The following is a 256888-nucleotide window of genomic DNA, read 5'->3' on the forward strand; positions in this document are numbered from 1 at the left end:
CAGTCCTTTCCACCTGTGGGCTCTCCTCCTGCCAGCCAGGGCGACGTTGCACGGTCCCCTTTCCGACTAAAATCCTTACCACCTTTGAAAAGGGCTTATGAGTCGCATCTGCCTCATTCCCGGTCATTCTCAGCTGAGCCCACCCACACGTCACACCCCCACCAGCTCGTCACACTCACAGACACACAGATACACACACACACACACACACACACTTACACACACATACACACATCCTCCTCTAGGGACTCCCAGAATTCACTGGCTCCTGATCCCTCTTCTGGTACTCCACACTTCGGTCCCCTGCCGCGGAGAGGTCAGCCTGCTTTTGGCTGATCCTGCTCCTTGGAACGAATTGCTTCTGGCCTGCTGGATAGAACTGCTCTGGCCAGAACTCCCTGCTGTAGCCTCCCATTCGCCCACAGGAGGTGCCCTGCCAGGACCTCAGCTGCACCGCCTTATCCCCACACAGGTTAGGGTGAGGGAAGCAATCCACAAGGCACACACGTTCGTCTCACAATTAATATTTGGCGCGATAAACAGGTTCATCCTTCCCTGATCTAAAGCTACAAAGGTACTCTGGGAGCCAGCAAAAGACAAGGAATAAAAACAACAAAAAAGGGAACAGGCTGCATCAGACAGCTTCTGCCCTTTGGGGGACACTGTAACCATAACTTGTAGTGATGCCAGTCAACACAGCCACATGGTGTTGGTACAGCCTTTCCCCAGCTTTCCATGCCAACTCAGGTCTCGCCCCTTTCTGGCCCCATCAGCCCTCCTAACTTACTGGTATTTAGGGGAGAAACTGTATGATATGTCCAGACTGACCAGTCAATAAATGGCCAGGTGTGACTGGAGAAACTAAAGAACTAACCAAGTCTGTGTTCTGGGTCACTGGGAGAGCCCCAAGCTCAAAGCTCTTTTTGTTAGCTGCTCTCTCGGGCAGGACAGCAAGCCATCATGGACCGTGTAGCCAAGGAAAGAAGGTGGTGGAGCATGACCTTGCCAGTCAGCCAAGGCTGCCACAAGCTGGGGCTTTCTTCACTGATGTGTGTTAATAATGTTCCCGTTGCTATGATTGCTCGTTTAGTTAAACGTAATGAATCCCTTCATGTTTAATTGAAAAGTGGCAACATTTGCTATTTTTGCTTTTCACACATGTAGAGGAGACAATAAAAGAATCTGTATTGATGGGGAGGGGGTGTTAATAGGTCAGATAATGGCTGGACCAAACCCTTTGCGTCTGGTCACAGTGCCAAGGGGATAGTCCCAGAAATGGAGCCACAGCCGCCATTGGAATGCCGGATACTGGCAAATACACCCATGTTTACCCTCACTGAACTTTCACAGAAAACCTTGAGAGTAAGTGCTCCCCAGGCATCTGAACAGCAATATTCCTGCCGACATTAAGTGGTAGCAAGCTGGTTTGCAACATTTTTCAGAGAAGCTTGGGAGGGGGGCTGTTCTTGGGGAAGGCGCAGGTCAGCTCTCTGCGACTGAACACCTGACTCCATCTCTCGCTAACCTCGGCCAATCTTCAGCTTCTCAGAGCCACAGTTTACTCATCTGTAGAACAAGCATGGCAAGACTCGGGGAGTCAGAGTAGCCCGTTGCAATTGAAGGCATAAAGCCTTTTAGACAAATCTGGATCTGAATACTGTCACTGAGTAACGTTGAGTTACTTAATTTTCCCTGCAGCCATAAAATGATAGTAACAACCCAGTTTGAGGGAGATCTGTTGTGACAACTGGGTAACAGCTTATATAGAGTGTTTATTACAGTACCAGGCACAGAAGGCATATCTAATAAAAGAAAATGGTCTGTTAACGCTTACTGGCTTCTTGCTTACATTTTGCCTACAATATTGCTTACGACTGTACTGAGTGCTTTGCATGACTGATCTTGTCATATCCGCTTTGTCTATCCCTCAAACGACTTTTATGAAGATAAAACAAACTAATATATATATTTATCTGCTAATATGAGTACAGGAAAAGTCCTGAAAAGATATACACAAAAGTGTAGCAGTTATCTCTTACTGCTATGATTAGGGATGATTTTTTGTTTTCCTTTTGTTTACCTGCCTTTTCAAACTTTTCTACAAGCTTCCCTTATGAATGTTTTGGTTTTGTCTTCTTTTTTATGCCAAAATTCTTTAAAAAATGATACTGTTCAGATGTAACAACCTCCTACAGGAGCCATTTCTTTTGGAGGTAAGAGCTAACAAAAGCTTTGCTTTCTCTGAGGAGCTGGTCCTTTCGAGTTAGCTTATCCCCCTCTTCACTTTGCCAAGGGAGCTCAGAGCCAAATGTTTCGTTCAGTCATTCAATTAGGCCCTTACTCTTTGCATATTTCTCTTCGGTTCCTCTGCCTGCCCTGACTTTCTGTTCTAATTTATATTGGTCCTATCTTGATTATCTACCCTTATTTATATTTTACTACTTTTCTCAGTGTTTGGCACATGCCACCACAAATCCTTTCTAGCATGAGGCCAGGTGTACATACACATACATGTAAATAGCTGATGACTTTTAAGGCTTGCTGGAGCCCATGCCCTGCATTTCATATCTCGTGCATTTCACGGGACTCTTGGTTACAACATGAATCATAGAATTATAGTAATCTTGGGGACTGGAGGGGCAGTCTGAGCATGGGCAGGGCTGCCTCTGCCAGAGGCTGGCACCCGGCTGCCTGGACCTCAGCTTCTCCCAAACCTCCACCTCAGCCACAGTGCCCTCAGTGGGGTGGGGGGGGGGGGCCACCATGATGGCGGTGATGGCGGAGCAGGTGAAATATGTCTCAGTGGAAGGCAGTGGGGTGGGAAAAATTATAGCAATCTTTAAATTCTATTTATGGGTTAAAAAATCCAAAAAAAAAATATCTCCCTGTCATAACATAATTTTAGACCTCCTAGAATTGGGTCACTTTTGCTAAATGCTCAATTCTCAAAATTATATACGTATATTGACATATATTCCATTTAGATTTTTATATATAAATCTTTGTTAATTTTAAAATTAAAATTAGATTTTAAAAACTGCAAACTCATCCATGCCTTTCCCTACCCATGCCAACGGAATTTTGATGTACCCAGAAACTGCTCCTAAGGAAAAGTTAGAGGCACTAACAAAACCACTCTCTCAAAGCCCTGGGATAGAATTTCAAGAGGTCCTTAACCAGAACCTAATGTTGAAGCCAGCCAATCAGCCTGCAGTGACTTTATATCATCATTCTCAAAAGAGGGGCCTCCCTCAGGCTGGAGAGGTAGGTCATCCACAATGTCCTGCTACTGCAAAAGATGCGCAGGCAGTCCATCGACCAACACTTAAGATGCCCACCAACTTCAAGGGAACAGAACAAACAAATTATACAATTAACTTCTGTTTTGCCAAGAGAGGACATTTGGAAAATATAAACTGCTACCATTTACTATCCTCATCATTTTGTTGATGAAAGGGTTGTTGAAAAAGTAAGAACAATGTAAACTTAGAATAACATCAGTTTGCTAAATATAATAAATTTAAAGACAAGTTCATTACAAAAGGGCATTATCAGCCAAATACATAATGTAAAAGCTGAAATAATGGAGGAGAGAAGTAACGCAACAATAATAGTTGGAGACTTCGATACACCACTTTGAATAACAGATTGAATAACTATATGGAATATAAACAGAGGAACAGATGGCTTGAACAATACTATTAGCTAATAGATCTAACAGATTTATAGAACACTCCACACAGCAACAGCAGAATACATGTTTTCTCAAGTGCACATAGAACATTCTCCAGGATAAACCATAAGACAAGTCTCAATACATTTAAAAGGACTGAAATCATACAAAGTATGTTCTCTGACTATAATGGAATGAAATTAGAAATTAACAACAGAAGAAAATTGGGGAATCACAAATATATGGAAATTAAACAACACACTCCTGAGAAAAATCAGTGGGTCAAAGAAGAAATCGCAAGCGAAATTGGAAAATACTTTGATATAAATGAAAATGAAAATATAACATGCCAAGATCTATGAGATGCAGCTAACGTACTGCTGCAAGAGAAATTTATAGCTACAACTACATGTATTCAAAAAGAAGACAGAGCTCAAATCAATAACCTAACTCTCCACCTTAAAATACTAGAAAAAATAATAGCAAACTAAGCCCAAAGCAACAGAAGGAGGTAAATCATAATTAAAGTAGAAATAAAGAAGAGAAAAGCAATAGAGCAAGTCAACAAGACCAAAAGTTATTTCTTTGAAAAGACCAACAAAATTGACAAGTCTTCAGCTATACGGATCAAGGAAAAAAGAACAAGGCTAAATTGCTAACATCAGGTGTGCAAGGGAAGACATTACTGTTGACTTTACAGAAATGCCAAGAATTAGAAGGGAATACTGTGTATTTCAACAAATTAGATAACCTCAATGAACAAATTCCTAGAAAGACAAAAACTGCAGAAACTGACCCAAGAAGAAATAGAGTAGAAACAACCCAAATGTCCATCATTGAGGAATAGACAAACAAAGGTTCATCAGAAAAGGGCACTTACTAGCTCGCTCCCTCTCCTTCTCCCCCTTCTCCTCCCTTCCCCCTCCCCTCCCTCTCTCTCAATTGCATTTTGTGTGATTCCATTTATATCAAATGTTCAGAATTGACAAAATTCATAGGAGAGGAAATATATTAGTGGTGGTCAGAGGCTGGGGGAGAGATGGAAGCAGGGAATGACTACTAATGGGTTTAGGGTTTCTTTTTGGGGTGATGAAATGTTCTGAAATTAGATTGTGGTGATGTTTGTGCTATTCTGTGAATATACCTAAGAGTTGCTGAATTGTACACTTGAAAAGGGTGAATTTTATAGTCTTTGAATTACATTTCAATTTTTAAAAAGGGCATTAAAACAATGAGTGAAATTTGAATATGAATTACATACTAGATGATAATACTGTATCAATGTTAATTTTCCTGAATTTGATTGTTATAATGTAGCTATATAAGAGAATATTTTTAGGACAAACACACTGAAACATCTAGAAGTAAACAGTCGTAATGTCTATGGCCAATTATCAAATGCCTCAGCAAAAATAATAAAAATGAAATCAGTCAATGAGGCAATTAATAGTTTGTAAAATATTAGTTGATAACTCGAGGTGAGAGTTCATTGTTCCACCCTTGCAAGTTGTGGCACTATTCTTACAAGTTTAAGCTTTTCAAAGTAAAAAAGTATCTTTTTAATGAAAAAGATATAGGAAATTCAGAAAGGCTTAAGCAATGTTCTGATCTTATGTAAAAGTCACATAGTAATACAATGTCAGGGCAGCATTCCATCTGTATTTGTCAACACTTTTTCATTTGTAAGTGACAGAAACCCATTTACAACTGGTTTATCAGAAAAGGGCATTTATTAGTTCACAGAATTACAAAGTCCAGGAATGGGACCAGTGAGGCATGGTTGGATCCACACGTTCAAATGCTATCCTCAGGAAATAGTCTTGCTCTCTTAATCTCTGTTCTCTGCTTTCTTCCATATTCTTCTCATTGCCAAGCAGTTTTTGCCACTCCTGGTGGAGAAGATGGTTGTCACCAAGTCCAGGCTACCATCCTATTCTATCCTCTCACTAACTCTAGTAAAAAAAATAAATAAAAGCATACTTGTCTAACAGCTCCAAAAAATGTTTCATTGACTCTGACTGGCCTGACTTACAGACCATCTATGAACCAATCATTGAAGCTAAGATGATACAAAGTTTCTTGCTTTTCTTAATGGGCAAAATAAATTAAAGCAAAACAGAAACATAGTCTGTAAAAGTAGTCTCCCTTCCTTTCCTGGTGCCCAGTGCATCAGTCTTCCCCAGAGACAACATTGCTACCAGTTTTCTGGAAGCTTCCAGAGAAGTCCTTTTACTATACAGGCATATACGTGTGAGTGTGCATGCACTCACACACACTCACATGCACACACAGATGGCAGCAGAATGGACACACTATTCCACACCTTACTTTTTTCATATAACAATAGATCCTGGAAGTTTTCCATGTCATTACATACAGATCTACTTCGTGTTTTTAATGGATGTGTAGTGTCACACAACATGAATATGCCATAAAAATCTTTTTCATTTTATTCAATAAACTCTCATTTAAAAAAAAAACCTGGAAGTTCAACATCTTATAAGTAGAGTTTGGATTATTTTTCTCTAATATCATGAAATTGCAGTTTTTCTGCCCTCTAATAATCTTGTAAGCTATTTCTGCAAGTTATCCTTATATGATTTGAGACTGTCCAATCCAGAAAAATCTCTGGGTCCTGCCCATGTACAGGTTTCGCTACCTATTCACTGGCAGGAACGATTTCTAACTGTGTTCAGTGTTCATAGATTTGGCTAAAGATGCAAAGTTGGTCAGTTTCCCAGTGCTGTTTTCCAATCATTTTTTTCCTATTCTCGTTTCATAAAGGAGGCTGTTACTTTATGCTTGAATTAGAAGTGACACACATTTGAAATAGTGCCATAGTTGTAATATTAAGAAAATCTCACTACATGCATAAAACAGAAGCAATGCCATCCTTACCCAACCCCCAGTTTGAAAAAATCTGCCCAGGATTTTATAATTTCAAAGTTAGCAGGTGAAGGGGAGGGTATAGCTCAGTGGTAGAGTGCATGCCTAGCATGCATGAGGTCCTGCGTTCAATCCCCAGTACTTCCATTAAAATTAATTAATTAAACCTAATTGCCCCCCCCTCACAAAAAGATTATTTTAAAATAAGCAGACCAGGGGAATTGTGTACTGTGTTTACACAGCTGTCAAATAGGGCGTTTTTCAGCTAGCAAAAAAAAAGATACCATTTTTATGTGCTTTGGAGAATTCACCAACACGAATCACCATGATTTACCATGCTGACAGCTTGGAAAAGTACACTCTGCTAAAGAATAGAGATCATACCGAGAAATTTTTAGAAGTCAGCATTGAAACAAATATAAATAACATTGGCTATTAACCTAGAAATGGGTGAGTTTTTAATAACATGAAGTTACAGATCTCTGTCCCCCTCATAGAGAACTGGCCTTGAAGTTCCTTCAAAGTTCTTATTTCTGCTCTGGGGCTTAATAGCCAGAGACATCTGGCCAGTGACTTAATCTCTCAAAGCCTCAGTTTCCTCACTGGAAAATGAGGATGATAATAGGATTTGGCTCACAGAGCATTTGTGGGGATTAAATGAATTAAATGAGATAATGCACATAAAGTGCTTTTCGAAGTGGCTGGTCCAGAATAAACAATCACGAAAGGCTCACGGTGACAGTGGTGGTTTGGTTGTGGCTTGCTTCAGAGCGTTAGTTGGTGGATTACTGCTCCTTCAGTAGTGCCTTATCTGGGAGCTAAAACTGCCAGTTTCAATAAATATCAGAGCAGTGGTTGCCTGCTGGGGGTGGGGCTGCTCAGGACTGACTGTATTGGGGATGAAGGGACCCTCTGAGGTGATGGAAATCTTAGATATCTTTATTGGAGGGGTGGGTTTACAAGAGGGTATACATTTGTCAAAATGTGTAAGATCTACACATATCACTGCGTGTAAACCTTTAATTCAGTTTTTAAAAATTAGCATCTTAAGCTAATAAGTGTCCTATTCCGGGAACAAGGTGCCACTTCTTAGTGTTCAGCAGGTAAGAGACAGAAATTATTTTTGAGGCCACGCAAACAGGGAGAACTGGGTTTTTTCCTACTCTAAGACGACAAAATCCCCCAGAAGGGAGACAGGTGGAAGCCAAATAAAGAAAATCAGAAGCGGTAGAGTAGCTTCAAGCCCCACACCAGCTTCCCCACATCTAAGTTACGGCAGAGGGAGAAGGCACTGAAATGCCAAGGAAATTAGGGGACTCGAGAATAAGCCTTGGGTACCACCTCCTGGCTGGCACTCTGAGAGCAGTGCCCCCGTGCGTGTCCCCTGTACCACTGGACAAGGGCATGCTAAAGAGGACAGCATGTTAAGGGCTGGCAAGCCTCTCGGGAGGCTCCCCAGTACAGTTCCTGCATGCCTCCGACTGGCCAAGGAAAAAACAACGACAACAACAGCAACGATACATGTGAAGGCTCCCTATATTCCAAGCACTTTTCTAAGCACTGTATATGTATTATCTCAGTTAATCCTCTTAGAAGTCCTACACAAGCAGTTACTAGTATTACCCACTTTTTATTGATCAAGATACTAAGGCCAGGATGGCTGAGAAAATTTGACCTAAGGATGCAAAGCTAATGAGTGCTGGAACTAAGCAGTATGTAGCAGAGCCCTGTATCCTCCAACTTTTTGTTTTTCAACATTATTTTTGCTATTCTGAATTATTTGTTTTTATTTTGCTGTTCTAGTTAATTTGAATCAGCTTGTCATTCTTAAAAAAAATGCTGCTGGGATTAGGATTGCGTTGGCTCTATAAATCGATTTGGAGAGAGCTGACATTGTAGCAGTACTGAATCCTGGAATTCATGAATATGGTATATTTAGGACTTGGTGTTTCTCTCCTCTGAGTGAGGGTGAAGAAACTGGCTCAGAATGTCCTACAGCGGAGCCTCAGCTTGGAAATTCACTAGCCAAAGATTTGCCTCTTTTGTGCCCTGGTTCTATTGTGACAATCTACCTTAAGGCAAAGGATGACTAAGCATCTAGTCATCTGAGTGGAAAAAGAGTTACATACTGGATAAAAACACATGGGTTGAAATATCAAAATATTTTCCCAGCACACCAAACAAAAGACTTTGTTATGTATGTTACAATATTAATGTAACAAATGGTAGAATTCAAGATGAAAAGCACTAAAGGGGACAAAGAGTGATACTTCATATCATTAAAAGAACAATTAACAAAGAAGTATTGGATTTTTATATATCTCACCTTAGAGCTTATAAAAATATAAAGCAAAATCTAATATACATATCAGACTTCACATTTAAGATGATGAATCTTCTCCGTCAATATCTAATGAAACAAGCAATAATGACACATGTCATCAGCATTAGCCAAACAAGACGGGTGGCCAAGAAAACAACCAGAATTGTCTGGAACAAATGGAGAAGTCCAGCTTAGTTCAGGTCCTACCTTCAGCCTCACCTCCCAGCAGCCTTCCTGGTGAATTAATAAGATCCTGACAATTCTCGCTAGTGCCACCTAAGCTGGAGTGACCCAATCTGAATGAGAATCCTTATCTTTTATCCCTTTCGTCTGAGAAGTAGCACAGATGGCTTCTAGAAATGAATGGGGGAGGTAAACAATGGCACTGACTCTCAAACAAAAGGGAAAATTTCAGAACTATCCACTGAACTAGGGAAATAACCTAAAGAGGAGGAAATTCAAAGCTGCAAAGTTGAAAAGATTGTTTTAAAACTCACTGACCAAAGGTCTCCCAGAACAGACTCGTAGTAAAAAAGTTAGGTTTATTTACCCTGCTACCGCAGGGCAGAAAGTTCTCCAGAGGAACAACAGGGGCCTCACCAAGACTAGAAGGGGCTTCCTGTGGGGTTTGGACTTGTGCTGGATTATTCCAGAAAAGTTAAAGGAGTGGAGACCAGTTATGGACTGAAGGTTGTCAAGAAATTAGGGCAATTTAGTGGCTGGGCATTTTAGTAATTTTTCTCTAGGAAGATGGATTAAAACAAGGCTAAAGCCGTCATTGGTAAAGGACCATCTGGCACTCAGGTTAGTCGGAAGTGGGGGATGTCTTACTGTTTCTATAGCAATAGCAACAAATATTTTTCACACATCAGATTGACACAGATAAAAAGCGGTAACACCCAGTGCTGAGGGAAATGTATAGAAATAGGTTTTCTCATTCACACTAGATTGAGTGTGAATTTATAAGTGTTTGAAAATTATTACTGTGGAGAATTTTAAACATACATAAAAGAAGACCATGATGTAAGGGACTCCCATTATACCAGCTTCAACAACTGTCAAATCATGGCCACTTGTCCATCCTTTCATCCACTTCTCTCCCTCCAGTACTTTTCTGAAGGAAATTATTTCATCCATAAATATTTCAGTTTGTATCTCTACCATTATCACACCTTAAAAAAACAGTAAAAATTTCTTAATTTAATGAAATATCTAGTCAGTGTTCAAATTTCCGATTGTCTTATAAATATCATTCTTATTTTCATAGCTTGTTTGAATTGAGCTCCAAATAAGGTCCACATGCAGCTTTTTAAAGTAATACGACCTTGTATATTAAAAATTAAATATATACATATCCTTTGATGTAGTCATGGTAGTCCTAACAATCTAAGGAGGAATCTGTGAGAATATTTATTGTGGCATTGTTTATAATGACAAAGAAACTTGAAAACAACTTGAATTTCCATTGATGGAGGAAGAGTAAATAAATGTGTACGTCTGTAGTGTGGATAACTATGTTGCTATTAAAAAATCAAGTTGGATCTGTAGCTCCTGCTCTGGTGGGCTGCCCCGATGAATTAAGTAAGAAAAGATATGTAACTGAAAGATATATATAGTTTGTGATCTCACTTTTATAAAAGCAAATGACAAATTCACAATCTTCTATGCATTTTTATGTATTCATTTTTATGTGTTTGTACATATGTCTGTATTCCCTTGAAGATGTTCATATGGTTATGGGGAAACGTGTGTGGGCTCACATACCTGGGCAAATGACATTGGTCATACAATGGTTGTCAAGAAAGAGTGCATAAGGCAAAAGGAAATAAGAATAAAATCAGATTAGAACATGGAGAAATATTTATGGTGTACATTACATGAAACGTGGAAATCAAACTCTAGCCATAGTATCATTGCAAATGCACATGTAAAACTGACTGTAGTGGAATCAAGGACAAAGGAAAACTTAATTTAAGTGGTAGAGTTTTATCTCAGATTTTTTTTCACCAGAAAGTAACATTGGAAAAAAGAAAATAGATTGTTTTATATACGTGTATATTACATATATCCTCAAAATAATCAAATAAATCCATATTTGATCAATAAATGACAACAAACCAATTTTTGTCTATTTGATTTTGTCTGTCAATAATGTGTATTATTCAGAAAGCATCTGTTCAGATAGTTAGGTCATTCAAAATGGTGTTAAAACGTCATCTCTTTACTTTTTAAATTTAATTTTCTTACTTTATTTTATTTTCTTTGGGCAGTCCACCCAAGCAATCCTGGAATGCCTAGTGGAATGCAATGTTACCCGATAATTCCTATAAAACTAAGGTTGGCACTGTGGTCACCAATGCAATCTGGACTGAACTGATGTCCTAATCCAATTATTAACTCAAATCAGAAATGTAAAAGTTCACTATGTATTTTCTACTACATTTACTGCTAATGAACAAGTTGTTAGGTACAAAGACAGGATTTAAGTAATTCATCCTCCCCCAAGCAGCTTCCTACATTCTTCTAAGTTAATGGACTGCTTTGTGCAGAGTTTCTTTTGAACTCTGCTTCCCCAGGAGCCCACCGATACCACGCGTAACTGACTCAATTCTCTCACTTCTTCCCTCCATTCAGTTGAAATTCACAAACTCCCCTAATGCCGAATGTTCCTTCAAACAGCATGTACGGACTCAGACAATTGTAAACAGAAATGTGAAGCCAGCATTAAAATTGCATGCCCATGCAATGATTCAGATTTTAGCCTTGGGAAGGTCCAAAGGGAGGGTGGCTCTCAACTTTCACTTTTTATTTTGTAACTTTTTGTAGCATGAATTTTCTAATCTCATAGATGTGTTTCTTTTAAATTAACAAACTGTTCCTTGTAGGCTGGCTATCAGGGGTGGAAGAATGTGATACACTATTTTGTTTGCTTCTTTGTGCTTTTCTATAAAGTAAGAGCCAATCACATACTAGCCAAGGAATGGATAATGTAAATCTATATTTACTGGCCCAGAAAACTGTAAGGCCTTTTTTTTTAATTTAAGAAAGACAATTGTAATACAATGCGCACAGTATGATCCCAATTATGTAAAATTGTGTGTTTGCACCTGCAGGTATTGACATTAATAAATGTCTGGGAAGATATTATAAAAGTGTGATGTTGTTACACATTCTGTTTTATAACCATTCTAAGTTGCCTTAATTTTCTCACAATGAGGATGTGTCATCTTTGAACATAGAGGATAACACAAAATTTTAATAAAAACTCTGACATCTACTTGATATCCCAGCAAACTAGAAGCTGGGATGGAAACAGGGTAAAAGATAAGAAAATGATTTAAATAAAGTTATACACACTGAGAGGTTGCCTACTAAAGCAGTTCAGCGGCAAAGCGAGGAGTGACCCAAAACTGGGAGATTATACCTGGAATCTAGCAAAGGGAACAGAGTGTTCCCCAGGGCAGGGGAGAAACCTGAGCCAGCTAGCTTTAGCATAAACAAAAGTGGGTCTGCAGGCACTGACCTGCAGACCTGTCACAACAAAAAAAAGGAAAGAAAGAAAGAAAGAAAGAAAGAAAGAAAGAAAGAAAGAAAAAAGAAAGAAAGAAAGAAAGAAAGAAAGAAAGAAAGAAAGAAAGAAAGGAAGGAAGGAAGGAAGGAAGGAAGGAAGGAAGGAAGGAAGAAAGAAAGAAGGAAAGAAAGAAAGAAAGAAAGAAAGAAAGAAAGAAAGAAAGAAAGAAAGAAAGAAAGAAAGAAAGAAAGAAAGAAAGAAAGAAAGAAAGAAATAAGATGTATATCCACCCAAAAAGTCCCTATTAATAAGCCAGGAAGTCTTGTTGCTTAGAACATTTTTACTACAAATCATGGTTTCAAACCTCCATACCAAAGCAGAAATGCTCTTTGAATAAAGCTAAAACTACATGTCATTTTGATAAGTACATACAAATACAGGTAAATATACAGAAAAGTTCTAGAGGAGTAAACAAGGAAGCACTGAAGAGGAGAAACTGGGATCAGGGTGGAGGAGGTGGTCAAAGAGGCCTTTAACCTTGTCTATAATGTTTCAATTTCTTTAATAAGAGGAAAATATTAACATATTTTCATAGTGGTTAAAATACACAAAATTTACAACACAGCCATCTTTAAGTGTGCAATTCAGTGGCACAGTACAGTCACAATATTAGACAACCATCACCACTCTCTTCTAGAACTTTTTCATCATTCCAAACAGAAATTCTGTACCCATTAAATAACTCTCCATTTTCCCTTCCCCTAATCCCTGATAACCTCTGTTTTCTGTCTCTATAAATTTGCCTATTCTACGTAACTCATATAAGAGAATCACAAAATACTTGTCCTTTTGTGACTGGCTTATTACATTTAGCATAATTTCCTCAACTTTCATCCATGGTGTAGAATATGTCACAATTCCCATCCTTTTTAAGGCTGAATAGAATTCCACGGTGTGGACATACCACATGTTGTTTATCAATTCATGAGCTGATGACCACTTTGAGTTATTCCTGCCTTCTGGCTGTTATGAGTAATGCTATGAAGATTGACGGACAGATGTCTGTCTGAGTCTCTGCTTTCAGTGCTTTCGGGAAAATACCTAGGAGTAGAATTGCTGGATCCTACGGTAATTCTCACTTTTTGAGGAACTGCCAAACTGTTCACAGCAGCTGCACTGTTTTATATTCCCACCAGCAACGCACAAGGGTTCCAATTTCTCCACATTCTCGCCAAAACTTGTTTTTCCCTTTTTTTTTTAACCTAATAGCCATCTGAATGAGTGTGAAATGGTCTCATATGGTGGTTCTGATCTGCATTTTCACATGTTATTTTCTTTATGTGCTATAAATTTTTAATTAGAAATTATTCTAGAAGAGGAAAGTAAGGGATCAGGATTTGTTTTCTTCATTCACAAACTAGGGATATCTTCTTCACTGCTAAGCTCCGTGAGGACAGAGGCCAGCCCCTCACAAGGTGTCTGGCACTCATTAAATAGGGTATACATTTGATGAATAAATGACTGCATTCACCTCCCAATCTGTGTACGAGTTGAGGGGAATAAGTCTATGAGGAAGTGTTACCTTGAAAAATACACATGTGAATATTAGTCAGCCATAAAAAAGAAAAAGAAAATCCTACCATTTGCGACCACGTGGATGGACCTTGAGGGCATTATGCTAAGTGAAATGATTCAGACAGAGAAAGAGAAATACTCTTATGATCTTCCTTATAGGAGGAATCTAAAAAACACTGAACTCACAGAAAATGAGAGTAGAAGGGAGGCTGCCTGGAGGGTGAGGGGGAAATGGGGAGATGTTGGTCAAAATGTATAAACCTTCAGTTATAAGATGAGGAAGTTCCAGGGATCTAACGGACAGACAGCATGATTATATACTTGAAAGTTGCTTTACTGTTCTCACCATAACAACAACAAAATGGTAATTGTGTGAGGTAAAGGATGTGTTAACTAACCTTATTGTGGTAAATATATATATATCTCCAAACTGTACACCTTAAACTTACAAAATGTTAATGCCAATTATATCTCAATAAATGTGGAAAAAATTAAATAAGACAAGTCACCCAGAGGAAAAAGAAAAAAAAAACACACATACAAATTGCTGAAAAAGACAACGTCATTTTGGAAGTCTTGGGTAAACAGCATATTTCAAGACAGATCCAAGATGACCAAGAAAACCTAAGGGACACTACCTACAGTTTTAAGAAAAGCAGCTTCAGATCCAGTCTTCATCCATCTGGACTGCCAGATATGGACAAGGAACTTTTCAAGCGTACTCATATTACACAACCAGGGGACCTGGTGTTTCCTGTGTTTCAGGCAGGATGGCTGATGAGAAAGGTATATACAGTCAGGACACCATTGTACCCCTAAAGTCATAGCCCTACTTGTATGCTTGAAAGTCAGTTACTAATGTTAATCACTTTATCATAAATTTTGCAACAGGGGTAGATATTTTAATTTTTTCCAATTAGTTCATATATCCATGAATAAACATTACTTATCGGAGATGGCAACCATCCATTGCTTCTCCCTAACTGAAGAAGATGGAAGCCATTCAACTTGTTCTCTTCCATTCCCTTCCCACAAGTTTAAAGTGCGGTAAACTATTCCTCTCCCCACTCCCCAAGCTGAGAACTTGTCCGAAAGTCACTGAACCATTGCCCCGGACAAGCCCCTAAAGCCCTTCAGGGTGAAAGAAGGGAGGAGAGAGCTAATTGGTCCTGAGAGGCACCAAGATGGGAGCTGCGTGGATTCCCTTCCTCCTTGAGTCATGCATGTGCATTCTATATGAGCCAGTCAACTGGAAAGCACGGAAGGCGGCTGAGACGGAAGGTGGCTGAGGTGTAAGGCCCTTGCTGGTGGGGACGTCTGGGAGGAAGGGTTGAGACTGACCTCTTCTACGCTGGAGAGCGCACGGGGGGAGACCCCAGACAGCAACGACAAGCCCAGTCCAAGTTAAGAGAGCTGGCATCTGGACTCCTGACACGTTGGGAGAACCATCACTGACGTAGCAATACCCAGAAGAAAAAGAACAGACAATTTTTCATGGACAGTCTTGCAGAGAACATTCTTTCCCTCTCCTCTGCATCCCTGTGTGAAGGAGCAGGAGCCAAGGAGAGAGAAAGGAGTGACATTCACACGCCCTCCACTACGAACTGCTGTGGCCACAAGCCCACCTGCACCAGCAGAATGGAAAGAGCGATGAATTAAATATGAGATTAAAGATATTAAATGGGCAGGCCCAAGTCATAATAGTTGGAATGAGACTGTGCTAGTTACTGAAAGTGGCTGCACAGTTATGGGACGAGAGTAGAATATTCTTCAGGGAATCTGCTAAATGAAGAGTAAATGGATTTAAGTGGATTGCTAGAGAGTGACGGTTGTAGAGGAAAAACTAAAATTGCTTCCTACTTATATCTCACAAGCTCAGATTTCTCAAACTGGCTATACACTTACCATAATCTATAATTATTTACTCATTTATCGTTTGTCTTCCCCATAAACTATAAGCACCATGGACCCGAGACCATGTCTGCGTTGCTCACTGCTGTATCCCTTGAGTATGGTATATGTGCTCGGCAATAATTTGATAAATGAAGATTCCTTATCTTTTAAAGATACAAACTGAAATGCCTGCAGAATAAACAATGTGATGCCTGACATTAACTTTAAAATAATTCAGGAATGTGGGGGTGAGAAAGTGGGTGGAAATATAAATAGAATAAGATTAGTCATTCTTGAAGCTGAATGGTGGGCACATAGGGTTCATTATAATCTCTCTTTTGGTGGGAGAGGGTATAGCTCGGTGGTAGAGGGCATGCTTAGCATGCAAGAGGTCCTGGGTTCAATCTCTAGTACCTCCATATAAATAAATAAAACCTAGTTACCTCCCCCCTCAAAAAAATCTCTTGTTTAACTTTTTTAAATCATAGTAGAATCATAATTAACTTTCTTAATTTTAATTTTTTCTCAACATAGTATGAAAACATCTAAATATACGTAAAAGGTAAAAGTGAACACCTATACAACTACCACATAGATTTGACGTTAACATTTTGTTGTGTTTACTTTATCCATATCTATCCATCTATACATTTATCCATCTTATTTTTGATGCATTTCAAAATAACTTGCAGACTTCATTACACTTCACCCCTTAACACTACAGCATACATACCATAGAGCTCAAAATTTTACCAATTCTTTTTTCATTTACAGTGAAATAATATATTTACTATATATAAATACATCATACATTTACTATATAAAAATATAACATTTATTTACGTATATAGTCTACAAAAACACATATATTTATATTAGTTTTTATTTTTAGAAGTTTATAGTCTATTATGTTTGTGTTCCCCCAAATTGGTATGTTGATGCTCTAACCCCCAATGAGGCCTTAGGGAGGATATTAAGGTTAGATTAGATTAGGGAATAAGGATGGGGGCCCTCATGATGAGATTTGAGGCCTTATGAGAAGATGAAGAGGTCTATCCGTCACCCTTGCCCTCTCCCTGCATGCACCCACTGGGGAAAGGCCATTTGAAGATATGCTGAGAAATTTGCAACCCGAGAAGAGAGACCTTACCAGAAACTGAATTGGTCAGCCCCTTGATCTTGAACTTCCCAGCCTCCAGGACTATAAGAAAATTAATTTTTGTAGTTTAAGCCACCAGTCTACAGTATTTTGTTGTGGCAGCCTGAGCACACTAAGACATAGTGTTATTAGGAAGCCACTGAAGGGGACTTGATTACATACTTTCTTAAAGATCACTTTGAACAGGGAGGAAGGAGTGAAAGAAGACAAGAACAGGTTCAGGAAGACTGGGTAGGAGGCTACAATAGTAGACTGGGCCAGGGGTGATCTTGGTTTGCCTAAAACCATAACAGCAGACGCCAAAAGAAGTGAGTGAGTGCAAGAAATATTTGGGTAGTAAAACAGTATTTGTTGATGAGGAAAGGGTAGAAACTGAGCATTAAGCTCAGACTTCTCACTTGAGCAACCGCTGGCTGGTGGTACCACCAGTCACTGCGGTGGGGAACACAGAAGAGAAGCAGGCTTTCTTTGCAGGGGTCGGGAGGGAGCAGGTGAGTTCAGTTTTAGACATATTCAGCATGAGACGCCCAAGAGATTCAATAAACATTTGGATATACACACCTGGAGCTTTGAGGCCAGGGCTGGGCTAGAGATAAAACTATGGGAGTCATCAGCCCAAAAATTATCATTAAGGCGTGGGAATGCTTGAGACTGTGCAGGGAGAAGTATACAAAGGCCACGAGGAACTTCGTGATTTAAGGAGTGAGTTAGAGGAGCAGAAGTCAGCTAAGGAGACTGAAAAGATGTGGCAACAGAGGTGCAGAGTCACAGAAGCCCAGAAAAGAAGCAGGGAGTTAAATAAACTGAACGTTTCACGGTATTTGGTGAAGACAGCTTAATGAATCCCTTCACAACAAGGATGATTTCAAACGTACCACCAGATCATCTGAACTCTGCTGGCCGTAGACCAGCGGTGTTCAATGTGTGTTCCCCACGATGGCAGCATCGACATCACCTGGGAACTTGTCAGAAATGCAAATTTGGGGGCCTCACCGCATGCCTACTGAGTCAGAAACTCTGGGGTGGGGCCCAGCACTCTGTGTTTTATCAAGCCTTCTGGGTGACTCTGATGCTCAGTAAAGTTTGAGAATCACTGCTCTAGGCAGTGCTTAGATAGCACCTGATAACCATTCCGTTAGGATCCAGTCCCCTTTGCAGTCAACACATTCTCCTTTGGATCTGTTAATACATTTTACCAAGCTGCTAGAGCCTGAGCAGCAAGATTCTGTCAATACCCCGCATTTACTGTAACACAGATCCTATCCTGATTTTTATGTTCCTGCCCTACAGCCAACTACCTACCACTTCTCTGTCTGCTGGGTACATCTTTTTTCATCTTTATACCTTTGCTCATTCATAACATCTAATTACTCGTCATGTCTGCTCCTTCATCACTTCTCTTTGTGCATTTTTTCAGTTTCTGATCCTGCTACTGATCTAACCCCTAAATCGCACAGTTTAAATTCCTGAGTGGCACGGATTGTTGGTAAAACCGCAAATTGGCACAATTCAGGAGAGTAATTTGGCATCATTTATCGAAACAACAGATACATCGCCTTTGACCCAGTAATCCCACTTCTAGGAATTTATCCTACAGAGGTATTTGCCCATGTGCACAAAGAAGTGGGCCTCTTGCCGCCCACTGGGCCACAGGCCAGCTCACCCACCCTCAGCAGGGGCCCCTCCACCCGCCAGGCCAGTCCGAGGCCAGCCCCCCCCCCCCCCCGGGAATCGGTTGAGGCCTGTTTACACCTCACTGCACACTTGAGTCAGTTAGAAGCAGCTGGGAAAGAAGACCTTGCAGCCTCAGCGTCCCGCACTCTCGCCCTCAACACCGCCCCCAAGCCGGCTGATTTGATTTTCTCACTCTCTCTCTTTTTCTCCTCGGGAAGGGAGGACGAGGGCCACCGCCAAGGACAGCGACCGCGGCCCTGACCCGGCGGCCCACCGCCAGCCGCCAGGGGGCGGGGCTAGGGGGAGGCGGAGCCGGGCCGGCAGGGGCGGGGCTCGGGCGTGAAGGGGCGGGGCCGGCGGGGTGATGGCCCCGGTTGTCGCTGCCGCCGCCGCTGCTGCCGCCTCAGCAGCAGAAACCGAAGTCGCCGCCGCCGCCGCCGCCGCCGCCGCCGCTGCCGCCTCCCGGGTCGCCGGCCGCCCGCGCGCTGGCTCGGCTGGGACCCGCAGCCATGGAGGACTTCATCGTGATCTCGGACGACAGCGGCTCCGAGAGCTCCGGGGGCGCCCGCTCGGGCCGGGCGCGGAGGCTCCGCCGGGCCCTGTCCCGCACCCCCGGTGCGCCTCCCCGCCGAACCGTGGTGAGTGAGCCCGCTGCCTGTGGCCGAGCCGCTCGGTGGCCGGGGCGTCGCCTCGGCTCGGGAGCGGACCACCCGGCGCGGCCGGGCCCGGCCCGCTGCTCTCGGCGGCCCAGCCGTCCGCCCCTGGGCGCCTCACAGCTGCAGCGGCTTCCCGCCTTGCCGCCTTCCCGGCCTGTCCAGCCCCGGCCAGGCCTCCCGGGCTCCGCGCTCAAGCCCGAGCGGGCTGCGGCTGGAGAGTGGCGGCCGAGCACATGGACGAGCAGGTCCTGGCGCGCCTGGTGCGGGGGGTGCCGGAGCCCCCGGGGGGCCGCGGTCCAGGCCGGGCCGGGCTGGGGGGCTGGGGGCCTGGCGGGGGACGCGGGGGCCCTGGGGGCGTCCCGGACCCCGAGGCAGGGACGTGGGAGCGTGTAATTGGCTTGTGGTGGGTGCAGATGAATGCAGGGAGGTAACAGGAGCCCGGGCAGGGCGGGAGGGAAGCTGGGGCCTGGGCCAGATAGTGGCCTCGCTCCAGGGCCTGGCAGCCGAGCGAGGGGCCCGATTTTGGAGCTGTGGAGGAGGGTGATTTATGTCGCTTAGCAAACATTTACCAAGCTCTAAACGGATAGCGAGGGAAGCCTCTTGCACGAAGTCTTTTTCCCTCAGGCTCCCTTAGTCTTTGTCCTTCTTCCTGAGGGAATGAATAAAACATCTATGGTCCTTGCCCTTCTAGAATCCTCCACAGATATTTATTGAACCCTAACTCTGGGCCAGATGTTCCAGGAGCTGGGGATAGGATAGAACACACAACATCTGTGGTTCCCGTCACACAAGGTGATGTAGTCAACAAGTGGCTATTGAGGACTCAGGGGCTGGGAGGTGGGCAGGGCACCCCCTCTATCAGAAGACTCTCCACGTCAGACTTGCAACAGTCTTCTCCAGCCTCCCAGAGTCACGCCCCAGAAATAAAGGAATTATCACGCCCCTGTTCTTTGTAAACACCTTTCTTCACATGCAGATATTGTCAAAACAGATCTAACTTCTGCTCCTCCAGGCCCCTTCCCTTCCCAGCTTTGTAGTCCCCAAGCCTCCACTGTGAGCCACCTTTGTGTCCCAGGTATAGTGCTAAATCTAGGAGGTCACTATGCATGGCCTGTAAAACTAATTAACTTATGGTGCTGAGTTGACATGGTTCAATCAAGAGTGATTCTCTGTCAATTTCAGTAAAGAATTTAGAGGAGATGGACAGACAAAGAGATTTTCAAGTAAAAGTGACCCCACCTGGGAAGTGACTGTACTGACTGCTGTGACAGTGTCAGGGCCATACAAGATCTGCATTAAATATTGGTTGGATGAAAGAATGGTTGAAGGAATGGGGGAGAGAGCAGTTCAGATGGTGTTTGATAGGTGAGAGCGGATACAGTAGGAGCAGGCTTGGGGTGGAGGGAATGCTGCATTCAGTTTGGACTTCAGAGGAGTTGAACTCTGGAGAAAAGTCAGGACTGGAGAGATTTGGTAATCATCTCAGTAGAAAGGAACCTTGAAGGCCTAATTGTGATTTAGATAATCAAGGAAAGAGTATAGAAAGAAAAGGTGAAAGAAAAAAAAAATGCTGCAGAATAACTCACAAACTGCCTTTCCTCTTAGTTCCTCCTCTTTTCTATTCCTCTTCCTCTCAATCCCCACTTAACTTTGTCCTTCCTACCTGCTTCCTTTCCTGCCAAGTGGTGTCTGTCTTCCCTCATCCTGGTCCAGCTTCCTTCTCCAAGTGCACCGATGTCATCCTTATCCCAGTCTGTTGTGTGTACTGTCACCCTTCTCACACACACACGCGCACACACACACACACACACACACACACACACACACACACAGGGGTGTTCTCAAATTGCCCCCCTCCCTTATGACTACCCAACCAAGCATTTTGACATGGAACCCTCTGGGTTAAAGAGAAATAAAGGGCAGGTTCCAGAGCAGTGCCCAGTGTAAATCTTGCTTCTCCCAATATTTACTCCAGCTTTCTAAAAACTCCAAGCTGGTTCTCCTTTTATCTTTCTAGCAAGTTAGATAAGGGTGGTAGGATAACCACATAAAAGGTCAAGTCTCATTAAGAGACTTGCAAGGTTATAAAGCCTAAGGTGTCTTTGTCCAACTTTTCCTCAAAGCCCCAAGGTCAGAGGAACCTCTGTGCAAATCAGGAACTACCCACCTTCTCCCCTACCCCTGAACCACCCCTTCTCTCTCTCTCTCTCACACACACACACACAGCTGTGGGAGGAGCTTTGGCAAATTCTGTCATCTCAGCTTTTGCACTTGAGAACATCAGTGCCTACATGGCAGGACCATTAGAAGGTTTTTAATGAAGCAATGCAAGGAAAATGTTCAGCATAAATGATAGCTTTGGCTACACTTTGTGCTGTTTCTCAGCCAGGCCTGACCTTCTCAAGCTTGGCAAGCAATGAAATAGAAGAAACAAGTTTTGTAAAAAAAAAAAAAATTTTTTTTTTCTGTTTTTACAAATATTTGACTGAGGGGAAACAACTTGCTTCAGTTCGGAAGATCAGAAAGCCATCTCCAGTGCTGAAGCCGACGTTTCTGAACTCTTGGGTCTTAACCTGGGCTTTTGTCTTCAGCGAGTTGATGAAATGTGTCTGTGTTTTTTATAATATTTATTGGGTTGTTTTTCCCCACTTATAAAAGCAGAACATGTTCAGATAATTTTGGTTGGCCTAATTACAAAAAAATTTAGAAATATATATGGAAGAAAATTTAAATTGCCCTTAATCTCACCATCCAAAGATAACCAGTGTTAACATTTTGAAGTCTGCCTGCCTGAACTTTTATCTGTAAATGCCAGTGTGCTCTCATAATGTATCCATGTGTCTCCGCAATACATATTTTTGCAAAAATGAAGTCTTGCTATACTTCATTGTTTTCAGCTTGCCTTTTTCTCTTAATATACTTTTTATCTCTTTCTGTGTCACTAAGTAACACATCTTCAGTATTTTAATGTATTTCATTGTACAGATTCATAATTATATTTCTCTTTTCCTATAAATGGATATCATTCTGCCATTTCTAAATTTTCTCTAATTATAAACAACTCAGGGAGAAATTTCCTGAGAAATAATTTTTATATCCTTATTCATTTGTTTGTTAGTGAGATTGCTGAGTCAAAATGGGTGCCCTCTTTGGAGGGCTTTTGCTGTATATTGTCAAATTTCCTACAGAAATCGTGCACCAATTACATTCCCACCATACCCCTTTCGCCGCTACCTGGTCACTCCTAGATACTGTCAATTTATTGAGGAAATATTTATTGAACACTTACTATATGCCAGGCCACTCTTGAAGGTGCTAAGACTACAGCTGTAAACAAAACCAAGTCCCTGTTCTCGTGGAGATTTCATTTTAGTCAGACAGAGACAAAGAGTAAACAACCACATAAATGTCATGTCAGATGATGTACAGGGTGTTAGGAAGAAAAGTAAGGCATTTGTGTTCTTTTAATCTTTGCTGATTTGATAGATTTTGTGAGCTGTCATGGTTTTAGTTGGGGGGCCTGTGATTCATTTCTTCCTTAAATATTTATTGAGCACATGCTTTGACCCTGGGTTGCAAAGGTCAACAAGATGACGATGGGCCTACGTTCTGATGGGGAAATATAAGAAACAAACTAACAAATAAGTGAACAGTGTAACAGAGAGTAACTTGGGTGGAGCTGGGAACATTAGGTCATGTTTTCAAAGAAGCCCTCTCTGAAAAGTTCATGTTTGATCTGAGAACAAAATAACAGAACAGATTTGTTATGAGGACATCTTGGGAAATAAAGTAACAGCAAGGGCACAGCAGGAGCGGAGGCTTGGAGGTGGGAATAGGCTCGACTGGGGGAATCGAAAGGTCAGTGGGGCTGGAACGTGAGTGCAGGACAGAGTTGGAAGAGATGAGAAGTTGATGGGCTGGGTTATACAGGGCCTTGAGGACCACAGTAAGGAATTTGGATTTTATTCTTACGTAGTAAGTAATCTTTGAAGGGTTTTGAGCAGGGAAATAACATGATCTGATTTACATTTTTAAAAGGTGACTACCATGAGATGAGAAGACTGTAAGATAAGTTGACTGTGTAAATTTATCATCCAGGTGGAGATCTTTCCCCAAATGAAAGGGGGTGTTAACTGGACAGGGTGTCAAGCAACAGGTGAAAACTGAAACTGTCCAAAACAAACCAGAAGTATAGTCACCTTACTGTAAGGGACAAAAGTAGAATCAGGGAGATCCATCTCGGAGGTGGCAGCAACAGTCCAGACCAGAGATAATTGTAGCTTGGACTAGAGTGGTGATGCAAGCTGGGGGAGCAGAAGGATATGAGAGGTATTTAGGAAGTAAAATCAACTGGTCCAGATCCTTGGACATGGTTAATGAGGGGAAGGGAGGAATCAAGAATGATGCCCTGGTTTGGGCCTGAGCTACTGGATGCAAGTCCATGTCAGTCACTGAAATGAGGACGCCTTGAGCAGGAACAGGGTTGAAGGAAAGATTCAAGAGTTCTTTTTTAAAGGTGTTAAATTTAAGCTGCCTGTGGGATAGCCAACAGGTATGATGTTTGTACTGAGTTTGGAGGCCAGAGGAGAAGTCCTGACTAGGGCCCCACATTTGGTGTCATAGCACACAGGTTGTAGTAAAGTCATAGGCCAAGATGAGATCATGCAGGCTGAGTGTCTACAAGTGGGAGAGCACACAGGACCTAGCCCTGGGACGTGCCACCACGCCTCGCCCAGGTGAGGGCGAGGGAAGGAGGAGCAGCTAGTGAGGCTGGCGGTCAGAGCATGTGCCCAGCATGCGGTAGAGCTGGACACCCTGCACATGTTTATTTGAGATAGAATATTGGAGACCTCTCTCTATACACAGTGTGTGTGTGAGTGTGTGTCATCTGCCTCTTCTTGTCCTATCAAGTTTAGGGGTTTTTTTTTCTGCTAATTTTTCAGTTTTATTTACATAGTAAAGACTTTATAGGTTGGATTGGGTCCCCCAAAATGATATGTTGAAGTCCTGGCCACCACTACAGAATGTGCCCTGATTTGAAAGTAGAGTCACCGCAGATGTAATCAGTGAAGATGAGGTCATACAGAGTAGGGTGGGCCCTTAATCCCGTATGACTAGTGTCCTCATAAGAAGATGTGAAGACGGAGAAAGAACACATGTGACAATGGGAGCGATGCAGCTGCAAATCGAGGACACCAAGCAGTGTTGCTGGCGACACCAGAAGCTCAGGGAAAAGCACAGAACTGACTCTCCCGTAGAGCCTTCGAGAGAGCATGGCCCTGAAGACACCTTGATTTTGGACTTCCAAGCCTCCAGAACTGTGAGAGGATAAATTCTTGTTGTTTTAAGCCAGCCAGTTTGTAGTAATTTGTACCAGGAAACTAACAAAGCCCCCTGTGTCATGCATGTCACATTTTTTCAACCTTTTGATTTCTTTGGTTTTCTTTACAGTTTTAAATTAGTATGTAGTCAATTCTGTAACTCTTCTCCTTCATGATTTCTGTCTTTGTTGTCACACTTAGAAAGGCTTTCCTTACTCCTAAAATCATAAAAATATTTTTTGCGTTTAATTCATTAATCCACCAGGATTTCGTTTCAAAAAAAGAATAAAATCGTATTTTTCTCTCCAGACGGTTAGCTAGTTGTCCCAACATCGTTTATTGAATTACCTATCCATTTTACCCAGTGGTTTGAAATATTACCTTTATCAACTGATAACCTTCGTGTCTATCTGTGGACTTTGTATTGTGGCCTCATAACATGCTGTTATGGTAATAAGCAAAGGAAACTCTCATTGCTTTTCCTTTTTAGAATTTTTCTGGCTAGCTTTGCATATTTATTCTTTCAGGCAACTTTAAAATTATTTGGTCAACTTCCAAATTTTTACTTTTAAATTGGGATTACACTAAATTTAGTAATCCATAGTTTGTGGTGTTTTATTTAATGAAGTTTTACATTTTTACATATGTCTTTGTGCATCTTCTTTCTTTCTTTTTCTTTTGTTTTATATTTAGAAAGATTTTTCCTGTCCTGAGATTATTTTCCTACTATTTCCTTACTATTGTTCTTTTACTGTCTCATTCTTAATTTTTAGTTCTTTAATTCATCTAAAATGTTTTATGCAGCATGAAGTATGCTTACCATTTTCCGTATACTGTATTGCCTTATTTCTAAGACAGCACTTAATCTAAGACTTGCTGTCAATGTAAGAACAGGTTTTTAGGGAAAAAGAAACTATCACATGAAATGTATACACTATTATATGCATCCTGATTGCAGATGTATGAGGGAAACATTCTGGATATTCGATTTTATAATATATGATGTAAATCAACTGTCTGGGAATCATTTGTTAAATAATTATTTTTCTCCACTTATTTGAAACACATTTTTTACACCAGATTATTTTATACACTTGTATCTGTTTCTGGGTTTTCTATTCTGTTGCAATGATTTGTCTATTCTCAATGCCAGAACTCTACTGTTTTACTTTTGTGGTTTGATATTTTTTCATATCTGGCAGAGCAATTACCTCTCCTTACTTTTTTTTTCCCAAGAAATTTCTTGGCTGGTGTGACCATTTAGTTCTCCAAGTGAATTTTAGAATCATCTTATCAAGGATTACATTAGCTCAGGGGATTACCTTGGGCCAGTTTATTCTGTGCTGTGGGAGGCTGTCCTGGGGCACTGGGATGTTTAGTAGTGTCTTTGGTCTCTACCCCCCAGATCGATGCCAACCCATCACAGCACTCCCCTCCGCTTGTGACAACCAGATAGTGCTAAATGTCTCCTGTGGGGGGCAGAATTGCCACTGGTCCAGACCACTACATTAGATTTATCATTTAAAGGAGAATTAATATCTTAGTAATATTGTCTTTCTAATTAGAAGCATAGTTTAACTTTTCATTTTATGGGGTTTTCCTTCTTGGCAATCAATAAAACTTTAAGCCTTCCTTTGTTTGGGTCCTGTGCCTCTCCTATCAAGGAGCTGGTATTTTGATTCTGAATGACTGCTGTATAGGGTTGACCATATTAATCATGGTGAGCATGAATGACATAGTGAGAAAAGCTGGCGTTCATGCCAGGCATCATGTGAAGTGCCTTGCATGGATTAGCTCGTGCCGTCTTCACTGCAGCCCCATGAGAGTGTAGGTACTATTATTGTCCCTATTTGATAGATGAGGAAACTGAGGTAGGTTCAACCAGGTGCTAACTGGTAGAGTTTTAACTATTTTTATGTGTTTGTACACAAACATACATAAATGTCTAATTTTCTCCCAGTAGAGTCATACTAATCTTTTAAACTACTTAATACATTTTAGGCATTTTAAAAATATTGGTACCTCTTTCAAACTATTGTCCACTTTGTTTACAGTGGTATTCCCAGTATATAATAAGGATCCAGGCCCACAGTATTCATTTAATAAGTACTTTATCAGCTGTATGTTATTCTAATATAAAAAAAAGCCATAATTTATTTAACCAGCCCCTTATCGATTTTAATTTTTTTTTGCTATTACAGACTATGATGTAATGAACTCTCTTGCATGGTCATAAGAGTGTGTTTGTAGGACAGGTTCCTTACAGTGGAATTTTGAAATTAAAGAGCAATATGTATTTATGATTTTAATATATGTCACTGCTGTAGACATAACGTCGTTTGTTGTGGGATCTTAGTATCTGAAATCCAGAGCTCTGTTTGCAAAAACTCCCACCTTTGGTGATAAAATGTATTTCTTCCTAAAGAAGCTTCAATTCCATATACATTCCTAGGCTCCCTCGCACCTAAGGCTTGGACATATGTACTTATTCCAGACTTCGAATTGGAAGCTGGTGATGAGAAAAGCAGGGTAAAGTGGACTCTATTTTGGCGAGGCCACAGCAGCAATGGCCTGACACGTAGCAGTAGGGCCCAGGGCACAGCTGGCCACGTGACAGTGATACTGGCATATTCAGTTATGCAGTATGGTTTCAAGCATCCATTATGGCTGCATAGACTCCAAGCTTGTTCTCAGGCTCTCCTCTAAATCCTGGGTGCTACCCATTATCCTTAATCAGTTCCTTTTGTACTTAAATTAATCAGAGTGGATGTTTTTTAGGATTTGGTTTTTTCACTTGCTCCTAAGATCCCTGGCTGATACATAACCACCAAATTATACTTCAAAAAGACTGTAACGTACATTCTTACATGAACAGTGTTTAAGAATACTTGTTTTCTTATACTTTGGCCAACCTGGATGTTATCAAACTTCTTAGATTTGTGCCACAGGTAATAGTCTAACTTTTCAATTGTCTAGAATTTTGCTCAAAGGGAAGGCTCCTCTCAAATAGTAGGTTAACTCATTTAATACTGTTGAATGATCTACCCGATTATGTGGAAAACTACCTGTGTCATAAGCTAAGTGTCCAGCTCTGGGGCCCATTTTCTACATATTTTAATTGCTGTAGCTCTGCAGTTTACCTTGACGTTTGGTAGGGCAAAGCCTCCTTATTTATCTTTCGTTCTCCTTTTATGTTATTCTTGAGTCTTTCCTCTTTCAAATGAACTTTTGAATCATCTTATTCATTCTTTTTAAAAATACCACTGGAATTTTGTTTGGGGTTTGTTAAATTTATATATAGATTAATTTGGGGATAACCAACACTTTTTAAACTTTAAATTTTGTTATAAAATTTATATGGATAGACCTATATCTATTAAAGAAATTGAATCAATGAGTAATTACCTTTCAAATCACAAAGCACCAGGCCCAGATGGGTTCACTGGTACATTCTTCTAAACATTTAAGGAAGAAATTACACCAATTCTCTACAGAAGATAGAAGCAAAAGAAATAAATACTTCCTAACTTATTCCATGAGGCCAGCATTACCCTAATGCCCTAAAAACAGACAAAGACATTGTAAGAAAAATACAGGCCAGTATGTCTCATTGAACATAGATGCAAAATTCCTCAACAAAATGTTAGCAAATTGAATCTAACAATGTATAAAAATATACACCATGACCAAGAGGAATTTACCCTAGGTATGCAAGTCTGGCTCAACATTCAAAAATCAATTAATGTAATCCAGCACATCAACAGGCTAACAAAGAAAAACCACATCATATCAATAGATACAGAAAAAGCATTTAACGAAATACAATATCCATTCATGGTATTTAAAAAAAAAATCCTCAGCAAACTCGGATTAGAGGGGGAGTTTCCTCAACTTGATAAAGAACATCTACAAAAACAAAACAAACAAAAAACCTATCATACTTAATGGTACAAAGCTTGAAATTTTCCCACTTAGATCAAGAACAAGGAAAGGATGTCCCCTCTTATCAATGCTTTTCAGTGTTGTGCTGGAAGTCCTAGCTAATATAATTAGACAAGAAAAAGAAAAGTATACAGATTGCAAAAGAAGAAATAAAACTGTCTTTGCTCACAGATGTCATAATCACATATGAAGAAAAAAATCTGAACGAACTGACAAAAAAAAATCTAATAGGGGATAATAGCAAAATTGTAGGATGCAAGGTCAGTTTACAAGGCAGTCACTTTCCTATATTCCAGCAATGAACAAGTAGAATTTGAAGTTAAAAACATATTACCATTTATTTTAGAACCTAAAAACAAGAAATAACTAAATATAAACCTAACAAAACATATATAAGATTGGTATGAGGAAAACTCCAAAACTGATGAAAGATATTTAAGAACTAAATAAATGGAGAGAGATTCCATGTTCATGGATAGGAAGACACAACATTGTCCAAAATGTCAGTTCTTAGGAACCTGATCTATAGATTCAATGCAATCCCAATCAAAATCCTAGCAAGTTATTTTGTGGAGATCAATAAACTGATTAAAGTTTATATGAAGAGGCAAAAGCCTGAGAATAGCCAACTTAATACTGAAGAAGAACAAAGTCAGGGGACTGCCACTATCATATGGACTTCAAGACTCACTACAAACTACAATAATCAAGACAGTGTGATATTGGTGAAAGGAAAGACAGACAGATAAGTGGAACAGAATAGAAAGCCCAGAAACAGAACCACATTACTGCAGTCAACAAAGACTATAGAACAGGCGCTAAAGTAGTACAATGGAGCAAAGATAGTCTTTTCAGTAAATGGTGCTGGATAAGATAGCTTCCCATTTCTTTCTATCATCTTCAATTTCCTTCATCAATATTTTATAGTAACGTGGTACTGAAAGTCTTAGCTGGTACAATAAGGCAAGAAAAGGAAATAACAGGCATACAGATTATAAAGGAAGAAATAAAAGTGTACCTTTTTCCAGAAAACATGACTATGTACATGGAAAATCCTAAAGAATCTACAGGAAAGAACAAGGGGCGGGGAAGATGGAGGAAGAGAGGAAAGAAGGAAGGAAGAGAAACCCTTTTAGAACAAGTAAGTGGGGTTATAAGTTAGCGAGGTCCCTGCATACAAGGTCAACACAAATCAATGATATTCTGTATACGAGCAGTAAACATTTGGAAACCTAAATTGAAAACACAGTATCATTTACAAACATCCCCAAAAATGAAATACTTTGATATAAATCTAACAATATATATATAGGATCAATATGTTGAAAACTACAAAATGCTTCTGAAAGAAAGAAAACTTAAATAAGAGACATACTGTGTTCATGGATGGGAAGACTCAACATACTAAAGATGTCAATCTCTTCCCAAACTGACGTATAGATTTAACTTAATTCCTACCAAAATCTGAACGTGGTCCTTTATGAATATAGACAAGCTGCTCCCAAAATTTGTGTGGAAAATAGGAAATAAATTAGCCAAACAATTTTGAAAAAGACTATATAGTTGGAGGAATCAAACTATCCGATTTTAAGATTTACTATTTAGCTACAGCAATTATGACAGTGTGCTATTGGTTGAAGGATTACCACATCAATAAATGGAATAGAATAGAGACCTGAGAGACCCACACAAGTATAGCTGATTTTTTTTTATAAAGATGCAAGAATAATTCATTGGAGGAAAGATAGTATTTTCAACAAACAATGCTGGAACAATTGGACATTCAAAGGCAAAAAAAGAACCTTGGCATAGACATCATACCTTATACCAAAATGGTAACCTTACCCAAGGAAAAAGCAGATAGTCTCCCTAGGGTAGAGGGCTTAAAAAGAGAAAGGGGGATCCTGGGTCAGTCTTTGGTTCTAGTTTCACCAAATAATGAAGCCATTACTTTTTCCTTGTAGAAAAGACTGACAGGTGAAGGGAAACCTGAAGTATCTCTTTTATTTTCGGTCTTGTTGAATGGAAGTTCCATACATGAGGTGTGGAAGATCAGCTTTCCCCCTCGGAATTATTTCATTTTCAATTCAGCTCGTATTTCTGGAGCACTTAACCATGTGTCGGATGCTGTGCCAGTCACTGTGGCACTGTACTCAGTCCTAGAGGGAAAGATAAGCAGTTAATTTGGGGATATAGTGAAGAGCCTGGACCAGGACCTTCTGCCTTCAGCAGCATGACTGTTCTTACAGGGCTCTCTGCTAAAACAAAACAAAACAAAACAACTAGATCTTGAATGAAACTAATTTTTCCTGCTTGGTGGGCTGGCAGGAATTAACAGAAACCTCCGCGGAGAAAAAGAAAACCAAAACCATGAGCTGATCCTGGAGTGGAGAAGAGCAAATCCGTTATCAGCGCCGTGATAAGGAGCCAAGCCTCCGACCAGCACCTTGCAGGTGCTGGCGAACGAGACTCCCAACTTCAGGCTTTTCGGCTACAAAATGTGAATAATACTCGCCTCACAAGGTTGCTGTGAGGCATTGAGTTCTGAAAACAGGATTAATGGGAAGGACAAGGGCCTTGTGGGTTTATTGCTGAGTTTCATTCTGCAGATGCAAACTATTGGAGTGTCTTAGTCATCTGTATTTCTCTTCCCTCTGGTGACATAATTATTAAAATTAGAAACATAATTTATTATCTGTGAAAACTTAGGGTAATATGTGATGGAAATACAAATTACTTAATTAGGAGTTAGGAAGAGGCTGAGAGGACTACGAGATGAGAGGATCAATCTACAATAGTTATTAGATCAAGATTATTCGTTTATCATTTGTTAAGTCCATGATACCGTATAGGTACCAAGGATACAGGATACAAAAATAAGTTGCTGTCTAAAGGGGGAGAGGATTAGCAAGTGCTCTGCCGTATGCACTGAAGTGATACGGTGTGTACAGAGTGCTGTGGAGTCATTGAAGAGGGGAGCAATGAACTCTCTCCGAGGTAGAGCAATGCAGTTGAATTGTACTTCCAATCTATGAAACTCCCTTAACCTGCTAAAATACTCCCTGAAGGCGCAGTGAAAAATCAGCTGACAGTAGGGAGAAATCTACTCCTGAAAGATAGCTGCATGGGGCAATCTGAGTTTGCTGCATTCCCTGATTTGCCACTTACATGGCAGAAAGCTGAAGTTTCATGGTTTTGAAATGTCAGGGGATAGAGGTCAAGAATGGCAGAGCAGCAAGTAATTGGGAAAGAATCCACAGAAGCAAGACAGTCACAGGAAGGGTAAACCCTAAAATTTGAGTAAAATCTCTGCCCAAATCCTTGACTGACAGCCAAATTAGGCAAGCACAGGAGAGAACCACTCTGCCCCCCACCACCAAGGGGTCAGGTTAAAAGAGCAGCAGCTGGAAACCATAGATACCAGCAAAGCTATTAACACCTACCTTGTGTGAAGGAGACAAAGCTTGCAGTTTGAGCTCAGGCAGATTAACGACTCGAACAACAACAATGAAAAGACAGTTTTTAGAAGGACACAATCAGATCATTACATGTATTACATATAATACTGTTTCCAACCAAAAATTACTAGACATGCAAAGAAACAGAAGTGTGACCCATACTCAGGGGAAAAAGCAGGGCAGTCAATAGAAACTGACTCTGGGTGAGCCTAAGTGTCGGATTTAACAAAAACTTCAAAGTAACTATTATAAATAGGTTCATCCAGTTGAAGAAAATATGGCGTCAGTGAGTGAATAGCTAAGAAAATCTCAACAGAGAAATGAAAACTATAAAAAACAGAAATCCAGTTTATAAAAAAAGGGAACTTTAGATACAGAGATAGATACAGCCAAGAAGGAAGATTGTAGATATATATGTAAATATATCAATAATTAAGTGTAAATGAACCAAAAACTAATCAAAAGGGCAGAGGTTGTCAGACTGGACAAAAAAGCAATGACCAGCTATGTGTTAGTTATATGAGGTACACTTAATTTTTTCTCATTTTAATTTTTTTTCCATGTTCTTTTTCATTACAGTTTACTACAAGCCATTGAGTATAGTTCTCTGTGTCATACAATAGGACCTTGTTGTTTTATCTGTTCTGTACGTAGTAGTTTCTATCAGCCAATCCCAGACTCCCAGTTTATCCCACCCTTGCCCCCACCTCCCGGGTAACTTTAAGTTTGTTTTCTATGTCTGCAAGTCTCTTTCTGTTTTGTAAGTTCATTTGTATCATTTTTTTAGATTCCACATATAAGTGCTATCATGTATTTGTCTTTCTCTGACTGACTGACTTCACTTACTATGATAGTCTCTGTGTCCATCTATGTTGCTGCAAATGACATTATTTCATTCCTTTTTATGGCTGAGTAGTGTTCCATTCTGTATATATACACCACATTTTCTTTATCCATTCATCTGTCGATGGACATTTAGGTTGCTTCTATGTCTTGGCTATTGTAAATAGTGCTGCTGTGAACATTGGGGTGCTTGCATCTTTCTGAATTGGAGTTTTTCTCCTGATATATGCCAAGGAGTAGGATTGCTGGATCATATTGTAACTCTATTTTTAGTTTTTTAAGGATCCTCCATACTATTCTTCATAGTGGCTGCACCAATTTACATTCCCACCCACAGGGCAGGAGGGTTCCTTTTCCTCCACACCGTCTCCAGCATTTATTATTTGTAAACTTTTGATAATTGCCCTTCTGACTGGTGTGAAGTGATACCTCATTGTAGTTTTGATTTGCATTTCTCAAATAATTAATGATGTTGAGCATGTTTTCATGTGCCTTTTGGTCACCTGTATGTCTTCTTTGGAGAAATGTCTATTTAGATCTTCTGCCCATTTTTTGTTTGGGTTGTTTGGTTTTTTGATATTGAGCTGTGTGAGCTACTTGTATATTTTGGAAATTAATCCCTTGTCAGTTGCATTATTTGCAAATATTTTCTCCCATTCTGTAGGTTGTCTTTTTGTTTTGTGTATAGTTTCCTTTGCTGTGCAAAAGCTTTTGAGTTTAATTAGGTCCCATTTGTTTATTCTCGTTTCTATTTCCATTACTCTAGGAGCAGAAAATATTGCTGCGATTTATGTCAGTGTTCTGTCTATGCTTTCCTCTAGGAGTTTTATAGTATCCAGTCATACATTTAGGTCTTTAATCCATTTTGTGTTTATTTTTGTATATGATGTTAGAGAATGTTATGATTTCATTCTTTTACATGTAGCTGCCCAGTTTTCCCAACACACTTATTGAAGAGACTGTCTTTTCTCCATTATATATTCTTGACTCCCTTGTTGTAGATTAATTGACCATAAGCACGTGGGTTTATTTCTGGACTTTCTGACCTGTTCTGTTGAGCTATGTGTCTGTTTTTGTGCCAGTACCATACTGTTTTGATTACTGTAGCTTTGTAGTATAGATGAGATGCACTTTAAATATAAAGACACCAATACATAGAGAATAAAAGAATAGAAATGTACCATGCAAGCAGTATGCATAAGAAATTTAAAGCAGATATATTAATACCAGAAAAAAAATCAGTACAAGGAGGATTGCTGGAGACTAAAAGGAATCCTTCCAGTGATAACTGGGCTAATACATTAAGGAGGTATAACAACTATAAGTGTATATACATCTAATAAAATGAATTTCAAAATACATGAAGCGAAAACTAACTGAATGAAAGGGAGAAACAGTCAAAGCCACAGTCGTGGTTGGACACTTTAATACACTTCTCTCAGTAATTGATAGCACAACTGGATCCCCTCAAAAGTGAAGAACTCAAAGATCCGAAAGCCACCATCAACAACCATGACCTAACTGGCATTTATATCCAGCAACTGCAGAATGCAATTTTTTTCCAAGTGTACAAGGAACATTCAGCAAGTAGGCCATATGATAGGACATAAAATAAGTCTCAGTATATTTCAGAAGGTTGAAATCTTACAAGGTTCGTTTTCTGACCATAATGAAAGTAAGCTTGAACTACATGATAATTAAATGACTGTTTACTAAGAATTATGGGATGAAGCTAAAGCAGTATTTACAGGGAAATTTTTAGCTTTAAAATACTAATGTTACAAAAGAAAGATTTCAGAAATTCAGTACCTAAGCTTTCACATTAAGAAACTAGAAAAAGGGTAAATTAAATCCATAGTAAGTAGAAGGAAGGAAATAATAATGATAACAATAGAAATATATGAAATCGAAGACAGATTAAAAACCTGGTCCTTCGGAAAGAGCAATAAAATTGATAAACTTCTAGCTAGACTGATCCGGAAAAAATGCAAAGGATACAGGTTACCAACATTAGCGATAAAAAGAGAGAATCAAGAATAAATCTATACAGGGTATAGAATTTGAAAGATAATAAGGGACTGTTACAAACAACTTTTGTTAGTAAATCTCATAATTTAGATGAGACAAATTCCACAAGTCACAAAACTAACACAAGAAGAAATAGAAGAAATTATTAATAGCCCTATGTCGGTTAAATTTTAAATTTGTAATTTAAAATTTTCCTACGAAGCAAATTTCAGGCCCAGATAGCTTCACTGGTGATTTCTTTAAACACTAAAGAAAGATACAGTACCAATCCCACTCAACCTAAACAGAGTGGGTGGGAATATTTCCCAAGTCATTTAATGAGGCCAGTTTTATTCCAATAGCAAAACCAGTAAAAGAAATTATAAGAATAGCAAAACCAGTAAAAGAAATTATAAGAATAGAAAATTATAAGAAATAATATTCTTCATGAATATGTATAATGTAAAAATTCTTAACAAAGTATTGATATATTAAACTGAACAATATAGAAAAAGAATAACACATCATAACCAAGTGGAGTTTTCCCCAGGATAAATTTACTATTAGAAAAGCAATGAATATAATTTTTGATGTTAATATGACAAAAAAAAAATCTCAACATATGCAGAAAAATCACTTGACAAAATTTAATGATTCTCAATGAAAACTCAGAAAAGGAAAAAAAAATCTGTTAGAAAAGTGAACATTTGTTTTGAATGAGAAAAGAAATCACATTAAATTACAAACTATTAAAAGCTGAAAAAAATCTGATATGGGACATCTGTGAAAACTCCACGACTGACATTATACTTAAGATGAAAGTCTCATGTGCCTGCTTTTAGCACTTCTGTTGAGAATTATACTGGATGCTTTAGCCATTGCAATAGTCAAAAAAAGAAATAAAAGAAATGGAGATTGAAAAGGGAGAAGTAAAACTTCTTTATTTGCAGACAAATGATTTTTTATATGGAAAATACTAAGGAATCTCCAAAAAAAGATTACTTGAACTAGTAAATGAATTTAACAAAGTCGATGATAGAAGGATAATATACATAAACCAATAGTATCTCTGTACACTAGCAATGAATAATTAGAAAATGTCAAAAATTATTTCCATTTTCAATATCATTATAAAAACATTAAATTCTTTAGGATAAAGAAAGAGGTTTGTACAGATGCAGTGGGGATAGAAGGGAGGAAACAAATAATTTAATCTGAGACGAGAAGTAATCTGAAAGAATTTCGCACATAGTCATATCTGGACTAAGTCCTGAAAGACAAACTTCCAAACAACCAAAGAAATAATAGTCGTTCCAGGCAAAAGAAAAAAACATAAGCAAACATAAACAAACATAAAAATACTTGAGAATGCATGACACATTTGGGGATCTGAAGTAGTTCTGTGTGATTTGATCACATAAGGAGGAGCTAAATTATGAAGGATTTTATGAGTCTTACTCAGGCACTTGTCCTTTATCCTGTAGCTCATATGGTGGGTTTTAAGTGGGAGAGACATGGTAACGTTGCATTTTAGGAGTTGGCGATGAAAAGCAAGTTGAATTCAGACCCTCCATGGCCGTGCAGCTCTTCATGTTGGGTTCAGCTAGCAGTAGAGAGGTAGTACACTGCATGGCCGCTTCTTAGGGATGAGGCATTAGGTTTCACCAAGAAATCCCTACTCCAGGATGAGGTGCATGCCAACTTCTCACTTGACCCACCCAGAATCCTCTGCCCTGCTTTGGTGCTGTTGACAGTGGTGCCCATCACACCTGTTAAAAGAGACAGCAGGGTAGCTCTCATAGCAGCAACAGCTTTGCTGACAACAGCAATTGGTACCTAACATGCCAGTGGCAATGGTACTCAACGGAGTGAGGAGACCCCTGGAAGGCAGAGTAATATTCATCCTGGCTCATGACCCAGAGTTGTCTGTAGTGCCTCTGGCTGGCATCACCAGGCTTTGTGAACTGCCTAATAATTTTGCCAAGGAGTGGGAGTGAAGGTAGAAGGTTTCTCAGTAATTAATGTAGTTCGGGCTCAGACTTAACACTGGTTGCTTTTATAACTCTTACTGTATTATCCTGTCTAGAGGCTGATTATGTATTGAATGAAGTTGTACGTTCCTAGGCCCTAACAGGGAAAGAAGGAAACAGGCCTGGGTTTGAATGTCTGTCTCACCACATAGATGTATCATCTGTAGGCAAATAATCTAACCCTCTGAACTCTAGTTTCCCCATCTGTATAATGGAGATGGCAGGGACTTCCTGATAGGGTCACTGTGAAAATTCAAGATGTGTGAAAACACTCAACATGTTCTCAGCACAGAGTAGGTTCTCTTATATTAGCTTCCCTTCTTTAGTTTCTGCTGTAGGTTATCCTGTGTGTTTGCTTTTCCAATCAAAGGTTGCTTTTTACCTTGTGACTTCAGGTTGAAACCTTCCCTACGACTCCTCTGTCCACCTTGGATCACAAAACATTTCCCCCTGTGCCCTCTGTTACGTGCTTGTGGCATTTGGATAATTTAAGAAGGTATAGAAATTGCCTGCTTTGACAGTAGCAAAATTTTGCCCAAAGGAAATAAACTAATGCTTATGATATACAAGATGTATGAATTGTCAGTGAAGTAAAAAGGGTGAAATATGTTATCTGAGCTAAAGCTAAGACCCCTGCTTGATCTCTTATCTTCTCACAATCCTTCAACAGGACTTCATTGACTTAACTAGAGAAACCAGACCAAGGGCAAAGGATCGCAGTGGACTCTGTGTGATTGACCTGACAAGATCTGAGGAAGAAAACAGACCCATTGCCACTCTTGACCTGACTCTAGAACCTGTTGCTCCTGCCCAGAAGGAGCCAGCCAGTCTTCAAACATGTGCCAGCCTCTCCAGCAAGGAGGTGGTGGAAGGGCAAGTGGATAGAAGCTCTCGGCAGACAGCACAGAGAATCATTAACAGTGATCCTGTGGATTTGGACCTTTTGGACGAAACTGCATTTGAAGGTCCTCAACCCCCTACATCCATCAGTGGGGACTCTGTTTATCCAGCAGAGCCAAACTGTAGCTCAACCATATTCAAAGGTGACCTTGGCTTCTTGGCAAGCCTACAACTATCTTCAAACGTTCAGTCCCTCTCCCCAACAAGCAATAATGGTAGCAGCAGCAATCGAAGGGCACCCTTGCCATGCCCGCAGCAAGATGTGCCTTGCCCACCACAAGCCTTGCCATGCCCACTGCGCACCTTGCCATGCCCACTGCGCGCCTCACCATGTCCACCACGCGCCTCCTCGTGCCCACCGCGAGCCCTGTCATGCCCATCACAAACCGTGCAGTGCCAACTACAGACTTTGCCTCACCTGCCTCAGGAAGTGCCATGTCCTCCTCAAGATGTGCCATGCCCTCCACAGAATACTCCAGGTCCACCTCAGGGCTCACCTTGGCATCCTCAACACTCACCAAGCCCACCTCAAGACTCACTCTGCCCACCTCAAGATGTAACAGGCCCACCTCAAAACATATCATATCCACAGGGTGTGACACACCTGCGAGACATGTCACTGTCCCTGGGAGACGTGCCACAGTCCCTGGGAGACATGCCACAGTCCTTGGGAGACATGCCACCATCCCTGGGAGACATGCCACCATCCCTGGGAGACGTGCCACCATCCCTGGGAGACGTGCCACCATTCCTAGGAGACGTGCCACAGTCCCTGGGAGACGTGCCACAGTCCCTGGGAGACATGCCACAGTCCCTGGGAGATATGCCACAGTCCCTGGGAGACTTACCACCGCCCCTGGGAGACATGCCACAGTCCCTGGGAGACATGCCACCAACCCTGGGAGACATGCCACCATCCCTGGGAGACATGCCACAGTCCCTGGGAGACTTGCCACCGACCCTGGGAGACATGCCACAGTCCCTGGGAAACATGCCACAGTCCCTGGGAGACATGCCACAGTCCCTGGGAGACTTGCCACCGACCCTGGGAAACATGCCACAGTCCCTGGGAGACATGCCACCAACCCTGGGAGACATGCCACAGCCCCTAGGAGACTTGCCACGGTCCCTGGGAAACATGCCACAGTCCCTGGGAGATGTGCCACAGTCACCAGGAGATGTGCCACAATCATCAGAAGACATGCCACAGTCACCAAGAGATGTGCCACTGTTACCAAGAGATATGCCACAGTCACCAGCAGATGTACGACAGTCACTAAGAGACATGCCACAGTCACCAGGAGATGTGCCACAGTCACCTGGAGATTTCCCACACTTATCAGGAGATGTGCTGCGTTCACCTGGCGACGTGCCACACTTGCCAGAAGATGTGCCGCACACACTTGGAGACTTGCCTCATTTGCCACGAATCAGGCCTGACTCTCCCCCAAACGACATACAGAACCGCGACACGCCTATGGACATCTCAGCTCCATCCTCTCCACGCTGCTCTCCCAGCCCACAGTCTCCACAGTCTGAAACTCCCTTAGAGAAAGTTCCATGGCTCTCGGTCCCAGAAACGCCAGCCAGAAAAGGGATGTCACTGTCCCACCCGGCCGGCGCCGCGTTGGCCCGGGTACCAGCACAAGCGCCGCGAGGCGGGCCGCACAGCAGGCCGTGCCTGCACAGGCTGAAGTTCTTCCTGCGGCCTCCGGTGCATCACCTCTTCTTCCAGACACTGATCCCAGATAAAGACTCGAGAGAGGTGAGCCGCCACGTCTTCCCCTAGGGATTAGGCGCCCTCGCCAGAGGCCTAGCATAAGGTTACTGTGCTGTAAGGAGTCCGTGCAGGAGAGGACGGGCCCAGCATGAGTTTGACATCTTTATCTTTCCCCCACTTACGGCACCGCTCAGTGCAGAGTCAGATCTGGGTTCAAGTTTCAGACCTGCACTGAAAAACTGGTGCTGGAGAAGTCACTTGGCCTTTCTGAACCTAAGGTTTCCTTCCTGTCTGTAAAGTGGAGGTGAGAATAGATCTGGCAGCATCTCATTAATGAGATTACATGTAGAGCGCCTGTTAGAGTGTCCGGCTCACCACAGGCTTCCGTCAGATGCTTCTCTTCTGTTCCTGTGCCTGTCCATCCCCGATACCCTCACTATAGCGCCTGCATCACAGAGATGATTATGCTCATGACACTTCAGTGCCTTCAAAATTATTACTCTCTAACTTTGGGGGAGGAAGCTCAATTTTAAGATTTTTATTTTAATTCAAATATAGTTGATTTTACAGTATTGTGTTAGTTTCAGGTGTACAGCAAAGTGATCCAGTTATGTATTTTTTCAGATTATTTTCCACTATAAGTTGGTACAAGACATTGAATATTGTTCCCTCTGGTGTACCGTCAATCCTTACTGCTAATCTGTTTTATGCATAGTAGTTTGTATGTGTTCATCCCATACTGCTAATTAACCCTCCCTCCTTCCTTCCCCTTTGGTAACCGTAAGTTTGTTTTCTGTGTCTATGAGTCTATTTCTGTTTTGTATACAGATTCATTTGTATTATTTTTTTAGTTTCCACATATAATTGATGTCATGTAATATTTGTCTTTGTCTGACTTACTTTACTTAGTATGGCTCTGTAAGTCCATCCATTTTGCTGCAAATGGCAATGTTTCATTCTTTTTTATGGTTGAGTGATATATATATATATATATATATATATATATATATATATATATATATATATGCCACGTCATCTTAAACCAGTCGTCTGCTGATGGGCATTTGGGTTGTTTCCATGTCTTGGGTACTGTAAATAGTGCTGCTGTGAACATTGGGGTGCAGGTGTCTTTTCGAATTAGAGTTTTCAACAGATACATGCCCAGGCGTGGGATTGCTGGATATGGTAGCTCTACTTTCAGTTTTTTAAGGAACCTCCATACTGTTTTCCACAGTGGCTGCACCAGTTTACATTCCCACCAACAGTGTAGAATTCCCCTTTCTCCACACCCTCTCCAACTCAATTTTAAAATTTTAGTGGCCATGCACCTTCTGATTGGTCTTCATTGATCTATAAGAACAAAACCAGACGCATAAGGAAAAAAAAAATCTGTGGCTCTGTCCCCCAGCGTGAAGCCTTTTTCATTATAGGTTGCCACATTCCCAGCATTAAGACTGGCTTGAAGTAGTTCAAAGAATTCAAAAGGTACATTCTCCTCTTGGAGCAGTCAGTGATCCAGCTTAGCACATGTCAGGCATTCACACTGATTTGGCCTTGGAGAGTGATTTGTTTTTCCTCTATTTTAATTGTTCTATCTTCTCCTATGCTTCATGTCTTCTCCTTCTGGATGGCTCTCCTCAGCCACAGGCTCATTCTCTTTCTTCCTGTGGGTTTGCCTCAGGTTGGTCGATACATCATTTCCATGATCAAGAGCATGTGGGGGCCTTCAGAAAGTTGGTGTTTCCCTAGTCAAAGCTGTAGTGAAGCCGTCCGTAGGCGCAGATTCACCACCTTCTGTGTGCCCATAACTCAGATCACAGGGTGGCAGTTAGGCCACACACACTGAATTCTTCTTCTTTATTTCTTACCTTCTTAAAGAACCTCCGCCATCTAGAATACATCTGTAATTCTTTTCCGTCTTCTCTGCTTTTTGGGGGGGCTTTTTATAAGTACTTCACTAGGTCATTTTCCCCTAGAACTTTTTTTTTTTTTAAAGCATGATGTATTTTATTTTCTCTTCTATTCAAATTTATTGGGGGTTTTGGTCAGTTTTACATTATTTTTAATGAGATATAGTTGATTTACAGTGTTATATTAGTAATGGGCAAAGGATTTGAATAGACATTTCTCCAAAGGTGCTTAGTATCATTAGTCATTAGAGAATTGCAAATCAAAGTCACAAGGGGATATCACTTTACATCCACTAAGACGGCTATAACAATATTTTTATTGACGTATAGTTGATTTACAATGTTATGTTATTTCAGGCGTACAGCAAAGTGATTCAGTTATCTTTTTCAGATTATATTCCATTATAGGTCATTACAAGATTTTTAATATAATTCCCTGTGCTACACAGTAAATCCCCCCCAAAACTTCGTAGCCAGTCTCCATGCTGCCACTTACCAGCTATTGGCCTTAACTCTTCTGAGTCTCTTTTTGTTTAGCACTAAAGTAAGTCATAATGCCCGTATCATAGTGTTGTTTGGCTTAAAGGTAAACATATGAAAGTACAAAGCCACCTTTCAGGGCTATCGAAGTACTCTGTAAATATTAGTTCCCCTTAAGGATAGGGGCATCAAAACAATTTATAAACTTCATTTATAGAGGTCTCCATTTGTAGGTAAGTAGTGATAATACACGTTCAAGGTCATAAAGTGCAATGCATGTAGAACAGCTACCAAAGCGAGATTTTTGTTCTCCTATCTTCTCTTGCTCCTAATTCTCATCACATGCCATTCACAGCATTGGTCTCTCATCAGTGAGAACAGGGTTACCGTCAGGTGATTTGAGACATAAGAAAGCTAACTGGACTTCTCTCCTCCAAATTTCCTGGGAAGGCACTTCCAACCAACACTGTTTTACTATTACATATAAACTGTCAAAACTTTGGTTGGTGTTTTAAAATGAATACTTATTCTCAGATTTTAAAAATAATGCTTGCTTAGTATAAGACATTTTTAATATAAAATATTAAAAAATAATTACCCGTGGTGCGATCAGTCAGCATTTATGATTGTTAATAACTGGGTATATTTCCTTCCCAGTTGCCTTTTTATATGTAGGCACTTAAAATTTTTTAACAATTGAGATTTTTAACAAAAGTATTTTTCTGTTAGTTTTTTTGTTGTTTATAAAGAGTGTGTATGAGTTTAGAGGGTAGCTCTGGAGCTAAACCACCAATGTATGAAACCAGCTTCTGCCATCTGTTGCATGACAAATGCTTACTCTCTAAGCTTCAGTTTCCTTATCTATGAAATAGGAATAGTAATAGCATGTATCTCTTAGAGTTATTGTGAGAATTAAGTGAGGACAAGTTAAATATTCAAAAATTATTGTTATTATCATTATTGTTGTTATAATATTCCCATATCAAACTTTTTAATGTTTTTCTTCTAATTATGAAGGTAACATGTGTCTATTGCAGAAAAACTGAAAAATACTAAAGAACATGTAGAGGAAAAATCATCCATCATTTCACCACCCAGATGATAGAAAACCACTTTTCACATATACTCTCTCAGTCTTTATAAACATAGTGTTTGGGGGTAGGAATGGGGGTAGGCGTTGAAGCAACCTAGTGTATACTATTGACTCAAAAAAATCAGAACAGAATTCTTCTAACAGTAAAACGTATTTAAAATCTCTCTATTCACCTCTCTGTTTCAGTATTTGATATTGTAGCATAACTACCCCTAACCATCTCATCGTTCTCACTCCAGAGTCAACTTCGGCTAGCTCTTGACTCTTTTGTACTTTCCTTCCTATGCTGTATTTTAACATGGACGAAATCATGTTATATGTAGAATTTTGAATTCTCATTTTTTAACTTAATATCAGCATTTTCCCATGTCATTAGAAGTTTTTTAGATAAGGCTTTCCAGTCTCTATTTTTAAAATTATGAATATTTAAGGTACATGGAAAACTTTGCTGTCTTCAACTTGTTTCAGAACCTCTTCATTTTATCTATAGAAACCCACCCTAATTTATTTCTTTTTATCTCTACAGAGCAAGGGTCAAAAATTAGAACCCATTCCTCATCGAAGACTAAGAATGGTAGCAAACACCATTGAAGAAAATTTTCCCCTGGGGACTGTGCAGTTTCTGATGGACTTTGTGTCACCCCAGCATTACCCACCCAGAGAAATTGTGGCTCACATCATCCAGAAAATCCTGCTCAGTGGCTCCGAGACTGTGGATGTCCTAAAGGAGGCCTACATGCTTCTCATGAAAATTCAACAGTATGAACCTTAGCTGTTAGCATATCTTCTAGGGAACTTGGACTCAGAGCACAGCTTTCTCCTGCCTAAGCTTTATTCAGCTAACCATTAGAGAGGGTGACTTAGTATATTAGTATCATTTGGATTGCAAGTGACAGGAAACTCAATCCAAACTGGCTTTAACAGCGGGTAAAAGAGAATTTAATGATTCATCAAACTAGAAACCTAGGAATAATATGTGACTTAATTCAGTTCAAAAATGGTTGTCAGGATCCACTTTTCAGCTCTGTTTTGCTTCTGTTTTTAGGATTCATATGGTAGCCTTTTCAGCCTCCAGCTTTTTTGACACTCTTAGTACAAGAGGGAGTCCATTTCCTTTATAATCACACAAGAGTTCTCAGATTGAGTCTTGTAGACTTTAATTGGCATAACATAAGACATGAGTGCATCTTTGGGCCAGTCATTGTGAACTGAGGGGTAGAATCTCATGATTAGCTCAACATGCTTCACAGGCTTCATCCCGGTCCTAGTAGGTAAAGCCAATGGGCTAAGAATAATAGAGAGTTGATTTCTTTAAGGCAAAATTGGGGTGCTAATGCCTCCCAAAACAGAAATGGATACTGAATAGCAAAAAAGAGTGAAGTTCAACTACCCTCAGATGAAATAGTATTATACCAAAGGGTGGGCAAGAGCACTGAGGGTGAGAGGAGGCTTCTTGCTTCTATCATCCTCCAGATCCCACCCCTTCTTCCACTAACCCCACCAGAATTCTAATTGATGTCACTTTACTTTCAGGCTACATCCAGCTAATGCCAAGACGGTAGAATGGGACTGGAAGCTCCTCACTTATGTCATGGAAGAAGAGGTAACATAACAACTACAAGTGTAAATCTTTTGCAGAGGAAGTTTTAACTAGAAACAAAAGTGACAGTAAATCTGATAGTAAAGTCTTCACCATTATTCCTTCCTTTAACTCCCCTGCCCACCAAAAAATTCCTATTGAAAAGGTATGTGCTGTCTTCCAACTCAAGATTGAATACACTCATTTATCCCTCTCCTTCATGAGACCCCATTTATAATAACAGTAAATAAACAGAGAAAGTTATAAGCCTATGGCAATGAAAATAAGCGGAAAGACAATAGGTTTGAATGACGATTGGAAGAGCTAAAGGAAATGTAAGAGTGATGATTGATGAAGGTAGGCAGAGAAAGCTACAAGCTAGACTACACGAGGAAGGGCTGTAACCAAAGAGGGAGGGAGTCCACCCTTTAGAGCAGAGAAGTTTTGGACTCAGAAACACAATATATAAGAAGATTGGAGTAGGGTATGAGCTGTAAGTTTGTTAAAATCTTGTAGGTGGAACTGACAGCCTCTCCATTTTTGAATACAGAAAAATTAGTTGCCAGGTTACATACCCTTCAGGCAAAAAAAACAGAGGATTCATTGTCTAAAGAAATTGAATGAACCACCTGTCTTAAATGAAGGCAGCTAGTGTAGAGCTGGTGCACCAGAAAAAAATGTCTTCTGCATTCTGACCTTTAGGGATTCCTCAAGTTAATTGCCAGCTTGCTCTCTGCTCACCCAAAAGCACTTGGATGGAGCAAATTACTGTCAGCTTAGAATTCTATACTCAGCCAAACTATTAGTCAACTGTGACGGCAGAATAAAGACATTTCCAGACATGTATGAACTTGAAGAAGTAACCACACACACCATTTCATAGATTACTTGAAGATGTACATCCAGAAAATAGGGGAATAATCAAAAGAGCGGGAGGCACAGGATCCAGAGAACACTGGATCTAATCCAGAAGAGTAAGAAAGAGAAGTCCTGAGATTACCACAAATAATAGACTTAGAGGGCAGTCATTCCAGATTAGAGCAAAATAACACAGGGCTTTCAGAAAGGATGATCTGGGAAACACCACCAAGATGGTAGACAAGGAAGCTCCAGGCCCTTGTTCCCCGATGGAGACACCAAGTTAACAACAATGTATGGACCAGAATACCTTTGTGAAAACTCTATAGAGACCAGCTGAGAAGTTGCAGTACCCAGGCCAGTGCATAACCAAGAAGGGGCTCTCCTGAAAGGACTAGGAAAGTCTGTGGTATTTTGTATGCCGATGCCCCCTCCCCCAACCCAGCACAGCACACTGAAACTGGGAGGAAGCCTCCCGTAGCCTGGCTTCTTCCTTGGGGTGGAAACAAAAAAGTAGATGTCAAGTCCAATGTTCTGGCTCGTTAGGGAAATGGTTTCTGTCTCACCTGACTCAGAGCACCGTTGGGAACAGTGGCATCATTTTCCAGCTGAGAAGAGAGGTGAGCACTGCAACATTTATAGCTGCAAAGAGTATACAGTTCCACAAACAGGTCTCTGGAGGAGCAAGAGACTGTGGGCTCTTGAGAAGAAATATGGGCAAGCCACTTGGGAAATTAAGGCAGATAAAAGCACACACACCACCTCAGAGAAAACACATCCCCAGAAAAAGTCTGAGAAGTCCCGGAACCTCTAGCCAGGCCAAGTGATGAAGGTCTTGCCGTGCATGAACTCAGTGGATAAAGACTGGGAAAGATGGTTGCTTTTTTCAAATGTTTGAGTCTCAAAAGAAGATTACAGGGCATACAAAGAAACAAGGAAATGTGGCCCAATCAAAGAAATGAAATAAAGCTCCAGAAACTAACTCTAAAGAAACATGAATCTCTCAACTTCCTGACGAAGAATTTTTTTAAACTATCTTAAAGATGCTCAAGGAGCTAAAAGAGAATACAGATAGACGACAAACTGAAGCAGGAAAATGATGCATGAACAAAATGAAAATATTAAACAAAAAAAGTATAGAAAACACACACATTCTGGAGCTGAAAATTACAGTAACTGAACTGAGAAAGTCACTAGAGGGGTTCAACAGCAGTCTTGATCAGGGAGGAGAAAAAAAATCACTGAACATGAAAAGGTCATTTGAAATCATTAAGACAAAGGAGCAAGAAGAAAACAGTAAAGAACATTGAAGAGTGCCTAAGGAATTGTGGAGCACTGCTAAACGGACCATAAACACGTTGTGGGAGTCCCAGAAAGGGAAGAAAGGGGGTAGAAAGCTTATTTGAAGAAATAACCCAAAAACTTCCCAAATATGAGGAAAGAAATGGACGTACAAATTCAGGAAGGTTATTTCCAATGAGGATAAACCAAAAAGATCCATAGCAATATATGTTACGGTCATGCTGTCAAAAGTTACAGACTTTTTCTTGAAAGCAGCAAGAAAAAAAGTGACTTATCATATATAAGTGAGTTTGCATAAGACTATCAGCGTATTCTCAGTGAAAGGTTTCAGGTCAGAAGGCAATGGGATGATGTCTTCAAAGTTCTGAAAGAAAAAAACTGTCAACCAAGAATATTGTATCTGGCAAAACTGTCTTTCAAAACTGAGGGAGAGCAACAGGAGAGAAATGACACATCACGTACAAGATCCTCAATAAGATTATCAGCAGATTTCTCATTGGAACCTGGAGGCCAGAACGTAGTAGGGCTGATATATTCAAAGTACCAAAGAATAAAACTCAGCCAAGATTCTTGTATCCTCCAAAACTGTCCTTCAAAAATGAGGGAGAAATAAAGACATTCCCAGATAAAAGCTGAGGGAGTTCGTTACCACTAGCCCTGCACAGCAAGAAATGCTAAAGAGAGTCCTGCGGGGTAAGATAAAACACTGAGCAGTAACTTGAAGCTAAATGAAGAGATAAAGATGTCAGTAAAGATAAATGCAATTATAAAAGCTATTACTGTAACAATGGTCTGTACCTCTACATTGATTTTCTGTATAATTTAAGTAACTAATATGTTTTTAGTTCCTAATCTCAAAGCTAGTATTATTGTAACTTTGTAAATCCACATTTTGTCTTCTGCATAATTTAAGAGACTAATGCATTTAAAAGAATTATTAGTTTATTTGGGGGCACACAATGTATGAAGATATAGTGTTGTTATATCAATAACCAAAAGGGGTGGGAATAGAGCTGTAAAGGAGCAGAGTTTTTTTATGTCATTGAGGTTAAGCTAGTATAAATTCAAAATAGAGTATTATAATTTTAGAATGTTTAATGTAATCCCCAGAGTAACCACAAAGACAACAGCTGGTAGAATGTATACAAAAGGAAATGAGAAAGGAATGTAAACATTTCACTACAAAAAATCAACTGAAGACAAAAGACAGTAGTGCAGGAAATGAGGGACCAAAAAACCTGTAAGGCAGTTAGAAAACAAACAGCATAAGGACCGAAGTAAGTCTTTCCTTATCAGTAAAGGGAAAACGACAAATCTTCATGCCTGCCAGCTGTGTGACAGACACACTGGCTTTGGTGAGGTTAGAGTTATCCTCACGCAAATCACAAGGACACTGGGATTCAGAAGGCGTTAAGTTAAATAAGGGATGGAGCTGAGTTTCAAACAAACAAAAGTAAATGAAGAAAACCCGTGCTCTCTACCTGCGTCAGTTGGGCTTCAACAGTGAGGATCACTTCACCTCTAACAGGAAACCTGGCTCAGACTTGCTTATACAATACGGATATGCACCAGCTCATATTACTAGAAGTTCAGCAGTGGAGCAGACATGATGTTTATTGATCTAGCACCTTGGCTAGATCATCTTTCTGTCCCTGTTCAGATATCCAGTTTCAGGTTTATCCTGAGACTGAGGTTCGGTGAGAGGAGGAGACCGATTTTTCAAGCTCTGGGATTGCCCTGTTTGCCCTGATTTGTAATGACCTAGACTGCCTGCTGTCTCGCAAAAGCCTCTCTTTTAGATACGGACACGCTTACTGACTCATGAGCTTCCCTTGACAGTATTTAGGAGAGCCCAGTGCTCACTGTCATCCAGGAGATTGAGATGAAATACTTACTTCTCATTTTGTCCCTCACCCAGGGACAAAATCTGCCCGGGCGAGTCCTTTTTCTGCGTTATGTAGTGCAGACCCTGGAAGATGACTTCCAGCAGATCCTGAGGAAGCAGCGACAGCACCTGCAGCAGTCCATCGCGAGCACTGTGCTCTCCTGTGACAAGCAACCCCACAATGTCAGGTAACCAGCCACCTGAGCCCTGGGATGCCAAGAGGGAGGGGCTGGAGGTGGGCAGCTACTTGAGTCTGGAGAATGTCAGGCGGGTGAGGTTTCCTAGTAACCACGCAGTATGCCAGGGACAGTTACTACGGCTACTGACAGTCCTGCAAGGAGGCGCCTCTGTGCCAACCATGTGTCAGGCACCATGGCTTGCATGGTTTTTCTCCCAAGACCATCAGACTTCCTTTAGTCTATTTCAGGATTGTTCACACAACCTCATGAGATCCAGAGGGGGAGCCTTAACTTGTGTAAAACTTTTCGCAGCTTTTATAAACCTAGATTTATTTCCATCCCCCTGAGTAACTCAAGATGAATCTCATTTCTCACTATTACTTTCTGAAAAGTCTGTTACGATAAAGGTCGCGTGGCTGACAGTGAGGTACAGTAAGTTAGCAAACACATGTTCTTTATTTGTAGAATCAGGGCCAAAGCTTCTGGAAGCTTCAGAGTGGGGAACTACCATATCCTTATACCAAGGAGGGAAACGTGATTTCTAGGGTTAGGATCTCAGGCTAGAATTTTCCTCCTGGAACTCCAACCTGTGCTTCTTTTGGAAACAGTTCTCACCAGCATTGTGTTTTTTCAGAGCATCATTGAAATTCTTTCACTCAAAGTTATGTTCCCATATGTTCATGCATATTTATTAAGAATAGTTTTCACTGGCCAATGTGGGATATAGACTATTGTAACTCCTTTAATAAAAAAGAAGGAAGTTTCCTTATGTTTTTAGTATCAGTCAGCTTTTTCTCCCTTCGTTTGCCTGCTTAGATCCATTTCCCTAGATGTAGCGTTTTATGTGAAGTTGATATGTTAATGCTTATAGGGGTAGCAAAATCAGTGGGTAGAGAATCCACAGAGAGCACAGGATAGCATTAGCATAGTTGGATTTAAAATAGAAAAATAACCATTTAAATAATGAGAGCAACTCTCCCGACCATTCTGCCTTGTGAGCATAGGCATTGGATTGGGAAATGGAAGACACAAACCCAACTCAATCCAGTAAGTCACTCACTTTAATTTCCGCCTCATGGTGTGAGCCTTTCACTTCATAGAGTGTGACTCTCAGGTTTAAAGAGAGGCATTTGTGGTCTCTAAATGCAAGCCACATCTCCCATTTTGTGCTTTATCAATGAGAAAAATCACTACCAGCTGTATTTAATTCAGCAAGAAATGGTTATTAGATAGAGGTTGTGGTTACATGGATATATGCATTTATTTATCAAAACTTCTCAAACAACATAAAAGTGTGCTTTGATTCCTAAGGGGTGGAACAGTTCTCAGAGCTTTCTGAGAGGCTGTTCCCAGGTTACAATCCACAGGTTGGCTCGAATAAAATTTTCCATTCCATTCTTAAAAAAAAAAAACTCATCAAACAAAAAACCATGTGCAATTTATTTTATATAAGCTACACCTCAAAGATAAGTTATTTTTTTTTAAGAGTAATGGTAAGTCAGTCTCCTTATGATCCCTTCTTAAGGGATTTTCTTTTCTTTCTTAACGGTGCATGCAAAGAGTAAACTAGTTCTACAAGATTTTAGAAATGCGCTACCCACCAGACCCCCCCATCCACATTTCCCTTTTCCACGGGGGTAACTACTTCCAACTCTTATCTAAGTGATTCTTTGAATTTTTACCTCTTTGTGGCTGAATAACCTGCTTGTGTTGCTAATTCTTGATTTTTCATTGTTAGCTACTATCTATTGAGTCTCCACATGAAAGATGAGGCAGTAGCTTTTCTTCCTCCCCACCTCCTCCCCCCACAACACACACTTCCCAGCCTCCATACCATTAATATTAATTATATCATAATTTTGTTTCGATTGGTATTCAGTGTTTTTATCACTATGACTGCGTGCACTGGTCAGAGTTGAGCCAAGTACTAAACTGTGATTACTCTTTCTCTCACACCTTTTTTGTTTTCCTCAGGGTTCGTCATTGCCTCTCTTTTAGTCTCCTCGTATTCTGTGTGCATATCCGAAGCAAACACCAAAGTCTCTGCCGTTTGGCCTGAATATCCCCCTGACGATGTTTATTCATTCTGGGTAGTCTTAACAGGTTCTTCTTGAAGATCTGGGGTGGGATGTTTTGACCTCCTTCAGTCTGGGTTGGTTGTCCTCTTTGCCAGTCTTTGTCATAAATGTGAAAATCCCCTTCACCTGTTTCCAGTGTTGGATCTCTGTTTCCTGTCTTCTCTTTTTTGGTTTATTCCCTCATTTTGATGGGTGAGTCTCCAGTAGCTTCTTAGAAAGGTATGGGGGTAGTAAAATTTTTGAGATCTTGTATGTCTGAAAATATCTTCATCTTCCCAACTCATTGATTAGGAAGTGAGTATAGATGTTGAGGTTAGGAGTAACTTTTCTACAGATCATTAAAGGAACTCTGCCGTTGTCTTCTAGCTTCCAGAATTCCTGTTAAGAAGCCATAAGCTACTTTGATTACTGATTCTTTGTATATGCCCTGATTTTTCCCTCTGGAAGTGTATAGAATCCTCCTTTTGCCCAGCATGCTTATTGAAGGTCTATGTTTATCTATTAGGCTGGGTATGCAGTGGGCCATTTCTTATCCTCCATTCCTGGAAAACAGAGTTTTCATTCCTGTTACCATGTTTTTAATTTCCAAGAGCTCTTCTACTTTTTCTTTAACTATTCCTTTTTAAAATTAACAAACAGTATTCTGTTCTTGTTTTCTTTCTTGGATCCATATCTTTTTATATCTTTGATGATACTAATGATGGCCTTTGTTTTTGTTAGTTCTCTGTATAATGTCTGCTTTCTCCAAGTTGCTTTTTTGAGGAGCAAGGAGGGTTTATTTGGGCTATTTTGGTCTTTATCGCTCATGTTAGAATATTCCCAAACATGTCCGGCAAACCTTGATAATCTATCCAAGTTTAGCGGTGACATGAAAAGCTGCTGGAAGCCCTGAGTACATGGGAGAACTTGTCATTTCTGAGTTTCCCTGTAGATGGAACTGGCTGCCCGTTTCTTAGAAAAGACTTTGTCATTGTCTCTAAGTCTTTCCTCTTGGACTGGATGGGTTTTCCAGAAAAGACTTCCAGTCTCCTACGTGAAGGATAAAGACCAAGATGCCAGGTTTTTGGAAGACAGGTGTGGGAAGCTGGCAAGGGTCTCTGCATTCAACATGCCTAGGTTCACGTCATGCCCCTCGTTCCGCTTTGCTGCCTCCGCTTCCCAGCTGTGCCTGGTACCCCAGTCCAGAGGCCCTGTTTTACCTCTTCACAGAGTTGACCTGTAGTCTTCAGGGTTGGGGAAGGAGAGCTAGAGGGTCTAAAAGGCCTTTAAACAGCTTACGAGCCACCGTATTTATTTTAACTCACCCCCTTCCACCCTCACTCCATGGAAACCTTGTGTGGCCATTTGTAGCACTTACTGAAGATTTTTTTTTTTTTTTTTTTTTTTGGTAAATAGGGTTAAATAGAATTGTTCTTCTCTACCGCTGGCTTAGGGTTCAACTTTCTCAATTCTGCCAAGTCAGTTAAAATTTATCCCTTTGCCAAAGTCATTGACTTAGATTAAACATCATCTAAACATGACATTTGCCTTATTTACTTAGTTAATTGGTTACTTTTGATTTTGTCATTAACATCTCTTAACCCATCCCTTAAATCAAAGGCTGGGACCTTGATATTACCTACATCTAACCACACATTCATCCCCCATCACCCACTTTTGTACCTTCTTATACCCAAAGTAACTGGCATCCTGAATGTTCATCATTTTCCTTTCCTTTTTATGTAGTTTTATTGAATCTGCATGTGTTTCTATAAAGCATATATTTTTATTTTAGTTCCTTTTACCTGTATGTGACTATCATGCTGTTTGTAATTGACTGGCACTTTTATATTTCAGTTAATATTACAGAGTACTAAGATTTGTCAATCTTATTACCTGTCACTGGAGCTTATTCATCTTCACTACTATGTAATATTCTATTTCGTGACTAGACTTCATTTTCCTTCCAGCTTCCAAATATTCTCTGTTATTATCTCCCTTCCTTTTCTTCCTTTCTTTGTGGATTTTTTAAATAATTATTTACAGTAGTATTAGTGGGATTTTAGGAGGGAACAAAATCAGATGTATATTCTAATCCACCATTTTCACATGGGTTACTTAAGTGATCATCAGAAGTAATTCTGACTATATAAGATGTTTTTACCTTACTAATTTTGAGAACCTACACCCTTTATAAAGTATGTCTCTACTGTACATACGCTAAACCTTGATTATTAGCATTAATAGCTGGCACTTAATAATAGAAAGCCAGCAAGGTCACCCAGTCCAACTTTCTACCTTGTCAAGAAATGTTCCTGGTCAGGAAGCCACATATGGTGCTCTTTGACCTTGGAGATACCTTTCAGTAATTATAACTTAAAGAAAAATGTTGATATTTTATTTAGCTTTTGTAGCCTTACTGCAGTTAAATGTGGGGTTTTCATTAGACTTTTTAAATACTGAAAATAGCCCCAGGGCCCTCTCTTTGCCCTCAGGGAAATGTAGGGGTCTATGAGCCTATGTTAAGGTTGCAGTTCTGAGCACCATACAGTAAGAAAGAGCTGAAACTTTTTCTTTCTTTATCTTTTTTCCATTGCAGGGATGTCATCAAGTGGTTGGTCAGAGCAGTAACTGAAGACAGATTAACTCAGCCCCCAGATGAGAATGAAACCTCTCCAGGAACAGGAATCTTGAAGGCCAGCAGTAGCCACCCTCCTCCCGAGCCCAACCTGACAAAGAACACCAATCAGCTGTAAGGGGCAGGCAGAAGTTTTCTCTCCTGGGGCTACTGGGGTGTACTGTTTTAGAGAACAGCCCCACTCCCTAAGAACAGTTTCCCCCAAATTAACGAGCTCTTGTAACTTAGGCTGATTCTTACTAAAGGCTGTCTTAGTTTGACTGAAGGCTGAATTCCTAATTCCAGAGGTAAAACAAAAGCGGGCGCTTTCCCCCTAGATGAATAGGATTTCCCTAAGGGAATACAGATTCACAAAGCTCAAGTGGAACAGAAGCTGGGGGACACTGCCCTCCCTTTCCTGAGGTCCCAGATACAGTGCAAGGTTCCAGCTCCTCACCGCTCCATCTGTCCACTGACAGAAGAGGAGTCGTGGGCAGTAGGTGGTCCAGCGGCCTCTAGTCCCCACGCACCTGTGTCTCTCTCCTCCAGTCCTGGGAGAAAGAGGGAGCAGCTCGGCATGCAGACTTCACCAGATCACAGTGGCTCAGCCCAGGGGAGACCGCACTAGAAAGAGATTCCTGACGTTTAATTGTATGGGGTCGAAAGTGGTCTTGGCATTCTTTGAGAAATGCCAGGATTTTAGGGGCTGGAGCTGCCCTTGCACAAGTAACCTGCTATTTTATGTCAATCATATTGTTAAAAGCCAGGCACACTTGATATTTCAAATACAGCATTTGTGCCTAAAGTCCCAATGCTGTGTTACAATCTAGGTGCACTGACCTGATTTTCATAAGAGTGCTGCGGGCTTTAACTAATTTAGGAGACAATCTTGTACCGAAAGGGAGAATGTTTTGGAACGATGACGCATCTGCTTGGGCAGATTGGGGTCAATCCTAAGAAGGGTTATCCCAAAACCCCAGGATACAGACCCAAGAGAGAGGCAGACACTGTTCCTTAAATGAAAGATAATCTAATAATAATGATAGTAATAAATTTATTGCAAGTAAATATTAGTAGAAATAAAAATAGGGCCCTCTAAAAGTCAGTTTATCATGGTCTCAGTAATAGTAGGCACTTCTGTTTACTGTTAGTGAGTGCCTGTCTGCCAGACACCTTACCCAGCACAGCTTTATGAAATAGGTATATTGTTTCCCCTTTTTAGAGATGAGAAGATTTGGACTCAGCAGTCTAGTAATTTGTCAGCAATTGAAGTTTGTCACTGCAGAGCCACGACCTGATGCCAAAGTCCTTCACCCACCTGTTGCATCAGTGGATGGAAACTTTCTGAAAACAGAGCCCTTTCTTCCCTCACAAGTAATAATGCATGTTAGAAAAGGCTGGCTTCAGGCCAGGCTTCCGCAGGATTGCCCAGATTCCTTCTGCCACATCAGCCTGGCTCTCCCCCACAGTGAGGTCTAATGAGAGAGAAGGGCACGTTCCACCAGTTGAAATTCTAAGACTGAACTTAGTAAAGGATTATTGTAAAGGAGTCAGTAACAGGGGAAACTACATGGTAAATATGTATTTTCTCCTATCAAAGAATTTCAAATAGTTGCTAGTCATTCTGGACCTGTTTCTTCATCTGTGAAATAGAGGAGTTATGGGTTAGACGATCCTTAAAGTTCTCTAGATCCTTAAGATTGTGTGTTTCTATTTTTGAATTTAAAAGCAGCTTGCTTTTGCAGCCCAACCCCAGGTTCTGAGAGGTTCAGATAGTATGATCTGGCAAAAGGGATTCAGGTAGGTGACATTGCTAATAAAAGCATGCTGACGGCTTGAGTAGTTTTCCTGACCTAGTGTGTGCTTTACAAGATCCTTTAGTACACTGGAGGGGACCACATCCCAGCCAGCAGGGTAGCTCTTTGACAGGCCCTCCCGCTCACTTGTGTTCTGTGTTCTGGACTCAGGATTGTGTGCCAGCTGCAGAGGATGCTGTCCATAGCCGTCGAGGTGGACAGGACCCCCACATGTAGCTCCAATAAAATTGCTGAAATGATGTTTGGGTTTGTGCTGGACATTCCTGAGAGGAGTCAGAGGTGAGTCTTAGTTTTGTTTTGTTCTTTGATCTGGGAACATAATTCCAAAAGAAAGTTCAAAACAGTAGTAAAGTTAGGAAAAAAAGAGGTAGAGGGAGAGTTCCTGTCTCTTTAACCTTTTGAAAGAAAGAGGTTCTCAACCAAGTGCGATTATTTGCAAGTGAGGCATAATTTCTTGGGAAGAGGCAGGGTACCTTAAATGGAGCCTCAATTTTCCCGCTTTTTTCATTTGCCTAACAGCTTTACTCATCCCTCGAGGTTCAGCTGCTAAGCACTATGATCTTCTCTGACCCTCCACCGTAGATCCTAGTGTAAATGTTCTCTAAAGTCTTGATAGATGAATGAGTAAGGCATGTCCAATTTTAGGGGAAGAAGAGGTGACCAAGAATAAATAGAATTGCACCTCAGAATGAGCCTAGATAGTAATAAGGAATTCAGTTTCTCTTAGCATGACTTAGTAAGGCATTCCATTAGGAAGAGATAAAGAAACAGAGTTCTTGGCTAGGACCAGTGATTCCGCCTCTGAACCAGTAATTTTAGAACCCAAAGGAGGAAAAATAAACTTGAATAAATATGAATTCATGAACAGTTGCTGGTACAGAAAATAACTATGAGAGAGCCATTGTACGGTGCCAACCTTCAGGGAAATTATCTTCATCAGCTCCATGTCTGCTTCCCCTGCCCATCCTCTAAGCTCCCAGTTGGCAGCCAAGACTATTCTTGTACAGTTCCAGTTCCTCAGTTAGAAGAAAATATCATACCAAATAGTATTGTGATAAAGATTGAATTAAAATACCCTGCTAAGATTAAGATAAACATTTATTGGGTCCCTACAATGTGCCAGTCATTGTCACACTGACTGTGTCATGTTTTCATAAAACTTTGTAACGTTATTCCTATTTAACAAGTGATTGAAAAATACTATAAGTAGTTAGGTAACTAGCCCACGGTTACACAGCTAATCAGATTCAGAATCCAAATTTCAACCTGGGACTTCTTAATGCCAAGGTCAGTTCAGTGAAGGCAACGTGTTGCCGCGGTCAGCCAGGAGGAGGCCTCTATAAACGCCAAGCTTGCTCTATCACTGTGATAGGAGTATTTCATGTGGGCCCAACTCCTGCACCATTCATTCATTCATGCCCAGATTCTGCTGAGAGATGGTAAATCTAATGAATGGGTAACTATAAATAAATTTAGACTTGACATAGACAAAAATAATTTAAATAAAACCTAGCCCTACTTCAAAACTGTCTCAGACAGGGCAAATTGGCAACCATGCCAGTGTACTAGAAGATACGTAATCCGGCCTTTTCCTTGGTTTATATTGATTTTTTAAAGTTTAGGTATAATTTACATGCCATTAAATGATGCACACTAATTTACGTAAGTATCATTCCGTGAGTTTTGACAAATGCGTACCTCATGTGACCTCCTCCTGCAACCTGGCTGAATTCACGTATTTTAGTAGGAATTTTTTGTGGTTTCCTTAGGACTTTCTACGTACACAATGTATTGTCTGCAAATAAAAACAGTGTAACCTCTTCCTTTCCAATCTGTGTGCCTTTTGCTTCTTTTTCTTGCCTTGTTGCATGGGCTGATACCTCCAATAGAATGTTGGAGAAGAGATAAGAGCAGACATCCTTGCCTTGTTCCTGATCTTAGGGGAAAAAATTCAGTCTTTAACCATTAGGTATGTTAGCTGTAGATGTTTCATAGCTGATTTGTCAGATTGAGGAGGCTTCATTCTACTTCTAATTTATTGAGTGTTTTTATGAAGACTAGGTATTGGAATTTGTGAAATATATTTTCTTCATCTTTTGAGATAGTCATCATTTTTCCCCTTTGTTCCATTGATGTGATGAATTACATTGATTAATTTCTAAAAGTAACCTAGCCTTGCATTCCTGGAATTAAAAAATCCTACTTCATTGTGATATGTTATCCTTTTTGTATTGACAGATTCAGTTTGCTAATAGTCCTTTTGCGTCTATATTTACTAGAGATATTGATCTGTAATTTTATTTTCTTATAGTGGCCTCCCTCACTCATATTTAAAGAAATGTAAATTAAAACTACAGTGAGATAGCCCTTTCTAACTTATCTATAGTAAAAATTGTAAAGTACTATAAGACACCATTAGTGAGGCTGTGAGAAAGCAGGTAGGTACTTATACATTGCTGATGGGAATGCAAAATGGTGCAAGCCTTATGGAGGGGAGTTTTACAGCTAAATGTACATTTACCTCTTGACCCAGAAATCTCATAGATAGGAATTCACCCTGAAGATACACTTCTAACAATATGGAAATATATATGCACGAGGATAGTCCCAACAGCATTGATTGCAATTACAAAATACTAGAAACAACTCAAATTCCCATAGGACAGTGGTTGGATATCTGCAGTGCATCTGCACAGTGGAGATTTCACAGTAGCTGTGAAAGAATAGAAATTAAAAATAGGAGCAAATTTTTTATGAACGGTTTCCCAAAATATATTGTTAAGTAAACAGAGCAAAATACGAAGGAGTATACATAAATATACATATCTTTTTCTAAGAAGGAGAATTTTAAAATATGCATGGTTATAATCATTTGCGAAAAAAGAAACCAAGTTAGGATAAACTGCAGGCTAATCAAAATGCTTACATACAGGGCTGGCCAGCGGTGGGCTGGGAAGGAGATCGGGTGCGGGGCTGGGGTGGTGATGGGCGTAACAGTGGTGCTGGTAGTGCCATACTTCCCTGAGTATACTTCCTTGTATACTTATAACTTTTAGACTTTTAGAGCCACATTAATGTTTCACATACTCAAAAAAGAAAAATAAATCAGCAAGAAAGTTGGAGAGGAACCTAACATGCAGTACAAACAGACGCAAATTAACCTGTTTTCAATGAATAACAACTAGGGTGGGAGAGAAGTAAATTCTTTTTTGACTTTTTTTTGTAACAAAGTATAGAGTCGCAGGAAGTTGCAAATACTAGTACAGAGGGGTCCTATATACCTTTCACCCTCTTTCCCCCAGTGATTGCATACCTACAGTATAATATCACTAACAGGAGATTGACATTGGTACAATCCACAGAACATATTTAGATTTTACTCATTTCACCCAGATTGCACTCATTTGTGTGTAGTTCTGTGTAACTTTATCACGTGTGTAGCTTCATATGACCACTAGCACAACCAAGATGTACAGAACTCTTCCATCACCACAAAGATCCCCTTTTATGGCCATTGACTGTTCGTCTTCCCCAACCCCTGGCAACCACTAGTCTGTCCAAGTGAGTTAAAACAGTATTTGGACTAAATGCCCTCAGGCTAAAGACAAAACAAAGGGTAAATAAATATTGAATTCTCGTTAGTAAATTTCTTTTTCACAAAAGTGTGAGTTAACAATTCAAAAACTATCTTATGTGTATTCTAGGATTAAACAAATAAATGTGTTGTGGATAATGAGAGCCAAGTTTCTCACTGTCAGAGAAGAGAGTTACACATATGAAAAGGGGAAAGGATAGAAGGAGCCCTGTGGTGCTGGATTGGAATTGGAGGTATCAATACGAACTTGTGGTTTCTAATAAATATAGATAGATAGAGGAATAAATGTAGATGTGTGAGTGTGTTTTATGTATATATATTGTGTGTGTGTGTGTGTGTGTGTGTGTGTGTGTGTGTGTGTGTTTATATGTCTGTTTCCTCCCTCTGCCCATTGAGAGAGCATATAAACAATAACACCCCAGTAGCAAGGAACACACCTAGGCCGCAGACCTTTGTTTCTAAATACTGGTTTACACTGAAAAGAACCGGAGTTCTTTAGGAAATAAATGGCTGGTTCCAGAGCTGAGACAAGGAAAAGTATAAAATGAGCCTAGAACATCTTGTTCCGGAAGGTGAGGAAATGTTCAAAGAAGGTTCAGAACATGTCCAAAGAAGCATAAAGGGTTTCCACTGAATAAATCTGGGATAATTTGAGTATCAAAATAAATATTGACAGTAAAAGACTATAAAACGTTGAGTAAAGTAAGAATCCTTGATTTTAATCCTGATAGCAAGAGAAGGGACTCTCTTCCTTACAGTAGAAAGCCAGCTAGTTAAGGTAAGAAGAAATGATCAATTAGGACAAAATGCCATTTGACAACCATCATAAGAAGAGTTAATTCAGGTATGAATGGATACTAAAATGATGAAAGTTTGTGGAGTACCAAGAGACTAATCTCAAAGTACATTCTCACGAGATACTAATTATGAGGTGAAAAATAATAATTTTGTGGTAGAGATAACTACCACAGTTAAGTGATCAAAATTAACGCCAGCATATGCCCCTTGATGTGACGCAGTGAGAAGAACGCGTTTTTACAGGCCTCTTGCCAAAATATGCATAACCTCAATCAAATCATGGGAAAATATCAGAGAAACCCCAAATGAGAAACATCCTATTAAAAAAAAAACCTGCACTTTTCAAAAGTGTCAGTGTTACGAAAGGCAAAGCAAGGCTGAGAAACTATTCGAGATTAAAGCAAAGAACATTTAAAAAGATAGACAACTGATGCAATACATAATCTGGGGTTTTCTTTTGCTATTAATAGCATTATTAGAACAATGAAAAATCTGATTAAAGTCTATGGTTAATGTAACAGTATTGCATTAAGATTAATTTCCTGCTTTTGATTATTCTACTTGGATATCTAAGAGGATGTCCTTGTTTTTAGGAATTATACACAGATATTTAGGGATAAGTGGGCATCATGTCTGCAACTTACTATCAAATAGTTCAAAGAAAAAAATTGACAGGCAGTTAAGAAGGATAAAGAAGGTATGGTAAATGTTTAACCTTTGGGGAACCTGGGTGAAAATTATTAAGGGTATTTGGGAATTATTTGTACTATTCTTGCAAATCTTCTGTGAGTCAACAGAAACTAAAAGAAAAAAAAGTATGTATATTGTAAACAGCATATAGTCTGATTTGCTTTTTTAGGCAGCTGACAATCCCTGCCTTTTAACTGGAATTATTTATTCCATTTACATTTAACTTAATTATCAGTTTTACGTCTATCATCTTACTGTTTTTTCTACTTTTCCCCTTTGTTCTTTGTTCATTTTTACCTCCTTTTCTGCCTTCTTTTGAATTAATTATTTCCTATTATTTCATTTTATCTCTACTAAGACTTTTTAACTTTTTTAATTAAAATTTTATTTTGACATAATTGTGGATTCTCGTGCAGTTGTAAAGAATAATACAAAGAGATCACATGTACTCTTTGCCCAATTTTGCCCAATGGTAACATATTGCAAAACTTCAGTACAAATATCACAATTAAGATATCAAGATTGATGCAAGCCAAGATAACAGGACATTTCCATCACCATAAGGAATATTCATTTTGCCCTTTTATAGCCAGACCCACTCCACTCCAACCCCTACCCTGGCAACTATTAATCTGTTCTCCATTTTTGTCATTTCAAGATGCTATGTAAGTGGAATCAACCTTTTGGGATTGGCTTTTTTCACTTAGCATGATTTTCTGGAGATCCATTCAGATTGTTGTATCTATCAGTAGTTGATTCCGTTTTATTGCTGAATAGTATACCATTGTGTGGGTGTACCACTGATTTTATTTTTAACCATTTACCCATTGAAGGATATCTGTGTTATTTCCAGTTTGGGCTTTTATGACCAAGGCTTCTATAAACATTTGTGTACAAATTTTTAAATAAACATAAGCCTTTATTTCTCTGGAATAAATGCCAAGGAGTGTAATTTTTGCGTTATATAGTTGTTATTTTTTTAGTTTTTTTAAGAAACTGCCAAACTGTTTCCTTGAGTGGCTGTACCATTTTACATTCCCCTACAGCATTATATGAGTGATCCAGTTTCTCCGCATCCTGGCCAACATTTGCTGTTGCCACTATTTTTTATTTTAGTCATTCTGATAGGAGTATGGTGATATCTCATTGTGATTTTCATTTTCATTTCTCTGATGGCTAATGAAGTTGAAAATCTTTTCATGTGCCATCTGTATAACATCTTTACTAAAATATCTCTTCTCATGCTCTAAATGGATTGTTTGCTTTTTTACTGTTAAGTTTTGAGAGTCTTTATATATTCTAGATACTAATCCTTTTTCAGATCAATAGTTTGCAAATATTTCCTCCCATCCTGTAGTTTGTATTTTAATCCTAAAGATCTTTCACAGAGCAAGTTTTAAATTTTATGAAGTCCAGCTTATCAATTTTTTTTTATGAAAAATGCTTTTGTGACAAAGATTCCTTGGAACTGCCTTTGTAGACCATCATGGCACCTGCAGATAGGGACAGTTTTATTTCTTCCTTTCCAATCTGTATGTCTTTTATTGCCTTACTCTACTGGCTGGAACTACCAGTACTATATTAAATACCAGTAATGAAAGCAGATATCTTTGCTTTGTTCATGTTCTAGTGGAAAGCATTCAGTCCGTTAATTAATTATTGATTAAAATATCAGTTCAGTATTAATTATGTTGCTAGCTATAAGGTTTTTTTTCTAGATATTCATTAATAAGTTGAAGAAGCTCCCTTTTATTCCTAGTTTTCTGTTATTAGCTATTAGCATGAGTGGGTATTGAATTTTATCAAATGCTTTTTTGGCAAATTTTTTTTTAATGGCTGTTCTTAGAATCACAATTTGTATCCTTACCCGACTAGGGTCTGCCTTGAATTAATATTATATCGCGATATGCAATGTAAAATCTTACAGCTGTATTTCCACTGACCCTGCTCCCATCCTTTGTGCTATTGTTGTCACACATTTTACTTCTACATATTTTATAAATTCCAGGATGGAATCATATTTTTGCTTTAAACATTTTGTTGTTTTTAAAAGAAATTTAGAGATGAGGGAGGAAAAAGGCTTTATATGACCCATCTGTGATACTGTGATTTACAGTAAGAAGTATATATTTGATCGTCATCCTGTTTCTAGCACAGAGCTCTTTTGGAGTTTTCTATGTGATGAGAGTGATAAAGGTATCTTTTGTTATGTTAATGAGGTGTCTTTTGGAAAGCCTCTAGGTAACTTAAGGATGGGTTGGTTGCCAGAGGAATCAACCATGTGATTAGAGGGTTGGAACTTTCAGCCCTAATTCTCCACTCCCACCCCTTCCTCCACTACACCCCTACCTCCTGGGAGGGGACAGGGGCTGGAGATTTGAGTCCAGGTACCAATAACCAATGATTTAATCAGTCGTACCGATCTAATGCATCTTCCTTGAAAACCCAAAAGGACCAGGTTCAGAGAGCTTCCAGGTTGGTGAACAGGTGGAGATGCCCGGAGAGTGATGTACCCAGAGAGCGTGGAAGCCCCTCACCCTTTCCCCATACCTTATACACCTCTTCCGTTTGACTGTTCTTTGAGTTATCTCCTTTTATACTAAACTGGTAATCTAGTAAGTAAAGGGCTTGAGTTCTGTGAGCCACTGGAGCAAATTAAAAGCAAACCCAAGGCAGGGTCCTGGAAATATTCAGTCCATAGCTAGGTGGTTCAGAAGCACAGGTTAACAACCTGGACTTTTGACTGGCATCTAAAGGAAGAGTGAGAGGGCAGTCTTCTAGGACTGAGCCCTTAACCTGTGGGATCTGACACTATGGTAAATAGCATCAGAACTGAGTTAATTGCTTAGTGGTATAAGGAAAAAAAACACATCAGACCCACATAGTTACCGTTTTTGGTTGGTGTTCTTCCTTGTTTCTTGACAAGCCAAGTTCTATTTGGGATCATTTCTCTTCCACCCAAATAAGTTAACTTTTAAAAAAAATTGTAGTGTATTTCTACTTGTAATGAATTTTTCCAGCTTTTGTCTGGAAATGTTTTTGTTTTACCTTCATATATGAATGGTGTTTTTACTTGATATAAATTCTAGATTGATAGGTATTTTTTCTGTATGTAAAAGATGTTCCCTTTTCTCCTGGCTTGCTGATAAGTCATTAGAATTTCTTACTGTTTTTTTTTTTTAATTGAAGTATAGTTGACTTACAATGTTGTGTTAGTTTCTGATATACAGCATAGTGATTCAGTTTTATACATATTCTTTTTCATTATAGGTTATTACAAGCTATTGAATATAGTTCCCTGTGCTACACAGTAGGACATTGTTGTTTATCTATTTCATATAGAGTACTTTGTATCTGCTAATCTCAAACTCCCAATTTATCCCTCCCCCCTCCATTTTCCTCTTTGGTAACCACAAGTGTGTTTTCTATGTCTGTGAGTCTGTTTCTGTTTTGTAAATAAGTTCATTTGTGGCATTTTTTTAGATTCCAGAAGTTCTTACTGTTGTTCCCCTGTGAGGCATGTGTCTTTTTTACCTGGCTGCTTTTTTTTTTTTTTTTCAGCAATTTGATTACCATACCTAGATGTGGTTTCCTTTATGTTTATCCTGCTTGGGGTTTATTGAGATTCTTGAATCTTTTGAGTTGGTATTTTTGATCAAATTTTGAAATATTTTGGCCATTATTTTTTATGTTTGTTTGCCCCAAACTCTCATCTTCTTCTGAGAATTCAAGTACATGTATGTTAGACTGCTTGACACTGTTCCACAGAGCACTGCGGCTCTGGTGCTTTCTACAGTTGTTGCTTTGTTTGTTTTATTTTGTTTTGACCTCTCTTTTTTTTTTTTTTTTTTTTCTCTATTTCACTATGGAGAGTCTTCACGCTCCCTGATCTTTTCTCTTGTGGTACGCAATTTGTTGTTAAGCTCATCGTGTTTTTTGAATTTTTTTTTCACTTCAGATATTGTATTTTTCAGATGCAGAGTTTCCATTTGCCTCGTTTTTATAGTGTCCATTTCTCTTTGCTAAGAGTCCCCAACTAGTCGCTCATCATATACATCGTGGTTAGTTTGGTTGGTTGGTTGGTTGATTGGTTAATCTTGAACATATTTATAATATCTTTTCTAAAGTCCTTGTCTGCTAATTTCAGCATCTGCCTCACCTCTCAGTCTGCTTCTGTGGGCATTTTACTCCTGGTTATGGATCACATGTTCCTGCTTTTTCCCTTGTCTAATAATTTTTTATTGTGTGCTGAGTGTTAGGAATACTGCATCACTGAGAGTCTGAAATTTGCTGTATTCCTTTAAAGAGTGTTGAATTTTATTCTAGCAGGCAGTTGGTTTGCTGGCAGGTTAGCTTATCTCCCCTTGAGGCTTGTTTCTAAGATCTGTCAGGGTGGTTCTAAAGCAGCCCTTCTTAACAGACTAGAGTCTTGTAGCTTAGCCCTTCTGGGGTCGCAGCTGAATGCCCAGGACGTTCAGTGAGCTCTCTTCTCTAGCTCCCCGAGCCCCCAGTGTCTCTCAGCACTGGGAGCTCTCCCGAATGCCCTCAGCTCACAGCCCCTCACCAGCTGGGGGAGAATCCCGGGGTTCTGGAGCTCCTCCCTGTCCATCCTCCTCTGTGCCAAGGGGGCCCCTTACACACATTTCTTGAGCTCTCTCTTCTCTGACAGTAATTCCAGCCACCTCAGCTTTCCTGAACTCCAGTAGCTGTTTGCTGTGCCCAACAAACCCACTGCTTTCTGTTTGAGACCCACATTTTCCTCTGCTTTAGTTGGAAAGTGCCCCCAGCAGGAAATCCAGGGTAAATGTGAGGTTCACCACCTTTGTTTCCCTTCTCTGAGGAATAGTTGTAATTTGTAGTAGCTCCTCCAATGCCTGAAAATAGTTATTTCATATATTTTGTCCAGGTTTATCATTGTTAATGACAAGGTCCTACTGTAGGGCACGGGGAACTATATTCAATACCTTGTAATGGCCTATAATGAAAAAGAATATGAAAAGGAATATGTGTATATATATACACACATATATATAAATGAATCACTATGCTGTACTTCAGAACTTAACACATTATAAATTGACTATACTGCAATTTTTTTAAATCATTAAAAATTTTTCAAATTAAAAAAACTGATTTTTTGAAAAAAATTAATAATTGTTGATGACAGGAGGGTAAATCCAATACCAGCGACTCTTGTTAAGGCTGAATCTGGATGTTGGCCTTCCTGCATGTTGGTATCTTGTTTTTAAAATTAGAATTTGAATTGCTATAGATAACTGTACCTCCATTTCCTACCAAAACATTAAAATTACTTTCTTGTCTTCTGTATATCTCTGGGTTTGCCATCTTGTACTCTAAAACCAGGACAAATGCAGGCCCTGGAATAAACATTGGAAGAGAAAATACAGTTTGAGATAAAAAGGTTATTGAATAGGAGAACTGTCTTATGAGAATAATAGGCCAAATGCAAAGTAGAAATTTTGGGACTATCTTACAACTGTAATAATTTGGAGTCCTTTGCATTAAAGAGCAAAATTTGTCAGAGAAGATATAGAATAGTATTTTTTAAACACATTAAAGCGATAAAGTGGATTTTCATAAATAGTGTAGACTGTTTTAAACTTTTGAATAGTAAGAAGCAAAGGTTTAAAAATGTTTCTTCTGCTTTTTGACTTTGCTTTTATATGTGTGCCTGGTGGAAGAGCAAAAAGAAAGGGAAGAAAGAAAATAAAAATGAATGGATACTTTGTTATTTATTGTTTTTATAAATGGCAGTGGCACAAATATCCCCTGTTTTTCCAGATATTGCAAAACTGCAAAGGGGTAGGATGTTGTAGAAGAAGGAACTCTTAGGTGTGGGGCTGGCTCTGCCGCTGATGGACCGGGCACGTCCTGCTCTTCCTCTTGCTGCCCCCTCCTCACTGCTCGCGAGCTGTCTGCCCCTCAGGACTGCTGAGACCAGCGGACCTGGCAAGGACCACCCAACAGGTCTTCAGGCGAAAACCTCCAGGCCGTCCAGAGATGCACCGTATGCATCTGAGAGTCATACCTTTTTTTTTTTTTTTTTTTTTTTGGAGCTGACATTGCTTTTAGAACAATGAGTTTAATTCACCTCCCCAAGCACAGTCCCTGCTTTATGGCTCTCCTGCTATAAACGCTCCTTTGAACATGCTCCAACCCACCCGTGCTGGCCGGCCAAGCCCTGCGCTGCGCAGAGTGACAAAGTCAAGGGCCAGGGTTCCTCTGGGACTCTTAAGTCCTGGACTTGAAATTTAAGAAAGCTGCAATGGCCCAACTGTCTATTTTTCACTTCTTTGTTTTTGCCCAGGTTTTTCCCTCCATTGAAGTGCCTCCTGCCTTGGGCCTTCTTTACTCTTCCTAGGCCACTGTCCCCAGTGCCTCCTCCTCCGTAACACAGCTGCTTCCGGCCCTCTGACCAAATGAGCTCTCTCCTTGGTGTCTGTCAGGCACCACAGGCACCTCGCCTACCTGTCCGGTTGCCCTACACTTTATGTGGGTTCCCCTTGCCTACTTCTTGCTTCTGTTCAAATATCAGCTTTTTGAGAGTAATCCGCTCTTTTATTTATCTTAACAGCCCTTGTTTGTACCAAACAGTACCTGGTACATTGTGGGCATTTAGCAATGTTTAATCCCATGATTAATCCTGTTGATTACAGTATGATGCAATTCTTTTCAATGTCCTAAACTTGTCTTTGTCAAATGTCAGAGACCTTCCCTCCTCCTGGCAGTGGTTAATTCACGAGCTGTCTGCCCCGTCTGCTCTGGCCACAAGCTTCGTGGTTTTGTAGGCCTTCATTGTATTCCTTCTCTGTCTTTGGGCAAAGGGTGAAGCACTGGGGGGATCTGTGGTTTCTGTTCTCTGAACTAATAGTTGTGATGGTGAACTCTGTGTCTCTTCTCCACGCAGAGAGATGTTCTTTACGACCATGGAAAGCCACCTCCTGCGCTGCAAGGTGCTGGAAATCATATTCCTGCACAGCTGTGAGACTCCCACTCGCCTGCCCTTGTCTCTGGCCCAGGCCCTCTATTTTCTGAACAATTCCACATCACTGCTCAAGTGCCAGGTAACGTTCTCCCCTACTTCAGCTCCAAGCCCAGAGCACCTTTTCCCTAGGCCCTGAGCATCATGTAAAAGTGACGTGAAAACTGCAAAACCTTTAGCTGAGGAAGGCATTCATTGCCAATGGCTTTTATTATCTCCGCAGTCGGATAAAACCCAGTGGCAGATGTGGGATGAGCTGGTCGAGCACCTGCAGTTTCTGTTATCCAGTTATCAACATGTTTTACGAGGTAAGGAGCATCTGTCCACAAACAGGGTGGTGTGAGGGTCTCACAGTGGACATTATTATGAATTAAAGCTACATGGGGGAGTCTAATTTGTTAGCTTAAGTAAAGCGCTGTTCCTTGCCTGTAACTGTGAGGAACAAGGAATGACGTAGCTGGAATCTGCTGCAAAATAGAAGGGTTCACACCGTATTTTTGTTACGGCGGATAGTACAGAGGTCTGCAGAATTGCTAGGTCGTGGAGGGACGTGAACGTCGTCCTGACGTGAGACGGATTCGGCAGTGACCTGATGTGGCGTCCTTCCCAGCCCGTCACTGCAGCATCCTTGGTGGGGCACTTGCTCACTGACTACGGACGTTCGTTAACATCTGTCAGTAGGATGCAAATACAGAGCAAGTCAGCGGCAATGGAAAGATGTGCATCTTGCCAAGGATGTAGGACGCCCTTAAGTCTGTGCAGGCGGCTCTGCTCCAGTCACAGGCCGAGCCCGTGGTCCGTGAGGATCTGGGAGCGTCGGGCCAGTGAACACTCAGGGGGTAAATACCGACACGGATAACGATGGCATAGCAGCTTCAAGATCATTTTAAGAATGATTTTATTAGCCAAAGATTGAGGCCCCTGGGAAAACTGATTGTTAATTACATCAGGAAAGAGAGTAGGTTTACAGGGGAGAAAACTGACACTCCTCTTGCTGGGATGCCCTGAGAAGGACACCTCGTCACTGACGTAGTGTTCTTGCCAAGAATTCATGAACCTGAATTTAATCGCAAGGAAGTATCAGACAAACCCAGACTCCAGGACCTTTTACTGAATAACTGACCTGTACTCTTCAAAAGTGCCAGTGTCTTAAAAACAAAGAAAGGCTGAAGAAATGTTCTAGATTAAAAAGCAACTAAAGCACGTAAATATTACACACGACCCTGGATGGGATCCTGAACCAGGAAAAAAAGAAGCTGTAAAGTAGATGACTGGAGCAATTGGTAAATTTTAAACAGATTAGATAATAGTATTGGATTAATATTGTTTCCTATTTTTTATACTTATCTTGGCTTATGAAAGTAAATATTCTTGGTCTTAGGAAATCCATCCTGCAGTATTGAAGCCTAGAGAGGCACAATGTCCAACTTTCTCAAACAGTAAATGGGAAGAGTGTGTGTGTGTGTGTCTGTCTGTCTCTGTGTGTGTGTGTGTATAAAATGTCCCTGCCATGATCATCTCGAGGCTGACTTTGGCTTAGCCATGGCACTTAGGAAGATAAGATGCCCATACACCCTTTGGGCCTGGAACTGAGGAAGCTGTTACAGAAACATTAAAAAAAAAAAAAACCAAAACCCACTGGATTTAAGATAGAAGGTCTGGGTTTAAATCCCAACTCCACTGCTTACTCCGCACTGAGCAGCTAGCTTTATCTGTCTCTAGTTTCTTCCTTGCATAGAACAGGGATGGTAATGCTTGGCTCACCCAGGTGGATTGCTCGCGGGCACGGGAAAAAAGTAGGCAGTGCTCAGGCCATGGTAGCTGCCTCTCAGTCTGCCTGTTGCCTGGCCAGGAGTCGGCCACGAGGATCTTCTCTGTGTTTCATGTCCTTGTAACTAAAACTTAAAAGAGAGCTTTGTCAAGGCCACAACACGTGGTTGTGTGGTTTGTGCATCTTTTAGCTCAAAGAAAGGTGCACATCCTTCTCAGAACCAAGCCCCAAAGGCAGATTCCTCGCATCTTCAGCCTCACCGAGGTGTATGGAATTGTTTCATTGGGAGATCAAGCAGGAAGTTTAACACTAAAGCAGCTTGTTTTTGCCTGAAGTTCACCTTTAATACTTCTTACTCGTTTCTGTTTTGCTTCCCAGGGAATAACCTGGGTCGTGGGCGGTAGCGACTTAAGACGGGCACGGGATCTACTTTCATTACAGAGGATTCTTCTGCTTTGAATAAAGAGAGGAAGGCCTCAGAGCAACGTATATTGACCGAAAATAAGCGGGGTGTTTCAGTGCTATCCTTAACATCCTTTCCAGCTCTTTGGAGACCAGAAGTTAAGAAGGAGAAAAGACATTTAGAAGCAGTAGTTTGAAAACAGTGTCCTACAAAGAACATGGCTGAATGGTTCCCTGAAGTGGCAGGTCCTTGTCAGGGGGCGGTTCACTGTGAGGGCCCCTTAGGCGTCTCTGCCCTCTTCAGGCGGACACTGGGGACATTGTTGAGTGCAATTCTGAGGTCAGTCTGAGTCGTCCAGCTCCAAGTGTGGAGGAAGAAGGGGAGAGGTGGGGGCGCCCGAGCTTGCCCTTTGTGGGAACCTCTTAGCCCGGAGGAAGAGAAAAAGGAAGACGGGGTGGGTCCGCAGTGTGCACTGGCGTATCTGATCCAGGAACCTTGTGGAGGCCTCTCCCCCGATTTCACAGAGGGGCAGACGAAGGCTGAGAGGAAAGTAAATTCAGGGCTAGGGTTCAGACTTAGGTCTGTTGCCAGAGTCCGTGTGCAGTGAAAACACACTGGAAGGAATTGCTTTCCTATGAAATCACGAGGTGAGATCAGAAGGTGAGATTCTAAGGAATTTCCAACCCCTATTTTCGAAACTCTCTAGACATGGTAAAATGAGTTTTGTGTGGTCCCTTGACCTCAGGGAGAAGTATATCCTGAACCCCCACGTTTTATCAGCGCTTCCATAGAGAGCAGAGCAGCCCCACTGAGATGTGGGCTCTGGGCTGTCGGCCGAGCTCACGGCCATGCAACTCAAGTGTGAGCCTCAGCAAAGATCCACATTGCTGTATGCCATGAGTTTTCCTGATGCTTGTGGATAGTTAGAACCTCATATTTTGAAACTATGAATTCTAGGAATTTAAACGTATGGTAATTAAATGAACAAAGTGGATGCTTTTCCCGAATCCGCTCCGCTGGGCTGCTTACGCGGGGCAGCTGCGGAAGTCAGACAGCTGTTCATCCCGCAGGGAGTCTCACACGCAGCCTTCCCTCGGGGAGCCCTGTCCGCAGAGGGGAGGACAGACTCAGGCAAGACCAGTCCAGTTTGTCCAGGTGATACTTCAGCTGAGATGTGGTGTTAGCCAGGCAAATAGGAGGGGCAAAGTTTTCCAGAAAGACAGACACAGCGTGTCCAAGGGCTTTGAGGCAAGAGGTTGCTTAATGAGTCCAAGGAACATAGAACAAACTAGTGAGACTGGGATGCAGTGAGCCAGAGGGGGCTGGCGCGGGATGAGATCATGAGACTAGATAGCAGAGGGCGTGGGGGCCTTCCTGGTGAGGGGTTCGTGGTACGGAATTTCAGCTTGATCCCAGAGTGAGGGGCACCCGTCAAAGTGGTTTTAAGTCAGGTCACTCTCCCTGATGTGTGACGAATAGTTTGGCCGAGGACCAGAGAGGTCGGGGGAGGGGTAGCAGTGGCGAGGATGTGGGTGGCGCAGGGGGGAAGTCAGCGGGTGGAACAGGAGCATTTAAAGATCAGTGTCCCAGGGCTTGAGTGTCCAAGGCTGAAGGGTGACTCCCAGGCTTCTGCCACTACTGACGTGGGGATAAATGAGAGATGCAGAGAAGATGAAGGTCTCAGTACGACTGATAGGTCGGAGATGCCTGTAACGATGATGATAATGATACAACAATAATAGCTAACCCTGGTCTTGATCCAGGAACTAATAATAAAAATACTGTCGGCCAGGATGCCCTGAGCCAGGCCTTGTGCTAAACCCTTCACGTAAATCACCTCACACAATCGTCACAGGAACGTCAGCTGTAAGGACTCTCATCCCTGCTGAAGCATTAAACCGAAGGCCTTGCCAACTGGACCAGAATGGTTCAAGTCCACTGGCCAAGGCTTCCTCCCCGCTTGCTAACATTTGCTGCTTTGAATTTCCTGTATTAATAAATTCCAGATTCTCCTTGCTCCCAACCCAAGTCTTGCCTATTGCCACCCTATTCAGCCAGTTCTTTCCATTTTTAAAAAGATCACTTTTATATTTTTCAGAGTAGCACATGCTTTAAGAAAATCGAAGTCCGCTAAAAGGCTTTTGTTCCCCCGTGACTGCCAGTAGCGAGGTGACACAGAGCACGTTTCCCTGCTTAAAGCCCTCCGTTACCTCCCTCTGCTTTCAGAGACCACACTCCTCATTGCCCTGCGGCCCAGCCTGCCCTCCAGTCTCCCTCAGCCTGCTCCCCCTCGGCCTGCTCCCCCTCGGCCTGCCCAGATTACCTCCTGTCCTCAGAACAAGCTTTTCCCCCCATCGCGGCATTTGCACGCTTCTCTCTTCCTGGACTGCTTTTCCCTGGACCTTTGCCTGATGGCCTCCTTCTCAGTCTTCAGGGCTCAGCTGAGACCACCCCCATTGCCCCATCACCCTGACTAGAGCAAGCTGCTTCCTTATTTCCCCAACGTCTGATTTCTTTCTTTGATTGCACTCACTGAAACCGTGGTTGTTTTTGTTGGCTTGTTCACTGTCAGGCTTCCTGTCACTCAAGTGTCAGTCCATGAGGGCTGAGCCAGGTCCCTAATCCCACTGTATCCCAAGTCCAGCCCAGCTCCAGAGACGCAGAGGTGCTCACTGCACGTGTTTGTTGACTGAATGTTCAAAGGGCCCTGCAGTGGCACCTCACGGCAGCTTTGCCTCCTGTGTTTCCAGACTTTGGGGACACTCCATATTTATCTATATGTATTTATTGTGCTTTTTTTCGGATTACAGTTAGGCCACTGCTATACATTTAGAAGGACTTTACCTGAGGACATATTTGAAGGTTGAGGAAAAACATATTAAGCATTTTATTTGAAAATATAACCTAATACTTTGCTTATAAATAAGTTTATTCTATGTTTCCCAAATTTCTGGGCACTGTAGTTCAGTCCTTCTGATAACCCTGTCAGTGAAGGTGCCATTACCCCATTTATAAATGAGACGGAGAAACTGATGCTGGCGGGACCCCCTGCGCGCCTGAGGTCAGGTCTGCAGAGCTCTTCCCGGTCCATTTGCCTTTTATGTGACCTTGGGCTCCTTGGCCTCAATTCCAGGCACTTTCAGAACGTTGTTGGGAGTGACCTATGGATGTGGAGTGAGATACCTTTATAACTTTTTACTTTTCCCCAGTATTTTACTTTTGGACCCACAGGAAAGTTAAAAGAGTAATATCCTGTACACCTATATACCCTTTACCTCGATTCACAAGCTGGTAACATTTTGCCACAGTTACTTTATCTTTCGATCTATCTATGTACTTTTTCTTTCTTTTTTTTTTTTTCTGAACCCATTGAGAGTAAGTTGTGCTGTCATAATCCTTCTTGCTTAAATACTTCAGCTTAAGAATAAGAATATTCTCCTGCGTACCACTCTCCATTATCCCACTCAAGAAATCTTTCCTTGATGAAATAGCATCTCTTATGTCCCAGAATACCCTTTCTAGGTGTGCGGGTTTGAGCCAGGATTCAGTCAGATTGTACACCGGGCTTGGGTGTCACGCTCCTCTGTCTCCTGTCATTTGACATAGCTCCCAGGCCTTGTCTTTCATAATATGGACCCTTCTGAAGGGTCCAGACCAGTTATTTTGTAGAACGCCCCGTAACTGAGGTTGTCCCATTGCTTTCTCGTGCGCAGCAAGAACACCGAGCAGGTGAGGGTGCACAGCCCTGCCCTGCGCGGGGCGTCGGGAGGCGGTGGCGTCAGTTTGATTAAGTTTGATCATGTGGTTAAGGGAGTGTCCATCGGATTTCTCCGCTATTCTCGTTATTAGTAGGGAATCCAGAGGGTCAAACTGTGAGACTGAATGTCCCATTCAGCCTTTCACTCCATGGCTTTAGCGTTCATCGATGGTTGTTACCTGAATCGATTTAGTAGCTTGAAAAGCGGTCACTTTCTAGATACATTCCTTCTACATTTCTTAACTGGCCTTCTTCTGGAAGGACCTTTCCCTTTTCCCTGCGCCTTTTTATTTACTATGGATTTAGGGCTTTTTAAAATTCAATGCGTTATAATCCACTTTTGTCATTTTTTATGATCACGTCCAAAATGTGGCCAACAGGAACCCTCTTCAAGCTGACTTCTTTGACCTTTTGACGTGTTCCCATCAGGTTTTGAGCATTTCAATCCTCAATTTCTTGTCAGAGGTGTTCCAGGTGCGCCTTGTTATTTCTTTGCCATGGTCCTAGAATCAGCCTTTTCTCCAAAAAATGTCCAGTTCCTTGGTGGGAAGTGGGGAATAGTGTTTAGAAACCAAGATCTGGGTGCTAAGTATGCAGGTGGCCACTGGGACAGCAGTCAGCTATCATTGCTTCCAGGCCCTTTCTGACAGCAGAGCTGCGCATGTATTGTTTAAATGTAAGTTCATGCTGCTGCCTCAGTCTCCACTCCTACAGAATTCTCCCTCTCCTCTTCTATAAATGAACCTCTCTTCTCCCACAGTGAGAGCCCTCATTCTGAACAACACAAATATATTTATCCATCTGGTCTATCCTATGAGACATACAAAGTGGTTTCTTTTCAAAAGAATTACAATAAACCATATCACAACAAACTTAACCAAGTAAAGTTTAGTATTTCTTTGTAGTTCTTTACATACTTAGAACAAATCTCCCTGAAGATATTCAATATTCACATGAGTATTTTTCCAAGTGGTTACATCAATTTGAAATATAGTTTCATTATTTAATATAGGTTCATTGTTTAAATCAACAAAGGGAAAAAACTAAAATGAAATACAATTTTTTTTAAATATGTGTAACTTGAGGTCCAGAGAGAAACAAGAACAGAGGAGCTTTTGGAGATGGAGTTACCACGGGCACTAACACAGCGTTTGACTTGTGTCCTAGTAACCGGTCAGCAAGGCTTTGCCCAGACCCTGCCCACCAAAGCTGGACTTCATCTTTCCAGAGCCGTAAAGGCTAGGAAGCAGTTCAGAGCGGCTCAGCTGCCTTTTTCCCTCTTGCAGAGCACTTACGGAGCTCAGTGATCGACCGGAAAGACCTAATCATCAAAAGGATTAAGCCGAAGCCGCAGCAAGGAGACGACATCACGGTGGTGGATGTGGAGAAGCAGATCGAGGCCTTCCGCAGCCGCCTGGTCCAGACGCTGGGGGAGCCACTGGTGCCGCAGCTCCAAGACAAAGTGCACTTGCTGAAGCTCCTGCTCTTCTACGCCGCCGACCTGAACCCCGATGCGGAGCCCTCTCCAAAGCCCTGGAGCAGCCCCTGAGGGCCTGCCGAGCCCTGAGCACCAAGGATACCTCCTGAACTCCATCTCCAGCTGCTTGGAAATCCTCCAAGTACAGAAAGTAGTTCAAAATCGTACAGGACCAAACCTGTCTTATTTATCTATAGGCTGTAACAACTTTCTAACTCTTTAGTAAATATCTTTTTTTTTTGAATAATCCTATCCTAGCCTGTTCTCAGACGGCTTAAATATATAAGGTGTATATATTTTTTAATAAATTATTTATGTATACTTTTTTTGAAACAGGTAATACTATATGCACTATATGTTTAACATTTCCATTCAAGATGTGAAAAAAGAATCCCTGTGCTGAACAAATCCTGGACATCAGTGCTATGTCATTCACGGTACTGACAGCCTGTTTCAGAAGAGAAAGACACATTCGTCTCTCCCTAATGGAACAGAGGCATCCTACATCGGACCTGTTCTGTTGCTGAAGAATTTGACTTTGTGGCCAGTCTATTAAGATCTAATGTAATGACGGGGGGGTTAGAAACAAAAGGATTGTGTGTTACAAAAAAATCTGATGTTAAAAGGATACAATAAAAAGGCAATGGTTTTTGAAAATACCAAGCGTATCATGCTTAGGTCCCACCACTGCGAGGAGGCAGAATGGAGTCACGACTCTTAACAGGACAAAAAAAAAAAAAAACACTGCCAGCCGCCTTTGAGAAAGTAATAAGGATTTTTATTGTCAAAACAGGTAAGAGGTAACAAGCATAACAGAAGACACAAATAAATTAATTGTTCTGATCCTTTTAGACCCCAGGGCGTCTCAGTGGGAAGGTCAGCTCAGCTCCTTACCGTCCAAGGCCACAGACAGCAGGAGCCTGAGCCGGCGGCAGGACAGTGACTGGACATGTGCACAGCGAGGCGAAAGGAGGCGGCGGTCTCCCTGGCTCCTCTCCTCAGTAAGACACGTGTTTACAAGGTATGAGCTCATGTGGAGGGACATATAGAAAAATGTTTAATTCTTCCACCTCCCAGAAAAAAAAAAAAAAGTTTCAGGCCCTGAACAAGAAAATCGATACAAGGTGACATATAAGGTGACAGCAGTTACACGTGAACCTCAAGACTACACTCCAGCTGCAGCTGCCGCCTTCTTTAAGGAAGCTGAACGTCCGTTTGTCTACACCACACCAGCAGGCTGAATCTGCTCCCTTCAGAAGTTTTCAACCAATGGAGTTAAATTAATGTCACTTTAAAGTGCAACAAAGGGTCTGTCAGACTAGTGTTTGTTCTGTGACACATGAGAGAGAAGCATGCCCCCAACAGCGCCGGCCCGGGAGGCGCCACACACAGGAGGAAGTGGCTGCGGAACAAGCGATCCACTAGGCCAACCGAAAAGCCAGGAGACCCCGGCTTCCGCCCAGAGGAGCAGCTCCCTGCCAGGCCTGGCTCTTAACCGCACTCGGACCTCAGGCAGATCGGAGGGCCCCCACCTGACAAGGCTGGAGCACAGCCACGAGGGCCAGCGCTGGTCAGTGAGCACCTCTGCTCCGTGATCGGCCAGGGCTCACGTGGACGGCGGGAAAGGAATCAAAAAGCCTTGGTTCTAGAACAACACAAACGTTATCTACCTAGTCAGCAACGAGCCGAGTTCTTGTGCAGGGAAAGGGTACAAACAGGGCGTGAGGCCCCCCACACATCACTGCTGAGTTTACTGAGTCTCAATTAAAGCGACGCACAATGGCTTCTTCCACACAAGGACAAGATTTGCACTGATGTTTCTCAAAAACCAATTATGTCTCCAGCTCTAGCCTCAGTTTAAGAGATCTGGAAAAACAAAAACAAAAACAAGAAAACCTTTCCTATGTCAGAGCCAAGTTAAAGGGGAGCTGGGCACAGGGCACCCTCTGTCCAGAGTCCCCGGGACGGAAAGCGCTCTAAAAGCCAGTGGGTGTGAGAACATTCAAGTCGCGGGCTTTGAGGTCGTGGGTCCGCGGCAGCTGTCTCTTCCCGTCTGTCACCGGGATGTCCATCTTGGGCGGCCTGAATGTTGCTGGGTCCTCAGCCATGCGCGTGGCCTGCACGCGCATCAGCTCCACGGGAGAGGGCTTCTGGGCGCCTCGGTAGGCCTGGGTGGCAAAACCTCCTACAGAAGGGACGCACAGAGCAAGTGATTTCAAAATGCGGGGGGGCTCCCAGCACACACGGCACAGCGCCTGCCTCACCGCGTTCTTGTGTGAAGGGGCCGCCTTACCCGAATCAGACTTCTGGAGGGATCTTGGTCCAAAAAGGCTCCATTTATCTGCCGAGCTTCTCTCTCTATCCCCACTTCCAGAATCCATGGTGCTAAGACTGGGGCCAGGTAAGGCTGTGGAGGAACCGGAAGTGAACCAGCCTCTGCAAGAGAAAGAAGAAAACGGACGCTGGTGTATGTAGCCTTCTACACGTGCAGACTGGGAACTGTCAGCTCCCCCTTCTGGCTCAGAAGCCACAGGCTGATGTGGGCGCTGAGGGGCTGGGAGCAGCGGCTGGACGCGGTACCGGTGGTCCTTCGGCCCCGGGCTGCTCAGAGTCCCGGGAAGGGCTCACCTGGGCTTCTGCTTGGGGGAGGAGTGGGGGCTACTGCTGGGAGTGGACGGGGCTGAGGCCGGCTGCTTCTCCTCTCTTGTCATCTCTCCGCTCTGCAGCTTCAGCTTCTGTGCGGATGGGTGAGGGGAGAGACTTTTTAAAAAATCAGAGCAAATACACAACAGCTAAGTTTGCGTATAAACCACCCGGTTCACACAAACTTCAGGCAAAAGGAAAACAGTCATAGGTGGAGAAATTCTGGATTATAGGATAGATGTTCCTTTGATTTTGCCATACTAGATAGAATTCCATCTTTTAAAAAAACGCAGTCATTCTACAACACATCTCAAACGTCTCTGTGCCAAATAGCACACTAGAGCTTCTCCTGTTCCCACACTCACCCGGCCAGTCGCGGAGGAGCCAGAGCCCAAGCCACAGGCCTCCCGCCGCTGGCCCACCGTGGACGCCACCTGCCGCTCCCAGTCTCTCAGCGCCCAGGCTCAGGCGCGCTAATCCTCTCCGGCTAAACGCTTCCCTGTGCAACCTTCCCTCCCAGCGCCAGTCACTCTGTGTGCCCTCAGCTCCGCAAACAGACGTCTGGCTTCTCACTTCTCCCAGGTCAAGGCTCCCGCATGGCCTCCATGCTCCAGGCCCGACAAGCCAGTGCTTAGCCCGAGCTACATTTCAAACGAATGACTGCCTGGATTTTCTCAAACGCTCACCATGCCAAGTCACGTGCCCTGGCATTCACCATCCGCGGGTTCTACTCCTGTGGGCTGAGATGCAGACAACGGGCCAAATTCATTTCTGCCAGGATACAGGGTGAACTGTGCACCTGAAATTCTGACACACACCGATCCTGGAAAGTCCTCAGTGTCAGAGGCCGACAGCATCCCGCCGTGGATGCATCTGTCTTATCTGAGGGCTCGAGCTCGTCACCAACCCAGCCCTGACCAACCCGGGCAGAGGTGTTTAAGCTCAGCGTGCAAAAATCGTCTGGGACACTCCCTACAAGATGCAGCCGTCCACGATGTCCTCCAGCCCTGCCACGGGCCACTCACTCCACATGAGCGTGAGTTTCTTACAAGGTACAACACGAGCCTCCTTTGAGGCCCTCAGGAGCCAGGTCCTCCGACAGCTATGGAATGTGGGGGAAACCAACGGGCCAGCAGGAGACCTGAGTTCAGGTACTGCGACTGGTTAAATACATCACCCTGGACCTCAGTTTCTTCATTTATAAAACACAGAGAGTAGCATCTCCCTCAAAGAACGAGTATGAAGAGGAAGTGAACGCAAGTGGGTCATACGCCGGGAAACAGTATTAAGTATGAGCTGTATTCCCTGGAAAAGAGCCACATGGAACTATTTCACTCACACAACTGTCCGGGCATCGTTAACCTTACCAAAAAGTCTTCTTCACTCATTCCAAGTTTAGAAATGAAAGAGAAAAAAAAATTCCAATTACACATTCGCTTTTAATTTTTTTTTTAATTAAATGCAGGGCCTAACATTCCTTCCCAGCTAGCGTCACCCTTGTGCCAGAGCCTCCTCCCTCTCCCTCGGCGCCCATCACTCTAGTGCACAAAGTGGTCTGCAGCGGCGTCACTGGTCATAGCACGCGCGCTGCGCGCGCGCACACACACACACACACACACACACACACACACACACACGACACGTGTAACCCTGGAGTCTCATCTGATCCTCCGAACCAGAAGCAGGCGGCACAGATCCCCTCGCCGTGCAGACAGGGAAGGCTGAGAGCCCCGGGGCGGTCAGCGAGAGAGCACGACCGCAGGAGGGACTGAACCAGTTCAAACGCCTCGCTCAGTCCCCTTTCCACCACTCCCCACCACCCCAGCTAGCTAGCTGAGCTGGTAACTTCTAAATCCCAGCCACATCTCAAGCCATGAATGGTGAGGGTTTTGTTTTTTTAAAGTCCCTAAGAAACAAGCTTACGTGGAGTGCTTCTGCCACTCGAAGGTACTTGGTCTCCTCGGTGGTAAGGCCCTTGTGGGGTGTGTAGCCAGCATCTCTCAGCCCTGCCTGTTGCTCAAAACGGTGAATGCTCTCCTGGGTCTGTTCTGGGAACAGAGGAGATGACCATCATGCCCATCCCCCTGTCCCATCAAAACCGGGGGACATCAACACAGATGTCCACTGTTCTCCCCCGGAGACCACACTGGCCCCCCGAGAAGGAGGCTGCTCCCAGACAGGCCTCGTAGCAGAGATTCTGGACCTCCCACAAAGCTTCCCTGAGCAGAAAGAAGCCTTCGCACACAGCAAGCTAAAGAACAGCTCACCCCTAAAGGGGCAGCCGGATAACCTCCAGGGAAACACTCGTTCGCTTCCTCTCCTCGGTACCCTGTGGCATTTTCTTTGTATTTAGAAATGCAACATGAAGAAGGCAGCTGACATTCAGAAACAGTGCAAGTTCTCCAAATATAAACTTTCCTCTGAGAGACCACCCTCATTAAGACCTTCCACCAAAGAGAAAGGGGCCACATTGAGGCTGGATGGCACCGAGGTACCAATTAGATCCAAACCAGAAAGAATGTGCCTTGAACGAGCCAAAGTTTACTGATCCACCACTTCCCGTGTGTGAAACTGCCCGTGACGGGGCTGGCGCAGCAGGCAAACCGGGCTGAGGCCGGGTCGGTCTGACCTATTATTTCATAATCAGTTGTCAGTTGCACCTTGGAACGACTGACAGCGGGGTTTCTGAGTCTTACACACACGACACACCCCTGTGGACAGGACTGTGGCAGCTGTGGACCAAAAGTCCAGACGCCGGATGTCCTTTATGACTTAGTCATTCCTCTTCTAAGGAACCATTTTACTTCCATCAGAAATAGAAGCAAAAGGGAAAAAGAAAACAAACCACTAAATGTATAAAGACGTTTCTTGCCAGGTAGTCACCTGAAAATTTTAAAAGCAGGAAAGGATTTAATGAATACGGTATGCCAATCCTGGGGTTTTAAATGCAGCTTTTTTTTTTTTAAGACTATAGCAACATCAAAAGTTCACGGCAGTATTAACTGAAAAAAACAGAATGGTTTGTCTATTATATCTGCAATTATATAAAAATATGCATATACGTGGAACTGACTAAGCCAAGTAAGCATCTGAGTGACAGCAGTAGCTACCGGGGTGTTACAACATTCTACGCTGTTGGAAAACTGTTTTCAATAAAGAAGTTATACCTGCACTAAAAGAACAATGACTACACCCCCTAACGTGGCCAGAACACATGCCCAGCTTGCAACAGGCAAGTAGTAGTTGCTGATTCAAATAGTGCGCTTATGTGTGAATAAGAAAGAGTCCAAGTAAGCATTTGGACTTTAGTTTCTCGGGTAAACTCCCCAGGAATCGCCCAAGACAAACTGCTGCCCTCCCAGAGCAGATGAACAAGGGCTCCCCATGCCCTGGCAGGGGCTGCTGCCCACGAGCAGAGCTGTGCATCTAAGGACTGTTCACGTCCCCCAGCAGAACCAACAAGTTTGGTTTAGTTGTTATAAGGCTTTAAAAAAAAAAAATGCAAGCTCTCTTGTTTCCAGTCTTATCAGGACCACAAATCACATATTCTCAAGACTAAAGATGCTGGAGGCACCAAACTTGCCTCAAGGTCCAGGAAGAGGAACAACTTTGAGCCATTTAATTAAAAAAACAAAAATCAGTGCAGGGCAGGTGGGAGATGCCTCAGAGCGTTGCCTTCTCCAGCAGCACTTGCGACAGCAGCCCGCAGCAGCTCCCGGCCGCTGGGGCCATCCTCCCCTCCACCGCCAGCCAGCTCCCCCACCTCGTGGAGGGGAAGCAGTCTCCACAGTTCCGTCACTTGCTAAGGCCACATGATGGACGTGGGAAAATGAGACTGTCAACAAAGCAGCGGGAGTGCGCCTAAATCAACTCAGACGCTTAACGCTGGGCAGATTTTCCACCTAAATGCAGCCTCAACACTGGTGACCCAGAGCCAGACTGACCTCTGCCAGGCACGGTTAGGACACGCTAGGGCAGGCGTCTTGGCAGAAGCCCCCGCAGCTGGGCTGCCCCGGCTTCACTGCCGTGAGGGTGCAGAGCGCTTACTTGTGATCAGAGAGCTCATGATGACACGGGTAGCTCTAGCCTTCACCACGGGGACCTTGTCCGTGCTGTCGGTGGCCGATGGCTGGGGCACAGCAAGGGAGGAGACGCTGGCCTCTCCTTCCTCCACCTGTTCAAGAGGGGTAAGGAGGCACTTGAGCAGGGCCAGGGAGTCACACACTCAGCTCACTCCTTTGGGAGTGCTCAGATACACGGGGGGCTGGTCATCTTCACCTGGTCAGATACGTACTATCCACAGTGACCACCAGTAAGACATTACATGAACAGCCTGTGTTTATAAAAGTGGGAGAGACAGAATCTGAAGCTCTGAGGTCTATTATCTTCCCAGACTGTGTCCAATATACTGCACTGCTGTGCCTCCAAGAATTCAGAAGACCCACTGCTAAGCACCGCCTGTGTACCAGGCACAAGGCATGCTTCTCCTTAACTAATCACTGCATTCCCGAGGCGCTTCTCAAACTTGGCCGAGCACCAGAACCCCCTGGAGGGCTCCTCAGACAGACCACTGGACCCCAACCCAGGACCGAGTCCCTAGGCCTGGGGCGGGGCTCAAGGATCTGTTTCTAACGACTTCCCATGAGGTGCTGATGCCGCTAAGACCACGCTTTGAGGCCCACTGCTCTAAAGGTTCAAGGAATGGTCTTTTAAAACAAACCCCCAAGTCTCCGTAGCTCCTCATTTTAACATGGGCCAGCTGGAGCAGGCCACCTTCTGAAATCTAAAAACAGGGACACCCATGCTCAGGACTAAGCGAGAGCAGAGAACGGGCTTGATTCTCCGTTCTCTGCTTCTCCAAAGGAACTGAGAGGAAAAGATGGCAGAAAGGAGGGGAGCAGAAGGAAGTACTGAGAAGCTGTGTCCCTGCTTCAAGACAGGATTTAAACTTCTCAGCTCACTGGACTAAAAAGCTGGGCCTGTGCTTCCTCCCTGGGGACGCGGCTGCCGGTTGGGATGGGGCGCGCCGGGACCAGCGGAAGAACGCGTGCGGTGGCTCCAGCTGAGCTCTGCACAGACAGCAGTTGTTCCAAACCGTCAGCTGTCCCCGCCGGGGCGCAGCAGAGAACCGGAAGCCTCTCCTCTGCCCAGCGAAGCACGCAGCAGCCTTTGTGAGTGCAAACGGAGAGCGGCTCTTCGAAGCCCTCTCAGGAGCCTGCCTGATTTTTGGCTCCAGTCCCCTGAGCCTGCTGCTTTGGCGCCACAGGCAGGCTGCCAGGGTCCCCTTCTCCTGGAACTGCCAGTACTTTTCACACAAAATGTTTCCACCTCCACAGCTGACTGGGTTGGGTTTCAGTAGATAAGGGATACAGGGATATAGGGAATTTACCCCGGAGCTGGAGGGGACGCTTTCATAGAAAGGAGCGCCCTGTTCTGAGAGCTTGGGGTTGGGGATGGGGGGAGGGGGCTACTCATTAGAAGGGAAAGATCAAACACGCTCTTCCGAGTGAAAGTTAGGCTGGGAGCCAGGAGTCACAGCATCGGCTCCACATTTCTATGTGCAAAGCCTTCTGGTCCTCCCTAATCCCCACAACACCTCCAGGACAGAAAGCATTCTCATCTCTCAGATGGAGACACTGCGGCGCAGGGGTGAGGCTGTGTGCCCAGGGTCACTGCCAGCACACACGCTGCTCGGGGACTCACACCCAGGTCTGCCTAAGCAGGTGCTTACTGGTACTTGCTGTCAGGACCTGAGCTGTCACAAAGCTCAAAGTGAAGCCAAACTGTAGCTACAGGTTAAAAGGATTCATCTGAACTGGGCGGGCCTGGCTGATTCAGGCAACAGTACCCGCTTTCTTGCACTCTGGGTGGCTGGAGGGTCAGAGGCAAGACAGACACAGCCCCTGCCGTCAGGAAGCGCAGGCTTCGGTAACAGCCTGCAACAAGCGTGTAAGAACCCACGAAGCCCAACTTGCACAGAAGGGTGGTGAGAGCAGATCGGGGCGTGAGGAGGGATGTGCGTGGGTCAGGAAGGGCCTGAGGGAGGAGGTGGTGTGGAAGGGCATCTGAGGCAGGAGGAACAGCACGAGAAAAGGCAGAGCACGAGTTCAGGAACGGCCAATTCCCCCCCTAATCATTTAGCGGGCATTTTTTTGGAACCCACTTTCTGCCAAGTCCTCTGCTAGAGACCAGATGGAGTACAAACTCAGGCATGGCCCTGCCCTGAGGAAGCTGGTGGGGGCCGAGGAAGTAGCGGGGATTATGAGAGGGGTCTGCTGTACACTGGAGAGCTCTAAAGGAGAGGTGACAGTCTTACTGGGAGGACGGAGGACAATCTTGACAGAGATGTTTGAGCTGAGACTTAAGACACCATCTGTCAGGCAGATGGAGGAAGAGGACAAGATGGGGACTGTAAACATTCCAGGCGCTCAGAGCAGTGAGAAGCAAAGACTCGGAGGCATCAAATACCCTATTAAGTACAAGAAATCTTAGGTAACCTCCACGGGTGGATCATGGTGTTGGAGGGACAGGACCAGGCTCATGCAGAGCCAGACTAAGGAGCTTGGATTTAATGCTGTGGAAATGGGGAAGGGAGTGGGGGGTGTAGAGGGGATGGGGGGGTGTCTCAAGCAGAAGATACGCCATTCTAGTTTTAATGTTTTTTTTTAACTTCTTCCCCCAATAGAGGTACTGAGGATTGAACCCAGGAACTTGTGCACGCCAAGCATGCACTCTACCACTGAGCGGTACCCCCACCCACCATGGCCATTCTAGTTTTGATTTAAAAAGGAAAAAAAAGGCCCACCGACTCCAGCTGAGGCACAGAAAACATACTGGGATTGGTGGCTGCCCAATTCTAAATTCTATGGGTGCCAGGAGCTGCTGACAGCTGCGGAGCAGAGGAAGCAGAACGGAAGGGCCGGGCTTGCCAGCAGCGGTTGGCGGGGACAGATACCTCGGCAAGGTGCTGATACTTGCGCTCTGGAATCACCGGCTTCCAGGGGATGCTGCCCATGTCCGATGGAGGAGGAGTCATGGGCGCAGGGTCCTCAAGGGCATCATCATAGCTGAATGCCCGGCGGTACATCCCGATGGGCAGGGACATCTTGCCTAGAGGCCCACTAGGCTCAAGAGCTAAGAACAGAGACACCTGTCAGGATGGGCATCCGCAGCTTTAAGCTAACCTGTAGGCAGGAAAGGTCAGGAACACTCTTGTTCTGGGTGGGACACAGCGAGAACAGCCCGTTCTGGAAGAGCTAATCCAGCCAAGGAAAAGGAATGGCACGAGTCCCTTCCTCTCTGCCTGGCACTTTGGACCCTCCACTTACCCCACAGCAGCCCTAACCCATTTCTATGGACCAGGGAGCCAAAGCTCAATTTAAGTTTACCTGAGCAGGTCACACAACTTCACCGTGCAGCGAGGGGCCGAAGCCCAAACCTATCTGACTTCAGGGCTTGTGTTCTTTGTGTCCTGGAAGCTGCCCCTGTGGCAGTGCCCAGACTCTCAGCTCAGGCAGCACTGAGGATATGAAATCTTGTTCCCATTTCATAGATGAGGAAATGGAGGCCAGCGGTGGCAAATCCTGTCTTTCCCACCTCCCCTAAGAACACGAGACCACTGTTACCAGAAATCTTTAAAACAATATGCTGTTCAGCACTCTCACTAGCTTTGAGTGATCTGTGTGACCTAAACAGCACAGCCAATTTCCATCACAGAAAACTGCTGACAAGCACCCTCACCCTCGGATCCCTTCCCGTCCACTGGAACTGACCGGCCCAACACCCGCTGTGACGCAGGCGCCCCACCTCAAGGGCACGCTGGGCTCTGCCAGACCAGGGAGCAAAGCTCATTTTGTTTGTTTGCTGTTCCTTTCATAGCAGAACTAATGTCCATATCATGCCTTCAGGGTGACATTTTCCTGTCACTAAAATTAAATAATCATGCTCCCCAAGACATTAACTGACGTGGCGGGCAGTAAATCTAAAACCAGGAAAGACACTTCATTTAAACAGCAAGGGGACCCAGCAGCTACCATTATTATTATGATTAATATTAACAACAATAACAAATTCATAGAATCAGAAAGGATTAGTGGTTGCCAGGAGCTGGGGGGGGGTGGGGAGGGACCCTGGGGGATGAGGAGTAACTAGTAATAGGATAAGGTGTTCTTTTTGGTGTAAGGAAGATGTTCTGGAATTAGACAGTGGTTTGTGAATATACTAATCACTAAACTGTTGATTTCAACTGGGTGAATTTTACTATCCATGAATTATCTCAAACACATAAGCAAATAATAATTACCACATACCCTTCCCTGCCAGGCACTTACACCCCTCATCTTACCTAACCCTCATTAAGCAGGTATTTTTTCCATTTTCCAGCTCAGGCAACTGAGGCACAGATCTTAAGCAACACCCAGCCAGCCCGTGTGCAGTGCTGGAACACAGATCTAAGCCAGCGCTCAGGCACTCACACTCCACACCACAGGCACTAACCTAACACGTGCAACCCTACGGCCAGGATGGTTACAGGGACTTCATGGTAATCAAGAGGACAAGGAAAGACAAACTAAAACACACGCTGATGAAGTTAGAGACCAGACACATATCCAGGCTAGGAGACGGGGGGGGGGGGGGGGGCCTCCTATTACGACACTGAATTTGGGAGCAATTTCAAAAACATAAAGATCCCTGCCAACAGTCAGCCCAACAGCCTTCCAAAAAATAATAATAAAGTTGCTAGTATTTACCAGAAAATACACTCCTACAAATAGAGACCAAAAACAATGGGGGACAGTAATGCACATTCATTTAATTTTTAACTCTCATTTTCATGTATTTTATGTTTTTGATCTTTACAGCAACACTCAGAGACAGGGATTATCAACTACACTTTACTGAGAACCAAAAATTGGATGATTCAGATTTTTTAAATCACCAGCCCTTCCCACTAAAACAGTCCAACAAGGGGTCGATGATTTCACTAACCCGGAAATTACTACTTTCTACAGACCCTGGGCACACTCAAGCTGCAGTGCGCATATGACTGTCAATCTGCCTTGAATCAGGCTAATGCTTTTTTGGCCAGACTTTCATACCTCCTGCCCTCGCACCTCCTCCCCACTAAAAAGCAGGTGAGTTTAATCATTCTGGTACATACTACAAGAACTATGCAACTTATTCTGAATTTTCCTTTGAGACCGTAGGGAAGTAAAAAATTTGTCACACCTTTAAGTGGAATGACTGTTCTCTTTCCAGGAAACCTGGCTAGGTGGTTAATAAGATAATATTTAAATCTATTAAGTCTAAATACTCTCCTGGTGGCAGAGAGTAACCATTAATACATGGTGCAGAAAAAGTGGTTTCTGTCTAGCTTAAAATGCTAAGGGCAAAACATAACTTTACCAAAAAGAATTAAGTTTACCAGGTACTTCTGGTTGTCTCGAAGCCATTGTAAGACCGCAATCCAGGTGCTTTTTCTATACAGAATTCGGAGCTGAGTCCCTGCCACCTAATAAAAATAACAAAGGCCGTTTTCTTACAGTGAACACCAAAGAATAGCTCCAGTGCTGTTCTTTTGACAGGCACACACAGTTTTATGGCTTGTATACAAGGTTGAACACACATAAAAGAGCCAATGGGTGACAAATATGCCGGAGGGGGGGAAAAAAGGATAAATTCAAAGGTCTCACTGCACCAGTCACTTAACATCATGATATGACAAAGACACTCTACACAGTGAAAAGGTCATCTTACCAGGGTGAAATGATGTGACGATTAGGCTGACAGACAGATATTAACGAGGAACACTGTCCAGCTGCTGCAAATTAGCAAAGCTGCTCCGGAAGAATCCATCCATTCCAGAAGTTCTAAGAACAACAAACAATCAGCATTGCAACCGCCCTTCAGAGTCTGCCAAACTCCTTCCTGTACTTTCATGTATTTCTCCTAACAACCTTGTGAGAGGGACCATACTCATTTCGCTTTTTTTACCCGTGACCCACGGTAAGGGGCTAGGTACCACAATGGGTAAATTCTTTCCTTGCTTCTATCAATGACTGATACTTTTTAGGGTTTGTTTGGGGTGTTTTTTTTCAGAGGGTAGTAGGGAGGAATTAGGTTTATTTATGTATGTATTTATTTAATGGAGGTACTGGGGATTGAACCCAGGACCTCCTGCATGCTAAGAACGCGCTCTACCACCGAGCTATACCCTCCCCCCATAAGGGTTTTATACAACACTTATCTTGCATTTTAACCCTTGCAGCAACCCTGCAAAGCAGGCACTGTTTAGCCTCAATTTAAAGAAAAGGAAACTAAAAAGCAGAAGTGATTTGTCCAAGGTCACAGATAAGTGGCCCATCTGTAAGGCCCCCATTTTACAGGGGAATCCAAACAAAGCCATCAGAAAGCCAAGTTACTTGTTTTTCAACCTGCTACACCGCCACCTCTATCCTGATGGAGCTCAGAAAGCCAACTCGTTAGTTCTTTACAGCATCCCAGAAACCAAAGTTCCGCCACCCGCCAGGTCCACGGAGCTTTCGGACCCAGACACATCCCCTTCCAGTTCCCAAAGCCCGCCCCCGCCCGCCCCCGCCGAGCTCTGACTTCTCCTTCACAAGACACAGGACAATGCCACCGGGATGCGAAAGGCCAGGGCTGACTCAACCGCCTCTCCCACCCGGCGAGCCTGAGAAGAACTAAGGAGATTAGGACCGGGGCCTAGCACAAGCCAAATGTTCCCCGAGGGCAGGGCAAGTAGGAGGCTTGCGAGGTGAGGGTGAGGAGTGGGGGTCCGGGCCTAGGCCGGTCTGGGGAAGCAGAAGCGCGGCCCGGTGCCAGGGCTGCAGAGGCATCATGAGAGAGAAACCCCACGGGGGTGCCGAGAAAACGGGGTGAGAGAGGCAAAGTGCGGTCCGACCAAGATCCGAGCCTAGGTAACAGGAGAGGAGAGAGACCGCGAGAGGCACCGAGAGACCCCGGGGCCAGGCCTTGGTGCAGCTGCCAGCGGCACGCCCTCCATCAGCCTCGGCCCGGCCGGGCCCATTTGGTTACCTGTTCTTCCGCCGCCGCGGAGCTGCCTGCAGCCCGAGCTCCGGCACTAAAGATGCTCCGAGGACCCACGTCTCTCAAGAGGCTGTGGCGTAAACAAGACCCAAGCCATGGTGTGAGCGGCGCTGTGCCCGTGGCGACACAGTAGGCCCCGAGCACCGAACAGGGAGCAAAGCTGCCGGCGCGCAAAGCTGCCGGAGCCGCCGGCAGCTTTCCTGATAAAGCCTCTCGAGGCCGCGTCATTTCACGCGAGACTTGGCCGGGGTTGGAGTAGAGGACTCTTGGGACATGCTGGGAGTTGTAGTCCACGATCGGGAAAGCCCCAGGATGTTCGCTGCGCTGCGGGGTGGTAGGGTCACAGATCCGTGGGTGGAACCTGCCAGCTCCAGGAGGAAAAGCCACCCTTTACCAGCGCTCTGTGCGTGGGTCCGTGACAGGCTGAGGGCAGATGGAGATGGCATAGCAAAGTGACACCCTCAAACCCGTTCACAGAGGGGAAGTTGAGGTTTGAAGAGATGAGAAGTCACTCTGTTAATAAACAGTGAAAGTGGGTGGGTATAGCTCAGTGTAGAGCACATGCACGAGGTCGTGGGTATAAAAAAAGGAAAAAAGAAAAATCTTTTTTGAAAAATAAGCGGTAACGTGAGCAGGAACCCTCTTCCAGGAACAGCTGAGTTAGGCAGGCTTCATACTAGTAGCAGAACCAAAAAGGGGAGCAAGCCGCACCTGCCTCCCCTAGGTAAGGTGATCCTAATACCATTTACCTTCTACACTAAGGGAAGTGACACTTGGAGAGGTGCCAGCTCAAATGTCACATCCTGAAGGAAGCCTTCTTTTTTCCTTAAAGAGTTTACAAAGATGACAAAGCAACAAAGTTGAAGAAGCAAACGAAGTTGAAAAAAAATCTACCCACATTTCTACCCCAAGTTCAAAGCTTGCCATCAATGTTCATCTTAGGAGGGCTATACGGGCTGGGGGCTGTGACTTTCAGATTTCAGCATTTGACTGTTGGCCAGACCTACTGGCAGGACTGACAGAGGCTTACTTCATGCCCCTTTAAACTTGAGTGCTATCACCAGACCACCTTGCTTGAGGGCACCATTAATTAGTCTTTTATAAAGCCCATGATAAGCTTATAAATGGCACAGTTACATTGCAGTGCGATTTTTTTTCCTGTCAAGTGTTACTTTGTAAATTGGGAATTTTTAAAATATGCCATAATTTTTACCCCTGTGGAAGCAAAGCTGACACCTTGCCCTCCATCATCACAAGGACGGCACGCACATCACATCTCAGTCCACAGGGGAGGAAACAGCACTTTGCACCCTTATATAAATCATTAAGAAAGGATCACTTTGTTTCATTCTTATCCCCAAATTAAAAATTTTAATTTCATTAATAGATATTAATGATTGATAATTTTATCAGTGGAAATTAATGAATAGATACTAATTTCATTGGTAGAAGTTAATGAAAACTGAAGCCTTTCCTGGAAGTTACTGACTCTGGCTAAGACAACTTTATCCCTGACTTCCATCGTACTGATGTCTGAAGCTGTGGCTATGTCTGTGAAACTGAAACACCCTAAAATCCAACTGAAGACACATGTGAGAGACTTCAGAGCCAAACTCTTGAGTTTCACTTCTTTTTCAGAAGAAAGGTCTGATACAATGAGTGGACCTAGTTTCCAACAACTGTAAAGGAGGATCCTGGATATTTAAAGCCTGGTTTTGCAATCACACAGAACTGGTTCAAACCTCAGCTGCATCATTCATTCACTATCTTATTTTGGGGAAGTCACTTCCTCTCCCCAGGCTTCAGTTTTCTCTTTTCTGAGGCGGAGATAAGCTGACAAGTCAGCAGATAGCCCAAGCCAGCCCCAGGCAGCCGGACACCTGAGAGTCACAGGGAAGCTGGCAGATCTGAGAAACTAGCCCGGCAGCTACCAGAAGAGGACTGGGCTAGGCTGTGGACAACGGCAGCCCAGAGCAGAAGACAGAGCCCCATCAGAGTTTTCAGATAGATGTACCCTTTCTTCTTCCCCACCTTGCCCAGGACAGAACCTGGTCAGCCCTATAGCTGTGGCTACACCATGACTGCAGATTGAGAAGGCATTGGCTAGGTGGGGGTGGTTAGAGCCTGAGTGGTGGGGCAGAGGGGGCGTTGGTCAAAAACAACTACAGGGCAGTGAACTGGCCTGTACCTTAGCAGCCTCTCTTCCACTACCTCTCTTCCCTTTCCCAAGACCCTGGGCACTAGGTTATGAAAACCATGGGTGGCAGCTTCTTGTAAGAGTCTCACCTGGGCAGAGAGAGGTACAGGGAAGTTCTCCAGGGATGCAGGAGTCTGCTCAGGACAGTACCAGAGAGTCTCCTTCCCAACCCAGCAGGGAAAGTTCAATCTACACTTGGGCTTTGCCCCCCTCCCCTAGGCACTCAGTCCTCGCCTCAAAGAAACAGGAGCTCCCAGGGTAGGTAAGAGACAGTGGAAGGACACACCCAAAGGAAAGACAACATACAGGGTGACCGTATCCAGACACAGCAGAGTTAACGGACGAGGCAGGACAGGAAATGAAAATACACATTTTAAGTATCACTCTAAAAAGGAAAAGAGAGGATTTGGGAAATATGAAGGAGGGACAAAAAGTCATACAGAAGAACTATACAGCCAGATATGAAAAATGTCATACATGAAATAAAGACCTCAGAGGATGGGGTTAATAACAGAGTGGATATAGCCAAAGTCCAAGTAAGCAAGTATGAAGATCGGGTTGAGAAAATTCAAAAAGCATGAAAAAGGTATAGAAATTTTTTTACATGGTACCCCAGTACACACACACACACACACACACTTAAAATTTCTTAAAAGGATGTTATTTTCCACTCTGTTCTTTTCTATTCTATTTCATTATATATATACATATATATATTCTATTTCATTACATATATATTTGCTATCTAATAAATTGATTTCATAATTCACTAATGGTCTTGAAACACAGGACTGGAGTCACACTGTTAGGCTCTCTCGCTGAGCCTCACTCACTTCTCCCCAGAGAAGTAATTTCTTTGAATTGGGAGTTTGGGAGAAGGCGGTAGGCATGCTCAGCACAGCTGCTTCTGGGCTCTTCCCCTGCCCTGCCCATCTGCAGAGACGATGCTCTTCGACTGCTGGAGAGGAGCCTAACCCTGTAAGGTCAGCAGGTTCCTAGACAGTTTCTGTTCTCACTTCAGTACCTACCCCTGTTTGGTGCTTATGCTAAACTGGTTATTAATATTCTTAAGACCACTCACTCCTGCCCTTGCTTGATGTGTTGTGTCACTGATATGGGGGGCAGTTCATCTGTTTCAGGGGAAAGTACTAGCAAGTCTATTTAAGCATTCCTTATTAACCTGCTGTTATGGACTGAATGGTTGTATCCCCCTAAAATACATATGTTGAAGCCCTAACCCCCAATGTGATAGTATTTGGAAGTAACTAAATTTAGTTGAGGTCAAGAGGGTGGGGTCCCATCATGGGATTAATGTCTACGTAAGAAGAGGAAGAGAGAGCAGAGCTGACTCTCTCTGTCATGTGAGGACACAGTAAGAAAAGTGGCTGCCTGTGAGCCAAGAAGGGAGCCCTACCAGGGAAATGAATCAGCTGAGACCTTGATCTTGGACTTCCTAACCTCTAGAACTGTGAGAAATAAATTCCTGTTGTTTTTCACCCAGTCTGTGTCCTTTGTTATGACAGCCCAAGACTAAGGCATCTGTTAAGATTTAACACTGTTAAATGGTGCCAGGAGATCAAGCAAGATAAGAATAAGATGCTACCAAGGGATTTACCAACAAGGTGTTTGTTAGAGACCCTGGTGAGAACAGTTTCTATCCGTGGGTGGAGGGAGGAATAGGAAATGCACATTATCTGGAGGTGGGGCTGAAATGGAAAGGAGAGGTAGTAACCAGAAGCAGAAGAAATAGGAGAAATCTGCGCATAGCTGTGGGTGACTAGAAAAAAGTCCAGAGTCCACCCCCAACCCCACTCTGTATGACATGGGGTGGCTTACAATAAAAATACACCCCTTCACACCGCAGCCCCTCTTGGGGTCCTCTTAAGTACCTCAGCCTTTCCCCTGCTTACCCTCCTTGTGCAACACCTGGAAAAGCTGGCAGTCACTGGGGGTCACGGAGGACAAGGTAGTCAGGTCTGAACACTGACTCCTGGGCCTGCCAGCTTCATCCGGACGCCAAAAGACTCCACGAGAGCAGAACCCCTGGGGGCCAAGCAGCAGCCAAAGGAGGGTAGCGAGTACTAAAAGTCAGAGACCGTGGATTTCAGTCCCGCCTCTACCACCCCATAACCTGCCACCTCATAGCAATTCCTGTCTGAGATCTTGAGGGATGCCCAGGAGAGATCGCTTGGGTTTGAATGGAGGTTGCACCACTACAGTACAACTAGGGTCTCGGTTTTCCCTTCTTAGGGGCATTGTTTTAAAGGGTAACCTGGAACAGCCGTGAGCTAACCCCTTGGTAGACACCAGTATCACGGCCTCTTGTCCTCCCTAGGCACAGCCTCTTGCTCCACACCGCGTCTTGCAGAGGGGGCGGGAGGTCCCAGCGCTCTCTGGCCAGAGCCCCCCGCCGCCAGGATGCGGGCGGCCTATCGCGACAGCGGCGGTGCATTGTGGGGCTTGTAGTGCGGGGCTGCGGTGGGTGGGCGAGTGGGCGCGGCCGCCGCAGTCGCTGCGGGGCCATCTTCGGCAGGCCGGCCGGTTCGGCCTGTGCCGCCGGCATCCGCGCCCCTCGCCCGGCCCGATGGCGCCGCGGCCTCTGAGCCCCCTGGTGCTGGCGCTGGGCGGCGCGGCAGCCGTGCTCGGCTCGGTGCTCTTCATCCTCTGGAAGACCTACTTCGGCCGCGGACGGGAGCGGCGCTGGGACCGAGGCGAGGCCTGGTGGGGCGCGGAGCCCGCCCGCCTGCCGGAGTGGGACGAGTGGGACGTGAGTGCCGGGCCGGGGTCTGCGCCTCCGCGCGTGCCGCCGAGGGGTGTGGCTGCCGCCCTGCGGGATGGCCGCTTGGCACCGCAGGCCTGGCCCGTGTGGGCTGGCGGTGGGCGGCCGGGAGCCCTGGAGCGGAGGGATGGGTGGGCGTTTGGGGGAGTGGGCGGCGCTGTCCTGCACCGCCGTAGGCCTCGGGCTTCCTCGCGGTCGCCGGAGCACGAGCGCACGGCTCCGCAGCACCGTCGGGCCCGCGCCGGCTCCAGCCCGCGCCTGGCCGGCGCCTGCGCAATGCGCGCGCCCGGGGGATGCCGGGAGAGGTCCCGCGCCCCTCCCTGGATCTCGGCGCTGGGCGCGTTACCTTGACGTGGTGGTCCCTGAGGCCCGGGAATGTGGAGACTGTTGGCCCGAGGCGGCTCAGGCTCCTCAAGGGCGAGGAATTTGCCATAGCTCACTCAGGAAAAGCCCGAAGAACGGGGTTTGGGATTCAGGACTCCAAAAGCAGCGCTCGTCCCTCTGCACCAGACCTGCCCCTTGACGGCCGGAGGGTGGGGATGGGCCCTAGGGGCCTTCGGTCTTCCCTCGCGGAGGGGCAGGCGGGAGGGTGCCGGCCCCAGCCTGACCTGTGCCCCGCAGCCCGAGGACGAGGAGGATGAGGAGCCGGCGCTGGAGGAGTTGGAGCAGCGCGAGGTGCTGGTGCTGGGGCTGGATGGCTCCGGGAAGAGCACGTTCCTGCGAGTGCTGGCCGGGAAGCCACCGCTGGAGGGCCACATCCCTACCTGGGGCTTCAACTCTGTGCGGTTGCCCACCAAGGACTTCGAGGTGGACCTGTTGGAGAGTGAGCAGACCCCACCCCAACACCCTGTCTCCCCATCATCTCAGCTGGACCCAAGCCGGGGCTTTTTATCTAAGCAGGACACATCCCTATGTAAAGCCCTTCCTGTGCCTCCCTGGGGCACAGGGTACAGTCCAAGCTCTGTATTCTGGCTGGGGTGTCCCGTCCTTCACCCACACTGCAGCTCACATGCCTAACGCTGAGATACTAACAGCTGAAGTTTCCTGTATGCCAAGCACTTGACAGACATTACTTTAAAAATCCTCCCAACAACTCCATTAAACCGGAAACAGTTACTTACTGTCATTATATATGTCCTGCATGAGGAAAGTGAAACCCAGAAAGTTACATAATCTATCCAAGCTCACGCAGCTTGCTGGTCTGCTAATGCAGACTGTCTGCCTCTGGGCTCTGGATGTTAAGCACCATCCACATTGCTTGTTTCTCAAGGGTGCTTGCTGTTCTCTTTCTTATGTTTTGGGCTTTACATGCACTGCCCTGCCAGTCTAGAAAACCCTTCTTCCTTTGACAAACTGCTACTCATCCTTGTAAGATTTAGGTCAAACATGATATCCCTGTGAGGCCAGGTTAAGAGCTGCTCCTCTGGGCTCCCCTTCTGCTGCAGTATTTGCTGCATAACAGCCTGTGTCCCTGATGAGGCATCTGGGGCACAGATCTATCTGATCCAGCTCTGGCCCCTAGGGCCTAGCACCCAGCTGGCACCTGGGAGAGCTTCTTGAGTGAGTGATCAGAGAGGGTCTGAGCAGCCCCATGCCCTCAGTGTTAGGCTTCTTGGGATCCTGGAAGGGGATGGGAGAGGGGGTATTGAAAGGGCAGCAGTACTTAACTACCTGTGTCCAGCCAGGGACTCAGCGGGGAGGGACAGGTAGACTTCTGCCAGCCAGAGGACTCAGACTGCAAAGACGAGGTGGGTTGAGTTAAGTGCTAAGTGGTAGGGTCAGACTCTGAGGGCCTGGCTGTTGAACTGAATGGGCCCAATTCCTCTGGTCTCAGGGACTTGCCTGCTAGCCTGCCCTGGCTACATCTTTTCTCCCTGATTGTAGCCAACGTTGATATTCACCTGGGATTCAGTCCTTTCAACAAATTTTCCGTGTCTCCCACCTCTTGTTACAGGGACACCGGAAAATCAAGTAGGGGTTGCACACTTGAGGCCCACTCTGTCTGGCAAAGACAGTGTCCCCCTCCTTCAACCCTGGAAGAAGTGGTTTGTTATTTTCATGTTACCCAAGGGTTTGACCAGTTAACCCAGGCCCAATAGAGTCACTCAACCCAGATTCAAACCCAGATCTCCCGTTCAAGTCCTGGGGCTTTCCCCTCCCATGACACTCACTTTGCTGTGGTCTCCTACAGTGCTCAGCCTGGAGCCCAGCTGACAGTGAGCCCTTTGTGGATCTGTGATGACTCTTCCCTTCCCCACACCTCCTACATCCATTTTGTGAGCTAGTTCTGACCACTTTATCCTCCAATAGATTCTGCATCTGTCCACGTCTCTCCACCTCCATCTCTGCCTGCTTGGTCCAAGCCACGGTCATCTCCCAGGACTTCAACAGTCTCCTGGCTGGTATTCCTGCTTCCGCTTCTACCTTCAGTGTCGGCCAGTGGGATCTTTCAGAAACTCAGATCAGATCATGTCATTCTTGCTTAAAATACTTAAGGGGCTCCCATCAGCCTCACGGTGGCCTTACCGGCCCTGTGTGGTCCAGCCCTAGCCAGCCTTCCCGGTCATGGCTTCCTTCTCTCCCCTGGCGGCGCCTCAGCCACCCTGGCCACCTTCTGTTTCTCGAACACATCAAGCTTGCTCTGCCCACTTCCTGTAATGCTTTCCTCTACCTCTTCTCATAACCAGCTCCTTCCCCATCGTCCCAGACTCAGCTCACATGCCACCTCCTTAGACCGCCTTCCCAGACTACCCAGTCCAAAGCCAGCAGCACACCCCCCCAGCCACTTTCACTTTTTCCATTTTATTTCCTTCTTCTGTGAAATGTCTTTGTATGTCATTGCTGTGTCCATCCTGGTGACGGAGGGAGCTCCTTGAGAGCAGGGCCCCTGCCTGCCTTGCTCACCCCTGTATCCCCAGCACCCAGATCAGCGCTTGGCACCTAGTAAGCACTCAGTATATACTTGTTGAGTGCCTGCTATGTGCCAGGCATTGTGCTGAGGGCTTTGGGGGGATTCAGAGGTAAATAGCTCTAACTCTCAAAGAGCTTAGAGTCCACAAGGGTCAGAGGTATAACCAAAAACTCTAGGATGCAGGGTGACCTATGGGGACGTTGCAGAGGGACAGAGAGGAACAGGAACACAACCCAGCTTGGGGATGCTGCCTGGGCAGCCACGTGGTGGCGGGATTAAGTATGACATTCCTAAGGAAAGAAAATGGGGTGACCAGACTGAACGAGAGAGGCTGAATGGAGAATGGCTGTGCACAGGTAGGGCAGGGCATCCTGGCTGCTGAACACAGCCACCGCTGCCCCAGGGGGAAGCTAGGAATTGGGAGGAAGCAAGGCAGCCCAGGAAAAGAACCAGAGAGTACTGTGTATTGAGCTCGTATCTTCCACCAGTCCTGTGAAGGGTGCATGGCATGTGGTACCTGTGGGCTTTGCTGCAACCTGTTAGGTGAGTTAGGTTAGTTCAGAGGAGGAGACATGCTTGGAGACAGCGGCCTGCTCAGGGAGACCCAGCTGTCAGCTGGAGCGAAGCCGAGGTCTGTTTGGCCCTGGAACCTGTGCCCTTCCCTTGCTCTTGGCCGGTGGAGCCTCAGGAAGCTCAAGTGGGGTGGGATGGGCTCTGCGTAGAAAGCCCGGGCCCAGGGGGGCTCTGAGCTGGCCCCTGGCCTCTCCTCAGTCGGCGGCAGCCAGAATCTGCGCTTCTACTGGAAGGAGTTTGTGAATGAAGTGGATGTGCTGGTGTTCATGGTGGACTCAGCTGACCGGCTGCGATTGCCCTGGGCCCGCCAGGAGCTGCACAAGTTGCTGGATAAGGACCCTGACTTACCCGTCGTCGTGGTGGCCAACAAGCAGGTGAGGGCCGCGGCAGGCTGGCTCAACGCCAGTTGGGCTTGGTCCGCAGGTGCCTAGGCAGGGGCAGGGGTGGGGAGCACCGGAGAGGGAGTCAGGCCCAGGCCCATGACCTGCGGCTGGACTGTGTTGCTGTCCCCAGCCTCTGCTGCCTGTGCTCTTTCCTCATCCCTAATCCTCATCCTCTCTCTGCCTTTCTCTTTGCCTCCCTGTCACCTGTCATCCCAGAGAAATGAGAAAAATAATTACTGAGTATCCACTATCTCCCAGGTGTGGTTTTAAATAACATTTCATATTACACTTCTGTTTACCCGACAAGGTACAGATACTGTTTGTATCTTACAGATGGGGAATCTGAAGCTGAGAGGGATTTTGTACACCTGGAAAATAGTGAAGGGGGGATGTCCAGCTCCAAAACCGGCACCTTTTCCTCTCTGCTATGTCCTTGCGATTTCTGACCCTAGACCAGAGACCTTTAGCTGGGAAGTGATAAGAAGTTGAACAGATTAAATAATAATAACTAACATTTATTGTGCACCTGCTAATCGGGACCTCACTTCAGTCCTACAAAAACTCCCATGATAGGCCTTGCTGTTAACCCAAGTCATAGCCAGTATGCGGCAAAGCCGGGACGTGAGCTCAGATCTTCCTCAGAAAACTTCCTGCTCTTAACCGCTACACTCCGCCTGTCCTGGGTGTCAGCGGGCTGCCTTGGGCCCAGCAACTCGGCATCACGCACGTGAGGTGCCATTCTCAATACCAGCCGAGACTGCCACAGTGTAGAGGCTTGTTGTATTTCCTGTGGCCTGTTCCCATGTCCCTGAGAGCTATAGGAAATGTTTCCAGCCTGGCTTGGGTAGTGGCTGTACGTCCTTGATCTCAGTTTCCCCTTGCCTATCAGGAAATACTTGACAGTCATTTATAAATAGGGTAACCATATGTCCTGGTCGGCCTGGGACAATCCCCTCTTATGTCTGTTGTTCTGGTTTAACTATTAATAGTACCCACTTTGAGTCTCAGAAGTACCCATGTTTGGACAATGAATCACATCATCATTCTATATATAAATTATAATTTATAGTGATTTTGAACCTACAGGAGACAACACCTAAGGTCCCAGCATTTTACGAGTTGTTCCAAGAAGAATCATTTTCATCTTGGGCCAGGCTTGAAATTAAAATGCACCATCCCCAGCCACACGTGTAGTGGCCTCTGTTTTCCTCAGCGGGTTTCTAGGAGTCTGGGGGAGGTAAGGACCTTGTCTGGAAGTGACCCTACTGTAAGATCTCCCTGCCATTAAGTTTAGGAATCTGAGCTAGGATTCCTATAAAGGTCATGAACTTGGTCATCAAAGCAACCTGGGTTGGAAACCTGGCTCTGCCACTTACCACTGTTTGGCTAAATGACTTCACGTCCTTGAGCAGATTTCCTCGTCAGTGAAGTGTGGGCTGTGAGAATTCAGTAAGACCAAGTGCCTCTCACAACGCCTGACTTAGGGGAAGTGCCGTTTCTTAGCACAGTGGCTGTGGATAAGAATGATGAGTGCGAAGGGGTTGGTACAAAAGAAAGTCACAGATGAGGAAGGGAGTTTAGACCAAGGGGCCAGGGGCTGCCTCTGGGAACTTAGGCCCTGGTGTTCCCCCGGGGTAGCCAGAGAAGCTTATTATCTAGGTAACAAGGGGGTGTTGTTGGGAGACACTGCCAGCGCTGACTCTGTCTCCCCCCAGGACCTGAGCGAGGCCATGAGCATGGTGGAGCTGCAGCAGGAGCTGGGCCTGCAGGCTGTCGATAGCCAACGGGAAGTTTTCCTCTTGGCGGCCAGCATCGCCCCTGCAGGACCTGGCTTCGAGAACCCTGGCACCGTGCACATCTGGAGACTGCTCCTGGAGCTTCTCTCCTAGGGCAGCGCCCGCCTGGTCGCCGGTCAGCCCTGGGGACCCCAGTTCTGCTCCTCCTGCTTCTGCATCCCCAGCGGGGCCTGGGGCAGGGGCCACGTGGCGGCACCTCCCTTCTCCCCTCCTTGCCCTCTCAAGAGCAGGACCTGGGCAGGGCCGGGAACCACACAGAAGCCTTCCTGGTGAGGCGGAAGCAGGGAGGCAGAGGGTGGGAGAGGACAGTGTCTTGCTCATTCTCGGCCGGGTGTGGATCCCGCTTTCACCAGGGAAGGCAGCCTCCTCCTCTGGCCTGTTCAGTGAGCTGCTCAGTGGGCTGTTTTCTGCCCGCCATGCGGGTCCCGGTGGTTGAGGACCAGCATAGGTGTGCCAAGGACGCCCAGTCTAGATTGTTCCCTCCTGGTGGCTTCACACCCCTCTCGTGCAGGCAGATTCTGGGCAGCATGCCCTGAGCTCTCGCCCCCAGTCCTGCACTGTCCTCCAGCCCCAGCTGGCTCGTGTGGCCTTGTGCAATCTCTGCCTCTGGCCCCAGGGCCACCCTTTTTAAAGGGAGGTGATTTGTATGGGTTTTTCTAACTTGGAGAAGCACTTCCCAGCCACGAACATAGGAAGCATGAGAACGATCCTCGCGGTCCCAGCAAGGAGCTTTCCGAAGCCTCCCTGCCTCCCTGAGGTTGAGGCCTGGACTGCCAGCCTCTCTTGACTGTGGAGTAAGTGGTGTTCACCCCCTCGTCGGAAAAACTGAAAGCCCCACCCCCCGCACCTAATCTGGAGACAGAGGCTGCTGCTATTACACTGACTGTGCCAGTGCCCATGTTTACATACGTCTGGGGAAGGAAGGAGCCGCGTGTGTCCCTGGGAAGACGACTGTCAGCGGTGGCCTCCGAACTGCGTTTTAATTATTTATTTATTTATGAAAGGAACAGGCCAGAGTTTTAGGCTCTGTTTCTAGGTGCTGTTATCAAAACCCCAGATGACTGTCATGGAGAACCGGGAGCTTCAAGGAAGACCGCTGGAACCATGAATGACAGTGTGGTAAGCCACGTGCGTCAGTGGAGACAGAGCTCCAGCTGCCCCCACCCTCTGTGGCTGTAACTGACAGCATAATACGTCACGATGATCCACGTGAACTTAAACTCCACCAGAACATCCAAGGGATACAGACCCTTCCTGCGTAGGTAACAAGTGACTCAGAGAGGCAGTTTTATCGTGGACATCCACATAAAAAGTAATGAGAATTAGCAGACCAACCTGCTAGGTAGCCTGTGGTCCATCTGCCTTTCTGGACCTGCTGACTCCCTGGCTAAGGCGAAGCTGGACAGGATTTCTAGTGTCCTCTCCAGTACACATTCCGTAATTCTCGTGTTCTCAGTGATCAGCCAGCATAAGGACTGTCTCTGTACTGACACTTCTCTTTGGTGCAGGCAGAAGAAGGAGCCTTTTGTCTGTCAGGGGCCACTGAATAGTCAACAGCCACAAATGGACCTTTTTTTAGGGGAGAAACCCAACTCGGTTTGCTTTTTAATTGAGAATAGAGATTATGTGCCTTTGTTTCATTTGACATTTACTCAGAGTGCTTCAGTTCCACGCCGTGGCCGTGCCAGAGGGGCGGGGCAGGGAGGCGGGGCGGGAGGCTGCCGGAGTCCAGAAGTGAGCACGATCGTTGGAAGCTCTTGGGCTGTGGGTGTCTCAGAATAGAATCCGTTTGTTTGAAATTCTGATTAAGTTTCTGCATTAAGAAGTGATTTCATATTTCAGGAATGCCATGGGTTTTAGAGTAGCCTTTGAAACTTCGCTGACGTTTCATTTTGTCCTTGGAAGGTTGAGAAACCTTATTTCTCTGTTCTATGAACTCCGCCTTGTCCTCTAGCATTTGAAAGTGGTGTCTGGAGCCAGCATTGTCGGGGGGACTCCTTTTTCTACTAAGATCTGCCTTTGGTCTAATGAGTACCATTATGCAGTACAGAGTTTAAAGTCCCCACTGTGGGAACGTGAACTTGAGTATAGAGTTTAACTATATCTACTTGAGCGGCTTTTTGAGACCACTACCAGAACCAGCAGGTCCCAGTGGCACACCAGAAGACACACAGCGCTGAGGGGCACTGAAGGTACGGGGTGCCACCTCTCTGGTACTTGGACAGAGCACAGACGCTCTGCTGGCCTGGGGGTGTGCCTCACCATGTTTGTGGCTGACGGCGGCGCCCCTCTGGTGGAGCTGCTGGCCCATCCTCCAGGCCAGGTGCCAACCAGTACTCATCTGCTCCAGCTTCCACCAGGACCAGATGCAGCCAAGTGGGGGAAGGGCCTTTCTTAAGAACACCTCGCTGCCTGGCCTTGTCATGCTCTTCCCTCCTTGTTCCTGAACGTGACTTTGGTTCAGGAGCCCAGATAAATGCTTTTGGGAACCAGCCGTTACGTGCAGCTGTTCATCTCAAAGTGGAATTCCTGTGTTCCCCCCACTGCCCTGCCTCTACAGCTACCCACCAGCCTAAGCCTGGGAATAGGGAGTAAGCAGTAGGCAGCTCTCATGTTCGAATGAAGACTCTTCGAGAGTGGGTGGGCGCTGACCACCCAGTGCCCGCCTCACACGAGAAGGAAGCTTTTGCTTCTTGCCAGTTGAACCCATGCCTGGATCACTCACCCTGGCACTGGGATCTTCTGTTTTTAAGACTTATTTCAATGAAACCATGGCTTCTGAGCTTCTCTTCTCTGACCTGTTGCCATCCCTTTGAGCAGAGGCCAGCTTGGCCCAGAGCTTGGACATACGGATGGTCTGGGCAAGAGGGCGCCTGAGGCTGCTGGGACCACCACCATGGACTGGCTGCCTGTCCCAAGAAGCCTCCTGTGGCACCTGCTGGTGCCCAGACCTGCCCGTTGGAAGCTTGCGCTGACGCAGGGGCATCCATTTATAAGCACTGGGGAGGAGATGAAGTTGGTCCATCACGGCCTCCCGACCCTCCGCAGAGAAATGCTGATGAAAAATCTCACAACTAGCCTGTCTGCCAGAGTGAAAACCCAGATTCTCCAACAAATGTTTCCACTTGCCTTTGGAGGACATTCTGTTCTTTCACTAGTTCAGTAGCTACCGCCAGCAGTTCATCCAGCTGCTAAAACCTGTGCTGTCAGTCCTCGCGCAGCTGCCCCAGACCTTAGACTGGGGCGGTCCGGGCCGTCTGCTCACACGTCCTCAGAGTCCTCTCTAGTAGCTGTGAAAGGGGAACCTCCAGCTTCCCCTGCTGCCTCCAGGAGATCCGCCCGTTAAGGGACGAGAGGAAGAGTCCCATCAAAGATCTGGAAGAAGCAGCCTGGCTGCCCCAGCCCAGGCCTTGTGACCCCAGACCCACAAGATGCGTAACATGGAGTGTCGATGGCTGTTTGAGGTGTACAATAAATGCCAAAAATCTGGATGTGGTGTCCTTTGAATTCTGACCTCTAGGAACATGTGCTGGGTACTCACAGTCCCAGGGACGGGCAGCTAGGACACTTACTGTGACACAGGTTGTCAAACACCAAGTCCTAGTGCCCTGTCCCTTCAGTCCCTGTGGGAGTCGGGTGGCAAGAACATCAGCTTTGGTCCAGCCCAGTACTTTGGGGGAGGTACCCAGACCCTTCCTGGGGAGGCGTTCCAGGGCTGGCCGTGGAAATGGGAGCAGGACATCTGCCTGCCTCCACGCCAGAGGTCCAGATGGAGGTCGCGCCGTCCTGCAAGCACCCCCACAAGCACCTGCTTCTGGGCTGGGCTCTCGGATCCCCAGACGAGGTCCCGGCACTCAAGCCCAGTCTGGTAGGGGTTGTCAAGCCGACTATCAGCAGGCTACAGGAAGTCGGGCATGAGGACTCTGGGACACTTCCACAGCCTGGGGCAGCGGAAGGCTTCCTCAAGTTGGCACCTGAGCTGGGTGAGAAAACAAGGGAAGAGCCCAGCCTAGTCAAAGGCCTGAATCTGGAATGCTGTGAGGGACAGAAGTTAGGAGGCCAAATCCTGAAGGCCCTCGGGAGGTCTGCTGCAGACACCATCCTAAAGGCTGCGCTAACCGTGGGTACGGTGGCCAGTCACTGCCGGCGCCCAGCAGGCTGGGTCCGACGGGGTTTCTGTCCAGTTTCCAGCCTGCCTTAATGGTGTGGGATGGATGGGCTGCCTTCAGGGGCCGAAGAGAAGGTCAGCAAGTGAAAGTCTAGGCTTCGTCATCAGACTAACCCCACACTGATGCCTCTCAAGCCTGTTTCCTTACTTGTAAGATGAAGATAAACCCACACCACCTTACAGGGCTTTATGTGAAACGTTCTGTGTGAGAACATTAAGCCCTTCTTTTCAAGAGCAGTGAGGGGAGACAGATTTAAAGAGAAACCTTAGGAACAAGAGGGTTTTTGTATTATTAATAACTGAAGATAATAAAGTGCCCACCTCACACGTTGCCTGTGGTCCTGGCAACCAAATCGGGCAGGCCTGGCCCCAGGGAATGACCGTGCAGTGTGCAACCCAGTGCCTGGCACACAGCAGAGTGGTACTCAGCAGTCCACCGAGCAGTCTCAGCAGATTTGGGGGCTCAGGTTCCCATCAGGAGAGACAAGCAGGGGAGAAGGCAGACCAGGATGCAGCAGTGTACCTCCTGACCCTCTGGCACATGAGCCACAGCTGGCCTGAGACCAGGGTCAAGGAGTGGGGTAGGGCTAGCACTGGCCACGCAGGCCCCTTCCAGGCAGCCCCGGATTCCCTGCAGTCTTCCGTAGCAGCGTTAATGGAACTGCGTGTGCAGGAAACCAAGGCAGAGAGCAGGAGAACCAGAACAGGGCAGAAGAGGAGGGAGGCTGCGCCTGGGAGAGCCCATGAATGTGGAGCAGAAAGGGCTGGTGGCCCCTCTGCCCTGGTTGAGTAGGTTTTTGCAGGGGCAGCCCCAGGGCGTGGCAGGGAACAGCAAACACAAAACCATCAGGGAAGTAAAATACTGTATTTTATTGTACACAGTCTATATTCAAACACATCATCTGCTCTGAAAATAGCAGGTTCCGACTTTTCCCAGACAGAGCTCCCAGAAGACTCTAAATTGGAGCCTCTGGGAGACAGTGTCTTCCCCAGAGAGGGAAGTGTGAGAGTGGGTGTGCGTGTAACCTTTTGATTCCAGGGGTCTGGCCAGCCGCATCTCTGGCCACATGCCCCTTCTTGTCTTAAACCCTGGCTCCAGCTTCTCTGGTCCAGGAGGAGGCCTCAGCCTGGGGCAGACGTAAACCAGTCACTCAACCTCCATCTTATTCTTTTGCAAAGAATCGACGAAGGCTTGCCACTCTGTTGGGTAAAAACGCTTATAGACGTTGATCTTACTCCGAATCTGTTTTGGGGTATCTTGATAGTAATTCTTCTCATCCCGGGCCATCGCCTAAGAAGGGAGAAGGGCCATTTGAGGAGGGCTGGACCGGCAGAGGTTCAAAGCCTAGCCCTGCGCTGGGCAAGTCACCTCCCGTTCCTGACGATCAGATTCCTCACCTCAAAAGCCATAGTGTAAGTGGGGACATGGGTATGGATGCCCTCAGCGACTAGGCAGGAGCTGGGCCAGCAGAGCAGCTCATTCTCCATCCATAGCCAACTGATCCCACCCGGGCACAGGGGTCCAGTGTAGCCAGAACTTTCAGGGTTTTTTTGGTTTGTTTGTTTTTTTTAGAACTTTCAGTTTTTAAGAGAAGCCAAAAATAAGGAACTTCATTTGAAACCTCCCATAATAAAAATGGCAACTACAGTTGACTCTTGAACAACACGGATTTGAACTCATACACAGATACTTTTCAATAGTAAATACTGTAACACTAAATAATGATGATGATGATGATGATGATGATGATGATGATGATAATAATAATAATATAGCACTACATGGTCCATGGGTGGCCGAATTCCCAGATGCGAGGAACCACAGACCCAGAGGGCCGGCTATAAATTATACGCAGATTAACTCCCAAATTGTTCAGGGGTCAACTGTAGTTCAAGTTCATTAAAAATACCATGCAAGCAAAACAATGTATCTAGGAGTGGGATATGACCCACAGGCCCTCAGTCTATCCAGCTATGATCATTCTGTCAATGGAATTCACTTCCCAGAGTCTCTTTCCTCCCTTTGTTTCCACTCAGTCTCAGGAAACAGGCAGGAGGCAGGCAGATCGGACCCCGGATGGTCCAGGGTACCTTCCCCAGGGGCCCAAGCGGTTCCTGCTGCCAGGCCTGAGCCGCTCACCTTATAGTCCTCCCCGTGGTTCTCCACCATGTAGCGAACGTAGTCAATGAGGTCCCGGGATAGCGTATTTCCTTTCTTCTCTGGAAGGCTGGCTTCGGCCTCTAGGTCTGGGTTGAGAGAAACCAGGAGACAGGGAATGAGGTCCTGCTTCCCACATAATCCGAGATGCTCAGTCAGGCCCAAGCCACAAGAGTTGCTACACCAGCCATCTGATGAGCTTTGCCTCTCCATCTCCAAACTCAGTGCTAGAACCTTCCCCTTTGGCCCCTCAGGTCCCGGGCTCTGCCTAAGGCACAAGCATCTATCAGTATGGCAGCTACCTAAAAGGCAAGTCGTCTCTCTTTGGGCTGCAGATGGGTAAAAGGAAGGCACCAAACCAATAATCTCTTAGTGCCAGCTCCTGGGGACGGAGGTGACAACACACTGCCTGTCCACAGAGCAGGGCTCCCTTCCAGCTCTAAGACTCTCTGAGAAAATCTTCAGGTGTTAACAGCAGTGCATGAAAATGGAAAGGTCTGAATAAATGAGAACTAGGGCCTGAGGCACCTCTCTGCTCCATGTGAGGGGAAAACCCAAGCAATGGAGCCAATAATGGCCTTACTTCTAAAATAGCGGGGGTAGGGGTTTGTATAGCTTGTGGTAGAGTGCATGCTTAGCATGCATGTGGTCCTGGGTTCAATCCCCCCACCACTATTTTAAAAATTTTTTGAAAAAAAAAAAAAAAAAAAAAAGAAGCTAGGCAAACACTCCCCAATTCCACATCTATGAAGGGAGAAAAATAGCTACCTCACAGAAACGAAGTAGTCGAATCTTATCCGGGATCAGGTGCTAAAACTGTTTATAGTCAAGATTATCTTTGACCTGGTTGACTGATAAAAAGGAAAAACCTACAACCAAGAATACTTTAGAGCTTCAGTTTTGTAAGATGCAAAGCAAGGCTCTCATGGAGATTTGATGGAGAAATCAAAGCTTCATAGATGAGCAAAAGCTAAAAGAATTCACCACCACCAAACCAGCTTTATAACAAATGTTAAAGGAGATTCTCTAGGTAAAAAAAGAAAAGGCCACAACTAGAAACAAGAAAAGTAATCGTGAGGGGAAGAGGGTACAAACTCAGGGCATCTAAAATGCATTTGAAATTAAGAGATCAGCAACTTAAAACAATTATGTATATATATAGACTTCTATACCAAGACCTCAGACGTAACTGCAAACCAATGTAACTCTACAGTCATTAAACCACAAGAGAAGAGAACAAAAAGAAGAGAAAACAGACCAGAAAACAAATCGAAAACAATTAACAAAATGGCAATGAGAACATACATATCAATAATGTATTAAATGTAAATGGGTTAAATGCTCCAACCAAAAGGCACAGACTGGCTGAATGGATACAAAAACAAGACCCATATATATATACTGTGTACAAGAAACCCACTTCAGAGCTAGAGACACATACAGGCTGAAAGTGAAGGGACAGAGAAAGACATTCCATGCAAATGGAAGCCAAAAGAAAGCTGGAGTAACAGTACTTATATCAGACAAAATAGATTTTAAAATAAAGACTGTTACAAGAGACAAATGACACTACATAATGCTCAAGGGATCAATCCTAGAAGATATAACAATTGTAAATATATATGCACCCAACATAGGAGCACCTCAATATATAAGGCAACTGTTAGCAGACATAAAAGAAGAAATTCACAGTAACACAATAATAGTGGGGGACATTAACGCCCCACTTACATCAATGGACAGATTATCCAAACAGAAAATCAATAAGTAAATAGAGGTCTTAAATGACACATTAAACCAAATGGACTTAATTAATATTATTAGAGCATTCCAACTGAAAGCAGCAGAAACCATTCTTCTCAAGTGCACAGTCTCCAGAATCGACCACATGCTGACCCACAAAGCAAGCCTCAGTAAATGTAAGAAAACTGAAGTCATATCAAGCATCTTTTCTAACCACAATGCTATGAGGTTAGAAATCAACTACAAGAAAAAACTACAAAAACTGCAAACATGTGGAGGCTAAACAATATACTCCTAAACTAAAATATACTACTAAATGGATCTTTGAGGAAATCAAAGAATATAAATAAAAATGAAACACAACAATCTAAAACCTGTGGGATGCAGCAAAAGCAGTTCTTTAAGAGGGAAGTTTATAGTGATACAAGCTTAACTCAGGAAACAAGAAAGATATCAAATAAACAACCAAAACTTACACCTAAAGCAACTAGAGAAAGAAGAACAAATAAAACTCAAAGTTGGTAGAAGGGAAGAAATCATAAGATTAAAGCAGAAATAAATGAGAGACTTTAAAAGAAAACAATAGGAAAGATCAATGAAGCTAAAAGCTGGTTCTTTTAAAAGATAAACAAAATTGATAAACCTTTAGTAGATTCATCAAGAAAAAAAGGGAGAGGGCCCAAATTAATAAAATCAAAAATGAAAAAGGAGATGTTACAACCAACACCATAGAAATACAAGGGATCACAAGAGGCTAACTATGAGCAACTACATGCCAACAAAAAAGGCAATGGAGAAGAAATGTACTTTCTTAGAAAGGTACAATCAGGAAGAAATGGGAAATATGAATAGACCAATTACCAGTACTGAAATAGAGTCAGTAATTTAAAAACTCCCAGTAAACCAAAGTCCAGGACCTGACGGCTTCACTGAGGAATTCTACCAAACATTTAGAGAAGAGTTAACACCTATCCTTCTGAAACCATTTCAAAAAATTGCAGAGGAAGGAACATTTCCAAACTCATTCTATGAGGCCACCATCACCCTGCTACCAAAACCAGACAAAGATACCACAAAAAAAGAAAATTATAAACCAATATCACTTATGAATCTAGATGTTAAAATCCACAACAAAATACTAGCAAATCGACTCCAACAATGCATTAAAAGGCTCACACACCACGATCAAGTGGGATTTATGCCAGGGATGCCAGGATTTTTCAAAATCTGCAAATCAATCAATGTGATACCCCACATTAACAAACTGAAGAATAAAAACTGTATGATCATCTCAACAGATGCAGAAAAAGCTTTTAATAAAATTCAACATCCATTTATGTTAAAACCCCCCAGAAAGTAGGCACAGAGGGAACATACCTCAAAATAATAAAGGCCATATATGACAAGCCCACAGCTAACATCATACTCAATGGTGAAAAGCTGAAAGTATTTCCCCTAAAATCAGGAGCAAGACAGAGACCCCCACTCTTGCCACTTATATTCAACATGGTTTTGGAAGCCCTAGCTATAACAATCAGAGGGGGGAAAAAAGGAAGAAAAGGAATCCAAACTGGAAAAAAGAAGTACAACTGTCACTATTTGCTGATGACATGATACTGTACATAGAAAACCCTATAGAAGCTACTAGAAAACTACTAGAGCTCATCAATGAATTTGGTAAAGTTGCAGGATACAAAATTAATATACAAAAATCAGTTACATTTCTATGTACTGACAACAAAATAGCAGAAAAAGCAATTAAGGAAACAATCCCACTTACCATCGTACCAAAAAAGATAAAATACTTAAGAATAAGCCTCCCCAAGGAGGCAAAGGACCTGTACTCTGAAAACTATAAGACACTGATGAAAGAAATTGAAGACAACATAAATAAATTGAAAGACATACCATGTTCTTGGATTGGAGGAATCAATATTGTTAAAATGGCCATACTACCCAAGGAAATATACAGATTCAATGCAATCCCTATCAAATTACCAATGACGTTTTCCACAGAGCTGGAACAAAAAGTGTTAAAATTTGTGTGGAAATACAGAAGACCCCGAATAGCCAAAACAAAGAAAGAGGAGAATGGAGCTGGGGGAATCACGCTCCCTGACTTCAGACTATACTACAAAGCTACAGTAATCAAAACTGTATGACAGAAACAGACTTGCAGACACAGTAAACAATTTTATGGTTACTGGGGCAAAGGGGTGGGAAGGGATAAATGTAAGAGTTTGAGATTTGTAAAGGTTAAACACTGTATATAAAAATCGATGTTTCTTCTGTATAGCACAGGGAACTACATCCAGTATCTTGTAATAACCTTTAATGAAAAAGAATATGAAAACAAATGTATGTATATATATGCATGACTGGGACATTATAGTGTACATTAGAAACTGACACATTGTAACTGATTATACTTCAATTTAAAAAAAAAAAAAAGTATGGTACTGGCACAAAAACAGACACAGAGGTCAATGGAACAGGATAAAGTCCAGGGATAAACCGACACACTATGGTCAATTAATCTATGACAAAGGAGGTAAGAATGTACAATGAAGAAAAGACAGTCTCTTCAATAAGTGGTGCTGGGAAAACTGGACAGCTACCTTTAAAAGACAATTTCAGTCTAACGCTATACATAAAAATAAACTCAAAAATGGATTAAAGACCTAAATTTAAGTCCAGATACTATAAAGCTCCTAAATGAAAACATAGGCATAACACTCTGCCATAAATCCCAGAAATACTTTTTTCAAACCAGCTCCTAGAGTAATGCAAATAAAAGCAAAAATAAACAAATGGGACCTAATTAAACTTAAAAACTTTGGCACAGCGAAGGATGCCATCAACAAAATGAAAAGACAACCTACAGAATGGGAGAAAATATTTGCAAATGATTTGACTGACAAAGAACTAATTTCCAAAATATACAAACAGCTCATCCAGCTTAATATAAAAAAAAAAAAACAAGCAACCCAATCAAAAAATGGGCAGAAGATCTAAACAGACAGCTTGCCAAAGAAGACATCCAGATGGCCAAAAGGCACATGAAAAGATGCTCAACATTGCTAACTGTTAGAGAAGTACAAATCAAAACTACCATGAGGTATCACCTCACACCAGTCAGAATGGCCATCATCAAAAAGTCAACAAACAATAATTGCTGGAGAGGATGTAGAGAAAGGGGAACCCTCCTGCATTGTTGGTAGGAATGTAAATTGGTGCAGCCACTATGGAGGGCAGTATAAAACAGTATAATTCCTTACAAAATTAAAAATAAACTTACCATATGATCCAGCAATCTCACTCCTGGACATATATCCAGAGAAAAATATAATTTGAAAAGAAACATGCACCCCAATGTTTACAGCAGCACTATTTACAATAGCCAAGACATGGAAACGACCTAAATGTCCATCAACAGATGACTGGATAAAGAGGTCATGGTATACATATACATATATATATATATATATATATATATATATATATATATATATATATATATATATATATATATACATATATACAATGGAATACTACTCAGCCAGAAAAAAGAATAAACTAGGGGAGTGGAGATAGCTCAGTGGTAGAGAGCATGCTTAGCATGCAGGAGGTCCTGGGTTCAAATCCCCAGTACCTTCCTTAAATTTAAAAAAAAAAAAAAAAAAGAATAAAATAATGCCATCTGCAGCAACATGGATGGACCTGGAGACTGTCATTCTAAGTGAAGCCAGGAAGAGAAAGAAAAATACCGTATGATATTCCTTATATTTGGAATCTAAAAAATAGACATAAATGAACTTATTTCAAAACAGAAACAAACTTACAGACTTTAGAGAACAAACTTATGGTTACCAGGGGGTAAAGGAGGTGGGAAGGGATAAACTGGGAGTTCGAAATTTGCACCTCTTAGGGAGTGATGGAAATGTTAGGTATCTTGATTGTAGTGGTGGTTTCATAGGCGTACAGATCTATCAAAATTCATCACACTATACATCTGAAATATGTGTAGTTTACTGTACAGAAATTATACCACAATAAAGTTATTTTTAAAATTAAAAATAAATTGATAACTTCAAAAACAAAAGAGAGAGAGAAAGAAAAGTTCTGGAGATCTGTTGCCTGACAATGTGAATATACTTGAAACTACAGAGCTACAGATTTTTAAACGATTACGATGGTAAATTTTATGTGTTTTTTTACCACAATTAAAAACTTCTTTAATCAAAGAATTAAAACTTTTTAAGATTAGCTTTGACTACAGTAAGTACACACAGTTTTTTATATACAATCCTGTGCAATAACTCTTAGGAGAATCACTGAGATAGACTAAAGACAGGAACTCACAGAATTTTGAATCAAATGTCTGGACATTCAAATACTTTAACCTTCAGAAGAACTATTAAAAATCTCAGACAGGTAAGAGGAAGGAAGGGTAGAGAATTTCATAGCATTCCTGTTTCCCTGCAGAATCTACCTTCTTCTGTTTTAATATTCAGTCTCTGTAGCCTTAATATACATGAAATTGATTTGTCACTGGAAAGATTAGATGGTGGAATCTCTAAAAATGTGTTCATCCTTAAACTCATGAGAACCTGAATGCATGCCTGAGACAGTTTTCTCTTCTATCCGCTTAGGCACTGGTTCCATCCTCTGTGACCATCTCTGAGCTCCCCTCATACACTGGAGTTTAGTTAGTAGACTGAAAATGTCTCAGCCAGGACACAGTCCTAACTCTGTGAGCCCTGAACCAGCCTGGTTCTTCCCTCTGAACCTCAGTTTCTCCAACTGTAAAATGAGAAGATCTGAGAGTCCCTTCCAGCCCTGACTGCTGGATGGTGACCTAGAGTGACCTAGAGGAATGTGGCCCATACCCACCATTGAGCACGTAGGGCTTCCGCACAAGCTCCTTAGGCCTTTCCCCTACGTCTACCTCCATGGCCTTTACCTGCAGAGAACAGAGACTGTGTGAGTTTAGTAGACAAAGGAAAAGATTCTAGATAAGGGAAAATTCTAAAGGCTCCTGCATTACCCATAAGAATTCCTCTACAAGGTCAGGCAGGAACAGATGACAAGAACAACCAATGCCCCGGACACTTCATGGTTTCCAAGAGGCTCAAGCAAGCAATTCATCTTTCTGTGCCAATCTATAAAATGGGCATAATACCCTTTGCCTGCCTCACTTCATTGTGCAATTATCAAATGAAACAATGCACATGAAAGGACTTTACACTGAGGGAGAGATATCAGGTTATCTTCTCTATGGGGAAGAGCAAGCTGACAATGCTTGGCTACAGCTTCACATTTGCTCAAGAAACAGTAGGGCCATCTTCCTCTGGAAAAATGAAGGGATAAAAAGAAACTTGCTTCAAAGTAAGGGGGCAAAATTTAACCAGCAAGCCCACTCTTCATATTAACTATTTATTGAGGACTAGTCACATCCTAAGCACCACTGGGGATTTAGTAGTGAATGGAACACAAAGTCCTCTTCCCCAAGGAGATTATGTTGGGGGGAACAGGCAAAGACAATAAACACAAACAAATATATAATGTAATATACCATCAAGTATTTACAAGTGCCAGTGAATTAAAATAAAGCAGGGAAGAAGTTACTGAGTGAAAAGGGGTGCTATTTTTGAGAGTGGTCCAGAAAAAGACTTATTCAGGAGGAAATAGCCCTAGGGAAGCCTCAGACCAAGGATGATTGGATAACTGGGGAAAGGTGTAACGAACAGGAAGTAAAGATCTCAAACTCCTTACCAGGAAAGCTAAGGGCAGAATAAAGGCAAATTCTGGAAATTACCATGGAGATGCCAAGGGGCCCAAACAGTTTAATTTCAGAGAAAAAGGTGAGTGGAGAAGGAAAGGAGAAGCTCCAACCCACGTCCAGTATGTGCTGGGGAGGAAGTACGAGGGAGGTACAGGTAAAGGGCCTGGCAACCACAGTCAGTACAGGCTGACCAAGTTGGCTGTGGGGAGTGAGGGAAGTAATGGCGAGGATTCTGAAACCCAGCTAAGTATGGCGGGGGACAAGGGTCGGGACCCTACCATGTCTGTACCTTTCTCTTAAGCAGTGGCACCGCCTTGTTAGGGTCCATAGCCAAACCCATCTCGGCCAGGTTCTGCCGCACCGATTTGGTCTGGTCCCAAGCATGTCGGATGTGAGAGCTACGGCAAAAGAGAGGGCGACAGCGGAACTGTCATCTCGCCTGCAGTCTTGGCCGAGGCCCCGTGCCTCCTGAAGCCCAGTCCCCTCACCATTCGATCCGCGGCGCTGTCTTCCGTCGAGCATTTCGGTTCAGACGCTTCCGGTTAACACTGTAACCGAATTTCTGCCTCCGGGTCTTCCCCTTGGCCTTGGGCATCGCGCTGACCACAACACCAGCAACTCAAACTGGACGCTCTCACCCCAGCACCTCGTGGAGAAGACTCCTTCCGGCGAGTGCGAGCGTGGTTTTGCAGATTTTTGGGAAATGTAGTCCTCCTCGTAGCGCTAGCAGGCTGATTACTACAACTCCCAGAATGCAATGAGCGTGTGCGCCTGCGTACAACGCTCAGCATAGTTCTTTCCCCCGCCCTCTTTAATGACTTCATCAGGAGGCGGAGCTTAGCGTCCGGGATTTCTCCTACAGATGTTGGCTGGAACATGGCGGCTCCTGGCCCTGTGACTCCGGAGGCACCCTTTGAACCATCGCAGCCCCCAGTCATTGAGGGCTTTAGCCCCACTGTATACAGCACTTCGGAAAGCTTCAAGGACAAGTTTATTCGCAAGACCCGCGAGAATCCAATGGTACCCATAGGTAAGCGGGAGCGGTAGGAACTGTAGACCGAGAGGTTGTTGATGTCAGAAGAAATGAAATAGTGGAGGACCGGGGACACCAGGGGGGACGAGAATGAGGGTGGACCAGAGATGTAGCAAAGGGGCGGGGCGGGGCGGGGCGGGAACATGATTGGAGCTGGAGCTGAGGGGGACTGAGCGGCTGGGATGGGGCGGACTCTGACTCGTAGGACCCCGCTTCCACCGACCCCTCCCAACCAGACCCCAGCGGTACTTTCCTCCCCTCAGCTGCCGTTTAGAGCTCTTGACCTTAGCGGGGGAAAGCCCAAAGCGGGCCATACCTGCCACTTCTCACATGTTTTGGCTCCTCTTCAGGCTGCCTGGGCACAGCCGCTGCCCTTACCTACGGCCTCTTCTGCTTCCACCGGGGTCAGAGCCAGCGCTCCCAGCTCATGATGCGCACCCGGATCGCCGCCCAGGGCTTCACGGTCGTGGCCATCCTGGCGGGTCTAGCTGTATCTTCAATGAGATCTCGATCTTAAGCCGGTGGCCTGGCCTTGAAAGCTCCGGGGAGATTATTCCCAGCCCGGGGAGCAACCACCGGCGGCAGGAATTATTCCCTCATCTCCCCTGATGTGCCCCTGAATCAGCGGGGGCGGAAGTGGCCAATTGTGAAATCGACAGATTTTTTTTTTTTTTCAGAAACCTTAGGTTTGGTTCAGTTTGAGTGTGGCATACTTCTATTTGTGCTGAACCCTCTCCACTCCCTACGTAATAAACTCTGACCTACTTGTAGCTTGGTGAATTCATTCCCAGCCTCACCGCGATGGTTTCTGGCCTTTGGTTTTAGGAGAAGAGACTAAAGACTGCAGGGGCCCTTAGACATGGGATAGTCAAATGATTCCCAAACTTTCCTGGTAACAGTCACCCCCGGGGCACTTGTTAAAAGTAGAAAAGACTCTAGTGAGTGATGTTATCTGAAAAAAACCTGATCTTTCCAACAATTTTCAAACTTTCAGTAGAAAACCTTCCTTCACATGAGGCCTCCCATGGTTCTGTCTGGGGCAGGGAGCTCTGCCCTCCACTGTGCGTCTGCTCCTGACCCCACTCCCACCGCCTGAGGCTCCACTGATCTAGACCATCTCAGCTTGGGTCTTGATGCCTCTTACAGAACAGGAAACTGAGGCTTAGAGAAGCAGCTTGGCAAAATGGAAAGAGCGTAGCGCATAATCCCAAAGCTTGCCAGTGGTTTGTGGCAGCACCTCTTGTTTTATGGTTACGGAAGAAAGGAGGATGGGGACCTGAGCAGACTCTAGAAGAGAGGGGACTTGTGAGTTTCTCGTTCATGTGAAGTCTCAGACAGGGGTTCCTGGTCTGCAGTCAGCCCTAAAGGGTTGATTCACATCCAGGTTCCTTCCATCTGTGACTCCATCACTTTCAACACCAGCTGCAAGCTACCAGAAAAGAGGAAGTGAAGACAATACAACTACTTCTTGAGCCTCCTGACACAGTCCAGATTTCTCAGTGGAGTGTATGACGAAGGCCAGCTAAGCTTCTTGTCCCCACCATGGTCTTTCAGCTGTAAGGCAGAGATCATAAATGTAGAGCAGGATATTGTGGCCTCACGATTCAAGGAACAGCTGGGAAGTGATGAGGACTAGGGCACTTTTAAAGAGGATGACCACTATTTTTAACTGTTGGTGTTGTGTCTCCTGCCCTACCCCCCGACCAAAAAAAAAAAAAAAAAAAGATATGATATAACCTCAGTGCCTCAGAATGTGACCTTATTTGGGACTAGGGTTTTTACAGAAGTAATCAAGTTAAAATAAGTTCATAGGGTGGGCCCTAATCCAGTCTGAGTGGTGCCCTTATAATAAAGGGAAATTTAGGCACAAAACCAGATGCATATAGAGGGCAGGTGATGTGAAAATGAACTCAGGATTGTAGTAATGCTTGTATAAGCCACGGAACACCTGAGCTGCCCAAAGCTAGAAGAGAAGGCTGCCACAAACCCTCCCCTAGTGCCTTCAGAGGGAGCACGGCCCTGCTGACACCATGATTTCAGACTTCGGACCTCTGGAATGGCAAAACAATAAATTTCCATTGTTCTGAGCCAGATGCTGTGGTACTTTGTTACAGCAGCTCTGGGAAACTGATATGGTTGATAGGTACTCAGATCTTTTTAAACACTGTTCAGGTCACGGTGGCTTGAACATAGCCTTTCTGCAACCTCTGCTGATGGGGAAGAAGGTATAGTCACCAACCGTTTCTCTCAAATCCACAGAGAAGTACAGCTGAAGGAGGGAGGGGCTCTGGCAGAGGCTACCCTCACCAGCCTCTAACCCAGGTGTAGAGGGAGCCCCCACCAGGAACTTCTGGTCTTGCCTCTTGCCTCCAAGCCACTTCCCCTCTGGGGGTCCGTCGCTCTATGATGAGAACAGAATCCCTATCTCACAGGCTTGTTCAAGGATCAGAAAGGATCAAGGCTGCAAAAGCATTCTGTGAGAGGTGGCCTTTTCCCCTGGGGCTGGGGGCTGCAGACAGAAACAGATGGGGACCCCCACTTCCAGGGGGAGCTCCTGGGTTTCCAGGGGAATAGCCCTCCCTTCTCTCAAGTCCATGAAGCTGGGAAAGTTCTAAGCACAAACTGAGCCCTGACACCAGTTGTGGCTTCCAGAGAAATGAGAATGATAATAAATAAGTGTAAAAAGAGTTAACAACACACCCTTTAAGCCAAGACAAAAAAATACATCAGGAAGGCCAGTCACAATTTTGTGGACTGAAAGTGTGAGGGGCTAGGGCATAGGGCCGTGAGGGAACAAGGGGTGAGGGGGTGAGGGTTCCCCTTCCCAGCCCCGGGAGATGGGGAGGAACGGAATAGGCTGTGTAGCAGCTGCTGGAGGCATCCCCCCCAACCCCAGCCAAAACAGCTGCTCCTCCTCTGCCCGGCCCGGCCCCTGCTTTGCGGCCATGCTGGTGGCAGGCTCCTAGCGGGACAGCGGCGTCTGCTTCAGGGACATGAGCACCGAGCGCAGGCGGGACACATCTTTGCACTGCTTGCTGCTCTTGGGGTTGAAGTCACACAGCTGGGCCACCTTCTCCCACTCTGTGCCTGGGGTGTCCTCCTTGGATTCCTTCACAAAAGCCTCCTCAGATGCCCTGCAGGTGGAGATAGGACAGGTTTCATAGCTGTCTGCCTTCCCCCTGAATCAGTGACACTCTGCTTCCACTGGGCAAGGCTGCTTTGCCCTGTCTACTCCGGGGTACTCTGTCCAGATGTCTCCTCCCCAGCCCCGTGCCTTCTGACCTCAGGCCCCCAGGAACAGCCTGGGCAGCAAAGGAAGCCTAGTTTGGTCCTGCCTCAGGTCCTTTGCACTTGCTGTCACCGCTTCCCCGAGACCTGCTCATGGCTTGTTGCTTCTTATCACTCACATCTGAGTGCAGGGCTTACCTTCTCAGAAAGGTCTTCCCTTCTTGCCACTGCAGTTAAAGTAGCCTCCTCCCCCTGCCCCAGCACTCTCTGTTCAATACCACTCCATCGAGAGTGCCCAAATTGGAGGGAGGAGGGTATAGCTCAGTGGCAGAGTGAGTGCTTAGCAGGCATGAGGTCCTGGGTTCAATCCCTAGTACCTCCATTTTTAATTAATTAATTAAAACCTAATTACCTCCCAAAAAGGGAAAAAATTATTTAAAAAAAAAAAAAAGAGTTCCCAAATTGGAGCTCCTGACACTTAAAGGCCTTTGGAGGAACTAATACAGCACCTCAGCTATTTTCAGTGTTTCCAGAAACTGGGCGGAGATAGGACACTGACTAACCCCCTAAGTGACTGAAGCATCTGGGTCAGCATTCCCTCGGGGTTCTGTGGACCCCATTAAGTGTTCTGCTGAAAACAGCTGTGGTCAAACATCACAGCAGATCTCAAAAGAGGATCTTCAAGGCCTTCAATGCGCTGTGTGCATCACGAACCCCCATGATAGGCACAGAACCTACCACCTCGCAAGCACGTTTGACTACAGGTCTCTTTTTAGCCCTGAATGACCGTTAACCTCTGTGGAGCCACAGCCTGGGGAGCGCTCCGTGGAAGTCTGTGCTTTTGGTTAGAATCAAGTTAGGATGAAAATTGGTGGTTTCTTCATCATGAGTTCTGGCTGACAGTGACAGAAGCCACTGTTAAGGAACAGTGGAGAAGCAAATATAGTAAATGCAGTTTAGTGGACAAAACCTAACCATGGGAGTCATTAAGAGAAAGACAATAAGGGATTCTTGCGTGGAAAGGACTGGGTCTGTGTCCTGTTTGGCTAACAAGTGTCCCTAAAAGCCCCTTTCTCCTTGGAAGTGCCCCCTGCTTCTCAAGCAGGACCAGTCCTGCCACATGCCGGGCATTGGCTGACGGCTGAGAGCTCTCCAGGTGACCCCCACGGGGATCAAGGATGAGCTGGCCCTGGATCAGGTGTCCTACCCACTCCCCCCAAGCCCCGCCACCAGTGATCTTGCTTCCCTGCCCTGGGCTCGTTTCCTAACCTGTGAAGTGGGGATCAGCACCCCGCCTGGCAGATCTGTCTCACTGGGCTGAGAATTGAACAGAGCAGCAGGTGTGTGCAGGCTTGGGGAAAATGTAGTGCTGTGTGGAGTCGGCTGGCCAGCGGGGCTGTGGAAAGCAATCCTAGGAGCTCTCCTTTCTGGGTCAAGAGGCTCCCCTCTAACCTCACTGCTCCAAGTGGGGTTCATGGACCAGCAGCATCGACATCACCTTAAAGTTTGTTGGAAATGCAGAATCCTGGCCTCACCTCTGCCTCTTGAATCAGAATCAGACAAGATCCCCTCGTGATTCACAGGCACTGGAAGTCTGAGAAGCACCGGTCTAGACTCTTCCTGTCCTCAGGACTCCCGTGGGTGCTCCTTGACCATTTCTTCAGGCACAGTAAGAGCACTGAACCCCCTGTGGTGTTCCCCAGTGCCAGTGCCCCTCTGCCGTCCACACCCTCCTGCTTAAAATCTCCTCTGGCTCCCCACTGCCTTCAGGATCAAGTCTGAGCTTTTTAACACTGTACAACAGGCTTTTTGCAACCCTGCTCCAAACTGACCTCCCTGCCCCAGCCGCTGCAGGCAGATAAGTATTTCCGGTCTCCTGGCCTTTGCCTCAGCGACTTTTCGTATCCTCCCCACCCAGCACACTCCTTCTCACACTTTAAGGTCCAGCTGAAGGTCCTGCATCTCTGAAGCCCGCCCTGTCTCCCCCCACAGAGGGTGGCTCCCAGAGCCCGGCGTGGCCCTCCATGCAGCTCTTGTCACAACATGCTCCTGACCAGGAGCAACTGGAGGGGACGGGCTGTGTGTGTCCTATTCCTGTCTGACCAGACACTGGCATTGGGTAAGTGCCAATAAGTACTGGACAGACGGGAGCGTGGACGGAAGGAAGGAGCGGAAGGCTTTTACTCTGGAGTGTCTGGTGTTCGATGAGAAAAGGGTTAGCCCAGACAGCGGCAGAGGCCTGCCAAGGGCGGACCCAGAGCAACGAACAGCAAATATTTGGCATCTACACACATGACCGTCATCACACAGTCATCACTGCATTTTTTTTTCCTTCGGCTTCACAATCCGCAACACACCATCCAGGCTGTCACTACCAACCAACTAGGGCGGCGTGAAAGGAGATCTCTGCCGTCTCAGGTCTAAAGTAGTCGCAGGACCAACTAGACCCCAAACCAGGAACACGTGAGGGGGCCCATGGTGGTCTGGGCAGGGGCTCGTGGCCAAATGCAGGCTGAAGCTCTGCAGAGGAGCAGTGCACTTGGGGGCAGGAGGAGGGGACAGGCTGCGCATTCTTTCTGCATTCAACATTTGTTTTGTTCAACAGAAGACTCACCCCACCTCCTGGGCCTAAGAGGCTCTCAGAGGGAGGGAGCTGGCTGCTCTGCCCTTGGCCTCTCTCACCTGGGGATGGCCGGGCATTCTTTTCTTTTCTCTGCCTGGATTTAGCCAAGCTGTCTCCAGGCACAGGAGATGCTCATTAAACACTTGCTGGAGGGATGGAGGTGAAGGTCAGTGCCTGTGCCCGCCCCGCGGGCTCACCTCCTGCTCTGATCATCGCCCCAGGCCCAGCCACACTCATTTATACCCCGCAAGTGGGAGACCAGAAACCGCACCAGCCACACACAGGGGCCTTTGCAGAGGAGCAAAGGAGACACGTACACGTAGCCGATGATATGAGCATCTGGCTGCTGGTAGAATGCTTTGTCAGCGATCCTTGAGGGAAAGGGGTTAGGTGGGGGAAGGCGGGATGGCAAGACAGACGGACACGCAGAGGGTTAAAGAGAAAGAGAGACAGCGTTAGTACCTCCAGTCGGGGACACGTTAGGAAGCACAGTTCTGGAAGGCTTGGCAAGTCTCCACAGCCCAGAGAGGAGAGCGGGGAGCCTCCACCCAACCGAGTGGGTGGCATTTTCTAAAACTCAGCCCTGATCATGTTACACCCCATGTTTACAAACCTCCAGTGGCTCCCCACAGCCCAAGTCTGCCCAACCCTGGCATCTGAGGCCCTGCACATAGGAGCCCTCATTCCTGCCCTCTCTCCCACCATTCCCTGGTGCCCAAGACCCAAAGTCCTTTCATATCATGCTGTTCCCTGGTCTAGAATACCCTTGCCCATCCTCTGCCCTCTTTCCTGAAGAACTCCTCGTCATCCTCCAAAGCCCAGACCCCAGACACAGAGGTCCCTGCCCCTCCTACATCCCTTGCTTCCAGAGCCTTCCTGCAGAGGGTCCTACTCTCGAGTTCAGTTGTGCATGTGTGTTTCTGTCCTCTGAGCTCTTTGAGGACACAGACTGGGTCCTTCTCGTCTGTCTCCCCAGTGCCCAGCCCAGAGCCTGGCTTGCAGCAGCTTCCTGAACAGAAGTTGGGGGCTTCCCAGAGCCAGCCTTTCCCTTCCTGGCAGGGCTGGTACCTTGAAGGGCACAGCCTCAAAGGCCGGGGCTGCTGGGCTGTGTCTAGTCTGAAACCATTTCAGCCAAGGTGGTCTGTGGTAGGCATCTGCTGTCTTTCCTGCCCAAAATCTGTCCCTCTTCTTCCAGGAGGGGCATCCGGATTGTCCTTTGAAGCATCAGCTGCCTCCACTCGGTCCCTGTGGTTTGGGTGGGACTGGACCCCAGGCACAACCCAAGGAATGGGAGTACCGCCCAGGCTGGGTGCCACGGAGAGTCCCTCCCTGGGACAGTCACTGGGCCTGCGATGGGCCCGTGACCCACACCAGACCAGTGAAGGTCAGCTTAGCTGGAGCTACTGGGAGCAAGAGGCTTATTCCCACTGAAGTTGCCAAGAAAATAGCACAGAAGCCTGAGCTGCTGGTGGCCATCTTTGCCCCCCTCCCAGGCATGTGTGGCCAGGAGTGAAGGTCACAGCCAGGAAAGCAGAGCCGAGACAGGAAAGGTGAGCGCTGGCGGACCTGGTTTCAGCCCCTGCGCCCGTGGTGCCTGCAGCCCTCCCCCTGGTCTACCCAGTTACACGGGCCACTCATGTCCTTCTATTCTTTAGCCACTCTGGGTCGAAGCGTTGCCATTTCTATCAGCAATAAAATCCTGCACGCAGCTCGGTTCTTCCCGCCCAGCCAGGCCTGTGTCCTCTGGGATGCTAACCATGGCCACGAGGGGCCGAGGCCTAGGCGTTGGCGGCTGGGCCCCAGGACAGCCTGGCTCACGCTCCATTGGGTCCTGGGGCCTCATCTCTTAACTGACAGAACTCCCTTTTTCTCTCTCGTGGTGAGGAGGTGAGGGCTTAACAGCGCGCCAGCTCTGCAGAGTTCAGGGCTCCAAACTCCACAGGCCACAGAGGAAATAGCTCTGGGAGCTCAGCTTCTCCCTCCTCTGTTACTGCCACCAAATCACCCATTCTCGAGACCGTCCCCCACACTGTAGTTCCCCTCATGTCCCCACAGCCCGCTCATGTCCCCATAGCTCCTCTCATGTCCCCATAGCTCCTCATGTCCCATAGCTCCTCTCATGTCCCCACAGGTCCTCTCATGTCCCCGTAGGTCGTCATGTCCCGATAGCTCATCTTATGTCCCCATAGGTCTCTCATGTCCCCATAAGTCCTCTCATGTCTCCATAAGTCTCTCATGTCCCCATGGCCCCTCACCTCCCTACAGCCCCCTCCTGTCCCTGTCCCCGCTGCTGTCCCCACAGCCCCCTCCCTTCCCTGTCCCTGCTGCCGTCCCCACAGCCCCCTCGTGCCCTCACAGCTCCTCACCGGTTGTTGATCTTGTTCTTCTCCACTTGTTCACTCTGGCGCTGGTTCCACTCCTCCAGGTCCTTCTTGGCCTTCTCCCGCCACTCCTGCTCCATCACTTTGGAGGCAGCATCTGCGACCCCAGCAGGTGAGTGAGCAGCAGCTTTCCAGTAGGGATGTGCAGGCACAGCTGCCCTGGTCCGTCCCCCGCCAGTTCCCACATTACGGCGGCGCAGGGCCCCATACACCCTAAGGCTTGCCCGCTCCGACCCAGCAGGGAACCCGGGGTTGGGGGCGCCCCAGCCCGGCTCCCAGCCTCAGCCCTGCCCTCACCCAGCTCTTGCAGCCGTTTCCGCTGCTCCTCTCTCCATTTGCGGATGCTCTCGGGTTCCTGCGTCAGCCTGTCGGCCTGGGCGATTGCAGCATAGCCGTCAGCTGGACCGTTAGCCTCCTAGGACACAAACGTACAGCAGTGTGTCCAGCCCGTCCACCTGCCCGGCTGTCTCTGATGCCCAAGCACCCGACACCCCTCCCATCGCAGACAATCTCACACCCACTGTCTCCTGTGCCCCTTCCCTGCCTCTGCTCTCACTGTGTCCTCCGCCAGCAACCTCTCTGTGCCTCACTTTCCTCACTATAAAATTCCAAAATAGCACCCACCCCATAGGTTAATATAAGGATGAAATGAGTTAAAAAGGGTAAAGAACTTCAAACGTTTCTTGGCACACGAGGAGTCCGCTATGTTTCTATCACTAAAGCCCCTCTCTATTATAGTTTTTTTAAATTGTTGACAGTTGAATTTTATTAATTTTTTTTTTAATGGAGGTACTGGGGATTGAACCCAGGACCTCGTCATGCACTCTACCACTGAGTTATTCCCACTCCCTATGTTTCTTAGGTTCTAGTCTTTCTTTTCTTTCTGTTTTTTGGGGGGTTATTTTTTGCTTTATTTTGGTTTTTTTGATGGAGGTACTGCAGATTGAACCCCGGACCTCGTGCATGCTAAGCACGCACTCTACCCAGTGACACACAGTCCCTAATGGCCTCACTTTATAATATGCTTACTGGTCCATTGTCTGTCTCCTCCATCTGAATGTCACCATTGTGACAGCAGGGACCTTGCCTGTCCTGTTCACTGCTATGTCCCCAGCACCCAGCACAGTACCTGGCACACAGCAGATACTTAATAACTGTTTGCTGAGTGAACAAGTGGCCCTGAGATGGCCATGGCTAAGACTGTGCAGGGAGGGAAAACTCAGACTCTGCAGCTGGACTATCTGGGTTGAAATCCCATCTCTACTGCCTGCTATCTAGGCGTGTAGCCGGGGCAGGCTGCTTCACCTGGCCTGGCCTCAGTTTTCTCATCTGAGAGGGGAATCATAACAGGTTTATTACTTCTAAGAGCGATTGTGAGGGTTTGATGCTACGGTATTTGTAAGACATTTGAAAGGGTGTCTGGCATGGAGTGATGGCTTCGTGAATGGCAGCTAGAGTTACTATTATTATTCATTTCCATTTTACAGGGGAGGAAACTGAGAGGAGAGATGACATAACACAGTGGCAGAACCAGGGCCAGAGTCCAGGCCTCTGACTCCCAGCCCGGGGCTCTGCCTGATTCTCCACGCCTCCTGCCAGGGTGGGGACTCAAAGCTCAGTCCAGCAAGGAGCTGGCTCCCTGTGGTCCTACAAAACTGAGACCTCTTACAATCCAGCGCCACCTCCTGCCACTCCCACTGTGGTGCTCTGTCTGCTCTATGCATCCCCATCTGCAGGCATCCCCACACTCACGCTGCCCCACCGCTGTCTGCTCCTGCAGCCTCCTCCCTCCTTCTTCTGGCTGATGAAATCTTATTCCATGCCCTGAATTTCCATCTCAGAAGTACCAGCTCTGGGACCTTTCCCAACCCCCAAGCAGATTTCACACCCACTCCTCCCTGGGCTCCTTGGCACGACCTTCACCTTCTACTGTGTGCGTCTCCCCACTGGACCATGAGCTCCCAGTGGGCAGGGCAGAACCTAGTTTATACCCTCTGAACCCCTGTTCCATCCTTTCATGACTCCCGGGGCTCCTCCTTCAAGCACTCTCTGAAACTCTCATGAACACTGGTGTTGTTTAATGTCTTCTCCCACCAACGGCACCTGTCCAGTGACGCCCACTGTCCGCACACAGCCGCTGCTCAGTAAGCAGAGGATGCGTGGACGGAGATCCCCGGAAGCAGCATATGCCTGGCTCAGGGGAGGTGCTGGGTAAGCGTCTGCCCAAGGAGCTCTGGGCAGCAGGGTGAAGGAGCACACAGATGGGACATCGAGGCTGCATCTCTAGCTGTCCAGCGGGAGAGGGAAGGGCAGGTCCAGGGTGAGGCGGTGCAGCCTGGCTCCTCAGATCAGACCCACCCGTGAGTGGGCCTGCACAGGGTTACGCTTCAATTTAGAGTCTCTCGTGACATCTCGAGGAGCCTTTCCAGGGCCCTAATCTGGACAAGCTGATCACTGATGTTGGGTGAGCCCCACCCTGCCCACTTCCGGGAACAACCTTGTCCCGACGCCAGGCTACAAGGACCTCCGCCCAATCCTAGAGAATGTCCCATCTGCAGACAACGGCAGTCCCTTTCATGTCTATGTGTTTATCCAGGTGCTACATTTTGTTTCTTCTTGGCACTCATCTATATCTTAAAAGGCTGGTTTGTTCACGTTTACCATCTGCCCTCCCTGACGCACCCCGCCCCACCAAGCAGTGGCCTCCAGGACAGAGACTGCCTGTCTCTGTAATGTATCTAGGACAGGGAGGGCCTGGCTGTAGAAGGATTTCAAGAACATTTAATGAATGAATTAAATGATGATCAGGCTTGGGCACATGGATGAACAAGACAGCCCATCAACCAGGAGTCTGGCAGAAGGAGTCCCTCACAAATGAGAACCTGGGGTTCGCGCTGTAACACAGGTCAGGAAAAGAGGAGGGACAAGGGAGGGAGTGACCCTTCTAGGCTGGGAGCAGAGCAGGCTGCGAAGAGATGGGGAAAGGGCATTTCAGACCAAGAGCCGGCAGTGTAAGGACCATGTGAAGCTGGTGCCTTTGGGGAAATCTGAGTACAGAGATGCTACTAGGCATGGAGGAGATGGGGCGGGAGAGGTGGGCTAGAGAGGGTCCTAAGGGCAGAACAGAACTCACCATCTCCATCAAGACTACCCTAAAATTAAGACTCACAGGTTATAGTGTTTTAAAGCCTACAGGAAACTTGCAATTATACGGTTCTCTTTGGTCTTTACAACTCTACATGGTGGGTTTTATTATCTTTATTTTATAGATAGGAAAAGTCTAACTCCAAAGTTCCAAGTTCACCCAGGCAGGAACTGGCAGAGTCAGAATTCAAACTGAATTCCTGGGTGTAAACGTATTGGCCACACGTAGCCAATAGGGATCAAAGTCACTTCCGTGGCACATGATTTCTGTCTCCCTGGTAAGTCTACCTCCCAAGATTAGGACTGTGCCCCCTCCCACTGCCCACGCCCCACTCCCCATCTCTCTCTCACACCCACACCCGTACCCCGCCCTGGGTCCCTTAATGCCTACGTCTGGGATTTATAAGAAGCTTCCAGGGCTATACAGCACTCTTCTCAACAGACCTGGAGGGGCACCAGGACAAAGCCTCCAATCCCCATTTTACACATGAGAAATCCGGCTCAGAGCAGTGACTGATCCAAGGTCGTCCGGCAGGGAAAAGCCAGGAATGAAGCCCAGGTTGTCTGAGTCCATCCAAACTCCTCCACTGCAACCTGCCACATCGCCCCAGTCTGGGTGGAGGAGGAGCCTCGAGAAACCGTTTAGACCCTCGGTGCTTCTCTCAGCCCCTAGAGCAGCAGCACAGCACATCCAGGGCCACTGTACAGTGCATTCCAAGCACGTCGTGTCCAGAGGGTGCCAAGCCTGGCCAAGCTGGGCCTGCCTCCTCCACCACTGGTCAGCCAGCAGCGCGGCCCACTGAAGCGCTCTGGCTGGGAGCTGTGCCCAGAACACCCCTCACCCCCTGCCGCTGGTCCTCCCACCTGCAGGCACACCAGCCCTGCCCCTGTGGTCTCTTCAGGCTCCCTCAGCACACCCTTCTCTGCAGCAGGAGCCAGGCTCCGGGCGAGCCCCAGACTGAGTGCCTTCCCCTCTGTGCCTTTGCACATGCTGTTCCCGCAGCCAGGACCACCCACACCGCTCTGGGCAGCCTAGAAGCCCACTTCCAGCATCCCTCCCTGTTGCACCCTTTGACTTCAGTGCAGCATCTGGCGCCTGAGCCTGATTGGAGTCCAGCTCTTCCCACTGTGTAACCAGAGGGAGCTGTTAAACCTCCCTGCGCCTCTCCCTCCTCATCTGTACAGAACCTACATGGTAGAGGTGTTGGGAGGATGAAATGAGTTAATCCGTGTAAGCTTTTAGGTGGTACCTGACACATCGTTGAGAACCCAGTCTCCTGGGTCTTGATACCTGCCTCACACCCAACCCCCTGCTGTCCTGTGCTGCCCCCTCCCCCCTGCCCCCTACACCCCATCTTTCAGGTCTCCGTCCTCTGTCAGAAGCAAGCTCTTTGAGGACAAACACATGTTGGATTTGCCTCTATATCCACCACCCTGAGCCCAGTGTGCAGCTGGCGGAGAATGGGAGTTGACTAAGTGGAGGAATGAGGGGCCCCCTGCAAAGTGATGTGCGATGTGGCCGGCGCAGGAACAGCCTGGGACACGGAGTCAGAGAGGCTGGCCTTTAAGTCCCCTCCTGCCACTCACTGGATGCGCGACCTTTGACAAGGCCCTTCCCTGGGCTCCTTGGGTCTCACCACCCGTTAAGTGGGAGTGACAACACCCCACTCCGGGTGCGAAGTGGGACCCGTGTGTGATAACCGCCCTGCGACTGCGGTGCCCTGCAGCGGGTGTGCACGTGCCAGGGCGGCGGAGCTGCAGGGCTCGGTGTCGCCACGTGGCGGGCCCCAAGCAGGCCAGTCCGGGCTGCGCCATCACCACAACCAGGAAGAACACAGCCATGCTGCCAGCAGACCCGGTCCTGAGAAGCCATTTGCTGGCTCCCCTTCTCTGGCCACTCCCGACTTATTTTCCTGCCCCGACCCTGCCAGTGAGGAAACTGGGTCAGCTACTGGGGTGCTGGCAGCCCAGGAGGGCTCACCAGGGGCTGCAGGAATGCTCTGAGCCCCTTCCAAGCTCGTCAGGGGAGGGGAGGGGTGGGGAATGGCTGGGACCAAAAGGCAGGAGGCTACGTTCAGGACCAAACTGGTCTCAGACCAGCTTCCCGACCCCTCTCCTGAGGGACCCCTGTGCTGGACACTGGGCACCACCACAGTCCCTGTGACTCCAGGGACAGCCAGGAGGAGGAGGCACACCCGATCTCTGGCACTGACCAGCTGAAGCTAAGCTGGGCTGAGCTGTTGATTCCTCTAAGTAGCTCAGCAGGGATGACGGCAGTGGGTGGTGGAAGGGGGAGAGCGTGTTCGGGAGTAGGGAGCCCTGCCGGGCCCTTCTCTCCCTGCCCCTGGCAGCATCAGGCAGACTGGAATGGGTGTGGGCGGGCTTATCCTCGGGGCTTGTTGGGGATCAGGTTCCTAGCTGGACCCCCTAGTGTCCCATAGGCTTCCAGAAAAGATTAAGAAAGGTAGCAAGAAAGTTCTGCCCAGGACCCTTAAAAGCATGCGGCGTGCACAGGCAAGGCTTCTCCCCCTACAGCACAAGACAGACCCTGCTCTAGGCTCCATACTATGGAATATCAGTGGGGGCAATCCCCCTGCAAGCCGGCCGCCATGGCCTGCCCTGTCCAGCAACACAGGGGTGGTACAAAGGGGATCAGATCAGGAGCAGGAGATCTACATGAACCTGAACTTGGCCACTAAAGCTTCTGAGTGATTCACCTCATCTGGGACCCCTCCCCATTCCCTGGAAGGATGCTGTGATAGCACAGATGTGAAGCGATTTACAGATAAACATACCTGGGGTTATTCTTGGTAGCAGTGAGAATAAGAGTCCCCACTGAACTTGGGGAGGAGGCCCAGGGCTCCTCAGATCCACTAAATACACAGTGAGCCCGGGGGTGAGGAGGGATCAGACCTCAAGATCCTAACGTACAGCAAGGGTGGTGTTCTAGGTACTTCTGTGGTCCCAAGCGTTATCTCCAGGTCCAAGGCCACTTTAGGATACAGATCTTCTGGGTCACACGAAGTCCTTCTGAGTGTGCCCAGGGAAGGGGCAGCCTGAGTCTCAATGCTCTGCCAAACCGCACAGGTGTAAATGCCGCTTATTTGATGCTCTCAAGCCCAAGGAGACAACGAAGCTCTTCAAGTCCCAGAGACTGACTTTTCCAGCTTGCTGGGAGTTGAGTAATTTTCCAGAAATGGGGCTTGGCCAGTTGCCCTGTGTAAGGTACCGGCCCATCCCTCTTACATAAGAAAAGTATTGTTTGTTCTCCCTGAAGATTTAGGAGGCCAGCTCCCCAACCGGGCAGAGCTCAGGAGATCCCACAGCTGTAACCTCAGTGGTCAAGGGTCTCTGACCCAGTCCAGTGGGAATTAAGGCTCATCCAGTGGAGGCTTGTCCCCACCCAGGCATCTGCAGGTGGGGGTGGGGGTAGGGGTTGTGAAGGACTGTTGCCATCTGTGGGGTCCTGGGGATGCCATTTGTGGTCCAAGTTCTTTAAGTACTTTTAAAATGGTTTGTATATTATGAGGGGAGGGGGTTAGGTGGGTACAGAGAGAAGAAGTTTTTAACTAGAAATATCTTTACTAGCCAGATTTTTCCTGGTTTGTGTGTGTGTGTGTGTTGCATGTGTGCTACAGGATCACTACAAAGAACTGTAAAACAATCCAGTGAAAGTAAAAGCTCTTTTCTTAGCCCCATTCTCCCATGACCTCAGGGCTAACCACTGTTAACAGTTGGTGCACATCCTTTCAGATCTTTCGTGCAAACATATTTCTAAAAGAAAAAGCAGGACCGTACTGTGCATATTACTCTGCAAGCTGCTTTTCCATTTACGATTTTATGAGCCTCTTCTCATTTCAATACAGAAAGCTCTGATTGCTTTTTTTAACAATGGCATGGTTTTCCAATTGACCTACCCAGGTCCCTGATGCTGGGCATTTAGGTTGTGTCCAGTTTGTCTGCTCTTGTAAATAATCCTGCAAAGAATCCGGATGTCCTTGTTCAGTTAATTCCTTTAGGAAAATTCTGAGAAGTAGACTCTCTGGATCCAAAGCCTGCCCAGTTAAAATGCTCAGACGTGGTGGAGATGGCCACTGGGTTCAGCCTCCCACTAATGGCACTCACAAGTGCAGCGCCCTGTGGTTCCTTTAGTCCATGCCACTGTGGGCCACTTTATCTCACCCTATGACAGCTGGACATCACCACGGGCAATCTGAGGGCAAACCCCACTGACCCTTGTCTCTAGTGGTCCTTATTTTTCAACCCCTTCCCCTACACAATTTTTTTTTAATGTCAAAACCTTTCTCAATGTCCCCATCCCAATGAACAGAACATGAAGCCCGAATCCTACCAATGATGGGGGCCATAAGTTTCTGAAACCCAGGCAGTCGGTCCCTCCCCTCGTGAAGACTGAATCTTGCTTACCTGAAACACATCTCCGTTGACTGTGGTCCCCATGTCCTCAGAACCTGCTAGAAAGAGAACAAGGAGACAGCATAAGTCATTACTCAGTTTATTGCAAGCAGGGAATGGTCCTACATTAGCACCCAAGCCAACCTCCATACACGCCTGTGTGTGTATTCACTCCCACACATGCAGACATAACAGATACATACATAACCTGGGCTCAATCCTCGACTGTTCACAAAGCCTTCTCCCAGGCGTGATCACATCTGATTTTTACCACAGCCTTGTGATAAAGTTATTATCAACCCATTTTACAGATTTTCAAACTGAGGCTCAGAGAGGCTACATGATTGCCCAAGGTCACCCAGCCAGTAATAGCTCCTCACCCACCCGAAATGAACTTCCCCTCAGCCACAGCTGGGAATGGCCCGATTGTCGGTGGAGCCTGTGCCCAGTGAGCAGGCGGAGGTGCTGGAGGCTCAGGGCGGGGTCCACGAGGGCAGGGGAAGAGGGACCTGCGGGTCTCTGCCTGTCCCTGTGGTGCCTTGAGCAATGGCTCCACCTGTGAGAGCAGGAACCACAGCCCCTACCAGGCAGCACCTGGCCTATTTTCCCCCTCCTGCCCCTCCCAGAAGGATTGCCTTCAACAGTGGCTCTTCCCTGTTCCTTCCCCTGACATCTGATTAGTCACAAATTCCTGTGGCTGCTGCTGCAAAGGGGACCCTCAGAGTTGCCCTCCGCCCCCTGCCTGGCCCACGGGTGCAGCTACTTTGGTGTGTCTGCTCTGCTAGCAGTGGGCACCTGGAGGGGCACACCTGTGTCCTTATCCCCTCCACTGTCTTCCCCAGAGTCAGACACCATACTTGCGACTCAGGAAGAGCTCAGAAACTATTTGCTGAATAAATAAATGAATCAGTGCAAAAAAGAAAGAAGGAATAAGCAGCTTCTGTCCACTCCCAGGCCTCCCTACCTCCATCTTCACCCTCTCCCAAGTCTCTTTCAAATCACCCGCCAGGGCTGATGTTTTGAGAAGCACACGCTTACCTATGTCACTCCCCCAATTAACAAGTAATGAACACAAACCAAAAAGAAATCCTCTTCCCAGGGACCACGGCGGCCTGTAGGACCTGCTCCTTCCTTGGGGACTCGGCAGGTGCCGTCCCCTCCATCTAGAAGGCTCTCCTGCCTACTTCTGCGTGGGCTGCTCCCTCACTCCCTTTAGCCTCTGCTCCAACATGGCCTTATTAGAGGCCTCTCCTGACCACCCCCGACGTTCATCGTCCAGCACCCTTCCTGCCTCCTCTGGGCAGTATGTTCTCTAGGGCACCTACCCCCACCCGATGTGTTTATTTCTGTATGTGTTTATTATCTGTCCTCCCCGCTTGAATGCACCCTCCATGAGAGCAGGGACTTTGTTTTGCCCACTACTGGGGTCCAACATCTAGAACAGTGCCTGGCACACAACAGGGGCTCTATAAATATTGGTTGAATGAGGAGCTTTACAATCTGGCCCTGCCCCCTTTTTCCTGCCACTTCCCACCAGTCCCTCCCACAAACCCTATTCTGGCTTCCTCCTTCTCCAAACACACCACGCCACACCCCAGGCCTTTATTCCTACTTCCCTCTCTTAAAGAATGCTCTTTGGGACCCAGGCATTCTCTAAGGCCCAATTCACAAGTCACCTCCTCTGGGAAGCCCTCCACGACTTCCCCTACTTCCCTGGGCGCTGTTGGAAGGTCTCATCTCTGGGGCATCCCAGAGTACTTTACAGCACCCGCCTCCCACCCTCTGATGCAGTCCCAAGGTCGCACACCCCTTTATCAGGTTCTGTACCCCATTCAGCTCTCAGGGGTGAGCAGTAAGGGTTGGCTCAGTAGAAGCTGAATTGCTCTTTTGGGCCCCACTGTTATCTGCAAGGCCTGAGGACTCTCAGAAATGCCTTTTAGCCGAGAGCCCCAGGAGGCCACATGAGATTATCAGACGGCCCAGTATACTTCACCAGCCAGCCAGAGCTGTGAGCAACACTGACAGTGCTTTAACCCCATGGAAGTAATCCCTAGCTGATATAAATTATAATCAACTGTTTTCAGAGTCATCGGTGACTGATTTTACCGCCATGTCAGCCGTCCTCCTTGCTCATTCAGACAAGAGTTTCTCCTGCATGGGTGGCCTGGTCCCTAAATCAGGTGTGCTAATGGGGTTTCGGTGGCAGCATCACCTGCAAAGGGGCTTCTTCTCCTGGGGCACCTCCTCCACCAGGGCCTGGGGTCCGTTCATGAGGATGCCAGTCTGTGCACTTGGCATTTCTGGAGTGGAAGTTATACAGCCCCACTCCACCCTGCCCGGTCCCAGTCTCAGGCCCTTCGTCCGCAGGAGCTGCCAGGTGCCCCTCTCTGGCCTTCAGAAAGTGTCTGCCCTGTCTCTTAGTCCCATGAGCATGCCCTGGAAATGAGGCTTCAGCCTCTTTGGGAATCCACACACAGCCACACACAGGATTACCAGTCTGTTCCCACAAGTGCTTTCTGACTAGCCTATTGCACATTGATAACCACGTGTGCACACTCTGAAGCCAGCAGAACAGGGGCTCAGCAGACCCGAGCCCCAGAAATAACCCCTTGGGTGTTGCTTCCCTCAGATCCCTGACCCCTTTCGGAACAGGGGCAGACAGGATCCAGAACATTCCTGGGAGTTTACTGAGGCCCATCAGGGGAAATGAACTTGCCAGGAAATGACTGGGCAAGTCAAGGGCAGAGCCAGGCTCAGCGCTCAGAAATCTGGGTGTGAAAATGTAAACCTTCTGGGCCCTACCCAAGGCCGATGAATGGAAACAGCGTATCCATTGCTCAGGCTGGCCACGGTTCCAGCCCCACAGGAGAGTCTCAAAGTGGCTCAGGCTCAGGTCTACACAAAACACTGTTTCCCCAGGGGTACCTGGGGGCCCGATGTCAGGGCGCTCAGCGCTGGGGCATCATTTAAGAGATGAGACTCAGAAGTGATGAGTGGTACTGGCTGTGGGAGCCAGCTTCCGCCCAGGCACATTTTCTCCGCCTCATCCGGGCTCCTGGCATTCATCACTGGGCAGGGAGGATTACTTGCTCAGTACCATCTAGGCCGAGGAGGGTCACATCAATTCCATCCTGTCTGGCCATCTATTGACCCTCCATCCCATAACACCTTCCTGACCCCCATACCCCACTCAGCAGGGCAGCTGAGCGTTGGCAGCTTCCGTGGTTCTAAGTCTGGGAGACTGTCAGAGGGCCGTGTCCGAGTTTTCCTACCTGCCACCACAGGTATGGGGCCAATCCGTGCACCACCCCTGCCGGAGAGGGAACCTCCCACCCAGGCTGTGAGCCCCTGGAGCTCCAGTGTCCTGGGAGAGGTTCCAGCCTGCTCAATGCCCAGAGGCCTCTGGCTTCCCTCTGCCTGACTTCTCCCTGCTTCTCTCTTAGGTGGTATTGACGTCGGCTCTCCCAGCGGGGCCTCTCCCAGGCCAACCAGACTAGGGAAATAGTCGTCTCGGGGCGGGGGGGAGGGTGGACAAATGAATACGGGAGAGTGAACGTAGACCCGCATTTCCTAGGAATTCCCTGGGATGTGTGAGGGTCCGTGCTGAGATGCTAGGAACTGCTGCTTCTTCAAAAGACCTCTACTGCTGGCTTGGGTGGGTAGCAAAAGACCCCCTTCCCTACCTCTACATCCCATCACTTCCCAGGGTGGTTGCCACAGCATTTACAAGAACATGGAGCCCAGAGTTGGGAGGCCTGGGATCAAGTCCCAGATCTGTCACTCACGGCTATGTGACTTGCGGCAAGATACTCAGGCTCTCTGGGCCTCCAGTTTCTATATGTTACAAAAGCTTTGTTATGTTTCTCATACCAAGGGTATATGGAGATGCTTCAAGCTCCTCAAGCCACAGGAACTCATACTCATTTCTGTATCCCCAGTGGGCCTGGCACATAGCAGGTGCTCAGTTAATGTTGAATGAATACAATCTTGACTATAAGGAGCCTTATTTGTAAACATTAAAAAAATGTAAGCTTCCACTTAATTCCAACAGGCCCCTAAACCCCATCAAAATGACATTAACTGGAAGCAAGGGCTGTTTTGGATGCAGCCACGAAAGGTGACATCTACTTTTAACCATTTTAAGAAAAGATCTTTCAAGAAAAACTGAAGCAGGAATGTTGTTGATAAACATGCTATTGCAAGGACCAGGCCCCCAAAACTGAGTCTGACGCTAACTATGATAACCCTGCACCACCTTTGGAAAACCATTAAGTGGCAAACCCCAGGAGGACAGGTCTACATCTGACTGAAGCCCTCCGTGCCCCTGCCGCCACGCTGGTGTCTAACCCAGGGCCAGGCCTATGCGAGACACAGTGCAGAGGGCTTAGAGTCTGAGAGAAATAGGTTTAAAGTCCTTGCTCCGCCACTTACTAGTTGTTTCAGGAGAATACCTTCCGAGGCTCAGTTTTGCCATCTCTGACATGGGTTTTATAATCTATATGAAACGATTAAATGTAAGTAAAGCGTCTAGATCAGTGACTGCAGGAGGGCAGGTGGTCCCCGAGGAAGGTTTGTGATCTTGGAACAGCCAGTGTCCCCTGCTTTCCCAGTGGTAGGAAGAAGCTAAGTCTGAGGGGCAGGGAGGTCTGGGGTTCTGCCCACACCTGCAGGGCTCAGCCTGGGGCAGCCAGCTTACAGGAAGGCTCAGGAGAGACTCACAGAGCTGGACTGCGTTCGATCCCAGAGCCAGGCAGTAGTGGAGTTGGCGTGGGGATGAAATGTCATGACGAATTTCTATCCTGGGAGCCACCAGATCCACAGCCCCAGGCGGGGCCTCAGAGGGGGATCTCCAAGAAGATTCGCCCCCATCTCCCCCATTCCCTTCTCCCCCAGGCCCCCCTCAGGTACACACACAGCCCCAGGCCCGCTCCTGCCTGGCCATTGCAGGCCCTCTTCACTCCCGCAGGGCCCTGAGCCCGGGACTGCGCCGGCCGGGTACCCCGGGTGCCAGTCCCAGGACGGACCCCCAGTCTCCAGGCCACCGAGCTGACTCACCCCCACTCGCGGGTCCCGGCTGCGCGAGGGCCGCTTGGCTGCCGGCAGCTGCCCCGAAGCCCTCGTCATTCTCTATGCCCGCGATCTCACTCTCCTGCTGGGCCAGGAAGGCAGCCGCCGGGTCCTCCTCGGCCGCCTCGGGAGCCCCGCTCTCCGACGACGAGAAGAAGCCAAAGTCATCAGCCATTTTCCCCGCGTCTCTGCTGCAGCGTCCGCCCGGCGCTCGGCTCTGCCTGGCGCGTGCCCCGCGCTGCGCCCGGCGGCCGCGACACTGTCACCCGAGCCGCCCGGGGGAGCCGGCCTCGGCGGGGACGGGCTCGGCGCGGCGGCTCCGCACTTCCTCTCCGCCACCGGGCCCGGCTCGCCTGTCACTGCAACTGCAGGCGGGAGGAGCCGGGACGGGAATGCGGTGATGTCACCGGCCGAGGGAGGGGGCCCGCAGGACGGCCGGAGGTCGCCTCGCAGCGGCCGCAGGAGGGCGGCAGCAGGACGGCGGCGCAGCCCGAGGGGCCCGGTGGCCCCGGCGGCGCTCTCCGCTCCAGGCCCGCAGAGCGCATCTCCAGGACCTCGGGACACGGCGCAGCCGCGGCCGGCTCCAGACGCGAAGCGGACTGGACCAAGTGGCCAGAGCGCGCACAGGGCCACCGCGGGCGGGCAGCCCGGGCCTCGGGAGGAGGTGGTCGCTGCGCAACCTTGCTTCTGACTCATTCTGCCAAAGTTTCTTCTCCCAAGCTGGGCAGATATGATGAATTCCATTATGATGAGCCTTGGAGTGGTGACATTAAGTCTCGCGGCTTCATTGCATCTTTCCTGCAAGTCCAGGGCCTTTCCCACCAGGCCGTGTTGCTTTCGTGCAATTCGTATACATTTCTCTCTTCATTTGGAGAGGCTTCAGCTCAGACTGCCAGAGTTTGTGTTACCTGAGCCGGTCTCTGCTTGGAGGCTGGGCCCCTTAAATGTCCCTTAAGAATGAACCAGCCTGAGAAAGGCTGACTCAATGTAGCCAGGCAACCTGCCTCTCCTCCACGCAGTCACCTTCAGTAAATAGTCTCCAAAATATAGTAAAACTCAGCGTTGGTCATGGGGAGATTACAGTCTAGAAGACCAACAGATGGCAAATGACCAGTCTCAGCACCCTGGCCTAAGCTGCTGACGTTTAAACACGGTACTGGGGGGCCCAGACTGGGATTTTCCCTTCCTGATTTGAAACTTCAAGATCAACTATGAACAGGAAGGGAGAAAGGAAAGATGCACCCCAAGCCTGTGGGTAGCGGTGCTTTTCAGGGGTAGGGAGCAGAAGCAATTGGGCTGAAGGGCCATTTCGGTTTTGCACAGTAATACTTTGTTGCAGTTTTCACTCTTACAGTGAGAAAACAGTCATTTATCAGCTGCATGAAAAAGAACGAAAGACACGTCCAGCCCTGCACAACAGTCCAAGTGTTGCCAGTAGATGTAACCGGTGTCCAGGTTCTTGTCCCGTCCCAAAAAGAATTCAGAGACAAGATGCTAGAGGTTAAGAAAGTAAAGTGAGGATTTATTAAGGGATGGAGAGTACACTCTCAAGGGGATTGCAGGTGAGGGGCTGCCCTGATGTTTTTGTTTGTTCGTTTTGGCAATTTGGTTACACAGAGTGTGAAAATGAATGGGCAATACTCATTAGGGAGGGAAGGGTCTGGGGTCATATTCCCTGATTTTCATCCCAACTCTACCTTTCCAAAGGGGGGAGGGATTTTTGTCCTTATTTCATCTAGATCAGAAGTGTCATGGCCTCGGTGCATGATGGGTACTTCTAATCTGCAAGGCTAATTTTATTGTAATGAGGGCATAATAAGCAAAAGGTTAAATTCGGACACTGGAGATTCCTGCCTTTTCTCACCTTTTTTTGTCAGCCTCCAGGGCACTGATCACCCTAAAAGGTGTGACTACTTAGCCCAGAGGTTTCTGCTTTTCTTGCTCGGCCCAGGGACCCACGGTGCTTACAAGATGTATGGTTTCCTGTATTTGGCCCATGCCCCTCATTTCTGCCCAGTTCCTGCCATTTGACCTGTCCCCCTTTCTCTGCTCATATTGAGGTATCTGCCTGCTCTAACACAAGCACAGCATTCCTCCATCATCTATCCCACATTTCTTTCTCCATCCCCCAACTGCAGGCTCATGTGCTGAAAAGACCTCAAAAGTATGCTAGTTTAACAAAGCAGTCATCAGTATTAACTCCAGGTTTTGTGGAGACAGAAGGACTATTGAACATGTCTACGCACCCATTGTGATCTCCCCTGGATGCTTTGATTTGATTCCCGGAGACTTCAGTCAGTAACTCAGGCAACACTACGCTGCATATAGAGGTGCAAATTCACTGCAAGCGTTCTTCCCAACTACTTCCTCCTTCCTTCCTGCTCCTTCCTAATTTAGCCATCAGCAGAATTTAGCTCTATGCTTAATTGATACAAATTACTGGTCCAGATCATTCTGCAACCATGCTTGCTCTTGTATGTGACTCTTACTCTAAAGCATTCATATTAAAAATTATTATTAAAATTATATTTTGAACCATGTAGCACTTCTTTGTGATAGAGATTCCCAGTTTCTCGACACCTCCCGGAATATCTTTGGAGGTCTCTAAATACAGTTCTAGCCTTCTAATTCTCCATCTAATTGTGAAACTCAGTAAAGGTCAAAAGACATCAATAAATAACATTGAGTAATGATAAGAGGCAATCTCACAGAATCAAAATTTTAACTTACGAAGTCTGAAATGGAGAAATGTTTAAGACATTTTAAATGGAAAATTTCAAGCATGCAGAGAGTAGAAAGACATAATACAGCTCCACATACCAAGTCCTGAACCTCGATATTACCAACATGTAGTCAGTCTTGTCTCATCCACTGCCTTTATTCCTCCCTATGTATTATATAATTTCATCTATAAACCATTCACTGCATTAACTTCTTTTTTTTTTTTTTTAATTTTGGGCTTTTAAAAAAATTGTGGGTAAAAAAACACATAAAATTTACAATCTTCACCATTTTTTTAAGTGGAGGTACTAGGGATTAAACTCAGGACCTCATACACGCTAAGCATGCACTCTACCACTGAGCTATATGTACACCCTCCCACTTTACCATTTTTAAGTGTACAGTCCAGTAGTGTTAAGTACAGTACCACATTTTCTTCATCCATCCGGCCCTGGGCATTTGGGTTGCTTCCACCTTGTTACTATGTATAATGCTGCTGTTAACACGGATGTGCAAATCTCTCTTTTATACCCAGGGACAGAATTGCTGGATTATATATTAATTCTATTTTCAAGTTTTTGAAGAATCACCATACTGATTTCCATAGCTACTGAACCATTTTACATTCCCACTAATAAGCTCCTTTTATCTTTTTTTGATTGGTTGATTTCCTTTTCAAGTTTTTTTTTTTTTTGACATAATTTCAAACTCACGGAAAACTGCAAATAATTTCCATAGGCTTCTCACCATATTCCTTAAATGATAACATTTTTTACTACATTGGCTTTTTTCTTTTGTCTTCTCTTTTTCCTAAACTGTCGCTGTGTAAGTTGTAGACACCATGTCCCTTCAGTCCCAAATATTTCACTTTGTGTTTTCCTAAAAATAAAGACATCCATTTACATACCCACTATACAATTATCAAAATCAAGATATTAAAGAGCGGAGAGTATAGTTTAAGTGGTAGAATGCATGCTTAGCATGCACAAGGTCCTGGGTTCAATCCCCAGCACCTCCATCAAAAAACTAAATAAGTAAATAAACCTAATTACCTTCCTCAGAAAAAAAAATCAAGGTATTAATACTGATATAATACCATTATCAAATTGACATAACTTACTCAGATTTCACCAAATTTCCCAACAATAGAGGAAAACAAAATCCCAGATTAGATATTGCAATCAGTTTGATCTCCTTCAATCTAGGACAGCTCTTCTCTTTAAATAAAGAGAGTCTCTTTTATGACATTGACCTCTTGAAGATTACTAGTCAGTTACTTATTTCACCCTTCAATTTGAGTTACCTTGGTTTCCTCCCGATTGGATTCAGCTTAAACATGTTTGGCAGGAATAACACAAATGTGCCGCTGAGTTCCTCTCAGTGCATCAAAATAGGAAGCACATTGTGTCAACTTCACCACTTACTGGTGATATTAACATTGATCGTTTAGTTAAGACGATGTTCGTCAGGTTTCTCCACTGTAAAATCGCTATTTTTCCCTTTATAATTAATAAATACCTTGTGGAGGGATACACTAAGACTTATACATTTTATATCCTCTGTAAAACTTCACCCATTCATTCATTATAGCATCTATTGATTTTTGCATGATTCAGGCATTATAATGATACTTGCCAAATGGCAATTTTCCAGTTCCATCATTCCTTATACATAGATTGGTTGGCTTTCTAATATTGATAAACTGTTTGTTTGTTATGTCTACAAGGTTCATAAACTTTATCCAAGTAGGTTGTAGTAATTTGCTATTATTTATTTTAGTGCTCAAATTGTCCAAGATTGGGTCACTGGAAGCCCCTTGAAGCTACCTCCTGTGTTTCTGTAATGTCTGCATCATTCTTTGAGCTCATTATCACTTTCTGGTGCAGCAAAATGTTCTAGGCTTAAGAATAAGCCATTTTAATTACCTCCCTACCCCAAAACAAACAAACAAACAAACAAACAAACAAACAAAAAGAAGAAGCCATTTCTTCAGCATCAAAAAGCCTACAAATAATGAATGCTGGAGAGGGTGTGGAGAAAAGGGAGCCCTCCTACACTGTTGGTGAGAATGTAACTTGGTGCAGCCACTATGGAGAATAGTATGGGGGTTCCTTTAAAAAAAATAAAAACAAACAAACAAACAAAAACAAAAAAATGGAGTTACCATATGATCCAGCAATCCCACTCCTGGGCATATATCCAGAAAAGATGAAAACTCTAATTCAAAAAGATACTTGCACCCCAATGTTCGTAGCAGCACTATTTACAATAGATAAAACATGGAAACAACCCAAGTGCCCATCAACAGACAGTGAGTCTAAGAATATGTGCTATATATATAAAACACCCACACACACACAGACACACATAGACACACACACACACACACACACACAACTAAATATTACTCAGCCATAAAAAAGGAATGAAATGTTGCCATTTGCAGCAACATAGCTGGACTTACAGATTACCATAGTAAGTGAAGTAAGTCAGACGGAGAATGACAAATATATCACATACATGTGGATCTAAAGAGCAATATAAGTGAATCTATATACAAAACAGAAACAGACACACAGACTTAGAAAACAAACTATGGTTACCAAAGGGGAAAGGAGGGGGAAGGCTCAACGGTGGGGGTGGGGCAGGGATAAGTTAGGAGTATGGAATTAACAGACATGGACTACTATGCATGAAATAGACAAGCAACAAGATTGACTATGACATAGGGAAGTATATTCAATATCTTAGAACAACCTCTAATGGAAAATAATCTGAAAAATATATATATCTATATGGCTGAATCATTTTGCTATAGCCCTAAAACTAACACAGTACTGTAAATCAACTACATTTCAATAAAAGAAACGGTGATGATTAATGTCAGACATGTGTGAGCTAAAGCTATGATGGTAATTATTTTGCAATATATGAATGTATCAAATCAACTGGTTGTACACCTTAAACTTACTCAGCGTTGTGTGTCACTCACATCACAATAAAACTGGGAAAAAAGATAAGCCACTTCAACGAGGAATAGGAAGAAACCAAGATCAGTGTGCCAGGTGTGATCACAGCTGTGACTACAGCTTCAGCTCCTGGCCCCGCCTTCTCCTTAGTCTTCATCTTCTTTTTTACATAACCACAAAATTATTATAAAATCAAAAAAAGTTCCTCTTCCAAATTCCTTAATGTCATCCATTATCTAGTCAGTATTTAGGTTTCCCCAATTGTGCCATAAATAACGTCTATTGTAGGTTTGCCCACTTAGGATCCAAACAAGGTCACAGCATTGCATTTGGTTGATATAACTTCTAAGTTCCTTAAAAAGAATGTTTTTCTATGGACAGTTTCAATCATATACAAATGTAGAGATAACAACAAAATTAATATAAGATATAAAATAGTACTAAAATTATAATTACGATAATATAATAAACCCCAGTGTGTCCATCAGCCAGTTTCAATAATTATCAATATTTGGCCAAACTCGTTTCATCTACATACCCACTACTGCCTTGTGCTGTAATTCTTTTAAAGCAAATCCAACGTGCTGTATCAATTCATCCATAAGCACGTCTCTAAAATAGGACTTTTTATCCCCTTTCATTACAACAATAATATAATTATCATAGATTAAAAAATAAGAATATCAATACGAGCGTATCTTCAGTAACTATTCAGATTTTCACAATTGTCTTATAATTTTTTTTGCAGTTGGTCTGTTAGAACCAGAATCTAAACAATGTTTCCATATTACATTTATATCTCTTAAGTCTTTTTTAAAAATCAACTTATAAGGTAAAGTTAAAAAACTTTTTTTATTGAAGTATAGTCAGTTTACAATGTTGTGTCAATTTTTGGTGTATAGCATGTTTCAGTCATACATATACATACATATATTCTTTTTCATTATAGGTTACTACAAGATGTTGAATATAGTTCCCTGTGCTATACAGTATAAACTTGTTGTTTATCTATTATGTGCTCATGAAAAACTATGTTTTCTTATCATTTTGGGGTGAAGTATTTTATGTCAATTAAGTCAAGTTGGTGGGTAGTGTTGTATGTCTTCTATATCCATATTAATTTACTTTATACTTGTTCCATCAATTACTGAGAGAGGAGTATTCAAATCTCCAACTACAGTTGTGGATTTGTCTTTCCCTCCTTTTAGTTCTATCAATTTTTGCTTCTCACTATTTTGAGTCTTTATTATTATTAGGCTCATACACGTTTTTGGATTGTAAGGTCTCCTGATGAATTTAAGCCTTCAATATGCACCCCAATGTTCACAGCAGCACTATTTACAATAGCTGAGACATGGAAACAACCTAAATGTCCATCGACAGATGATCGGATAAAGAAAGCATATATAAAAGATATATGTGATGGAATACTACTTCACCATAAACAAGAATATAATAATGCCATTTGCAGCACTGCATTGGAAGACCTGGAGAGAGCCAGAAAGAAAAATACCATATGCTATCACTTATGTGTGGAATCTGAAAAAATGACACAAATGAACTTATTTACAGAACAGAAACAGACTCACATAGAAAACTTATGCTTACCGGGGGGAATGGGGAGGGGTGGGAAGAGATAAATTGGGAGTTCGAGATTTGCAGATACTAATTTATGCAATATATAAAATAGACATACAAGTTTCTTCTGTACAGCACAGGGAACTATATTCAATATCTTGTAGTAACCTATAATGAAAATGAAAAAGAATATGAAAAGGAATATATGTATATATATGTATGACTGAAACATGCTGTACACCAGAAATTGACACAACATTGTAAACTGACTATACTTCAACTAAATATATATGTATTTATATATATATATTAAAAACTCTGAAAAAAAAATTTTTGAGAGAGAAGCCATTTTTGGCTTAAGCCATTTTGTGATGTCAGCCTAGCCATAATGCTTGTCCTTGAACAGGTCTCAGCAGTTAATGATCCTAAGGAAACAAAAGAATGTGGGAACAAACGAATGTGGAAACAAAGGATTGCTATCAGGGAAGAGAACTAACAATAGCAAAGATTCAGTTGTAAAGACTCCCAGTTCCTTTTTAAAGGTAAAGATTAGCCTGAAGTGCTCAACCACCAGAAAAACTGGTACCTAAGGGCTGATGTTGTTGACCTTTTCTGACCCTCCTGATGTCAATCAACTAAAGCTTGGACTCTGCTGACCACCCAAGCACCTTCAAGAATATGCATATACCCTTAGCTCAAAAGTTCCCCAATTTTGCTATTGGGGACACTACTTTGGGAAAGATTTTCGGTGTTAACCTAACGGCTACAAGTAATAAATCCTTCCTTCTCTGGATCTTTGGCTTTGTTGTGTCTTTTGGCTCAACACCTGCCAAGAGGCAAACGCAGTTTTTTGGGTAACAGTTTGCCCAGGGATGTCCCGCAGTTTGCCAGGTGGACACCAGAACCTGAACCCAAGTCTTCTGAGTCCACTCCTGGGATCTCCTTTCCCTTGGTCACAGAGAAGATGGGCCAGTGGGCAGAGCGATGGAAGAGGTTGAAGAGAGTTGCAAGACGGGTGGACCAAAGCTCTAAGACTGGTAGCGCCACTAATCGTCAGCGACCAGTACAAACAATCCTAGCAGGCAACTTGCAAGTCACGACTTTCAAATGGTTTGGGCGGGAGGGGAGGCGGTATTAGGTTTATTTATGTATTTGTTAGTTCATTACTTTTTTATTTTTTATTGGAGGTACTGGGGATTGAACCCAGGACCTTGTGCATGCTAAGCTTGTGCTATACCACTGGGCTATACCCTCCCCTTGTCAAGACTTTCAAGTGACCAGCACCTTATACAGCCTCCAGCCGGAAGGTGGCTTGGAAAACGCCCCCCCACCCCACCCCCAGTATTCAAGAACTTTCGGAACCTATTGTCAGGAGTTTTTGGAAACATCATGGCTGGAATAAAACATCAATCAACCCATATTTGGGAACAGCCACCATTTCCTAATAAACGTTCAGGCATACTGGAGATGACGGGAAAATGGTTAAGGAGCAGGTGAAATCTGCCGAGTGACATTCGGGAACTTCCCCAGTTTGGAGCATTCGGGCTCTCTCTAAGTTTGGCAGATTTGTCGGGCGCATAAATCTTAAGGGCGACTTCGTACAGACAGTTCCTCGACGATTTCCGGAAGTGCTCGGGTTAGGCCCCAGAGTGCTGCCCTCTGGCGGCGAGAACTGTCACCAACCCCTGGCCCGCAGGCCGAGCCCGCACGCCCAAACGCAGCTGCACGCCGCCGGCAGCCGTTCAGACCGGATGTGGTTGCCTCTGAGGTCACTTCCGGCGGGTGACGGTGCGGACGGGTCAGAAGCGTAGAGGCGGCGGCAAGATGGCGGCGCCTGAGGAGCGGGATCTAACCCAGGAGCAGACAGAGAAGCTGCTGCAGTTTCAGGTAGCAGCGAGTACTCGGTGCAGCGGATGCCGCCGCGGGCTAGGGAGTGGGTCCCTAGAGGAGCCCAGAACCTTGCTCAGATTGGGCGCGAGATTCTTCTCAGACCAGCAGTCGGCCCCCTCCCCCCCAGACGCCAACTGCCCTGCTGCCCCCGGCCCCGAGCCTGTGTGGGTCCCCGGCCTCCCAGCAGTGGCTGCGGCCAGACCCGCTTCCCCTCTCTCCCCTCAGCGGGTCAGCTTCTCCGGTTTCCCTTTGCGGCGCCCGTCCTCACCCGTCCTTTCCAGCCTGGTTACCGGTCGGACCCTCTGCACCCCACGATTCTGGATCTCCTGAGATGCTTAACCCCCGCCGCGGAGTGGGCCTCGTTTCGGGCCTCTGGAAAACCTCGTACCAGCCTCCAGTGCCATTTCCACAAACATTTACTGAGGGCCTCTTGGGGTGCTAGGTCCTGTGCTGGGCGCTCTGGGTCGGGGGCGGCGGTGTGCAGGTCTGGCCCCCGCCCTGAAGGTGTAGGAGGACACCTCGTAAGCAAACAGTGCAGCATTATTAATGTCATCAGTGGCTTCTGACGGGTTTACTACCCCGGGCTTATTCCTGGACTCACGTGCTTGACTCTGCTTGCGGAGGGTGGTAACTTGCTCTGTCTCCTTTTAGTGGCTGTTTGGGTTAAGAACTTCTGGCACTTACCTCTGAGCTAGAGAATCTCAGTGGAAGAGGAGACATAGGTAACTTCGGCTCTTTGTTACCCTAATGGATACCAGTTTCCTTATTTCTAAAACACGTATCTTAAAAGTATTTATCCCCTAAGGATGTTCTGGCAATCAGATGAGTTTATGGATGGCTAGGGCTTTGTAAACTGTAAACTGCTCTCAAACAGTATTGCTACTATTAAACATTATTTAACTTGGGATAGAATTAAAGTTAGTAGTACACTTACTTCCTGATATAAAATGTGCTAAATATTCATTAATTCCACAATATTTACTAAGAACCTTAGCGGTCAGGCAATAGCAATAAATGTTGTAAGTACTTTGCTAGAACGCTTAGCATGCATTATCACATTTAATACAACAGTCCTGTGAGATTCATACTGTTCCAGTCCCTATTTTACAGATGCGGGATGTGAGGCGTAAGTAACGTGCTTAAGTTTCGAAGCTACTAAGTGGTGGTGTCAGATTTAAAACCAGGTCCATCTTTCCAGAACCTTTCCTGAGCTCTTGATGTGTGTGCTGTACAACCTGTGCGAGTGTCAGTGTACAACTGAGATTGAAATGCAAACACTCTAATATTAAGTCTTTTTTTTTTTGGCACGGCCTCACTTTTCTGTAATTTCCTTGATTAGGTTTCACTGCGGTTAATTTTCAAGTGTTTTGTCTCTTAAATTGAGCAGTGGGTTGGAAGTGTATAAATGGGAAAATACTGCCATAGTAGTAGGTGACGTTTGACTGGAATTTTGAGTAGGGAAATTGATGACACAGCACATTAGAATCAGAGTGAATAAAGAGTAGGCAACTAGCTTCCACTTCCTGGTGGACCACTAATTTCAGGGTTTTAACTTTGGCAGATCATTTTACATTTTACAACTCGTGAGGGATAAGCCTGCATGCTGTTTTAAGTGTAGTGAGGTGATGTGAGTTGTAAGTCCTGAAGTACTTAGTCTGGTCCTGGAAGAACATGAATGTGTGGTAGCATTTCTCAGGTAAAGTGCATAGGAACCTCCATTTTTGTCTTCATTGGGTATCTCTATCAGTAAGAGGTGAGTAGCAGGTTAAAGTTGTATTAAGATTGCACTGTGAAATTGGTTTTAATAAAGCAAATGGATTTCACCATTTGTGTGTTCTTTAAGCACCCATGCTGCTTGGATCAGATTCATCTTCGGAGAAATTTAATAAATGCCAAGCATTATACCAGGTATTTGATTGTCAAGCGTTATACTAGGTATTTGATGTATATTAACTCTTTTAAACCTCTTCATAACACTGTAAGGTGTTAACCCCAATTCAATTTATTAATGAAGAAACAGGTTCTGAAAGGTCAAATAACTTGCTCAAGTGGTAAGTGGCAGAGATTTAGAAATCCATAGCTGTAACCATCTTGTCTATAACCTAATGGAGAAGTGAGGTACATACATAAATAATGAGTATTCTGCAGTGTATTAGCGCTCACAGTGTAATAAACACAGTAGTATAAACAACATGCTGTGGGAATTTAGGGAGTGGTAGGCATATTGATGGGGGTGGGAGCAGGGAAGAAGGATGGCTTAGTAGATACCATTAAGTTTCTACCGTGCCTTAGGCGTGGGGCTAGATAGTTTATAACCAGTATGCTTAATCCTCACAGTAGCCTTGTAAAGTGCCACAGGTGGTGGGCCTGCTCCTAAGTGAGGAAACATGTCTACTGAAGTATTTGCTCAAGGTTGTTAAGCTATTAAGTAGTGGGGATGAAATTAGAAATCTACTGAGTCTGGATCTGGACTTCAAGGCTGGGCTCTTTCCACTGAAGATTGCTACTTTGAAGGAGGAATGGAATTTCAGTAGGTGGTGGGCTGGAAGATGTTCAAAGCAGAGGAATAGGTCGAGCAAGGTATGGATGTGAAATAGTGTGGAGTGTGTGTTGTGATGGACTTAGAGAATTGGAGGTGGAAAACAAGACTGGAAAGGTAAACTAGAGCCAGATTTTGGAGTGCACAGTGCACAGTGGTTTAAACTTTAAGCTGTAGGCATAGGGAGCCATCAAAGGTCTTTTCAGCTGGAGAGTGAAATAACGCTAGACTGACAGTATGGAGTGTGTGCTTGGAATCTCCACAGGGGTCAGGACAGAGCAGGGTGACACTGCTAGGAGTCAGTTCTCAGTATGTTGTTTCATTTGATACATTGAAGTTAGCAAAAGTAAGTATTCTAGACATCTCAGCTTTCCTCTGTTTAAATTTTTGTGACGTTGATTTGGTTGGAACTCGTTAAATTGTATTTACCAGGCTTCTAAGTCCATTTGATGTCTTTAAAGATTTTTCTACTTTTTCTTTTCTCCTGTTAATTTTGGTACCTGTTGCATGTGAATAACTAATGCAGATACTTGTTTTAGACTGCTGCAGATGGGAAATGGGTTTTAAGAGGAGCGAATACAAGTATATGGGGAAGGTCACTTTTGTCGAATTCATTTTCCCAAATTTCCAAATATAACACTTGGAAAAGGATGGCATGGACAAAGAGAGAAGGGATTAAAGGAGCTATGCATGACCAATAGAGGAAGAAACCATTTTTTTCTGCTTGTATGGGGGTAAGAAATTTGAGATTTGAAGGTGTGTTTGTTTTCAGTGTTGTTGAAACACTTGCTGAGCATTTACTTTGTCCTAAGTTCTCTAGATCCATTGTATCTTTGAATCCCTCCTAATAAACACATGGTGTAGGTTGTAGTATTGGTGAGTAAACTAGAATCAGGAGAGAACTTACCCAGGGTTAGTGATGAGCTTAGATTTGAATCCAGAACTCTGAATCCTCTTTACTACCACCTAACACTGTCTCTCTGGCTCTCGGTGTTGATTTGTTCTCAGCTACAGGTAAGTGAGTAGAGCCAGTAGAAATAGTATGGGGCACTTGTAAGAAAGAGAACACAGCAAAGGAAGTCCAGAAGTGTGGTTCTAATCCTGGACATCATCACTAATGTTAAGTCTCTTAATCTCCTCTACATGAAGATGGACTTTTTAAGGAGAAGGGAAGAAGAATCCCCCAAAGTGGGAATGAACAAGAAGGACCGTTCTCTCACTTCCATACCCACAGGTATGAGAGAGAAGAATGGTAGAGAGGGTTTCAGGGGAGTATCTTCAGGGACAAGCTAAGCTTCAGTTAGGACGTGAGGGGGAAGGAAGTGTTCAGGGAAGTTCATAATCTAGGAGATATTGCTGATATAGGAGGGCTTTTAATTCTGTAGAACAGACTCCTAAAAATGTGCTGTTTCTGGGTCAAAACAGTGTACTTTGTATACTTTAATAGCTACTGCTAGACTACTTTCCAGGGAGTTTTGGCAGCTCACACTCCCACCAAGAGGATGTGAAAGGACCTGTTTCCCCACATCCTTGCCAGAATTGGATGGTATCTTTTCAGGTGTTGTCAATCTGATTACATTTTCAGAGTTCTCATTTTAATTTGCATTTCTAGAGGTAGTGGTGGTTGTAGTTTTCGATTTCTCAATTTCGCTTTGCAATCAGTTGAGTTTGAATAGCTAATACAAACACTTGTTTCAAGCTATTTCAAATGGGAGAGTGAGGGATTGGCTTATCAGCCTCTGTTTTTTAAAAAAAATAAAGAAATAATGCAGGTATATGGAATGTTTGCTTTCTGGCCAAGTTGGTTGCAGAATAAAAAGTGCTGATTTTAAGACTGAATCCCATTGTTCCATAAACTGCTGATTACAGGTGAGATTGAGCTCCTTTTGGCTATTTATGGTTAGTTATAAATTGCCTGTCTATCCTTTGTTCATTTTCTGTTGGATTATTTGATGTTTTCTTATCAATTTGTAGGAGTTCTTTATGTATACCAATCACATATAGCAAATATTTTCTTCCATGATTTCTTTTATCTTTGTTATCTTTTCACTTACATTTGTTTAAATTGTTATGTCATCAAATTGGCTTTTTTTTTTCTGACTTTTGGATTTTCAGTTTTGGCTGAGAATGCTCTCTATGAAATTATGTAAATGTTCTCATTTGTTTTCTTCAAAATATTTTACGGATTTCTTTTTAAAATCAGATTGTGGCATTTAATACTTCGTGTGTATAAGAACCCAACTTCACTTTTCCCATTTTTCCAGAAGAGGCCATAGGTTAGCTAAATAGTCCATCCCGTTCCCCACTGATTTGAATAGTCCTCTTTATTGTGCATATTCTGTTTTTGGTAGCCCATCTACTAGTAGCATTACTGAATTAATAATAATAGCTTTGTACCAAATTTTAATATCTGATAGGACAGAACTCCTTCCCTATTTTTTCTTTTTTATCCTTTTTTGAAAAATTATTGACAATTCTTACAAGTTCTTTCATATACATTTAAAAATCATTTTGTGCAGTTATGGGATTTTTGGATTTGCATAAAAATAGTGTATTAATTTGGGACAGGTTGAAATTCAGGAACATGTCCATTTCTTTATTCAGATGTCACATGTCCTTTAAAATATTTTTTGTAACTTCTAGTATTTTGTATGTTCCTTATTAAACTTATTCCTCGGTATTTTGTAGTTTTGGACACCCTATGAATGGGATATCTCTATTTCTAAATGATTACTAATAGAAATGCTGTTGAATTTTGTACATTTATTTTGATTTTTTTCTATGTAGTTTCTTGTATTTTTTGGTAATTACTAATTTTCTAGTTCCGTCTCTTGGGCTCTTTTTAATAATTTTATTGAGGTATAATTCACATACCATAAATTGACCCTTTTAAAGTATGCAATTTAGTGGGGTTTAGTGTATTTACAAAGTTGTACAACCATTACCACTGTTTATTTCCAGAGCATTTTCAACACCTTAGAAAGAAAACCATGCTCATTAGCTCACCATTCTCTCCTCCTAACCCCTGGCAACCACTAATCTATATTCTGTCTCTATAGGTTTTGCCAATTCTGGACTATTGATATGAATGGAATCATACACAGCCTTTTGTGCCTGGCGTCTTTTCACTGAGCGTAATGTTTTCCAGGTTCATCCATGCTGTAGCATGTGTCAGTACTTCATTCCTTTTTATGGCCAATAATGTTTCATTGTGTGGATAAACCACATTTTGTTTATCCATCATCAGTTGTTGGCCATTTGTATTGTTTCCACTTTTCAGCTGTTAATATTAATGCTGCTGTGAACATTTGTTTACCAATTTTTGTATGGACGTGTTTTCATTTCTCCTAGGAGTAGAATTGCTGGGTCACATGGTAACTCTGTTTAACTTTTTGAGAAATTGCAAAACTTTTTCCAAAGGAGTTACACCATTTTCCCTACTGGTAGTGTGTGAAGTTTCCCGTTTCTCCACATCCTCACCAACAGTTCTTAATCATCCATCCTTGAAACCATCCTACTAAGTGTGCAGTGTTACCTCGTTTTGATTTGCATTTTCCTAATGACTGAAATGATGTTGAACATCTTTTCATATGCGTGTTGGCCATTTGTGTATCTTCTTTTGGAGATAAAAATTCATATCCTTGGTCCATTTTTTAAAAATTGAGGTGTAGTTCATTTATGATATTGTGTTAATTTCAGGTGTACAGCAAAGTGATTCAGTTATATATTTTTTTCTGGTTATTTTCCATGATAGGTTATTACAAGATTAAATACAGTTCTCTGTGCTATGCAGTAAATCCTTGTTGCTTATCTATTTTATGTATAGTAGTTTGTATCTATTAATCTCTTATTCCTAATTTATCCCTCCGCTTCTTTCCCCTTTGGTAACCATGAGTTTCTTTTCTATGTCTTTGAGTCTGTTTCTGTTTTTATATAGATATATTTGTATTATTTTTTAGATTCCACATATAAGTGATAATCATTTAATATTTGTCTTTCTTCATCTGTCTTACATCACTTAGTATGATAGTCTCTAGGTCCATCCATATTGCTGCAAATGACAATATTTCATTCTTTTTATGGCTCAGTCATGTTCCATTTTGTGTGTGTGTATAACATCTTTTTTATTGACATACAGTTGATGTACAATATTATATAAGCTACAGGTGTGCATATAGTGATTCACAATTTTTAAAGGTTATGCTCCATTTATAGTTATTATAAAATATTGGCTGTATTCCTTGTGTAGTACAATATATCCTTTTAGCTTATTTTATACATAATAGTTTGTATCTCTTAATCTTCTATCTGTATATTGCACCCCACCTTCCCTCTCCAATGGTAACCACTAGTTTGTTCTCTGTATTTGTGAGTCTGTTTCTTTTTTTATCCTACTAGTTTGTTGCATTTTTTAGATCCCATGTATAAGTGATATCTTACAATATTTGTCTTTCTCTGTCTGACTGATTTCACTTTGTATAATACCTTCCAAATCCATCCATGTTGGTTTAAATGGCAAATTTTCATAATTTTTATGGCTGAATACTGCTCTATTTTATACACACACACACACACACACACACACACACACACACACACACACACACACACACACACACACACACACACACACACACACACACACACACACATATCTTCTTTATCCATTCATCAGTTCATGGACCCTTAGGTTGCTTCCATATCTTGGCAATTATAAATAATGCTGCTATGAACATTGGGGTTCATGTATCTTTTCGAATTAGTGGTGTTTTTTTTGTTTTGTTTTGTTTTAGTTTTTGTCTTTTCTTTTTGGATATATACCCAGGAGTGGAATTGCTGAGTCGTATGGTAGTTCTGTTTTTAGTTTTTTGAGAAACCTCCATACTGTTTTCCACAGTGGCTGCACCAAATTACATTCCCACCAGCAATATAGGAGAGTTCCGAAACTTCTCCACATCCTTGCCGTGATTTGTTATTTGTGTTCTTTTTAATGATAGCCGTACTGAGAGATGTGAGGTGATACTTCACTGTGGGTTTGATTTGCATTTCTCTAATAATTAGTGATGTGATGATCTTTTCATGCCTGTTGGCCCATCTGTATGTTTTCTTTGGAGAAATGTCTATTTAAGACTTCTTACTTTTTGACTGGGTTGGGGTTTTTTGTTGTTGTTTGGTTTTTTTTTTGTTGGGTTTTTTTGATAGAGTTGTATGAACTATTTGTATATTTGGAATATTAACACCTTGTCAGTTGCATCATTTGTAAATATTTTCTACCATTCTGTAGATTGCCTTTTCGTTTTGCTGATGGTTTCCTTTGCTGTGCAAAAGCTTTTAAGTTTGATTAGGTCCCATTTGTTTATTTTTGCTTTTATTTCTTTTGCCTTGGGAGACTAATCTGCTGTGATTTATGTCCAAGATTTATGTCCAATGTTTTGCCTATGTTCTCTTCTAGTTTTATAGTATCATGTCTTATATTTAGCTCTTTAAACCATTTTGAATTTATTTTTGTATGTGGTGTGAGGGGATGGTCTGATGTCATTGATTTACATGTAGCTATCCAGCTTTCCTAACTCTTGTTGAAGAGACTGCCTTTTCTCTGTTATATATTCTTGCCTCCTTTGTCATAGATTAATTCACTGTGGGTGTGGAGGTTTATTTCTGTCCTTTGCCCATTTTTTAATTGGGCTCTTTGTCTTTTGTTGTTGGGTTGTTAGGGTTCTTTGTAAATCCTGAATACAGGTTCTTTATCAGATATATCATTGGCAAAAATATTCTCCCATTCTGTGGGTTGTCTTTCATTTAATGGTGTCTTTTGAAGTTTTTTAATTTTGTGAAGTCCAATTTACTTATTTTATCTTTTGTTGTTTGTGCTTTGGTCATATCTAAGAAAACCGTGGTCTAATCCAGGGTTACAGAGATTTACACCTGTTTTCTTTTAAGACTTTTGCAGTTTTAGCTCTTTCATATAAGGCCTGATTTATTTTTAGTTAATGGGTGTGAGGAAGGGGTCTGACTTCATTCTTTTGCATGTGGATATCCAGTTTCCCAAGCACCATTTCTGGAAAAGAGTACTCTTTATCTATTGAATAATCTTGAAACCCTCGTTGAAAATCAATTGACCATAACTAAGGGTTTATTTCTGGACTCATTTCTAGTCCATTGATCTGTATCTATCCTTACGCTGGTACTACACTGTCTTGACTATTGGAGTTGGGTGACAAGTGTGAAATCAAGGAGTGTGACTCCTCCAACTTTGTTCTGGATCCCTTTCATTTCCAAATAAATTTTAGGATCATCTTAGCAGTTTCTGCAAAAATGGCAGCTAGGACTTTGATAGGGATTACTGTTAACTCTGTAGATCAGTATGGGGAACATTGCCATCTTAACAATATTAAATCTTCCAGTCCATGTGGGAAGTCTTTCCATTTGTTTAAGTCATCTTTAGTTTCTCTCAATGATGTTGTAGTTTTTTGTGCACAAATCTTGCACTTCTTTTATTAAATTTGTTTCTCCTTGTTTTTTTTTTTTCTTTTTGATGGTACTAGAAAGGAAATGTTTTCTTAATTTTATTTTCAGATTTTTCATTACTAGTATATAGAAATATAACTTGTATATTGGTCTTCTGTTTTATAGCCTGGTTGAACTCATTAATTCTCTATTAGCTTTTTTTGTAGGTTTCTTAGTTTTTCTGTATACATGATTATGTCATCTGTGAATAGATAACTTTTTTTCTTCCTAGTTTCCAATCTGGATGTCCCCCCACTCTTTTTTTTCCCCTTCTTGCTTAATTATTTTATTTTAGTACAGGGTTGAATAGATATGGCAAGAATAAACATCCTATCTTGTTCCTAATCTTAGGGGATTCAGTCTTTGACCATTATTATGTTAGCTGTGAGTGTTTCTCAGATCAGGGTGAGGGAGCTCCCTTCTAGTCCCAGTTACATTTTTATCATGAAAGGGTATCTTGGGTTCTTAAAAGGATTATATGAGACCATGTATGTGAAGTCCCTGTTAAATACTAGGACTTTATCAAAAAAGGGGCAGTCTTGGAGAATGTTCAACTGTATGCATATTCTCTTACCTTTCTCTGTATTTTTCCAGAGAATATTTAATAAAGGGTAGAATTGAGAATTTGTAAAAATATTATCCTTTTTTAAAATTGCAATTTAGAAGGTAAATACTTAGCAAGTACCCTAATATATACTTGAAGGAGCGCAAGTCCTCTTCATAAAGGGTACATATAGAAAAGGTTTTACATACAGACGACTAGTCTGATATTTTTCAAATATACAGACTTACCCCTGTGATCTTGGGATTAAAAGTGTTAACAATTAAGCTTTGTAGAGTTTTTTCACTTGAAAATTCAAATTTAGCTTACAGTTTTAGTAGCCTTAGAGATAACATTTTCCATAAACTTAATATTAATATGTTACATTTCATTAGCTTTTACCTAGCTGTTTTACATACAAAATGATGACATTCTAATTCTTTCTTCCCGTCTTTATTTGTTAATAGGGATTCCTTTATAAAGATACATGTTCCTTCACCTCTTCAGTTACACTGAATAATAGTATGTATAATAAAGGCAGGATAAATAAACATTGATTCTTTCAGTTATTTCTTAGTTTTTAAATAATGATTTCCTAGCATTCTCCAAAAGTAACCAATGAGGGTTTTTTAATTTGAATTTTAAATTTTTAAAGTTTACAGTAAACTCCTGAATGTAGGCATATTTGCTGTATTACATTTCATTGCCATTGTGCTTGTTAAGTCTTAGATTGTGCCATCTTTGACTCTTTTTCCTAAAGACTTACCATAGTGCCATGGCCCCAGTAGTCTTTGGTAGCTTTTTTAGTTGTTTGACATTATGTTTGACTCATCTTGTGCATTTTCTGCCTAGATCTAGAATCAGCCATTTCTCTAAGAAACTTTGTTTCTTTTTGGTAAGAAATGATATTTAGATGCCACAGGTCTGGGTGCTATGAGTGCTCATTGCTTTTGGGTTGGTCTAGAACTTTTTAGTTAATAGAACTAGGAAATACATGTAATATATAACACGGACATATATTTGTATTGTTTCATGATAAAACAATCTGATATTTCAAATTCAAATTCAGGACTACCAGTTCAAATTTGGCACCTCATTTTACCCCTCTGCTTTCTCCATGCCAAAAAATTTGGTTCTTAATGAGACTAACATAATTATTCATTTGCATTATTACATAATCACCACTTAACTTTCCCCAAATAATAATACACATACTAGTAACAACAATGTGATTATTTAAAACAATTTAAGTCTTTTTATTGCAGAACATATATAGTCAATTAACTGTGCTTTAAAGTCATGTGGGACAGTTTGACTTGGCATAGTTATGCTACATTTGACTTTTGCTTCTGATATTTAGGAATTGTTGCTGCAGCTTTATTTTTTTGAATTTTGTTTTATAAAATAGCTACATGATTCCAAAGTCAGATCTACATGTAAAATATATTTAAAGAAATCTAATTTATTCCTTTCCCTTTTACCCTGTTCCTTGCCTACCCCTACAGATAAGCTTAGAATTAAAAAAAAAAAAAACCTTTTAAAGTATAAGTAATATTTTTAAAAAGATAAATGGCAAGGTATGTTACACACGTTTCTCCAGCTGACTTTTATACCTAATATCGCCTGGTGATCACTGCATAGCAATATGGGTAATTATTTCTCTCGTATTTATAGCTATGTCATACTCTATTGTATGGATATACCATAATTTAGCCCCTTATTGATGGATATTTGGGTTATTTCTCATCTTTTGACTGTAGTAAATAATACAATAAGTAGCCTTGTGTACCAACTTTTTATTTTTTGTCAGTGTGTCTTTGGGATAGATTCCTAGAATGATTTCAGGGTAAAAGGGTTAAATGCTTATATATATATATATGCATATGAGTATGTAATGTCGTTAGATACTGCCAAACTTTCCTCCATGAGGTTTGTACCATTTTGTATTCTAGAATTTATGAGGCTCCAGCAACCTCACCAACAGAGTGTGTTTCAAACTCAGTATAGTTTTAATTTACTTTTTTCTTATGAGTAAGGTTGATCAACTTTCCATATATTTAAAAGGCCGTTTGAGTTTATTTTTCTACGAATTGTCCACTTTTTCTTACTCACTTTTCTAACAAATTGTCCTTTTTCTTCTGTATTAAAAAAAATTTTTATATATTAGGAATATTAATCTTTTGTCTTTGAAATAAGTTCCAAATGTCATTCCATATCATTCCCAGGTCTTTCACTTTGCATATGTTGTTTTTTAACTTTTTATGCAGTCAAAATTTTATTTATATAATACAAAATCTTTTCCATTATTGCTTATGACTGGTTGTGGTTAAAGTCTTGCCCCACATTCAGGTAACAGAAGAATTCACTTGTGTTTTCTTCTAATATTTGTATGATTGGACTCTTAAAACTCAACCATAAAGAAACAACTCAGTTAAAAAGTGGGTAAAAGATCTGAACAGATATCTCACCAAAGAAGATATTCAGAAGGTGGTAAATAAACATGAAAAGATGCTTATCATCAAATGTCATTAGGGAATTGCAAATTAAAAGAACAATGAGATAGCGCCACTCACCTATTCGAATGGCTAAAATCTGAAACACGAAATGCTGACAAGGGTATGGAACAACAGAAATTCATTCATCACTGGAGAGAATATAAAATATAGTACAGCCACTTTGGAGTAGTTAGACAGTTTCTTACAAAGGTAAACGTAGTCTTATTATATGACCCAGCATATCATGCCTCTAGATATTTACTTTAGTGAAATGAAAACTTACGTCCACACCTGCACACAAATGATTATGGCAGCCTTATTCACAATTGCCAAAAATTTGGAAGCAACCAAGATGTGCTTCAGTATATTAAACAAACTGTGGTACATCCATACAATAGAATATTATTCAGTAAAAAAGAAATGATTTATCAAGCGATGAGAAGACATTGGAAGAACCTTAGATGAATATTGCTAAGTGAAAGAAACTAGTCCAAAAAGGCTACATACTGTGATTCCAACTATATGACATTCTGGAAAAGACAAAACTATAGAGATTATAAAGATCAGTGGTTGCCAGGGATGGGGTTTAGAAAGGAGGGAAGAATAGATGGAGCACAGGGGATTTTTAGGGCAGTGGAGCTATTCTTTATGGCACTATGATGATAGATACATGACATTATATATTTGGCAAGACCCATAGAATGTACAGTGCAAAGAATGAAACCCAGTGTAAACTATGGACTTTAGTTAATAATAATGTACAGCTAAAACAAATGTATACAGCATTGCTAGATGTTAGTGATGGGGAAGCTGGCGGTCAGGGAGGGAGTATATGGGAATTCTCCATAGTTTGTATTCAACATAAAACTGTTCTAAGAAATAAGATCAAGGGAAGGGGAAAATAGCTCAGTGGTAGAGCACATGCTTAGCATGCATGAGGTCCTGGGTTCAATCCCCAGTACCTCTGTTAAACAAATAAAAATATACTCTTAAAAATATTTTTTAAAAAGAAATAAGGTCTATTAATTTTTTTTAAACTGTGTTTTCCTCATTGCTTTGAGATGTCTGTCAATACTTAATTTCTGTATGCATTTGGGTTTCTCGATTTTCTTTTCTGTTCCATTGGTCTTTATATATACGTATATACTATTCATAATTATAGACTCTTAAATTTTAATCTTGCAGGCTTGTCTCCCTTGTTGCTCTTTTTCAGAGTTTTCCCAGATTTTCTTGCTTATTTGCTTTTCCAAAAGAATTTTATACTCAACTTCTCAAAACTGAAATTTTAATAAATTTGTCAGTGAATTTGAGGGGATGTGATTGACATATTTATGTTGTTGAATATTCTTTTTCAAGAACATGGTTATGTTGTCTTGGAAGCTTTTTTATATACATCTTTGTGTAACAGTTACAGGCATTTGTGATCAAGTTGGTTCAATTTTGGGGTTATCCAGAATGGGCTGGGCATCAGTGTTTGTTTATGCATTCCTAAGTGTTTTAAGGAATAACATTTGTGTAATTGGCAGAGTAGTATAAATGCAAATTACTCAGTAGAGGATTATCTGTACTGCAGATACTCTTTTAGAAGCATATCTTCGAGGTGGATACTGATAAAGATTAATTTTGTCAATTTTCTTTTGGGCCATTTGAGGCTCATTTGACATATTTAGGAAATCTTACTGGCCATTTCTCCAATATTATATTTTTCTTTAAAATGAATTGCAACACTATAGTAAATTAATAAAATTGAAGATTTGATGTTAACTGCTTCTAGTTGTGTGTGTGTTTTATGAGAGTGCCAGAGATGACAAATAGCAAAATCACTGAACACTGAGGTGCCTGTTAGCTTTAGATTTTCAACCAAGGAAATTGTGAAAATTTTCTGTTTCCTGGACTATATTTAGAAAAGAAAATGTTTTCATGCTAAATATCTGGGGAATTTTTTTTCAGTATTTATACATGTATATATGTATTAGTGCTTATAAATTCCTATTGGAGTTAAATAAAAGTCAAAAAAAATCCACTGCTCTCAATTAATCCTCCACTCTCTGCATTGTCTACCCTAGTTCACACTTCATTTCCCCATTGGACTATTTGAATAACTGTACTGGTGCCCCTAATGAGAGCCTCTCTCTTCAATTTAGCCTTCCTACTTTTTCCAGAATAAACTTTCTAGCAAGGATTTGATTGTGTCATTGTGTTAAGATTTTTCATTTGCTCTGTACTGATTAGAGCAGCATGCAGTCTTCTCTTTGCATCTCATGATATGGCTCATACTTCACCATCCAACTCCATAATTTCACCTTTTCTATTGTTTCCAGTGATGTTTTAAATTTCCCTTAACATGAAGTTCTTTCTCATGCCTCTGTGCCTCCATACATACTCCTTTCTTGCCCTGAAACACCTCCTTTCACTAGTTTGCAGCTCAGAATTGTATCTTCCCTAGTCCCCCAAAGACTCTTCGATTTGTTTACTACTGGTGTATGGTCAGTCATTATCATAATAATTTAATTATTTACATGTCTTTTTACTCCACAAAGTTGTGGGGAATCAGGTCTGTGATTTCTGTGTGGTGCTTGCTGCATGAGGCTCAGTTCGTGTTTGTTGAGTGAATTTAATAACTCACTAGGAATCTCACTTAGCCAGAGGGGCTTTGTTGTGATGTTTTTCTTGATGCTTGTTAGTGTCTCTCTTTGCTAAAACAATTCTAGCAGCTTTTAGTATCTCATTTTTAGGACAAAGGGAAAAACAGAAATTCCAGTTAACCACATTCTCATCTTTGCAGCATGGTATAGAGGAGAGAGCTCCATATTAGGAATTGCACCATTTGAGATCTTGACACTTAATCAGTCCTTCTAGACCTCAGTTTCCATACTTGCATAGTGACTCTAATATATCTCATTTTACAGAATGTTGTAAGAATGGATAAGAAAGCACATAATACAGTGCTTGGCTTATAGAGGGTTAATAAATTGAATCTAAATCCTAGAATACTTTATAATGTCAAATTTTGATTGAAAATTTATTTAACTAAATTTAAAAGTAAATTAACATTTTGTGACTTGATATTAGATTATATGTATATTCACATATACATACATAGACACATCTTATGCATGTCAAACTTTAGAAATATGATTTCAAGCTATTTTGGAACATACGTAATAGCAGGTGTTGACCTCCAGGGTAAGGAGAGAAGATTCAAATTACTGTAGTCAAAAATGAAAATGGAGACATTATTACCAATTCTGCAGAAATAAAAAATTATTAGAAGAGAGTACTGTGAACAATTGCCAACAAGTTGGATAACCCAGAGAAGGTGTACACATTCTTAGGAAAGTAAAACCTCTCAAGACATTTTGAATCACAAAGAAATAGAAAATCTGAGAAGACCTGTAACTGTAAGATTGAATCTGTAATAAAAAATCTCCCATCAAAAAAAAAGCCTTGGACGTGATAGCTTCACCGATGAATTCTACCAAACATTTAAAGAACTAATTCTAGTCCTTCTCCAACTTTTTCAGAAAGTTGGAAAGGAGAGAACACTTTCTAACTCGTTTTATGAGTCCAGCATTACCCTGATACCCAGATACCACAAGAAAACTATAGACCAGTTATGAAGTTAAATTTTCTTTTCCTTTTAATTAAAGGCAGGATTTTGCAAAGCCTTTAAAAGGTGTATTGGGAATTTCCAAAAGGGGAATTTGATATGTAGCATTTTCCAGTCTTATTTGACACCAAATCCTTTGTCCAGAGAACAAATCTCTACCTATTAATTGTTAACCCTGGCCATAAATAGAAGTTTTATATACATCTATGAGCTCTTATTTAGCTACCAGTAGGTACAGTGAAGAAAGGAGAGACCAGGAACAAGACCTCATGCTCTGTGACTTGGGGAAGCTTGTTCACTTCACTAAGCCCCAGTTTCCTTTTGTGCAAAAAGAAGTTGAAATATTGTCCTCAATTTATCTTTATGTGAAAATTTAAAACGTTTTAAAAAGATATCTTATTCTCAATTGAACAAAAGTTTTGTTGAAATTTTCCAAATTGAGGATTTATGGAAAACTTCTTGTTTTCTAACATGAATTAATTAAATAATAGTGGGAGGCAGTATAGCACAGGAGACAACCTGGACTTCAGAGGTAGTTATTCCAGGTTTCAGTCTCAACTCCACCACGTATCATTATTCTTAGACAAGGATATTCTTAGACAAGGTACATGATCTTGAATCCATAGGTTTCTCAATGATGAAAATGAGGGCTTTATTACTTACGGTGCTTATTGCATAGTAATAGGTGCTTAGTAAATGGAAACTGCTGGTATTTAATTTGGTGAATTAGTAATTAAATATGATCTAGGTTTATGAGCTTTAATTACAGATCAGAGCCTAGATATGATCACTTCACTTCCTGGAGGGACTTCAAATTCCATTTCTCCTGCCACTCCCAGAGGGCATACTGCTTATTGCATAAAGCAAAGCTGTTTGTGTGGTTGGAAGGGGAGAACAAAGATCTCTGCTTTTTGCCAGGTTTGTCTCCGGGAATAACTGAAAGCAAAAGTTGAAACACACATCCTCAACAAGCTAGAGCCAACAAGCCGAGTGGGATTTACAGAGTAGATTTCAGCTGAGATTTCACACTGACCTCCCCTCCTACGGTGTCTGTTAGTATAAACAGCTAAGGTGTGGGAAGAGAAACATTTCTTAGGTAAGCACCCATGATTACTGTGGAGTGATTAACTCTAGTTACCCAATCCCTATCCATATAATTGAATGAGACATCTGGTTAAAACATTGTTTGTGATGACTTCCTTGAGTCATACTTAAGCAAGAGAGAGATCAGGGGTCACAGTATTTTGGAATTAGGTCACCGCGTGGTGTTGATAGCCTCTTACCTTCTGCCTTGGGAGAGAAGGAAGTTAGACGAAGGCTGGCGTAGAAGAAGGATATAGAATAGCTCACACACTTTTCCTCCAATCTATCCTGTTCATTTTGCTAGAGATTGATCAGGGTTCGGGGTATTTTTTTGCCCTAAAGATAAATACTGCCCTTCTACTAATGCTGTCGGTCAGTTACACTTTTGTGTAAATTGGTGTAACTAAATGTGGTATTATGCTAAGTCCTTGGGAGGACAATTCATGCAAGAGGAGTTAGCTCTAAGGGGAGGAGTAAGCAGGGAAAGATCATCTTAGAGTAAGGGATATCTCAGTAAGACAGACTTGGATGGATGGCCCAAAAGGGGATTTGCAGGAGACCTTGGCCCTGAGAGATTAGAGGGAGCAGGAGGTCCCAGAGTTAACCTTTCTATACATCAAAGCTGTTTTGTCCAATGCCATCTTAAGTCACCTCAAATGTCTGTGGATCTAAATGTAAACTAGAGTTCTAGCAAGCCAGTTAGGAGAGAGTGCAGATTTAGCTAACCTTTACTGAACACTTGTCGTATGCCTGAATTAGTGTGGAGTGCCCTCCACACAATTCTTGAAGAATCTTGGTATTCTTAGCTGATAATGGGCATGATGGCAGTATCTGTCTCATAGGATTGCTGAGGAAAATGCAGTGAAGATGGCTAGCGTGGTTCTCACACAAAGTAGGAATAAATGAGTGATGACAAGAACCATGCTTAAAAACTAGAGAGGGATACAGAAACCAAAGTTGACCATTACCATGGGGGCAGGATCCATTCTTACATTTTCTACTGTATGCTAAGTGAGGCTCTGCACTGGGTCTTGGGGATAGAGAGATAAGAGTGCTCTTCTCAAAAGAAAGTTCCTTTTTTTTTTTAAATTTTTTGGGGTGGGGGTAATTAGATTTAAAAGAAAGTTCCTTTTAAAAGAGAATTACAGCCTGTTGAGTTCTAAAGAAATTAGTTTGGGAGGAACTTGAAACCGGTGACTGAGGTTATTAAATACAACATTCTGTCTACTTCCCTGTTTCACCTCTTCCGTAAGTGCTTATAGCAAAATGTTATTGCTAAGGAAAGAATTGGTAGCAAAGTTAATGCGGTGTCTCCGGCCAAAGCTGCCGTATTCTTTCTTTTTGAACAAAGCTAGCATTGCAAAACTTAATTGGTGCTGAAATGGCTATTGGCTTGAGACATTTAGCTTTTGACTCATGTTGAAAGCAGCCCTATTCAGTATAAAATGGAATAAGCCTTTTGAAGTGCATTTTAACAATATGTATCAAGAGCTTTAAAATATGCACATTCCTCTCAGGGAAATTTGAGACTGTGAAAAAAATGCATATTTCTTGGCCCATAATGTTAACTGGATCCTAAGAGGGGAAATCCTAAATACAGAGAAACCTGATAAACAGAAATGTTCATCAAAGTGCTGTTTTAATAGCAGAAAATCAGAAGCAGTTTTAACATCTATATGTATATTGTTTTAGCCAATTGGAATATTATATAACCATTAAAATGGTTATAAGACTAATGCATAAGGGACTCCTTGGTAGAATAAGTAAGAATGCTCAGATTTGTACATATATAGGAGAGAGGAATTTCAAGAAGAAGAGAAAATAGAGAAAGCTCCCCAAACCTTGACTGTATGCAGTGATGTGAAAGCTGGGGCTGGTTACAATGTGGAAGGAGTAAGGTGGAAAGATTGGTTCCCAAGCCACAAGCGAAAACACCAGAAGAGTCCTACAGACATCAAAGTGCAAAGGTGAATAGATTTTTCATAAGATGCTTACAGTCCAGAAAGGAGAAGCAAAGCCCATTAACCAGTCCGTGTGTGTGTGTGTGTGTGTGTGTATAAAGTCTGAAAGGGAAATTGGATCAAAACTCTAAATCCTCTTCTTAGAGTGTGGGTAACTAGAAGGAAATATACTAAAATGTTAAACAGTTGATAGTGGTTGTGACCACAAGGAAACCTCCCCCTTCCCTATCTTTCTCTAGTATTTAAACTTTCTTAACCTCACTTATACTAGGTTTTAAAAAGTATAAAACAGAGAAAACCTAGGTAGCCAACCCTTGTCCAGGTTTATGAGTGCAGCTGTTTTCAGACAATGAGTGCCAAGTGAGTCTGGCATGTTTTCCATTTGCCCCTGTGAGAGGTCACTGGCCATCCTGGGGCTAGCATTGAGGGCAGGGAATCTGTTCCCACACGACGCACTGAGCATCTTGATGGAGTAAATAAGTGCATTTATCTGTGTTTAGCAGTCTGTTTCCACTTTTTCTCCTAATCTTTGTAAACACTTTCCTTTACCAAAAATAAAATTTTCTCACTAAGATGGGCAAAATTATTTCAACAATTTACCTCATTCTTAGTAAATAACACTATCATCTCATTTACTTATGAATCAATCTTAATATTTCTCTTCCACTTGCACACATTATCCAATTTCTTCAGCTCTACCTTTACAGGATACCCCCAATCTATCCTCCTCCTCCCCTCTTCACTGCTACCATCTTATGCTGAACCACCATTCTCTTTCCCTTGGACTCCTTGCTGGTGTCTTGCTCTCTTTCATGCCCTCTACAATTAATTCCTCACACAGAAGCTAAAATAACTTGAAAAAAATCTACATATGGTCATGACACTTCTGCTGAACAGAATTAAATTAAGGCTCTAGGTTAGTGATTTTCAACCCTGGCTCTGCAGAAGAATCATCTAGAAGCTCGCTCCCTCCCTCCCAGGAAAAAGTTTACCTATGCCTAGACGGTACATTCAGATAATCTGATTAAATTGCTTTGAGGAGGGGAGGGCTCTAGTCACCTGTGGATTCCCCTCTGGTGCTTTGGATATGCAAGCAAGGCTGAGAAACTGCCCTAGATGAATGTTGTCTCCCCTGCCTACTCCTCAGACCTTATCTACCAACTTGCCAAGCTTGTTCTGTCTCAGGTGTGTCCCTCCTACCCCAGTTTTTTTTTTTTTCTTTTTGAGTAAACTTTTTTTATTTTAGAATAAATTTAGATTTACAGAAAACTTGCAGACGTAGTATACGGACTTCCCCATCGTCACTCGGTGCTCCCTGTTAACATCTTGCATGATTGGTTGGGCACTTTTGTCACAATCAGCCAATGTTATTGCACTGAAGTATTGACTAAAGCCATACTTTATTCAGATTTCTTTAGTTTTTACCTAATGTCCTTCTTCTGTTGCAGGATCTCACCTTGCATTTAGTGACTATTGGCTCCTCTTGGCTGTGACAGTTTCTAGGACTTTCCTTGTCTTTAATAACTTGACTGAGGAGCGCTGGTCATGTATTTCATGGATTGTCCCTCAATTGGGATTTGGCTAATGTTTTTCTCATGATTAGGCTGGAGTTAGGGGTCTGAGGACCAAGACCACAGGGTTGTAAAGTGCGTTTTCATTACATTTTATCGAGGGTGCCTACTGTCAACATGATTTATCACTATCATGTTGACCTTGGCTGTGTAGTGTTTGTCAGGTTTCTCCACTATGAAGTTAAATCTTTTTTCTTGCTTTTCCATACTGTACTCTTTGGAAGGAAGTCAATATGCACAGCCCATACCAAAGGAGTGAAGAATTATAATCCACCTCCTTGAAGGCAAAGTACCTATTTACATAATTACTTGGAATTCTGCGCAAGATGTTTGTCTGTTCTCCCCTGTTTATTTATTTATTTAATCGTGTATTTCTATCTGTCTGGACTCATGGATGTTTGTTTTGTTCTTTGGATTATAATCCAGTATTACTTCGTGTTGCTCAGATTGTACCAGCTTTGGCCACAGAGTTCTTTCAGTTGATTCTGATTCCTGTATCGCTTCGATGTACCCCCATCCTTGTGGGGTTTATGAGTGCTTCCTTTCTTTCTGGCACTGCAAGATGCTCCAGTGTTAGAACCCCAAATCTGGGCGATGTGTGTGCTTGCTGCTGGCGTGTGTGTTGTTGATCCTAGGTGCTCTCAGCTGACAGAGCAAGGATGTGAATGTACTAAGCTAGCTAGTTTTGTATGCAACCATCTGTCTGTAATAAGTTTAAGCATGAGTTGACTCAAATGTCTTCAACTCCCATCCATTACCACATGGATTATTCTGGCCTTCTCCCCGTGACTGTAACTTCCCACTTCAACAATGAGAAAACTGGCTCCCATGATCTGTTTACTTAATTGTTCAAGTCCAGTATATTTATATAGATACAGTGGCTTCAGAATTAACACATACCCCCATGTAAGACCACTCTGTCAAATGAAGCGTCGTGCTTGTATGCGGTTCCTTTTGCCTTTAATCTTACGGACTCCACACTCATTTCCAGCTGCTTAGGTCAGCACCTTCCCCCCCCCACCCCTACTCCCTTCAGTGAGGTTGTTTCATATGTATTTTTTTGTCTCAGAGTTTTTGCATTTGTCCTTCTGCCTGGACATGTTTCCCCACGGTTAGACCTTTATCTTTCATCAGATCTCTGAAATGTTACCTCCTTGGAGGGACCTTCCTTGAGCACTCAGTCCTAAGGAATCCCCTAGCCTAAATTGTTTTCATTTATTTGCTCTGTGTGTGTGGCTTCTTTTGGTCTCCCTCTGGTAGGAAACAAATGTAATGAGAGCAGGGACTACATCTATGTCCTGGATGTCTAGAATACTGGCTCAGTGCGTATTTGTTGCTATATGAATGAATAGTCCTGTCCTAGACTATGGCTGGTGCCTGTCTTTAATATTCATCAGCAGTGGTTGAAAGCAGGCTTGTTCAGTTAGGCTTCCAGTTTACCCTGATTCACTACTTACAAAAGGATTTTGCTTGCAAATTAGGTTATTTCAGTATACTGAAGATGTGCAATTACCCTGATTATTCTGTCCTACAATGTTTATAACCCTTTTTTAAAAGTTATTTTAATTAGTGAATTACTCTCTCTAGTCCTGTGTACAATTGTACAGTATCTGGCTGTACATTAGAATCAGCTGAGAAGCTTTTTTAAAAAAACAAACCAACCCTGATTCTCTGGCTCCATCCCTGACTTATCGCCAGGAAGATTCTGCAAATTTGCATTTTTAACAGCTATCTTAGGATCTAGTAAAAATATTTGGAGTTTAAAAGTCTCAGGGCATTAATGTACAATGAGATTTGGTGAAAATGTCTGGAGGATTTCACTTTATAGCTATGATTGTTGAAGCTTATACTAAAACATCTTTTTACCTTGGACTAACTTTTTCTGCAACCTTTTTAGCCCTTACGATGTGCTAGGTATTGGGGAGCATTGTGTATAGATGAATCCCAGACATTGCGCTTAAGGAGTAGTAGAATGAATGTAAATAGTTGTGAAAGAAGGTAGAAAATAATAGGTACATGAGGGAGGTAGAAACATTTTTGGTATTTAAAGGCAGAGCGGTCATTCACACCCTGAGAAGGTAAAAATAAAATCCAGTTCTTAAAGAGAATGTACAGAGGGAAGGTGGAACCCTGGACATCCCTGTTCTCCGCAGGGGGCTGTAAGGAAGTCAGAAGTTAAAGGGGAGCCTGTTACAAGCCAGAAGGCAATAGCCAAACTGGTAGGAGAGGCCTGGGAAGGTCAGGAACCAATATCCAGATTATCAGAGTTGTCGAAGCCAAGAGTCCTTACTAGAGCTTTAGAGTTCTTAGCAAAGCTTTCCAGTTGAAGTACTGAAAATTTTACAGTATTTTAAACATATAATTTTATTAGCGAAGTTTATGTACTATTTGTGAATTTTAAAAAAAGGCAATTGCATACCTAAAGAATGCAAACTTCAGTTTTTGTTTTGTTCTTTTAAGCTCTGGCTATTCAGTCCAAATTAAATCCCTCATGTTGCACATAAAGGAAGCTAAAATTCAGAGTTAAAATGTGTCTGGTCCATGATCACAGGATGCAGAACCAAAGAACCTCAGGCTCCTGACTCACAGGTGCCTGTTAACACGTTCTTGTCAGGTTGAGCTCAGTCTCTTTTTGCTGTTGGTTGCTGATTGTTAAGAGGAATTCCTTGAGGGCAGAGACTGTGTTGTATTCATCCCAAAACCCTGGACAGAGTAATACACAAAGCAGACAGTAACAATAGATGTGTGTTGCATGAAAGGATGGATGGATGGGTTTGGCTTTTGTATTTGACCTGGAAGGAAGGCTAGGATTTAGCTCTGTGGCAATCCTGGTCATTAGATGTACACGTGGACTGTTAGATTTGTTGAGTATTGGACACCTAAGGGGAAGTAGAAAATAATATAGAAAGCTAGGTTGGGGTCACATTATAGGAACACTTGAGTGCCAAACTAAGGATTCTGTATTTTATTATCCAGTCAACTGAAATGTTTTGAGCAGAGGAGTAACAGACACACACCCAGACACAAAAAGAGACTGGGGGCAGGGGAAGAGTTAGGAAGGAAAGAAATTTAATTTGACAGTTCACTCAAGATGTTATAAAAGCTTGATTAAAGGTGCTGGCTCTGGAAATGGAAATGTGGTTGTAGATATACAGAAAACAGACTTGATTACTGATGAAGCGTAGAGTTCAAGGGATAGAGCGCACTCAGAGATAAGGCTGCAGTTCCAGGTGTCATGTTTGCCTGTGTATTTTGGAGGGTGGTGGTGGTGGTAACACACATGGTGGTTTTAAATAGTGCTGATGCCACATCTAGGTGGAAATGTGGAATAGGCTCTTGGGAAAGTGCTGCTAAACTTGAGAAGAGATGGTGGGTCCGGAAATTAAATTAGGAGTTATTTGAGTAGAAAGGATCATTGAAGGCTGAGGATTAAATGAGATTGCCAGAAAAAGACAAAAACGAAGGGCACATCCGTAGGGAAACGCCTGCATTTAGAGGGAATGGAAGAAGAGGAGCCAGAGAAGGAGCTTTGGTCATAGACAAAGTGAAGCTTGAGAGCAGTACAAGGAGAACAGAGTAGGGAAAATTCTTACTGTAGGGAAACGTCTGAATTACAGGCCCTTTTTAATAAAAAGTTTTGTACAATTTATAATATAAGCTAAATTATGTGGCAGTTGGTAAAATGATGTAAGTTAATGACCAGCCTTGCATTTTGCAAAAAAACCTGCATAATTATATCATTATGTATTATAAACAGAATAGATGGTTAGCATTAAAGAATATTTTGTTGGACCCAGAGGTTGAAGAAATCTTTTATTTTTAAACTTGAATTTGAGATAGCATTGCTTTTAATCAAGTAGTCTTCTTGATTGAAGTTTTGCAAGACAGGAAATTTTCATTTTTGTTTCAATGGGAGTAATATCTATAATAACAGAGTGAATAAATTCTGAATAGTGAAGTTTGACCATGTTTGAACATCTGCCTTCAACACTTCTTAGTGTATTTTCCCAGCAGTATTTATAAGTATTCTCTTAGCAGTAAAAATATCCAGTAAGTACTGTCATTTTTTTCCCTAAGCAACTTTGTTCTTAACTTTCTTTTCAGGATCTGACTGGCATAGAATCTATGGATCAGTGTCGCCATACCTTGGAACAGCATAACTGGAACATAGAGGTATAGTAGGATTCATTCTGAGCTGCTTTCTTTTTCCCTGGTCTGATAACAGATCTCAAAGACATGTATTTTTTTTCACAGCATGAATCTCCTCTCAATAGATTTTTTTTTTTAAATGTATGACTTTTTGGTCTTTAAAAATAAATTTGTGCAAGATGAAGATTATAATCGAAGTTTATAACATCATAGAAGAGGTTGTGACCAAATCCCTTAATATAGTGTCCCTCCCTCTTTATTTTTTTCTTAATGGCCTTTGGAAAAAATACTGTTTTTTATGTTTGTTTTATAACCAGATACCATAATGTGAGCCTTCTTATTACCTATTTTATAATTTAGTTTTTGGATTTTCTAGGTAGTTGTGTCATGTGCAACTCAATGTTGTTTTTTTTCAGTATATGGGCCTTCTGTTTTACTTGATCATTGAATTGGCTAGAACTTCAGAACAATCTCAGTTAATAACTGTAGTAGCAAACGTCTTGTCCTTACTATAATGCCTCTAGTGTTTGATCATCAAGTGTGATGTTGGTCATTGTTTTGAGATAGAGCCGCTAGAATATAAGTAACTTCCATGAGAGCAGAGGGTTTTGGTTTTTGTTTTGGGTTTTTTTGGTTTTGTTAACTGCTGTGCTCCCAGCATCTAAAATTGATCCTGATACATCATAGGCTCTCAGGGGGTATCTGTTGACTGTTTTTCCATCCTGGTATAGTAATAGTTTTATATCAAGAGTGGATGTTGACATTTATCAAGGACCCTTTTGATCTCTTTTTGAAATTCTGTTTTAGTTACGGTATATTATTTGAATAGGGTGCTGGATTTCTGAAAATATATTCCTAAGTGATACTTAGTTATGCAGCACTATTTTTGAGGAATTAAATTCTAGGGCCTGGCAGTATACCAGCAAACAAGACCAAGTCCCTACTCCCATGGAGTTTAATTCTAGGTAATTGTAGTTTGTAATAAATGCTACAAATGAGTGCAGAAAATGTAACCGAGAAGATCTGGGAGGTTATTTTAATAAGTAAGGCCTTTCTGAGGAGGTTATATTTGAGCTGACACCTGAGTGATGAAAAGGAATGATGACTGTGAGAATTCAGGGGGAAATGCATGTTGGCAGAGGGAATGATGTTGCCCTGTGTGATGCATTGGTGCTCTCTCTCTGTTAGACTTTGATTTCAGGCATATGCTGGCTTTAAAAAAATGACTGACTTGGTAAAATGAGTTGAGAAGCATAAATAGCAAAGATTTGAAAGACAGCACTTGAAAACTTATTTTTGCCTATTGTTTATTAACTTCTTCGTGTTTTTACCCATTATTCATAATCTGTTCCCTACTTCTTTCTTAACAAGCTTTCTTAGAAAAATGCTTTTTCCGTAGAGATTTTCAGTGATTTATGGTACAGGCTGTACAAAGCAGCACGTCTTTTACTCTCTTCTGTGTCTGCTCTGTTATCCCCACTTCTCCTTATTTTCTTATGCTTTTTTTCCTTTTTTAAAAATGATACTTGCTGGAGACTAGTTTTTAATTTGATTGTTTTATTTATAAAAAGCTCTTATATTTATCAGTTCTTTTTTTCTGCTTATTTATTAAGCAAAATCTAATTTTTTTTACACTTTTGTATGATTGTCTTTTTTTTAGCATCTTGATTTTTGCTGGTTTTTTTTTTTTTAAGAATACAAATTTATTGGTACGCTTGCATTTACGGCTGTGGATTTTCTTCTGAAAATACATTTTAAAAGTTTTGATTTTCTTCTTTGGCCCAAGAGTTATTTAGGAATACTTTGGAATTCCTGTTGGCTTTTTAAAATTTATTCTTTTTATATTGATCTTTCATTTTATTTTTTAATATAACATTTATATATTAAGGAAGTTCTTGTGATTTAATAATATTCCTTATTATGAAATAAATATTTTTAAATTAAGTGTTTCAAACTTAGAGAAAAATACAGAGATAAAAGGGACAACCATGTACCTACCATCCAGCTCCTGAAAACCAGACATTTTGCAATGCTTGTTTCAAATTTCTTTTAAACAGATATGGATAAAATCAAAGCCCCATGTACATTGCTTGTGTGTTGTCCCAGCCCGCACCCCACCTCCTCTCTTTTTTCTTTCCTAGAAGCAACCACTGTTGACAACTAGGTGTTTATCAAGCAGTGTGTTTTTTGTGGGATAAGGGTTTGGTGTCTGCATTCAATCAAGCTTATTAGATGTATGATTATAATCTGCTATTTTTTTCTGTTTACTTATTAATAAGACTACTTGACATGATGAACCTGAATGTGGTTTTATAGATTTCCTTATTTCCCATTGATAATGTCTTTTTTTTCCTAATTACAAAAATAATACATGTCTGCAAAAAATTTAAAACAGAATTTATAAAGTTGAAAATGAAAGTTCTTGGTAACCATACTCGAGATAACCACGTTTGACGTTTTAGTGTATTACATGTCCTTCCAGACTTCCTTATGTGTACAGCTCTGCTAGGTGTGCTGACAGAGTGCATAAGCTTTCCCAGTGTTAGTAACAAGTGTATCAAAGAGAATGCTTTTCTACATGCTGTGGAAAGGCCTACGTGGTGCAAGTAAAATGCACTAATTCTATGTTTATTTTGAGAGGGAGACATTTTCTAGCTTATATATAGTTTGACTATTTTATTTGACACATACAGACACATAGCTGTGAGAACTTTCTTGTAATAATACCTTTTGTTAATATCAGGTGATACTTATTACTTTAAATTTAAATTTGATTTATTGCTATTGCTGCTCCTCTTTTATTTGTTGGTTTACAGTTACTCTGGTGTAATATCAATCATTCTTTAACAGGAAATGACATAGAAATGTTAAAAACTTGTTGGAAAAGTACCCATGCACACATGCACACTCACACAGGCAAATATTTCCAAAAAGTGTAAATAAGACAGTGCTCACCCTTAATCCCATCATTTCTGGTGGCTAATGATGTAATAACGTCTTTTTTACATGGTTCTTGATCATTTGTGTATCTTCCTTGGGGAAATGTCTATTCAAATCCTTTGCCCATTTTTAAATAGGGTTGTTTGTCTTTTCATTGGTGAATTCTGTATGTATTCTGGATACCAGACCCTTATCAGATACATGCTTTGTAAGTATTTTCTCCCATTCTGTGGATTGTCTTTTTTTTTTTTCAAACCTTTCATAGAATGAGGAAACAATCTCAAACTTAGAGAAAAGTTGTACGTACAGTACAAAAATTATTTTTTCTTAAACCAGGGTAACTTGCCTACCGGATGTCCCATCACCACTAGTACTTTGGGGTGCATTTGCTGTAACCAGGACTGCGTAACCACAGTGTATGGGTTGTCTTTTGACTTCTCTGATGCACAAAAATTTTTGGTTTTGATGAAGTCTAGTTTACCTATGTTTTTTTCTTTTTGTTGCTTATATTTTTAATGTCTTGTCTAACAAATTACTGCTTAATCCAAGGTCACAAAGATTTTCACCCATGTTTTCTTTTAACAATTTTATAATATCAGCTGTTACATTTAGGTCTTTAATGTATTTTGAGTTACTTTTTGTAATATAGTGTGATTTAGGCTTCATTATTTTGCACGTGGATGTCCTGTTGTCCCAGTCCCATTTGTGGAAAGACTGTTCTTTACCCATTGAATTGGGTCCTCATACTTGAAAACATGAAACCTAGAGGACTGCCTGAAGTTAACCACTTGGCAGAGTTGAAAGCCAGCTGTCAAGGTCATACGAGTCCTCCAAAAGACCACCCCCACTTCTGACAGCAACTGCAAGTTCAGGGCACTCCTAAAACCGTCAGATTTTGTAGTTCACTAGAAGAGCTCACTGAAAGCTATTATAACTCACAGTTACTGTTTATTACAGGGAAAGGAGACAGATTAAAATCAGCTGAAGAAAGAGACAACGTAAGGCAGAGTCTTGAGTTCCAGACACAAAGATTCCATACTTATCTCATGGAATGAGGGCATGTTACCCTCATGGCATAGATGTATGACAGTATATATGAAGTATTGCCAACCAGGGAAGCTCACCTCGGCTTCCAGGTCCAGAGTTTTCACTTGGGCTTCATTACATAGGCATGATTGATTTGGTTGGTTGCCTATGTGACTGAACTCAGTCTTCAGGTTGACTGGTACTGCATTACTGCAAGTCCCGGCCTAAATCACATGGTTGGCCTTTCTGGGGTGGTCAGCCCCATCCTAAGATCCCATAACAAAGACACTCCTGTCAGGTGTGGCACAGGTTATCTCCAGGAGGCAAGGCAAGGACCAGGCTTTCCTTTGGGTAAGGCTGAATTTTTTACTACACTGGGACAAATACCCATTTTCAGGAGCTGAGTTAGGAAGGGACTAAGATTTTTTTTCACTAAGCATCATCTGTTGCCAAGAATTGTATTAGAAACTTTATGTATGGTCACCTCATCAAATTGTCAAACCCCGAGAAATACTGTTTCTTCATTTTGCTCATGAGAAAACTGAGGCTTATAAGCCACGCAGCTTTTCCAAGTGGTAGAGTTAGATTCAGACCCAAGTTCCTCTACTGCAAAGCCAAGCCCTCCGTCAAAAACACCCATCAGAACTGCTCTGTCGCACAGCTCTGGGGGCACTGCCTGCATTGTATTTTCTGCTGACGTTTTTCCTCAGGCTGTTACAGTGAAGCACCTTGCATCCCAGCCACTCTAAGTAACACACACCACTTGAATAAAAGCAGTGTGCTTGCTTATAAATGGAGCATCCAGGCAAGTTGCTTGGACTATTCTACTGTGGGTGAATTCTGAAGCCATCACCACAGCTTGCCCGCCTCCCACCATAAGTTAAAGGTCCATGAGCATATACTTCCTGGTGACCTGTTTTGAAACACTGAGCAATGGTTGCCTCGTCTCTTCTAGTCTGATGAGAGCATCACTGAAGCTCTTGCTACTTTTTTTTTTCTTCCCAGGCTGCTGTACAGGACAGACTGAATGAGCAAGAGGGTGTACCAAGTGTTTTCAACCCACCGCCATCCCGACCCCTGCAGGTTAATACAGCTGACCACAGGATCTACAGCTACGTTGTCTCCAGACCACAACCAAGGGCAAGTTGTTTCATCGCTGGAACCTCCCGTTTTTATTTTATAAGTTCATTTACCTGGTTATGGTGTTCTCTGTATGATAGGACCGAAGGAAATACTCAGAATGTAAACCTGTTAGCTAGACTAGCTCCTTGGCAGATTTATTGGATTTATCATTTTTCTTTGATTCCTTAATGAACAATAGAGTAACTGTCCTTTTTTTCCCATTTCTATGCCAGTTATTTGAAGAGTTTCCTTTGCCTTGTTTTGAGTAATAGTGCTTTATTTACATGTCTAAAAATGTTTGCTACATGTTTAATAGAGCTTCAGCTTCTAGAATGTTACTGAATTCTTTGTTGCTTCCTTTTGCTTAAGTTTATGCTACGTCTAGGGAAGAACTGTGGGGGCCTTGGCCATATCTTTGAAATTAGTCTTGAAGGGCCAGTAGCAAGGAGGTGGTTCAGTTAAATTCGCAGGCGTTTAAGAGTGCCCCAGTGCACTTGGTATTTTGCTGTTGGAGATCTAGAGAGGAACAGAGGCGTTCTTCCCCCTTCAGATTATTTGCAGTGAAATTAGGTAAGTCAGGTGTGTGTACTGATAATGAATTCCAAGGAGCTTTTTGGAGTTTCTTTTTCTTATTCTTGGAGTTACATGCACCTCTTACACTTGGATTTAGAATTCCAAGAAGGCACCTCCTTTACCCTTGCAGCAGCTGGAATTTACTCCATCATCCATCATCATACCTCTTTGTGGAATATTTGGCAGTGTTTTAAAAATGGAGTTTCTAAGTAGTTGCTCTGGGGTATTCTGAAGCAGAAGAGCAGAGATTCCTAAAACAATTACATGACCCAAGGGGTCCTTCTTTGTGTGCCCAATGTTTCCTCACTTTGTTTTGGGCTTTACTAAGTATTTGGGTCCCTGATGTCCACTGTGGAGCCTCTGAGCTCTCTGGCCATGGACACAGAGAGGGTCTCAGGTTAACACAATATGACGTATAAGAAATGCTTTGTAAACTTTAGAGCCCTTTATCTATGCTAGTTAATAATAAGAGCAGCAAAAATCAGTGTTGTTAAAATAATAATTAACATTATCATCACTAAGATTAGCAGCTATATGGAGGTTTATAGTTATGGTTAATATAATTATGTCATTTATATACAAATGCCCAGGGTAGTAATAGTGGTTATCTTTCTTGTTATTTTTAAATACTGTATTTTAGTGTGTTAACTCTAAAAGGGAAAGAATGAAAATTTATGATTTGGGGAGGAAAACTTGCAGTTGAATTTGACAGTATAAGTAGCGGGAAAAAAAGTGTTGAAGCAAATTTAATACAAAAATTATTTGAGAAAAGGAAAATATAATAATGTTAGATGAAATTAGGTCAAAAGTAGTTGGTTTTTAAGAAGCATAAGGTGCCCAGAAAGAGAGAATCACTTATTGCAGGGAGAGACTCTTGTGAAAAGACGGAAAAGAGTGAAATTCTTAACTAGCAGTTTTACAAGGTATTAAGGGTCGAGAGAATGAGCTCTAACTTTGTTTTTGGAATTTCAGGGGCTGCTTGGATGGGGTTATTACTTGATAATGCTTCCATTCCGGTTTACCTATTACACAATACTTGATATATTTAGGTACGTACCTTTGTATTTATGTGTTAGTAGTGGTTATTAGCAAGAGGGTAAACTTTGGAGCTAAAACATAGACTGGAATGAGATTTAATCTCTATCAGTTTTGACTTGCCAGTTTGTCATCAGATTGAGTACTTTTTCTGAAGTGTTCATATAATGTGAAAATACTTTGTTTTTCAAGCATAACAACAGATGTTGTGAAATGGAATTGTTTTAAAGTTAGTCTTGCCTATCATTTTCACAAATGACTCTACCTACATGTGTGGCATCCTCCCCATCCCACCATGTTTGTTCCCTTACATTTCCTAGTTAATCTTCACACCCGTTCCTTTCCAACCACTGTTATCTACTAGCTTCACACTCTTGTAACTTTACCCTAAACCGTCCTGTAGTTCATAATCCCAACAGGTTCTCTTCCTCTGAGTTCACCTACTTTTTTTTCTGGATTCCTCCTGTAAGTTTCACCGTTCTAAACACACCTTCTATACATTTCCCTCTGTCCTAGCAACCCATGGGTTGCTGACACTGGACCCCTTCCACATGTATACCCCCTTGCTTCACACCTTCAAGTTTGTTCTCACTTCCTTCACGTACCACTCAGCTTAGTACAGGAAGCTACAAAAAGGCTAGAAACTGTCATGGGGCCCAAGTTGCTGGCACATCAGGCTTGGGGTGTCTGGCCTGGAGCTGAGTAGTAGATAAACCTACACCAATGCTTTGTGGAGAACTGAAATATTTATGAGCATCCAGGCCAACAGATGGAGCTAGAACATGTCGTCTGGGCCTTGCATACAGGGCAGCCTGTACCTCCCCCTGAACATGGGCTGGTCTTTGCCTTGCTCTCGGGAGCAGAGGCTGAAGGTAAGGACCCGGCAGTTGCAGAAGTGTGAGGATCAGACAGTATCTTCCACCTTGGCCGCTTGGTGTCTGATGGAGCTGCTGCCATAATAGCTTCCTTGCTTTAGCAAAGGTCTTGTTGTTCACCAATTAACGATTAGTACTTTTCCCATCCTGTTTTATTTAAGAATGGACATATCAGAACCTTTAAAATCATAATGAAGACTCAGGGTTTTTTTTTTTTTATTTTTGTTTTTGTTTTTTAATGGAAGTACTGTGTATTGAACCTGGGACCTTGTACATGCTAAGCATATGCTCTACCACTGAGCTGTACCCACCCCATGAAGACTCAGTTGACACCTCTATTTTTTTTTAAGCTGATTATCATAAATTGTGTTGGCCCTGGGGATATATTGTAATGAGAAACAGAAAAGTTAAACCTTTATCCATTCTTGAATGGACCAAAATTTGAAAACTTAAAAGAATAATAAGATAATCCTAAAATACTTGATTTTAGCAAGTTATCAAAACATCAGTCTTCTGAAGGATTTAACCACTCCCCCTCCACACACAGCTTCTTATGTTGTTAGTTTGCTCTGGAATGTTTGTGTCAGTGAATTTGATTTGATAGCTCAGGGCAGATTCCAAGTGAAATTGTGTACATATGGGGAATTTGTTAAGAGAATAAGGAATTGGCTCAAGATTTGGTAAGGGAGGTTATAATAGTGTAGTCAGCTTTTCTTTACTGAAAAATTCCTCAAGTATATAAATATTGTTTGCTTTCCTTCGAAAAAATATGCATGGCATGTGTTACTAATTTTAATGCAACTGTATCTTCCAAGCAACTTGTTTAGTGTTATGTAGCACATTGACTTATCAGGCCTCTGCTTATTGCCTTTTATGGAAACCCGAAGGATAAATAAATGGCGGTATACAAATGTGATGGGCTGTTCAGAAACAGGTGTGTGGTACCACCTTTAACCTTCCAAGAGCTGTCAGCTCTCCAGCTCTGCCAGTATTGTCTGGCTCAGGTTTATAACTCCCTCCGTGGAAGCTGTTAACTGTGATTCACTGAGCAGATTTACTTGCCCCTTTGAAGAGTAAGTAAATCATGACTACAAGTTTGGAACTGAAGTTCTTGTCCATAATTTGAATAGCTTTTTAAAAAAATCAAAATTCCAGGAGAACAAAAAGGAAAGGGAAATGCAAATAGAACACCCAGAAAGAGACAGAGCTCTGTCCCAGAGCAGCACTGTCCAACAGAGCTTTCTGTGATGATGGAAATACTCTGTATTTGCACTGTCTAAGGTGGAAGCCACTAACCACGTGTGGCTGTCGAGCGCTTGAAATGTGGCTGCTATGGCTGAGGAACTGAATTTTGTACTTAATTCATTTCCATGTCAGTTTCGATAGCCGCACGTGGCTGGTGGCTGCTCTATCAGGCAGCGCCATTACAGAGTCTGGGAGCACAGCCTGACCCATGGTCTCTTTTGGATACTGTGTTTTTCCTTTCCCAATTCTTATAGCCCTAAATTTTTCTGCAAAAAGCACTCAGGATTTATTTAGGCCAGTGTTGGAATGTATAATCCTAGTCATTTGCATTCTTCTTAGGCAGTGGTACAACCCTTACTGTTTTGTACCTTTTGAGCCAGATCGTACTCTCAGGGTTGATGGCCCACTCACAGGCCGTTCACTGAACTCCCTCTGCGGCCGTGCCTGTGGCTCTGTGTGGGAATCTTTACAGACTGGCCCACTCCGTGTGCACTACAGTAAGCCGATTCATGTGATATTTATTCCTTCCTCCCCAGGTTTGCTCTTCGTTTTATACGGCCTGACCCTCGCAGCCGGGTCACTGACCCCGTTGGGGACATTGTTTCATTTATGCACTCTTTTGAAGAGAAATATGGGAGGGCACACCCTGTCTTCTACCAGGGAACGTACAGCCAGGTCAGTGCCACAAACCATATAGATGCCAATTTATTGATATGATTCTATCCTCAAAGGAAAGCATAGCCCAGCACTGATCATGTCATTCTTTTATTCAGAAACCTAAAATAGCTCTTCACTGCTTACACAGAAAAATACCAAGCCCTTTAACTGGGCCCTCCTTGATCTGATCCCAGCCTCCTTTTGAGGTCTTTCCTGCATAACTTGTTCCCCATACCTTAGGTTCCAGCCAGACCATTCGCTTAACATACTCTGTACTTTGCCACCTCTGTGCCTTTGCTTTTGCTTTTTACTGTCCCTCTCTCTGGAGTGCTGTCCTCACACTTTCACTAATTGGCATCTTGCCCATCCTTCACCAGCTCGTGTCACTCCCCTCTTATACCCTTTCCTGATTGTTGTCCCCTGCCCTGCCTACCTTACACTCTGAAGTAGTCATCTTTCCTTTTGTACTCTCACAGTGGTGTTGTTTTTTTTTTTAACTAATATCAGTTTCACATTCTTCCTTATTTTATAGTTGTTTGTGTTCATGTCTTATCTCCTATACCAGACTAAAAACCCCTTGTAGGCAAACCCTAAGTCTTCCTGGCTCCCTCACAGAACTGAATAAGGGCGTCGACCATAGACTTGAGACAGCACATCTCATTCAACCCAAGCCACACAGACCTTTGAGTGTTACTAACTCTCAAGGGGTAAAAATTAAGAATTCTATGGGTGTTAGGCATATCTCTAGTTTACCAGAGAAAAATGCAGAAGTAACACTGTAGGCAGAGGCCTAACGGGGCTTCCGTTCTGCAGCCTCCAGGATTCCTGAATCTGTCTGGGGAAAGAGAAGAGTGCTCTACTCTTGCTTCCTGCTGTGATTCTCCCACATCTGCTTTTTCTCACTGGCTGCTCCCACCCCACTGAACAAGCATTAAGCACCTACTGTATGCCACACATCATGCTCAATGCTAGAGATACAGACATAGAGATGGGCACCTCTCATATACCCTCTTTGCTATGATCCTGAGAGTGGACCCCCATTGGTCATTCAGGAAATCTTAATTGAATTATGTGCTTGATATTCTGCAAATGCAGACGCATACGCAGGAATCTTGGACACTAGCCTTGTCTCTAAAGGTCGTTTAAACCGCATGCTCTTTAGGAGGCCTCTGGGCCCCTCAGTCCCTCCAGCTCCACCTGGTGCGTGGCCTGCAATCAGGCTCATCTTCTCAGTGTTTTATTTACAAGGATGTTGTAGCTGTAAAGAGGCAAAATTCTTGTCTCCTTTTTCAGGTCAGATTCACCTGTTTTTAAAACTTCCTTTAGACTGTGGGAACAGCTGGCTTTTCTGTGATTTGAGGGAGGGGGGACTTTTTTCATCAGCCTGTCTACTCTCATGTGCCCGATACAATTTAAATCCTAACAACACTGAAACCTTTTCGTTGAAGTTTGTTAGCATGGACTTTCTGTAGGGAGAGAAATGCCAGGGGTGTGAAGGTAGAAACCCAGGAATTTTCTGGCTTCCTTGCTCACCTTTTTTCCTCATTTCTTCTTTTGTTCCTAAATACATAGTGTATCGATTAGGACCCTTAGCCTAATTAAAAGCTCAAAGCACAGTCATCATAATAATTGGTATCTTTTTTTCTCACAGGCACTCAACGACGCCAAACGGGAGCTGCGCTTCCTTCTGGTCTACCTTCACGGAGATGATCACCAGGACTCTGACGAGTTCTGTCGGTGCGTGGACTGACCTTTCCTCTTCTCTTTTCTGGTCTTACTTGCTGACAGTTTACAGTAAGCAAGTTCTTCTCACCCCTCTCCACAGCAACACACTCTGTGCACCTGAAGTTGTTTCACTAATAAACACTAGGATGCTCTTCTGGGCGTGCTCCACAAACAAACCTGAGGGATACAGGGGTAAGTTGTGCTGCTTTTGTCTCACTGAGACGGTTGGGGTATCTTTGGAATAATCTGGAAAGACGTGCTCCTTGATTTCATAGCTGACGGTTCTGCAGTCCTGAGGGGTGGCGCGGGTGTTACCTCCACTTCATGGCTTAGGGAGTGGGCTCGGTGCGTTTAAGCCAACGGCTCAGGGGCACGTGGTCGGCAGGTCTGGCGCAAGCTCGGGTCTGTCAGACTGGCCCATTCATTGCAGTTAACCTTTGCCAGAGCCTGTCTTACTTTGAAACACCCAGTCCTGGCCAGCAGCTTGCCTTTCATCTTAATGGGCTTTCTGCGGAAGACGCCGTTCTTGTCCCCAGCAGTTTTAACAGAGCTTCTTGCACAATGAGTTAGTTGTTTGAGTACCTTGAGTACCGATAGGGATTCAGAAAACTCAGATCTGTGTGGACTGTAACTCTTAGCTGGAGGCCAGTATTTTTAGAAGTCAGTATCTAAGATACAAAGGCATCCAGTGAAGGAACATGTAGCTACTCTGCTGCTACTTCTATTCAGCAGCTTTTGAGGATCTGCTAGCACAGCAGGCCCTGTGCTGTGTGGATCCTGAGAACCAGAAATGCAGCAGATGAGCAGGTGTCTTCCCTGCAGCCTGGCCTCTGAGTCTTTACTCCTAGTTGGTTTTTAAATACCTCCTAAGTTCCTGTGGTGTATGTTTTGCTACTCTGATGTGGCTTTTGGTGGTAAGGGGTGATGGATAGAAGGAGACTAAGGATTTTTTTCCTTTTTTTAACATATATTTATTTTAATTTAATTTATTATTATTATTTTTTTATTTTTTATTTTCCCCCTAATGGAGGCACTGGGGATTGAACCCAGGACCTTGTGCACGCCAAGCACATACTTTACCACTGAGATGTACCTCCCCACCCCCAAGGATGTTTTTAATAGAAGCTTAAAATCTCTCCTTTCAAGCCATAAGAAAAAACATAGGCAAAACTCTTTATGGTAAAATCTTGGTTATTTGGGAGACCAACTTTCTAAATTCTTTTGGAACAGATAAGCTAGCCCTTTTTGGCAGGGTGGCGCTGGTGGGACATAGGAGAGAGGGGAGGAATTAGGTAAGAGAAGGAAAAAACCAGAGGAGACAATGATGGAGATTATCTCCAGCAGCACAGGGCTGAGACCGTAGGCTTGACCCTGACATGGGGAAGTGGCGCTAAGCAGCGGCCAGACCCTTTAGAGATCCTTTTCCTTCCAGCACTGTCCTTGAACTCTGCAGCAACATCATGACAGCCGCACCCAACCAGAAAAGCCTATCCTATTCTAATCAGATTACGTAGGAATAGGCACACAAATAAATAACAACAACAAAAAGATTAAGAAACTAGGAGGAAAAAAGGCAGAGAATAAATGACACCTCCCTTCTTTCCCAGCCAAGACTAAAGCAGTTCTTGCTTGTTGTGAAAGTCTTTAAGAGTTGATCTGTTTCATCCCTAAGTCCTGCCCTTGATCTGTTGGGTCTTCTATCAGTCTCCCAGGCTTTACGAGAGAACACCTATCCATTCCTGGCCATGATTATGCTGAAGGATCGGAGGATGACTGTGGTGGGACGGCTGGAAGGCCTTATTCAGCCTGATGACCTCATTAACCAGCTGACATTTATCATGGATGCAAACCAGACTTACCTGGTGTCAGAACGCCTGGAAAGGTACAGGGGAGTTCCTCTCTGGAACTGAGAGGCCAGCTGCAGACTTGGGTGCCTTACTTAGAGCTTCACAAATCCTGATTTCTTCTCTGTGTTAGGCAACTTTAAAAGCCTTGTTCATTCTGTGTTAAAAATTTTTACATACTTTTACCTAAATAACTCTCCATCAGATTCTGTTCTTAAAGCATAGAGTCCTATTCAAAATAAGGCCAAGACTCTATGCTCAGGAATAGATATGTCATTTAAAGCAGCTCAACATGATATAAAGACTTAAATGTAAAAACTGAGGAGTGGTTATAATTCCTCCCCTCATTGTGTAAGTAATGTACATTAATTAATGTAGAAAACGCAGGAAACAGAAAAGCACAAAGAAGAAATTTTAAAACACTCATAGTCCTACCACCACTTTTAACATTCTGGGATATTTTCCTTTAATTTTATAAGCACAGACACACATTCCTATGTACGTACACAATTTTTTGGAGCGGAAGGAGGAAATACTCCAAAACATTACAGTGTTTTTCTCTTTGGTTAGTAGAACTCTGAATATTTCTGTATTTTTTAAATCTTCTAAAATATGTGTATGTGGTTTTTTGGTTTTACAAAAGCATACATAAAAATGCGGTAACCCAAAAAGACATTTACCTGTGAAATCTTGGTCATTGATCATTTTATAGGAATAATACTGTGTGGAGAAAACTTGGCCTTTTCTTTTTCTGCCAAATTAAACTCAGAGAAGAGATGGCTCATTCAGACGTTCCGCGCTCTGCTTTGGAACCCTTTATGGGAATATGAAATAGTCATCTGCCAGGACTGTCAACCTTTTGACACCGCCCCCGCCCTCCCCCCCAAAAAAGTTTTCGATCTAAGAAAACACAGAGTTCTGCGAGATGTATCCTTTCCCTCTGTGCTGTTGATCTGTCCGCAGGGAAGAACGAAACCAGACGCAGGTGCTGAGACAGCAGCAGGACGAGGCCTACCTGGCCTCTCTCAGGGCTGACCAGGAGAAGGAGCGCAAGCGGCGGGAGGAGCGCGAGCGCAAGCGGCGGAAGGAGGAGGAGGTGCAGCAGCAGAAGCTGGCAGAGGAGAGGCGGCGGCGGGTAGGGAGCCGCCCAAAGTGGTCTCTTCTGGCGTGGGAAAGGGGAAACTAGATGATGGGGTAGTGAGTGACTTACAGTCTCCAATGCCGAAGTCTTTTTAAATTTTTTTTAAGTTTTTTTTTTTAAAACAAATACAAGAGTGAATGAAAGTCAGGTAAAACCACTCTGTTCCATGAAAAGTAAAGCGGTCGAGAATGCTGATTCACAGCAGTAGTGTTCAGCGTTCATTCTTAGCACAGCGTTAGCTCATCTGACACTTGATTCATTATCTTGTTGTGTGTTGCCGCTTGATGAAAGCTCATGTCTTTTGGTCGTTCCCTTTTGTCAAACAGTTAAGTATCTTAACATAGTCAATAATAACATGTGATGCAATAGCATGTGGTCAAATACATAGAGTTTAAATTAGGGTGTTTCTGACTCTCGCCAAGAAGTTTTTCTTCTGATGCTGGTCATTAATTTTTCGTCTGACTGCCCAGTAAACCTGCATGTTGGTTGAATTTCTGGTTTCCTTGCTCCCTAATAGGAGCTGTAGCCTCACTCTGCTTTGTGTCTCTGCAGAACCTACAAGAGGAGAAGGAAAGGAAGTTGGAATGCCTGCCCCCGGAGCCTTCCCCTGATGACCCTGAAAGTGTCAAAATCATTTTCAAATTACCCAATGATTCTCGAGTAGAAAGACGATTCCATTTTTCACAGTCTCTAACAGTAAGGACTATTTGAGTTGTGTGACGTATATACAGTCTGGACTGTAGATTTGGAAGCTTTTAAGGACTTTTTAGAGTCTTGTTGGTATATCTGCTGCTCTGATGAACGAGGGAGGAAGTGGGTGGGGCAGAAAGAGAGAAGAGCGCACTGAATTATTGCAGTCTCCTTCAGACCTAGCTGCCAACTCAGAGCAGTTATTAAGGTTTTATTTTATCATGTTCAAGCTCTGCTAGGAGGAAAAGGTACCTTGCTTGTATGTTTGAGGTGGGAGGCTCTTCCATGCTGCTCGGCCTGCATTGTCTTCAAATCCCTCACTGTGTAGAGAGAGCTCTGTCTGCACTGCCCTGGAGGCTCTGGCGTTACACGTTACGCAGCTGGATGTGAGGGCACGGGCAGGCTGCGTGCAGTTGTCACTCGGCTCATTTAGCCCGTGAGCAGCCCCACCCAGGGTCCGTAGGTAAATAGTGTTTGCCATTCCATAGGGATGTAGTTAGAAGCAGAGGCTCTCAGAGTCTTACAGAATAAGGATCACATTCTCATTGTTCCGGTGTAAATAGATGTGTTTCCTTGGTCACTTTAACCTCTAAATTCAGTCTGTAACATGGGTATAATCGGCACTCTAATAGGATGGTTAGGATTAAGTTCGTACGGAAAGTGCTCAACATTGTACCTGGCACTTAGTAACTAGCACTCAAATGTTTTTGGTGTTTATTATCAAAAGGAAGTTTTTATTTATATTGAGAGTCGGTATGTCACCTTTCCAAATTTACAGCTATAATAGATTCTGGCATTTCCCTGATCATTTGACGTAATCCAGAATAAACTGCTTAATAGAAGTGTGGGTGCACTGCAGTCAGGGGAGGCACATTCATTACTTCTCCCTGTGTAACTGGAGAGGACTGGGCGAGTTATGTGACCTTCTGTAGGGCCTCGGGTTCCCGTGTGTACGATGGAAACATAATCTGCCATCTGGTAATGTCAAACTGAAGGTACATCAGGCACTGTGCTGGGCGTGCTGGGGGTCTGCGGGCAGCTGGGATTCCTAGAGCTTGCTGGCCAGTAAGGAATGCAGGGCAGTTCAGAGAGCTAACTCAGAGCAAAAAGTTGTGAGGCGTCCTGGTGAGAGGGAAGCGGTAGCGTCCTCATTTTGCATATCCCTCGTTTATACACTGATTTATACGGGGGAGGGTGCCTGCATCTCTAACTCTGGAACTTTCAGTTGGAGTAACATAAGTGAGCCTCACACGGGACCTTCCACGTCGTAGGTGGTAGATGGCCGCTAAGTGTTCGTTTTCCTTCCTCAGTGTGTTTCCTGACTACTGGTTTGTGTACGGATTTTAGTTTGCAGCTGTGTTCACTAGCAGTTTCTTTGTAAGTGCACCTGAGCTTTTATGGTGCATTTATTCTCCAGACTCTTACTAGGTATCTGAAAACCCTAACCAGAATTTACTCTCTTGAGAGTTTTGGAGGAAAATCTATTAGAATTGTGGAACAGAATAGACTTGTGGCCAAAGGGGAACCAACCCATTTGTTTTGTTAACTATGTAATCCTTGTAGCTTTTAAACAGGTTCACACTCAAAAGTTATTTTAAAATCAACAACAGCTTCAGGCGGAGAGGAATACCTGGTAAATGGGGACAGGGCTCAGAGCTGGGAGGGTGTGCATGAGGAGTGTAGGGGCGGCGCTGCCTTCCACTTAGTGCTCGTAGAGTGAATAACGTGTAACTGAACGATGAGTTGTAGATGTAGTGCTCTTTCTGACCTTGTGTGATCTTCCTATGAGCTCTGCCTCATAGGAATAAATACTCTGAATGAGTGAGTGTTCAGTGAACAGCTCAGCTTGTACCTGGTGCTTAGCTCCTGGGAGTGGTTAAATGCTAGGATAAAAAGGACCAACTACAGAAAAACCTACAGCTCCCACAAGTGGGCAGAAAAGTGGCAGCTGACTTTCTCTTAAATGAATGCTTATAAGAGAGAATCCAAATTATACTCAGCCCAGAGATCATTTTTCTATCCATTGTGAACCAAAAGGGACCTCTAAAGGTGATTTCATCTGTTCCCTGGTGGCATTAGCACATTGCCAGTGATAAACAATAAAGTGCCAGTGTTGTGCCAGTGCTGAGTATTGTCAAGCAATGAGACAGAGTAAGGAACTGAAAATGAGGTTGACGGACCAAAGTATAAGTTTATAAAATCATGAATGGATTAGGTAAGAGGAAGAAGAATTTACTCAAATGGATTTGTGGCTGCTGTAGCCCCTTAAAAGTTCTAAAAAGGTAAATTTAAGACCAAGGCAGAAAAAACTGCTTCACGCAGAGGGGAATAAACTTATGAGAGGTGGAACAAGAAGAACATATAAATAAATTGCCTCAAAAAAGTAAGGGCAACTTGAAGATGTGTTCCTGATCTTTGGAACGGAGCTGAAAGAGGTTAGCAACACCCTCCATAGCACATCTGTTAGAGTCTCTGTTAGAAATAGAATTTGAAAGAAAGAAAAATACCATGTGATATCACCTATATGTGGAATCTAAAAAAATAACACAAGTGAACTTCTTTACAAAACAGAAACAGACTCACAGATGTAGGAAATAAATTTATGGTTATGGGGTAGGCAGGAGGGATGAAGTGGGAGTTCAGAATTGGCAGATACTGACTACTGTGTATAAAATAGATAACAAGGCCCTACTGTAGAGCACAGGGACCCATATTCGATACCTTGTAATAGCCCACAGTGAAAATACACATATGTATAACTGAGTCACTGCTGTACACCGGAAACTAACGCAGCATTGTAAGTCGACTAAACTTCAATTTTAAAAATGAAAAATAAAAACGTAAAATACTAACAAAAGAAGTAGAATCTGAGATGACGAGGACCATAAGCACATGCAGGGTGCCTGTTCACGCGTGGCCTGTTACACGGGCGTCGCACGTGCCACGTCTCAGCAGCGTGAGCTTTCCTGCTGCCGCCTTGCCTCACGTTAGGAGTTTACCCATATGTTGTCAGAGCCAGACCAGGCTGAAGGGGGCGTGCTCACAGCAGAGAGGTCCACATGGAGGGCGTCCACATGTAGGGGCGGCCCAGTGCAGAGAAGCCAGAGCCCAAGTGGTCGGGGGGGGGTAGGTACTAAAGCCAGAACTGGGTGAGGAGGGTGTACACGAGGAGAGGGGAGTCAGCTCGTGGCTTTCCGGATGTAGAGGGAAGCACAGTCACAGGTTGTGTGTGTGTGTGTGTGTGTGTACACGCATCCTTTGGCTTTCTCTGCGGAGAGTGCTTGGGACCATCGACACCCAGTAGCAGGGAACACACCTAGCATCTAGATCGTGGCTTTTAAATGCCATTGTCCATTACAAAGACTCAGAGTTCCTTAAAGAAATCCAGGGCTGGGACAGGGAAAATACAAGATTAGCCTGGAACAAAGCAAGGAATTATTCAAAGAACAATGGAGACGTGTCAAAAAGACACAGAAGCCAGCTGGAGTGGGCTCCTCAGACTCCATCTAAAACAATTTGAGAATGTGACAGTGAATCTATGTATGTTCATGTATAACTGAAAAACTGTGCTCTGCACCGGAAATTGACACAATATTGTAAACTGACTATATAACTCAATAAAATAAAGTTAAATAAATAAAACAATTTCAACATTGTAACCTATTGACTAACACAGGAAATGTATGTTAATACAAATAAATAAATAGAAAGTCTGAGGAGCGGAATGTCTCCATATTTTGAAAGTACCTCCCCTCAAGGTACTCGGTAATTACGAAGGAGAAAGAGAGCAACTTCGGGTGCAGAGGCCTGACAGGCACCACCTTAATCAGGTGGTCAAAGTGAGCGTCAGAGGTGACGGAGCCGACTGAAACCGCGCTCCCCCGAGCAGGGCACGCTGAGTGGAAGGGAGCGTCACTTATGTGATACTCCTGGCAGAGGTGCACAGCTGGGATCTAATCGTGAGTGACCAACCGTCAGATAAACGGATTGCTTGAGAGACGGTCTACAAGTAAACAGCTGACCAGTAGTCTCTAGGTTATGTCAAGGTCATGAAAGCCACAGAACCCCTGAGGTTTTGTTCCAGGCTGGAGGAGCAGACTTAGGAGATGTGACAGTTACTAAACGTAACACACAATCCCAAACTGAGTCCTCTAGCCATAAATAAAAGACACCTGCCAAAACTTGAATGGATCCCGAATGAAAATGTAATGTATGTTACTACGGTACAGCAATAACGGATCAGGTTTCCTGGCTTCGAGGGTTGTACTGTGAAGGAGGGTGTCCTGCTTGTAAGATGTGTGCAAGTGTATGGGGTGACGGGACGTTCAGTTGGTAGCTCGTTTTCAGCTGGTTCAGAGAGACAAATTCTGTGTCCTGTTCTTCCATCTTTCCAGTAACTCTTGATTGTTTCTAAGTAAATAATGTTTAGCTTTGTATCAGACAAGTTTTCAGAGAAGAAACATGGGTCAGTTCAGAGTAGGACTCACATTGGACTGTGTAGTAAATCTCTTAAAAGAGCTACCCTACGTGTTTGCTCTGTGAGATGGATTGACTCTGAAGTGGAATTTCAGTGTAATGTGATTACTTCATATCTCCGAGTCGTCCTGGGGGGAGCTGGGGTTTATTCGATTTCGTGGTTGTGTGTATGTGTCCGTCTATTTTTTCTCACTGCTCTTCTTTTTCTGTGCAACCTCTGCAGGTGATCCACGACTTCTTATTCTCCTTGAAAGAAAGCCCTGAAAAGTTTCAGATTGAAGCCAATTTTCCCCGGAGGGTCCTGCCCTGCATCCCTTCAGAGGAGTGGCCCAACCCGCCGACGCTGCAGGAGGCCGGACTCAGCCACACAGAAGTTCTCTTTGTTCAGGACCTAACAGACGAATGACACTTTTTCTTCCTTTCCTCTTCCACCCCAGTCCCTAAAAGAAATGGAAAAAAACAAAAAATAAGAGAGAAATTCATATTATTATTATTATAATACAATATTTTTTTTAAAAGACTGCTGCATCCTAAGGAAGGATCAGAAACCATGCTGCCTGCAGGAGTCACCACCTGTGTGCACGCGCGAGGTTGGCAATGAATGTTCCCGCTGGCGAGCCCTCCCTTCCCTTCAGCCTCTGCACCGTGCGTCTCCAGCAAAAGGAGGCCTCACCTCTGACCCAGCCGTCGTCCCCATTGAGGAAGGGAGCATTCCTACCAGTTCTTCATTCTTGCTTTTATGGAAAATAAAAGTGAAAAAACCTCCTTCAGCCAGCCACTGCAGCATCTCCTGGGGACTCGCTTCTCTCCCTCCGGAGAAGAGGGAAGAGAAGGCACAGAGCAGAGATGTTCCTTGAACTTCCCACAACTTAACGAATAACTTAAATTTTTTCAGTTGCTTTGTAATGACCAAAGGAATGAGGCTGACATAGGTGTATTTTTTTCTTTAACATTATTTGATAAAGAGCCAATTCATAAATCCATGAGCTCATGCCCTGGGCCCCTTAGCCCACAAGAGTGTAATAAAGGTGCCCCTGGCTGGTTTGTGCTTATTTCTGCCATTGTCCCTCTCGTGTTCCCAGAGAGGTGGTTCTTTTTGGTCCAATTCTTGCTGTCCTTTCTTGCCATCTGTGCACCCCACGTGCAGTAGTTGGAGGAAGTCTGGGTTTGGAGCCCTGCAAAGGCTGCGTATGGACATGCACCCGTGTATGTGCTGTGAACTCCGTGTGGACGCACCTGTGCACACAAGCCAGGCGTCTCCTTGGAGTCTGCTAGGTGGTCATTGTGGGATCTGAACCAAAGGATAGCAGCCCTTCATTCCTCTTCTGCCGTGTGCACGCTGTTCCCGCCCGGCCCTGAAACAGCAGGCTTGGTGCCTTTCCAGAGGACGGGCAGGGCCTGTGGTGGGACCAGCAGCACCACGGGAGAGTGCCCCGCCTGTCTCGTTGGGAGTGTGGTGGTGGTGGTGGTGGTGGTGGTTTGAGGACAGAAAGAGCCAGAGCCCTTGAAGGGCTCTGAGCCAGAACTCGGCCTGTGTCAGCCGTTGGAAGGCACATTTCAGTTTCTGGTGTAGCCACCTGCTGGAGGCAGTTTTGTCCTCTCCCTCTGTTGCTGTGTTGAAGTAACAGGGTTTTTAACCCCTGGATGTTTTGTCTGTGGTTGAGTTTGTGGGTGCATGGGTCAGGCCACGTGTGAACAGGTGCCAGTGTGAGCTGACAAGTATTCCAGAGCGTTCTGTAGCTGGCGCAGACCCGGCACTGCGGGTCCTGAAGTTGCTGCAGGTCGCTAGCGGGCTGTGAGGCCCAGGGTTCCTACCAAGACGAAGCATAGCTTGTTAGATTTGCAGTCTCCAGAGGCTTCCTCTTGCTTAGCTAAAACCTACGGACCATTCTTTAAGGTAGTGGTGTGGCTGCTGCTCCCCATAGCCCTGAGTGGTTGAGGTGGACCCCAAGGAGCAGGACGTGGGGCCTCAGGGGTGCCCCCAGGGAAACCTGAGGACTTCCTGATGGCCTTGGCACAGGAGTCTACCGCACTGTCTCCAGGAAAGTTTAATTCTGCTCCTGGCTGCCTGTTCTTCCACTTCCCTGCTGTTCCAAGGCCACGTGAGTGGGAAATCATCTCACTGCTGTCATGAAATGTACCTGCAGTGATGACCAGGATAAACCAGTTCTCCACCTTACGTGAAGTCTGCTTCCTGCTGACAACCATGCAAAGAGGAATGCTTCCACTTCGTCTCCCTCCCCGTCTGGAATTCATAGTGGTTTCCCTGCAGTGCGCAGGAGGGTACTGAGGACCCTCGCCAGGCTGGCTGTACCAAGTATCTTGCCCACACCTCTTTGGGAAGTTGTAAATTTTTTCCTTAATAACTCAGTCTGCATTTTATTTTATGATGTGCACTTTACGCCTCTCGCCTTTTGATAACTGGTCCAGCGAAAGAGGTTAGATGCCAGAGTATTAAGAGAAAGTCTGTTCGTGCTGGCGCAACTCTTGGGATGGCTCACCCATTTACTTTAGGTTTCAAGAGGCTCCACCTGAAGCCCACACCCCGTTTCTGGTCCATGTCGACCCAGCCCTGCTTTACTCAGACTCGGATCCTGTGTCCTTGACAAAGCTGCTGCCTGGGTGCCATCTCCTTTCCTCTGAAAGATGCACATTTTGTCAATGCCCGTACAATCTGTGGACCTCTGGGAACTCGGTGGGACTTGAAATGGGAAAACATTGAGAAGCCGGTGATCTGCAAGCATTTTGTTTCCAAATCACCTCTGGGTTATTTCAGCTGTTTCCAAATGGCAAGTCATCAACTAAACAAAAGTACTTGTTTCCAGTTTTGTTCTGCACTCCCAAGACCGAAGTAGATTCGGCTGAGATTCCACACGAAATGACAAAGCAAAGATGCCCAATTGGAGTCAGTTGAATTTCTGCAGCATCAGTTGGGGCCCTTCTGGCCTTTTTTTCCCACGTCTGCAGAATTTCCTGCAGCAAATACTTTTCTCCTTGCTTGCTTCCACTATGATGTTTGGATAAGAGATGACCAGTGGTGAATATTTATCTCATTAAAAAAAAAAAAGCTAAAAAGAACCTAGAATCTTCAACTGAGCAGTCATTATGAAAATTGCTAATGGTGCCAAGGCCAAGGCAAGTTACAGAAAATGACTGTGGGAGAGTCATGACCCCTAGAGTGCAAGACCAGGGGAGTATTATCTGGTGCTTGAACAAGGAGCTCCACTTTACAACTGTTTTTTTTTTTTTTTTTAAAGGACTCATGAGGATGCAGCAACAGGAAATCCATCCACAAAGGGTGCAGTGCCCCAGCTTGCACTGCACCTGAATAGTTACGTGATAATTTGCTGAAGAAATCTAGTGTACTTTAAATTTTTTTCATAAAGGTTTACATTGTATTGTAGGTTAACATTAAATGTTTTATAACAAAAGTTTCCTAAGTTGTGGGTCTTTCTGTCTAGGAGAGAGGTGGTAGATATTTCTGTGTGGAGGCAAGGTTGGAACACACGGGAGGAGGGAACAGGGTATTGCATTGCCGAGCAGCAAGGGAGAATGAAAAAGAAGCAAGGAGTTCAAACAGATGTTCTGTGATGTGTTCCTGTTAAAAATGGCGGCTCCGGCAGTGTGGGGTGCTGCGGAGAGCTGGCAGATCTGGGTTCAAGCTGGGGCTCCACCGTGACCTCAGACAAGTTCTTTAGCTCCCCTAAGCTTTAGTCTTCCCAATTGTTAATGAAGTTAGCACCATGTGCCTCAGGATAGGTTTGTAGATAAAGTCAAATAAATGTATATGAAGCTCGTGACCGCAGAGATGTCGTCAAATGTCTGTCCCCCGTTCTCTAAGGAAGTGGATTTTGAAGGTGTATTTCCTTGCAGTAGAAACTGTCAGTTTCTTAAGGAATGTTATTTCTCCTGCTGGAACAGACCTATGTCCTTGCCAGTGAGAGGCTAGGGAAGAGGCACTTGGGACCTAACAGATTCTGGACTACTGGGACTCCCCTCCTAGGGCATTTTGGCTTATATTTTCATTTCTGAGAGGAAATTGAAGCCTCAGTTCTTTGCCTTTCTCTTTCCCACTATCCATCCTGGACAAAGAACTTATTTTTTTTTCTGTGAGTTATGGATTCTTGTCACCTTCAGAGTCTGTCCTGTCCCTTACCCAAAGGTGTATTTTTTAAAATGCACAGCTTAAGTGTAAATTACATTGTCTTCTCGGTCTAGTAAGTCTGCAAGATGAGTTTATTCACCTTAGATCAGAATCCACTAAAAGTGAACACTCCACAACTGATGGTGAAGGTTACATATGAAAACTTTGCCGTCGATCAACAGAGTCAAGGAAGATCCAAACTAATGCCAGATACAGCTGGTCTCAAATGCTGGCTGTGGCTGTGGCTGTGGCCAACCGACCTCAACTCTAGGCTTCAGTTTATCTGTGAAACAGGGCCAACTGTACAGATTCAATGAATTGCAGCTGCAGGGTGTCATGCAGTTAATGTTGGGTGAAAGGTCTTACTGCTGATTTCCAAACAGTTTATAGATTGCCCACTGCTAGCAAGTCGCCCTGCGTGGATCAAGGGAGGGGAGAAACAGGGAAGGAGGTAAGTTGAGGCTTTGCTTTTGGGCAAATAGTGCCCGACACTTTTCTTGACATGCTTCTGTCGCTGCAGCTGGAACTCCGTGTGTGCTTTTACCCTGATGGAGCCACGAGCCCCCAGCTCCCAGAGTCCCTTCCTCAGACCTCTTCTGCCACCTTGACGCACTGTCCTCCAGGACGAGCCCCTGGAGCACACGCCATCTGCTTGGGCTACTTCATCCTGTTCTGCTTGCTGCTGGCCACTCTCCAGGTGTCGGCAACTGACACGCTGCAGCGGCAGCCTCAATGACTCCTGTCCATGCATGTGGGTTCCCTAAAATTCCAGTCCTGCTCCCGATCTGCTTTGTGTGGCAGCTGAGTATGGTGGCCTGGAGTCAACCTGGGTTTGAAACTGCTGCCTGCTGACTGATTCAGGGCAAGTTTCCTCATATGTAAACCTCATGGCAGTGCATCCTCGCAAAGTCCGTTTTAGCGAGCTGCCGCTATCTGTGAAGTGCCTGGCGTCGGGTAGACACTGAGCGCTCGCTTCCTCCCCCAATCCCAGCAGTGCCGTGGGCCGAGCGAGGCCGCCACCCAGGGCTGCTTCGCCCTCAGGGCTTCAGGACCAGTCCCTCAGCACAGCCGTTACTGCTACAACTCCACTCTCCCTATTCTGCCCTCAGAACCTGCCTGTCCCTTCCCTCTCATCCTCCTGGAATCGTCTTGGCCTGACTGCAAGCCAGTACTGACTGTCACGAGTCCCAGGGTGAACCAGCCGTCTGGTTTGTCTCTCGCTCCTTCAGCCGCAGGACCCGAGGGCCCTGGGGGTCGGGGCCCGCCCCTGGGATCCAGCTCTAAGAAGCCCCCCGCGTGTCTCCCCCTTAGACACTGCTCCCCTCTGTCCCCCTTTCTCAAGGCCAAGCCCACCTGCAGCCTCCTCACCCGAAGCCCATTGCAGCAGCTTACTTCCTGAGAAAACTGAGGTCTGGTCACACAACTTCCTCATCTGCCCTTTTTCACCTCAAAACTGTTCTGTGATGTCACCTGCTTCCTCTTTCCCTTCTGTCTTGTGGGTGTGTTCTTTTTTTAAAGACATGTAACTTAAATCCACAACTTCATTAAGTGTTACCTAAGTGTAAACCAAAACCAAAAGGCAGAACGTCTCATCACCGCAGAAACCTGCCCTGTGCATCTCCCCCGTCAGCAGCCTCTCGGAGACGACCCACCACTCTGACTGCTTTCACATAGTTCTGCCTGCTCTTAAACTTCTTATAAATGGACCCACTGTGTATGTGTGTATGCTTTTGTAACTTCTTTTCATGATGGGAAATTTTAGGAAGTTCAAAAAACAAAAGAAAATTACTCAACCACGCTGTCTAGAGATGTCCATTGTCAGTATTATGATGTATACCTTCCCAGACTTCACTGCATATAAAAATATTTTTATACAGAAATGGGATAATATTATAAATACTGTGCTGTTTCACACATTCTTCTATATCTTTTTTAATGGCTGTGCAGCATTTCACTGAATGGATGTATCATAAATTGATCAAAAGGCTCTTGTAACATTTAGATTATTAAATTTTTTTTGCTTTTCTAGATAATAGATTGATAAACATCCCTGTAGCTAAATGTGCATGTCCATGTTTATTTTCTCAGGAAAAAAAAAATCTAGTTGTGATGTTACTGAGTCAAAAGGGAATGGAAATTTTTACTTTTTAAAATGTTTTTATCTCCAAATTGTAGTCCAGAAAAGTTATTTATACTCCTACCAGCAGTGTGTGCTCAGTTTCCCATCTGTGTCATCATCACCAGGCCTCTCCCAACATGCCCTTTTCAATTGTTTGGATCTCTATCTTCTACCAAAAAATGTTTGGCATCTCCTCCCTTACAAAACTTTAATCTTGCTTTACCCACAAGTCACCACCCTGTCTCCTTCTCTGCCAAGATAGTTTGCACAACCAGCCTCCAATTCTTTCTTAACCTCCTTTATTAATTTTACGTTTCATCCCCGCTGACTGTGTCTTATGGTCACCCGTGACCTCCTGTTTACCATCTTCAATGGCCTCTTACAAGACATTTCGGAATGTAGGAGCTCCCCAGCTGGTACTTGACGCAGAATGTCTTTTTGTTTCCGTTCCCACAGGTTGGGAGTCAGAATATGTGAATGAGGGCAAAGAATTCACACTTTATCCTGAGGGCCACTGAGGGGCTTTAAACCAGGGAAGCACCTGAGATGGGGGTTTGAGAAAGCTGATTCTCCCACTGTGGAGAGATGGTGGGAGGGGCAAGACGGCAGGCACGACTAAGAAGCCACACGATGGAGGCTCGTGTCGGGGGTGACATGGGGGTGGAGAGAAGCTAATGACGGACTGAGCACTATTTAGGGGACATAATGACCAAGACTTGGAGGCTGATTACATATGGAGGGTCAAGAGAGTGAGAAATTGAGAGTGATGCCCCCAACAACTGAACTTAGGAGCAAAGTCACTGGTGACCTTGGCAGGTGCTGTTTCAGTGGAGAAGTACGCTGTCAGAGGCAGAAGTAACGCATGGGAGATGAAGTGGAAAGATTGAATATAGGCAGCTCTCAGAAAATGCTGGTGACAGGGTTAGGGGGAAATAGGGTAAGTCAGAGAGGAGCCAGGACAGAGGGAGGGTTATTTGTTTTAAGGTAAGGAGAGGCTTCATTATGTTTAAATGCTAAAAGCAATGAGAGTTTAGAGGCGCCCGGCTAGCTCAGTCGGTAGAGCATGAGACTCTTAAAAGTAATGAGAGTTTAGAGAAAGAGGCTGAAGGTGCACAGAGAAGGGAAGATAGAGAAAGATGTCCCTGGGATGGTGGCAGGGTGGCCTTAGGAGAAAGGATGGGAGCAGAAGTCAGTGCGTTTGAAGGCAGAAGTTGAGGGTGTCCCCATGTGATGATGTCCGTTCTCTCTGTCAGGTTGAGGGGAAGTGATGGGGCCAGAGGTCTGAGAAGACTGAGGAAGATTTGAAATAGCACTTTTAGGGGAGTGGGGACAGCTCGGTGGTAGAGTGCACACTTAGCATGCACCAGGTCCTAGGTTCAATCACCAGTACCTCCATTAAAAAAAAAAAAAAAGATTAAAAAAAAATCATGCTTCTGAAATAGCTATTTAGAAAGCAGGACAGAGTGAAGGAAGACTTGGAAGCCTTTTTCAGCAAACGGAGGGCCCAGGTGAGAGTCAGACGGTGAGAGACCAGAATACAGTGGGAGTCAGCACTGAGAGTCTCCAGTCTACCTGCTCACAGCTGCCAATTTGTTTTTGAAAACAGAGGCCTCATGGGAGTGTTCAGAGGCTCCCAGCCCCCCAGTCTAGAAGTCTGGGGCCTTGTGGAACTTCATAACTTCATTTTTCTCCGTTCCTCCACATGATCACCTTAAGTCGCCACACAGATCTCATGATTGTCCCCTAGACACAGCAGGCATTCTCCCGCCTAAAGCTAGACCAAGACAACTCACGTTCAAGAGAAACGGTTTAAAGGATAGACTGTCATTTTTTCAAACTCCTCTGATTGCCAGGAAGTAAGTGTCTAGAAAACCACATGATGCTAGTCTTCTAGAATCACATTTATAAGACTTTTGTTTAACTCCAGCTTCTTTACAACCCAGGTACTGGCAGGGAGAGCGGATGTAAATCATCACGGCCTGGCGTAGCGATTTAGACCCGCACAGCCATGTGCCTGGATGTTCTCACGGCTCTTACCTTCTGGTGTCTGTCTCCAAAGAGGCCTTTCATTGGCAAGCAACAAACAGGAAACCCACTCTAGCTAATTTAAGGAAGAAAACTGATGTTTTGAAAGGCTGAGGGGTAGGTCCCAGAATGGAAAGCCAGACCTCGGAAGGGCCGAGGTCCAGGTTTCAGCAAGGGAGGGCGGTGGGCCGTGTGGGAAGGGCTTTGGCGGGGGCAGAGGGCACACTTCCCATGCCAGGACTCCCGCCTGGGGAGCATGCCTGGCAAGGTGAGCAGGCTAAGGCTTCTGTGCCCGGTTGCACCCCACACAACGAGGCAGAGCATTTTCTTTTAAAAAGTTGCAGAAAAGTGTAAAGACAGTAACTGTGATTCATGTTCCCACCACCCAAGATCATTAACATTCAGATTTGGGCATATTTGCTTCCAGCTTCTCTTTTTTTTTTTTTTTTTTTCCTCTGGGTGTACTTTGGTTAAAATTACCTGAAATGTTTATTTATTTACTCAAATAGATCCATTCCTGCTGAGCAGACATGGCTCATTTCTGGCTGAGTGGGGCCCCGCGCCGGGAGCCTCTGTGGTCGGGGGGCGCTCCCAGCCTGCCCATCTCTGTCAGAGCATCTGTGGTCACAGTGACAGTGAAGGCCAGCGGGGCAGGGGGGTCCCAGCACGTCAAAACTGCAGGGACCCTGGATTGGGGACGCAGAGGCATCACCATACAAAAATCACTGGTAATGGGCGAGAGAACAGTTCTGTCACTCTGCTGGGACCCTGCAAAGAGAGGACGGCACCTGTGGAAGGTCACCTGGACCCAGGGACCGGGGTCAGCTTCCCACGCGTTTTTCCTCCCAGCCTTGCCCTCATCCATTCAGAAAACACTCAGGGATGCTTACTGCAGCCTGGCTCCCGTTAGGATCTGGGAATGTGGGGACTGTGATGGCCCTTGGTCTGGTGAGGAGAGATGCGGCAACCAGCAGGATTCCCATCAGGTGAGACAGCGGCGTGGGGTGCGGTGGGACCCCAGGGCCGAGTGCGGCCTGCTCTGGCTTGAGGGAGGGGTCTGAGGAAGCTCTCTTGAGGAGGGACTGCTCAAGCTGGGCTTCGGGAAGGGAGCACGCCCATCAGGAGGAGAGAATTTAGAGCATCTGAAGCAACTTAGTGTGGTTCACGGGCCAAGGGAGCCTCTCCCCTCCCTGAGCGCCAGTTCTCAGTCTCCTCAAAGGGAACCGTGAGGACGGGTAGGAACAGCTTTACAGTCAAGAAAACGGAAGGATCCCATGAGAGAGAACGTGGCAGCATGTGGGAGCTCATGAGATGGGAGTGGTCTTCCAAGCAGAGAGGACGGCCCGCACCACGCAGGGGTGAAAACAGGGCACATTGGAAAAACCCTGGGAACCTGGGGGTGGCTGGAAGGGAGGCGGCAGGGGCGGGAGCTGACGGGAGGCTAGATGGGGTGCTGCTTCTTCCACTGCCTCTGGATGGGGAGGCCCAGGAAGAGCAGCCTGGAAACCCCTTCCTTTGACACCGTCCATTTTTCTCTGAAATAACAAAGGAGGTTTATATTCGGGGCTGAAGTCAGTCTCCCCATTCAAACAAAAGAAAACGAAAAGTCAGCAAAACTCCTTCTGTGTCTGTCAGCCCCCAGAAGACCCCTCCAAGGGACAGAGGTTTCCACCATCTGTTGCACCTGGGAAGAGGTAGGTGGCAGTGGCGGGGAAGGGCCCCCCGGAGCCTGGAAGAGGGGGAAGAACAGTGTGAAGGGAGGCCTCTGCTAGGCCTTTCAGAAGTGGAGTCTCTGACGTGGGGCAGGTAGAGGTGGAGACTACGAGGCTGCCTGGATTCTCCCACTTTGCACCTGGGCCTGGATCCACACCTCTCTGAGCCTCAGTTCCTCCAAATGGAACCTGAAGATAATAAATACCTCAACTCAGGGTGTTCAGTAAACGAAACACTATGGGAGCTGGCCCCTGCCTTCCTCTCCAGCTTCACCCTCGGCTCCTGCCCAGACTCATTCTTGCCCCTGGGCCTTTGCACAGTCTGTTCCCTCCCTCTGGGCTGCTCTTGCCCTGACTAGCTCCTTCCCATCACTCAGGTCTCACTAATCTCAATGTTGCTTCCTCTGAAAAGCCACCCCTATGTCAGGGCACACGTGCCCCTGTATTCCCCCTTATGGCCCTTGTTATAATTTGAAACAATTGCTTATTTGGATGTTGTCTGTTTCTCCTTCTGGAATGCCAGCTTCCTGGAGGCAGGAACTTTGTTTCACTCAATGGAGTTTTCCCAGTGCCTAGAACAGTGCCTGGCTTTGGGCAGAAGCACTCAGCCAGTTTTTTGAGTGACAAGCCAAGCACCCCACCAGGCCTTGAGGATCCAGTGGCAACGCAGCCGCCTTCATAGAGTGTCTAGGCTGTCACATCCTCTGCGCCCAGAGGACTCTGAGTGTTCTACCCATCAGCATACAGGTTGAGCTCAAAGGACGCTGAGGCCAAAAGTGGTGGGAGAGCATCCAGTCCTCGAGCCCACCCTCCTCCTTGCAAGGACAACTTGTGGTGTGTGCCCCTTGGAAATATGTTGCCGATTATACCAACTGTTATTAAAGTAAAGACAGTCTTCACTGCCAATTTATTCACTCCAAAAAATGGCCACCATAGGCCAGGCACTGTTGCGGTTGGTGGCAGACAGATCTTTTGATAGAAAGGAGGAAACCAGAATGACCTCCTACCCCCACCTCTGACACGTAGGAACAGAACAGCAGCCCAAAGATGAGAGGATTTTACTCTGATTCATAATGTCGAATCTTTACCCAAGTTCCCCTTTTCACTTTCTATTTTGAAATAAATATAGATTTATAGGAAGTTATAAAAACATTACAAAACGTCTCATGTACCCTGAGTTTCCCTCAACAATAATGTCTTGTATAAACCCAGAAAACTGACATCGGCACCATCCACAGATTTCACCAGTTTTCCACGCACCCATTTGTGTGTGTGTGTGTGTAGTTCTGTCAACTTCATCACCTTTGTTAATTCATGTAACCACAGCATAATCAAGGTACGGAACTGTTTCATCTCCACAAAGATCTTCCTGCTGCCACCGCTTGGTAGCCACCCCCCGCCCCACCACCGTGTTCCCCCGTCTGTAACCCCTGGCAACCACTAATCTGTTCCTCATCTCTCTAATGCTGTCATTTCAACGGTGTTATAAAAGTGGAATTACATGTCACCTTTGTGATTGGCTTTTTTCACTCAGCATAATTCCCTTGAGGTCCTCCAAGCTGTCAAACGTATCAATAGTTCATTCCTTTTTACTGCTAAGTGGTAATCCATGATCTGGATGGACCACAGTGTATCCGTTTACTCACTGACGGACAATTTGGGTTGTCCCCAATTTGGGGCTATTTTAAGAAGAAAAGTGGCTATGAACGTTTGTGTATATGTTTTTGGGCGGACACGTATTCATTTTTCTGGGATAAATGCCCAGGAGCGCACTTGTTGGATCATATAATCAGTGTATGTTTCATTTTATAAGAAAATGCTGGGCTGTCGCCATGGTGAAGCAGGGCAAAGCGGCCAAGCAGGGGCTGCCGCAGCTCTTCAAGAGCCACCAATTTGCCACTCACTGGGGCTTTACTCCTCTCATGATGTACCTGGGATTTAAGAGGGGTGCAGCTGGAATGGCTGAGCCAACCATTGTGAGCTTGCTTTGAAGACCGAGGCCTGGTCACCTGGATTTGGAAGCAATCAGTGGACAGGAACAGTGTGGAAGGTGTGTGCTCTGCCTGGGATGAGCTGGGACCTCATTCAGACGTTCACCAATCGATGGCTCAGGGCTCTTCCTTCACAGGCGCATCTCTACTGACATGATAGACTGTATCAAAATTAATATTTTAAACAATGTTTTAAAAAGCAGAGACAGCCAAACTGTATTCCAGAATGACTCTACTACTTAACATTCCCACCCACAATGTATGAGAAAGCCAATTTTTCTGCATCCTTGCCAGAATTTTATATTGTCACTATTTATTACTTTCATTGTTTTAATAGGTGTAATTATCTTACTGTGGTTTAATTTCCATTTCCCTAATGGCAAGTGGTGTTGAACACGATACATAGCCTCTTTGCTAAAATGCGTGTTGGTGTCTTTTGCCCATGTTCTAATTGGATTGTTTTTCGTTGAGTTTGGAGAGTTGTTTATATATCTGACAGAAGTCCTTTGTCAGGTATGTGACTTGCAAATTAAGGTTTTAATTCTTGATGAAGTCCAATATGTCAATTTTTTTCTTTTATGGATTGTGTTTTTGGTGTCACATCTAAGAACTCTTCTCATAGCCCTGGGTCCTAGTGAAGATTTTCACTTGTTTTCTTCTAAACGTTTTCTTTTTCTTTTCTTTTTTTTTCCTTCTTTTTTTGGAGGGGTGAGGGTTAGTTTATTTATTTAATGGAATTACTGGGGATTGAACCCAGAACTTCGTGCCTGCTGAGCACACACTCTACCACTGAGCCATGCCCTCCCCCACCAGACGTTTTCTGGTTTTCCGTTTCATCTTTAAATTTATGATCCATTTTGAGTTCACTTTTGTATAAAGTGTGAGTTTTAGTTCAGGAATCCTTTTTCTTTTGCTTATGGATGTCCAAGTACTTCAGTGCTATTTGTTAAAAAAATAACGGCTCTTCATTGGATTTTCAAAACTCAGTCGGTGGTACTTGTGTGGGTCTGTTTCTGGGTTCCTTATTCTGTTCTGCTGATCCACTTGTCTGTCCCTCTGCTGATAAACGTCTTGATGGATGCATCTTACAGCGAAGGCTGATAATCAGGCAGCGTGATCCTTCTCACTAGATTCTTGTTTTCCAACATTGTCTTAGGTATTCAGATTTCTTTGCCTTTTCATATAAATTTTAAAATAAGCATGTCTGTATCTCGAAAAAAAAAAAAACTTCTCTGGATTTTGATGGGCATTGCATTAAACCTTCAGGTCAATTTGGGAAGAGATGAGCTTTCCAGTCCAAGAACATGACACGTTCCTCTGTCTATACAGTTCTTTCCCTTGTTTCAGCCACGTTTTGTAGTTACCGACATGCAAGTCATGTTTTGTCAGATACACACATGTATTTAACTTCTCCTTCAAGTGATTATAAATGGTGCCACTGGGTTTTTTAATTTCAATTTGTGTGTTCATTGCTAGTACATAGAAATACAATTACTTCTTGTATATTGAACTTGTACCCTGACCTGATGAACTCATTTAGTTGTGGTCATTTGTAGGTTCCTTGGGATTTTCTATGCAAGAACTTCATCGTATCATTTACAAAAAGAGTTAGTTTTATTTCTTCCTTTCAATCTGCATGCCTAATTAGATTTCCTTTTTCTTGCCTTATTGTGCTGGCTAGGACTTTCAGTGTGACATCAACAGAAGTAGTGAAAATGGATACCCTTGCCTGGTCCTGAGCTCAGAGCTGGTAAGTATCTAGCCTTTCACATCATTAAGGATGATGTTAGCTGTAGGCTTTTGTATAGATGATCTTTGTCAATTTATCATGAATGAGTGTTGAATTTTGCCGCCCCCCCCCTTTTGTATCACTTGAAATGGTGTGATTCTTCCTTTCCTACAGACTTTTGAAATATTGAAAACATTTTAAAGTCTTCCCCATCTGACAGTCCTCTCAGACTAGGGCCCTGGGAACTCAGCTGCTCCCACTGGTTGAGTCCACCATGCCCAGAGCGCTCCAGAGCATTCAGCTTGAGCCCTACACGTGGCCAGAGCAGCCCAGTGTAGGAAACGCTGCACAGAGAATGTACCCACTGCTAGAGATTTACAACACACATCAGCAGAGCCAAGGCTCAGAGAAGCCCTGTAATACAGGCTCCTGCTGCTTTCAACTTGGAGTTTCCCACTTATTTGAGCACAGAGCCCTGTTTTTGCACAAATCCTATTACGTTCCACAGGAAATTTCTCTGAAACACACTCAGGGAGTCACTCAGCTCAGTCTGTCCCCTGATTTGCAGATGACCCGAAGGCTGAAAGTACCCTGACCAAGGTCACAGGTAGTGGCATCGCAGCCCACCCCCCGCCCTCCGCCCACTGCTCCCGATCACATTGCTTTGACAGGCTAATGAGGCAACGGGCAGTCCCACAGCACCACACACTACCACAGGCAAGAGCAACGTACCCCCATCACCAGTCTGGTCCCTTTGGTGGCTCTCGAGCCCTTGGTCCCCACCGAGCTTGGGGATGAGGGGCCCAATCCTGTATAGATTCAGTGGGGCCCGTGGGTATGTGGGTGTGATGCGGGTCGGGCCAGTCACACTGTTCGAGCTCCCTAACGGGGGCACATGGTTGAGGGATGGGCACACAACCTGATGGCCTAACAAGACTTCAGACCAGAAATTGTTAGAATTCTTAGGGGGAAAAGTGTTCACATGGGAGAGGATGCTAAATTAGAGGAAACTGAGCTAGAACGACCAGGAAGCACCACACAGAACAAGGCTGTAAGATGCAGGGAGACCTTGGTTCCTGATGACGTGTCTGAGCGAGATCCAGTCAGGCTGCAGCAGAACCTACTTCCAGAACTTCAGTGACAGGCTAGTAAGTGCCACTTTCCTCGAACTAGTTAGAGGGAACCCTGCCTGATTTGCATGTGAAGCAGGTTGGCCCAGAGTAAGTTTACTGAATTGGTGGGCAGATCCCCGTAGATCCCTCTTGATCAGGTGGTATCATTTCCTCCAAGATTCCACAGCAGAGAACAGCTGTTTCTGCCTTCCTCATCCCCATCTCCCACCCGCTCTCAGACTGATGCCAACACCCCCCACCCCCACCCCCAACAAAAGAGCAAGAAGACAGGCAGCCAAAGGTAGCCTGGGCGATCCTTGGTATACATCATACATTTATTAGTGAATATCCCTCTGAAATCAGCAACAATATTAAAAAAAATAATGATTGCACTACTTGGTCAAGCAGAACTAGCAACTTTCATTTTAAAAAAAGTACAAATCTGTTAAAAATTTCAATCAGTATACACATACATATAGTACAACATACTAGTTATGTTAAATGCTACAAACCAATGTGAATCCAATGGAATGGAAAAAACCACACATTTAAGCTTTAAGAACCATTTTTTTTTCTCTATATATTAGCATTTTCTCAAATACATACATGGGAAAAATGAGGTAACTGTAAAATGTGCAAGGAACAGGGCCCCCAAAGTTACATATATTTATATATATATATATGTAATTATATATATATATATATATATATATATAAGACCTTTCTAACACAGAACACAGGTGCCGGGCCCAGCCGGGGCTGGGGGATGGTGCCCACTGTCATGCCTAGGCCGGAAGTTGGTAAATGAAAGAGTAAACAATGACAAGCCCCCACCACAGGAAATCATTGGTAACATGGCATCTATAGCAAGGTCGGCAAATCACAAACATCCTAAGTAATTGTCTTATAAATCTTTTTTTTTAATTATTTTTTTTTCATGTTGTGTTTCCCCCCCAATAGCTGCTCGTTGGAATCACTGTTGCAGCCGATGCACAACCCATGAGCCTGTCTCCGCCTGCCCTGGGAACCGTAAGGGTTTTGAAAAACCTTTTTTTTGAGGGGTGGGGAAGGGAGGGGATTGGAGAGGGTGGGTCTCTGTGTAAAACACGTGGGGTTTCAACACTGCTATAAATATAGAAATGTCACCTGGAGTTATATACAGTAAGACTTTGGGTTCTCCACCGGGTGGGGCCAGGCTGATGGGGCCCCATGGCAGGCTGGGTGGGGGTGTGTGGCAGGGAGCCAGGGCTGCTGCGGGGAGAACGAGGGTGGTTGGAGCATCCCTGAGGCAGCAGGCGCCAGGGGCTGCCTGCTAGGATGTGCCGGCCCCACACGCAGTTCGTTCGGGCAGCAACCCCAGCTGGGGGTGATAAAGGAAAGAAATGGGACCAGGGAGGGTAAAGGTGGGGAGCTCAGCCAGACCTTATGGGGGCTCCTCGAGACCTTGGAGGGCAGGGCTCAGGCTGGGAGGGGGCCCCCAGAGGTCTTCCGGGGACCTCCTCAGAGGAGACTCGCCCAGGCAGGTGGGAGACAGGCCCTGGCTGGAGAGGGAGAAATGCCCTGAAAAGCGTACGGTCCCGGTAGGCCCTGGGGACGTGTGCAGTACAGTGCATGGCAGTTATCAGCTGAGCACAGACACCCCTCAACCCCAACCACGACCGCCAGCCGCCCAGCCCAGCCCCAGCAGCGCGCATGCAACGCAGACCAGGTGGCACCACCAGACCACTCCCTGCCCCCCGGGCACCTGGCCCTGGTTGGTCCCTGTACCCCCCATTAAACCAAAAGAAAAGAAACTGTTTAAAAGTCCACACCCCCAAATCCTACACGCAATTTTGGGCCAAATGAATAAACGAAAACTGCTGCTCCTCACGTTCATGCAAAACGACAGAGAGGGAGACGGGGGCGGGGGGGGGGGGGGGGGGCGGGGCTGGGCCCCAGCACAGCCAGGGACGGGCAGCCACCAGCAACACAGGAGGTCCCTCTCCTCGGCTGGGCCCAGGCCCCCCCAGGGTACACACCGCCCCACTGCTCAGGAGGCTGGCTCTGATGCCCTCCAGCCAGGGGTGGGGCTGGAATGTTGTGCCTGGGGTGAGGGTCCCCTAGGGAGCCAGACCCACCCCTCACAGCAGCCTGAGTGGAGCTGGCTGCCTGAGTCTGTCTGGGATCAAGGCGGGAGGACCCACTGGCCTCCTGCCACTGTCTGTCCACGCCTGTCAGTGCCACCAGGACAGAGGACACACCACTTCAGTGCAGGAGACCAGGCAACCCAGGACAGCACCCCCTTGCCCATCCGGGGCCTAAGGGTCTCCACCAGCCACACTGGGGGAACAGACCCTGGCTCCCAGTGCCAGTAGGAAAAGGAGACAGACCCAAGGGCAAACAGGAGAGAGACCGAGTTAGGGACACTCAGGCCGCTCCATGGCGGGCAGACTGGCGGGCAGATGGGGAGGGAGTCTTTGGAGCTTGGCAAATGCAGGGGCTTATTGCAGGGGCTTCTCTCGGGCCGACCCTGGCACCAGCTCTGGAGATGCAGGCAGGAACGGCAGGGCAGGCCTGGGCCACTGCCTCCCTGGGCACCCCGAGTTTCCAGAGCTTTGGGCAGGGTTCTCCTGGGTGGCTGTGGGCCTCACTCAGCCTCCCTGGGCACCTCGGAAGCGTCGGCCCGGCAAATGGGACATGTCCGGTTGGCCTGCGGGGAGCAGCCGCACATCAGGCTCCACTCTCACCTGTCCCCCATCCCACCTGGGGCTGTTCCATTGCCTGGTGGGGACCTGGCTGCTTAAATGGAGCCAGAACTTCTAGATGCTGACAAGGACGTGAAGGGAAGCCCTCCGGGCCCGCCCTCCTCCCTCACACCTGGGAGCTGGCATGGCTGCATTACCTTCAACCACTTGTCGACACACTTGGTGTGGAACTCGTGGTTGCAGGGGAGGACCCGGAGCAGCTGCCGTGCCTCGAAGTCGCTAAAGCAGACGACACACCTGGGAGGAGGGCACAGGAGTCACCCCCACACTGACGGTGAGCAAAGGCTCATGGAGGAGCACGAAGCTCCCCAGGCGGGGTCCCCTCGCAGCCCATCTGTGCTCACAGACGGGCAGGAGCGGGGGTCAGGGAACTCACAGCGTCTGCTCCGACTGGCGGCTGTCGGGGTGGAAGCGGTAGGATGGCAGCTGCTCGATGTCGGCTTTGGTGAGGCCGCGGGGCTTGGCGTCTCCCAGCCGCTCTGCCAGGTTCAGGAGGGCCTGGACGTGGGCAGGAGGGGAGGGTCAGGGGCGGCTAGGGCTGGAGGTCCCCCAAGCCCCCACCTCCCAGGACAGGGCTTCACGGGACCTCATAGTTCTCCATCTCCACGTCATCCACATCAAGATCCAGGCTGATGGTGGGCCCCATTGCTGTTGGTGACATTGGCAGCATCGAGCTAGGGAGAGACAGGTACGCAGGCCCAGGGTCAAGGTCAGCAGGCAGAGGGGGCGCAGAGCTATTACCCTGACTCCCACCAAGAAACAAAGCCCGGAACTCTGCACGGTTCACACCAGGGACCCCAGTGATTGTCCCAGGTTGTCAGAGGAGGGCAGGGAGCCCAGCTGGTGAGTGTGAGTGTGTGTGTGTGGTTTAGTGGAGAGGCCAAGTGGCTTGAGAGGACCCGGGGCCCCTTGGCGCTGTGTTTGGGTCTAATCACTGGAGGCCCCCAGAGAACAGAGCCCCAAGGCCCTGGGGCAGAGGTGCTGGTACTCACAGGAAGTAGGGCAGGAAGCTGGGGTAGTACGGTGGTGGGGGAGGCGGCGGGGGCGGCGGGGGCAGCGGCTGTTGCAGGCGGTATCTCTGGGTGCTCAGTCTCCGAGGCACCATGTGGGAGTATGGCTGCGGGAGGGGGGCCAGGTGCAGGTCAGAGCGGGTCTGTCTCCCGGGCACCCTAAAGCCTGGGTTGGGGATGGCACTCACCACACCAAAGGACAGCTCCTGGTGCAGGGGGTCGTGGGGCAGGTAGTGCAGGGGCATGGACGGGGACAGGGCCGGGCCTGGGGCAGAGGTGGAGTAGGTGAAGCTCCCTAGGGGGTGCTGCTCCCCCCGCAGGTCCACGTCATTGTCAAGGCGCTGCAGGGGCTGGAGGGAGTGGAGGGGGGTCAGCAGAGTCAGCGATAGGGGAAGCCCCACCTCCCGGCCCCTCACCGTCCCCTCTGGCATCAGACTCGTTGCCCAGACTCACCATGCGGGGGTGCTGAGTCTGCAGGGACACAAACTGCCCAAGAGGCGCCATGTGAGCGGGCTGGGGGTGTGGGGCTGGCGGCGGTGGGTGCAGGATGTAGTGCTCACTGGAGATGAGGTGGGGGTAGGCCTGGTAGGCCACAGGGAGCTGCTGCATGGTACACGCCTGGATCAGCTGCTGAAAAGTGCATGGGGCTGGAGAACATTCTTCTGGGCTCTGGGCTGGGCCTATGTTTGGAGCCAGGGCCAGGGGCCAGACTACCCAGCAAGAGGTCCCAACCAAAGTCCTCCGGACCATCCATCCCTGGCCTAGGCCTCCCAGGCAGAGCATCTCGCTCTTAAGACCCACAGTTACAACTGCAAAGCATAAAGCAGACGCTGGGATGCAGGGGGGTCCCGGAACCCTGAAACACTCTCCCACTGCACACGAATGCACGGACACTTTTCTGGACAGGGCTGTGGCCTGGAGGCGGGTAGAGGCTGTCAGCCTGGTTGCGCAAGGTAAGGTCAGCTCAGTTCTGCTACTGGCGTGTGCCTGGGGCTTCAGCCGGGGGTGGGGTAGGAGGCCCAGGCGCTCACTCACCGGGGGCGGGAGGCAGCAGAGGGGGTAGTGCTGCCCGCTGAACATCACGGAGCATGCTGGGAGCTGCTGGGCACTGCAGCCAGGGATGTGTTGGCCTGTAGGCAAGGGGAAGCCTTGGGTCGTCACTGTGGTGACCGTGTAGGACAGAGGGACAGGTCCCTGGTGCACCTGTAGGAAGAGAGAGACCCAGGAACTGGAGGGAGGCCACTCGGCTGCCCCCAGGTGAGAAAGTCCTACCAGGGCAGCTCCCTTCCCTTCTCTGGCTGGGGCCTACCCAGGTACAGACCTGGCTGTCCCCCTGCCCCAGGCACCAGAGAGCAGAGAGCCCCCTGGGAACCCGGGAGGGGCTTTGACTCCACCACTCAGCCACTGTGCAGCCCCAGGGAAGGCCCTTCCCTATTCTGGGCCTCAATTTACTAACCTGTAAAACAGGGCTAACGGTGCCTCCCCGGATGTGCAATGGGTTCAGCAGGTGAAGTCAGGGCTCTGTTCCCTCTGCTCCTCAGCCTGGCTCGCCAGAGGCCAGGGGCAACAGGGTTGGGGTGGGGCGTGGGGGTGGGGAGCATCCCGCCTACCTGCTCGTGGAGATCAACCATGAACGGGCTCTGCTGGGAGGCTGGGTGCAGCATTCGGGGGCTCCCGCCGGCAGGAGCCGAGGCTCGGCGCTCCTCTACAGGGAGGTGTGCTGGTCGGGGCGGTGGCTGCTGGGAGGGTAAGCGCTCATCCTGGGCAGGCGGGCTGGCCAGGGGGCCCTCGCGGCCGGGGCTGCACCACAGAGAGGAGGCCCCAGGAGGACTGAGGGGGGCCGCTCATTCACAGAGCATGGAGAGAAGCCACGGTCACTACCCACTGGGGAAGGGAGAGAGCTCAGGGCCCTGTGCCCCGCCACCCCTGGCCCCCGTGCCCCCAGCCCGGGCTGACAGCTCTGGGGCTCAGGCTTGGCAGGACTGGGAGGTTCCTTCCTACCTTCCCCGGAGCTGGCCCGGGCTGCTGCCGGGTCCCGCAGAGAATCGCCGCTGACCCACAGGGATGGAGGGCGGCCACCTAGTCACTGCCAGAGCCCATGGTTGCATCAGGGGTGGCAGAGGGGTGGAGGGGTGGGCCGGGGCTCACAACCCTAGGAGGCAAACCGACAAAGGAACTAAGGCACAGAGAAGTCCAGTCCCTTGCTCCATTAGGGGTCGGGGAAACAGCATCAACCCCCTGCAGCCTGGTTCCAGAGGTGTGCCACTGGGTCCACCACGCCCCCGTGTTCCCCATGCAGCATGCGCTGTGGCACCGGGGTTCAGGGCTGACAGACCAGGGACAGGCTCGGCCTGCAGGGAGCCCAGGCCTCCCATTTCCTGCTCTGAAGTGAGATCAGGGTCCCCCTCAGGGTTGTGGTAAGTTCAGAGGGCTGGCCAGCATGCTTCCAGGCCAGGTGGCTCTGGTGAGGTTCCCTCAGGGTGGGGTCCCCAGGGAACCCTAGACTGGTGTGACAGTCTGCAACTTTGACCTCCAGGTAACCAGGGATCCTGGAGCGGTGGGGGGACGACTCCAAACAGGCCTGGGGCCCAGTTCTCCTTCCACTGTCAGGGGTCAGGGGTTCTGACCCAGTTCCTGCTCTCGAGGGCTCCCAACCCAAGTCAGTACAGTCGTCCCTCCGTACCCACAGGGGATTGGTTCCAGGATCCCCTATAGATACCAAAATCCAAGGATGCTTATGTCCCTTGTATAAAATGGTGTAACATTTGCAAATAACCTACACACATCGTCCCATGGACCTTAATGTAAACCATTTCTACATTATGTATGACACCTAATAGAGCGTAAGAGCCACGAAAGTGGTAAATTCCAGTTTTGGTTTTTACAACTTTGTAGAAACCTGCCCCCCCCAATATTTTCAATCTGCAGTTAGCTGAATCCATGAATGTGGAGCCTATGGATACAGAGGGCCGACTGTGTTTTCTTTCCATAACCTGTTCCCGCAGCGCCTACTCAAGTGGTCTCCATCTAGTCTTCAGGGAAGGTACTGTTAGCTCCATTTTGAGGAAGAGAAAACTGAGGCTCAGAGACAGGAAAGGACTTGCCCATGGCCCCACAGGAAGTGTCAAAGCTGGGAGGTAAGCTGACTACAAGCCTCTTGCTGCACCCTGCTGCAGAAGGTGATGAAGGAAGTAAGCCTCTGGTGGACTGGAGGCGGGGCAGGAAGGGGCTGGGGGATGGACAAACCTGACCCAACACAGCCCCCAAGTGGGAGGTGGGGCTTGCTGAGGAAAAAAGGAAGCATGCACCTAAACCTAAGGGAGGAAGGTGAGTGGGAATGAGGCAGGGCAGGAGCTGGGATCCAGGTGGGGGAAGTTGGGGGGACTGTCATTAACTCCAGAGGGTGGAGTGAGGCCCTGGCAGGGAAAGGCCTGGAACCTGTCAGGCCCTGCAAAGCTGAAGGGTGCATCTAACAGGACCAGCCCTTGGCTGTTCCTGCCACAGGGAGCCCAGCCTCCATCTAACCAAACTCCTATGCTTCCTTTACACCCAGCTTTAAGTGTCACCTCCTGGCTGACACAGCCGGGGAACTGGTGTACTGTCACCTCAACACCTTGTTCCTTCTTGCCAACAGTGGGAAGAACATTTCCTCTGTGCTGAGCTTTACCTGGGCCCTAAATCTCTAAACAAGGCTGCAGGGGAGGCTCTTCTCTCCCTGATTACGGCACGGGGCCAAGGCCATGGCCAGGAAGCGTAAGGGCTAGAATTCATGCCTTCCCTGTCCAACTTGGGCTCTAGCACTTGGCAGAGGGGAGGGCAGGGCCCAGTGATCAGCTTGTGTCCAGCACAGGGCAGGCTCGATGTAGTAAATGCACACTGGAGAGCCGATTACATACGGCCACAGTCTGGCAGCAGTGAAGTTAGTGCCGGTGAGTAAAAATTGGGAGATGACAGGGGGGAGGGTATAGCTCAGTGGTAGAGTGCATGCCTAGCATACAGAAGGTCCTGGGTTCAAGCCCCAGTATTTCCATTAAAAAAAAAAAAAAAAGTAAATAAACCTAATTCCCCCCCGCAAAAATACAAGCAAACAAAAACTGGGAGACTACATAAAAACCTGGCCTTGTGGGAAGGGTGGCAGGAAACAGATAATCTGGTCCCACTGGGCCCTCATTCTGCGTGGTCCCCCTCACTTTGAGCATGAGCTTTCCCTCTAGGCCGCCTCAAGCCCACTCCTTGCCTGCCCACCACAGGTGACTTGGTTTGTGACCTCTGGCCTGGGCCAAGCACATGGCCTTACACACACACACACACAAACACACACACGTACACACACAGCCTGCGGATAACCCAGCCGAGCAAACAAACACTAAGACTCAGAGGAAACCCCCCAAAAACTGAAACAACAGACTCTTGGCCCGGCCCAGACCTCCTGAACAAGGGCGCAAATTCCCCAGCGGTTCCTGCAGCACAGCCAGGCTTGAGAACCTCTACTCTAACTGACCTCAGAGATCCTGGGAGCCCGCAGGCCTGCCAATGAGGGGTGTTAACAACACCAACTACAGCACTTCCCATGGGCCATCCATGGGCCATCCTCATGAGTCCTCAAAGCAACCCCCAGAGGCAGGGACACCGAGGCTCAGAGAGGCCGGTCCAAGGCCAGTCAGCGGGAGCTGTGAGTGCACGAGGACACGGCAGTGCCCTCACTGCGCCTCTTGTCCCAAGCTGTCTTGCTGAAGCCTGGGCAGTGTCCAGGCTCCGGGGTGCGGAACCACAGAGGCCCAGGCCCACGGCAGTTTGTTCTGGCCAACCTCTTCAAAGACACCCATTCCTCAGGAAAGGGAAGTGGCAAGGAGCTGAGAAACCAAACCAACAGACAGAAGGGCCTCTAGCTGGGGACAATGGTACCAAACCTTGAATCTTACGCATGCTACCCTGACTTCTGGCCAGAGTCTTAGCTGAGGACGGGGCTGAGGACTGGACACTGCTTCCCCTGAGCCTCAGCTAACTCATCTGTAAAATGGGAACAGTCTAATAATCACCACCCGGTGGACTGGCAAGGACTGCTCAAAGGCCACAGCAGTGATTTGTAAGGCTTAGGTGTGAATGATCATTATCAGAAAATAAGACAGGATGGCTTCCACCCCCATCCCCCAAGCAGAAATCAGATGCCACTTCAAGACCTGAAGGAGACAGCCAGGAAATGTGCCTCCCTCTGGGAATACCACAGCTGGCAAGGGAGGGGGCCCGGGTTCTTGACTGGGAAAAGAGATGGCCCCAGGGTAGACACACTTACTTCACAGTTGAAAAAACTGAGACCCACAGAAAGGAAGTAACTTGCTCCAAACCATAAAGCCAGAGAGGTAACAGAATTAGTCCTGGCTGGCCTCCAGGCTCCAATTCCCTCAACCCCATCCATAGCCCCAAGAACTACCTAATCTCAATTCTCTATTCCAGGCCCTAAAAGAGATCAGGAGAGCTTTCTCTTTCAGGCATCCTGACTAGGCCCACTGTGGAGAGAAGTGAGTGAGGCCTGGAGCTGGCGCTAGCAACTTGCTCAAAGTCAACAGCAAGGGTTGGCCAGGTGACCACCACCTAACTGCTCCGCCTTTTGCCATACCTCTCCTGTCTGGGCTCTCAATGAGGTCTGGGTAAACGCGTCTTGAAGGTCCTGTCCCTAAATCCAGTCTTGCCCAGAAGCAGGCACTGCACCTTGCATCTACCATCTCCCCAGGGGGCAGCCAACTCTCTACTTCCAGTGCCCCAAGCAGCTATATACCGTCCTGGTCTAGGGAGACCCCGCCATACCATTTGGGCTTGGGAGCTGTTGTGCAGATAAGCCAAGTCAAGCCCAGAGAACAGGAGCAGACTCAAGCAGGTTTAGAAGCCCCTCTTCCTCCTCCCAACGCTCCCCTCAAAAGGCACCAGCACTGCCTAGCAGGCAAGCAGAGCTCCACAGCTGCAATGCCTGGATGGAGCTAAAGGCAGGACCACCAGGCTGGTAGCTAAGAGTCTTCTGCTAGCCCAGACTACCTGAGTGACCTTGGTCAAGGAAATCTCTTCACTTTTGTGAATCTCAGTTGCCACAGCTGTAAAATGGGGGTAGAAACCTCTCTTCCCAGAGCTCCCAAGTAAAACCAGAAGAGACAAGAAACCTGGTAGTCATATTAGTGGGGGAGGGCACCAGTGCCCCTCCTCAGTGTGGGCCAGGCGCGGGTTGTGGGGTTCTGGGGAGCTTCCTCAGCCATCCTTCCGTAGGGATGGGGGCAGTGGGCTGAAGTGCTGATACTCGCCCGAAGAGGGACTTCCTTCGTCCCCCTCTCACTCCTTTATGCCGTGTTCAGAGGGAGATGAGGGGCGGGCGGCCAGACTGCGGCGTCGGGGACGGAGCGCTGTGACTTTAAGAGCCAAGGATCCCGGACCATGTGCTCGGCGTGAGACAAAAGCAACAACAAAGGAAGTGGCGGCGGCAGGGGGAGGGGGCGGCTCCTTCCTCTCCAACCGCAGCGCTCTGCCTCGCCTCGGGAGAAGGGAGACTCGGCCAGGCCTTGGGGTGCGCTGGGGATGGGGAGGGGGTCCCTGGTTCTGGAGGCCTCGCCGCTCCCGCTCCGGACTGCCCGTGATTAACTCCTGCGGAGCCAGCTAGATCACAGCCCCCAGTCCCAGGGGAGGGGGGCGGGAGTTTCAAGGATGCGGAAATCGGGAGTTGGGGGCTCTGGCCCGACTCACCTTCGGCAGCCTGGCCACACGTTGACTCCTTTGTTCCCGATCTAGGACGGCCAAGCTGGGTAGGGGGCGGGGAGTGGGGGTGTGCTGCCTGGACCCTTTAAGAGCCCCCGCCCTGCGGAACAATGTGCTCCCCTCCCACCCCCCGGTCCAGAGGCAGTCCGGCTCCTTCCGGGCCCCTCTTTGTTGTCCGTCCGTCGGGCGTCTGCCTCGCGAGGCCCACGCGCGGTCAGTCTCTCGGCCCAGGCCCACGGGGAGCGGGAGGCGGCGCAGGACGCGGCCCGGTTTGCGCAGCTGCCGGCGGCTGGCCCTTTAAGAACTGTCCGCGGCGGCAGCGGAATGTAACAAACCCCACATTTGATTCACAACATTCGAAGCGGCGGGGTCGCGCGCCGGGCGGGAGGGGGACTCGCGGGGGCGCGCCGGGAGGTTCCGGCAAACAGTAACCGGCTGCTGCCCGCGAGAGCCCCGCCCCTCACCAAGAGCTCCGCCCCGCGGGAGCACGGAGACCCAATCACCCGCCGCGACTCGGCACGTGATTAGTGGGCTGCCATCTTGGAAGGCAGGTTTTTTTTTTCTTAAAAAAAAAAAAAACAACTCCCTGTCGCCCCCACCTTCTCGTTTAAAGTAGCCGCAGCGATCGCAGGCAAGGGGCGGGGCCACATGGCCTGATCTAAAGATGGGCGACCCCGGGGTGGGCAAGACAAATTGGCTGCAACTCTTGCTATGCAAATTCGCGAATCACTCGTGCTTCTGAGGCTCAGTTTCCCTGCCGGAGAATTAGGCCCCGCCTTGAGAGCCGCAGCCTGGACTTACCGTGTCATGGTCCCCTCTTCAGGACAAGGCGGCGCCTGGGACACTGAAGTGCAATGGACCTGCCCTTCGACGGGGCAGAAGCTGCCTCTTAAACCAGCCAGCCCGAGTGGTTAGGAGGGCCCTAAGAGCCCTGGGCGGGCTGCCTCCCCGGAGATGACGTCAGCCCTGAGAGCTACTGCGCCGCGATGACATCATGGCCTGTCCGCCCCGCATCTCGTTGTTTATACTACGCGGTGGCTTTAAAAAGCTGGGACGGCCTGGATTGCCCAACGAACCAATAATGGGCAACCCATGCAAATAAGCTAATGCTTGCCGGGAAGGGGGATTGGCCCTGCGCACGCTGACGTCACAGAAACATTCAACCGCCCCGCCCCCAGCGTGGCCGGGGAAAGGGGCGGGGAAAAGTTTGAAGCGGAGGAGCTGTGGTTCAGCGCTCTAATTGCTCTAGGCCAGGAGAGTTTGGCGTCCCGCGGAGAGTTCCCTGCCTAAAGGGACTGAGAAACTAAACCCAATTAAGTCTTAAGTTTCTGCTCTCCTCCACCCAGCAACTATGAGACGGATTACTACAACCTGCCCATTTTACAGATGAGTAAAAAGAATCAAAAGGGGTGTCACCCACCCCAGGTCACACAGCTATGTAGAGTGGCTGAGCAGCTACTTGAACCCAAGCCAAAGCCGAGCTTTGCTCCCCTTTGCCTTGGTGCCTCCTCAGGCAGATACTATACAAGGTGGGGTATTACCTCCACTCAATTATTTAAGAAAAAAAAAAAACACTCAATTTCCAAGAGCTGGGAACAGGCCGAATGAAGAATGGTGTACGCATATAATCAACTCCTCTGTGTGGAGCTGCACTGACATACGGCTACCTTTTAAGACAGCCCTAAACAAGATATCAACATAAAATGTTAAACATTTGTTAAAGCTGTGTGGCAGGCTACTAGCGGGGTGTGTGTGTGTGTGTGTGTGTGTGTGTGTGTGTGTGATTATCTGTGCTACTTTGGTATATTTCATAATCCCAAATTTAAAAATAAAATTTAAAGCAAGATACTGAACAGAGTATAACAGTATCAATTAAAAAAAACACTGGGTATATACAGTATCTGCATAGAATATTTCTGGAAGGATAGACAGGAAACTAACAATTCTCCTCAAGGAGAACTGGGAGAGAGCACTGGGTCGAGGATAGACCTCTCATTGTATATGCTTTTATACATTTGTTCTTTTTGGGGGTGGGGTGAGGTAATTAGGTTATTTACTTATTTTTAAAGGAGGTGCTAGGACCTTGTGCATGCTAAGCATGTGCTCTACCAATTAAGCCATATCCTCCCCCCTGTACATTTGTTCTCTTTTTTTAAAAAACCCTACACTGTATAAATTACTAGAAATACTAAAGAAATTTACTGTAAAAGAGTGTTTTAAATATTTTAAGCCATAAAAAAAAAAACCTGTGTTGCTTTAGAGTCAGAAATCCCCCTTTAGGAAGGGGATCCAACAGAAACAATCCAGAAGCAAGTCTGGGGAACAGACATGCTTATCGAAGAGTTGTTTAGACCAGCAACAATCTGACACCACACTGGATGTGCAGCTGGCAATGCAATGACTGAAGGTGGTGCCTGTGCACCGTTTGCAGATCTCTAAGGACACAAGATCAAGTTCATGAGGCAGTGCTACAGATGTTACCTGGAATGCCACATTCTATCTATCACAGTTAAACTATGTGTGCATGAAAATAAATGGGGATGCCTTTTTCTAACCTTCTCCTTATCAACTCTCCCTTCTCCTAAATCCCTTCCAACCTTTTATTTTTCTTCCTATGTAAACGCAATTAGAAAATCTTTCTCACATTTGAAGGTACCTACCTACATTGTTAAGATCACCTCTTTCAACTCGTGTTGGGTTAGAACCTGCAATGGCTCCATAATGCTTGGCCTTCCGGGCTGTGCTCAACAAGACAAGGTTCCCTCACCAAACTTTTCAGGTCCACCTCTGCCCAGCCTCTCTCCCACAACCACGGCGGCGCTCCCAGCCTTCCCTGCCTGCCCCCTTCCTGCCTTTGCTCAGCTTGACTGATGTGTCTGTCTCTTCCTTTCTACCAAGCCATTCCTCATCTCTGTCCTTCAAGGCTCTGCTCCCATCTTACCTCTTACAGGAAGCTGTGAAGTCTCCAGCTTGCGCTCAACTCTCCCATCTCTGAATTCAGGCCTAGATGCACCCTGACCTTCACTTCCTGCCATTAATTTGCATGCAGCCCTGTTATCCTTCACATCTTACTCAATAATCTCCTCCTGGCCTGAGGGGATTTGGCATTTTTAAATGCACTGACATCCGGCCTTTACTGAGAGGCCGACCCCACAGACTGGGTAACCAGTCTGTTTACAGGTGAGGATCTGAGGCTCAAGGAGGTGAAATGACCTGCCCTAGGCCACACAGTGAGAATCCCACCATCAGAAAGCAACTGCAGTTACTACTCCACAATCCAGTCACTGCTCTGAAGCCACAGAGCCTCTGTGCCATTCTCTCAGCCTAAAAAGTCCCCAGCAACCCCCACTCACCTCTGTAAAACCCTGCTCAACCTTTAGGGCTCAGCTCAAAGGTCGCCTCCTCGGAGCCTCTCCTGACCTGTCTGCTGGCTTCCTCAATACACAGCAAGACTGTTACCGCATCGCATCATGATGGCAGAAGGTACCTCCGTGGGACTGCTCCCCCAACCCCCAGCAGGGCCTCGCTCCCACTGAGCCGTGGATGCCCAAGGAAGGGGCTCTGGTTTTAACTCTTGCCCCTGATGCTTCAGGGCCAGGAAATTCCTACTCTGCCTTCTCTCCTGCATGACACTCTGGTTTATTCCCCTGGGAGGCCCTCAGTACATCCTCACAGCCCTCCAGGGTTCCCCCCAGGGCCAGAGACCAATAACACATCTCCCTCTGACCTGAAAAACCTTCCTGGGCACATGCAGAATCACTCTGGAGCAAGTGGGAAGGAGGCTCTATTTCACTAGGTTTCCCAGAGAAGACAGAAGTCTGGACTTTCCTCCCAGCTTCACTGACAAGTCTTATGCTTTGGAACCCCAGTGTGGGCCTGTGGCCTGCACACCTACTGTGTGCCTCATTCTTATCACCTCACTCCCTTGAAGGCAGGTTCTGTTACTTGCATCTTACAGAAGAGGAAAGTGGCTCGGGAAATGACTCCCCTGGCCACAGATCCCGGAAGTGTGGCCCAGGGCGCTCCGGAAACCACGGGGGGGGGGGGGGGCTTACTCTTGCCCAGGCATCTGCTGTGAAGTTCTGGGGATAAATCAGGGTTCTAGGGTCTCCTGCATGATCTGGGCAAGTCTGAGCAGGTCCTCCTGATCATCTTCTCACTGGTCTTGCCAGTGACCTAAGAGCTAGGTACCAGTGTTTGCTCCATTTTATAGATGAGGAAGCTGGGGCAAGAGGGGATATGGCTCACCCACCATCACACAGCCATCAAGGGGCAAACCTGGGACCACATTTGAACCTAACATGAGGTTTGGTCCATGCAACACAAATGCCAACACAGGGTCCCCAGGGGTTGCTCAATAATCAAAAGCACAGGTGTCTCTGGGGCAAGATGAGACCACGGAGGCTCCAGGATGGGTAGCTCCAGATAAAAGAGTGCAAGAGCAGCAGGGAGGGATTCAAATCCTGGTCCCTCAAGTGCAAAGCACTGGATGCTACATTCCAGCTGCCACTCCTAGGCCGCCTCTGCAGGAGATGGGAGGGACTCTTCACAGGCAGGAGGAAGGTGGGGTCATTGGCTCCTGCTGTGGCCCACCCTTGCTCCATCTGTCCACCTCGACAGTGGGCTGCCTCCTTCCCTCCATCAGGGTCAGAAAGTACTCCACACCTTTCTTCTAAGACCCCTCAAATCCTCCTCCAGATGTAGGGCCTAGTATGGCACGGGGGTACAGCTCAGTGGTAGAGCATTTGGCTGCAGATGTAGGGCCTAGTAACCTTCCCAAGTGGAGCTGGCAGAACACAGAGATGGAGGGACCATCCAGGGACACACAGCACAGCATGGTAAAGCCAGCTCAGGACACACACCTCCTAGCCACCGCAGAGCATCAGAAACGAGCCCAGAGCTTCACACTCCAGGGTGGGCGTTGACAGGCCCCCTGCCAAGTCCCCTCTGCCCAGGGTGGGCCGGAACACACCTGAGGCCCAAGCTTTGGCTTTCCTGAAAAACAGAAGCCGTTTGTGCATATGGGGGTGGGAGGAGTGTCTGTAAAGCTGCTCCCAGCTCTGGGTTCACAGCTGCAGCGCTCTGGCTCCAGCTCTGACACTTGGTCAGCTATGTGGCCTCACTCTTCCTCAGTCTCTCATCTGTAAAATCAGGATGAAGACAACACTAGTGCCAGATGATGCTTACTGAGCACTTTGTGTAGCACTGCTGTTCATCTCCTGTCGCCTCTGGACGGGGCAGGAATAATCTGATGGTTAAACACAGAGCCTCTGAAGCCAGCCCACCTGGGCTCGGACCCTGGCTCTGCCTTTCATCACTTTGGTGGCCGTGAGGAAGTTACCACCTCTGTGAGGCTCGGTTTGTCCAAGTGTAAAACGGGGGTGACTGTACCTACCTCCGTGAGTCAATAGTGGCTCTCACTGGGTGTACACCTTCCGGGATACCTGCCTGCCTTTCTGGGTCTGGGTCTGCGTTTGAATATGTGAGTTCTGTGGGTATGGGGTTGTAAGGGGCTCGCTTTTCTGACTCCTTCCTCTCCGTAGCTCCCACTGGAACCTGCAGGGGCTGCAGAGGAAGAAGCAGGTACCGTCACATAATACAGAAATGAAAATCGGGGGCTGCAGGAGTGGGGGCACCTGGCAGACCCAGGGAGATAAGTTCAACCAAATTCCCCATTTTCACTACATCTTAAGCGTCTTCCCTACTCTCCAAAGCCAGCTTCCTAGGCCCACATCGCCTTCCTGGCTCCCGGCACCGTCTCGACTCAGGGTTAGTGGCCCTCTGGCAACGAAAGGTGTGTGACCCTGGGCGAAACAGACCCTCTCGAGCCCCCACCTTACTACACACTCAAAGCAGTAACGACGCCGTTGGTGAGCAGTGGTCTGTTCCCCGGACCCGTAGCCGCTCCAGGGCAGGGCTCGGGTCGCTCTGGCTCCCCAGCGGCTGGGACAAGGAGCGCTGGTAAAGTGTTTGGGGCTGACATGACGAGGGCAAACGACTGCAACTCTACCCCGGACGCCTGGGCCCCAGCTGAAACCGAGACCCACCAGAGGTTGCAATCGGTACATGCGCGGGGCGCAGGGTACGCTGGGACTTGTAGTTCCCAAGGTCCGTACTGGGGCGCTTGGACCTAGCGGGCGGAGCGGCTCTGGCTCCAGGTCCGCGTACAGCGAGCTCTGGCCCTGCGGACGCAGGCAGAGGCCTCACTGGAGGTTCCTGCACTACACTGCCAGCCCGCGGCCGCCCCCTATCGTTCAGTCCTCTCTTGCCCCGCTCCTCGGGCGCACGGCGCAGGGTCCAGGCCGGGCGTTACCTGGGGCCGCGGCGGGGCTCCACCCCCACCGGGCGGCCGGCGCGTCGCTCCCGCTGCAGCCCGGGGTCCCGGTCCCGCTGCCGCCCGAGCGCCGCCTGCCGCGGCCCCCCCCTCTGGCCCCACGCAGTGGAACCGTCCGCAGACCTCTTCACCCAGGCGCGCGCGCACGCGCGCGGTGCCCACGCCGGCTGCGCAGTTTCACCCTCGCTCCCGCGCGCGTATGGGAGTACCTGGACTGCACCAACGGCGCAGGAGCGGAGGGTGGGGGGCGGGGCGTGTTGGGCCACGCCCAGTGTCCCGCGGCAAAGGGCGCGCAAGGGCGAAGCGCCCAGCCACCTCCTTACTACCCGTGTGACCTTGGACGAGTGACTAAATAGGAAAGATAATACGACTCCGTGGTCGTTCAGAGAACCTTCGCTTGGCGGATAGTCTGTTCCCCTACCCCAGCCTCGGAATTTTTTGCGGGGGTTGGTAGTGGAATCAGGGATCGATACACAAAGAGCAAACACTCAGAGATCAGTACATCTTGGTTCCTCCCTTTGGGTCATTCTCTGAGATTCAGTTTCCTTGTGTGTGCAATGGGAGCGATGGTATCTTCTTCGGGAGGTAGGGAGATTCTAGTGACAAGAGAACGCCCATGCCTATCGCTAGAGCCAGCCTGGACTAGAGCGTGGCTGATACCTGCTCAGGTAGGGCATCCCGAGTCCTAGGTGGGATCCCCGCCGCCTGCATCCTCGGGTATAATTGGCCGAGGACTACAATTCCCAGTGCGCCCCGCTCCCACAGGGTCATGCCGGGAGTTGTAGTCTCTGCAGACCTCGCCTCTCAGAGACTGCCCCCAGGAGGCCCTCTTTTCTTAGCCTAGGACGTGGCTCCAATGCGGAGGGCTATTTAGGCCTGCACACCCGAGGCTGACTTATTATTTTATTTAAGTTTATATTTGTTGAGATATTCCCATGTGCCAAATAATATTCTAAGTGCTTGACACAAATTAACTTAGTTGTTCCTTTAAGTCTGGTGACTGATTGAGGGAATATTATTCTCCCTGTTTTACAGATTTGAAAACTGAGGCATAGGGAGCTGAAGGGGTTTTGCTGAGAAGTGGCAGTGCCCAGGATTTCTGCTCAGCTTCACATCTAGAGCCTGCTTTTTCTCTCATTCTGGTTCATCCTTTAACAAACATTTTGTTTTCTTTTTTCTTTTCTTTTCTTTTCTTTTCTGTCTTTCTTTCTTTTTTAAATCAGAACTACATTTAGGCCAAATTTAGGGTATACTAGTTATACAGTAAAATGCACAAATCTTACTTACATAGCTGAGTGCATTTTTCATAAATGCATATCCCCGTGTGACTAAAATCCAGTCAAGATCTAGAACATTTTTACCACTCCAAAAAGTTCCCTCCTCCCCCCTGCAAGTCAGTTTCCTCCAGACAGAGCTACTTATCTGGTTCTTATCCCTACAGATTTATTTTACATGTTTAGAACTTCAGGTCGGTGGGATGGCTGGCTGTGTAAATGCTGCCTTGTTTTCATTCTGCACCATGTTTTTGAGATCCAACCTGTGGTGTGTATTAGTATTCTGTCCTCCCTCCCCCGGTCCTCCAGCTTTATTGAGATCTAATTGACATATAACATTGTGTAAGTTTCATGTGTATTACACTTATACAATACATTTGTATATTGCAAAATGTTTCCCCCAATAACCTTACGTCCTTCACCTACACAGTTACCATTTTGTTGTGTTGTTATGGTGAGAACATTAAAGCTCTATTCTCATAACAACTTGCAGATTATCTCATAAGTACTTTCAAATATAGGAGAGATACAATAGTGTTAGTGATAGTCACCTTGCTGTACATAAGATCCCCAGAACTTACTCACCTTATAACTGAAAATTTGTAATTTTTGACCAACATCTCCCCATTTCCACCTCCCCACCCCCACCCCAGATTCTGGCAATCACCATTCTACAATGTATCTAGGTATTTGACTTAAAAAGAATTCTACATATAAGTGAGATCATGCAGTATTTGTCTTTCTCTGTCTGGCTTATTTCACTTGGCATGATGCCCTCCAGGTCCATACATGCCATCACAAAATGGTAGGATTTCTTTATTTTTATGGCTGAATAATATTGCATTGTGAGATATATCACATTTTCTTCATCTATTCATCCATCGATGGTCACTTGGGTTGTTTTCAAGTCATGGCTATTGTGAATAATGCTGTAGTGAATCCCATGTCTTTTTTTTTTTTTTTAACGTGCTGAATGGTCTTCCATTGTATGAATGTACAATAGTTAGAAACCAATCCTTTGAACGCATGACCCCTGAGTTCCAGCCACTTTGGTCTTTCAGTTCCTCCAGGGGCTAGGGTCTTTCCAGAGTGGGGCTTTAGACACAGTTCCTTCTGCCTGGGCTTCTCTTTCCTTCCTCTTAGCCTGACCTACTCTGCTCTCACACAGAGTCTCCCTCTGTGGGAGCAAGGATGCTTATCCCTGCCTGGCCGGTGCCCATCGCCAAGCACAGTGCCTGGACAAAGTGAGCGTTCAGCCCTCATCTATTGAATGAACACGGAAGTGGCCGGGGGGTGCCCAGGAGGTCTGTGTGACACCAGCTTGCATTCCTTGAGGGCTCAGAGGTCTGTTCCATCTCAGAACTCCATTACCTGGACTGAAAGAAAACAGCCACATGTTATTGTACCTCCCCTATTTCCCTGATGTGGAAACTGAGGCTCAGAAGTGGAGAATGGCTTGTTGTAGGTCACACAGCCAAGAAAGGACAGAGCTGGAATGTGAACCCAGGTCTGCCTGGCTGCAGCACCAGCCTGGGATGGTGGTGGTGGGGAGTGATGGGAAGGAAGAGCTGAGGGAAGGTTCTGGGGGAGTTGTCTCAGAGCAGCGAGGGGCAGCAAGGCCTGGTGCTCCCGGAATTTAGGCCCAGTGCAAGTGGCTGGGGCAAGTTTGAAGTCAATAAAACATGTACAGTTGGGGCCATGGAGTGGAGGTCATGGGAGGAGGTGAGTTCCCCATCACTGGAGGTGTGCAAGCCATGGCAGAACAGCCCATTAGAAGGGGTCCTTTAGAGGGAGTGTGTACCCTGGGGAAGGGGCTCAGAGGCCTGGAGGGAGGTGAGGAGCTGGGTCCCATGAGTCCCTAAGTTCTTTCTAAGGTGGAAGGCTTCAAGTCTCTGACACCAAAGGGCTACTCTTGGGCTTTTCCCTCAGCTGTAAAACAGAGCCAGAAAGGAAACTTATACTTTGCAAAGCCGTGTGCAACATGGAGGGACGATTGGAAGGCTGAGGAGGGACTGGACATATTCACAGCAAAGAGCCACACTCAGCCCAGGCTCTCCAGGGCACCTCTGACGCTGTATCCTGAGGGTGGGGAAGGGGGTGGGGCTCCAACTAGCAGATGAAGAAGTCATGGCTCAGAGAACAGTGGACGTCATACAGCTGATCAGAGGCAAGTGAGGACCTCCTTCCAACTTGATTGATTTCTGAGCACATGGTGAGTGCACACAGTAGGTTGCCAGCAAAGACAAGCAATGAAAAGTTTCTCTGGTCAAAAATTGAAAAAACCAAACTCCTAGGACATGTGTATCTGAATTGCTACCTCACATGCACACCCCTCCATCAGTGGCCCTGGACTAGTGCTTTACCTTGTTACCAATTGAAATTTATAACAAACCTATGGGTTGGGTTCTGCTGTTGTACCCATTTTACAGATGAGGAGTTTGGGGGTCAGGGAGATGCACTGCCTTGCCTGAGGCCCCCAGCTGGTAAGTGTTGGGGAGAGGATTATGACCCAGGTCATCTGAGTCCACATTCTGTCTGGCCTCTTATCCCTGCTTTGTTCCTGGCTGCCCACCACACCCTGAAGCTGACTCTGGGCCTGGGCCTGTTCCTCACACCTAGATCATCACAGCCCAGAGCCCAATGACCTTCTCAGATCGCCTTGTGGCAGGCAGACAGGTGCCTCTTGAGATGAGAAAGGCACCATCTGGCCACACCTGGCTCATCCACATACTGTCCAAAGGTCTGAGCAGACCAGGACACGCCCCGTGAGGGCCAGAGAGTGACTCAGAGCTGTTGGCCCCAGCAGTCAGAGCAGGGAGGGAGAGCAGGGGCTGAGGCTGGGGTCTGCCCTGCCCGGTTCTGGGCAGAGAGACCAGGCTAGCTCCCTTGGCCTGGGGCCTGGCAGAGTTGCCTACCACTTAGGCCACCCGTGATCCCACCTCATCGCTACAAAAACTAACATTCCCTGAACCTTCACTCTGGTTGGGCACCTTGCCGGGGACTTTAAATGCATGACGTCATTTCATCCTCATTATCGCCTTCCGAGGTAGGCTTCATCTATTACTTGTAATTTATAGATGAGGAAATTGAGGCTTAGAGAGATTCTGTAACTTGTTCCACTACAACTGAACCCTACCCTGACCCTAAACCTGATTTCTTAACAACTACGTTGTAATAGTCATGTCAAGTACTGTCCAGCCTCCTGCAGCATCCTTGGAGACACACAAGTGGAAATACCTCTTAAGTACTAGGAATTGCACCATGGCCCCCAGATCCTGGCTCCCTCTGTCTCTCTGTCTCTCTCTCTTTGTATGTGTGTATGTATGTTGGATGGATGCTGGAATTAATGGAGCCCAGATCCTGTTTCTCTTTTTGCCTTGCCTGCTGGGAAGCTCACATCCCACTCTATGGCCCACCTCTGACGCTTATCCAGAACTTCAAGGCAAATATTTAAATATTGTATGGACTCTATTCAGGCCTAAATTCACCTCATTTTTCTAACTTGTTTTCTCTTCATCCAGGTTTCTTCACTTTTTTAAGCTTGTTGTAGCACATATTTTTTCCAATTCTTAAAAATTGTGATGAAATATATATGACATGAAATTTATCATCTTAACCATTTTCTCAAATGTACAGTTCAGTGGTATTAAGTATATTCATATTGTTGTGTGAACATCACTGCTATCCACCTCCAGAACTCATTTCAGCTTGCAAAACTGAAACTCTGTACCCACTCCATCCTCCCCCAGCCCCTGGTGACTACCATTCTCCTTTCTGCCTGTGATTTTCTCTACTCCAAGTAACTCCTATAAGTGGAATCAGTTTTTGTCTTTTTATGACTGGCTCGTTTCACTCAGCATAATGTCCTCAAGGTTCATCTGTGTGGTAACATGTGTCAAAACTTCCTTCCTTTTTAAGGCTGACTAATATTCCATTGCACTGATAGGTCACATTTTGCTTATCCATCTGTCTGTTGATGGACACCTGAGTTGCTCCCACATTTTAGCCATTGTGGATGACACTGCTGTGAACACAGTGTATGCACAGCATATATATTTTGATCATCTGTTTTAAATTTAGGGGTTTGGGGAATAAACTTTCTATTAAAATGCCTGGCATATAGTGTTAATCAACACATGTATATATTAAGGGTAAGTCAGTTGTGGTGCCTGGCCAGGAGGAGAGAGCCACCCAGGATGATGACAAACAGTGGGCATGTGTCCTGAGAAAACTATGGTTTCAATGCCCTGGGGGCCCAGACAACTGGTGGGTGGGGTCCTTGCCACATGCCTGGCCCCAGGCCAGGAACAGTATCTCAATTATCTGATTTTATCCTCGCAAGAATCCTATGAAGCAAGTAATATTTTCTCCAGTGTGGATGTCCACTATCATGCTACAGGGAGAAGTGGGGACTCCAGGAGGCTTGACAAGGAGATGACCAAGCCAAGTTCAAACTCTGGCCTCTCTAACCTCAATTCTGTCTGTGCCCCTTTCTTAGCATCTGGGTCGGGTGGGAGAGGGATGGGGCACTTCCTGCCTTGAGGGGGATTGTCACCAGGACAGACCAATTCAACCAGGCCTAGCAGAAAAAGGAGTGTATTAATTCAGCAACTGAGGAGTCAGGTGGTGGATGGCTTCAGGCATGGCTACATCCAGAGGCTCACACACAGTCATGAGGAGTCCAGGTGTCTCTATTTCTTAGTTCTGCTTTACTCAGCCTTAGATTATTTCTCAGTAGACTTTACTCTCATGGTTGTAAGATGGAGAGCTGTTGGAAGTCACATTCCTACAGCTTAGACATCCCAGCAGGGAGGAGTGAGGTTCTCATTCTCAATAGTTCCAACAAAAGTCCTTTATTTGAGTCCCGTTGGTTCTCACTGGCCCAGCTTTGCGCACATGTTCGGACTGGAACCAGCAGCTGTGGCCAGCGGGTTGCTGTGCTGGACTGGCCAAGCCTCATCTCATGCCCCTCAAGGGATAAGGAGAGGGTGAGATGAGGAGATTCCCCAAAGGAAACTGGGTGTTGTTACCAGGGAAGCGGGGAGAGCTGCAGGGCAGCCAGAACAGGGGTGGGCAGGGGGAAGTGTGGAGGAGGCCCCATCAGGCGAGGAGAAATGAGGCGAGCCAGGGTAGGGCTCTTTCCTCATTGTAGGGCCTTGGTGTTGTGGTCAGAGATGATTCTTGGTTTATGGTCACTTCCCCTCTCTGAGCCCCACAACCTGTCTCTGTAGTGATCATAACAGTGCCTGCCTCTCCTGGGTGATGTCAGGCAGCAGAGAGACCATGATGTAAAGCACACAGTAGGTGCTCAATAAATGCTGATCCCAGCTCCTCAGGAGGCACAAGGATCTCCCCCTCAGGACTTCCCTGGAGCTGAGGGCATATTTGCATGCTTCAGGCCTCACTGAGTGCCTGCTCTGGGCTGGGTGTCTCCCTGGCCAGCCTCGCAGGTCCCTGGCATGGGAGGACCTAGCACCCCTGGGTCCCGACGCAGGCAGCAGGACTCAGAGAGGGGCGGTGACTTCTCTAAACCTCCCAGCCAGAAGAACTCTAGGACCCCTTTCTCCTGTGTCAACATGGGGATGGTTGGACCTCTGAGGCTAGAGGAGGAGTTGGGGATTTGGACTCTGCCAGGAGGCCGTGGGTGCTGGGTTGGTACCTAAAGCCAGCCTGGAGGTGGATGAGCCCCGGGGGAGGGCAGATCCCTCTGAGGGCCTCCACAGAGGGGAATAATCGCTTCTCTGCGGAAACCTCATGTTTGCTGGTTACACTGTTTCACTAGTTCCCTCCCCTGACATTTCCTTTCTCACCTTCCCACAGGTCCCCTGCCACTGAGGACTTTTACAGCAGGGAGAGGACTGAGGGTCCAGACGTCACCCTCTTCATCCTTTCCACCTCCCGCCTGCCCCGGGGCTGGACCTGGTTCCTGTGTCCTCTGGGCTCTTCTCTGCCCGGCCCTGGCTCTGTGGCCTAGGCCTCCAGGCCTGCGGGCATTGGGGTCCATCGCCTTGGTCCTGCCCTCCTACCCGCTCCTGGGCTGCTGTCAGGGCCTCCTGAGGAGTCATTCTTTCCCAGGAGGTGTGGTCTCTGCCAGGGTTAATGATTCCTCAGGGGAGGCGGAGATGGTGCCAAAGTCTGCTGGCCGCACCACCACAACCCTGGACGGTGCCCACCTGTGCCCGCGGTGCCAGCCTCTGCCTCCCGGGCCCCTTCTGGGGCGCAGGTAGGGACAGCACCGCTCTGCAGCAGGGGCGCGCCGTCTCCTGGCGAGGGGTAGGGACTGAGGAGGGTTGGTGGGGCCAAGGCGAGCTTCGGGGACACCCCCACCCCAGCTGGGTGGGAGCTCTGGGCAGAGGGAGCGCACACTGGGGCTGGGTTGGGCAGACCTGGAGTGAGTCCCAGCCTGATCACAAGGCCTCCGTTTCTTCTGCAGTTTGGGGCAAATGATGTCTATTGCCAGGGTTCTGATGGCTCCCTTCCTTCCGAGGCCTTGGGCAATTTAGACCCACTGAGGACTCTTCTGAGGATGAAAGGGAGGCAGGTCCCCTAGAGCAATCATTTCACCTCCCTGGGTCCCTTTCACAGGAAGCCCCGAGAAGTGAAGACAAAGGTGGCTGAGCCTGGAGCCGCCAGAGCTCCAGCTCAACTCTTTGGGTTCAGATCCCAGCTCCATCCTGACTTTGGGTAGGCTCCATAACTCTCCTGGGCCTCAGTTTCCTCCTCATCTGTAGGATGGGGATGGTAACTATGCAGGAAAGAGGCTGGAGAGCCCCGGAGCAGTTCAGCCTGTGGTCCGTGATGGGGTCCAGTGCCTCCTCGGTCAGCACTAGGAAGTGTCCAGCTGGGACTCAGTACAGGCTGGCCCCCAACTCTGGCCCATTCCCAGGCCCCAGCACATGTCTTCGCCCTGGGGTACCGGATGGAGACTCAGCTGAGAGCTGGGTGGGCCTGGGCCTCTTCCCCGAGGGAGAACTGCTGGGTTAGGGCACCAGGCACAAAGCAGGGGTCTGGGCACCGCTGAGATCCAACTGTTGGAAACAAGCCGTGAACCGTATGTGGACGCTGGTTCTCACTGGCACCCTGTTTCCCAGCAGGGAAACTGAAGCCCAGAGAGGATAAGGGCTTGCCTGGGGTGGCACAGAAAGTAAGTGGAATGCTGCAGTCTGAACACAGGACCCTTTGACTCCAGATCTGTCTGCCAGGGAAACAGCCTGGGGCTGGGACAGGAGGGGCTGCGTCCCCTCCACTGGAGTCGAGTGGAGCCCAGACCAAGGCTGTCCCAGGGGCTCCTGATTTAGGAGCCAGTCTGGGTCTAATGCTTTGCCCCTTCCTCTGGGGCATCCCTCTCTGAACTTCTCTGGGCCTCAGTTTCCTTACCTGGCCTCTGGAACAATCATTCCTACAGCTGGGAAACAACGCTGAGAAGTAAAGGAGAAAGTGGAAGCAAAGGTTGTGGTCAGTTGGAGGTGGCGGTGGTGGCGCCCGCGTGTCTCAGGAGGTGGGGGGCTAGAGGTGGGGGGCTAGAGCCACTCTAATTCACCTCCGCACCCTTTCGGACCTTTCCCCAAGCTCCCTTTGAGAGTAGGGGAATGGAAGGGGTAGCGGACCTTTCCCCAAGCTCCCTTTGAGAGTAGGGGAATGGAAGGGGTAGCGGGAGCTTGAGGGAGGGGGTTTGGGAAGAAAAGAAGCTGTAACTTCCAGAACGTAGATAGTCCCCTTTTTCAGAAGGCAAACTGGGAAGGAGGAAGGAGGAAGGAGGAAGGAGGAAGGAGGAGCTGCAGGGGCAGCTGTGCTGTGACTGGGCCCCAAGAAGGGGAAGCCTCCCTCACTCCCAGGCCTGCGGAGAGGGCTAGCATAAGCCCCCTTGAGTCTCCTGCCCTGTCCAGCCCATGGGTGACTCCATTCACTTCTTGGTCACTGGTGCTTGCTGTGTCCCCTGCCCCGGCTGGGTTACCAGGAGCTTCAGGGCCAGAGGAGGGGCCACCAACACCTGAACTTGGCTCCATACCTGGCCTCACTTTGGAGGACAGAGAATTTGCACAAATGCAGAAGACTAGGGGAAGTGTTCTGGGCAGAGGGGAGGGCATATGCAAATGTCTGGAGGCAGGAAAACCCGGTGTGTACTGAGAACAGGTGAATTCAGTGTCTCTGGGCCACAGGAAGGGGAGAGCAGCTTGTGTGGGAAGAGACCCAGCACCTGTGAGGCCCTAGCTTGCCAGGAGGAGGGAGGCATGGGAAGTGTGTTCTGCAGTCAGTGGGAGCCATGGTGGAGGTTTGAGCTGGGGAGTGGCTGTGCCCAGTGCCTGGGGGAAGGCTCACTGGTGGGGCAGGTTCAGCCTGTACCGTCCTGAGCTCACACGGGCTCTGTGCGTTTTTCTTAGGTGACCGAATCCAGGGGACGACGCTCTGAACTGTAGAACTTTGGCCTCATTATGATCAAATGAGCCTGTGTTTATAAAGGTCTCTGTGACAAGGAGGAGGCAGGATTGCCTGAGAGGCAAGGCAGGAGGGAGGGGGGAGTCAGAAGAAACTTCGATGAGGGCTGAGTAGAGCTGGGTGTGGGAAGGGGGCCTGGAGGCGGAGGCCTTTCTGCCTCCACCTGGACCCCCGGGGCTCTGCGCGGCCTGTGGGCAGAGTCTGGCTGAAGAGGAAAACCAAGCCTGGAAGGAGAGAGCACAGACGTCCTGCTCTGGGCTCTGATTACTGACTGGGTCACAGCCCTTCCCCTCAGGGACCACGGCGTGCTAAGGACGCCATTGTAATGGGTACAAAGTTCCAGCCACAGCGAGCGTCCCTCCTTGCCAGCTCCCTTCCCCTCAGGACTGGATCCAAGGGCAGGCATCTCCCATCTTCCCAACTGCACTTTGATTGGCAAGGAGCACACCCGGCATACCTGTGGCTGAGCCCTGAGTGACTAATTGTCTTATGGCCGCTGATTCACCTCTGAAGGAAGGCAGCAAGAGAGCAAAAGAGCAAAGAAGAAGTGAGGGGGCAGGTCCAAGAGCGCACCAAAGGGGCCCCAGGACTACCTGCATCCGGCCAGCGTTAAGCGCCCAGGGTTTTGCCCACACAGTGGGTGCCAGCAGCCTGCGTCATCACCGACGCCCAGCTCCATCTGCGTCTCTGCTGTCAGGCCGCCACCATTCCCATCACCCCACAGCCACCGCCACCACCAGCTCCGTCTGCATCCCCACCCTCATCACACAAACATTACCGTTGCGTCCATCCCCACCTCCTCACTGCCACCATCAGCTCTTGCATCCCCTCTGCCACCCCTACCCCTAACGCAGCTGCTGGCCCTCTCCCAAACCCACCTGCACAACCAGCTTCAGGACTGCCTCAGTCACTCCCTACTCTTCACCCTAACGCCATCACACCAGCACCTCCCACAGCATCGTCGTCCCCAAGCAGAGTCTTTGTCTCACTGAGGACTATGGCTCAACACACATGGGAGGCCTGAGGACTTATTAGTTCCTCCCAAGAAGCCAAGGCCATTCGCATATCCCACCCGAGCTCAGCGTAGCCCTGCTATCCAGCATGTGAGCTGTTCCCAGCTATCATCTCTGGGGACCTTGGGGAGCCACAGTTTTCACAGCCACTTCCCCGTGGGCGCTGGCTAGAGTCCCACTACAGGTAATGAAATACAGTCCTTGGCGTCCTCCACACACAGCCCCACCCTGTTCGTGACCTCTATGCTCACTCACAGAGCCTGGGCAGGATGATGGACGCAGGGGAGAGACGGGAGCAGTTTCCATGGTAACTGCACTGGAAGTAGCGGTCCTAAGGGGAAGACGGCCCCACGAGATGCGATCTCGTGGAAGGAAGGAAGGGATCTGCATTTGCTGAGCAGCTACTGTGTGCCGTGCATTGAGCTGGCACCTTCTGTTCTCACACTCCTGATCCTGAGGGTGACAGTCTTGGTGACCAGGATCCTGCCTCAAGGCTGCACTGTTGTTTCTCCATTGTTCCTCCCTTGTCTCTGCCTTCCCTCCCTTCCCTGATTGGCAACTGTTTGAACCTGCCCTTTGGAGCTCAGGGAAGGTCAAGGAGGCTGAATGAAGCCTGTCACCTCTTGTTTCCTACAAACAAGAACCAGGGAACACGGAAAGATTTGCACCGGGAAGGCCCCCACAAGGTCCTGCTTGGTGTCAGTTTGATATGTTTGCCTGTTTCCCTGGTGTAACTACTTCTTCTTTACTATTTATCTGTTGATGGACATTTAGGCTTTGAATTGGTTGGTTTACATATGAAAGGAGGGTTTGCAGGCAGGTCTTTTGTTCTGTCTAGGAAATGGCTAGCTGCGGGAGGGGCAGTGTCTCCCAGGCCCAGCGGAGGGAGGCCTGGGCACCGCTGCCCCTTCCCTGATGCCTCTTCCCTCAGGTCCCTCCGGACGTGATGGCGTGGCGGCGGCTGTCCTGCCTCTTGCTTCCTGCCCTCGCTGTGTCTGGTAGGTACCTCCCCTCCCCCACAGGGCAGCACTAACCTGGGGACCCTGGGCAGAGCCCTCCAGGAGGGAGGTTGCTACTTCATCAGGAAACACCCTGCTCCTCTGGCCTAGGGAGGCCTGGGGAGGAATCCAGGCCCAGGCAGGTGAGCTGGGCTGCAGGTCGACCAGTGGGACAGGATGCAGACTCCCATGGGGACAAGTTGGGGGGGGGGGGTCAGTCTTTACAGGGGTGTCCAGATGTTTCAGCGCTCCAACCCTTACAGTGGCAGCCAACGTGGCCCCGACCTTCCTGTCCAACATGTCCATAGTGAGCCTGCCCGAGGACCTACCCGTGGGTGAGTAACCGTCCCTGTGCCGAGACCGTGCCAAGCCCTCACCCACAGGATGGTCCCGGGGGCTCCCATGTGGGCTTGCTCCCCAGCCCTGCAGCTCCATGGCTCGTCACAGGGCAAAGGCGGCCTAAAGGGAGTTTGTTCCAGAAGTTTGTTTTCTCCTTTTCAGCTTTTGGGTCAAGGGTTCTCACATGGCATCAAATAGTTAAAACTCACGCCAGGAGAACATTCCTCCCCTTTTCCATCTCTTTCAGTCTGTCTGATTTCCCCGAGGAGAGAGTGTGCCCTTGCTACCGTTGTCTCTCTTCTGTCTCTCTCACTTGCTAATCTCTCTCCAGCCTCTGCTATTTTATTTTCCCAAACTGGGAGGGGAGGGGGAGAGAGAGAGAGAGACAGAGACAGAGACAGAGACAGAGACAGAGAGAGACAGAGAGCGAGCAAGCTGGTGAGTGCAGGCTTTAGGCTCAGAGCCTTTCACACACAAACACATCTCACCAGAAGGCACTGCCTTTGCCTTGTGTTTCTTGTCTTTGGAGCATTACCTTCTATCACTTGCAGGTAGGATGGGCTTTCCATCTACAGTAGCAATCTAAAGTTTGCTTTTAAAATAAATGTATTGACATGAAATAGGAATTCAGTTGCAAGAAGAGTCGTAAGTGACCAGACATGGATGTGGCACAGACCGTGGTGATGTACGGGACTGAATGACGTTCAGGAAACATCATTTCAGATGAAGCCGTAGGGACTGGATGCCAAATTCCCAGCAGGCAGGATGGGGGATGAAGAAGCAGAAAGGATAGATAGATGACTGTATTCGTTGGGATATGGGGTCAGCTGTGCAAAACAGACCCCAAGTTACAGAGGTGTAAACGAGGTCAAGCTTTGTTATTCTCACACAGCTGTCTAGAGCAGCGAGTCCAGGGCTGTTGGAGGCTCTGCTCCATCAGGCTGTTCCTCGCTCCGTGCTTCTGGTGTCAGGACCCTCCATCCGTGCCCAGGCTCTGCCTCCCCGAGGGCATGGCCCTCATCCATATGGTCCAAGATGGCTCATGCCATACCCTATTCCAGGGAGAGGTGTGCGGAGGAAGGGGCCAAGAAAGCTTGTCCCCTTCTCATAACGGGATTCCAGACTTTACACACGTTACTTCTGTTCACATCTCATTGGCCAGAACTTAGCTGCATGCCCTAGCTGTAAGGGAACTTGAGAAATGAGTTTTGTTTCTTTTAATGGATGTGCTGGGGGTTGAACCCAGGACCTCATGCTTGCTGAGCACGGAGCTATACCTTTCCCCCAAGAAATGAGATCTTTATTTTAGTTGGCCGTGTGCCTAACTCAAAATCTAGGTTTCTATTAGTCTGAGAGAAAGGGGATTGTGAATATTGGGAGACAATTACAGTCTTTGTTGCAGTGTCAGAATTGGGACCGCAGGTATCTAAAGCTGCGGATGAAGCAAAAGGCTGCATCAAAGAAGGTGAACTCCAGAGTTGGCCTTAGTCTTGGTACATGAAGAAAGGATGGGCGACAGGTTTTGCAGCCACGAAAGCCACATCCATTTGGATGTGGTTGCCAGGACAGCAAAGTCTATTAAGGGTTATATTAATAAAGGTTTAAAGCCCAGAATGAGGGAGGTGATAGTCTCATTATATTCTGAGATGGCTTAATTCTTCCTGGAAGACTGAGCTGAAGTCGAACTATTTGATATCTATGAATGTCCTTTGTACAACAGAGTAGTGTACACATGTTAATGATATTTTACATATATTTTCACATCTGTTTGTTCAAGGACAAACACATACACACACACCCCTCCAGACAAATGTCACAAATATATGTAACCCAAATGCCCTCAAGATCTCCATTCTCATAGATAATCCTTTAATTTCATGTCTGATCTCAGCCAGACCAAACAAGGGTCTTCTCTTTCAGGATCACAGGGACCCTCTCTGGACTTTCTTAAACCACAGAGTTACTTCCTCCTTCCTGAGATGACTTTTATGTCTCTCTTGGTGTGTGAAAGCATTTTCAGTCAGGTTTTAAAAAATGTTATTTAGATATTTTATTTTGAAGTATAGTATATGCTCAGGAAAGCACATGTAACTGCCAGGAAATAGGATCTTGCCAGCACCCCATCCCCTTCCTCCCCTTCTGGTCACTCCCCATCCTTTCTCTCCTGCACAGGGCCTGTTTTCCTGACACTAACACTGTACAGTAGTTTAGTATTGTAAGGTAGACTTTAAAAAAGATACACTGCGTTTCAAATATCAAATTCAAGTTTAGTAACAGAGACCTAACATATGTCTTTTATTTCTGGAGTGCTTATTGATTTGTTTGTTACATTTAATTTTTTTTAGACAGACTTTTGAAAAAGCCTTTCTTCCCTGACCCACCTTTCTATGACCATGGACAAATGTGTACAGAGAAGGATTAACACACACCCACTCCCCTCCCACATTTCCTTGGGTATGAAGGCCGTTTTGTGTTTTGATATTTCTGAATCAGGATGTGTCTTATATGTGAGATAGTCACTTAACACAGAACGACTCCACCCCAGCAGTCATTAAATTGACAGTGTGTCTCACAACCAAGGAAACGTAATGTAGACACTGACATTGTTTTAGCCCGATGGTCTTCCTGGAGGAGGGGGCGTGGGTGGGGAGAGATCAAGCTTCTAAAGAGTTTCTGGAGGAGCCAGGACTGCTTGAGCAAAGAAGAGTAGACTCCAGGTGTGCTGCCAAGACTGTCCCTGAAGGGCTGTCGTGGGCAAGACAGGGGGGCTGGTTCTCCCAGACCCTCAGGCTGGGTGCTGCCTCCCCGCCGACCCCAACTGTGCTGCAGTGTTCTGGCACTTTTGCTTTTATGCACCCCTTCCTCCAGAAAAAATATATTTAAAGTGTACATTTTTTAAATTGAAGTATAGTCAGTTTACAATGTTGTGTTAATTTCTGGTGTAAGCATAATGTTTCAGTCATGCATATACATACAGACTCCTTTTCATACCCTCTTTCATTATGGGTTACTACAAGATATTGAATATTGGTCCCTGTGCTGTACAGTAGAAACTTGTTTATCTATTTTATACATAGTAGTTAGTATGTGCAATTCTTGAACTCCCAAGTTTATCCCTCCACCCCCTTCCCTCTCTGGTAACCATAAATCTGTTTTCTATGTCTGTGAGTCTGTTTCTGCTTTGTTAATAAGTTCATTTATGTCATTTTTTTTAATGGCGCTGGGAAAACTGGACAGCAGCATGGAAATCAATGAAGCTAGAACACTCCCTTACAGCACGCATTGTGTCATTTTCACATATATATACACACACACAAACACTTCTTTATCCATTCATCCTCTGATGGGCATTGAGATTGTCTCCAGGTCTTGACCCTTCTGACTTTAAAGGAAATTAAATGTTCTTGTGGGCCTCGCGGGCAGCTCGGCCAGGTCAGTATTGAATCAGGCGGCCATGGACCCTGGGCATTCCCTGTCCCGTCTCCAGGTGCCGAGGCCTTCTGGTTGGCAGCTCAGGACAGGGACAATGACCCTCTGACCTATGGGATTAGTGGTTCCTATGCCTACTTCTTTAGTGTCACCCCGGAAACTGGGGAAGTGAAGCTGGCCAGCCTTCTGGACTATGAGGTAAAGTGAAGCAACCTGGGGAGTCTTGGTGACGGGGGCGGGGAGATGGGGAGAGCCCTTGGGCCCCGAGCAGGGCTCACCCTGATCTCTTTCTCTCTGCCCACTGCAGACGCTCTACTTGTTCGCCATTACCATCTCTGTGAGCGATGGTCACAACAACCCAGTGAGTCAGAAGTGGGGAGGGGAGGGTGGCCCAGGGGTCGGAGAGCAGGGGACTGAGGGCCCAGTTCTCACCCAGTCCCCCGTCTCAGATGAGCGGAGTGAGCCCCAGTGAACAAAAAACAAACTGAAGATCAATTTTTATCAAAATTATACTTGTCCATTTTAGGGTCATACAATCTTACAAGATTTTAATATTTATCATTAATTTATGTAATTAGATAAATATATTGTTTACCTTTTGTGTATCTATTTTGTATATCTATTGTATATCATTAATTTCATTATTAATTTATACTAACACACACATTAATAAAAAAACAAGTGCCAAATACCTCCCTACCCTCTCTCCACAGAGACCATCACTTTCAACCCCTTTGACTGAGTGGGTTGGTCTCAGTGTTCGTACCTTTCAATAACATGCTTTTATAGCTATGTCTCATGTCTGTGAAAGTTGGGTTTTTGTCTTTATAACCTATTCCCCGAACCCCATCCATTAAAGAAAAGATTGTTTTAATGACTTGGATATTCAAAAATACTTTCTCTCTGTAAATATTTTAAAAACTGCAGATGTGGGGAGGGTGTATCTCAGTGGTCGAGTCTGTGCTTCGCATACACAAGGTCTTGGATTCAGTCCCCAGCACCTCCGTAAATAAATAAAAATAAACAAAATTAATTGCCTTCCCTCACAAAAAAAATTTTTTTTAAACTGCAGGTAAAATTCAAATCCCCTTGGGGGAATCCTTCCCAGCCCACTCCCATGTGAGGTGTCCACCATCACTGTGTTCTTTTCTATGTTCGCTAAGCATTCACATACATATATGCATCCACGAAGAAAGATCGTAGTTTTTGGTGTGTTTTCTTAAACCCACATGGGATCCTTCTGCACATATGGTCTTGAACTGCCTTGTCCACTTAACAATCAGCTTTGTGGGGTGGGAGAGTGTATAGCTCAGTGGTGGAGTGCATGCCTAGCATGCACCAGGTCCCAGATTCAATCCCCAGTACCTCCATTAAAAAACAAACAAACAAATAAACCTAATCACCAATCAGCTTTGGAGCCCTTTCTGTGTCTGTACATGAGTCCCTCTTTCCTGTTTCCTGTATGTCTGTAGCCCAGTGTCGGGGTGAACCACCGTGCTTAGCTGGTCTCCTCAACACTGAAGTTGTTCACAGCTTTACGCTGTGGCTAACAAAGCTAAAAGGAACATTCTTGTAATAAGACAGACACATTTTAGATTTTTTAAAATGACCTAATGATTTCCACCGTGTACTCTCCAATGGTTCAGACGTGTGGAGAGAGAAAAACTAAATAAGGAGTAAATCCACATGAAGTGTATCGGAAGTTCTTTGTACAATACTTGCAACTTTCCTGGCCTTTGAAATGGTATCAAATAAAAAGTTACCCCTGACATTGCCTGATTGTTCACCTGAGAAGCTATGCCAGCTTGCACGCCCCTCCAGACACTTCTCACTTTGCTTTCTCAAGTGCCCACATTTTCTCGGCTCACCTGGGCTTTCTCACATGCAGGTGCAGAAGGAAATGCAGGTGATCTTGGAGGACAGGAATGATAATGCGCCTGTTTTCCAGAACACTGGCTTCTCCACCAGCATCAACGAGGTAACATCTGCCTTAACGGGTGTATGAGTAGGCTACAGGCATCCCAGAAATCTGCTCAGAGTGGGAAGGACTAGAGAGCCAGCAGGGGATCCAGGATTGGACAGAGGACCTCCTAGAAGAGGCAACTGCAGGAACCAGAGTCAGGGCAGACTACGTGTAACCCATGTACAGTAGTAACAGCAACATTCTGCAACCCATCAGACTGGATTGGGATTCTTTACATATAGATGGGGGGTAGGGGAGAGGAATTGATTTTCTCACGTAGCTGAAAAATGAGCAATATTCAGGCATGGCTGGATCCAGGTACTCAAGCCATGTCATCAAGAAGAGATTTCTCTCCACCTCTCAGCTCTGCTTCTCTTGTTGCCTCCATCCTGGAGTGAGGGAAGCAGGTCTCCCTTGTAGGGGTGGAAGTGTCCCCCAGCAGCTCCAGGCTCACATCCTGCCAGCTTTGCAAATGCAACACAGACTGTCTCTTTCTCAGTGGTTCCAGCCAAACCTCCAGGGCTGACTCTCTTTGGCCCATTTTGGGTCATGTGCCCATCAGTTGAGGGGTGTGGAATGCTCCAGTTGTTCTAAGGTTGCATCATGGACCTTCCCTTCTGAAGGGGGCAGTCCTACTTGAACTGTATGGGCAGGAAGGAGGTTCCCCAGTGGTCCCCGAGCAGCAGACACAACACCACTCCTGAATTTTCATTACCACGTGGCTTCGAAGACATACAAGTTGTGGGGCCCTCCACTAGGCTGCTGAGGTCCAGACAGCTGTTGGACAGGCTCTGACCGAGTACCTACTGTGTGTCCGGCGCTGTCCTTGGTACTGAGGATATCCAATGAAGACAGTCTTGGTCACCACCCTCAGTAGCTGAATCGACAAAGCATTAAACAAATAGGATTATTTTAGATGGTGTTGAGTTCTATGAAGAGCATAAAACATGACTGGGGAGGGGGGCTGCTTTAGGTTGAGCCAGTCAGGAAAGACTCCTCTGGGTAGGTGACATCTGAGCAGAACTAAATGGTGAGAAGCCTGGGCAGTGTATTCCAGGCATTCCAGGCATTCCAGGCAGGGAATGGCAGCTGCAAAGTCTCTGAGGTGGGAATCGGCCTGGAGTGCTCTAGGCATAGCCAGGAAGTTGGTGTGGATGGAGGGTGGAGGGGGAGGAGGAGGTAAGGTCAGAGAGGTGTGCAGTGGAGAGGCCTGACCTTGGAGGGCCATGGAGGCAGTCTGGACCGTATCCTGGGCAGAATGGTTTTGAGCAAAACTGGCTGGTTTTGAGCATGAGAGTGATGTGGTCTGGTTCAACAACTTCAAAGATCTCTTTGGCCATCTTGTGGAAATAGTGAGGATGTGGACAGGTCCTGGAGGCAAAGGTCCCCCAAAAGAACCTTCCAGCTCTGGAGGGCGCTGTGTGGAACCTGCTGCTGGAGGCTATAGAGGACCCACAGGGATGTTTAAGCAGGGGCATGGCACCTCCTGGGTTCTGGAATGACCACTCATGCTGGGGCTGAGGGGCTTTGCAAATCAGAAGCCAGCTTAGGAGGTGGAGGGGCTATGTGGGGAGAGGAGGAGGGGGGCCCTCGATCCCTGCCTCCATCCAGATGCCTGCAGTGGCCCAGCCCAGGTGGGAAGGGAAGGGAAACGTCTGTGGAGCGCTGGCTTTCAGGTTCTGGAATATTTATCATTATCTTCATGGTACAGTTGGGGACACTGAAGCTCTGGGGAGGGGCGTGATGTGGCATTTAGGAGATGGATTGGAGCTTATAGGTGACAAGACCCTCATTACAGACCCTGCCGGTTGGCTCCGTGGTGTTTTCCGTTCTTGCCACAGACAAAGACACAGGGTCTGCCGGAGCCATGGTGTACTCCATAGAGAAGGTAAGTGTGTGTGGGTCCACGTGGGAGCGGGGGCCCACCGCTCCTCATGGCCACCAGGGGGCAGCATCTCCCACACAACCCGCAGGGACCTTGAGGACCAGGGGCTCAGCGGTGGCCCAGCCCTGTCCCCGCACCTTCCCCTGGCCCCCTCTGGACCTCACTTGGCCCGGCTGCCTAAGGAGGGTGCATGCTGCGGACTGGTCCCTTCTTCCCAACCTCTTGCCTGGGGCACTGCCAGGCTCTTGCCGGGTTGATGTCACCCCATGTGGTGGCTGAGGCACTCCTGGCTTCACAGAAGAGGAAATCAAGGCTCAGGGAGGTCCAGGGTCTTGACCAAGGGCACGCAGACAGTGAGGGGTGTGACCTTAATTCTCATGAAGACACACTTGCTAGCCACAGCCCGCGTCACTGAGTGCCCACGACGTGCCTGGCCCCTGCCTCAGCTCCCTTGACCATCCTTTCAAACCACTGAGGCAATATCTGAGCCCATTTCCCAGAGGTGGAAGTCGAGGCTCAGAGAGGTTACGTGAGCTTGTGAGGTCAAGAGCAGAGTCACGATTCGACCCCAGGTCCCTCAGAACAGGTCCTGGGGGCAGGGCCATCCCGGGGGAGCCTGGCCGACTGTGTTCCGCCTCAGGTCACCCCTAGCACAGACGGCAACAAGCATCTCTTCCGGATCCTGTCCAACGGCTCCATCGTCCTCAATGGCAGCCTGAGCTACAACAACAAGAGTGCCTTCTACCAGCTGGAGCTGCAGGCCTGTGTGAGTAGGGGCGCCAGCCGGGGCGGGGGCACCGGGACCCGAGCCCAGGCTCACGGAGACGCGTCCCCCCACAGGACTCAGGCGGCTGGTACAACAACAGCCTCGTCACCCAGTGCTCCTCGCCCGTCTTCGTGTCCGTCTCTGTAATCGACCAGCCGGACCTGGACCCTCAGTTTGTCAAGGAGTTTTACTCGGCCTCTGTGGCTGAGGACACACCCCAGGTGTGCGGGGCACACAGAGGGGTCTGGCTGGAGATGACTGGCAGGGAAAGGGTCTGGCCTCTGACCATGCCTCCTTGCAGGGAACCTCGGTGCTGAAGGTGGAGGCCATGGACAGCGACAGAGGCATCAGTGACCACGTGATCTACAGCATCTCCAGTGAGAAGGGGGTGTCCCCAGGCGGGGGCGGGGGCAAGGGGAGGTGTGGGGGCTCTGTCAGAGCCGCCGCACACAGCTGCTCCTGCTGCCTCTTGCCAGACTCCACAAGGCCCGGCTGGTTTGACATTGAGCCAGATGGGGTGATCACGGTCAGTGGTTCCCTGGACAGAGAGCAGCTGTTGGAGGAGGACGAGGAGGTGCAGGTGCAGGTCACGGTGAGTGAGGGGCTGCTGCCCTCTTTGCACCCCTACTCTCTAAACTCTGACCTTTGATCTCAGCTCTCTCTGAACGCTGGTTCTCTGACCTCTGCCCCCTGGCCTCTGCTCTGCTTTCAGGCCACCGAGGAGCACACCAACATCTATGGGCAGGAAGCCAAAGTAAGCATATGGGTCACGCTGAGAGTGACAGATGTCAATGACCACAAGCCCGAGTTTTACAGCTGCAGCCTGCCAGCCTGCACCTTCAGCTCCCAGGAGGCTCAGGTCAACTTCACCGGCTACGTGGACGAGCACGCCTCTACCCGCATCCCCATCGACAACCTCACCATGGTGGTCTACGACCCAGACAAGGCAGGGCACCCAGGCTGGGGCAGGGTGGGTGGGAGTGATGGCAGGAGATCGCTGGGAGAGGGAGGTGGTGAGTGACTGGCAGAGCGGGGTACCATGGTGTACGGTGGGGAGGTGAGCAGTCGGGGACCATGGGGCCAGTCACGAGTGTCGATGAAAACTGGAATTGTTGGGTGACGTTTGGAAATCTTGGGTGATGCTGAGCTGGTGAGTGGTCTTGTGTTGAGGGTGGTGCTAGGTGGTGGGGAACAGAAAGGCAGCACTGAGCGGAGGTTGATCCCAGATGCTGGGTAGTACTGAGTGGCGTGTAATTTTTGGCGGTGTTGAGTAGAGGGTAGTGATGGCGGATGGTGAAGCTGAGAGGTGTTAGGGTCGTACCAGATGCTGGGAGATGTGGGCAGTGTAGAGCACAGAGCAGTCTGAGTGAGTGCTAAGTTGGAGGGTGTTCTTATGTGGAGGCTGATGCTGGGTGGTGGGTGATTTGGGTAGCACTGAAAGGTGAATAACTATGGATGGTGTTTGGTTGTATTTGATGATAATGAGTTGGTGTGAAATGTCGAGTGAAATATTGGGAGGGCGGGTGGGTTGGGTTGGTGGTTGGCGTGGAGTGGAGTGTGGTGTGGAGTGGGGGGTAGGGGGTGCGCTGACGGTGGTGGTGTTCGGGGTTGGTATGGGTGGTGGAGGGCGGTGAGTGGTGGCTAGTAAGGAAGGCTCATAGCAAAGCTTATGAGGGTGAGGGGTGCGTGTCCAGGGTCTGCCTCTGCAGCCCAGACTGGGGCCCACAGTGCCTAGGGAAGATCTTCTGATGAGCCCACATTTACAGGGACTAGTGACCAGCCCACCCTCCTGGGTACCTCTTGCCTCAGTCTTCTGAGTGCCCCCTCTCCAGTGGGCAGGGGGAGCCTGTGGCCAGGGGTTGGGAGGAAGATGCAGGCGTGGGGTCCCTGCTATACAGCTCACCCCTACAGGGCAGCAACGGCACCTTCCTGCTGTCCCTGGGGGGCCCCGATGTCGAAGCCTTCAGCGTCTCCCCTGAGCGGGCGGCAGGCTCAGTGGACGTGCAGGTGCTGGTGAGGACACCGTCGCTGGTGGACTATGAGAAGCAGGCGGTGATGCTGGTGCAGGTGAGAGATGCTCTGGGACGCCAGGGAGAGCAGGCCACGGGGCGCTCCAGTCCCCAGCCTGCTGCCTCTTCCCCTGTCCTCAGGTCGTGGCCACTGACTCGGTCAGCGGGAACTCTTCTGTCGCCTGGGTGACCATCCACCTCCGAGACGTTAATGACCACAGGCCCACGTTTCCCCACAGCTTGTACAACCTCAGTGTCTTAGAGCACAGTGCCAGTGGCACTGTGGTCACCAACAGCATCCACGTGAGTGATGGGGGACAGGGCTGGGCCGGGCTGGGAGAGACAGGGAGACGGGCAGACCTGAGCCGGTGGTCCCACCTGAGTCTCTGTATCATGTGATGTCACTGGGTCCCAGCAAGTGTGCACGCACCTGTGAGTGTGCATGGGTGTGTGTGTCAGGGGGATGTCTAGGTGTGAACCTGAGTGTGTCGGGGCTTCTCCCTTTGCGTCAGGAAGCAGGACAGCCCTGTCCTCATCGATTGCATGGTTGGCAGTGAATGCATGGCTTCCGAACAGTGTCCCATTGTCCGTCTCCCTCCTTTGCAGGCTGTCGACCCAGACACGGGTGAGGGGGGCCGCATCACCTACAGCCTGCTTCCGGGGAATGGGTAAGGTCTTGGGGTGGGCAGGGGGCAGGTGGGCAAGCAGGACCCAGGCCCCCCTCTCTACCTCGCAGTGGGGCTGCGATACCCAGATAAAATATAGGGCACCCAGTTCCATTTCAATTTCCGATACGCGACAAATCTTTTTTTTTTAGTATAAGTAGGTTGCAAACATTCCACGGGACATACTAAAATATTTTTCATTGTGTATCTGAAATTCAAATTTAAGTGGGCCTCCTGTATCTTGACTTGCTCAATCTGGCTGCCCTGCACAGGGCAGACATCTTTGCAGTGGATCCAGACTCAGGGACAGTGACGGTGAGGGCCAGCGAGCTCCTGGACCGGGAGAAGCAGGCCGTGTACTACCTCACGCTGCAGGCCACAGACGGCGGGAACCTGTCGTCCTCCACCATGCTGCATGTTGTCCTGCTGGATGTCAACGACAACCAGCCCGTGGTCAGCGGCTCCTACAGCATCTTCGTCAAGGAGGAGGAGGGCAGCGTCTCTGTGCCCATCCAGGTGCGAGCCGCCCTGGAGCTGGTGGGTGGGACGTGGGGTGGGTGGGGCACACCAAGCCTGGCTCTGTCGTCACACTGGCCTTGAACATGAATCCGGGCTCTGGAGTGTGGCTCTGAGCAAGTCACTCAGTCTCTCTGGGCCTCCATTTCTTTTTTGGAATAGTTCTTCTCGGGAATAGTACTTATGCCCAAGGTCATAATGGATAGAAAGTGCTTGGCACAGAGCAAGCCCTCAAAAACATTTCTCTTTTAAATTCAGGCCCCTGACTCATTCCAAAAAGGATTGAGGTGGCTTAGCTTTAAAAGTGTGATTTAAAAAAATTGGAAGAAATTAGGAAAAAGAGAAAATAAAGTTGACTTCTTTTGTTGTTTTTTGGGGGAGTGTAAGGTAATTAGGTTTATTTATTTAATTTTAGGGGAGATACTGGGGATAGAACACAGGACCTTGTGTATGCTAAGCGTGCGCTCTACAATTTGAGCTATATTATCCCCCTGCCACACAACCAAAGACATTTTTAAAAGTGCACAAAGCTGCAGTTAAGCCTGGAGCCACACAATTTCTAGGAGTGGGCTGAAAACTCAGTTCAGAGCTTCCTCACGGCCAAAGCAAAAAGGGAAATGAGACAGTGGCCAGGTCACAGAGTCTATGAGATAAAAACCCACTATTGGCTCAGGAGGAACCTTGGAGAGAAGCTTCTCCCTGGGCCTTGAGGCTTACAGAAGCTTCTCCATTGAGTCATCTGTAGGAGGAGGTAATTAGTTTTATTTATTTAGACGGAAGTACTGGGGTTTGAACTCAGGACTTGGTGCGTGCTAGTCACATATTTTGCCACTGAGCTACATCCTCCCCTCCACTGAGGCGTCTGTAAGCAGGCCTTGTGGGAAGCAGGAAACCAGGTCCTCAGAATGACGACCACGTGGCCCCTTCCTGGGGCTTGTGGTTTCCAGGGCAAGTTCCCATCCCTGATCTCCTGACAAACTTGTGAGGCAGACGCTCTAATCCCCATTTCATGGAAGGAGAAGACTGAGGCTCAGAGAGGTTGAGTGGCTTTTCTGTGCTTGTACAGCCGGTCAGTAGCAGTGCTGCGGCTGACGCCCCAACCTCCCTGTCCACACACCTGGGCCTTTCTCTGTGCTCCTCAGTGCTTCTCACTCTGGTCTGTGGACTCCTTACAGCAGGAGCATTTCAGATCTGCTGCCGGAACCACGGTGCTCAGCGTGAGCCCTGAGAAGTGCTTGGTGAATTAACCCGCCTGAGTTCAGAGTGCTGAGGGCACAACAGACAGGGTCAGGCTTTTGGAGAAACCATCTCTGGGGCTGCCTACAAAGGATGCATTTCTAAGCAAGCGCCCAACAGATCTGGAACAAAAGAACTGAGGGTGGTGGTGGGCAGGGAGGAAGGGGAATGATTGGGTTCCAAGTCAGACTAGCCCAGCTCTGGACTCAAAGCCACATTTGCTGAGTCCCTACTATGCACCAGGTCCTTTGCTGGGCCCTGGGTCCTCTGAGATGAATCCACCATAATCCCTGTCTCCAAGGAGGGTGGCAGACAGTCATCCAAGGGTGTCACTGGTGATGTACTGAAGGTAGCATAGGGATTATGGAGGCCCAGGGGAGGCACCAACCTGGCCTGTAGTCAGACAGACAAGGTGTAGAGGACATTCAGGGTGAGGCTCAGCATGTGCAAAGGCCAGGTGGCAGGGAAGAGCCTCTTGTACTGTCCTTGCTGGATCACCCCCAAGGCACACAGAGCATGTGTCCAGGAACACACACACACACACACACACTTACATTGGGTGAAGAATTTCAGCTATTTAAAAAATACAGCACTGAAGTAGTCATTTTGGGAAATTCAGAATTTTGTTGGACTTCACATTTATTCTTTTTAAATTTAATTTATTTTATTTTTTGTCTTTTTTTTTTTTAATGGCGGTACTGGGGATTGAACCCAGGACATAGTGCATGCTGAGTATTTGCTCTACCACTGAGCTATTACCCTCCTTGCCCCCACACTTATTTTATATATATATATATATATATTTTTTTTTATTGAAGTGTTATTTATCTATTTTTTTGATGGAGGTACCGGGGATTGAACCCAGGACCTCGTGCATGCTAAGCACGTGCTCTACCACTGAGCTATACCCACCCCCTACACACACTTATTTTTATGTTTGTCTGTTTTAAATTTTGCCTGTCTATATTATACTGTCCCCACGCCCCGATCCCCAGTGGATTATCAGCTCCATGAGGGACTGTCTTTATCATGGCTCTATTTCCAGTACCCAGAACAGGGCCAGGCACATGGCAGGTACTTAGTAAACATTCATGGGATGAATCAATGACCTGAGTGCTTAAGACCACAGAAGCTCTTGCAAACTGTTGGTCTGGCCGTCTTAGATGGGAGACTGAGGCTGGGAGACCGGGCAGCATCCTGATGGCTTCAGGCCCCGTGACTGCCCTCGTGGGCCAGCGCTGGAAGGGGAGGCTAGACTGCAGGGGTGGGGCTGGGGGCTGGGAGCACCTGGTGGCTGACTTCTTGCCCCTGCTCACCTGCACAGGCTCACGATGACGACCAACCAGACACCAACAATAGCCTCCTGCACTTCAGCCTGCTGCCCAGCGCCTACAGCCACAACTTCTCAGTGGACCCCAACCAAGGCATTCTCAGGAACCTGGGGCCCTTGGACCGAGAGGCCATTGACCCCGCCCTGGGGGGCCGCATTGTGCTGACTGTGAATGTGTCTGACTGTGGTGAGCCCGCCCTCTGGACTGAGGTCAACGTCACCATCACTGTGGAGGTAAGGCCTGGCTCAGCTGGGGTTGGGGCCAGGGTGGGCCCTGTGTTGGGAGCAGATGGCCAGCTCCCCCTCCTCCCAACTTGAGTCACACTTCTGCCCTTTGCAGTCTGGGGGGTAAAAGAGTTACGGAGCCAGGCTGATAGGTTAGGATCCCGGCTCACTGGTTGCGTGGCCTTAGGTAATCGCTCAACCTCCCTGTGCTCTCCAGTTCCCCATCTGTAAAATGGGGATGAAAAGAACATAGAATGAGTTCACAAATGAAAAGTGCTTCGAAGAGTGCCTGGCACTCACCTTCCGACCTCCCACCACCATTCAGGGGCAAAGAGAAGGGCCGAGAATCGGCATTTATAGTGCCTCCTGCACACCGGGCCCTGGAGGTAGGGATAGTTAGGTCCATTTTATTGATCAAGAAACTGAGGCACGGGTCACAGAATGGGGTTTTGAATCCAGCCTGTCTGGTTCTAAGGCTGCCACCAGCCCACAGGCACCTTCCTCTACAATGTCCAAGATGTGGTTGGCACCCCCTAGGGTTGTGCTGTACACAGCCTGCACCACCCCACATAGCAGCCCTGTATCCTACTGGGTTGGGATGTGCTGTTTTCCCACAAGGATCCAAGTGAGACCTCAGGGAAAATGGAGAAAGAAGACGAATGAGGACTTGTCAGTTATACTTGGGGTGGAAAGTGGGCTGCGGAGAAGGGAGAAAGCAGAATTGCATTTCCTGAGTGAGCAGGGTCCTCTCACACCCGTGAGCTGGTCCTCACGAAGCCCTGCCAGTAGGGATGGCGACCCCATTTTGCAGATGAAGACACTGAGGCCCAGAGAGGTCAAAGTCGCATGTGAGGAAGAGGTGGGGTCAAACTGAACTCAGAGCTGTGCTCTTAGCCACGCCTGTGAGTTAGGATGACCTTGAGAAGGCAGCCGGCCATGTGCGTGGAGCCAGTGACACCATCCCTGGGAAATCGCCATCAGGAAACACATCTGTTAAAGGGGAGAGGGCTCTGTTTTTAAAGATGTCCGTTCTACCATTATTTAGAAAAAACTGAAGGCAAAAGCAGATGCCTGTGGGCCGCCCTGGGGAAGGCACCCAGTACACACCAGCGTCAGGGGAGGAAGAGGAGGCAGTCGGCCTGATGCTGTGACAGCAGGGACAGCGCTCTGTCCTGCACTCTGTCTGGGCGGGGTGGCCACAGCTGGAGAGGGGTGGCGAGAGCAGAACCCAGCAGGTGTCCAAGGGCAGGACCAAGCATAAGCCCTGGCAGGCGCCCCGAGCTCAGCCCCACGTGAGCACAGAGCGAGTGTCGTGGGGTCAACCGAGGGCAGGAGGGACAGGAGAAAGGAGGGGACTAGGGAAAGCTTGGGCCTTTGTGGGCTCGTAATGATGTTGGTGCCAGCGCCACAAATCTGAGAGATGGGGAGTCGAGCCAGGACGGACTGGGACCCAGGCTGGGATTCAGAACCATCCTTCTGGAAAGCAGCGTCTAAGCTCTGAGTGGGGGTCAGAGAGACAGAGGAAGTGGGGCTCTGGAAGTGTACACCTGACTTCAGAGGTCCCACCATGGGCCTCTGAGCCCCAGGGATGGGACCTGGGCTGGTCCCATCCTCTCGAAGACTGTTTCCTCACCTGTGAACGGGCAGTGCTGTCTGAGGAAAGAGTCTGGGCCTTGGGCCAGGGGAAATATGAACTTCTCAGGGGAGAAGTCTCTGGGGAGGCTGAACCCTGGGGTCTCATGAGTTCCCTGGGCTCAGAGCTGCCTCTGCCTGCAGGACATCAATGACAATCTGCCCGTCTTCAACCAGTCCAGCTACTCTTTCTCGGTGAGGGAGAGGGACGCAGGTAAGCCAGGGTCAGACTATCCGACCCCTTCCAGGGCAGACCGGAAGCCCCCGAGGAGGGTGAGGGCAGAGGATGGCGCCAGTGGCCGGGCCAGGGGTCCCTCCACACTCCGCCCCTCGCCTGCAGGAGTGCTGGTGGGCGTGGTGGAGGCCTGGGATGCAGACCAGACGGAAGCCAACAACCGCATCAGCTTCAGCCTGGCGGGGAGCGGCGCCAACAACTTCATGCTGCGAGGCTCGGTGCTGGGGTCTGGGCGGGCTGAGGGCCACCTCCAGTTGCCCGCGGACGTAAGCCTGGATTATGAGACACAGGCCTCCTTCAACCTGACCGTGAGTGCCGAGAACCCAGACCCCCAGGGGCGTGAAGCCACAGCAAAAGTCCTCGTGACTGTGGAGGACGTGAATGACATGCCGCCCACCCTGGACTCGGCCTCGCTCCGGGGCGTGCACGTGGCTGAGAACGGCTCCCAGCACGGCATAGTGGCTGAGGTGGTGGCCCGGGACGTGGACACCATGTCCCAGGTGGAAGTACAGCTCGTGAACGTCATTTGTACCAAGGCCGGGGTCGACGTGGGCAGCCTGTGCCACGGCTGGTTCTCTGTGCTGGCCAACGGCTCTGTGTTCACCAATCAGAGTGAGGCCATCGACTATGAGACCTGTGACCTGGTCACGCTGGTTGTGCGGGCCTATGACCTCACAACGGACCCCCGCTTCCAGGCCTACAGTGACAACGGTGAGGCGGCCTGGCCTGCAGGGCTCAGCAGGCTGCAACACAGGGGCTGTGGGAAAGAGCTGGAACCTGCAAGGTCTCGGTTCAAATCTTGGCTCCAATCCTTACCAGCTATGCCACTGGGAGAGTCATGACACGTCCCCAAGCTTTCGTTGCCCCATCTGTCAAGTGGAGTTGGCTAGTAGATTGGCAGTGGAGATTAAGTGAGAGTATGTTTGTAAAGCGCTCAGTGCAGTGGTTGGCACACAGTAAGCACTTAATTAATGCTGTTATGCTGTGAGGCAGTGTAAAGGAAAGAGCCAGATGTGCACACACATCCCACTTCTGACATCAAATAGCAGTAATGATCATATTACCACTAGCATTTGTTGAATCCTTACTGCAGCCAAGAGCTATGCCAGGCACCTTGTAAGCCTTTCTTCATTTTACTCCCACACAACCCATGTGGTAGGTGATCCCCTATCCAATTTTAAAGATAAGGAAATTGAGGCACAGAGTCAGCAGTTCAATAATCTAGATTACACAACGAGCAAGTGTCAGAATAATGTTGTGGTCAGGTGGGACGTAACTGGGCTGGGCTCCATCATGGCTCGCTGCTCTTGCTGTGTGACTTTGGACAAGTTGCTCATCCTCTCTGAGGTCTGGCGAGGATACTTCCTCCCACAATGGCCAGAGAAGACTGAGTTAGTATCCCAAGTCAGGAGCAGGGGAGGGGACTAAGCATGAGTGATGCATGGGAGGGAGGCTGCTGAGAGCAAGGCTGAGGACCAGGCTTTCTGGGTCAGGTGTTTGCTTAGAGACCAAGGCCAGCCAACCTTGTCCCCCTAGGAAGCCTCCCCATCACCATTGAGGATGTGAATGACAATGCACCCTACTTTCTGCCTGAGGATAAGACTTTTGGTAAGCAACCAGCCTCTCTCCCCCCATCCACACTGTACTCTGTCAGGACCACCTTTGGGCAACTCCCATAGGTGCTCCTCAGGCCCCAGGTGTGCCCTTAGAAAGGGAGGAAACCTCAGGATTTCAACAGGAGAGGATACCTGAGTCTTCATCCCAGCTCCGTCCCAACTCACATCTGACTCTGGGCCTCAGTTTCCCCATCTGCACAATGGGAGGTGGATGACCTGCTAACTAATGGCTCATGGATAGTTGTAATGGGGGGGGGCTCTGTTGATAGAGAGGTCGGGGGCAGGTTTGGAGGGATAAGCCCTGCGCTGGGTTTGTGTTCAGCACTTGGCCAAGTGCGCCCTGGCCTTGACCCCACTGACCTCTTCCTATCCACACTTGCAGTGATCATCCCAGAACTTGTGATGCCCAACCAGCAGGTGGCTTCTGTCCGGGTAAGAACTTGGCTACAGCCTTTGTCAGTCACATTACCCCAGGAGACCCAGGGCCAAGGCCTTCAGGCCTTTCAGCCACCCCCGCAAATGCTTTAACACTAGAAAGGAAATTTATTGGCTCCAACATATGAAAAAAAAACCCAGAATGGAAACGAACACCTGCCTGATTGATGTGATTAAACTCCATTAATTGTCAGATGTAGTGGTCATAAACATTTCATGACCATGAAAACCACTTGCAGTGGTGTCCTCACTACACCAGAATTCTGGAGTATTACAGAGAAATCAAAGTAACCGCAAATTAAACGAGTTCCTCATATTACAATTTCCAGAGCAAAACTATAAAAATATTTTAATTTCAATAACGTTGGAGGTGGGCATGTTTCTGAGAGGGTGGGGGCCATGCAGGGGGTTGGGGGGTGAGGCCTGGCTGGGTCTCTTACTGAGCTGGGGAGCCACACCTTTCTGGAACTCACTTTTCCTCCTGGACAGGAAGCTCAGTCACCTCTTAGGGTTAAGAGGGGAGTTATATGTGGGTGCCACTCGTGCCATGAAAAGGGCACCCGGGGAACAGGAGATGGATGGGCCTGGCCCTCCCCACTTAGAGCCAGAGTGTGCCCTTGGGCAGGACGGGGTCTCTCTCAGAGCCCCAGTTTCCTCCCATAAAAAGAGGTTAGTAATTCTTCCTCTCAAGTTTCTTTCAAGCCTTAAGCAGTCAGTTTTCCAACCTTCAGCCAACTGCATTCCAATGTCTCGGGTCTGGCCATGGCTTTGAACACTTGTCTTTAAATCGACTCCTTTTTGAAACGTAACCACCAGCTTTGGCCTCCTGAGCAGTGACGTCAGTGGACTCCCAGCTCTGTGTGCTGGCTACACTCTTCTCTAAAAGGCACTAGAATGAATGGAAATGCTTGCGCCCTCTGGCTCAGTCATTCCAGGATCCACTAGGGGAATTTGTACTCAGGTTAGCAAGTGCTGAAACAAGGGATCTAAGGGAAGGTGACTGTACACACTAGGTGCTCAGGAAACTTGAGTGTCCCTGTGCTTGTGTGTGTGTGTATATGTGGCAGTGGGGTGGGGATGGATCAGGGCAGGATTTCCATGCAGGAGGGACTTTGGGCAGTGACTTGTGTTGGGGTGCCAGAGGCAGAGACTTATCCAAACCCTGTTTGTTTAAAGCATTTGGTCAGTGGCCTGGGGTAGGTTGATAGAGTTTATGGGGACCAGCTTCCCAGGCCATCCTAGCCTCAGTTTCCTGCTGGGGCTGGAGGGTTGCCTGGCCTGGCCCCCCAGATGTTGTCCACTCTTGCTCCCAGGCCAGAGACAGTGACTCAGGGAGCAATGCGGCCATCCTGTTTTCCATCCTCCAAGCGGATTTCATCGCTAATGATGGGGCTGTGATCCCTTTCCAAGGCTTCTTCCGGATCCTCACGTCCTCGGAGGCCAACGAGTTCATTGGCAACATTGAGTAACTGCGGGTAGCCCCTGGATGTGGGGGTGGGGAGCCAAGCGGGGCCTCAAGTCAGTGAGTTCCCCCATCCTGGGAGGTGTACAAGCGGGTTCCAAGAGGACTCCAGCTTGGGTTTCAAGACTGAGCTATGCCCTCCTACTTTCCATAGGTTGGTGACCAACCTTGATTCCACTCTCCAAGGCACTTATCAAGTGACAGTCAAGGCCCAGGACAGACCTTCCATGGGTCCTGCCAAGGAAGCCAAAATCACCCTGAATGTGAGTGTCGGGTTCTGTCTCTAGCTCCCAGTGCTCTCTTCAAGCCCCTGGGTCCCTTGTCCCTCACCTTTCCCCATGCCCTCCTCCCACAGCTCTTCACTGTGGACCAGAGTTACCGTGTGAGGCTGCAGTTCTCCATGAGCAGGGAGGAGGTGGGCGCCAACGTGGAGGAGATTAAAGCGTAGGTCTGGGGAGCCAGGGAGGGGCCTGAGAACATGGTCCCTGATAGAAACCTGGATGGAATGTCTCTCAACCCTGTCCCTGATCCACACTTGACCTGTCCCTTTAACCCTGTACCTACATTTCCTTTCTGCATGTCCCCAGAAAGCTGATGGTTGGCTGGGCAGAGATAGGCCTAAATAGAGCTGCCATGTATCGTTGCAAAGGCTGTGCACTGCACAAGGGCACTCTGCTTGCTAAACTGTAAACCCAGTTCCAGAGGAAGGGGCTTCCTTGTCTAATTTGCACAGAGGTGCCACAGGCTTAGGCAGTGGGACTATCCAGAGGATGTGTGCCTCTCACGATTCCTAATTCCACTGGCAGAGCCCTGGCCACAGGCCTGGGCTAAGGCCCCTACCTCAGCCCTCCGTGACACCTGCCCCCTCTGCAGTGCTCTTGCTCAGGCAACCAGGACTACTGTCTACATTGTGAACATTCAGGACATAGACTCCGCAGCTCGGTGAGCACCCACAGGATGGGTGGTTGGGGCGAGGGAAAGGGGATGCTGGGTGGTTCTGGGTGGCTGACTCCACCTCCGCCCCATTCCAGGGCCCGAAGTCGTTCCTACCTTGATGCCTACTTTGTCTTCTCAAACGGGTCGGCCTTGACTCTTGACCAGCTGAGTGTGTGAGTGGGGCTGCGCTTGGGGAGGGCAGGAGGGTGAGCAGCAGGAAACCTGGGGGATGCCAGTGTCCCTTGGGCCTGAGCGGGGCTCTGTGTTCAGGATGATCCGGAATGACCAGGACTCCCTGACGCAGCTGCTGCAGCTGGGGCTGGTGGTGCTGGTAAGTGTCAGCGGCGTGGAGGTAATGGGGGTGCGGTGAGGGGGATATTGACCCCACAGCCTCCCCTCATCACACTCCTTCTTCTCCAGGGCTCCCAGGAGAGCCAGGAGACAGAGCTGCCTGACGTGCTCCGTAATGTCGTCATAGGATTGGGAGTGGCTTTGCTGCTGGTCATCGTGATCATGACCACAGCCCTCATCTGTGCCCGGAAGAGGTACTGCTCCCTTCACCCACCATGTCTCCAACCTCACATCTCCCACTACCCAAGATATCTGGGGGGTAGAAAGAGCTGGGGTTAAGGTGTCAGGTTTATCTGTATTCAATCCCCAGTGACCAGTTGTGACAGCTGGGGCAGGTCACCTCCCCTCTCCAAGCCTCAGTTTCCTCATTTGCAGAATGGGCATGATGCTAGATTCCTCAAAGCACTCAAGGAAGCAATCTTGAGTGCATCTCATACCGAGCAGGGTGTCTGGTATATACTCTGCATTTAATAAATGCTGCATCTTTTCCCCTTTCCAATACATGTGGAGTCAGTAGCCACAACTGGGTTTGATTCTAGGTTTTGCCACTGGCCAGCTGTGTGGCCTTCAGCAAATCATTTCCCTTCTCTGGTTCCTCCTTGTACCTTCCATATGATGGAGCTAACAGTCTCATCTGCCAAGGTTGTTGGGAAGTCACACCCTTTGGGCCTGCACTGAGCACACAGTAGGTGTGCAGGGAAAGTAGTGCCTCCCCCCTCCGGATTCCCCACAGCTACCACCGGAAGCTTCGGGCTATGAAGGCTGCCAAGGAGGCCCGGAAGACAGCAGCAGGGGTGATGCCCGTAGCCTCCGCCATCCCTGGGACTAATGTGTACAACACTGAGCGGTAAGCAGGGCTCAAAGGGTGGGTAAGAGGCCCCATGGGGTGGCTGAGGCCCACGGACACTTGACAGGGCCATCTCTCCAGGGCCAATCCCATGCTGAACCTCTCCACCAAGGACCTGGGCTTTGAGTCTCAGTCTTCCTCCAGTGATTTGGACCACATCAGGTAAGCAGCGCCCCCTGCAGCCAGGCTGGTTGGTGGTTGGTAGTCATGGTGGTCGTAATGGTGATGGTGGCAGTGGAGGTAGTGATGGTGGTGGTGATGATGGCGGTGGTGGTAGAGGCAGTGGTGGTTGTTGGCCAGAGATGGGGAAGACTGGGCCCACCAACTGTCTGAGCTCCATTATCTCCCCTACAGCCTCAACTCTCTGGATAACAACTCTGTGGATCTGGAAAATAACAGTCAGGAAATCAAGGCAAGATGGGGGATGGATTGGTGCCTGGAGCTTCTGAGGGTCCTTCTCTGAAGGGGTGGGGCTCAGGAAAGAGCTCGGGGGACCTGCTGCTGACATGGGTGTGTCTCTGGGAAGCCCCATGGCTTTGGAAGGGGACCCGAACCTTGCTCCTCTACTCATTCACTAAGAGCCTGGTTGGGTGACTTCCTCCCTCTGGTTCTCAGTTCTCTCATTTGTAAATGGGGATCAGAACACCAGGCACACAGGGCTGTTGTGAGGATAAAATAAGAGCAGGTATAAAAACCATCTGGCACAAAGCAAGGGCTCGGGAATCTGGTTCCCTCCCTTTATAGCCTTTATATAAAAGCTGGGGGTGGGGGTGTGTGTGAGGAAGAGATCCGGAGGTGAACGGGATCTAGCCAAAGAGCGAAGTTAGGCTCAAATGAGCAGAAGGACCGTCATTTGTTCAATAGGTTGGTTGGTTCGATGAGATCAAGCGCTTGCATAGCCTGGGCTGCTGACTGGAATCACATGGAATCACATTCTCTTTAGACATGAGGATGCCAGGTCACAGCCCAGAGACTCTGATGAGACAGCCGGGGTGGGCTGGGGCATGAGTGTGTTGCTAAAGCTGCCAGGGTTCTAATGACAACCACCAACTCAGGAGAGTAGATTAGAGAGCCGGGTGCGGGGTGGGGCACCAGAACCAGAAGGAATTACCCTCTCCTTCCCAGTTTGAAAACCACCGTTGGATAGAAGCTCTAAGGCTCACTGAGCTTTAACAGTTCCACGTGTGTGTGTGTGTGTGTGTGTGTGTGTGTGTGTGTGTGTGTGTAGGGGTGGGTATCCCATCCCACTTTGGGTCCTGCCCTCTAGCCAGGCCCTGCCTCCGGGAGGTCCCCAGCCTTCCCTCATGCTTCAGGACTTCTTTTCCCTTGAGGACCCGTTACATGGAAATATTTGGCCCACAAAAGCCTCAAGTAAGTGTAAAAATATCAGAATGCTACCCAGGGACCTGGCTATAACATGGAGGCCTCCAAACGGGTCCCCAAGGATGGGGGTCATGGATGGTGAGCCAGGCTGCCAGGTGGTGCTGGAGGCCTCTGGGTGGACAGCTCATCTCTGGTTGAAGGTAGTTTGGGGCAAAAACTCCAATGAACATGTCTGGGGGAACTGAGGCAGAAGGGAACAGTCTTGTGGGCTGGAACTTATAGCCAGGCAGGTGGCCCCTGGCAGAGGCCAAATCTGTCCCCCAGAGGGGACTGGAGTTGAGAACCTCAGTGGTAGGACTGGATCTGTGGGCGGGGGAGGGTCAGAGAGCTCCAGAGAAGAGTCTGGAGAGGGGGGGGGTCAGGCTGCTGAGAGCCAGGAAAAGAGTCAAGACTGTCCTGCCACGGCAGGGGGTTGTAATGTCTCAGAGAAGCTGCCCGAGGCTCCTGCAGCAGCAGGTGGGCCTTAAGGAGTCGCTGGGTGGGGAACACAGGTGGGGCCTTTTTCCATCAATCCCTCGGTGCCCTGACTCACCTAACACGTCCGGAATGTTTGTGTGGAAGGTCTGAGAGAACAAAGAGCTGATCCAATCCAAACTTTTCAAGCAACCAGGGCCGGGGGAGGGGTGCTGAACTGCCCAAGGTCAGAAAGCTGGCAAGGCCGGGGCCGACCAGAACCCAGGTCTCCTCTCCCCCAGGCCAGGCTGAATTTCCTGGGTCTTACTGTGCTAACAGCTCCCACTGAGAGGGGCCTCTGGCGGCGGCTCTGGGGAGCACGGACAGAATGTTTGGGTCCTCCTGGGGCCCCTCAGATGTTCCACTGTTTACCAGGGACCGGAACAGCCCCAGTCCGGAAAAAGCCCCTGGAGTGCCCCAGGGAGGGTGGAGGGGACATGGGCTCTGCGTTCCTGGGTGACTCTGTGGTGGAGTGGCTGAGCCTGGGGGCCTGGCTGGTCCACAGGAGGGATTCTTGCAAGGAGGTGTGTGTGAGTGTGTGACACGTCACATGGGGACGGGGAAGAGGAAAGGCAGGTGACGAGTGAGTGGGCACCATGATGACCTGAAGGCGGGACCCTGGATGTGACATGTCCCTCTGGGGTAGCAGGACACGCTAAATTCAACCAGGGGTAGCAGTGAGCCATGGACAGGCTTTAGAGCCTTCAAGACCAATGGTCCGAACCCTGTTCTGCCCCTTCCTGGCCTCTGAACCTCAGTTCCCACATCTGTAAAGTGGGGACACGATCCCTCTCTTAGGGGGTCCTGTGGGTATTTCAGGGAACGGGTGGACGGTGTCCAGCATGGTGCTTGCCATGTGGCGCAGGTAGTAGGAACTGTCCTGGACTGGCTCCTTGGCACAGGACACAGGGCCTGGCATTATTCAGGACTGGGCAGAACACCAAAATGCCACCATGTGCGTGGGTGGGGCGAAGGCCAGGGTAGACCCCTCAGGCCCACCCCTTCTCCTGAGCCCATGTGCACCACCAGCAGCCATGGCCACCCGTGGGACAGAGCCAGGAAACTGAGGTCCCAGCCAATGAGCCATCTGGTGGTGGGCTTGAAGGCGTAATCACTCTCCTCAGGACTGCGGAGGTCACCCCATCTTGGCCCGGGCCTCACACCTCCCCTCTCTCCCCACAGAAGGAGACCCCACACAGTCCAACATGGCCAGATCTAGAGCCCCTGAGCAGAGTGCTGTCAGGACGGGAAGCTGACACCCGTGGCCAGCAGGAGGAGCTGGGCTTCACCAACCCTGGCCTGAATACCACAGACCTGTGATGGGGCCCTGCCACAGGGCCCTGGCCAGAGAGCAGCCCCCCCCCCCCCGACTCTTCTGGTCTACCTCGGAAGAGGCCTTGTCACCCCTCCCTTAATGTAGTAATATATCATGTTGCTCTACCTCTGTCTGCTTCTAGCCAATCACAGCTGACAAGAGTTGGGGGAGTATTTTATTACCAATGTATATTGCGACAGTTTGTAGCCAAAAATTGCGGCTGGAGGGGTGGGGACAGGGTTACTGAGTGGTCACAAGAGACTTGTGGGGCTCACAGCACTGGGGGATGAGGGGCTGGAGAGTGTGTCTTTTGGGGACATGAGCTCTCCGTCCTGCCCCCAGTACCCAAGACCAGCTGTCACCCAGGCTGTCTGTGAGCCTTTGACTGTGATGCCTAGACCCGTCTAAAGCCCTCTCACCTTTCTGTGACTCGCCTTTCAGCTGAGCCCCCAGGGCACTCCTGCAGCCACCTTTGGCCTGTCTGGGAATTGTGAACCAGTGTCCAGTGAGGGTGGAGATAGGGCTGGGGGTTGGGACAGGTGAGGGGGAGACAGGAACTGGGGACAACTACCAGCATGCAAGAG

General features: G+C 46.2%; 10 protein-coding genes across 26 annotated transcripts; 6 read left to right on the top strand and 4 right to left on the bottom strand.

Annotated features, from left to right (window-relative positions):
* Nucleotides 1-19146: 19146 nt before the first annotated feature.
* Nucleotides 19147-75987, top strand: SIMC1 (SUMO interacting motifs containing 1). Its single transcript, XM_031437832.2, has 10 exons — nt 19147-19332; nt 37622-39616; nt 43581-43813; nt 44588-44657; nt 48712-48866; nt 53514-53666; nt 55499-55627; nt 67360-67516; nt 67658-67742; nt 74652-75987. Exons 1-10 carry the CDS (start codon nt 19204-19206, stop codon nt 74912-74914), a joined length of 3369 nt encoding a protein of 1122 aa, XP_031293692.2. The 5' UTR covers nt 19147-19203; the 3' UTR covers nt 74915-75987.
* On the bottom strand, nt 75599-88766 carry KIAA1191 (KIAA1191 ortholog). 4 transcript variants are annotated; one of them, XM_031437833.2, is made up of 10 exons: nt 88541-88749; nt 87242-87354; nt 86910-86996; nt 84874-85086; nt 84441-84619; nt 81533-81659; nt 79409-79533; nt 77471-77577; nt 77136-77278; nt 75599-77027 (listed from the first exon to the last, which is right to left on the bottom strand). In XM_031437833.2, the coding sequence occupies exons 5-10, from the start codon at nt 84588-84590 to the stop codon at nt 76819-76821; spliced, it is 861 nt and encodes a 286-aa protein (XP_031293693.1). In that variant the 5' UTR covers nt 84591-84619; nt 84874-85086; nt 86910-86996; nt 87242-87354; nt 88541-88749; the 3' UTR covers nt 75599-76818. The 4 variants fall into 4 exon arrangements, with proteins under 4 accessions (XP_031293693.1, XP_010990708.1, XP_010990709.1 ...); XM_010992406.2 differs by lacking the exon at nt 84874-85086 and having other exon boundaries at nt 88541-88766; XM_010992407.3 differs by lacking the exons at nt 84874-85086; nt 86910-86996.
* A 4480-nt stretch (nt 88767-93246) lies between these two features.
* On the top strand, nt 93247-102680 carry ARL10 (ADP ribosylation factor like GTPase 10). 2 transcript variants are annotated; one of them, XM_031437837.2, is made up of 5 exons: nt 93247-93516; nt 94150-94351; nt 97211-97386; nt 98482-98632; nt 99111-99236. In XM_031437837.2, exons 1-4 carry the CDS (start codon nt 93334-93336, stop codon nt 98587-98589), a joined length of 669 nt encoding a protein of 222 aa, XP_031293697.1. In that variant the 5' UTR covers nt 93247-93333; the 3' UTR covers nt 98590-98632; nt 99111-99236. The 2 variants fall into 2 exon arrangements, with proteins under 2 accessions (XP_031293697.1, XP_031293696.1); XM_031437836.2 differs by lacking the exon at nt 98482-98632 and having other exon boundaries at nt 99111-102680.
* Nucleotides 102681-104205: 1525 nt separating this feature from the next.
* On the bottom strand, nt 104206-113747 carry NOP16 (NOP16 nucleolar protein). Its single transcript, XM_010992414.3, has 5 exons — nt 113534-113747; nt 113335-113443; nt 112154-112223; nt 105500-105606; nt 104206-104650 (listed from the first exon to the last, which is right to left on the bottom strand). Exons 1-5 carry the CDS (start codon nt 113638-113640, stop codon nt 104507-104509), a joined length of 537 nt encoding a protein of 178 aa, XP_010990716.1. The 5' UTR covers nt 113641-113747; the 3' UTR covers nt 104206-104506.
* Nucleotides 113748-113864: 117 nt separating this feature from the next.
* Nucleotides 113865-114848, top strand: HIGD2A (HIG1 hypoxia inducible domain family member 2A). Its single transcript, XM_010992415.3, has 2 exons — nt 113865-114075; nt 114429-114848. Exons 1-2 carry the CDS (start codon nt 113922-113924, stop codon nt 114593-114595), a joined length of 321 nt encoding a protein of 106 aa, XP_010990717.3. The 5' UTR covers nt 113865-113921; the 3' UTR covers nt 114596-114848.
* Nucleotides 114849-116766: 1918 nt separating this feature from the next.
* Nucleotides 116767-135322, bottom strand: CLTB (clathrin light chain B). Of its 4 annotated transcripts, none has more exons than XM_010992416.3 (6): nt 134923-135322; nt 129880-129926; nt 122608-122725; nt 122296-122407; nt 120247-120300; nt 116767-117212 (listed from the first exon to the last, which is right to left on the bottom strand). In XM_010992416.3, the coding sequence occupies exons 1-6, from the start codon at nt 135107-135109 to the stop codon at nt 117041-117043; spliced, it is 690 nt and encodes a 229-aa protein (XP_010990718.1). In that variant the 5' UTR covers nt 135110-135322; the 3' UTR covers nt 116767-117040. The 4 variants fall into 4 exon arrangements, with proteins under 4 accessions (XP_010990718.1, XP_031293698.1, XP_031293699.1 ...); XM_031437838.2 differs by having other exon boundaries at nt 129880-129923; nt 134923-135299; XM_031437839.2 differs by lacking the exon at nt 120247-120300.
* Nucleotides 135323-143978: 8656 nt separating this feature from the next.
* On the top strand, nt 143979-191328 carry FAF2 (Fas associated factor family member 2). Of its 2 annotated transcripts, none has more exons than XM_010992417.3 (11): nt 143979-144089; nt 168504-168572; nt 173520-173654; nt 175182-175258; nt 177901-178039; nt 179673-179758; nt 179847-179938; nt 181451-181628; nt 182554-182725; nt 183284-183427; nt 188121-191328. In XM_010992417.3, exons 1-11 carry the CDS (start codon nt 144027-144029, stop codon nt 188301-188303), a joined length of 1338 nt encoding a protein of 445 aa, XP_010990719.1. In that variant the 5' UTR covers nt 143979-144026; the 3' UTR covers nt 188304-191328. The 2 variants fall into 2 exon arrangements, with proteins under 2 accessions (XP_010990719.1, XP_064336182.1); XM_064480112.1 differs by lacking the exon at nt 143979-144089 and adding an exon at nt 144762-144814.
* Nucleotides 191329-199729: 8401 nt separating this feature from the next.
* LOC116148510 (mitochondrial import receptor subunit TOM7 homolog) lies at nt 199730-199888 on the top strand. Its single transcript, XM_064479587.1, has one exon. It carries the CDS (start codon nt 199730-199732, stop codon nt 199886-199888), a length of 159 nt encoding a protein of 52 aa, XP_064335657.1.
* A 3157-nt stretch (nt 199889-203045) lies between these two features.
* RNF44 (ring finger protein 44) lies at nt 203046-219720 on the bottom strand. 9 transcript variants are annotated; one of them, XM_064480117.1, is made up of 13 exons: nt 219535-219720; nt 218617-218786; nt 218084-218216; nt 208485-208635; nt 208094-208283; nt 207519-207686; nt 206937-207113; nt 206672-206833; nt 206466-206590; nt 206060-206147; nt 205850-205971; nt 205611-205710; nt 203046-205418 (listed from the first exon to the last, which is right to left on the bottom strand). In XM_064480117.1, the coding sequence occupies exons 4-13, from the start codon at nt 208589-208591 to the stop codon at nt 205356-205358; spliced, it is 1302 nt and encodes a 433-aa protein (XP_064336187.1). In that variant the 5' UTR covers nt 208592-208635; nt 218084-218216; nt 218617-218786; nt 219535-219720; the 3' UTR covers nt 203046-205355. The 9 variants fall into 9 exon arrangements, with proteins under 9 accessions (XP_064336187.1, XP_064336185.1, XP_064336189.1 ...); XM_064480115.1 differs by lacking the exon at nt 219535-219720 and having other exon boundaries at nt 218617-219468; XM_064480119.1 differs by lacking the exons at nt 218084-218216; nt 218617-218786.
* Nucleotides 219721-226978: 7258 nt separating this feature from the next.
* CDHR2 (cadherin related family member 2) lies at nt 226979-256429 on the top strand. Its single transcript, XM_010992421.3, has 32 exons — nt 226979-227052; nt 231210-231276; nt 231540-231611; nt 235103-235242; nt 235352-235405; nt 236933-237022; nt 238806-238895; nt 239533-239658; nt 239733-239879; nt 239960-240035; nt 240135-240250; nt 240371-240604; nt 241570-241725; nt 241809-241970; nt 242274-242335; nt 242605-242848; nt 245409-245648; nt 247416-247485; nt 247612-248217; nt 249043-249114; nt 249505-249554; nt 250871-251022; nt 251174-251282; nt 251375-251463; nt 251893-251961; nt 252051-252128; nt 252226-252286; nt 252376-252500; nt 253040-253153; nt 253235-253315; nt 253508-253565; nt 256172-256429. Exons 2-32 carry the CDS (start codon nt 231225-231227, stop codon nt 256307-256309), a joined length of 3933 nt encoding a protein of 1310 aa, XP_010990723.3. The 5' UTR covers nt 226979-227052; nt 231210-231224; the 3' UTR covers nt 256310-256429.
* Nucleotides 256430-256888: the final 459 nt, after the last annotated feature.

Source organism: Camelus dromedarius, chromosome 27 (genome assembly GCF_036321535.1).
Source record: "Camelus dromedarius isolate mCamDro1 chromosome 27, mCamDro1.pat, whole genome shotgun sequence".
In the NCBI taxonomy this organism is placed as follows: Eukaryota; Metazoa; Chordata; class Mammalia; order Artiodactyla; family Camelidae; genus Camelus; species Camelus dromedarius.

Bases quoted from the DNA above. Each gene is read 5' to 3' on its own strand.
- SIMC1 (XM_031437832.2), top strand. From the start codon at position 19,204: ATGGAGGACTTCATCGTGATCTCGGACGACAGCGGCTCCGAGAGCTCC. The intron at 39,617-43,580 runs GTGAGCCGCCAC...TTATCTCTACAG, and splicing joins CAGATAAAGACTCGAGAGAG to AGCAAGGGTCAAAAATTAGA. The intron at 67,743-74,651 runs GTAAGGAGCATC...TCCCTCTTGCAG, and splicing joins TTATCAACATGTTTTACGAG to AGCACTTACGGAGCTCAGTG.
- KIAA1191 (XM_010992406.2), bottom strand. From the start codon at position 86,937: ATGGCTTCGAGACAACCAGAAGTACCTG. The intron at 77,279-77,470 runs GTGAGCCCTTCC...TTTCTCTTGCAG, and splicing joins TCCCCCAAGCAGAAGCCCAG to AGGCTGGTTCACTTCCGGTT. The intron at 77,028-77,135 runs GTAAGGCGGCCC...TCCCTTCTGTAG, and splicing joins CCTCCAGAAGTCTGATTCGG to GAGGTTTTGCCACCCAGGCC.
- ARL10 (XM_031437836.2), top strand. From the start codon at position 93,334: ATGGCGCCGCGGCCTCTGAGCCCCCTGGTGCTGGCGCTGGGCGGCGCG. The intron at 93,517-94,149 runs GTGAGTGCCGGG...TGTGCCCCGCAG, and splicing joins CGGAGTGGGACGAGTGGGAC to CCCGAGGACGAGGAGGATGA. The intron at 94,352-97,210 runs GTGAGCAGACCC...GCCTCTCCTCAG, and splicing joins CGAGGTGGACCTGTTGGAGA to TCGGCGGCAGCCAGAATCTG.
- NOP16 (XM_010992414.3), bottom strand. From the start codon at position 113,640: ATGCCCAAGGCCAAGGGGAAGACCCGGAGGCAGAAATTCGGTTACAGT. The intron at 112,224-113,334 runs GTACAGACATGG...TGTTCTCTGCAG, and splicing joins TGCCACTGCTTAAGAGAAAG to GTAAAGGCCATGGAGGTAGA. The intron at 105,607-112,153 runs GTGGGTATGGGC...CTCTCAACCCAG, and splicing joins GAAGCCCTACGTGCTCAATG to ACCTAGAGGCCGAAGCCAGC.
- HIGD2A (XM_010992415.3), top strand. From the start codon at position 113,922: ATGGCGGCTCCTGGCCCTGTGACTCCGGAGGCACCCTTTGAACCATCG. The intron at 114,076-114,428 runs GTAAGCGGGAGC...GCTCCTCTTCAG, and splicing joins GAATCCAATGGTACCCATAG to GCTGCCTGGGCACAGCCGCT.
- CLTB (XM_010992416.3), bottom strand. From the start codon at position 135,109: ATGGCTGATGACTTTGGCTTCTTCTCGTCGTCGGAGAGCGGGGCTCCC. The intron at 122,726-129,879 runs GTAAGCAAGATT...TTTGTGTCCTAG, and splicing joins TCAACGGAGATGTGTTTCAG to GAGGCTAACGGTCCAGCTGA. The intron at 120,301-122,295 runs GTGAGGAGCTGT...CTTTCCCTCAAG, and splicing joins AAGAACAAGATCAACAACCG to GATCGCTGACAAAGCATTCT.
- FAF2 (XM_010992417.3), top strand. From the start codon at position 144,027: ATGGCGGCGCCTGAGGAGCGGGATCTAACCCAGGAGCAGACAGAGAAG. The intron at 144,090-168,503 runs GTAGCAGCGAGT...CTTTCTTTTCAG, and splicing joins AGAAGCTGCTGCAGTTTCAG to GATCTGACTGGCATAGAATC. The intron at 179,759-179,846 runs GTGCGTGGACTG...CCCTCTCCACAG, and splicing joins GACTCTGACGAGTTCTGTCG to CAACACACTCTGTGCACCTG.
- LOC116148510 (XM_064479587.1), top strand. From the start codon at position 199,730: ATGGTGAAGCAGGGCAAAGCGGCCAAGCAGGGGCTGCCGCAGCTCTTC.
- RNF44 (XM_064480119.1), bottom strand. From the start codon at position 208,591: ATGCAACCATGGGCTCTGGCAGTGACTAGGTGGCCGCCCTCCATCCCT. The intron at 208,284-208,484 runs GTAGGAAGGAAC...TCTGTGGTGCAG, and splicing joins CCGGGCCAGCTCCGGGGAAG to CCCCGGCCGCGAGGGCCCCC. The intron at 206,591-206,671 runs GTGAGTGCCATC...CCCCTCCCGCAG, and splicing joins AGGAGCTGTCCTTTGGTGTG to CCATACTCCCACATGGTGCC.
- CDHR2 (XM_010992421.3), top strand. From the start codon at position 231,225: ATGGCGTGGCGGCGGCTGTCCTGCCTCTTGCTTCCTGCCCTCGCTGTG. The intron at 242,336-242,604 runs GTAAGGTCTTGG...TGCCCTGCACAG, and splicing joins AGCCTGCTTCCGGGGAATGG to GGCAGACATCTTTGCAGTGG. The intron at 252,287-252,375 runs GTAAGTGTCAGC...CTTCTTCTCCAG, and splicing joins AGCTGGGGCTGGTGGTGCTG to GGCTCCCAGGAGAGCCAGGA.